The 288358-nt window shown below is 42.7% G+C and overlaps 1 protein-coding gene and 1 long non-coding RNA gene across 2 annotated transcripts; one reads left to right on the top strand and one right to left on the bottom strand.

Annotated features, from left to right (window-relative positions):
- Positions 1-96626: 96626 nt before the first annotated feature.
- Positions 96627-101727, top strand: LOC122556569 (uncharacterized). Its single transcript, XR_006313566.2, has 3 exons — positions 96627-97230; positions 98609-98700; positions 100943-101727. It is a non-coding gene; the product is annotated as an uncharacterized LOC122556569 (long non-coding RNA).
- Positions 101728-169592: 67865 nt separating this feature from the next.
- On the bottom strand, positions 169593-280720 carry LOC122556566 (organic cation/carnitine transporter 2-like). The gene is made up of 10 exons (XM_043703379.2): positions 279674-280720; positions 260677-260780; positions 243264-243418; positions 220654-220825; positions 214008-214134; positions 210488-210588; positions 186433-186647; positions 183012-183194; positions 175680-175815; positions 169593-171373 (listed from the first exon to the last, which is right to left on the bottom strand). Exons 1-10 carry the CDS (start codon positions 280061-280063, stop codon positions 171274-171276), a joined length of 1683 nt encoding a protein of 560 aa, XP_043559314.2. The 5' UTR covers positions 280064-280720; the 3' UTR covers positions 169593-171273.
- Between the last annotated feature and the right edge of the window lie 7638 nt (positions 280721-288358).

The raw sequence follows: 288358 nt of genomic DNA, 5'->3' as shown, positions 1-288358 counted from the left end.
AGATGATTAAAGGTTGATTCAGGAGAAGTGCCAGATCTGCTTAAAAGATATTCAAGCAAGGGTAAAGTTTATTCACATAAGCCAGGAGTAGCGGCTTAAGAGGTTACAATATTAAGGGACATAGGATCCTTTCAGTCTGTAATGCTGACGGATGAGGGAATATGTACTCCTGAGGGACTATTGCCAGAAAAGATACTGGGAACAGGAATTCATGATGAGACAAAAAGTGCTCAGTTATATAAAGTGAGACTAGGGAGTCCAGAGAAGAGTGGAGAATTTGTGGTAGGAGTATTGGACAAACTCTTCGCTCCAGGAATACAATTTGTCCTTGCAAATGATAATGCTGATTCACCGGTGGGTGTGCTGCCTAATGAAAAGCCAGTGGAGACTCAGGCAATTTAAGAAATGAAAGATCTTTACTTAGGAATTTTCCCTGATTGTGTGGTCAAAGATCCCAGTGGCACAAGTTGAAGCAAGAGAGATTAAAAAGGCACAGTTAAGGAAGCTGTCATAGTTTTATCTGAGTCTTTTTTTTGATCAGATAAGTGGCACAGAGCAGGAGCAAGTAGGAAAACATGTAAGTATCTTTAGTTCTGCTAAGTTGATTGAGTTACAGCAGAAAAATGAGAACTTAAAACAGTTATGTCAAAAGGCATATACAGAGAGGGAGAGTGAATGCCTTCCTGTATGTTATTATTTAATAAGGAAACGGAGACCATCACACATTCAAACTGATGAGAAATGGGCAGAGATCCATCAAATTGTTTTGCCAGTATGGTATAGAAAGGAGATGCTGCAAGTGGTGCATGAGTTACCACTTGGAGGTCAGTTAGGGGTGAGGAAAACACAGGCTAAAACACAAAGACATTTTTACTGGCCTGGACTACGCAAAGATATATGTGAATTTTGTTAGACATGTCATACATATCAGCTAAACGGAAAACCAGAGGCAATAAAAAAAACATGCACCTTTAATACCTATTTCAGCATTTGAGGTACCTTTCGCAAGAATCTTGATTGATTGTGTAGGCCCCTTACCTCAAACAAAAAGTGGGAATAAGTATTTATTAATAATAATGGATGTGTCAACTAGATTTCCAGATGCAACCCCATTATGCAACATCACAGCTAAAAGGGTTGTAGAAGAATTACTTAATTTTTTTTCCTAGATACATACTACCAATAGAGATCCAGTCAGATCAAGGATCAAACTTCACATCCAAACTATTCAAGGAGGTTATGGATAACTTGGGAATAAAGCAATTCGAATCTACTGCGTACCATCCGAATCATAGGAAGTGCTAGAGAGATGGCATCAAACACTAAATATCATATTGAGGGCTTATGGTTAGGATTATCCAGATGATTGGGATAAGAGAGTTCTGTTTGTACTTTTTGTGATCAGAGATGTACTGAACGAATTGATCAAATTCAATCTATTTGACTTAATATTTGGGTATGAAGTAAGAGGGCCATTAAAATTGGTTAAGGAGAAATTAATAAGTCAGAATTCAAAGACCACCCATTTTGACTATGTGTCAAATTTTAGAGAACAATTAAATAGAGCTAGAGAGTTGGGTAGATAACATTTAAAAATACCACAACATACAATGAAACAGGAAGCAGATAAGAAATCACAAATTTGCCATTGTGCAATTGGTGATAAAGTATTGGTGTTACTTCCAGTAACAGGCAAGTCTTTAAAAGCAAGGTTTAGTGGACCTTATCAAATCGAGAGGAAATTGAGTGAGGTGAACTACTTGGTAAGGACTCCAGACAGAAAGAAATCTCACAGAGTGTGTCATGTGAATATGCTCAAAAGGTATTTTGATAGGGAAGGAAAGCAAGAGGAGAAGGTGTTAATGATTACAGCACAGAGGAAAGAACCAAATGCAGATGATTCTGAATTGAACATTCCTCAAATCAAATTGGACAATTAGGAAGTTGTTAAAACTTGGAATAAATTATTGAGTTAACTTCCACAAGAAAATCGAAATGACCTGAAAGAGTTATTGCTATCACATGGGGAGATATGTGGAAACAAACTGAGAAGTACTAACCTAACTGTACATGATGTAGATATAGGCGATGCTGTTCCGATTAAGCAACATCCTTATAGACATAATCCCTAAGGTTGGCAAAGGTTCAAAAGGAGATAGAACGCATGCTCCAAGATGGCATAATCGAAGTGAGTTACAGTGATTATGAGATTTGGCAGAGAAGTTCAAACTTCATATGTGCAATTGCTCTGATATCCATAACCTTCCATGGTTGTCTCCACTTCTGAGTTGGAGTCAAAGTAGACTTTGATCATTTCCATTGGGTTTACCTTATGAAGATGCTGCTCCTTTAAGAAGGCTATGCTGTCCTTGGCTTTTTTTTTGAGAGTGAGATCGTAAAAGCAGCAATTCTGAAGGTCTAGGTTTGAAGTGTTTTAGGGCATATTTAATTATAGCTAACAGATACTGCCTCAGGAAAAAGGCTTTTGAGTTTAAAAAAAACTTGTACAATGAAAGGCAAGTGGTAGGTTCTCCCAGCTCAGCTTTCCTCTGGTTTGGTTTGTTTTAGCAAGTGGAGTTGTGAAACTGCTGGACCCAATGAAGCAAGTCCACGGTGATCCACCATCTCTCTGGCATCTTTCCTGTAAGGACCTGTGTTTGATTTTTCCTTTTTTGCCAAGGGGTGTTTATGGGGACTGCTGCACATTTTGGAACAGCATCATTAAGTTGGGATGATTTGTTGGGTTTTTGAATAGGTTAGGTTATTTTATATTCTATTCCCTTTGGTTTGTGTTTCATTCGGTAATCTTGTAAATGAATTCTGTTTTGTTTAAAACTAAGTGGTTTGACCAGCTGTATCACTCCTGGAGTACTCGTGTTACAACTGCTCTAAACAACGAGCAAAGTTAGGGTGCTTTCCTGAAAAGGTTTGAGGGAGTCTGGCCTGGTCCATAACAGGCTGGGGGCTTGTCCGAGATTTGTTCTGGAGTTCCAAATTGGGGTTAGGGTTGCTGGACTTGAAGGCAGTGAGTGGTAGGTAATAGTGTCTTTTGTTCTGGGTGTTGATTTTGATTGGTTTAAACAGTGCTTGGGAGAGCAATGGCTCTTTCAGTCACTGAGAGTTTTCTGGGGGTGGAAGAAGTGACTTTGGGGGCCTTGGAAAAGGTGATTAAGGCCAAGCTGCTGGAACTAGCAGACAGTCTGCAGCTGGAATTGCCTCTTTCTGGGAGGATAGGTGAGATAACTGCAGCAATAGCTCAGCATTTAAATTTGCTGGAAACGTCATCAGAATCTTTGGAAATGGCTAAAATTCAATTGAAAATGAAGCAGCTTGAGTTAGAGGCAAAAGACAAGGAAAGGGCAACAGGAGTGAAATGGTTTGAATTACAATTCAAACCCGAGAGAGAGGAGAGAGAAAGAGAGAGAAAAGGAGAGAGAAGAAAGGAAGAAAAGTAGGGAGTTTGAACTTCAGAAACTGGCATTTTGACAGGAGTGTCAGCTGAAAAGGATGGAGATGAAGGCTGAAGATAAGCTTAGTGAGGAAGAGAGTGAGGATGAGCAAACCCGTGGTAACTAAAATGCCTGGTGAGAAACTGTTTAAATATATTCAAGCTTTGCCTAAATTGGATGAGAAAGATGTGGAAGTCTTTTTCAACTTAATTGAAAAGGTGGCTAAACAAATGCAGTGGCAGGTGACCATGTGGGTTTTGTTGATTCAAACAAAACTTGTTGATAGAGCTAGTGAGGTATTCACATCACTATCAGAGGAGTATTCTGGGCCACATGAGGAGGTGAAGAAAGCCTTCTTAAGTGTGTATGAACTTGTGCCAGATGTCTACAGGCAACGTTTCAGGAATCTAAGGAGGGACCCTGATCAAACCTACATTGAGTTTGAAAAGATCAAACAAAGTAATTTTGATACATGAATAAGGGCATTAAAAATAGAGCAAACCTATGATGCTTTTAGAGAAATGATTATTTTGGAGGAGTTAATAATTCACTTATTGAAGTAGTGAGAACTCATGTGGAAGAGCAGAGAATTAAAATGGCAAGATTAGCAGCTGAAATGGCTGATGATTGAGTTGGTCCATAAATCAATGTTTGGCTTCCAAAATCAATTTTAACCCATGAGGGATAGAAATTGGGTAAAAGGGAAATCCTCATATGGAAAGGGGAAGGTAGATCCCAGTGAAGATTGTAAGGATAACTTACCGCAGGGTAAAAAGGAAACCTTTGAAGGGGAAAGAGAAGTTGAAAAGCTTCAGTATTTTCACTGCAATAAAGTAGGTCACATGAAATCACAGTGTTGGTAGATTTGGAAAACACTGGGAAGCAAGATGTAGGAGCATTGGATAAGCCAGTGAATTTTGTTGTAGTGGTAATGGAAAGCACAGTGGAGGCTAGAAATCTGTCCCAGAAAGTACAACATGGTCAGAGATTTGTTAAGGATGAAGTGCCAGATCATCGTAAACCATATACTCGCGAAGGTAACAGTTTACTCACATAGGCCAGGAGCAGCAGATAAAGAGGTTACAATATTAAGAGATACAAGATCCTCTCAATCTTTGATGTTGAAAGATGAGGACATATGTACCTCTGAAGGTCTATTGCCAGAAAAGATACTAGTAACAGGAATTCATGGTGAGACAAGAAGTGCTCAATTATGTAAACTGAAGTTAGAGTGTCCGGTGAAGAGTGGAGAAGTCATGGTAGGACAAACTGTCAGCTCCAGGATCACAATCTATCGTTGCTAACAATATAACTGGTTCACAGGTAGGAGTGCTGTCCACTATGGTTGGAAAGCTAGAGGAAACTCAGGCAACTGAGGTTTTACAGGAAGAATAACTTGGGATTTTTCCCGACTGTGGTAACAAGATCACAAAGTCACCAGGTGAAAGAGGAGAGATCTAAAAGTATAGATAAAAAGGTTGAAGTGGAAATAGCAGAAACCCTGTGTGATCAAATGGTTGAGACAAGCCAGGAACAGATAGATGACACAGCAGACATCTTTAGCTCAGATAAATTAACTGAGTTAAAGCAGAAAAATGAAAAATTAAAGCGATTGTATCAAAGGTTATACGTGGGAAAATAATCTGAATGTATCCCTGAATGCTACTATTTTAAACATGATGTCTTAATGAGGAAATGGACACCATCACATGTTCAGGCAACTATACAAAACGCTGGTCATAAAGTCATAGAGATGTACAGCATGGAAACAGACCCTTCGGTCCAACCCGTACATGCCGATCAGATATCCCAACCCTATCTCGTCCCACCTGCCAGCACCTGGCCCTTATCTCTCCAAATCCTTCCTGTTCATATACATATCCAAATGCCTCTTAAATGTTGCCATTGTACCAGCCTCCACCACATCCTCTGGCAGCACATTCCATACACATACCACTCCATGCATGAAAAAGTTGCCCCTTAGGTCTCTTTTATATCTTTCCCCTCTCACCCTAAACCTATGCCCTCTAGTTCTGGACTGCCCGATCCCAGGGAAAAGACTTTGTCTATTTATCCTATCTGCAAGCGGACATCAGAGCTGGCCTGCTTTTGCCACAGGACTATGCCTACATCAGGAAACTATGGGAATTCATTTTGTGTTTTAAGCAGCAGTCGCAGCTTTAAACCCACAGAACTCAGCAGCTGCCGGTCCGCCCACGTGACCGGGAGATAGGAGACAGAGGACAGATAAAATCCACACTATACCAATACTACCCATGACTCATAGACCAAAACTCCGGAATTAATTAATATGGAAACCCATCTCCTAATCACATCAACAGACTGACTGAAACACACCCATACCCATCGATACGGAGCCACCCTGACACAAAGGACAGGCATCCACCAGACAGGAACGGACAGACCAATACACACCAACACCCCAAGGGAATAAAGGGGGGTGCTAGCCCCTGCCCTCACAGAGAGAGACAAGCAGATAATACCCGGACCCGTTTTACATAAACCAATTAGCACCTTATTGTGCGTGCCCTGCAACTCTCCTGGGACGACAGGAAACATTCTATTTGCACCTACTCCAGTGATGATGGGGAACTATCATCCCATTCATCCTCAAATTCCACACATCCTGACAACTAAAAGTATATAATATGTAGCAGCGCATGGGAACAGCAGAGCAGCTGAGATTCGGACCTCGGTTGGTCTCCGCCGGCGTTACTGCAGCAATAAACGTTACCGATTGTTGAACCGCACTCTGGGCTCGGACTGATATCATTTAATCCGCGCTAACAATTGGGGGCATTGTCCTGGTTAACGACGGCTGCTGGATCCCTGCGACGGCACTGGGTGAGTATCTTTATTCTTTTACTTCTCGCATAAAAGTCTCCCAGTGCCCCGCAAGGGACTTCAATGCCAAACGTTATCTGAACCTGTGAACAGAGTGAGTCCGGCAGTCGTGTAACGGTAGAGTACTCTTTAAAAGTGTGTGTGTGTGTGAGTGATCCTTCGTGGGTGGGCGATTGGGGTCGCAGAACACTAGTAAAAGTGTGCGTGATTATTATTATTGTCGTTTATTGTCAATGTGCTACTGTGACTGACGGACTATCCTTGGATCGACGACTTTAGGTACGAGACCCCGACAGATTGACCCCCCCTGTTTAAAAACCGACCAAACAAGCCTTCCTGGTTGACCTCTGCAGTGGGAGTTAGGGGACCCCCATTGTACGTTGAGCCTGGTTTTAGCGCCTTCCTTGCGTACGCGGTAGAGGCTGGGAGGTCTACGCGCGCTACAAGAAGGGAAGTCCTCCAAACCAGCCCGAGACGCAGGGCCTTTGGGCCAACCAGCGGTTATACGCTCTGCCCGCGGTCCCGAGGTATTGGCCTCTGTAGGATCAGACGCGGTTAGGTCTGACTTCACGCCCCCCCCCCCCCTCCCCCCCACCTTGCACTCGGCCCCTGGTTCACGCCCAGTGTTTGTGGGGTACACACGGCCGCTGAACATCAGGCGGTGAGAGAGAGACTCACGGAAACCCGGGGTTGCGTGCTCGGGAATCTATACGCACCCCGTCTGTAACTATCCCCCCCCTGCCCAGGTTCACCCGTGGGGCTAGGGTTCGACTTACAGGGAGTGTGCTCCCCGACTGGGAGATTAATAAGCCAGTGCCAGCAACATCCCTTAGCATGCCTGCTAGTTTTACTTTAAATTAGCTTCTGTTAAGTTACACCCGCTGCGCCCCTACCATGGGTGGGAGCGCGGCCGAAGACCTAGATTGGGGGCCAGAGGGTTCCTTTACCGTTTTATAGCCGACAAGAATAAGAAACTTATTAAGGCTATGCTTCATTTCAATCCTGATGAGTGCAAGCCAAAAAGCTTCAACCTCATGTCTCTTTTTAGACATGTTTTAAGTTCAGTACTACCAAACAATTATTTTTACAAGATGGTTACATTTTGGGGCTGTCAGTAAATTAGGGTAACATAGAGGCAGATTTGAATTTCACTGACAGCAAACTGGATTGTTAAGATTAAAGGTGTCCCTTAGTTGTTTTCGTGGGAAGGTATTCACACTTGTAGACAATGGTAGATTGTGTTCAAAGTGAATAGACTGTTAGTCTCCAAGTCTCAGGTATTGAGAATGCCAGACTTTTTTTTGCTTTAAATTAGTTACTTGAGTCCAATAGTTGGAAACTAAAGGTTAGCTAATGAACATTTCTATCTGGCTGGATACAAGAAGACATCCCAGAAGTTCACAAGTTAATCTGCCAGAATCGAAGAGGAAGCCAAATAGCAAAGTTAACAAGAACAAATTTCTATGTTTACCTTGCGGGAAATTGGAAAGGCCAAAGTTTTAAGGATTTAAAATGAGGCTGCAAGATTTGCTTAACTTGAGCTGGGGAGATAATGTCCAGGAAGCTGCTGGAAAGGAAGACTATTGGCAAAAATATGACAGAACATTTAGAATTTGAGCATGAATTCCACATTGATTAGACCCAAATACTCCCATACAATGAAGGTGATGAAGGGTGATTTAATTGGATTGTTTAAGATAACTAAAAGAGTTGAAAGGGCAGACAGAGAGAAACGATTTCCTCTGGCAGGAGAATCAAGAGCAAGACTGTGTAAAATTAAAGCCAGACAGCAAAAGGATAATGTCAGGAAGCATTTCTTCACACAAAGAGTAGAAGAAACCCTAACCTTTCACTTTGTAAAAAGCCTTGGACCCTGCAGGTCAATTCAAAATGTTTAGACTCAGACCAGGGCACGCACTTCACCGGACGCGCAATGAAACTGGCCTGCCGCCTCCTAGGCATCAGACAGCGCTTCCACGTCCCATTCCATCCCCAGAGCTCCGGGATGGTCGAGTGCATGAACCGGACCCTCAAAGCTGCGATCGCACAGGCGATCGCTGAAACAGGGCAGGGCTGCGTAGACGTTCTGCCCTGCATACTGATGCGCTTAAGCGCCACCCCAGGCCGCTCCACTGGCCTCACTCCCTTCGAGCTCATGACGAGGAGGGCCATGCAACTACCAGAGAACGTCATGGTCAGGGGGGAAGACATGGCCCCCCTGAGGGACAGGATGACGCACTATATCAGGCAGCTGGACACGCAGCTGTGGGCCCATAGACAAACCGCGCGCGACCAGCAGGACATTAGGGACCAGGCAAAACTGCAGCCGCATCTGCCCGCCCAACCCCTTCCCGTCGTTGGGGACAAAGTCCTGGTCAGGGCCGCCCCCGACCAGCCCGGCTTCGCTCCCCGGTGGCTGGGACCGCACGAAATCATCCTCACCAGCGACACGTGCGCCTGTGTCGACATGAAGGGAAAGGGCAGGTGGAAACACTGGTCCCAGCTTAAACCCTACCCTTAAGCCCCGAACGGACAGACTCTTCCCCCCCCCCACTTTTGACTTGACTCTAACCGCCCCTCTTTCTCCTTACAGTGCAACAGGTGGACCGGTTCCAGGGAGACCTGCTCCTACACACACTAACCCTACACCCTTGGTAAGGGTGCCTCTCTCCCTCTCTTCCCACAGATCATGCTTCACCGGTGCACCGCTCTCCTCCCTGCTCTCCTCTTCGCCCTACGACTAGTGCCTTCCTTCCCCGAAATATATGACAACTTCTACCGCCACGGTGTTGCCTTCAACGCGTCCGACGCCATCTGTATTCCTGCAAGGGACAAGCCCGATGTGATCGACGGGTTCTACAATGCCTGGCTGGAAGTTCTCCCGGGCGTACAGACACTCTGTTTATTCTGCACGTTGGACCGCGACCCGCGGCCAACCTGCCTCCGGCGTGCTGAGGCGATGGACTTGGGGGGGTTGCATGTTCAGGACAATGTGTGCCATGCCAGAGGACCTCTCCTCTGCCCCGGCATTTGATGCCTTTACTTCACGGGATCTGTCTGCTTGCGGATATTTAGAGCCTACTAATGCCACGGTAGTCTCTTTGTATTTGTGCTTTCCACCCGCCCCGACCACACCGCCCCCGACCACAGCTCCCGAGATATTGCCATGCGCCTCTCTGGGACCGGGGCCCGCGGGGGGACTGGTATTGTGGGATGAGGGAGAGACCCTTTATGACAAAGTCCGACACGAGGTCGTGCCTGTGCTGGTCAATATGTCGGGCATCCGGGTACCGGACTATTGCACAGCACAGGTACGCAACCTATACGCCATGATGGGGAAGGAGATTATAGAGAGGGCCATAGATGCCATGGGGGCAACCCACTACCGAACCGACATACATAACACGCACACACAACGACACAGACGGGACATAGTCAACGATGCTCTCACAGGACTTAACACGGGGACATCCGTAGTAAACTCCCTAGACATCCAGGGCCTTAACGAAAAGGTCGAGCAACTAAAAGGGGTAATGAGGAACCTGCTACAGAGGTCTCTCACAAATCAGGCAGACCAGGCACGCCTGGGGGAAGAGGGAGCATACACCCAGCTCGACGGCATTGCAGTCCTGGAGACACACGCCCACACCATTAACCGCCTTATAGACCGGGCCATGCGTATGGCCTGTGGATGGTAGCCCAGATCCGGCATAATCTTGACCAGGTCCAAACGGGGGAGGTGCCCGATTGGATCGACAGTGCCAAACTGGCCTCACTCGCGGGCCGCTCCGGGCCGCTCGACAGCCGGACTCTGAAGGGTATGACCAGAGTATACCCAGTGATGCCCGACTTTAAGGTCAGTGAGGCGACAGGAGTAGGGATTGTCCTCCTGATCCCCGTGGTCACCCCAGAGTCGGGGCCATTTCCCCTGTTTCACATTGAGAACATTGGAGTCATACGGGTAAACGCTTCCCTCAATTATCGATTAGCTCACCACACAGCCATATCTCGAAACGGCGCTATGTACGGGGTGCCGCTTACAGGCTGCAAGCAGCGGGGGGCAATTACCATCTGCCCTCACCCCTTACGAAGGAGTGAAACAGCGGACTGCGGGTTCAACTGGACACAGGGCTACACCCTTGAAATCAAACCCACGGGCCCCCACTTCACTAGGGCAAGGTATGGTGGGGGGGGGAACGATATTGTGTCTCCACTCTTGAAACCTCATTTTGGTATAATGGACTGCAGTGCCTGATTCCCCAGCACGAGTTCTGCTTCACCCCCAGGCGCCCAGTCACGGTTGGGCAAGCTCACATCTCAGAGGTCCGACGACGGAACCCCGAGTCCATACAAACTACTGATAAATTCAGGGACACCCTCAGGGAATATCAGGAGCCTGAACAAGCCCCCATCCCACATTTGGCTGAGGTCTTACGGGAGCTTAGGACCCGGGTAGGACACTCAGTGAAATTGTATCACCAGTTGCAGTCGCATGTAAAGGACCTAGAGGAGGACACAGACACAGCTCTGCAGTCCCAGGGGTGGGCACAGAAGGTGTGGGATTGGGGCCTGAACGTAAATATCCATCCCTGGATCCGAATCATCTCACACACCATTGTAGGTATACAGTTACTGCTGGCTCTGGCCTGGCTCCTGCTGGCGTGTCATTCATGCCGCCAGCACAAAAAACGAAAGGCCAGGAAGACCATGCTCCATGCCATCGACTCCTGGCGGGCGATCAGGCACCGTGAGCTCACAGGGCTCGAGTTAATGTGACCCTCTCCCGGGACTATCCAAAGGCCCCATGACTGCAGCATGACGGCCGGTGGAATGTACTGGACGAGGAGCCGACTTTTAAAATATCGCCATTGGGGGTGTGGACGCGTCCAACCCCTTGCCGAAAGGGGGGACTGCAAGCGGGCATCAGAGCCACCCTGCTTTTGCCACGGGACTATGCCTACATCAGGAAACTATAGGAATTCATTTTGTGTTTTAAACAGCAGTCGTAGCTTTAAACCCACAGAACTCAGCAGCTGCCGGTCCGCCCACGTGACCGGGAGATAGGAGACAGAGGACAGATAAAATCCACACTATACCAACACTACCCATGACTCATAGACCAAAACTCCAGAATTAATTAATATGGAAACCCATCTCCTAATCACATCAACAGACTGACTGAAACACACCCATACCCATCGATAGGGAGCCACCCTGACACAAAGGACAGGCATCCACCAGACAGGAACGGACAGACCAATACACACCAACACCCCAAGGGAATAAAGGGGGGTGCTAGCCCCTGCCCTCACAGAGAGAGACAAGCAGATAATACCCGGACCCGTTTTACATAAACCAATTAGTATCTTATTGTGCGTGCCCTGCAACTCTCCTGGGACGGCAGGAAACATTCTATTTGCACCTACTCCAGTGATGATGGAGAACTATCATCCCATTCATCCTCAAATTCCACACATCCTGACAACTAAAAGTATATAATATGTAGCTGCGTGCGGGAACAGCAGAGCAGCCGAGATTCGGACCTCGGTTGGTCTCCGCCGGCGTTACTGCAGCAATAAACGTTACCGATTGTTGAACCGCACTCTGGGGTCGAACTGATATCATTTCATCCGCGCTAACATATCCATGCCCCTCATAAGTTTGTAAACCTCTATAGGGTCACCTCTCAACCTCCGACGCTCAAGGGAAAACAGCCCCAGCCGGTTCAGCCTCTCCCTGTAGCTCAGACCCTCTAACCCTGGCAACATCCTTGTAAATCTTTACTGAACCCTTTCAAGTTTCACAACATGTATCCGATAGGAAGGAGACCAGAATTGCACGCAATATTCCAACAGTGGCCTGACCAGTGTTGTCCTGTACAGCCGTAACATGAACTTCCAACCCCTATACGCAATACTCTGACCAATAAAGGAAAGCATACCAAACGCCTTCTTCACTATACTATCTACCTGCGACTCCACTTTCAAGGAGCTATGAACCTGCACTCCAAGGTCTCTTTGTTCAGCAACACTCCCTAGGACCTTACCATTAAGTGTACAAGTCCTGCTAAGATTTGCTTTCCCAAAATGCAGCACCTCGCATTTATCTGAATTAAACTCCATCTGCCACTTCTCAGCCCATTGGCCCCTCTGGTCCAGATCCTGTTGTAATCTGAGGTGACCCTCTTCGCTGTTCACTACACGTCCAATTTTGATGTCATCTGCAAACATATGTCCCTCTTATGCTCGCATCCAAATCATTTATGTAAATGACAAAAAGTAGAGGGCCCAGCACCGATCCTTGTGGCATTCCACTGGTCACAGGCGTCCAGTCTGAAAAACAACCCTCCACCACTACCCTCTGTCTTCTACCTTTGAGCCAGTTCTGTATCCAAATGACTAGTTCCCCCTGTATTCCATGAGATCTAACCTTGCTAATCAGTCTCCCATGGGGAGCCTTGTCGAACGCCTTACTGAAGTCCATATAGATCACAAGATCACATCTACTGCTCTGCCCTCATCAATCTTCTTTGTTACTTCTTCAAAAAACTCAATCAAGTTTGTGAGACATGATTTCCCATGCACAAAGCCATGCTGACCATCCCGAATCAATCCTTGCCTTTCCAAATACATGTACATCCTATCCCTCAGGATTCCCTCCAACAACTTGCCCACTACCGAAATCAGGCTCACCCATCTAGAGTTCCCTGGCTTGTCTTTACCGCCTTTCTTAAAGAGTAGCACCACGTTTGCCAACCTCCAGTCTTCCAGCACCTCACTTGTGACTATCGATGATACAAATATCTCAGCAAGAGGCCCAGCCATCACTTCTCTAGCTTCCCACAGAGTTCTCGGGTACACCTGATCAGGTCATGGGGATTTATCCACCTTTAACTGTTTCAAGACATCCAGCACTTCCTCCTCTGTAATCTGGACATTTTGCAAGATGTCACCATCTATTTCCCTACTTCCATATCCTTTTCCACAGTAAATACTAATGCAAAATATTCATTTAGTATCTCCCCCATTTTCTGTGGCTCCACACAAAGGCCGCCTTGCTGATTTTTGAGGGGCCCTATTCTCTCCCTAGTTACCCTTTTGTCCTTAACATATTTGTAAACATCCTTTGGATTCTCCTTAATTCTATTTGCCAAAGCTATCTCATGTCCTCGTTTTGCCCTCCTGATTTCCCTCTTAAGTATACTCCTACTTCCTTTATACTCTTCTAAGGATTCACTCGATCTATCCTGTCTATACCTGACATATGCTTCCTTCTTTTTCTTAACCAAACCCTCAATTTCTTTAGCCATTCAGCATTCCCTATACCTACCAGCCTTCTCTTTCACCATAACAGGAATATACTTTCTCTGGATTCTTGTTATCTCATATCTGAAGGCTTCCCATTTTCCAGCCGTCCCTTTACCTGCGAAACATCTGCCTCCAATCAGCTTTTGAAAGTTCTTGCCTAATACCGCCAAAATTGGCCTTTCTCCAATTTAGAACTTCAACTTTTAGATCTGGTCTATCCTTTTCCATCACTATTTTAAAATGAATAGAATTATGGTCGCTGGCCCCAAAGTGCTCCCCCATGACACCTCAGTCACCTGCCCTGCCTTATTTCCCAAGAGAAGGTCAAGGTTTGCACCTTCTCTAGTACATCCACATACTGAATCAGAAAATGGTCTTGTACTTAAGAAATTCCTCTCTACCTAAACCTTTAACACTATGGCAGTCCCAGTCAATGTTTGGAAAGTTAAAATCCCTTACCATAACTACCCTATTATTCTTACTGATAGCTGAGATCGCCTTATAAGTTTGTTTCTCAAATTTCCTCTTACTATTGGGGAGGTCTATAATACAATCCCAATAAGGTGATCATCTCTTTCTTATTTCTCAGTTTCACCCGAATAACTTCCCTGGCTGTATCTCTGGGAATATCTTCCCTCAGCGCAGCTGTAATGCTATCCCTTATCAAAAATCCATCACCCCCTACATCTTCCAAAACAGCATACCTGTTGCAGCCACACTTGGAATATTGTGTACAGTTCTGGTCCCCTTATTTCAGGAAGGATGTGGAAGCATTGGAAAAGCTGCAGATGAGATTTACCAGGACGTTGCCTGGTCTGGAGGGAAGGTCTTATGAGGAAAGGCTGAGAGACTTGAACCTGTTCTCATTGGCAAGAAGAAGGCCAAGAGGGTATTTGATAGAGACATACAAGATGATCAGAGGATTAGATAGGGTAGACAGTGAAAGTCTTTTTCCTAGGATGATTACTTCAGCGTATACGAGGGGGCATAACTACAAATTGAGGGGTGATAGATTTAAGACCGATGTCAGAGGCAGGTTCTTTACGCAGAGAGTGGTAAGGGCGTGGAATGCCCTACCTGCTAATGTAGTCAACTCAGCCACATTAAGGAGATTTAAACAATCCTTAGATAAGCACATGGATGATTTTGGGATAGTGTAGGGGGATGAGCTGAGAATAGTTCACAGGTCAGTGCAACATCGAGGGCTGAAGGGCCTGTTTTGCGCTGTTTTGTTCTATGTTCTATATTCTGTCTAATTCACCAAGTCGTATTACAAGTGGATTCTAGAAAGGAGGTGTTGTGAGTGGTGCATGAACTACCAGTAGGGGGTCATATAGGGGTGAGAAAAACTCAAGATAAAATTTAAAAAAACACATTTTCACTGACCTGGACTGCACAAGAATGTAATTGAATTTTGCCAGACATGTCAGGTAATTTGAAAACCACAGCCAGTAATAAAGTCCAGCCCTCCAATGCCTATCCTTGTATTTCACAAGAGTCTTAATTGATTACGGACCCCAACTTAAAACAAAAAGTAGGAATCAGTATTTGTTAACAATAATGGATGTATCCACTAGATTTCCTAATGCTGTTCCATTATGCAATATCACAGCTAAAAGGATAGTAGAGGATTTACTCAAATTTTTCACTAGATATGGACTACCAACAGAGATACAATTAGATCAAGGGTCAAACTTCACATCAAAATTATTGAAGGGAGTTATTGACAACTTACGAATTAAACAATTCAAATCTACTGCATACCAACCTGAATTGCAGGAAGTGCTAGAAATGTGGCTTCAGACCATGCTGAGGGCTTATAGTCAAGAGTATCCAGTTGATTGGGATAAGGGAATTCCATTTGTACTTTTTTGTTGATGCACCAAATGAATCAACCAAATTCAATCCATTTGAATTAGTTTTTTGGGCATGAAATGACATGACCACTAAAATGATTAAGGAGAAATTGATAAGTCATAATTCAGAGAACATACATTTGGTCTATGTGTCAAATTTTTGGGAATAATTAAATAGAGTGGGGGAGTTGGCTACAAAGGTATTGCAGTATTCAATAAATCAGGAGGCAGCCAAGAAATCAAAAACTCACAATTTTGATAGGTGATAGGTGAACCCTTAAAAGCAAGTTATAGTGGATCTTATCAAGTCCAAAGGAAATTGAGTGAGGTGAACTATTTGATAAGGACTCCAAACAGAAAAAAATCTCACAGAGTGTGTTATGTGAATATGCTCAAGTTCAGAGGATTCTGAATTGGACATTCCTCCAATTAAGTTGGACAATGAGGAAGTTGTTAAAAACTGTGATAAATTATTGAGATACCTTCCAGAGGAAAGAATTATTACTCTCATATGGGGAGGTATGTGGAAATGAACTGGGAAGTACTAATGTAATTGTGCATGATACAGATGTAGGAGATGCTGTTCCGATTATCCTTATAGGCATGACCCTCTAAAATTAACACAGTTTCAAAAGGAGATTGAATGCATGCTCCAAGACAACATAATCAAAGTGAGTTACAGTGACTGGAGCTCACCAATAGTAATGATGCCAAAACCAGATGGTACCCCAACAGTTATGTGTGGACTATCACAAAGTCATGCCATTTGGTATAAAAAATGTGCCAGCCACATTTTAGAGACTAGCCAATAAGGTCATTGCTAGATTACTCAATTGTGTCGTAGATACAGATGACCTGGTGATTTTTAGTCACACATGGAAGGAACATTTGCAATGTTTATCAGACATCTTTGATCGGGAGGCAGGCTTGGTGATAAACCTGGCTGAAAGTGAATTTGCCAAAGCCCAAGTCACCTTTCTAGGTCATGTTATTGGACATGGACAAATGGCCCCACAGAATGCAAAAACAAAGGTAATTGGGGAGGTTCTCACACCATTGACAAAAAGAGCAGTACTACAATTCCTGGGATTTAGTGGATTTTATCGAAAATTCATACCAAATTGTAGCAATGTGGCTGCTCTGCTCACAGAACTGCTGAAGAAAGCCATGAAGTTTCAGTGGACAACAGACTGTCAGAAGGCATTTGACAGCCTGAAAGCTGTGTTAAGCACTGTCCCAGTATTAGCAACAGGAGCAATGGAAGCTGCCTGACCTAATTGCAAAAAGCCATTCAAGGTGGCTATTGATATGAGTGCTGTGGCTGTTGGTGCTGTGCTCTCACAAGAAGACAACGAGAAAATAGAAAGACCTATCGGGTATTTCTCCAGGAAATTGAACGTTCATCAGCAGAAGTATTCAACAATTGAGAAGGAGACTTTGAGCTTGGTGTTGGCGTTACAACATTTCAATGTTTCTGTTACCAGTGATGTATCTGAGACAATCATATACACTGATCATAACCCATTGAAGCTGATGGAGAAATTTAAGAATGAAACTTCCAGACTGTTTAGATAGAGCTTGTTGTTACAGTCATTCAATTTGAAATTTTTACATGTGGCAGGATGGGAAAACGTGATTGCCGACTCCTTGTCAAGACTTGAATGAGAAACTGAGGCATTGGGTGGCAGGAGTAAGGCAGACTTGAAACAGAATGTGGTTGTGCATGTTTGCATGATTATTGCCAATGTAGTGTACATGTGTGTTGTAGAGTATTAACATATTAAGGGGTTTTAAAATAAAGAGTTTTTTTAACGGGGGGAGGTGTGACAATGCTGCTCCTTTGACAATGTTTTGGTGCGCTTGGTTTTTTTTTGAGCGAAGTCATAAAAACAATGATTCTGAAAGGTCTAGGTTTGAAGGGTTTTAGGGTCAATTTGATTATAGCTAACAGATACTGCCTCAGGAAAAAAGGCTTTCAAGTTTTAAAAAAAATTGTCCGATGAAAGGGGAGTGGCCAGTTCTTCCAGCTCAGCTTTTCTCTGGTTTGATAGTGAGGCCTGCAGATGCTGGAGGTCAGAGTTGAGAGTGTGTTGCTGGAAAAGCCCAGCAGGTCAGGCAGCTTCCATTGCTCCTGTTGCGGTCTCCTCAACATTGGGGAGACTGGACACCTTCTCGCAGAGCACTTTAGAGAACATCTCCAGGACATCCGCACTAACCAACCCCACCACCCCATGACCGAACATTTCAACTCCCCTTCCTGCTCTGCCAAGGGCATGCAGGTCCTGGGCCTCCTCCATCGCCACTCCCTTACCACCTGACGCCTGGTGGAAGAATGCCTTATTTTCCACCTCAGGACCCTCAACCCCAGGGCATTTCCCCTCCCCCACCTTATCCCAGTTCCAACCTTCCAGCTCAGCACTGCCCTTATGACCTGTCCCACCTGTCAATCTTCCTTCCCAACTATTCGCTCCACCCTCCTCTCCCACCTGTCACCTTTACCCCCACCTCCACACACCTATTGCACTCTTAGCTACCTTCTCTCCAGCCCCATGTCCCCTCCCATTTATCTCTCCACCCCGAGGCTCCCAGCATCATTGCTATGGAGGAATCCTGCTCCTCGGATGTTACCTGACCTGATGTGCTTTTCCAGCAACACACTCTCAAACTTTTCTCTGGTTTGGTTTGGTTGTAGCAAGCGGAGTTGTTAAGATGCTGGTCCCAGAGAAGCAGGTCCATGCTGATCTTCCCTCTCTCTGACATTGCTCCTGTAAGAACCTGTGTTTGATTTTTCCTTTTTTGCTGAGGGGCGTTTATGCGGATTGTTGCAAGTTTTGGAACAGCATCATTAAGTTAGAATGATCTGAGGGTTTTTTGGATAAGGCAAGTTACTTTATATTCTGTTCTCTATTGTTTGTGTTTCATTCTGTAATCTGGTATATAAATTTTGCTTTGTTTAAAACTAAGTGGTTTGGCCAGTTGCATCCCTCCTGGAATATCCACATTACACCTGCTTAAAACAACTAGCAAAGTTCAGGTCTGGGCTACATCCTTGAAATGTTTTGATGTAGACTGGCCTGGTCCATAACAACCTGGATATACCCAGCAAATGTTAGGCAGAGAGAAACCTGGGAAACCACTTGGTTAACTTGAAAGACAAGCCCCAATTTACCCCCTGCATTCCCACAGACTACACCACAGCCACCTGACTCCACCTCTGACCAGAACTGACTCAATCAATCCACTGATCCCACCCAACTAACCTTTAAACTGACCTGATTTGATTATTCTTAAACTCAAATGACCCACAACCACTTGACTAATCCTGTTCTGACTTAGAATCCTGACTTCCCACTTTCCCTTATCACCCACCTACACCAACCCCCCCACCTACTTACTCAGCTACCTCCCCATTCACTTATCCGTCTGTCCCATCTATCCATTCACCCACATAATCATTTACTCATTCACCAAAGTTTATTAAAAGACTAGTGCTTTAAGTACTTATCAGATAGTCCCATAAAATGAGGGCACCCCCTCTTTTCCTCTCAAATGTACTCCACTGCAATAGAGTTCCCAGGGTATGCAATGCTGCATGTTTCTTTGTCCGTAAGGAACACAAGATTCCAGAATAGATGCATCACGTCTGGAACATTTTCAATTACTCAGAATATTTAGGACAATCAGCCAAAAACAAAATGGTTAGGCCTGTTAGCAAGAATGGGGATCATGAGGCATAGTTATCCCACAATGGCCTTGGGGTGATGTCGGCAGCAAGCAAATTTCCTGATTCCTGCTCAGCAATATTGATTGTACTGTACAGCCAAGTGGGAAATGTGCTACCAATTGATTAAATACTTCACAGGTGACCCAGGTGTTTGTATAGCTGTTGCTGACCTGCACATCTTTAGATAGTCCGCCCTCTCAAAGCATGGCTGCAGCAACAGGTGGAATGATTCTGGAAATCTTTGAGGAGTGAAGAAGACGACAACAGCCTGAAGAGAGAGCAAGCTTCCAGGTTCTTCAATGTGTCACTGGAAGTTAGAGGTTCAGGAGATTGACAGGAGGGACATGGTCATGTTTGTCCAGGGTGGCAGGAGGCCCAAAGACATGCTGAATGTAAGGAAAGGAAGTAGGTGATGAAAGAGAAGAACTTCTGGAGTCTGGTCCTGAGAAGATGGTTTCAGCAATGAAAATATCCAGTACTCTCAGATGAGAAGGCAAAGCCAATAAATGCATTTTTTTCATGACTTTCCCAATGCATTATTGATCGAGAGTGCAATGCATCACATCTCCATCACACATCCAGCAGGAATCAGGACTCATGCCTAACATTCAGATATTTTGCGTTATCCTCACATATATTCCATTGCTGTCAGCCTCCTACTGACTTGACATCTTTCCTGCTATTCAGCTATGACAAGAATATCACCCAAACACATTGCAACACACTCACCGATATTCTTCTCTTGGACTCCTGTGGGACAAAATCACACATAATACAGAGGGCAGGAAAAGGGAAAGACATGCCAACTCACAGAAATTATTTATAGGGAATCGTTTTCCATATCAGACAACTGGTCAACTTACAGAAATTATTTATAAAGGATCAATTTCCATACCAGACAACTGGCCAACTTACAGAAATTATTTATAGGGGATCGTTTTCCCTATCAGACAACTGGCCAACTTACAGAAATTATTCATAAAGAATTGTTTTCAATATCAGACGACTGAGCAACTTCCAGAAATTATTTGTAAAGGATTGTTTTCAATATCAGACAACAGGCCAACTTACAGAAATTATGTACAGGGGATCGTTTTCCGTATCAGACAACAGGTCAACTTATAGAAATTATTTATAGGGGATTGTTTTCCAAATCAGACAACTGGCCAACTCAAAGGTAGAAGACAGAGGGCGGTGGTGCAGGGTTGCCTTTGAGGAGGTCTGTGACCAGTAGTGTGCCACAAGGATCGGTGCGGGGTCCACTGCTTTTCATCATTTATATAAATGATTTGGATGTGAACATAGGAGGTGTAGTTAGTAAGTTTGCAGATGACACCAAAATTGGAAGTGGATTACGATGGGATTTGATCAGATGGGCCAATGGGCTGAAGAGTGGCAGATGAAGTTTAATTTAGATAAATGTGAAGTGTTGCGTTTTGGAAAGGCAAATGAGAACAGGACTTACACACTTAATGGTAAAGACCTGCGGAATGTTGCTGAACAAAGAGACCTTGGAGTGCAGGTTTATAGATTCTTGCAATTAGATAGGATAGTGAAGAAGGTGTTTGGTATGCTTTCCTTTATTTGTTAGAGCACTGAGAACAGAAGTTGGGAGGTCATATTGCGGCTGTACAGGACATTGGTTAGGTCACTTTTGGAATATTGTGTGCAATTCTGGTCTCCTTCATGTGGAAGAATGTTGTGAAACTTGAAAGGGTTCAGAAAAGAATTACAAGGATGTTGCCAGGGTTGGAGGGTTTGAGCTATAGGGAGAGGCTGGGTAGGTTGGGGCTATTTTCCCTGGAGCATCGGAGGTTGAGGGGTGACCTTATAGAGGTTAACATTTTAAAAAAAGCAGAGACCTCCAATAGGTTTCATTTCCATTTAGATTATTCTGTTAAGGGCACCCTTAAGGGATATTCTTGCTTCCTGCATTATCATTGGGTTGCATTGTTTTGTTTTCCTCATACTGTGCAGAGGGCAACAAAGATGGCTTCAAGCAAGGTTCACAGAATAAACCTGACATGGACAGCAGGTTAACTAACAGTATCAATTCTTTTTGATCGTAGCATGAACAATCAGATCTAATGCTTAGGATTCAACCTTGTTACTGTACATGATGATAAGGGTCAATAAATTGTCTTCCCAGTCTTTCCTTCTACTCATACATCTGTTTGGTGTGTGTGTGTGTGTGTATAGGACAGGGAGTTTTGACCAGGAGAGTTATACGTCAATTGCTCATAATTATTTATCTGCTGTCAGTATCCATTTATTTGTAATAAATAGTCATTCTTGTTAAGTACTGAAAACCAGTGTGTGCATTCTGTCCACCTGGGTCAAAACATAGGTAATTTGGAAAAATCTGCATAGATTTTAAAATCAGTAATGTTTCTGACATTTCCGGGAATAGTCATAGAGTCATAGAGATGTACAGAGCAGAAACAGACCCTTCAGTCCAACTTGTCCAAGCCGACCAGATATTCCAATCTAATCTAGTCCCAGTTGCTAGCACCCGGCCCATGTCCCTCCAAACTCTCCTTATTCATATACCAAATAGTGCGGCTTTGATTCCCGATTTTGTGTTTTTCTTTTCTGTGAGAAGCCTTTTTACATTCTTTTATTAAAAGTGCATTAGCAGTCTCTTGTGAATCTGTTTATTCACGGATCTTCATGGTGAAGTCAAAGAAAAATAATAAGGAAGTCTGTCAAACCTGATCTCACTCTGAGATCTGACCCTTCTCATCAGCTGGGATCATAGAACTATTTAATAATGTGATATTTTAAGTGTAGGTTACCAAAAACTACTCATATTTTCTCATGCAAAGGATGACAATGCATGAGTTTGTGGTCAAAGAGGGATCTCAAAGCGTCAGTGTTAAATATGTGAATATTTTCTTACTGAGGTGGAATAGAATCCAGGAAAATGCAAAGTTATAATGTTGACAAAAGGTGCTGAGTACTATTTGGAAGAAGGTGCTTGGCACAATGAGTTCAAATAATAATTCCTTGGATCAATGCCAGAAGACGCTGCATGATGCGAGCTACTTGGGTTTGTTTTTATTCAGTAATGAGATAAGGGCATTGCTAGCCAGGCTACATCTACTGACCATCTCTTATTGCCTTTGAGAAGGTGGTGATGAGTTGTGTTCTTGAACTGTTGGTGTCCTCTGATATGTATATTTACTATATACATTGTGAAACATTCAATCCTATCTTGAAGTTATAAAATCAGAAAGATCTCAGGGTTATTGTTTCTGCTTTCCAATTTTATGAGCTATCATAGAACTTAATTGCCTTAGAATTCAATATCTTTCAAACTGACCTGTTGTCTTTGATTTTAATATGCAAAACTTTAATATAGTAATGGATTGTATTGAGTGTCATAAAATGCAGTTGCCTTGAAAATGGCTTTGACTATGTTATCAGTGTTGGCTCCAACCAGAAAGTGCCCCGGGAGTATTAGTGACTAGCAGTTCACAAAGTTACAAATTGAGAAAGATTTACATTTAACTTTTCATGTCTTGCTTTAGGCAAAGCTGTACCACAATAATGGGAATGCCAGTTGACTAGAGGAGATGGGGCGTATATCAAAGACTGACAGAACAAAAAGAGTTCACAAGACAATTGACTTGGCCTTTACCATTCCATAATAACCATGGGAGTATCATATGTGGGATTGAGCGATGGTGATGGGAAAAGCTGAATGATGTTTACACAGTCAGGAGGAAAGCTAATTTGTCACAAAGAATAGTTGTACTTTTTTTTTCCCCTGACATATGCCATAGGCACATCAGATACCAATGTAGTTCAGTTTGTTCCATTGTCTGAGAAATGGAAAAATCAGGAGGATGGGGTGGAGACAATTACATTGTGAAGTAGTAGGTTCAGTGGAAGAGGGAAGACAATGTCTTGAGGGTGATAAATCTATTTCTCAAGCTGGTGATTTGGTGGCTATTTCTTGATAAATTTAATTTTAACAGTGCTTGAGCAGAGGGGAGGTCTATAATGCTTCTGCTGTGATGGAAATAGGGTGCTTTGAGACTTCAGGAATTAAGGGACCTATGGTTTGGCAGCAGCAGCTCCCATTCCCCTGACCACACTGGCAAAATGAGACACATACTAATGGTATTGAAGTAGGTGTTTTTTGTGTGCATGTATCAAACACAGACACAAATTCTTGAGCGATTTCTTGCCAATTCTAAAAAGTATACTTGTTGTTAGGACAGATGTTAGTGAGCAATATAAGATTCAAAGTGAACAACTGTAGAATGTTCAACAGCTGAATGAAGCAATGAGCAGATGAGAACTGAAGAGCCTGCACCTTCTGACTAGCAGCAACCCACTGCAGGGCTATTTGCTGAGCATCGATCTGGCACACAAGAGGTCACAAACAGGGTTGGTATGATGGCTCAGTGGTTAGCACTGCTGCGCCAAAGCACCAGGGATCCAGATTCAATTGCAGTCTTAGATGATTATCTGCGTAGAGTTTGCATGTTCTCTCTGTGTCTGTGTGGATTTGCTCTGGTTGCTTTGGTTTTCTCCCATAGTCCAAAGATGTGCAGGTTAGGTGGATTGGCCATGCTAAATTGCCTGTAGTGTCCAGGCATATGTAGGTTAGGTACATTAGCCATGGGAAATGCAGGGTTACAGGGAAAGGGTAGGGGAGTGAATCTGGGTGAGATGTTCTTCAGAGAGTCGGTGTGGACTTGTTGGACCAAATGGCCTGTTTACATACTGTAAGGATTCTAGGAATGGGGAAATCACAAAAGGAATCAGGGATCCTCTCTCTCTACATTATTCTTATTTTCTATCACAGGATATTTACTGTCTCTTCATTGAATTGTATATATTTGTTATGGATATTAGATACATACTGTGTTGTTACCTGCTACGTTTTATTCATTTTGTTATTTGTGTTATTCATTGATGTATATATGCCTTGTTCACAGAGTTGCAACTCATGTTTACTGCTTATATAAGTTATGTGTTATTAATCCAAATTTCTCTTAAATACATTTTTGTAAGTAATCATTGTTGTACTGCTGTAGCAGTTCGTTTGAAAGAAGAGTTCAATTACTAAGGGGATTAACTGAGTTAAAAGGAAAAGCACGAGAGATAAATAAGTCAAAAAAATGGAGACTAAAGGTAAGAGGTGCATCTTTTGTATTAAATAAATAGAAAAGACAACCATTTAGACTAAGGAAGTTTTTATTTAAATTATGGCAGGCCAGGGCAACTGAGCGGTATGTGTGACCTGTCATATGTGGGAAATCATGGATCCTACCAGCATTTTAAATGGCCACACATGCAGGAAGTGCTCCCAAACACAGAAACTTGAGCTCCTTGTTTCAGAACTTGAACAGTGGTTGGAGAACATGTGGTATGTCCATCAGGCTGAGAATAATGTAGATAGCATACTGAGAGAGGTGGTAACTCCAAATATTAGGGACTAAAGGAAATATAGGAACAGATTGCCACCACAAAGTCAAAGAAAAACAGGCAAATTGTGCAGAAGTCCACTCGGATCCTGCTTACCAATTGGTTTTCCGTTTTGGAAGCTGATGATGATGCTGGTTCCTCCAGGATGTGCAGTCACAGCCAAGCTTCTGGTAAGGATGCTGGTTCATCAGAGCGAAGCTCCTGACACCACAAGCTGCCTCATACTGCAAGAGAGGAGGAAGAAGCAAGGAGGAGCAACTGTAATAGGGGAGTCATTAGTTAGAGGAGCACCAGGCTTTTACATGATTGCAGAGTAGACTCCAGAAGAGTGTGCTGCCCCACCGGTACCAGGGTCAAGGATGTCACTGAGTATCTGCAGGAGAGAGTGATAAGACAGTTTGTAATACATACAGGTGCCAACAATATATGTGGATTGAGGGATGAGATCTTAGTTCAAGAATTCAGATGGTGCAGTAGATTAAAAGAAGAAAAACTAGATCTCAAAGATTGTAATCGCTGGATAATTCCCAATGCCATGAACTAACAAATACAGAAATCAGAGAATAATGCAGATAAATGCATGGTTCAGAGTTGGTGCAGGATGGAGGGTTTGAGATTCTTGAATCATTGGGTCTGTTTCTGGGCAAGGTGGAAATTCTACAAGTGGAATGGTCTGCATATGAACTAGAATGGCACCAAAATCATTGCAGGAGGGTTTGGTCGTTCTGTTGGGAGGTGTTTAAACAAGTTCGGCAGAGGACGCTGTGTGTTACTTAAATAGTAACACAGCATGTCTTCGTAAAAGAACCCAGGCAAAGGCAGTTCAGTAAAATTCTGCTGCCCACGCCTTAATTCACACAAAGTCCCATTGTCCTATCATCCTTGTTCTCCTATTAGCTTTGAGTTAAGCAGTGTTTTGATTTTAAACTTCTCATGTTAGTTTCCCTGGCCTAACTCCTCTCTATATCTGTAATTGTGGGGAGCATTGAATTGTCAAGGGGGTGAACATCTCACTTTTTGGAACCTTGCTTCATCAATGTCACACCTGCAGCATTTACCTGCAGTTTATACAACAAAACACAGCATGGACTTTAAACAAACTGCCATGTCTGAAAGTCAAAGGTGAATAGTCCTTAGTAGACTTAAGAGGAACATATGGTCAGCCAGAGCATACTTCCACAGTTAGTCAAAGGACTTGTCCAACTACACTACAAGCAGTTAGTCAGGATCAGTCAGGTACTTGGTCATACCAGAGTTCTGGAATCCATACCTCTCCAGTCCAGGGATTGAGCTGCATTCAGTACTCCAAGGCAAGTCCAACCAATGTAACTGACAAATTGGTCAGTTGAAGGGCTGTGGAGTCATCTGTTCAGGGGTTGGGTTGTGGCCACTGAGGTTGACCTGCCATTCAATCCAGAGGTGGGTCACAGTCAGTACTAGGGGTTTAGTCAATAATGTTGAGGAAACGTATCATGGGACTGTCCATGGAATCCAGAGAAAAGAGGGCAGCTCAACTGTAAGGATGGGATTCACTGTACTGGATCAGTGAGAGAATGGTAGCAATTGGAGAGTAAGCTGGGACTTCATAGCAAATAGGAAGTGACTGGGATGTCATATTAACTCTGACTTTTACATGGTAGGGATGTAGGGCCAACAAGGTCATGGGAATTTCAAATGTCATGGACTCTGCAGGGAAATTATGGACATTAAAAAGAAAAGGGATTCAGGGGAAAAGGGGAGAGGTTGAAAGTTGGGATCACAAGATGAGCAACACAAAAGAGAACATGAAAAATGGGGAAATTATTGTATTACAGGCTGACCCTGCAAGTCACTCCGACAGAACCAAAATTGGAATCTTGCCATGACCAATCAGAAATCAACTGCTCAATAATTGCACAAAATGACTGACACTGTATGGAAAGTAGATGGAATAAGTTACTATTCCTTTCCATAAGTCAGAGTAAAACTTTTTGAATTTGAGGCCTTGCTAGGGGCAGGTACAGTAATCATGCCTCCATTGTCTCAGTCATGCCATTAAACTCTGGCTTTAATTTGTTCTTTGGCCTCGACAACCTGGAAGGGAAAAACAGAAACATCAAAAACCTGCAAGAACATGGAGGTTGAGTACAAACAGTGCATTAATTTTCAAGTATTTATGGTTTAAAAACAACTTGGGCAAGAATGCAAACTAAGAATTATGATCTCAAGCCAACAGGACTAAAGACATTTAAAAAGGGCACTTTTGCTTTCCATCTCACAAACTAATTCCAAGGCTAACACCAGATGTGGTACAATAGTAGCGTCCCTGTGCCTGAGCCAGAAATCCTTGTTTCAAATCCCACCTTGTCCAGAGGTGTGTAATAACATCTCTGAACAGGTTGATTAGAAACCCTCCACAATGTTTTGCAGCTTTCAGGTTCCCACACAGAAGTTTATGACATAAGGACAAGATCAGTAACATTCAAGGGTGCCTTATTGATGGGATGGGGGTTTAATGGCAGAATTCTTCTCCCCCAGTGTAGTTGAAAACTTTGGATAGAAGTACATACCCCAGAGCTTATTATGGAGACATGACATCACCCTGCGAGGAAAGCTTCCGTACCACATTGTGAAAACATAACATCAGGCTTCATTGTGGCGTTTGTGAAAATTAAGGGCCAGTAAAATTTATAAGCAATCTTTTAACCTTCATCTTCACCATGCAAGTTTGTTCTAATTATTTAGCTTTTTAAAACAGAATCAGAAGTATGTTTTTATTTCCTGGTTCCCTATCTGTTTATTTCCATTTTTTAGCTGCTTGACAAAATATTGTGACTGGATTTCTGACTTGGTACCTGAGCTAAAGTAATGTTGACAAAGGGTAAATCTGCACCCTACAGATCATAAATAGCTGGATTTAAACTCAAACAGATGATTTTGGGTTCTTAACTGAATCCTACAGCAATTTCATGGTTAATGAGAGAAAGGCACAGTCTATACTTTTATCGTATGGCTACTTGACTGACATACCCGTCCAAACCGCTAAGGCAAATAGATGCTTTATCGACTCCAAACCAATCCTCATTTCAAAGGTGTGAGGTGGAGTCAATGCAGGGATCTGTCCTTTGAATAGCTTTCTCAATTGCTTATAACGGTATTTTCCCATTATGTTATAATGTCCTGTGTACCATTACATTAATTACATTGTGTGCTTTATGGTTCCAAATGATTTAATCTATCCTTTGTTCTAACGTTGTTTTACTTTGTTAGTTCAATAAGAGGAAACGATATTTTGAACTGTTTGTTAATTGTTAATTGTTAACAACATGATCATATTCTTTATTTAATTTGTTAGCTTCTATGGATTCTAATACTGATTCTCTGTACTTTTTTTCCAGGGTATTACATTTGCAAATCAGGATAGCTGCTATCCTGTGCTTGCATAAAATCTGGTTTGATACCCTTTGGTAGTAAACCTGATATTGATGCATCTCCAAAACATGGAACTGGGCAAAGAACAGTGGTTTTGTAATACCACTTTAAGAGGGAATATGCTAATGAGCAAGTACCAAGCTGCGGAACATGTGATCACCAGCTATTGAATCTAATCATGCAATGTGAAAGGGTTTCAGCTGGGCTTTCTTATAATAGTAAGTGCTGAAGCCTGATAGTTAACAGCTGAGCAATCTTGCAATATCTATTCAAATAAACTGACTTTATATTTTGTTTACTAGTCCTGGTGTGAGATTGATGAAGTTGTGTTATGTACAAAATAGAACAATAATAGGACAGCAAGTTTGAGGACCACAGGAAGAGTTACAGGTCTGAGTGTGTGCAGTATAATGGCTGGACACTGAATGGGTGTTTGGGAGAATAGCCAGCTTGGTGGTTCATGGAAACAGAGGTTGGTTTTGAATTAGGCTCTTGACGTTGAAGGGTCATTGAGGCATTCTCCAGAGCTATGCCTGTGCAAAAGGAAGAAGCACACAAACCAGTTTGTTGATAAGAACTAGAATTTCTTGGAAGTTGGAATATCTGAGATGGATAAGGAGCCAGTTATACCCACAACACTGACTGATACTCACTAAAAATACTGGAGAAAAATAAAAGGTTATAACATTTGTTAAAAAGATGGCAGAAAATAAGAAGCAGTTGGAAAACACCTGCAAGCACTTGGCACAGTTGCCAATATTGACTGGATAATGAGGTGCAGAATGCAACCTGGCTCAGTGGGAAGTGTTGTGTGCTGTAACCACCATGAAGGTATCTTGAATTTCCAGAATCTTTAGTTGTCATGTGGTGGAATATTGGGTTCAATTGCACAGAAAGTTTTGGTCTGGAGATGTGCTGAGAGGCTATAACAAAACACAAGCAATTCAAAATGTCTTCAGTAATTCAAAGGTAAATCTGATTTATGATAATTTAAGTGTCAAATGAGCTGCTTTTTACCATCATTTACAAAAGAGGCTGTTTCCTGTGAGTTTTACATGGCTTTTGTGATATTTCAGAGGGTGCATTTCAGTGCTGAGTGTCTGTCTGTAATGCAACATTCATCCTTTGTTTTATTTTTTTAAATCAAATTTGATTGTATAAGATGTGTACTGCAGCATTTTAAAATACACTGAGGTACTAAAGATGACATGCAATCAAAACATAAGTCATTATCATTTTTTTATCAAAATTCCAGAATTGATTGAGTAGTTAAATCTTAAGCAGCAGATATGCTCCCTCCTCATACCTCAGCATTCAGGCTTCATTTGGTTTGGGATTGGGGTAACCATGGAACATCTGCTTTTGGTCTCTTATATCCTTGATATTTGGCTTTGTTTAGGCCCATTCCTTAAGTTTTGGTACCATTAGTAAACCTTGGTTTGCTCTACTGTACCAGTAATCCACACACAAACATAGTAAAATAACTTCAAATCTTTATTCACACTACATATATTATGGCTTGGTTAGAACCATGTCTCTGCAGGTTTTGAGTGTTACTTCTCTCTGTCTCCAGTTCATACTGGTCTGCTTATGCCATGCCTAAACCATCACTAATTGATTGATGTTAATGCCCTAATTTACATTTTCCCTCAAAGTTAGCATCTTGAAAGATGATTAAACTTGTATATTATCACCATCCCCCTAAAGGTTTATTTTCACAGATTGAGTTTCTGTAGTGCTTTCACACCTCATCCTGATCTAATCCTTACCACTATTGGTTTAATTTGATGCTTTATTCTTTGCTCTTGGACTCTGTTAGCACTCTTGGTGAAAATTGGTGTTGAGTGAGTCTTATCCTTTTCTCAAAAGTGTTTGTATGAATCATTTCTTGTGTTTTCAAAGAGCTCTTCTATATCTTCTGAAGAACTCCAAGCATTTTTCAGATTATGTTAACTGTGGCTGTATTTTTTTTTGATAATGCACCTTCAGCTTATCCACATTTTCTCCTCTTACAGTAAATTGAATAGGATTTTGACTCAATGCATATAGTTATACCACTTGAACACTTGTTTCTTTAGTTCATTTGAAGCAACTTCCATGGTCATTGTTTTCTGACAATGCTAGTTTTGAGCATCTGCTGTAAGAATGGAATTTGTTTTTCAGTTTTTAGTTCATTGGTAATCCTGTTCGTGAAAGACCACTGTTCCAAGTGTGGTTTTCTAGTTCAGTGAAGATAATGCTCCATCTTAATCTTTTTCTTCTGCATTTTTAACCATTTTTACACATCTGTTTGCTTTGCTGTTAGCCAATGAATGGTGTGATGAATTATCTTGATTGTGTTTATTGAATAATCTGAATGTTTTGCTTACAAATTTTGACACATTCCTGAAATATTAGTTAATGAATCAGAAATTCTATGTTTGAATTAATCACTCTCACAGCTTTTAGCATTTATCTACTGATGTGTTTTAAGAAGTCCACTAATCTACACCCAACGAAAATAATCTACAATGATGAAATATTCTTTCTTTTTTGTCTAAAACTGAATAAATTCTGGCTTAGACTTTTCCATGATCCACCTGGAAAAGTTGATGGCATCAGATGAAAGCAAAATGACACTAAACTGGAAATCTGAAATGAATGCAGAAAATGCTCGAGAAATTGAGCAGCTCTGGCAACATTTATGGGGAGAGAAACAATTAGCGTTTTGACTCCGGTATGACTCTTTATTAGACAACTTTTCAAAGAAAATTTATACTGAACTCAATTGTTAACTGTTTCTCTCGTCACAGATGCTGATAGTTCGGCTGAGTTTCTCCATCCTTCTGTGTTTGATGATATCAGACATTCTTTTGGTACTTGACTGTTAGTAGCACACTTCACTTTGTACTATGATAAAATCTTGCATAGCTGATGAGATTCAAGGCCAACATGTTGATTGAAGTGCTTCTTTGATACTGAGACCACCATCCTAGAATCTTTAGAGAATAGCATCTCTCATAGATTTCAGGATGACTAGTTGAACAGACGTCTAATAGGTTATCCACAATTGTAATGTGTGTTTTGCTAAGTCTTAGTACTAATGCATGGAATTTGATCAGCCTATTTTATCAGTGCATTAGGACTTCCAGGAAATTTTTAAACTGAACTGCAAGATTTCGGCAAGTTTTTTTTGTTTCTGAAACTGGTAAGAACACTTGCTACCATGGAAAAATATGCTTCTACCTCAGTAATGAACGTGACAGCATACTTTGTAGCTTGATCGATAGTACGATAAGAGGGTCAGTTAGCTCAGTTGGCTGGATGGGTGGTTTGCATTTGCAATACAGAGTGACACCAATGGCATGGATTCAATTTCTGCACCTACTGAGGTTACTGTGAAAGGACTCTCCTTATCAACCCCTCTCCTCATCTTAAACCAACATCAGTCATCTCTCTCTAATGAGAGAGCAGCTGTATAGTCTGGTAAACTATGCTGGCTTTACCTTTTTACCTTTTGCATCTTGACTGATTGTCTGCAATCGTTTGAGTCTCTCCTGGTAATTGGAAATGTTGTATCTTGTGGAATGTTGACAATTTCTTGAGAACTTAGGCTGGTGACAGAAGGATTGTGGTCTGTCTGAATCCTAAATTGTAAGCCAATGAGATAAACAGAATTTTTTTCACAGGTTTACTTTATCGCTAAAACTTCCTTCTCAGTTATTGTGGAAAATGATGCTGTGTCTGTCAATCTAGAGGGAAAATTCTTCCTTGCTATTATCGTGGATTTGCAAGATTACAATTCCTAGCCCTGTCAATGATGCATTTTCTGCCACAATAATTAGACATTTCGGATCATAGTGTGTAAGTACATCAATGATTTTATGGAATACCTTTTCATGATCTATACCTTAGTACAATTGTTGGCTGGTTTTAAACCAAACACACATTGAACTCCCTGCTAAATTTAACAATTATCAATAACTTCCCTACCTCATTACTACCCCATTTCAGTGGAATCTCTTTACATTCCCAGCATTTTTGGATTGAGAGAGTCTTGAATTTCTGTAAAGGGATAAGCTGTTAAACCTGTTCCTGAATAATGTGCTGTCAATATATTGCAGTGGTCTTGGTAAAATCTAACTTCTCATTCAAAATACCCTGTTATGCACTGTCACCTTTTTAAATGTAGTGTACACATAGATTATGTTTGTTTTAATAGCACCATAGATGAGCACATCATCCATGTGATATATCATTCCTCCGTCTTTGTCGATATGCATTGGAAACTATCTGAAGCTGAGGAAATACCAAGTGGTTATTAATTAAAATAATATTGAGCAAAGAGTGTGTTGAAAGTTCTCAATGATTTTGACGCTTAGTCAAGTCTGTCAGAAACTCCTAATGTTGAGATTTTTGAAACAAAAATCCATTAACAATTTCAGTAGTTGGTTATTAATGGAAAGCATTGGATACTTTTTGTTTTGCGCTGTGTTGTCAAGCCATGTTCAACACAATCTGATCTCATCATTTGGTTTAGGAACTGTCACTAGTCCTGAGCATCATTTTGTCAGTTCTGTAACAGTAGAATAACTCCTGGATTTAACATATTATCAAGTTCCACTTTGTCTGTTAAAGGATGCGGTACATTTTTTTGAGAATTAAAAAGCTAACGGGTTTGGTATTTAGGAGCAACAAGTTGTGAATATTCATTGATCAGCTTTCCGAGACCTTTTAAACAATTTCAGGAATTTGTTCCTAAATGTTACATCACTGTACTCTTGTATAATTTCGTGAAGTGAATTTTGAACATGCTTTTCCACTGAGCAAAGATACTTGTAGGTTCTGTAACATGCACAGTTCTAGCAATGGTATTGTCTATGTAGCAAATCATTATGGTAATCTGTGCTTTCAGTTGCAAGTCTGCTATTGTTGGCCCTTGTAATTTAATTTTGTTTGGCTAGATTTCAACTCTGTTAAGCCATTTCAAATTGTCTGATAAAACTGATAAGTGTTGCTCCTGTGTTTAGTTAAATTCTTTGTTTGTAACCCTTTGTCTCTATTTCTGGCCAGAATCTCTTGTCAGGATTTTTAATTTTTGCTAGAAAGTCATTTGATTTATTTATTTTATTTCCTGTTTCATTTACTTTTACACTTGCTTCTGCATTGCAAGTACTTTTTAAAATCATTCATGAGATGTGGGCGTTGCTAGCTTTGCCAGCATTTTATTACCCATCCCTCATTGCCCTTGAGCTGCTTTCTCGAACTGTTGAACCATTTACTGTCAGTGCCTCCACGATGCCATTAGGGAGGGACTTGGAGGTTTTTAACTCAGCAACACTGAGAAGTTTTCCAAGTCAGAATGATTAGTAACTTGGGGAACTTTTGATAATGGTGTTCCCATGTATCTGCTGCCCTTGACCTTCTAGAGGGTAGTGGCCCTGGGTTTGGAAGCTACCTACTGACGAACCTTCATGAATTTCTACAATGCATCTTGTAGATGGAATACACTTCTGCTACTGAGTGTCAGTGTGGATTATAAGATATATAAGAACAGTCATTTGGTCTATTGAGTCTACTCCACCATTTGATCATGGCTGATACGTTTCCCAACCCCATTCTCCTGCCTTCTCCCTATAACCCTTGGTATCCTTAACCTATCTATCTCTGTCTTAAAGGCACTCAATGACTTTGCCTCCACAGCCTTCTGTGGCAAACAGTTCCATTACCCTCTGACTGAAGAAATTCCTCTTCACCTCAGTTCTAAAGGATCATCCCTTAACTCTGATGCTGTGCACTTGGGTCCTAGTCTCTCCTATTAATGGAAACATCTTCTCCATGTCCACTCTATCCAGGCGCCTCAATAAGTCTGTAAGTTTCAATAATTTGCCAATCAAATGGGCTGACTTGCCCTGGATGATCTCAAAATTCTTGAGAGTTGCTAGAGATCCATTCATCCAGGCAAGTGGGAGTACTCTACTACACTTTGGACTGTGACTTGTAGATGGCTTTGAGGAGTCAAGAGTTGAGTTACTTACCACAGAATTTGTAGCTTCTGACTTATTCTTGCGGTCACATTATTTATGTGTGAGTCCAGTTCATTTTCAATGGTAACCCCTAGGATGCTGATGGGTGGAGGATTCTATTCCATTTCAGTGGAAAATAATGCCGTTAAATGTCAAAGGATGACAGTTAGATTCTCCTCTTCTTGGAGATAGTCATTGCCTTTCACTTGTGTGGTGTAAATGTTACTTGTGACTTCTCGGTCCACATCTACATATTGCGCAGCTCTCACTGTATTTGAATATGGTCTGCTTCAGTATCTGAGGAGTTATGAATGGTACTGAACATTTTGTGATCATTGGAAAATATCCCTTTTTCTAACTCCATTCTGGAAGCAAGATGGTTGGGCCTAGGACACCACCCTGAGAACTCTGCAGACATGTCCTGGAGAAGGGATGACTGACTTTCAGCAGCCACAACCATTTTCCTATGAGCCAGGCATGACTCCAACCAGCAGAGGAGCTTTCCATCTGATTTCAATTAACTTATGAATCATAGAATCCCTACAGTGCAGAAAGAGGCGGTTAAAGCCATACAGCATGGAAATCGACTCTTCGGTCCAAATTGTCCATGCTGACCAGATGGCCAACCCAATCTAGTCCCACCTGCCAGCACCCGGCCCATATCCCTCCAGACTCTTCCTACTCATATACCCACTCCTACTCATTGCCTTTTAAATGTTGCAATTGTACCAGCCTCCACCACTTCCTCTGGCAAATTATTCCATACACATACCATCCTCTGCATGAAAAAGTTGCCCCTTAGGTCTCTTTTATATCTTTCCCCTCTCACCCTAAACCTATGCCCTCTAGTTCTGGACTCCCCGACCCCAGGGAAAAGACTTTGTCTATTTATCCTATCCATGCTCCTCATGATTTTATAAACCTCTATAAGGTCACCCTTCAGCCTCTGCTCCAGGGAAATCAGCCCAGCCTATTCAACCTCTCCCTATAGCTCAAATCCTCCAAGCCTGGCAACATTCTTGTAAATCTTTTCTGAACCCTTTCAAATTTCACAACATAGATCAGAACTGCACACAGTATTCCAACAGTGGCCTGACCAATGTCCTGTACAGCTGCAACATGACTTCCCAACTCTTGTACTCAATACTCTGATCAATAAAGGAAAGCATACCAAATGCTGCCTTCACTATCCTATCTACCTGTGACTCCACTTTCAAGGAGCTATGAACCTGCACTCCAAGGTCTCTTTGTTCAGCAACACTCCCTAGGACCTTACCATTAAGTGTATAAGTCCTGCTAAGATTTGCTTTCCGAAAATGCAGCACCTCATTTATCTGAATTAAACTCCATCTGCCATTTCTCAGCCCATTGGCCCATCTGATCAAGATCGCATTGTAATCTGAGATAACCTTCTTTGCTGTCTACTGCACCTCCAATTTTGTTGTCATCTGCAAACTTACTAACTCTTTGAAGTGCATCCCACCCCACCCCTGTAACCACAAGGCATTTTTAACATTCACATTGGCCATTTAAAACATAACCAAATGTAGCTACTGCTGAAAAAAGGAGGCATTTCCAGTCTTCCACCCAGTGCTGCATCACCACAATGAAATTCTTTCTTTGTTTAAAAGTACACTCCACTTTGTTTTAGAAAGCTAAGCTCAGAAAATGTGGCCAGAAAGGCAGGGCAGCCTCAGGTCAGGCAAAAATGCACCATGGAAGATCAGGACTAAGATCATCTTCTGTAGTTTTGTCATTTTTACAACATTCCTGTCAAACATCTTTAAACATTGTCCTACATTAAATACACTGCACTACGTAAATATAAGTTGTTAATGTAGTTGTTCAGAAGACATTCTGCTTCAACAGACATTGATGCTGTTTTATCTTTTGGTTGACACATGCTAATTCATTGAATGCTATATTCAATAGACTTGATAATTAATCTCATGAATTTTCTGTTTTTCTCACCACCCTGTATGAGAGAACTTTGGATATACGGCTGAAAATGGGGCACATTCAACTTCTAGGTGAGATAGCAACTAGCAATTGGTGTCATTGATAAGATGAGATGTTTGAGCTGTCTCATTAGAGAGAGAGAGGGCATTGCTTATTTATACATCAATTATAAGGTAATTGTAGGGAGATAAGCCTCAGCCAACATTGGAATTGAACTTTTGCTGTTGATTATTTTCTGCATGGGTAGTATGGTGGCATACTGGTTAGCACAGCAGCCTCACAGTACCAGAGACGTGGGTTCGATTCCAGCCTCAGGCGACTGTCTATGTGGAATTTGCATCGGCTTCCTCCCGCAGTCTAAATATGTGCTGGTTAGGTGAACTGGCCATACTGAATTGCCCATAATATTTAGGGATGTGTAAGCTAGGTATATTAGGCTGGGGAAATGTAGATTACTAGGGGTAGAGGAATTGATCTGGCTGGGACCCTCTTTGGAGGGTCAGTGTGGACTTGTTGGGTCAGATGGCCTGTTTCCACACTGTAGGGATTCTATAATTGTTGCTGTTTTGAGGTTTCTTACCATGAGAAAATTAAACAAAAGTAGCCAAATCATTCTCTGTATTTGTAACATGAAACAATAGATTTCTTATATGCAGTTCATAATGATGTCACATTTAAATAGCGAATCATATACGGGAAGTATTTTGCAGATGAAAGCAGCTAGAAGTGTAAGGAAGGAAACATCGGTAATTATTAGATGGAAAGGCAACAGGTGTCTTTTAACTCTTGCGCATTGACCATCAACATCCAAGCAATTAAAGCAATACAAGTCAATGATTATTTTAAACAGCAGCTATATCTTGTACAGTGCATTCTTGGAAACATGCTTGACTTCTCCTAATCTCTAGTCAGGATGATAGAATATGTTACAATGAGCAACTTTCATCTCTTCAATGGGGTTTTGTTTCACTTGTTGGCTTCTCTACCTGGTAACTTAGTCATAAAATAAGCTATGTTTTATTTATGATAGATTTCAAAATCAGAAAAGCTGTAAAATGTCATAACCAAGAGGAACTTTTGTGATGTTCCCTTCTGGAACCTTGCTGAAACAGAACACAACAATCACTCTTGTATCATCAAACGAGGACATTATAACATCAAAAACAGAAGAAAGGGTAGTAAGATAACATTTACACTCGTGACTGAACATAACTATATACAAGGGATGGTAAGGAGGATGTCTCTGGAAACCCCACAGACTTATATCCTAGTTCCATGGGATCTCCGATGTTCTTTGGGTAAAGGTGGAGTTAATCCTTTACTGCATGTTCCCCAAAGTTTACTCTTTCCACAAAGTTTTAACTTAGAGCCATAGTCATACAGCATGGAAACCGACCATACCACCTCTGCATGGCAAGGAAAATCTGCAGGGCAGTTTCACCAGTCGCACTGGACACATGCTGAGCTCCTTTTGATGTTATGTTGTGTCAGTGCATGCCAAATCCTTCCCCCAAAGATCTTCAGCCCTTGGCTCTGTCAATAGTGACTGTTGTCACATTTTCTTCCCAGTGGTCAGGTTATTCAGGCTGTTTGGCCAGCTATTGATGCTTTTTAATGAAATCAAGATAATCCTAATCCTTCGAACAAGTCCAATTTATACTTGTATAAGGTAAGATGTTAGTTTTTGAAATTTAGGGGCATGGCAACTTCATGCTGCTGGTTCCTGACCTACACCTGGCTCCTTGTTCTAATACAAACAAACCACAAAACTTGTGCCTCTGATTGAAGGCAGAAGCGTGGTCTTGGAAAAAATAGAGGGAAGGTGGGTTGGAAGCCTTTGGCCCATTGAAAGTGAGCATGGGATGAAGCCATGCTGCAGTTGCATGGAGCAGTATGTGAGTATACCTAACTGAACATCTTCATTCTTTCCCAGAAGTTGTTTTTTTTTTAAAGTTATGCCCCACATCTCATCTTCACTATTAACTTGCGGTACCTTGGTAAACTTAATGTGGAAAAACCCATGTGAAGAAGCAAAGCATGGGAAACACTCGTTGGAAGTTGGTGGTCAATCTCAGAGATTGATGCCTTGGATTTTGCCTATGATCTTTAAAGAGGTTATCACTGCATCTGAGGTAGGTTGATTGTGTTTCTGTACACTAATCAGTGCCCTAGCTAGAAAGAGAGAGGACAGAAAAGCCTCTTCCTGTCTGCCGATCAGGTGTTTGAGGAAATAAGATGTCATGTCTCCGGACAAATTTCTGTGTTCCATGCTGACACTTAAAAATACCCAGATTTCTCTGATGGATCTCCTGGAGAATGTCCAAGCAGAGAGTTCATGAGAGCCCAAATCTTTCATAAAACAAAACATCTGAAACTACTGGTGTGACTGCATTGTTCAAAATACTGCCGCAAAGTGTGGTTGTGGGGAATACAAATTCTTGCCAGAAATGCCAGTGGAATAGGTGCATTTGAACCCCCCAATATTCCTGGAACCTCTTTGCTATGGCAGGAAAATATCACAGACTTATCAACCTCTTGTACAAATCCTTTTGTCGTCCTTGCCTGGGCTGTTGATGGGTTTTTTTTAAAGTGTCAGCAGTTATCTAATATGTCCCCATCTGCATTCCATAATTGGATCTGAAGTAAAACTGTTTGCAGACCTGTTAGTATTACATTGTCTGCAGCTATAGTCGGCATATCAGGATCATAAGTTTCAAGACTCTTAGACAAAATGAGCATATCTTTGGTTTGGTCCAGTGAGCACTATTGAAGCTGGGTCCAATTACATACTTTAAAATTACCAGAGAAGCTCCTAATCTGGGCTAATTGGGCTAAGAGTTTCTCTAGGAGAAAGTGAGGACTGTAGATGCTGGAGATCAGAGTCGAGAAGTGTGGCCCTGGAAAACTACAGCAGGTCAGGCAGCATTCGAGGAGCAGGAATGTTGACATTTTGGGCATATTCCCTTCATTGGGAATGTTTCTCTACCTAATTCACTATTCCCATAAACTGTTGGAGTTTATGGACAGTGGAAATGTTTGGATATCTTCCATCTTGAGTATGTCTGCCATGATCTATAGTGTCCAAGCAAGCTGGCTCAATAATGTAAGTACTGACTTTCAAAATTCTCATCTGTCATTAAGTGCCAACCCAGCATAGAATACCTTACTTAAAGGCACTCCCTGCCTCATGTTGGGCTTTAGTGGATCCACAAATGCCACCAATATACCTTACATCCATTGGGAATTGACTGGAAAATCTTGAGTACAGATATGATTACAAAGGTACAGGAGTTGAAACAATGTCAATGGGTGTTATGGATTATTGGCAATTTGAAATCCTTGTTGAAGGGAAGTTGCAAGAAACAGTTGCTCACATCCAATTAGGTGTCGATTGTGCTGTTTGTAATGTTAGCAAAATTCCAGTTTTCTGATGCAAAAGGATGTATCTCAGTATTCAAATGAAGTAAAGTCAACCCATCTAATGGATTGGTTCTATTTAAGAAATGGCAGACCACCACGTATTTGCATGTTACTTTTGAAATAGCCCTCTTTTGGCACATGTTCTCAGTCTTAGTTTGCATGTACTTTCTACCTGGGTGCTGGATTTCCTTTGGTTCAATATGGAGGTCAGTAAATTCAGCCCGCAAGATAGGATCCTGTCACCTTACTGACTCTAACACCATCCTCCCCTCTCTTGCTACATTTGGGACCGAAAATGCTGTTGGCCTTTTCACCCTGAGTCAATTGAGGCCTTCAATGCTAGTATGATAGGGGATACTCAACAGCTTTTTAAAAATTATTCGTTCGTGGGAAGTGGATGTTGCTGTCGATATTGGCATTTATAATCCTTTCCACAGTAATTAAAATTCAGCTACATCACTGTGGGTCTGAGATCACATCTAGACTAGAACAGGTAAGGCTAAATTTCCTTCCCTAAAAGACATGGGCTTCAATTGGTAATGAGTTAGATGGTCATCATCACTAGTCAAAACTTTATTCCATGTTTCTTTTCTTAATTAAATTTCACCACCTGCATGGTAGGATTCAGGCTCATGTACCCAGGACAATAGCCTGGAGTACTGGATTGCTAGTAGAAAGTGAGGACTGCAGATGCTGGAGAAGCACAGTCGGTCAGACAGCATCTGAGGAGCAGGAAAGTCGATGTTTCAAGCATAAGCTCTTCATCAGGACAGTGCACGTTTAAAATGCTCTGAAAACATGGAATTTAATACCTATTCATTCATTGGGAACAGGCTGAAAGATGAGATTGGGCCAGTTAATGCGCAGAAAAACATAGGACATTGGCTCTAAAACACTGTCTCCACAGGTCAACTTTAAGCCCACTAACAAAATGCTGTCCCCACAGAAAGCCTGCTCATACTCTATATAAATTTCCTCCCCTACACAACTGCTGACTCTAATGACCTTGTCTCTTTGACCTGTATTCTGGAACTCCAAAGGCTGTTCAACGTCTTGGCATTGCCTGTAATGCTGTCAGTAGGGGGGAGACACCACTCCGTCTGATTGTCTGACAGTCTTCATAGGCAGTGCATTGGTATTCAGGTTCATGACTAATCAGCTAGGTGCCTGAGTGACTATAACTTGTGCCCATTTATTTGGGCTTGGCCATTTTAGAGGTGTTATGAACTAACCGCTCAGACCTCAATCCTAGTATCAGAATCAACCAGAAAATCTTCAAGTCATTGTTCATAAAGTGTCAGATGATGTACAAAAGTTGGAATCATAGAATCCCTACAGTGCCAAAACAGGCCATTCCACGCATTGAGTCCACAATGAAAATCCCATCCAGACCTGTCCCACTATCCTATCCCTGTCACCCTGTATTTCCCATGGGTAATCTATTGAGCCAGCACATCCCTGAACAATATGGGCAAATCTTGGGCGGCATGGTGGCACAGTGGTTAGCACTGCTGCCTCACAGCGCTAGAGACCTGGGTTCAATTCCCGCCTCAGGCGACTGACTGTGTGGAGTTTGCACGTTCTCCCTGTGTCTGCGTGGGTTTCCTCCGGGTGCTCCGGTTTCCTCCCACAGTCCAAAGATGTTCAGGTCAGGTGAATTGGCCATGTTAAATTGCCCGTAGTGTTAGGTAAGGGGTAAATGTAGGGGTATGGGTGGGTTGCGCTTCGGTGTGGACTTGTTGGGCCGAAGGGCCTGTTTCCACACTGTAAGTAATCTAAGTAAGTAATCTAAGTAATCTAGCATGGCCAACCCACTTAACCGGCACACCTTTTGTGGAAGGAAACCAGAGCACCCAGAGGAAATCCACACAGATACAGACAGCGAAATCGAACCCTGGTCCCTGGCGCATTAGGCAACAGTACTCCTCCTGACCCACTCCAAATACAGCAAGCATTTTAATGTAACCATCGCAGGGGTTATGCCCAAAACGTCGATTCTCCTGCTCCTCAGATACTGCCTGATCTGCTGCGTTTTTCCCGCACACCACTCTCTTCGACTCTGATCTGCAGTCCTCACTTTTGCCTAATTTAGTTCTTAATACTCAGCTTATAAATTGGTAATACTCCACACAATTTCCCAAAATGTATTTGCAGTACTTGAAGCTCAGTCACCTGATTTTATTATGATCATTGCTGTGAAGATTCTCTAGTTGATCATGATTGTCATTGTGTTTAATGATTGCATCAGACTGGAGGTTATCAGTGTGATAATACAATGATTTGATTCTGCAGTTTAAAAACAAAAGCAATATGATACTTTCACTGTTAACTTGTGAAATGCAAGCTGCTGCATCAGCTGAATCTGCTATATTGATAAGTACAGAGCCGACAGTAAAACCATTGAATATCAAGGGGTGATGGTTCGATTGTCTGTGTCTGCCTCTTATTGGGGATAAATTGCCTGGCACTTGTGCGGTGGGAATGTTACTTGCAACTACTCATTCCAGGGGAAGTAAGGTGTGAGGAAAGCAGAGTAATATATCAAGGCTAGCTCAAATGGAATAATCAACTGCCAGTGTGATACGTAGGGTTTCTGGTTTACGGTCAGTGATTTGCTAACTTTTAGCTTGTTCAAATCACCTCCAGATTCCTGGTTCTGACACAGAACTTATTTAGGGAATGTGAAATGAAGAAGGCAACCGACAGGTGTATCAGGGCAAAAAAAACTCTGCGTTTATTTAAACACAAACGAAAGCATAATACAAGAAACGTTTTTAAAAAGTAAATGCAATAAAAGTGAAATTGGCACAATTATACAGAGGAAGTGAGGACTGCAGTTGCTGGAGATCAGAGTCAAAAGGCACAATCAGTCAGGCAGTGTTCCAGGAGCAGGAGAGTCAACTTTTCAAGCATGAGCCCTCCATCAGGAATGAGGGGGTGGCACAAGGGGGCTGAGAGATAAATGGGGTAAAGGTAGATGAAGGTAGCGGGCGTGGTGATAGGTGGGAAGAAAGATGGAAAGGTAGAACAGTTTAAGAGGGTGGTGCCGAGTTGGAAGGTTGGATAAGGTGGAGGGAAGGGAAATGAGAAAATAGTTGTCCACTTGAAAGATACTGTCTAAGGATCTTCAGCAAATTTTTTCCAGAGTATCTTGTAGATGGTGCACACCGCTGCTACTGAGCATTAGTAGTGGAATGGTTGAATGTTTGTTTGTGGTTGTGGTACTAATCAAGCGGACTGCTTTGGTGTCAAGTTTCTTGAGTGTTGTTTGGAGCTGCACCCATCTAGGGAAGTGGAGAGTATTCCATAACACTCCTGACTTGTGACTTGTAGATGGTGGATAGGCCTTAGGGAATCAGGAGGTCTGTTACTTGCTGCAGTACTCCTAGCCTCTGCCCTGCTCTTGTAGACACTGTATTTAAGCTAGTCCAATTCAGTTTCTAACCCCTGAGATGCTGATAGTGAGGGGTTCAGTTATAATGAAACCATTGAATATCAAAGGGAGGTAGTTAGTTTGACTCTTATTGGGGATAAGTTGTCTGTGACTTATATGGAGTGAGTTTGTTACATGGAACTTCTCCTCATCTCAAGCCTGTATATTGCCCAGGTCTTGTTGCATTTGAACATGGACTGCTTCAGTATCTGAAAAGTTGTGAATTGTTTTGAACATTGGGTAACCATCACCACTTCTGATGGAGGGGACATCATTTGAAGTAGCTGAAGATGGTCTTTGGCACTATCCTGAAGAAGCTGAAAATGTGTTGCTGGAAAAGCGTAGCAGGTCAGGCAGCATCCAAGGAACAGGAGAATCGACATTTCTGGCATAAGCCCTTCTTCAGGAATGAGGAAAGTATGTCCAGCAGGCTAAGATAAAAGGTAGGGAGGAGGGACTTGGGGGAGTGGCTTTGGAAATGCGATAGGTGGAAGGAGGTCAAGGTGAGGGTGATAGGCTGGAGTGAGGTGGGGGCGGAGAGGTCAGTAAGAAGATTGCAGGTTAGGAAGGCGGTGCTGAGTTCGAGGGATTTGACTGAGACAAGGTGGGGGGAGGGGAAATTAGGAAACTGGAGAAATCTGAGTTCATCCCTTGTGGTTGGAGGGTTCCTAGGCGGAGGATGAGGCGCTCTTCCTCCAACCGTCATGTTGCTATGGTCTGGCAATGGAGGAGTCCAAGGACCTGCATGTCCTTGGTGGAGTGGGAGGTGGAGTTGAAGTGTTGAGCCACGGGGTGGTTGGGTTGGTTGGTCTGGGTGTCCCAGAGGTGTTCTCTGAACCATTCCGCAAGTAGGCGGCCTGTCTCCCCAATATAGAGGAGGCCACACCGGGTGCAGCGCATGCAATAGATGATATGTGTAGAGGTGCAGGTGAATTTGTGGCGGATATGGAAGTATCCCTTGGGGTCTTGGAGGGAAGTAAGGGGGGAGGTGTGGGCGCAAGTTTTGCATTTCTTGCGGTTGCAGGGGAAGGTGCCGGGAGTGGAGGTTGGGTTGGTGGGGGGTGTGGACCTAACGAGGGAGTCACGGAGGGAGTGGTCTTTTCGGAATACTGATAGGGGAGGGGAGGGAAATATATCCCTGGTGGTGGGGTCCGTTTGGAGATGGCGGAAATGACGGTGGATGATACGCTATAATACATGGAGGTTGGTGGGGTGGTAGGTGAGGACCAGTGGGGTTCTGTCCTGGTGGCGGTTGGAGGGACGGGGCTCAAGGGCGGAGGAGCGGGAAGTGGAGGAGATGCAGTGGAGGGCATCGTCGACCACGTCTGGGGGGAAATTGCGATCTTTGAAGAAGGAGGCCATCTGGGTTGTACAGTTTTGGAACTGGTCCTCCTGGGAGCAGATGCGGCGGAGACGAAGGAATTGGGAATATGGGATGGCGTTTTTACAGGGGGCAGGGTTGGAGGAGGTGTAGTCTAGGTAGCTGTGGGAGTCGGTCGGTCGGTTTATAGTAAATGTCCGTGTTGATTCGGTCACCCGAGATAGAAATGGAAACGTCTAGGAAGGGGAGGGAGTAGTCTGAGACGGTCCAGGTGGAAGGTGTTGGTAAAGTGGATGAACTGTTCAACCTCCTCGTGGGAGCACGAGGCAGCGCCGATACAGTCATCGATGTAACGGAGGAAAAGGTGGGGGTGGTGCCAGTGTAGCTGCGGAAGATGGACTGTTCCACATATCCTACAAAGAGGCAGGCATAGCTGGGGCCCATGCGGGTGCCCATGGCTACTCCTTTCGTTTGGAGGAAGTGGGAGGATTGGAAAGAGAAGTTGTTCAGAGTGAGAACCAGTTCAGTCAGTCGAAGGAGGGTGTCAGTGGAAGGGTACTGGTTGGTACGGCGGGAAAGGAAGAAGCGGAAGGCTTTGAGTCCTTCGTGATGGGGGATGGAGGTGTACAGGGACTGGATGTCCATGGTGAAGATAAGGTGTTGGGGACCGGGGAAGCGAAATTCATGGAGGAGGTGGAGGGCGTGGGTGGTGTCCCGAACGTAGGTAGGGACTTCTTGGACTAAGGGGGACAGGACCGTGTCGAGGTATGCAGAGATGAGTTCAGTGGGGCAGGAGCAGGCTCAGACAATGGGTTGCCCGAACGTAGGTGGGGAGTTCTTGGACTAAGGGGGACATTTTTCACTATCCTGAGGAACTCCAGTAGAGAGTTCTTGGAGAGTGGATGATTGATCTCCAACAACCACAATCATTATCTCATGTGTCAGGTATGACTCTAACTGTGGGAAGAAGATCTACCACCCTGCCCACCCACAGCATGGTTTTCAAGTGTTTGTTTTGCGGTTTGTAAGTGTTTGCCTGTGGCCTGTCATTGCATGCCTGAGTGGTACTACGAGCCTTGTGCTTGTAGACTGTGTTAACGTGGCAGCCAAGAGGTTGGTTACATTGCAGTCAGAAATTAACTTGTCCTGCGCTCGATTGTTTGTTTAACTCGAGGTGACTGATAACTAGGCTGTCTGCAGGCAAGTGTACTCATTGCTTTCCTTGAAAGCTGCGTTCAAAGTCTGCAAGTTCAACTCAAGTCATTTTACAGCATGGGAGCACAAAAATCCACCCGCTGCCTGGTAGTGCCACCCACGGGCATAATTGATGCTCCAGGTGTGTGAGGACAATGGGTCACTGCTGCCAATCACAGACTAAAAAACTATTTAAGAGGCATGGTAAATATGTTATCTTCAAGACAAAGGTAGGCGATCCTCTTGTAGCACATAGGTTCCCAGCAGACAGTGCTCAAGAAAAAAGGAGACAGCCACTGTCCTCCCCTTCACTAGGCACCTGTATACCTGGCCCCATGGTAATTGGCCCTATTGGGGATTCTTCAAATTTGAAAAGATTGACTATTGGACCACGGCCATTGCAGGAGGGAGTGGGGCCTCCTCCTGGGACACTGCATACATGTTGCAGTGTCTGGGACAATTCAGGGAAGTTGTGAAGTGGCACCAGCCCCCTAAAGTGAAAGATGGCTGCCAACGCCCCCCTTAAAATGCCCCCCCCCACAACAACCTGTCAAAGCCCAGCTGCCCTATGCCCCACAGTACCCCCAAACCACCCCACCACCTCCAGAATCAGCCCTGCTGCTAGAGGAGGTGGCTGCATTCATCACCATCCAGCCCAGGGAGGGCTTGTAGCAGGACACAGGGCCTACAGGGTGGCCTGACTCAACACCGCCATCAGAGCCGACCAGAAACACCATGGTTACCCACAGCGGAGCTGCCACTGCTGCCCAAAACCAACAGGGCACAGACCATCAACTCTCTCATCATCATCGGCTCCACGAGGGACAAGCTCTGGACACCTGTGGAGGTCTGGACCATGCTGCAGGATGCCCCAGACCCCTTTTAAAAAGGCCAATGCCATTCCACAATTGGCTAGGGCAACTTTTGGCCATCTATAATTGCCTAACCCAAGATCTACAGCCCCTGCTGCAACGAGCATACAAATTCCATTGGGGAACTGTTTGTTGCACCATAGAATTCCCTCCCCCACCCTGGGACTCCACTCCAGACTGGGGGCGATGGCTGAACAACATTGTAAAAGCCAGTGCCAGGCAGCACACAGATTTCGGTGCTGTAACCCGGTGTCCGCAAAAAACAGACAAATCCTTACCAGGCTTCATAGCCCGTCTGGGATGGTTCAGCAGGCACCCTGATGTTAGAAAATCAACAACTTGCAGTACCAACCCTTGAAAACTGTATGTTGCCGGCCTATGCTCGAATATATAAATCGCACAACTTGACCTGGCAAACAACAAGTTAACCTGGACAGAAATCAGCTGTTTCCCATTGCCAGCCAGAAAGGGATGTTCCCTCTGATTGCCCAACCGGAATATCGGGGACACACAGCATCAGGCCACCACAATAGCCCAGGGGACGTCCGAGAGGACAATGCTGGAACTGTGGGAGAGCGGGACATTGGGCTAGGGACTGTAGGTCAGGAGCTAGGCAGGGTCGCCCAGATGCCCCCACACTTCCCAGCCCTCCCGAGCACCGCAACTGACCACTGCCCTACCCCCTCCCCCGACATGCTGCATACACAATGACTGACCGCAGCTCGGGCTGCTGCGGGAGGAAAGCTCTGCATGGGGTTTCAATAGGCTTCTCCCACTCCCCGTCCGAAAATCCCACATTGGAGGTCGAGGTTGGGGGACGACTCTTTTTTTTTTCCCCCTCTCTTTCCTGGTGGACTCTGGGGCCACTCGTTTGACTGCAGCTCCTTCAGCCGAACTCACCCCAAGCTCAAATTGTCTGAACCATGGGGACTTCAGGAATACTCCAGTTGGAACCAGTCTCCCCTCCCATGCCGTTCAGCGTAGGAGCCGCCACGGTCCCAGACGCTACCATCGTCTCTGCCTCCTTCCCAGTCGCCCTTCTGTGTCGCCAGACATTGTGCAAGTTAAATGCCAGCAGCCGCCCCAAGAACTCGCGCTTGAGCTCCTTGAAGTACACTATATGCTGCGGGCAGCCATCTCCTGCACCCCTGAACCCTCCGACCGAGCAAACTCCTGCTACACCTGGTTGTGCCCCCGAGAACCTACCCGTGCCCTTCTTGACCCTTTTTCCTCTCTCGACTATCAACTGCCCCTTCATCCCCCACGTTGTCCTTCCTCCAGTGGGTGATATTGACAGGGCGTCTGTCTGTCAGTTTCACTGTGCAGCTTCCAGCTCTCAGGAACCGGCATCAGCATATGCTGCACTCATGGACTTACACCTCGAGCTCCCCTCCCCACTAACAATCACTGGCAGGGACTTTGTGGGACCGCAGGGTAATGCAGCAGAAATGTAACTCAGTGCAGAGCGGGCTGCGCTGGCCTGCAATGACCCAGCGGCGGTTCTGCACATTATAGACAATAGGTGCAGGAGTAGGCCATTCAGCCCTTCGAGCCTGCACCGCCATTCAATATGATCATAGCTGATCATTCCTAATCAGTATCCTCTTCCTGCCTTATCTCCATAACCCTTGATTCCACTGTCTTTGAGAGCTCTATCCTACTATTTCTTAAATGAATCCAGAGACTGGGCCTCCACTGCCCTCTGGGGCAGAGCATTCCACACAGCCACCACTCTCTGGGTGAAGAAGTTTCTCCTCATCTCTGTCCTAAATGGTCTACCCCGTATTTTTAAGCTGTGTCCTCTGGTTCGGCACTCACCCATCAGCGGAAACATGTTTCCTGCTGCCAGAGTGTCCAATCCTTTCATAATCTTATACATCTCAATCAGATCCCCTCTCGGTCTTCTAAACTCAAGGGTATACAAGCCCAGTCGCTTCAGTCTTTCAGTGTAAGGTAATCCCGCCATTCCAGGAATTGACCTCGTGAACCTACGCTGCACTCCCTCAATAGCCAGAATGTCTTTCCTCAAATTTGGAGACCAGAACTGCACACAGTACTCCAGGTGTGGTCTCACCAGGTCCCTGTGCAGCTGCAGAAGCACCTCTTTTGCTTCTATACTCAATTTCTCTTGTTATGAAGGCCAGCATGCTATTAGTCGTCTTCACTACCTGCTGTACCTGCATGCTTGCCTTCATTGACTGGTGTACAAGAACACCCAGATCTCTCTGTACTGCCCCTTTACCTAAATTGATTCCATTTAGGTAGTAATCTGCCTTCCTGTTCTTGCCACCAAAGTGGATAACCATACATTTATCCACATTAAACTGCATCTGCCCACTCACCTAACTTGTCCAGGTCACCCTGTAATCTCCTAACATCCTCATCACATTTCACCCTGCCACCCAGCTTTGTATCATCAGCAAATTTGCTAATGTTATTGCTGATACCATCTTCTATATCATTAACATATATTGTAAAAAACTGTGGTCCCAGCACGGATCCCTGCGGTACCCCACTGGTCACTGCCTGCCGTTCCGAAATGGAGTCGTTTATCACTACCCTTTGTTTCCTATCAGCCAACCAATTTTCAATCCAATCTAGTACTTTGCCCCCAATACCATGCGCCCTAATTTTACTCACTAACCTCCTGTGTGGGACTTTATCAAAAGCTTTCTGAAAGTCCAGGTTCACGACATCTACTGGATCTCCCTCATCCATCTTCAGAGTTACATCCTCAAAAAATTCAAGAAGATTAGTCAAGCATGATTTCCCCTTCATAAATCCATGCTGACTCTGTCCTATTCTGTTACTACTATCCAGATGTGTCATAATTTCATCCTTTATAATAGACTCCAGCATCTTTCCCACCACTGAGGTCAGACTAACTGGTCTATAATTTCCTGCTTTCTCTCTCCCACCTTTCTTAAAAAGTGGTATAGCATTAGCCACCCTCCAATCCTCAGGAACCGACCCCGAATCTATTGAACTCTGGAAAATAATCACCAACTCATCCACGATTTCCCGAGCCACCTCCTTCAGTACACTGGGATATAGACCATCAGGCTCCGGAGACTTATCAACCTTCAGACCTAACAGTCTCTCCAACACCAAATCCTGGCAAATATAAATTCCCTTCAGTTCAGGTCCTTCAGCCACTGTTACCTCAGGGAGATTGCTTGTGTCTTCCCCAGTGAACACAGATCTGAAGTACCCATTTAATTCCTCTGCCATTTCTTTGTTCCTGGTAATATATTCCCCTGTTTCTGTCTTCAAGGGCCCAATTTTAGTCCTAACCATTTTTTTGCCTTGCACATACCTAAAAAAGCTTTTACTATCCTCCTTTTATATTACTGGTCAGTTTACCTTCGTACCTCATTTTTCCTCTGCATATTTCCTTCTTAGTAATCCTCTGTTGTTCCTTAAAAGCTTCCCAGTCCTCTGTTTTCCCACTTATCTTTGCTATGTTATACATTTTCTCCTTTAACTTTATATGTTTCTTAACTTCCCTCATCAGCCACAGCCACCCATGCCTCCTCCTGGGATCTTTCTTCCTTTTTAGGAATGAACTGATCCTGCAACTTCTGCATTATACACAGAAATATCTGCCATTGTTCCTCCACGGTCATCCCTGCTAAGCTATTGCACCATTGAACTTTGGCCAGCCCCTCCCTCATTGCTCCATAGTTCCCTTTATTCAACAGAAGTACTGTCACTTCCGACTGTACCCTCTCCCTCAAATTGCAGATTGAAGCTTAATGTATTATGGTCACTACTTCCCAATGGCTCCTTCACTTCGAGGTCTCTGACCAATTCTGATTCGTTACACAATACCTGATCCAGAATTGCCTTCTCCCTGGTCGGCTCCAGCACCAGCTGCTCTAAGAATCCATCTTTGAGGCACTCCACAAAGTCTCTTTCTTGAGGTCCAATACCATCCTAATTCTCCCAGTCTACCTGCATGTTAAAATCCCCCATAACAACTGTAGTAACATCTTTACGACAGGCCAATTTCAGCTCCTGATTCAACTTACATCCGACATCCAGACTACTGTTTGTGGGCCTGTAGATGACTCCCAAGAAGGTCTTTTTACCCTTAGTATTTTGCAGCTCTATCCACACTGACTCTACATCCCCTGACTCTAGGTCCCCCTGCGCAAGGGACTGAATATCCTCCCTTACCAACAAGGCCACCCCACCCCCTCTGCCCGTCAATCTGTCCTTACGATAGCACGTGTAGCCTTGAATATTCATTTCCCAGGCCCTGTCCACTTGAAGCCACGTCTCAGTTATCCCCACAATATCGTAACTGCCAATTTCCAAAAGAGCCTCAAGCTCATCCATCTTATGTCTAATGCTTCGTGCTTATTATTAAGGACCCGTGACTCCCCAAAGATGGAGCAACCATGATAGCGCGGCTCGTGCAACCACCATTACATTTCACACCTTTTGGGCAAGACACAGTCCCCTTAGTCGAGTTTGCACAGATTGGACAGGACGAGTTCTGAATGCGGTGCGCTTCCGCATTACTCCAAGCAAATTTAATAAAACAGAGCCCAGGTGCTGCCCCCTTCTCCGAGAGCCACCTCTTATAAGCTGATCTCACAAACTCATTGTGGGCATTGCACTCGAACTATGCAGGCCAGGTATTGTCTGCCCCACCACATACAGTTATACTCAGACAGAGAACCATCCTACCATCGATACGACAATACCCATTATCACCCACAGCAGTGGAGGGGATCAAACCAGTTACTGACTCACTTCTACAACAGGGAATCCTAGTGCCCATAACCAGCCTGTGTAACATGCCCAGGAGACCAGGAAAATGGTGCTTTTTGTGCAAGATGTTAGGGCTGTCAATGCCATTGTTGTTCCTTGCTCTCCCAGTAGTCCCTAGGGCTTTTGCCCGAAACGTCGATTTCGCTGCTCCTTGGATGCTGCCTGAACTGCTGTGCTCTTCCAGCACCACTAATCCAGAACCTGGGGAGATCCTGACCAGTATCCCCGCCTCCGCCACCTACTTCTCTGTAATGACTTATGCTCAGCCGCCTTCTTGATTTAAATTGTCCCCTTTTTTGCTTTTACAATAGGGCAGGGTTAGCCTGTAATGGGGTAAAAACAATGACTGCAGATGCTGGAAACCAGATTCTGGATCAGTGGTGCTGGAAGAGCACAGTAATTCAGGCAGCATAATGGGGCAGCTTGGATAGGGGTGTGGCTTGTTCTGGAGCGCAAGTCTTCAATACTAATGTGGAATGTTGTCAGTGCCCATAACCTTTTGAAGTATACAGTGCCTCCAATCATTTTTTGATATGTTGTGGAGTGAATTTAATTGATTGAAGTCTAGCTTCCAGTGATACTAGGGGCCTGTGGATGACGCCAAGATGGATCATCCATTTGGCACTTCTGGCTGAAGAATTTTGCAAATGCCTCAGCATTACTTTTTTCACCAAAGTGGAACCAGGAAAAAATATCTGGTAATGCACTTTGCTCGGGCTAACAAGGCAAGAAAGAATTCTTACACTAAGAATTCTAGAAAGTAATGACTTTTCATAGAGGCCTTAGTGTTGAGAGATAGGTTGATAAGATGATTAAGAAAGACTCCTGAATACTTGCCACTTTTAACTGAGGCATGGAATACATGAGAAAGGAGGTAGTACTGGAATTGTATAAAATGCTGTAGTTCTGCATGCAGTTCTGGTCACCATGTTAATAGAAGGCTCTCTTTCTACTAGAAAGGGTGCAGAGGAAATTTACCAGGAGGCTGCTTGGCCTGGAGGAGTCTGAGCCATGAGGAAAAAGATTGAACAGACCATGATCATTTTCCTTAAGGCAGTGAAGCTTGAGAGGAGTCAAAGTCACGTAGACATAAAAACAGAGGTCTACAGCACAGAAAAAGTCCCTAAAGCAGATAAATTTGGCTCTGACTTTTCTTTGTATACTCCCTTTTAGAAAGGACAGTACAGGGGGGATCCAAGATGGCGGCGACCCAGTAAGACTGAGTCTATAGTGCTCCTCCCAAGACTTGGGCACAGTGGGTCACCTACCCCCTACCAAGCTCACCAAATCATTTATAAATCATTTATAATAGTTTAGTAACTCAATTAGTTGTGTAATATTACATTTAAGCAACTTTATCCTAAGTTAAAATGACTAAAGGGAAGGGAGCTCTCAGCAAGCAGGAACCCCTCCCCCACACTCTCCAGCTGCAGCAGAGGTGTCCACAGCCGCCCCGGGGGACTTACCTACAGTAGCAAGTCTTGCAGAAATGCTTTCCAAGCTTTACTCGAAGATCGATGCCTTTATCGTCGAATCCAGGAATCGTTGGGAGTCGCTCTCGGCCGCGCTGCAGAAGCACGATCGTGAAATTGAAGAAATTCAACGCCGAGTCGGAGGGGCGGAGCTAAAGGCCGCGACCTCGGAGACAACCGCTCAATCGGCCGTGGATCAGGTCCGGACTCTCGAGCAGCGAGTCCGGACCTTGGAAAATCATATTGACGACCTCGATAATCGAGGTCGTCGAAAAAATATTCGTTTGCTGGGCCTTCCCGAACAGGAATAGGAAGGCCAGCTTACAGCATTCCTGGAGCAGTGGCTGCCACAACTTTTAAATCTGCAAGCTGGATCAGGCCAGGTAAGGGTGGAATGGGCCTACCGGGTAGCAATACGCGGGCCCGGCTCGAACCAGCGCCCACGCCCGGTCCTGTTCCGGCTGCAGAGCTACAGGGAGAGGCAGATACTCCTAGAAGCCTCTAGAAATCTCGGAAAAGACCCCCAAGCTATGATCTACAAAGGATCCAAGATCATGCTATTTCAGGACTTTTCCCCGGCTCTGGTTCGAAAGAGGAAGGCATTTGACGAGGCGAAGAAGCGTTTAAGGGACTTAAATGTACAGTACTCCTTACGCTACCCAGCGATGTTACGCTTTAACCATGAAGGATCTGTATATAACTTTGGATCACCAGAAAAGGCTAAGGAATTCTTGGACTCTCTTAGATAAACTGTAGGACATAATGGATGTTGGTCTGCCTTCCCCGCCCCCCCCCCCCCCGTTTTGGTTTATATTCCCTCCCTTTTTTTTTTCTTACCTTTATTGCTTAATATTATTATGGGGGGTGGGGAGAGGGATTTGATTTTCTCCCCCCCCCCCCCCCCCCTTGGAGTTGTTTTCTGTTATTATTTTATGTATATATGAGGGGTGTATGTATATGTGTGTATATACAATATGTATGTGTATGTATATATATGTATATATAAGCTGGGGGATTTGGTTAATGTTGGTGGGGGGAGGTGGTTACCTTATTCGATTTTACCTCTGTCTTTAGGAGCGGGGTTGTTTTTCCCTTCGTTATTTTGTATTATCATATTTAATTATTATTTGTTGAACTGGTAATTTTATAGTTATATGTTTATATATGGTATTAACATTACCAAATACACCCAGGTGTTGGTAGGGGTGGGGGTGCGGTGCTCACTGTTAACTCTAGCTTTGTATTATATTTGAATTTTCCTCATTTTATTGAGGAGTGCCTGGGTCAAGGGTGGGGCATTGGTTGGGAGAGGATATGAGGGATTTTTGGAGAGGAAGTGATGCCCCCTGGGAACAAGGCGGAAAGTCTCCACTTAGATACGTTTTATATTTTTTTTATTTAGAAATAGTTTTTTACTGTATTGTTGTGGGTGTATTAAAGAGGGTTTATTTTTGTAAATTTTACATGTTCCATGCTCGGGATGTTCTGGATAGGGTTCCCCCTCCCGAGGGGTCTCGGATTGGCCCAGAGGATTATGGTTGATCAATCGGTTAAGTGGTGCACCTGGAATGTCAAGGGGAGTAATTCGCCACTTAAAAGGAAGAAAATATTATCAAATCTTTAAGAAGGAAAGAGTTGATATAGCTCTCCTACAGGAGACACACCTGTCAGATAAAGAACACTTGAAATTACGACAGGGCGGATTTGATCAGGCCTTTTTTTCTTCTTTTAGCTCAAAAAGCAGGGGAGTTGTTATTCTTGTTCGGAAGAATTTCCCTTTCAAAATCCTAAAGCAGATAAAAGACGAATCTGGACGATATATCTTGATTAAAGCTCTCATAAATGGAGAGGAATATGGGATTTTAAATTTGTACTGCCCCCCTGCACACCCCTTTAAATTTATAACGGAAGCCTTTTCAAAATTGATGGCTTTTGATGCCCGTCATATAATTATAGGGGGAGACTTTAATTGTATTATGGATCCGGAAATAGACAGGATTCCCAAGAGTACTGCAGGAGTATCTCCCAGATCTAGACAATTGATGGATCTGAACAAAGAATTAGGATTAGTAGATGTATGGAGATGTCTTCATCCACAGGGTAGAGATTTTTCTTTCTACTCTAATCCACATAAATGTCATACCAGAATTGATATGTTTTTTGCCCCCTCAATTTTTTTAAATTCCATATCATCCTGTAAAATAGGTAATATAGCAATTTCTGACCACGCTGCTGTATATATGGAAACTAAGGCGAGGAACAGTGGGACATCCCCTCGGCATTGGCGTATGGACCCCTTCTTAATGAAAGATAGTAAATTTGTAAAGTACTTCTCTCAAGAATTTAAAACTTTTTTAGAAATTAATTCAGGTACAGCTAGCAACCCGTCAATGATGTGGGAGACCATCAAAGCTTACACGCGAGGTTTGATCATCTCCTACTCAGCGACCCAGAAGAAATTAAAGGGAGAACAACAGCGTCTGCTTGAAGCCCGCTTAAAAGCGGCTGAAACAGCATACACTGATAGACCCTCTATTATTAAATTGCAAAGGATTACAGCTCTTAGGACAGCTCTAAATACTACACTTACTCAAACGGCTAAGAGGGAAATATTATTTGCAAAGCAAAGGTTATATGAATATGGCGACAAACCGGGTAGATACTTAGCATTTCTTGCAAAGAAAAAAAAGGCCCCTCAGATTATTATGTCTATCAAGGAAAGTACGGGTATTTTGACTCATGATCATAAAAAGATTAATGCGACCTTTAGAAAATTCTATTCTGAGTTATATAAATCACAGGATTGTGAAGATAGGACGAAGAGGATGCAGTCATTTTTTAAAAATTTGACTTTTCCAGACCTAACTCCGGAACAAGTATCGGTCCTAAATGCTCCTCTTACACCCCAAGAAATAGTTGATGCAATTAGGCACCTTCAAAATGGTAAGACGCCGGGCCCAGATGGCTTTCAAGCTGAATTCTATAAAGAATTTACAGAAATACTGGTTGGTCCACTTATGGACATGTATAACTATGCATATAGTCAGGGCTGTCTCCCGCCTTCGCTGAAAGAGGCAAATATCTCTCTTATCCTTAAAAAAGGAAAGGACCCAGAAGATTGTACATCATACAGACCAATATCCTTGCTAAATGTAGATTTTAAAATCCTCTCTAAAACGTTAGCACTGAGATTAGAAAGGATACTGCCACATATTATAAAGGAGGATCAGACGGGGTTTATTAAGGGCCGTAGATCATCCAATAATGTTAGAAGGGCTCTGAATATGATTCAAGCTTGTCATCAGGGAAAGATACCAGGAGTAGTGGTTTCATTAGATGCGGAAAAGGCATTTGATAGGGTCGAATGGTCATATTTGTTTTACACATTGGAGAGGTTTGGTGTTGGACAGGTGTTTACCAAATGGATCTCAACATTGTATAGTGATCCCAAAGCAGTTGTGGTTACCAATGGATTAGGCTCGGATAGCTTCAGTGTGGGTAGGGGCTGCCGTCAGGGATGTCCCCTCTCACCATTGTTATTCACGCTAATAATTGAACCACTAGCAGAAGCTATACGAGCTGATCCTAATATAGTGGCCCCAAGGATTGGTACAGGTAAACATAAAATTACCCTTTATGCAGATGATGTTCTTCTATTCCTCAGTAACCCTTTGATGTCCATACCTCGCTTAATCCAAGTTATTAATACATTTAGTGCATTCTCAGGCTATAAAATTAATTTTTCAAAATCGGAGGCTATGCCAATGGGTGGCCTTGCTGTGATACCCCGCTTAGCGGACGGTTCCCTTTTTCCCTTTCGCTGGTCCCTGGAGGGTTTCTTATATTTAGGCATTTTTATTACTCCAGTATTTGGTCAGTTGTATAAGGCTAATTTTGTGTATTTATTGGAAAGGATAAGGCAGGACCTCCAGCGATGGGGAGACCTGCCAATTTCCTGGTTGGGTAGAATAGCATTAATCAAAATGAATATCCTGCCCCGTCTCCTATATCCTATGAGAATGCTTCCGGTGATGCTGCCGAGGACAGCTTTATGTAAATTATACGGCTGGCTGAGTTCCTTTATCTGGAACCATAGGCGGCCCCTCATTAAGCTGAAGAAGCTACAGCTTCCACAGGCAAGGGGTGGATTGGACTTCCCAGATTTTAGGAAATATCAATTAAGTTCCCTATTAAGTTATATAGCTGATTGGGTCTTGTCTGATCCACAATCAATCTGGTTGGACATCGAGGCTTCTCAAGTAAAATACCCACTTATTAACCTTTTATTCTCAGACAAGAGGAAAATCATTACAGATCACTGTAAAAACTCTATAATACTGAATACAATCAAGGCTTGGAATATAATGCGGCAAAATGAGGGTAATTCACATAAAACATCCCCCTATGCACCGAGAGTGGGAGCATGGGGATTCCAACCGGGGTTAACAGATGCCACTTTTAAACTCTGGAGATCCAGGGGTATCTCGTGTCTCGGGGATTTATTTAAAGATGGGGTCCTGATGTCTTTCGGACAGCTGCGTCAGAAATTCGAATTACCCAATGGAGACCTCTTTCGATACTTCCAAATTCGAGATTTTATACAGAAGAAGGCTACGTTATTAGATAGTCTTTATAAATCCGATAGAGAATGTAGTGTCCTACGACCAGTGGGGGTATCTTCCGTCAGTAATATTTATCATTTGCTACATGATGAAGTATCGGGAGATATGGATAATCTGCTTAAAACATAGGATCAGGATCTGGGACTAGAAATCTCCACAGAAACGTGGAATGATATCTGGGAAAATGCTAGAAGAATTACTATTTGTAACAGAACCCAGGCTATCCAGCTGAAGATACTTCATAGGGCCCATATAGCACCGGTTCGATTGGCAAAATTTAAGGCAGGAGCATCTCCAATGTGTCCTAAATGCAAAATAGAGGTGGGCACTCTTGTACATTGCTTATGGACCTGTCATAAGATCCGTAGATATTGGACTAAAGTAGCAAGTACCCTGACAGAAATTTTAGGAACGGAAATAAAAGTGGACCCCGTATCTCTCCTCTTGGGCTTTTCGAACCTTCCCTCCCTGGACACGTACGGGAAGAGACTATTTTCTATTCTTTCTTTCTGTGCAAGGAAAAATATTTTGATGAACTGGGTGGCGGAGGGCCCCCCTGGACTTTCAAGTTGGCACAGACTAATTATGGAATGTATTCCCCTTGACTTCCTTACAAATATGGTGCACCGAAAGACCGAATTATTTTATAAAATATGGCAGCCCTTTTTGAATTACATAAATACAGATATTTCGGCTATCCTAACAAGGGCTTTTATTTAATAGAGATTACAAACCTGGCTGGTCCGCGGCCCCTCGGGGGAGGAATCCCGCACGAATACGGGTTTTATCATATCTGATGTTAACACATCCTGAGCATGTAAGAGACTTAAATATACACCCTGGTTAGTTGTAGGTTAGATTAGTAGATAGTTGAGTTTTGTTTGTTTGTTTTTTTTTCTTTTCGGTTTTTTTTTTGTTGTTTTGTTTTTGTTTTTGTCAAATTTTGGCTATTGTATATTTGAGTTAATTGTATATCAATGTTTATATCTGAGAGTTTTGTTTATTTTTGTAAACTTGTAAAAATGTTAAATTTCTAATAAAAATATCTATAAAAAAAAAAGAAAGGGCAGTACGAACCAACAATCTTAAAACAATCCAACCGGCAGTGATGTTAGCTTGGAGGTACCTCAAAAAGGTACGTATGGGACTCCAGTTCCTCGTGGAAATGAAGTCCCACTCTTGAGCTGCTGTCGAATTTGATTGGCTGACACTCCAAAATGAGACTCAACAAGTACCCTGTAGTCATGGTAACTACATTTCCTGCTATTTGAAAACTGAAAGAACTGCAGATGCTGTAAATTAGAAACATAAACAATCACCCAGAGAGTGGTACGTGTATGGAATGAGCTACCAGAGGAAGTGGTGGAGGCTGGTACAATTGCAACATTTAATAGGCATTTGGATGGGTATATGAATAGGAAGGGTTTGGAGGGATGTGGGCTGGGTGCTGGCAGGTGGGACTAGACTGGGTTGGGATATCTGGTCGGCATGGACCAAAGGGTCTGTATCCATGCTGTACATCTCTATGACTCTATCTGGCAGCATCTGTAAAGAGAAATCAGAGTTAATGTTTCAGGTCCAGTGATCTTTCCTCAGAACTGAGGAAGCATCATCGGACCTGAAAAGTTAACTCTGATTTCTCTTCACAGATGCTGCCAGAAGTGCTGAGCTTTTTCAGCAACTTCTGTTCATGCTATTTGAACTGAACTGGGCTGATCTCAATAGCTGTAGTAAAGCCTCTTGATATAATAAAGTTGTAACTATTTTCTGTTTGCCAGAAAAAAGATTGACTAAACAGTGAAATGAAAATAAAGTGTGACTTGATGCTTCAAAGCATACTGTGCTTTGTATGACCAATTTATTTATTAAAATGTTTGACAAGTTTTGATAAAACATATCATGATTGTTGGGCTAATAGGTAAATGAATTTTCTTCATAAGAAAAGGAATGGGTAATCTTGAGTGATGGAATAGGGGTTGCAGTACGGCTAGAACCTGGGGCCAAGAAACAAAGGGAGTATCGTGATCTTAAGAGGCATTCACTAACACGTTTTAGGGTACTACCAAAACAGGCAACTTCATTCCTTTACATCAGAGTTGCCTATCCACTCTCCTCCACTTTCCACCCCAACCTCAATTGTATGACCTCGGATGTGGAATTAGGCAACTTAACAGGCCCTCAGTTGGCTGGTTAAGGTCTTCTAATGGGCCAAGTGTAAGGCAGGTATGTAGATTCTTCCCCCATCCATCTTTATTACCAAGACAGCCTGAGATAGATAGCAGATGATCTTCTGGCTATCTCCGATTTTATTTACGGCTTGTACAAAAGCACTCTGCGAAGTCACTACCATGGTGCCATAGACTCTCTCTATGATTTATTACTCCTGACTCCAATCTGTCTGTTCCCCTTTTTCTCTCTCATTCCAATTCTAGCTTTCTCGTGACATCCTTGAACTGCATGACCCTAATACAGGTATATCAAGTCAATTCACAGGTTTGTTTATCTCATACTATCCTTATCACCTCATTTGTGTGAGTAATATATTGCGGTTTGTTAACGAATAAGAACTGAGAATTTGTAAGATTACACAATTGCTAGTAACTGTTGCTGAAATTCATGAAGCAATTTGAATTCAGTCACCAAACTCCCTGATTGCTAACTTAACTTGATTTTTTTTCAAAAAAAATTATTCCCCAAGTAAAGATGTTACTCTTAGATTCTCTACGGTAATGAAGTTTGTATTAAATATCAACTCTTCTTTCTTCCCTTGTTCAACAATCATCATTAAACCTGAAAACTAGTCATGTAGAGTGCACTAAAAATGTGGAACATAGTGCTGATGTCTTCCTTGGGGGCAGACTGAAAGATGAGGTAAGACCATGTATTGGGCTGAAGAAATGTGCGTGCACTTACATTCCTGATTCTAGTATCCTCCCCCTTTTCCTCAGTTTGGGGCATCAAGGGCGAAGTCATCCTTTTCCCTCTAATCAACCGATGTCTTGAATTGGACCTAATTCCATATTACCACTGTCAAAGCTTCTGATAATCACTGCTCAGATGATAAGAGAAAGTGAGGACTACAGATGCTGGAGACCAGGGTCAAAAAGTGCACTGGCCCTCACCTTCTACCCCACCCAAACTCCAGTTACAACGGATCATCCTCCGCTATTTCCGCCACCTACACTCAAACCCCACCACCAGAGAGATCTTTCCCTCCTCACCACTTTCAGCATTCAGCAGAGACCAATTCCTCCGCGACTCCATGCCACCCACCAATCCACCCTCCATTCCCAGTACCTTACCTTGTCACTGCAAGAGGTATATAACCTGCACCAACACCTTTCCCACCCCTCATCTCCATCTAAGGCCCCAAAGGATCCTTCCACATTTGGCAGAGATTTTCCTGCATCTCCAAACAACTCATCTACTGTATCCGTTGTTCTCTATGTGGTCTCCCCGTCACTGGGGAGAGAGGATGCCAACTCGTGGAACCACCACCTTTTTGGCTGATCACTTCAATTCCCCCTTCCACTCTGCCAAGGACAAGCAAGTCCTGGGCCACCTCCATTTCCACTTCCGAGCCACCCACCAATTGGAGGAAGAACACCTCATCTTACACCTGAGACCCTCCAAACCCACGGCATCAATGTTGATTCCATCAGTTTCTTCATCTCCCCACCTACCCTCCTCTTTCTCCCCCCCCCCCCCCTCCCAGATCACTCACTCGGCACTGCCCTCTGCCCTCTTAAACTGCCCGACCTGTCCATCCTTCCTTCCCACCTATCCACTCCACCCTCCTCTCCAACCTATCTCCATCACTCCCCACCTTCATGCACCTATCAAGTTCCAAGCTACCTTCCTCCCAGCCCCACCCTTGTCCCTTTATCTCTCAGACCCCTTGGCCCCGCTACATTCCTGATGAAGAGCTTATGCTTGAAATGTCGACTCTCCTGCTCCTTGGATGCTGCTTGACCAGCTATGCTTTTCCAGCACCACACTCTATGTTCCATTGTGTCCAATTTAGGTGTTCACTATAGAAACAGCTGTTGCTTCCCCCACCATGTAAAAGGCCATCCTATCCCAATTGAGGCCTGCCTTGGTGATCTAATTGGAATTCAAGAGGAGACATGGAATGCAGGCAAGTGGGGCAGGGCAGAGTGAGGTGAGAGTAATGAATTTGATATCAAAGCTACATTAGACTGATTGTGGCATCAAGAGCCTTCACAAAACTGGAATCAATGAGTATTAGGGGTCAAACCCCTTATTGTTTGCACATCGGAAAATGTTTGTGGTCATTGGAGGTCAGTCATGTCAGCTCCAGGACATGTCTGCAGGAGTTCTTCAGAGTAGTGTTCTAGACCTAACCGTCTTCATCTGCTTTATCATAAGGTTAGAAGTGCAGCAATTTGCCAATGGCTGCACAACATTCAGCAATATTTACAATTCCTCAGATATTGAAGCAATCTATGTTCAAATGCAACAAGAACTGGACAATATCCAGGCCTGGGCTGAGAATTGGCAAGTAACATTCACACCACAGAAATGCCAGAAAATGACAATCTCCAATAAGGGACAATCTAACCACTGCTCCTTGATATTCAATAGTGTTACCATCACTGAATAACCAGTTATCAAATCGTGGGGTTACCAGTGATCAGAAACTGAACTAGATTTATTGTATAAATACAGTTACAAGAGTAAGTCAGAGGCTAGGAATACTGTGGTGAATAACTCACCTCCTGACTTGCCAAAGTCTGACCACCATCTACAAAACACAAGTCAGGAGTGTGATGGAATACTCCGGTGTTGCCTGGATGAGTGCAGCTCCAACAACTCTCCAGATGATTGACACCATTCAGGACAAAGCAGCCACTTGATTAGCACCACATTCACAAGCATCCATTCCCTCCACCACCGGCACTCAGTAGCAGCAGTGCATACTATATCTACAAAGATGCACTGCAGAAATTCACCAAAGATCCTTCGACAGTGCCTTCCAAATGCGTGGTCACTTCCATCTAGAAGGACAAGGGCAGTAAATTCATAGGAACACCAGAGATAGCACGTTCCCCTCCAAGCCACTCACCATCCTGACTTGAAAATGTATTGCTGTTCCTTCAGTATCACTGGGTCGCAATCTTTGAATTTCCTTTCTAGGGGCATTGTGGGTCTACCTGCAGCACATTGACTGCAGCAGTTCAAGAAACCACCATCTTCTCAAGGGCAACTAGAGATAGGAAATAAATGCTGGCCAGACAGCAATGCCCACGAGGAGTAAAAAAAAAGCTGCAGTGGCCACCACTTCCTGGTTTTACTTCAAAGTCCAGCATCCATAATATTTTGATTTATTTAGTTGTCACTTTTTGCATCCAGGCACCTGGACTGGCCCTGGTAGATAAACAAGGCTATTCATAAACTGAAGGAAGAGTGCCTCATCTTCTGCCTCAGGACCCAACAACCACATAGCCTCAACATTGAATTCACTAGTTTCCAAATCTCTTTTCACCCCCCCCTCCCCCACCCCATCCCAGATCCAACCCTCCACCTTGTCTCCTCCCTCTTGACCTGACCTACCTGTCCATCTTCCTTTTCACCCATCTGTTCCACACCTCCCATCGACTTATCACAGTCACCTCTTACCTTTGCCCACCCAGAGCCATCCCATCCACATTCCCCTAGCCCCACCCCTCCCCATTTATTTCTCAGCCACCTTCCCCTCCCCAGTCCAAATGAAGGGTTACGCCTGAAATGTCAATTCTCTTGGTCCTCAGCTGCTGTCTGATCTGCTGTGCATTTTTCAAGTGGCACACTTTATCGACTCTGACTTCTCCAGTGTGAGAAACGAAGCTTACTGCCAAATAATTTTAGTCCGAGTCAAGTTCCGAAGTAGTCTTTATTCATATGTTCTTGCAAGAGTGGGTTTCCAAAAAGTAGGCACACCCCTGAATAATATCAGTGCATTTTTATACAGTTTCTGTGAGTCTCTCTGTACTTCCCCTTTTACCTCATACGTGACAGGTGCGCTGCTAATCTAATCGGTTTACCACATCCGTCTGTGGCCTGTTGTTAGCATGCAACCCCCACCACCTTGATAGCTGAGTCTTATGACTTCTGCTGAAGCAACACTTCCACACATTTTCCGCAATTCCCCCTTTGCGTTTTGGCTAATATTTGTTGTCTTCTGCATGTCCCTCATATGTCCGCTCCAAGTTTGTCAGCAGCATCCCTGAGACCTCATCTTTCTTGGAAACTTCTTCAAGATCACTCTTTCCCTCATTGTTCAACAGGTAGAGTTCCTCTCGCTGACTACCTGTTAGGGGCATTCGTTTAGTCAGGGCTGTTTCAGTCAGCCGCTGGGTTAGTCCCTGTGCACAAGATACGATGCAACATCCTATAGTTTTCAGTACTCCAGCAACCACTATCAAGGAGATAAGTATAGAGACCACTATACCTTTCCATTTCCCAAACCATGAATCCAGCCACCCAGTGAGTGATGTCTACCCCTGAATTATCAGTCAGCTCCACTGCCAAGGTAGCCAACCCCCGCAGGGCTCGAGTGATTGACCCATCGGGTGCTGTGTTATTTGGAATAAAGGTACAACAGCTTCCCCCCCGAACATCACGCACACACCCCCTTTCTCAGCGAGGATCATGTCTAAGGCCATTCTGTCCTCCCAAGACATTCTGCTGGTTGCATCGAGCTGAATCCCTAGTGTAGTTAATGAACCTCTGCTGATTATAGAAATTATAGTTTATCCAATCCATATTCTTGTTCCACCAGAAGAGAGCCGACTCGAAGCCTGCTGCAATCTGGTTGTGAGCCTTGAACTCATCCGGCACCCCTCCAGGATCTCCTATAGAGGCTAGATATATCCGATCATCAAAAAAAAGTATCTAATAATTATCTTTTACTCCGAATCCCTTTTGTCACAATCGTTTCCTTTTCAAATGCCAAGGGTGAATGGGATTGCCAATTGCACATATGCTTCCCCAGTCTGGAGGTAAGGTGGGTCTCAGTATTCTCCCTCCACAGTACCACCACAGATCTGCTCGGGGAACCTGCAGCGCTGAGTAGTTCCCTCCCTTGTCCATTCCGGTCACATTTTCAATTTTGATACATGATTTCAGCTCCCCCCAAATATCTGAACTGATTTAGACCTTGTCTGTGAACACACGACGTGTGATTTCTGACCGTGGTCAAAAACGTGGGGAGGGGATTTTTAAATCTTTCTTCTCCAACGGAGGGAACATTAGCGATAGGGAAGTACAATTCCCATTATTCCACGCAGTCTTATCCTGATAGAGGGTGATCATACATTTCATGCCCTTCCTGTCTCGCTGCCACCCAAGCAGAAAGGGAACTACCTGGGCCATTGGCCTACCGGAGGCACAGGCATAGCAATTGTTCTGGTTCAGACTTTTCACAGTGTACTTTACCCATTCAAGCCAGGCATTTGTATCCCCGTAGCCAGTTTCTATTTTGATGGTCTGTTTTAAGTCCTTCACCTCTATAATTTGTACTACCTTAGGGTCGTTGGAAGGGGCGAAAGGATATACCTGTGGCATCTGAGTGCTCTTTTCATTTACTTCGACTGGCCACTTTCCTCTGCCCACCTGTATGCGAAAACAACAGCCTGAGAAATCCTTCCCGTTTGCTTTAATCTCTACCCTAAATGTTTCATTTAATTGGACCTGATAGGTGTCTCCTCCCAGAACCACTTTGTGCCATGTGGTTGCCTTTATCGTTAAACATATTGGGTTACACTTTTTATCGGGACACTCGAGCTGGCCGGACGGGGCCCCGGTGTACTGTGACGAGTGGATTAATCCAAGTAACACCCCAAGGCCATCCCAGTAGGACTTCAGATGTATCTCTGAGTAGCTGTACTGCCTCTGATTTTCTACATTTCCACAATCATCTAGGCTGCAGGCATCAGTATCTATTACTTGCGGATTAGCACTCTCGGGGACTGTTACTACCAAGTAAGAGGACCACACCAAGGTTCGATGAAATCCTAAGATTAGGAGAGCTAAGACCTAAATATCCACCTCATTCCAAAAATAGTGCTGAAGCACCGAGAGACTTAATATACAATCTTACAGAAATTATCCCGCGCTCGCGTCGCCACTGTATAATCAGTCACTCAAAGTCTTTTTAGCCTAAGTTTCAACGGTTCTTTCATTGATTCGGCTGTACAGACTTCTTTCTCAACCAGAGACTCCATGGTCCCTTAACTCTGGTGTAGCGAGTCCAACCTCTCTCCACCATCCTTACCACCGTTTCGGTAGTCAAAAGAGCCTGGTACAGCCCTTCCCAATCTGGTTGTAATTTAGTCTCTGCCCATAACTTCACAAGGACCCAATCTCCTGGCCGGATGGCTTGAACAGCAAAATCGAGAGGTGGAGTTTGTGCGAGTAAAACCTGTCTCCTGAGAAAAGACAGAGGAGAATAGGCCCAGTATATACTTGCTTAAGAACAAGTCTTTAGTCTCAGGGATTGGCAGTCCCCCTGTCGTTCCCAAGTATGGCAGCCCAAACGATATTTCATAAGGGGGCAGTCCCTTATAAATCTTTCCTTGGAGCAATTCGCACTCGTAGGAGTGCTATCGGCAAACATCGGGTCCGGGGAGTCTGGTCTCTAATACCAATTTGGACAACTGTCTTTTAAGAGTTTGGTTCATCCGCTCGACCCTTCCTGAAGACGGAGGGTGCCAGGGATGTGGAAATTCCAGGAGATTTCCAAGCTTTGCATTATTCCCTGGAGCACCTTCGAGGTGAAGTGGTTTCCTTGGTCTGAGTCTATATGCTCCGCTATCCCATACCGGGGAAGTATCTGCTCAAGAATTATCTTAGACACCCCACTTGCTGTTGCTGCGGCCAGGGGTATGCTTCCACCCAACCGGATAAATGGGCTACTGTAACCAACACGTATTTTAGCCTTCTTATCCGGAGCAATTCAGTGTAATCCACCTGTATGCTCTGGAATGGTCTTAGCACAGGGTGTTTCCCTCCTGGGACCTGTTTCCTTTTTACCTTCTTGTTTATCTTCTTACATGTTATACAGCCTTCACATATCTGTTTGGCATTCTTGTATATCCCTTTATATCTATATTTCCTAAGAACCAAATCACACATGGCCTGCACTCCCCAATGACTCCCCTGATGTAGGACAGCCATGATTTCACATCAGCATTCCCGACCATCGGGTAGCACCCATTTCCCTTCTACTGTTTTCGTAGCCCCTAGTTTCTCCAACTCCTCCTCTTCCCGAGCACTAAATAGTGGTCTCCCTGCAGGTTCCTGTATTGTCGGGACCAAGGTAAATATCGGGGTGACCTGTGGGTTCAGAGCTGCCTCCTTCGTGGCTTCATCTGCCAACCTATTTCCCCTTGTTTCGGGATCATCTCTCCTCTGATGACCATTAATGTGGACTATGAGTATCTCCTTTGGCAGCAAAAGGGATTCCAATACTTGCTGAACTAATGCCTCATGAGCCAGTTCTTTACTTCTACTGTTTACCAGTCCTCTCTCCTGCCATATTTTCCAAACGTGTGTGCCACGTCAAAGGCATACTTAGAATCTGTTTAGACTGTTCCTTCCTTCCCCTCCAGGGCCTTAAGAGCGCACTGCAGGGCATAGAGTTCGCAAGTCTGTGCCGACCAGTCATTGGGTAGCCTACTAGCCTCAACTACACTCCCCTCTGTTCCGTCCACTACTGCATATCCGTTGTGTCTTTTGCCTTCAATTACTCTGGAGGGCCCATCACCGAACAGTCTGGCCCTTACATGGAGAGGGATGTCCCTAAGGTCCATTCTTACTTTAGTCTGATATTCTATGATGTCAAGGCATCGTGTTCTGGGTCCGAGGGAGTTACATCTTTCACCCCCCTCCAGAGAAAAGTAGCTGGATTCAGACAAGTGTCTGTGATCAACGTAAGGTCATCCTTCTCTATTAAAATTGCTCCGTATTTTAAAATTCTGGAGTCCGTAAGCCACCGCCCTACCTTCTGGTTCAGTATGGCCTGTACTTGATGCGGGGTGCTTACTAAAAATGCCCCGCCGAATGTGAGTTTTCGACTTTCTTCCATCAGTAGCGCAGTCGCTGCTACTGCCTGCACACATTCTAGCCACCCTCTAGAAACTGGATCTAATAATTTAGACAAGAACGCTACCAGCTGTTTCATCCCTCCACATCGCTGGGTCAGGACCCCTAGGGCTGCTCCCTTATCAACGATGGCAAACGAGTGAAAGAGCTTGTCTGGGGAAGGGAAGGCAACGCAAGGACAGGGACATGGATCAAACATTTCTTTAATCCTTCCACTAATTATTTTTCTTCCTCTGTCCACTTTAACAGCTGTGGTTCTTCTTCTAGCAATTTCAGGTATAATTTCTTTTGTCTTTTGGGCGTGCGTCTCTATCCATAATCTAGGTATCCCATTAGCCCCAGAAATTTCCTCAATTCCTGTTTAGTCCAAGGGAGTGGCGTTCCCACTATCCCTTCAATCCTTTCAGGACTTATTTTCCGAATTATTTTACTTCCCTTTCTACATATTGTAATTTATTCCTTGAGACCCTCAATCCCTGTTGTCCCAGAAAATTTAGCAATTGGTTAGTTGCGTCTGTTGTTCCCTTCTCATCTTCTCCTCCCGTGACCAGTTGGTCATCTACATATTACAGCAAATTTGTCCCTTGGAGACATAGAACAAATTTTGGAAAAGTTTATAAAACAAATTTGGGGACTCAGTGAATCCCTGAGGAAGCACTGTCCATCTATATTGCTGTTTCCGCCCCGTTCTTGGGCCTTCCCAATTGAAGGCAAGCATGTTTCTGCTTTCTCCTGCCAGGGGGCATGCCCAAAAGGCGTCCTTTAGGTCCACCACATGGAACCACTTGGTGTCGTGTGGAATTTTACTCGAGAGTATAAGGATTAGGGACAACTGGGTGTCGAATCTGTACTATCCTGTTAAGCACCCTTAAGTCTTGTACCAGACAATAGGTACCATCTGTTTTCTTTACTGGCAAAATGGGGGTATTATAGGGGGACATGCAGGGTTCCAGCAGGCCATCTCTAATTAACCCCTCAATCATAGGTTGTAACCCTCTTCTTCCTTCAGTTGAAATTGGATATTGTCTTTCACATACCGTCTCCCCCACCTTTTTCAAGCTGATCTTGGGAGAATCTGCAAACCCCTCTCAAATGCCTCCCCATGCCCATTCCGTGGGGTCTATTTGTTTTTCCTGTTCCTTGGTTAAAACGGCCATTTTTACTACTAGTTGTCGGTCACTCACCACGATCCCTAGTCCTAATAGTATAATTAAGTCTCTTCCTAACAAACTACTCCCTATGTCCGGAATGTATAACAATTGTCCCTCAATTTTTCCTTCATTACTTTCGACCATCATAGGTTCAAATACAGGGACTGTAAATCCTTTCCCCTTCACTCTGGACACCGTTATCTGTTGTTTTGTAAATTGTACTCCTTTGGGTATAAAATTTAAAGATGATCGTCCTGCCCCCGTATCTTCTAAGAAAACTGTATCCTCTTCATGAGGTGCCACCTTTAAATTTATCAAGGGTTTCCGGTGGGTCCCCAAGGGCAGGAACCCCTGACGCCCCTATTCTTCAAAGTTCATAAGCGGTATTGCCCTCTCTTCCCTTTTCAGATCCAGACATTCCCACCTAAAGTGACCTGTCTTTCCACAGTCGTAACATCCCACCTGTGGGGATTTCCACCTCGATCCTTGTCCCTGCTGACTGGACCCCCTAATGGGTCCTCCTCGTTCTCTTCCCCTACCTCTATTTTCAATGTGTTGCCAGCCACCACTCCAGTTGCTTACTATTGGTTCCACACTTTTCTTGACTACCTCATCAACCGTGGCTACCATCATTTTCGTCTTCTGTTTTTGCTTCTCATCCTCTCTTTACAAACATATTATCTGTGCCTATCTTAATAATTCATCCAATGATTTCTCACACCATCCCTCTATTTTCTGAATTTTCTTTTGGATATCCAGCCATGCCTTAGTCACAAAATTTACGTTGAGGAGGCCCTGTGCTACTGGATCCTTCTGATTCATACCTGAATACTTCCTCTTTGAGTCCCGTAGTCTTTGTAAAAATACTGAGGGGGTCTCGTCTTTCTCTTGCTGGACCTCAAACGCTTTTGTTAAATTCTGGGATTTAGGGACTGCCTCTCTAATTCCTTTTTATTAAGTCTTTGAGATCCATCATCTGGGCTCGGTCATCTGCCTTGTTGTTCCCCCAGCCTGGGTCTGTATTGGGAAACTTCTGTTCAGCCGGGATAACTCCCACCCCAGAGGGGTGTTCTCGTTCCCACAATCTCATAGCTGCTCCTCTGATCACCCCTCTCTCTTCCCCAGTGAAGGGAATATTTAAAATAGATATCAACTCCGTCTAAGTGTAAAAGTTGGGACCTATGAATTGATCTACTTGCTCAGGTAAGCCCACAGGATCTTCAATAAGAGGTTTCATCTCCTTCTTGAAGGTCCTGACCTCGCCGCTTGTTAGAGGGGCATTAACGAAGCCAATTACTCCCTGACCTATGGGAACTTCCCTGAGAGGGTATTGATTTGTCTCATAGTGTCGTTCCTTGGATTTCAGGAACGGATATTTCTCAATATCCTTTTCTAATTGTTCTAATTCCATTGTCAGTCCTGCTTTCAGGACTTTTGGCCTCACAACCTTCACCTGTTCCTCCTCTTCCTCCTGCCTTGTTCGCCACCAGCTGCCACCTCTACCCCAGTGCTCTCGGCTTGTAGATCGTCATGTTCATTTTGGGAGGGTCATATGGCGGGGTAAATGTTCAAGAACGTTCCATAGTTTTCATGCTATATAAATGTGTGTCTCGACTGCCCTGCCAGCAGGAGGCTTGGTCGGACTCCTCTTTGTAGAAAGGTTGTTTCTCATTAATGTATAACTTCAACAATTGACAGACCCAATCCTCGTCCGACACATATTTCGGCCAAAAGACCAACAGTAGATGAATACTCTCTTTGGTCCAAACAAAACAACAATATTTTATCATAGTTTTCTGATCCTTCTCCCTTGTACAAGAATTATGTTTCCAATTCCTCAACATCCCTCCCAATTGACTTTCTGGAGTGATGTTATCCGGGACTTTTTTATCCTTTTTCCCAGGTGCCTTATTCTTACTTCCTTTACATCCCAGTGTTCAACTTGTCAGTCCCTTAATTAGACAGGTATCACACTCCCTGTCACCAAGGCAATACTTAAAAGTCTCTTTTCTTACCTTGGTCCATGCACGGAGTTTCCCTGACTGCAGCTGTGCCTACTGTTCCGTGCCTGCCTTATTTTCCTGCCCTGGTTTGGAATGACTCCCCTAGGCTCCTCGTCCATCGACCAGACGGGGTACCCACCGATGAAAGACACAGGACCATTCTAAAGGAACGGGACGCGTCTTCACAGTCGTCAAAAATGACCACTCCGCTGGTGATGACAGTATCCCGGATGAGGCCCTAGTTGTGAGAAACGAAGGTCACTGCCAAATAATTTTAATCCGAGTCAAATCCTGAAGCAGTCTTTATTCATACATTCTGCAAGAGCAGGTGTCCAAAAAGTAGGCACACCCCTGAATAATATCAGTTCATTTTTATACGGGTTTCTGAGAGTCTTTCTGTACTTATACATTACAGTTGCAGTTGCTCTGTGCAGCTACTAATCTAATCAGTTTACCACATCCATCTGTGGCCTGTTATTAGCGTGCAAACCCACCCCCCACCCCCCCTTGATAGCTGAGTCTTATGATTTCTGCTGAAGCAATACTTCCACACGTTCTCCACATCCAGCATCTGCAATCCTCACTGTCCCCCGGTAGAGGTCCCCCAAGCTTTCCACTCAGTGACAAAAAGTACCACTGTGACCATAACCCAAGTGTCAAGACCAACCAGCAGATCTTGAAAGCATTGCTCACATAATGCCAGATGGTACTTATAGCTTTAAATACTGCAAAACATTCTAAAATAACCATTGTAGGGGTGCCAGAAGGCCTCATGTCACTGTGACAATTATCAGTGTCATCTCATTTGAACTAATCTGTACCATTACTTCAGTTTGACAAGTCATACATGTAATTCTTCTTATCTAGATGCTTTAACTGAATCTCATGATTTGGAGATGCCAGTGTTGGACTGGGGTGTATGAAGTTAAAAATCACAACACCAAGTTATAATCCAACAGGTTTATTTGGAAGCACTAGCTTTCAGAGTGCTGCTCCTTCATCAGACAACCACCTGATGACGGAGCAGGGCTCCGAAAGCTAGTGCTTCCAAATAAACATGTTGGACTATAACCTGGTGTTGTGATTTTTAACTTAGTTGAATCTGATTTTTTTTGTTTTTAAATAATGCTATTTCTATTCAATCAGATTTTACTTTGCTTATCCTGTCATTGAGATACATTCAGCATATTGACGATGATCTTTTTTTGAATATTTCTCTTTTCTTGGAACTTGGTGAGTCGTTTAGCAGAGTTGGCATTCCAACTCAGGCCTCTAATACTTACTGTACATTTGTGAATGCAATACATTTTCCAAACAAAAAATGTTCACAAAACTTGAAACTCTGAATATCACCTGAATATTATGATCAAAGCTGTGAAGACTCTGGTTGTTCCTGAATCTTAGGTTATCGTTCTGCTGAATGACAACGCTATCAGACTGAAGGTGATAATAAAATAGTCCTGCAGTTAAATTATAAAACAGAATGACACTTTAACCATTCACTTAGGAGATTGCAAACTGTTCATTCAGCTGAATATACTAAACTGATAAATGTAGAGCTTTGTGTAAGGGTAATAAGCTGTAAGGAAAGCAGAGTAGTGAATCAAGACTAATGAATGGAAACTCCCTAACAACCAACTGTGAGAAAACCAATGCACTGCCACACTGACTCTTTCACATTACTGAGTCAATTCATAGTCATTTTGCTACTTTTAATTTCTATTATCTTGTTAAATCAACTTTATGACACAAAATGGCTTTTTGTCGTTTGAGTCAATGTTTGCTTCTTACTTGAATCCACAGTACCTTGTCAATTCCTGCTGTCAGCAGACTTTAAGATTCCTCACTGTCTACTTGGTTGTACTTTCTCAGAACCCTGTGTCACCAAAGGTCAGGAGTGCAGGAGCTAACTGTCCAAAACATCCTGATTGTTTGAGGGTGAGGACTGCAGAGTGGGATGAGCTAACTAACCGTATCATTAAAGTGTGATTATAGAGAGCCATCCATCTTCAATCACATCTCAACTGCTCAATAAATATGATCAATGGCTGCCAGAGTAGGCAGAGCCAGTTTGTTAATGTTTTATTTGCAAGAATAGCCTCCACTTGTGGGCAATCTGAGTCTAAGGGAAATTGCATTAATCAAGTGTTCATAAATTCAAGATTAAAGACTTCTGCCATAACAAAATTCTGCATATGCAGCTCTGCATTGACTAACTATGTAGATCAGAAACTCTGGCCACAAGCAATCCTGATTATGCCATTTTCATTGCAAATTAATTGAAGTAATCTTAGACTACAGGTCCCTGTGAGTGATGTGGTGCAGAGGAGAGGAGGTATTTTCTCAGATGACTGGTAGACATTGTCACACTACCAGACCATACCAGCCTGATTGGGATCAGTGCATTTTCCAGGGTGATGTGGATTAGGCAGCATTGCAGGTAAAAAAAGGTCATTATATCCTCTACTCTTCAAGAGTGAGTGAAGTATTCTGTTCTCAGCTGAATCACACTTATCTGTGCCACTGCATTCACCTCTCACTGACACTAATGTTCTGACATCCTATCTGTTGCTGCAATATCTTCTCTCACTTGTTCTCTTTATAGTTCCCACCATCCTCCCACACTCTAGCTCTGCGTGACCTCCATACTGCGTGCTCACTTCCTCACAACACCACAGCATCTTTTCTCCACAAACACCACTCACTTTTTTGACTTACTCATTTGCCTCTTTGATATCATTATAGGAACAATAGATCAGAGTAACGCCACACAGATCAATGCCCTCATCACCTTCATGGAAAGGATTCTTGACCTGGCCTTAACTTTGACTTCTACCTTTTTTTTAAAGGTTAAGAAGATCAAGGAATTTGATACAGACCCAGGAATACCACCAGGAGCAGAACATCATGTGACTGGAAAGTTTCAGTAGCTACAAGCAAGTTGGAAGGCAAGTTTTAAAAGTTGCCAAACAGCAAGAATGACAAAGCTGGAGAGAATTAGTGGTGTACACAGTGCCAGATAGGTGATAACCAGCCCTAGTACTGTATATGGATGGAGAACTACAAAGAGAGGTGCTTACCACCAGAATGCCCAAAACAAAAGCCAGACTCCTAGCTTAAGAAGCATCCATGACAGGACACTTGAGTAAGAACACTTGCCATCCCACTGCAATGGTCACATTAACCAGGCATCAAACACTACTAACCAGTGGCTGCAAAATCTTCTATCTCTCGTGTCTTGTAGACTCATCTTCCCAAGGTCAAGCCCATCTCCACCAAAGGAGTGTTCCTTGATCTCCATGGCTTATTATGAGGAAACATTAGAGGGAATGTTGACTTCATTACCTACCTGTCCCCTCCTTCACCTTGCCCCCTCCTTATGGTAAATTCATTGGCATCCTATTAACATTCATTAGATAAAAATGTTGATTCAGAATGATTCCCAACATCTGTCCAATACTCAATCCGATATATTCAAAAGCTCCTGAAGCCCAACTTCCAACATTGAATTATGCTTTAAATCTATTTACAACAATATTTTCAAATTCCTTCCTGCCACCCCATACACAATCGATTATGCGCACAGTCATAGACTCATAAAGATGTACAGCACTGAAACAGAGCCTTCGGCCCAACTTGTTGACCAGATATCCTAACCTAATCTAGTCCCGATTTGGAGATGCCGGTGTTGGATGGGGTGAACAAAGTTAGAAGTCACACAACACCAGGTTATAGTCCAACAGATTTATTTGGAAGCACTAGCTTTCGAAGCACTACTCCTTCATCAGGTGGTAATCTAGTCTGATTTTCCAGCACTTGGCCCGTATCCCTCCAAACCCTTCCTATTTATACCATCCAGATGCCTTTTAAATGTTGTAATTGTATCAGCCTCCACCACTTCCTCTGGCAGCTCATTCCATACACGTGCCACCCTCTGCGTGAACAAGTTGCCCCTTGGGTCCTTTTTAAATATTTCCCCTGTCACTCTGAACCTATGCCCTTTAGTTCTGGGCTTCCCCACCCTGGAGAAAAGACATTGTCTATTTATCCTATCCATGCCCCTTGTGATTTAAAAACCTCGATAAGGTCACCCCTCAGCCTCTGACGCTCCAGGGAAAAGAACATCTTATAGATTCCTGGAGGCTTCTCCTCCATTATGCCAATAAAACATGGCAGGCTCTCCTTTCGATTGGAGACAACTCGATTTTAATAGGATGGTCTTTACTGAGAAATTCCAAATTGTACAGGCATCGTTTAGGTCACATACACATTTAGTTATCTTCCAAAGAGAATCTCCTGAGTTTTGCCCCTCTTTTGGTGGGTGAAGAAATGCTTCCCTTTTGAGCTGACCTGTCTACAAAACTTCACACTGTTACATATGGCTAAGAAAGCCAAGCTTCAAAATTGCTTTTCCTGTGGTAGGTGAATCAGTTTGCGTATGTTAGAGATCCCTCCCCCAGCCCCCATTCTTTTCGAAAACATGTGCCATCAGCCTGGCTTTTGCTATAGATATTTCTGTGGTAAGCACCTCTTTTCATATTATCCATTCATGTGATAAAGCGTGTTGTCCCTATCTAACGTTGTTGTGTATGCCCCAAATTCTCTCCAGCTTTGTCATTCTTACTGTTAGGCAACTTGTATTAATTTACCTTCCAATTTGCTTGTGGCTATTAAAACTTCCCAGTCACTATCCACGCTCGCTGCCAGATCTGCTGGGTTTCTGCTTTTGTATCTTCTCATTAAGAGGGGTGTTTTTTGTGGTCATATTGTGATGCACATATTGTCCAAAGCATTCCTCAAATTAATATAATGACTGTGCTTGACCTTATTGGTTAAGGACATATGGAGTCTGAGAGATGTGCGGTATGGAAGCAGACCCTTCGGTCCGGCTCGTCCGTGCTGACCGGATGTCCTAGGTTAGTCTGGTCCCATTTGGCAGCGCTTGGCCAGTATCCCCCTAGGCCCCTCCTGTTCATGTGCCCATCCAGAAGCCTTTTGGGTACTGTGGTTGTGCCAGCCTCTGCCACTTCCTCTGGCAGCTCATTCCATAGACCCTTTCAGCATGTTCTGCCATACAGTGAGACAGTGACTGATTGATTTAACTGGGACCTCAACTCCACATTCACAGCACCCCACCAATTTATTGGCTGTTTTGTGATGGTCTCTGATCATGAAAGGTGCTACCTGAATGCAAAGTGGAGGAGGTTGAGAGGTAACCTTCTAGAGGTTTATAAAATCATGATCAGTGAATAGCAAAGGTCTTTTCCATAGGACAGGGGAGTTCAAAACTAGAGGGCATATTTATAAGGTGAGAGGAGAAAGATTTAAGAAGGACATGAGGGGTATCGTTCTTACAGATGTGGTTCATATGTGGAATGAACTTCCAATTGAAGTGGTGGATGGGGGGATACTGTTACAATGTTTCAAAGGTATTTGGATCAGTACATGAATTGAAAAGGATTTGGAGGGATATGGGCCAAACGCAGGCAAGCAGGACTAGTTTTGTTTGGGAACATGGTGACCATTCCTGATTAAGACCTCCGGCCTGAAACGTCGATTCTCCTGCTCCTCAGATGCTGTGCTTTTCCAGCAACATACTCTCGATTCTGATCTCCAGCATCTGCAGTCCTCACTTTCTCCAACATGGTGAGCATGGACTAGTTGGACCGAAGGGTCTGCTTCCATTCTGTATGACTCCAGGACAGGAGTTGGGAGGTCATGTGGCTGTACAGGACATTGGTTCGGCCACTTTTAGAATATTGCATGCAATTCTGGTCTCCCTCCTATCAAGATGTTGTGAAACTTGAAAGGGTTCAGAAAACGTTTACCAGGATGTTGTCAGAGTTGGAGGATTTGAGCTATAGGGTGAAGTTGAATAGGTTGGGGCTGTTTTCCCTGGAGCGTCTTAGCTGATGGATGACCTTTTATAGAGTTTATAAAATCATGAGGGGCATGGATAGACAAGGTATTTTCCCTGAGGTGGGGGAATCCAAAACTAGAGGACATAGATTTAGGGTGAGAGGGGAACGATATAAAAGAGACCTAAGGGGCAACTTTTTCACACAGAGGGTGGTACGTGTATGGAATGATCTGCCAGAGGAAGTGATGGAGGCTGATACAATTGCAACATTTAAAAGGCATCTGGTTGGGTATATGAATAGGAAGGGTTTGGAGGAATATGGGCCGGGTGCTGGCAAGTGGGACTAGATTGGGTTGGGATATCTGGTTGGCATGGACGGGTTGGACTGAAGGGTCTGTTTCCATGCCGTACATCTCTATGACTCTACATGGCATTCTGCTCCTGATGGTATTCCTGCATCAGTGTCAAGTTCCTTGATCTTGTTAACCTATGCCCATTGTCTTGCCTTCTAACTTTTTCTCCACTGCCACCCTTTGACCTACACCTCATCTGAATAAGATTCCTTTCCAATAGTTTATAATTTCTTCCTCTGCATGTGTTCATGTGCAAAGTCTGTCCAAACTTACCCTGCATTTTCCTGCCCTGCCATTTTTTATATTTCATCTTCACAATCCATACTTTAACCTGCTGCCTATCATCCTCCATATTCTGAAGCAAAAACAGAAATTGCTGGAGAAACTCAGCTGGTCTGGCAGCACCTGTGGAGAGAAAGCAGAGTTAACATCTTGGTGACCCAGTGACCCTGCTTCAGAACTGGTTTAACATTTTATAGCTTTTACATTTTCCAGGAGCCTTCAGCACTCTTATAATGATCACATTTCTCCACTGATTAGCTCCCTCTGATCATCATTTGGTTTTCATACCCACTGTTAACCATTGTTCTTCGGGATCAACGGCCTCCTTTTGATCATCAGAACTGATCTGTCCATCATCAGAAAAATTATTTATAGTGACAGTTTCATTCTCACATCTGTGCAATGTGTGGGAGTAAGAAGTATTTGGTTCTTTAACTCCTTTGGAATCAACAGGTTTGTAATTCCTAACAAAACAATCTTGAAGAATGTATTTGGGCAGTTTGTGCCATGCTCTGCACTTATTATTTTTCTGTTTTTGCCAATAATCTTTCCCTGGCCTCTCCATCTTTTTTAAGTCCCTCTTCCTTATAATGAACCACATCTTCCTGATCAAAATTCGTTCAAACTGATTTGGAAAGAGATGGTGGTGTTCTGGTAATGTCGCTGGGCTCATACTCCAGAAACCCTAAGGCCACGTACTGACAGTGGGCTCAGATGCTGCAAGTTCATTTTTAAAAATGTCTGGAATGAAGAATTGATCTGGAGCTTATCCATGCCACACACCGCCACCTCCTTTTTCGAGGATGAATGAAAAATATTCCCTGTGCAGCTTTGATACCATTGACTTTTCATCATCCGAATATCTGCCCCTTGATGTCATTACACTACTTTACTATCTTTTGTGGAGAGGGTCAGAAGTCACACGACACCAGGTTATATTGCAACAGGTTTATTTGAAATCACAAGCTTTCGGAGCACTGCTCTTTCAGCAGGTGAAATCATGGAGAAGGCATGAACCATGCAAGGAGCTCAATTGCATCCCAATTTTATAAATTGCAAATTCATAGATTTCCAAAGATAATGGCTTTGTCTTTTTCTATATTCTGTTGAGGCCATCCCCATGGTTACTGAACTTGGCTATCAGCCTCTGCTCAGCCACTTTTCATTGTTGCCGTCTTGAAGTCCACCTTGGAGGACGGTCACCCTAAGGTCTGAAGTCGAGTGTCCCGGACAGCTGAAGTGTTCTCCAACTGGGAGGGAAAACTCCTGTCTGTTGATTTGTTGTGCAGTGCCCATTCATCTGTTGCCGTAGCCTCAGCTTGGTCTCGCGAATGTACCATGCCTCAGGGCATCCTTACCTGCAGTGTATGAGATAGATAATGTTGGCTGAGTCACATGAGTGCCTTCCATGTATATGGTGGGAGGTGTCCCACATGCAATGGTGGTATCCGTGTTGACAATCTGACACGTCTTGCAGCGACTACCGTGACAAGGTTATATGGTATTGTCCTGAAAGCCGGGCAGTTTGCTACAAACAATGATCTGTTTGAGGTTTGGTTGTTTAAAGGCAAGCAGTAGAGGTGTGGGGAAGGTCTTGGTGAGGTGCTTATCCTCATTGATAATGTGTTGCAGGCTGCGAAGAGCATGGCGTAGGTTTTCAGTTCCTGGGAAGTACTGGACAACGAGGGGTACCTTGTTGGTTGCAGCTTGTGTTTGTCTCCTGAGGAGGTTATTATGGTTTCTCGTTGTGGCACGTCAGAACTAGCGGTTGATGAGTTGAGCATCCTTGAATACTTCCAGGTGCCCGTCACGTTCCTCCTCATCTGAACAGATCCTGTGTATGCATAGGGCTCGTCCATAGGGTGTGGCTGTTTTAATATGTTTTGGGTGGAGGCTGGAGAAGTGTAGCATGCAGGCAAGGATGCTCTGGGGCATAGTATATTGGCGAGACCAAGCAGAGGCTATGACAACGGATGAATAGACACCACACAACAATCAATTGACAGGAGTGTTCCCTCTCAGTCGGAGAACACTTCAGGAGTCCAGGATATTCAGCCTCGGACCTTCGTGTGACCATCCTCCAAGGCAGACATCGAGAAAAGCAACAACGAAGGGTGGCCAAGCAGAGGCTGATAGCTAAGTTTGGGACCCATAGGGATGGCCTCAACCGGGACCTTGGGTTCATGTCACATTACAGGTGACCCCACTGCACAATACACACAGACAGGCGCACACACACACACACACACACACACCCTCTCACAGACATATGCCCCTTTTACATTCACACATGCACACACTCTGTCACAGACCGTCATAACCCACCCCCAACACACACACACAACACACACACCCAGCCACATGCACACATAGACATGGAAGTTTGTGAGGTGAATTTGTACTTGCAGAATTACATTTTACTTTGCTCAAAAACTGCATGAATCCATGTAAGATTCTATACATCTGTTTAGTAGATTTGAATCAGTCTGACCATTGTGGCACAGACAGTCTCACACAGGGCAGCTTACACCTTCAATGTATTATCTGAGCCGACGTGACACCAATTGTTAAAGTTCACTTGAGAATGTAACTTTTAAAAAAGTTTTGAGGTTTACATATGAAAGAACTGAAACCAACATGTTCATTCTAAAAAATGAGAGACTTAACAAACAATCTAGGTCTTTTTCAATATATAATTTCAGTTACATCACACTGTAAACTTTGGCTATAAATTCTGTGTCTTACAATCTTATTCTCCACAATCACTTGATGAAGGAACAGTGCTCTGAAGCTAGTGTTTCCAAATAAACCTGTTGGATTATAACCTGGTGTTATGTGATTTTTAATTTTGTACTCCTCAGTCCAATACCGGCATCTCCAAATCATTGTTTCTACAAATAGGCATGAATACAGGATGCAAATAGAATATTTGTTTTCCATTATCATTTAAATTAGAACTCTTTTAAATCTATTATCACGCAGGTTTTTTTCCCCCAGTATTCTGCTGCTTGAAGGATAACTTTTGCTCTCCGTTTCAGTCACAGCTTTTGTGGTTTTGAACTGCCTCTTGCTGTTTTAAAATCAATGATTTATTTACCATTTTCCGCCAGCAGAGGGTACTTGACCTCAATTTGTAGGAATGGAGCAGAAGTAAGTTTACAATAACAAATAGTCATTGAGCCGCAGATGCGCAGCATGGAAATGGACCCTTCCGTCCAACTCCTCCATGCTGATCAGATATCCCAATCCAATCTAGTCCCATCTGCCAACACCCAGCCCATATCCCTCCAAATCCTTCTTATTCATATACCCATCCAAATGCCTTTTAAATGTTGCAATTGTACCAGCCTCCAACACTTCCTCTGGCAGCTCATTCCATACATGCATCACCCTCTGCATGAAAACGTTGTCCCTTAGGTCTCTTTTATATCTTTCCCTGCTCACCCTAAACCTAAGCCCTCAAGTTCTGGACTCCCCCACCCCAGGGAAAAGGTGGGGGAGTAAATACTGATGTAAAATACTCATTTAGTATCTCCCCCATTTTCTGCAGCTCAACACAAAGGCTGCCTTGCTGATCTTTGAGGGACCCTATTCTCTCCCTAGTTACCCTTTTGTCCTCAATGTATTTGCAAAAATCCTTTGGATTCTCCTTAACTCTATTTGCCAAAGCTATCTCATGTTCGCTTTTTGCCCTCTGATTTCCCTCTAAAGTATACTCCTACTGTCTTTATACTCTTCTAAGGATTCAGTCTATCTATCCAGTCTATAATTGACATATGCTGCTTTGTTACTGCTGTTTGCTTCATTGTCTTTGGCAAAATGCCCTCCCTGAATAGAAGCCAAGAACAAATATGGTCCATATGTGGGTATTATTCAATTTTATTGCAGCACTAACAGCTAAGGTAGTGATGGCCTCAAAATTAAATTGTTAGCCTTACTATCTCAGTAGCACTGTAGAAATTATTAAAATATGAAAGGAGTTTCTTACTAGGTGTCTGAATGAATATAAATGAATAGAAGTTGGTATTCTAGGACCACAATCGCTATTTTAGGTTGGAGCTTGTGCTATATGCAAATTGACTAACGCTACGGAAGATGGAGACTGTTGAAAACTAGCCTAAATCTGTTTTTCATTCCTTTTATTCAATTCAGAGGATCAGAAAAACTCTTCCAGATTCCAGTAAAGTAATCTAAGATGCTCCGGTCCTTTGTGCTGCTCCCAGGATCTCTCAGAATTGCAAAGGACCCCTCCTTTACTATATACTCAGGAGAATTTATACTTTCAACAAACAGTATTTCAACTCCATCTCAAACATCAAAAACTGTAAGTACAACAAACTTTTTTATCTATCCATCTCCATAACCAGCGCTCCTCAAACATTCCAGAAGATTCCCCCGGCCTCTGGAACTGCTCGGACGCCATTAACCATCCCCACGCTGATTGAGGATGTCACTTCCGCCCCCATCATGGCCGCTTCCATAGCCACTTCCGCCCTTCACAATTTCTCATGCACCACACGCGACATCACTTCCACCTCTCACATCATCGCTGATGTCACACGCTCAGTGACTTCCGCCCCCCCCTTCTGCCGTGTTTGCCGCCACTTCTGCCCCTACCAACGCCACTAACCTGCATTCTACTGACATGCCCCCCACGGGTCCCACTGTCACCATCCCTGTCCCCCCAGAACCCTGAGGGGAACACCACCCCTGTTCTTGACTCTACCCCCCATTCCCCCCACCACCACACCCACTTCAGTTACAGTCTTCGCCCCCACTCCAAGCTCCACACCCACACCAGATCCCAGCTCCCAGCCCTACCGGGTTTTCACCATCCCTCCAGACCTCCCCCTCACTGAGAATGAACGATCAGTCCTCAGCAAAGGACTCACCTTCATCCCCCTCCGCCCACGCATCAATGAATTTAATTCACGCCGTGACGTCGAACACTTCTTCCTCTGCCTCCGAGCTTACTTTTGCAATCAGGACTCCCACCCACCTTCTGAGGACCCCTTCGCCCGCCTCCAACACACTCCATCCACCTGGACACCCTGTGCTGGCCTATTACCCGCCCTCAACCTCTTCATTTCCAACTGCTGCTGGCACATTAACCACCTCAACCTGTCTACCCCACTCCCCCACTCCAACCTCTCACCCTCACAATGCGCTCCCCTCTGCTCCAATCCTGACCTCACCATCAAGCCAGCAGGTAAAGGGGGTGCAGTGTAGTCTGGTGCACTGACCTCTACGCTGCTGAAGCCAGACGCCAACTTGAGGACACCTCCTCCTACCGCCCCCTTGACCACCCCCATCACCTAACCATCATCTCCCAGACCATACAGAACCTCATCACCTCAGGAGATCTCCCACTCGCAGCTTCCAGCCTCGTAGTCTGGGAACCCCGCACTGCCCGGTTCCACCTCCTTCCCAAGATCCACAAACCTGATCACCCTGGCCGACCCATTATCTCAGTATGCTCTTGCCCCACTGAACTCATTTCTACCCACCTCAACACTGTCCTATCCCCCCTAGTCCAGAAACTCCCCACATACGTTCGAGACACCACCCATGCCCTCCACCTCCTCCAAGACTTCCGTTTCCCCGGCCCCCAAAGCCTCATCTTCACCATGGATATCCAGTCCCTCTACGCCTCCATCCGCCATGACAAGGGCCTCCAAGCCCTCCGCTTCTTCCTCTCTCGACGTACCCTTCCACCAACACTCTCACTTGTTTGGCTGAACTGGTCCTCACCCTTAACAATTTCTCCTTTGAATCCTCCCACTTCCTCCAGACCAAAGGGGTAGCCATGGGCACCTGTATGGGCCCCAACTATCCCTGTCTCTTTGTTGGCTATGTAAAACAGTCCATCTTCTGTAATTACCACGGCACCACTCCCCACCTCTTCCTCCGCTACATTGATGACTGCATTGGCGCCACCTCGTGCTCCTGCGAGGAGGTTGAGCAATTCATCAACTTCACCAACACATTCCACCATGACTTTAAATTCACCTGGACCATCTCTGACACCTCCCTCCCCTTCCTGGACCTCTCTATCTCCATTAATGATGACCAACTTGACACCGACATTTTTTACAAACCCACCGACTCCCACAGCTACCTGGATTACACCTTTTCCCACCCTACCTCCTGCAAAAATGCCATCCCATATTCCCAATTCCTCCGCCTCCGCCATATCTGCTCCCAGAAGGACCAGTTCCACCACAGAACACGCCAGATGGCCTCCTCCTTTAGAGACCGCAATTTCCCTTTCCACATGGTTAAAGATGCCCTCCAACACATCTCGTCCACATCCCGCACCTCCGCCCTCAGACCCCACTCCTCCAATGGTAACCAGGACAGAACTCCCCTGGTGCTCACCTTCCTTCCACCCTACCAACCTTCGCATAAACCAATCATTCGCCGACATTTCTGCCACTTCCAAATGGACCCCACCATCAGGGATATATTTCCCTCCCCACTGCTTTCCGCCTTCCAAAAAGACCGTTCCCTCCGTGACTACCTGGTCAGGTCCATGTCCCCCTACAACTCACCCTCCCATCCTGGCACCCTCCCCTGCCACAGCAGGAATTGCCCACACCTCCTCCCTCTTCTCCATCCAAGGCCCTAAAGGAGATTTCCACATCCATCAAAGTTTTACCTGCACATCCACCAATATCCTTTATTGTATCCATTGCTCCTGATGCGGTCTCCTCTACATTGGGGAGTCTGGACGCCTCCGAGCAGAGCGCTTTCAGGAACATCTCTGGGACACCTGCACCATTCAACTACACCGCCCTGTGGCCTAACATTTCAACTCCCCCTCCCACTCTGCCGAGGACATGGAGGTCCTGGGCTTCTTTCACCGCCGCTCCCTCACCACCAGACGCCTGGAGGAAGAACGCCTCATCTTCCACCTCGGAACACTTAAACCCCGGGGCAACAATGTGGACTTCAACAGTTTCCTCATTTTTCCCCTTCCCCACCTCACCCCAGTTCCAAACTTCCAGCTCAGCACTGTCCCCACGACTTGTTCTACCTGCCTATCTTCTTTTCCACCTATCCTCTCCACGCTCCTCTCTGGACTATCACCTTCATCACATCCCCATCCACCCATTGTACTCTTTGCTACCTTCCCCCACCCTCCTCCCTGACCTATCACCTCCATCCCCACTCCCATTCACTTATTGTACTCTATGCTACTTTTTCCTCACCCCCACCCTCCTCTCATTTATCTCTCCACCCTTCAGGCACTCTGCTTGTATTCCTGATGAAGGATTTTCACCTGAAGCATCTATTTTACTGCTCCTCGGATGCTGCCTGAACTGCTGTGCTTTTCCAGCACCACTAATCCAGAATCTAGTTTCCAGCATCTGCAGTCATTGTTTTTACCTCTCGACAGGCTGAACAGCCAGATACAGGAGGCTTGAACTCACTGAACCCTGGATGGCCAGATGGCCTTTTGTGTCCGACAGTGTGGTCTCTGGATGTTTGAGGCTTGGTACTTCAATGCTGTGACTGCTTCTTTGTTGTAGGTATTGGTAACCAGCCGACCATCATGTTCCATTTTGTCTGTTGTCCAAATGTACAAGACAACCCCATCTTAGCCCAGATCATGACATAATATTTTGTTTAACAAGAATACATTGGCTCCAAGTGAAGGTATAGGAAGCTTAAAATAGTATCCTGTGACCTCAGTGGTTGATAATGACTTCTGAGTATTGCATTGCTAAGGTGATATCAATAGGTGATTTTTCAAAGATGACGTAACTTGGGGAAAAAATGAATAATTTCTATTGCTGCTGATCTATATCAGGTTGGTTTAAATGTCCTCCTTTTCTCTGACCACATTTCCTCAGTTGTTCCACTATCAGGAAAACGGCTCTGATATCCATGAGTATTTCTACATATGTTCCTATAAGCAAATTAAAAACTGCACCATCATTAAAGAAAAAGAATGTTAACTGAGAGTTTACACATTTCACTAGACGGATTTAAAACAAAATCCTTCACCCCAGATTAGGCTTATTTAATTAATACAAAAAGGTTTAGCATCAGATTGTACGATAATGGAATGTACTCACGTTTCAAAGCATGGCTGTGCCTCAGCTTCCTCATGACAAAATATATCGTGCCTCATCTTGCAATAATGTATCATGTTTTCCGTTTTTCAAACAAATTATTAAATTGGAGTATTGTGAGCTACAGATCAGCAAATGCCAAATTTACTGCCTGATCTCTGCTGTTTCAGATGATCTAAAATGTTATTGGAAATGCGGAAAGTTAGCCAAGATTTTCTAACAGTTGCCAATCTTTCAGAAATATGCTGGAGTCTTCAAACGTTAAGCATTAAACTTCTGGCAACAATAGTAAGCAACGCAGGATAAAAATAAAAGGGGCATTAATAAATTGCCATTTTGTTTTCATTTTCTGTGAACACTGTACAATGCTTTCATTTATATAGGACCTGTCATGATTTCAGGTTGCGCCAAATCCATTCATAGAATCAATACAGAATAGAAACAGGCCTTTTGGTTCAACTTATCCATGGCGATCAGATTTCCTAAACTGAACTTTTGTCCCTTTTGTCTGCATTTGGTCCATATCCCTCTAAACCTTTCCCAGCTTATGTACCTGTCCAAATGTCTTTTAAATGTTGTAAATGTACCCGCCTCTACCACTTCCACTGGGTGTTTGTTCCATTTATGCACGACCTTCTGTGTGAAGTATTGCCCCTCAGGTCCTATGCCCTATAGTTTGGGACTTTTCTACCCTGAGTCAAAAGGCCTTGTCATCAGAGTAGGGCTCCTGAGTTTGAAGTCATTCACTCCGACCACTTTACCCTTCTTTTTTGTGTTTTTCCCTCTTTCCTCTTGTTATTATTTTCTCTCTATACTTTTACCTACTTCTTGTCCTGAGCTCGGACAGCATTGGCAATGGTGTGAGCCTAGCATGAACCTCAGGCAAGACCACCACCAAATTCGAGTGGGCACATTATGGAACAGAGTGGACACTGGGCAGACCTCAAGTGAGCCCTTACTTACTATTCTGGGCCGAGCACAGGACCTGGCATCAGAATCAGTGAAGACAATGCCAGTGAGATAGGCCCAACGGCCAAAGATGGCGCCTGGGCAGGGCATCATAGCCATATTGAGGAGGGCCCAGTGGGTGAAAGACACTACTCCGATTTGGTTGGTCTGGTGCAGGCGGTGATGAGGCAGCAGCAGCAGAGTATTGGCCCAGTCGAGAAAGATGGCAGCTGAGGATCGGCAACTTCGACGTTGGTTGGGTCCAGTGTACATGGCGGTGAAAGGGTGGAGGAGGAATGGTGGCCTAGGTGTCGTTGGTGGTGATAAGCTGCCTCAGGACTGATGGACTCATTTTTTTGAAGCTTTACCTTTCTTTTATTTCCTTGTTCTTAAATTATTTAAAATGATGCTGAATCATGGTGACAAATGAAAGGTTTGTATTGTACTGTTTTTATTTATGTTCATTCACGGGATGAGGGCATACGAGCTGGGTCAATATTTCATACCTATCCCAAATTGCCCAGAGGCAGTTAAGAGTCAACCACATTGCTGTGACATGTAGGTCAGACCAGGTAAGGATGGCAGATTTCATTCCCTAATGAACATTGGTGAGCCAGATAGGTTTTTCCAACAATCGACAGTGATTTCATGGTCATCGTTAGATTCTTAATTCCAGCTTTTTATTGGTTTCAAGTTTCTCCATCTGCCATGGTGGGATTTGAACCCATGTCCCCAGGATATTACCTGGGTCTCTGGACTAGCCGTCCAGCAATCATACTACTAGGCCATCACCTCCCCATTCTCACTGTCAAATGTATGTGGCAATCAAATCATTTATAAGGTCACCCCTCAGCCTCCTAGGCTTAGATAACCTTCTTCACTGTTCACTATACCCACCAATTTTGGTGTCATCCATATGCTGACTAACAATGCCTCCTATATTCTCCTCCAAATCAATTATATGAATGATGAATCCTGAGCGCCAAGGCTGAGGGGTGACCGTATAGGCGTTTATAATGTTATGAGGGGATGGATAGGATAAACAGACAGTCTCTTCCTTGGGGTGGGGGTGTCCACAACTAGAGGGCACAGGTTTAGGGTGAGAGGGGAAAGATATAAAAGAGACCTAAAGGGCAACCTTTTTACACAGAGGCTGGTGCGTGTATGCAATGATCTGCTTGAGGAAATGGTGGCGGTTGCTACAATTGCAACATTTAAGATGCATTTGGTGGGTATATGAATAGGAAGGGTTTGGAGGGATATGGGCTGGGTGCTGGCAAGTGGGACGAGATTGAGTTGGGATATCTGGTCAGCATGAACCAGTTGGACCGAAGGGTCTGTTTCTATGCTGTACATCTCTAGGACTCTGTAACTATGACTCTAATAGTGGACCTAACACCAATCATTGTGGCATACTATTGGTCACTGGCCTCCTGTCTAAAGAAAAGCCCTGTACCCAACCCTCTGTCTCCTACTGTCAAGGCACTTTTGTATCGAATTGGGAATCTAAATATATTACATCTACTAGTTTCATTTTATTTATCCTGCTTGTTAACTCCTCTAATAAGTTTGACCGGAGTTATTTTTGCTTCATGAAGCCATATTCTAAATTCTCTGCTCTGACATCCTTTACATTAGACTGTAACATTTTCCCAATGACCGATGTACTGTGAATGGTGGATCTTCAACTATCCTGAGTAATTGGAATAAATTCTATTATTGCTTAAGATCACAACACAAAGAAATCATTTAAAATACTTTACCTAGTCTTCTGCAAACATTTATTGGTGTATGCTTTCACTCGAATCAGTAATCTTCATTTTTTAAATTTTTCAAATTCATTTTGTGGTATGTGGACGTTGCTGGTGACCAGCATTTATTGTCCATCCTTGCTTGCCTTTGAGAAGATGGTGGTGAGCTGCAACTCAGATAATGGGTTAAGATGGTAGGTGAGAGACATATCGACTATGAGTAGAATGGGATGTGCTGGCCAGATAGCTTTTGCATTTTATGACTCCATTCATTTCGTTTTCAACATGTACACGTAGATTTGTGAATTTTCTGTGTGTATTGGGATAATGCAAGAAATGTTCTTATTTTCCAAGCAACATGCAGAATTGAAGCTATTATCCTACCAACATTTAAAAAAAAGTAAGGTGAGACGGTGCTGCCCAACCTGCAGGCCAATCAGCCCACTCCAAAACCCAGTTCCTTACTGCTGTTGGGCACATTGTGAACATATATTAGAGAACAGGCACATGAGGTCCCTCCAGGCATGTGCCAAATACTAAAAGGTCTAGTAAAATATACAGAATCATAAGTTTAATGGAAGGTACACTAGTTTACGTCATGCATGTCACAGGCTAATGGGCTGGTTTTCCAAATGTATGCTTCTCGCATGGACCTTCAACATTTAGGAGTATTCAGTTGGGACCTCATGGCGGTGCTCCTTATCCATTAAAATTATTGGATGAATAAGTATGCATCCACAATTTCCCAATATCTGTTCATAATGGACAGGAGTCTGCTCTGAAAGTACACAGTTATTGAACAAGTTCCTTCACATTGATGTTATAATTACTGGGAACATTGAACAAAGGCACCTTTCCCTGGCACATTCTAATATTAAATATAAATGCAACAAGTTAAACTTGTAAAGCTTTCAAACTTAAACTGAGATTCATATAGAAAGAGAAAAAGAAATCTCAAGCAAGTTCATAGAAACACACCAGCTATAAAAATACTGAGCTGAAAAATGATCACAAAGGGTAAGCAAATCATTGATCAAAGACACAGACTGGATTTACGTTGGGTTCAGGAAACACAAGTAGGGTCGTTTCCCAACTTTGGAAATCCAAACCTATACCACTGCTCATAGTCACAACATTTTCATTTCCTGGAGATATAAGCAGGCAGACCTTGAGTTACTTAACTCACAAGACAGAAGGTGACTAGATATCAAAGTAGCCTGGCTTGAAGGCCTACTTTGATTCACTAGCATGTCAGTCTACCTCATCAACTTAATTCTTATGCCCTCTCATCCTCACCGTTCTCCCCACTTATCTTCCCACCCAACCCCATTACTTTCCATTTTTATTCCCTTTCTCCTCATTTCTCCATTTCCCATTTCTTCTCATGCTCCCATGCTCTCCTCATAACCCCTTCTACCTCCATGCCCATTTCATATTTTAATTAACCTCCATAGGCCCATGATCCCTCTATGTCTCATTCATATACCCCAGACCTCCCTCCCATTCCCCTCTCAGCCCCATATTATCCTCCAGAGATACTCACACAGTATTCACTATGTACAGTTCTCAGGAGCCCATAATACAAATTGCAAATGTTTAAAGTGGACATGAAAATAGTATGTTTCTAATGGCTCATGACATTCACTGACATCCCTATCACTGAATACCCTAAAATCAGCATCCTGATAGTTACCATTGACCAGAAAATGAACTGGGCTAGCTGTATAAGTACAGTTGACTACATGTGCAGGTCACAGATTAGGGAACCTACAATAGCCAACTCATCTCATGACTCCCCAAAGCCTGTCCACCATCTACAAAGCACAATTCAGGAATGTGGTGAATACTTCCCAGTTTCCTCAATGGTTGCAGCTCCGTCAACACTCAAGAAGCTTGACAACAAAGCAGCCCACTTTATTGGCACAATACCCACAAAATTAGCCAACTCCACCACTGATGCTCAGTAGCATTATTGTGACCCAACTACAAAATGCAGTGCAGAAATTCATCAAGGCTACTTAAATAGACCTTCCAAACCTATTGATCTGAAGAAGAGTCATACACGATTTGAAAAATTGACTGTTTCTCTCTCCACAGATGCTGCTACGATTCTCCAACTCCGTGACCACTAGAATTTGGAAGAATCAGGACAGCACCACCTGCAAATTCCCTTCAAGCCACTCATCATCCTGACTTGGTGTTATATTGCTGTCCATGCATGGTCACTGGTTCAATATCAGGGAACTCTCTCCCTAATGGCATTGTGTTCTACTAACATTACAGAACTCCAGTGGTTCAAGATAGCAATTCACAACCTCTTTCTCCAGGGCAACTAGGGGTGGTCAATAGATGCTGGCCTAACCCGCGACACCCACATCCCACGAGTGAACGAAAACAAAATCTAATAAAGCTGTCACCCGCCATTCATACTGAAGAAAATCCAATTTGATTGAAAAATGTTAAATCCCCCTCAAGTGCTTATTCACTTGTAACAACAAGCATCAACTCAGTACAACATCAAAGACAAATAATCCTTTAATAATCTTTATTGCTAGTTTGGCTGAGAACACAACCACTCCACACAGCATTCAAAATGGGTTAATCTGTCAGAGCAAACTTGCAGTTGCAAGCAACAGAGGCTATAGAAACCAGAAAACAGATTGCTATGTCTTTCTGAACTAAACCAGATGGACTGTCCATGAGGCAAATGGCTTTTATTTTCTCTAAGTGACAACTGCAGACCAATATCTTTTTAATTTTAAAAGAATGTGAACATTTAAATCTATACAGGTCATTACATTAGAATTTTCAAGCTCTGTTTTCTTGAAGTTTAAATGTATAAAAGTACTCTTGCCAGTTGCAAAGTACTCTAAGGCATGTCAACCCTTACACAAGATCAATATAAAAATCAATTTACCTTGCAGAGCCCTATCATCAATCATTGCAGTAAAGAAGTGTAAAATATTATAAACAACATTAATGATTTTGAAAGCTAATAATCAAAGTATTTAAACCTTGCCTGTCAGAATCTTAGAATCTTCCTAGCACTTCAGCAGGTTCCCCGCTCCCTTCCATTCCCCCACACCGCCGAACCAATGTTCTCAGACTCTCAAATAAGATTTAGGTTTTCAGGAGCTTTCCAGAATCAACTTGACCTTGGTGAAAATATTGGGGACAGGAAAACAAAATTTCTCCCAATCACTGATGCCTTTAATGGCCATAGATGTGCATCCGGGGTAATCGTCTAATCCAACCTGAATCTCTTCCCATCGAAGAGTATGTGAACTCTTTTTCTCTTCAAGTTTAAATTTGTCATGAAGAAAATGACACTGTTTTGATGTGGATTCACAATTACAGGAGGATCCAAAAATCTGCTCTATGGGTTTTAAGGAAGGTCATGGCTGAGGTATTTAGAACATAGAACATAGAACAGTACAGCACAGAACAGGCCCTTCAGCCCACGATGTTGTGCCGACCATTGATCCTCATGTATGCACCCTCAAATTTCTGTGACCATATGCATATCCAGCGGTCTCTTAAATGTCCCCAATGACCTTGCTTCCACAACTGCTGCTGGCAACGCATTCCATGCTCTCACAACTCTCTGCCTCTGACATCCCCTCTATACTTTCAACCAAACAGCTTAAAACTATGACTCCTTGTGTTAGCCATTTCTGCCCTGGGAAATAGTCTCTGGCTATCGACTCTATCTATGCCTCTCATTATCTTGTACACCTCAATTAGGTCCCCTCTCCTCCTCCTTTTCTCCAATGAAAAGAGTCCAAGCTCAGTCAACCTCTCTTCATAAGATAAGCCCTCCAGTCAAGTCAGCATCCTGGTAAACCTCCTCTGAACCCTCTCCAAAGCATCCACATCTTTCCTATAATAGGGCGACCAGAACTGGATGCAGTATTCCAAGTGCGGTCTAACCAAAGTTTTATAGAGCTGCAACAAGATCTCGCGACTCTTAAACTCAATCCCCCTGTTAATGAAAGCCAAAACACCATATGCTTTCTTAACAACCCTGTCCGCTTGGGTGGCCATTTTAAGGGATCTATGTACCTACACACCAAGATCTCTCTGTTCCTCCACACTGCCAAGAATCCTATCCTTAATCCTGTACTCAGCTTTCAAATTCGACCTTCCAAAATGCATCACCTCGCATTTATCCAGGTTGAACTCCGTCTGCCACCTCTTAGCCCATTAAATGTGGAGTTCTAGAATGTGAAACCTCAGTGACTATTTACATAGTTAACATTGGTAGAGTCAAGAGGTTGTGGCAATGGTAATGGAGAGTTTGCAAATTTCTACAGTTTGAGGTGACTATAGAATTGGATGAGTTGTAGAAGAAATTAATGTAAAAAAATGGAAGTTTTATATCTTAGGTACAGTGTAGTGGAGACTACTTTTGTTAAATATGGTTAGGAATGATGAACACATGAGAATTGTTGTTGAATGGGAAATCAGTAGCAATGTTTTGGATGAAGTTAAGTTTACAAGAGTGTAGAAAACTGGGGACTGGCAGAGATACCAGTGGAAAAGTCAGGTCAGATTGAGGAATTCAGTGACAAAAGACTTCAATAAGGAAGAAATAGATGAAGTCAAAGAGCTGAAAGTGATCATATATAAGTGATAGAGAGGATAAGTGATTAGAAATTTAGCAGAAAGGCCGATGGAAAATCAAAGGTTTGGTTCAGCCTGCGACAAGAAGATTGTTGATAAGAAAGTGAATTTGCAGCAGGACTGGAGGTGATGGTTTTGATTCTCTCATTATTTAACATTGAGAGCTTGGAGTTCAGTCAAAACTGTTGGTTGTTGGATAAATGGTCTGACAGTTCAAAGTCAGTGGTGAATCTGAGAATGGGAGGGCTGGCTGTCATCAACATTTAGGTTGAAGTTGATCCCATGTCCACAGGTGATACCAACAAGAAGTCATAGGCAGATAATGGTAAGAAAGGGACCTACAATAATATGGATGTGACTGTATTTGTGTTTGTATTATTGTGCACCTAATGCCACAAATACCCAAGGTGTTTGGCAGGATTGTTATAAGAAACAAACACCATTTAGCAACCAGGAAATATTAGTGCACCCAGCTAAAAGTTCAGTCAAAGAGGTTGGTCTTAAGGACCATCATTCAAAGAAGGAAACAGAAGTGGAGAGCTTTATTGAGGAAATTCCAGAAGTTAAGACCTAGGCAACTGAATTCAACAATAGTAAAGCAATTAAAATCAAAAGAAGTTATAGGCTATTGGACTGCAGTGGTAGTATCACTATCTCTCAACCAGGAAGCCTGGATTCAGGTTCTACCTGCTCCAGAGGTGTGCAATAACATTTCTGAACAGGTTAATGAAAACCTAGCCTAAAGTCAAGTTGTTACAATTAGATGAGCATAGTTATGGGACATTGTAGAGCTGGAGGAGATTGCAGAGATAGGAAAGGGCTAGAACATGAAAGCATTCAAAACATGGATGACTATTGTCAAATCAAGACACAGCTTAACTGGGGAATTCTCGATCAGCAAGTTCAAAAGTCATGGGTGAATGGGACACGCTGAGAGTTAAGACACAGGCATCAGAGATTTAGATGATCTCAAGTTTATGATGTTGAATGTGGTGAACCGGCCAAGGCTGCATTGGGTGAGTCAAGTCTGGAGGTAACAAAGGAGACTTTCAGCACCAGATATATAAAGGCATCAGCAAAGTTTGAGATATTATGAAGGTGGGAAATTGACAGTCTTAGTACTGCAAAGAGAATGGAGGCAGAAGCACACATCAAGGTCAAATGCGACTCCAAGGTTCTCAGCCCTCAAACTCACTGTCAGCCTATTTCCAGGGGGAGGGATAGAGTTGATAGGGAAGAGAGCTTCTGGCAAGGACAAAAGACAATGACTTCAATCTTCCTGATTTTTAATTGGTAAAAAATCCTGTTCATCTAGTTGTCAGAAAAGCAGTTTGATAATTTACTTAGAGTTGTTGAGTGAGTTTGGTGGTGAATGAGATCCAGGGTAATCAGTGTACATTTGAAAACTAATGTAATGGGCAGAAACTTAAAGGGGCTGTGTGATGTGAGCAATGATGAAATGTATGGCAGCATCAGGCCATAAGTGTGCTGAGGCTCTTATCAATGTTGCTGTCACCTTACTCTACCTTTAATGTTTTTCACAAGTGGTGTTGTGAGATTCTCACTGGCAGTAGCAAGATATCAATTGATGGTCATTATTGCCGGTTAAACAATATGTTAATACCATAATTCACCTCATTAATACTTACAATTCCATTTTACCAATCAACCTCCATGTTGGGAAAGCTTAACAAGGAAATCAGAGCATGTACCTAGTAGATTCAACCACTGATTGCTCTGATAGATGTCCATGTTGCTGATGAGAAGCCCTGGGCATGATGAAAGAGCATGATGGAAACGCATTAGCCAAAGACGTCTTTCCTCCACAGCTATTTCTGGCATCTGTCAATGTATCACAGCCATCCTGTTCCACCAAATGGCACTAGTATGCTCTGGAAGCACAGACTTGCTTTGCAGGGTGGACCAGAAACTTGTACTGGAAAGTAGCTGGCATTTTGGATGAGGCTGCACCTCAAGGATGCTCATTTGCTGTCATACAGCTTGGTTACCTAGCACCCAAGGCATAGGAACAGGAATAAGCAATTCAGTTCATCGAGCCTGCCTCACCATACAATCGTGGCTGATCAAAAACTTCAATGCCTTTCACTCAAATTACCTGCATAACTATGTATGTGATTGGTAGTCAGAAATCTATCAACCTCTATTTTAAACACACTTGAAGGCTGAGCTTCCACTGCCTTCTGTAGTAAACATTTTCAAAGGTTGACAACTGTCTGAATAAAAAAAAAATTCTCGTCTTGGTCCTAAATGACATCCCCCTTATTTTAAATTGTGCCTCCTGCCTGTTTATCCCTCTAAGTATTTCTTAAGTTTCAATTGAACTAACTTTCGTTCTTTGAAACTCTAAAGAATAGCAGGCCCAATTTGCAAATCTCTCTTCATTGGAAGTTCCAGCAAAAACTAGTGTGGTGAGCCACCATTCTACTCCTACTATGGCAGTAGTATCTTTCTTGTGATATGGAGACCAAAACTGCACATGGGAGTCAAGGTGCAGTCTAATCAAACTTCTATACAATTGAAACAAGACACCATTACTTTTGTTCTCAAATTCTGTTGCAATTACAGCTAACATTCCATTACCTTCTGAATAGCTTGTGCACTGCACATTAGCCTTTAATGACTTTTCACCCCCAGATCCCTTCAGATAACTACACTTCCTTCTAACCTCTTTTCAGAAATCTGCTGCACATCTGTTTTCCCTCCCAAAGTCGATAATCTTATATTTTTCTACAATTTTGCTGCATTTTCCATGCTCTTGACAATTTATTAAACCTGGCAAAAGTAAGGACTGCAGATTAGAGCCAAGATCAGAGTCGTGCTGGGAAAGCACAGCAGGTCAGGCAGCATCCAAGGAGCAGGGAAAAAAAAAATCAATGTTTCAGGCAGGAGCCCTTCATCAGGAATTTACTAAACCTGTCCAAATGTTTTTGTAGATTAGATTACTTACAGTATGGAAACAGGCCCTTCGGCCTAACAAATCCACACCGACCCATTCCCCTAACACACAGGCAATTTAACATGGCCAATTCACCTTACCTGCACATTTTTGGACTGTGGGAGGAAACCAGAGCAAACCCACAGACACAGGGAGAATGTGCAAACTCCACACAATCGCCTGAGGTGAGAATTGAACCCAGGTCTCTGGCACTGTGAGGCAGCAGTGCTAACCACTGTGCCACCATGCCGCCCACTAAATCTTTGTGACATTCCATTATTTCTTTTGAACAGCACACATCCCCACCTAACTTTATATCATCCATAAATTTGGAAATATCACATTTCTCCCCACCTACAAATCATTGATATATATATATACTGTAAACAACTTGGAGGCCCATGTACTTGTGGGACCCCACTAATGACAACTTGCTGATGTGAGGATGACCTATTAATTCTTACTCTCTGTTTTCTGTCTGCTGGCCCCAATCAGTAATCCATGCCAGTAATTATATCCTATTCCATATGTTTTAGTTTTCTAACCAGCCTCCAGTGGGTGACTTCATCAAAAGTTTTCTGAAAATCAAAGTATACTATATCCAAAATAGGGCTGTTGAGGCACACAGGTAATATCCCAGCCTCTGAGCAAGAAGGCTCAAGTCCCACCTGCTTTAGAGGTGTGTCACATTCTGCTTTTTAATTGCCATCCCTGAAGTCTACCTTCAGGACCTCATCCCTCTTCCTGCCTGTGGAATTGTTACCAATTTGGACCATGATTTCCGGCTGATTGCTCTTCTTCAAAAGATGTCCAATATCCGGTCCTTGACCCTGGCATCAGGAAGGCAATCCACCACCATGGAATCATGCTTCATGCTACCTAAGCATCTGATAGGATCCCTGGTTGTGGAATCCTTTATAAAAGTTGCTCTTCCATTCTTCTTCCTTCTCCCCTGTATAGCTGAGTCACCCATGAAGCCATGTGCTTGTCTCTGGCTGCAATCCCCTGGGGAAACATTGCCCTCACCAGTATCCCAATGGAATACATTTTAGCCAGCAAGATAGATTCTGGGAACCTCTGCACTACTTATCTCCCTGGTTTTCTGACATTATCCATTCTCTGTCTACCAGTTCAGTGACATCGCCAGATCCACTACTTCTCACAGGTTATGTGTCTTTAAGCTGTCAATCAAACTATGGTCTTACAATCTTTCTTGCCCCATACAGTTTGATATTGATTGATTGTGGAAAACAGTTGAGCAGTCAAACATTGATACTTCCAAAATGATATCTTAGGATTATGATAACACCAGCTACGGAAACTGCTAGAATGGATTATCGTCCAATTCTTGCATTCGCTGTGTTTTTTTCAGTTTTCTAAAAACTGGTTATTTAAATAACTTGACAGTTCAATGGTTCTACAGTCCTTATCTGCCCTTCATAAATATTTATGACTTCCCCAAAGATTTATAACTCCAAAACTGCAGGACACTGTCTTTACTAAAGTAAAAATTATGTCTATTTGAAGTCACCAATGCATTCAAATGTGGAACATGTGGGAGTCTTGTTTACCCATTCACCCTACTTTCCACTCCCGGTCAGAAAGATTTCTATCCGATATGGGGACAAACTTCCAGATCTGGGGGTCTGTCTACCATTTTGGGTGTGCTGGAGAATCTCTCGAATTTCATGCAATCCATTGTGTTTCAATTTGCTTTCACTATTTTCTCTTTGTTTACCACTCTTATCCTAATATTTCCTTCCCTCTCAATTTCTCTTATTACACCAAGTTTATTACTGAATTTATTGTTTGAATGTAAATTCTTTGTTCAGACCTCGCTTTACTCATTTCACAATCCTTCAATATGATTTGTTCAGGAGATACACAATTGTTCCTTCAGAACCCAGATCTTCTGCAGAGGTATTTGCACCGTGCCAATCTCCCAATTGCAACTACTTGCAAATGCCATACCATGGGGGTTAAATGGGAAATGGTAAGTCCAACTAATGGCAAGTGTTATTTGTTGACAAGTTATAACAATTTATGTAGTTTTATTCTATAATATTTTCAAACAGCTAATGCATAGTTTGTAATTTCTGATTGCCGTTCTGTATAAGAAAGTTATCTGTAGCGTTAAGACAGTGTTCAACTATCCTTCCAATGGTCTGCCAAAAAATCCTTGCAATGATTGAGGTTGTGAACATCAAGGTTTTTTCTAAGAGCTTAATAACTTTCAGAAAGGGAAAGAATTATCAAAGCTACATGATGTTTAGCAATGCTGATTGCATGGACATCAACAATAATCTATTCATATTGGGATGTGCCACCAATTTTGGTGTCATCCACAAACTTACTAACCATGCCTTCTATATTCTCATCCAATTAATTTATATATTTGCAAACAAAAGAGGGCCAGAACTGATCCCTATGGATCACCGCTGGTAACAGACTTCCAGTCCAAATACCAACCCTCCACCACCACTCTCTATCTCCTGCCATTAAATTAATAATGTATCCAATTGGCAAGCTCATCCCAAATCCCATGGGACCTAACTTTCCTAATTAGTCTATCATGTGGAACCTTGTCAAAGGCTTTACTAAAATCTAAAGAAACAACGTCAGCAGTTTTGCCATCGTAATATCATTTTGAAAACTTCCTCAAAAAACTCAATCAAGTTTGTGAGACAGCATTTCCCTCACACAAAACCATGCTGACTATCCCTAATCAATCCTTGCCTCTCTAAATGTCCATAAATCCTTCTTGCTGTCCAGTTTGTTTGGCGCAATTGGCAAAAGGAAGCTGAAAATTACTGAGGCAGGTTGTACCTTTAATAAAGTGTTCAAGTTGTAATCTTCCTTAACTGGCAACTCCTCACTTCCGAGTGAGTAGTTCACCTTACCACTCAGCAAATACACAAAAAATGCAACAAATTGTTCCTGATGTTGAGATAGGCCTTGTTGGATTTCTCACCTAATTCTGCCACAAGTATATCCAACTTCATTTTCGGCACCTGTAAGATTCGGCCCAAAAATAGTTATTTTAATCATCCTGTTCAAATGTGTTATGACCACTCCTCCAGAGCAGGTAGAACATGAATGTGATCTTCTGGAAGTAAGGGTGCTATCACTGAGTCACAAAACTTCAAACAGATTTTGAATCAACCTGATTAGACATATAGTGATACACTTCCCAATTCAATGGGTCAAATAATATCAGGTAAATTCCCATAGAGCTGGTGAACATTGGAGAGGTGTTAGATAAAAATGGTGCAAGTTATAAAACCATTTTTTAAAAAATAACATGTATACATGTTTATTTGTGTCTTATCACCATGATATGAATCATTTTGATCAATAATCTATCAATTCAGAGGAGAGATAATGGTGGAAGATGGTGCATTGACAATACATGGAGGTTGAGCAGTCTGAAGAACAATGATGAACTGCAATCACATTCAGTGAGGTGGGTTATTACTTTAGTGTAGGAAATTTTAATACTGTAGGCAGAGTGAAAATCATTTGCATGGATTTCAACAAAGAAGTGCAGGATACATGAGACAAACCACAAAATTTCAAGGTTTTGGATGAGGAAAGAAATGTTGAGAACTAAGTAGTTTGTGATTCCAGGAGCCTTGAGAAGTTGTTAAATGGTGGTTCTGAAAGAAAGTGAAATAGTACTTGGTGAGAAGAACATACTAACAGCATCAGTTATGACAGGAACCCAGAAACAAAAGCTAGATGAACAGGATCTTAGTGACTATGTGAGAATTTATGATGCAAAGACTCCCACAAGTAAAGTACTATCTGATGTATGATATGTCTTATGACAATAATGTACTTTGCATTGCCACACTTAAACTCAATGGAAACCAACCCATGTTTTGTTTTGAAGATTAATTTTCTCAAGAGAATAGAATTCATAGCTACCCATGTGAGTTATCGGCACAGAGGTTGGAATTGGGGGGTGGGAAGGGGAGTATTTGAGTTGGGGGAGGAGTTTGTTGTGCTGAGACCAAGTGGGAAGTAACACTATAGGCACATGAATACTGGGCAGATTTAGTGAATTCAACGCATACTATAGCACATCAATGGAAGGTGACTCCAGTTATGGTGTTTGATTGCAACAAACTAACATAGGTTTTAATCCATGCATAAGATTCTTGGTAAAATAGAATATTTTGCACAGTCTGGCAAATCGCATTTAAAGCTATCATAAAATGGCTGTTTAGATTTTCCACCCCAATCCCTCTTTTTCTATGTCATTTGTGTTCCCTGTTTCATGTATTGTTGTTCACCAAGGGAGCAAGCAACAGATTTGCTCTCCATAATAATGTCACACATTAGAAAGTGGACAGTGTCATTCCTGGTGGGCAATGAGCTTTCTGGATTTATCTGTCTTTATTGAGACAAAGTAGCATTTCTTTTGAAATTGGTTTGGAAATTAAAATGGTGTGCACAACACCTTATGCATGATTCAATGCTGATTTTTATCCGCCCACTTACTTAAGCAGCAAAGCATATTGGCTGCCAATGATTCAATCAATTACTGAGAGACTGAACAACCAGTTCCTCCTCTCCTCCCCTCAGTGCGAGAGATATGCCATTTTTAACTTTTAAGCTTATCAAAGTATTTCAAATGTTTACAATCCCATATCATTGGATTTAATATTGTACCTTTATGTTTATGTGGCTGTTTTACATGCCAGCATATCTGGTAATATAACTTTGTACACTCTTGTATTTGATTGAAATTCTCAAATAGTTAAAAAAAGAGCAAAAAAAGGAATTTATTTTCAAATGGGACATGCACTGACAAAATACTTTGAAACTCCAGCACTGATCCCTAAATCTTTTGTGAGGTCATAAAAGATTGATTCATTTATTCGATAAGTCACCTAGAGGTTTGTTTAGAGTGTCCATCTGTGTGGGAAATGGTACTGTTTGCTGGTTTTCTTTTGAATGAGGGGGCGGGGTTGATAGCGGTGAGGCATTGGCTGAGTCTTTGTGTGAGTTGCACTAATGTCCCTAAAACTATTGCTTTCTCTTTGAGGTAGCTAGAGCATGAATCAGATCTCAATCCAGAAGCATGATTGTTCATTTTAGTAGACTCGGTTTTGTAGCATAATGATTGCCAATGACCCATCTGGCTGCTGAGAGACAGGAGCTGCTGGCATTCAAAATCCCTGCCCTTGGAGACTGAGAACTATCGACTGAAAGCTGCATTCAAATGACAAAAAGTTTGGAAAAGCTGACAAACAGCTTCCAAAACATTATTTGGCCACTTAAAGTGGTATTTCAAGTAAATAACAACCCTGAAAAGAGGCTTAGAATCCAGGTTACAGCTTAAGTCCATTTTTATTAGATTAGATTTCAGGACTGTTTATGCATTGAGATCACATTCTGTATTTTGCTGAGAAAACAAAATCTACAAGACCTCATGTATGATATGTAAAAATACGTAATTAAAAAGGGCACAGTGGGATAATAACATTTTCTGGCTAAAGCTATAGCTAAATATAATTTTCCATTGTTAAATTAAAAGGGAAAATAAATCCTAAAAGCTCAATAGTTGAACTTTTGGATTTAGAAACTTTTGAAAGTAGAAATGAACACTAATCGTGAAAAATTTATTTTCTAGATCATCTCACGCCCAGTTTTGATATTTCTGAAGTGTGTTTTTGATAATGTCTTTTTTTTGCATTTAGTTTTGGACTGAAATGAAAAGGACTGTCTGAAAAATAAGGCTTACGGATGAAATTTCTGTACTTTTAAAAAGTAGGCTCTCGATGTTCATTGTAAGTTCTGTTTGCATTGCTGCTTGCTCACACAGTCAGGAGGCATATTACAAGTGGGCTGGAGCCAGGCCGTTTGTACAAATGGAGATTCAATCAACAACAAGTAGTTGATTGGATGGCAGGGTAGTGACCTGTTGTCAATGATGAAGGCCTTTGAGCTTGCCAACAACTACACGATTGGCTCCCAGGTAAATAAACAGCTTGTGGTTGTGAACAATATGGCCAGAAGCCTTTGGACCTCAGAAAAGGAGGTGGTCTCTGTGTTTTTGCAGAAAAAAACACCTGATGCCTGAACAAATCCAAGTTATTTTTCTCTTGTGTTGCTGTAAGCTGTTGTCTTAATCCAATATGTTGCCGATTTTATAATTTGTGAACCAGTCACTCTGAACTTCCTGAACCAGTCACACTGAACCAGTCACTCTGAACCAATCACTTTGAACTTCCCGGGCCAGTCACTCTGAACCTCTTGCAAAACCTTGGAAAACACCTGGGGAAAGAAGAAACCAGCAAATACTATGTCCTGTCAAGCAAAAGGATAATCTCATTAATCCCTGTCGATCGGAGAATCATTGAATTGCCTTCTGGATCTTTCCCGGCACCCATAAAAGTATTTTGTTTTTGCCTATCTATATTTGTCTGGATGTGTTTAGGGTAAATTTTATAATAGGGTTTCAATTTTAACCAGTAGAGTTATATGTTGACAGTTAGTATTTGCAGTCATGGAGTTATACAGCACAGACACAGGCCCTTTGGTTAAACTTGTCAATTCTGACTGGATATCCTAAACTGATCTAGTCCTATTTTCCAACATTTGGCCCATATCCCTCTAAATTCTTCCTATTCATGTATCCCCCATCCTTATGCCTTTTAAATGTTGTAATGATATCCCAACCCAATCTAGTCCCACCTGCCAGCACCCATAATCCCTCCAAACCCTTGCTATTCATATACCCATTCAGATGCCTTTTAAGTGTTACAATTGTACTAGCCTCCACCGCATCCTCTAGCAGACCATTCTGCACATGCACCATCCTCTGCGGGAAAACGTTTCCTCTTAGGTCTCTTTTATATCTTTCCACTCTCACCCTAACTCTATGCCCCCTAATTCCAGACTACCCCAAGGGAAAAGATTTTGTCTATTTACCCTATCCATGCCCCTCATGATTTTATAAACCTCTATAAGGTCACCCCTCAGCCTCCAACGCTCCAGGAAAAAAACAGCACTAGCTTATTCAACCTCTCTCTATAGCTCAAATCCTCCAACCTTGCAACATCCTTGTAAATCTTTTCTGAGCCCTTTCAAGTTTCACAACATCTTTCCAATAGGAAGGAGACTAGAATTACATGCAAAAATCCAATAGTGGCTTAACCTATGTCCTGTACAGCCGCAACATGACCTCCCAACTCCTATACTCAATACTCTGACCAATAAAAGAAAGCATACCAAACGCCTTCTTCACTATCCTATCTATCTATGACTCTACTTTCAAGAAGCTATGAACCTGCACTCCAAGGTCTCTTTATTCAGCAACACCCCAAGGACCTTACCATTAAGTGTATATGTCCTGTTAAGATTTGCTTTCACAAAATGCAGCACCTCGCATTCATCTGGATTAAACTCCATCTGCCATTCCTCAGCCCATTAACTCATCTGATCAAGATCCCATTGTAATCCGAGGTAACCTTCTTCGCTGTCCACTACATCTCCAATTTTGGTGTTGTCAGGAAAAATACAAATAATACTAATTTGATACTCATTTGCTAATAATTTTATTTATTCTTACCAAGCTACATGGCAGTTGGAAAAAGCATTCAAGCTTGTATTAAAATTCATTGAAATAAAAAGGGACAGGAGTGAGATGCTACAACCAGCCAGAAAGGCAATTCATTTTTGTCGAATGAAGGTAAGACATCAACAAAATAATCAACCAATCTGAATTTGGACTAATCCATGTACAGGATGTTGCTTTGTAAGCAGTGAGGTTGGAAGATATCCAGATAGATCACTACATGTTTCAGATGAGCCAATGGGCTGAGAAGTGGCAGAAAGAATTTAATTTAGATAAATGCAAGGTGCTGCATTTTGGGAAAACAAATCTTAGCAGTACTATACACTAAATGATAAGGTCCTAGGGAGTGTTTCTGAACAAAGAGACCTCAGAGTGCAGGTTCATAGCTCCCTGAAAATGGAGTCACAGTTAGATAGGATAGTGAAGAAGGCGTTTGGTATCCTTTCCTTTATTGGTCAGAGTATTGAGCACAGGAGTTGGCAGGTCATGTTGCGGCTGTACAGGACATTGGTTAAGCCACTATTGGATTATTGCAGGTACTTCTAGTCTCCTTCCTATCGAAAAGATGTTGTGAAACTTGAAAGGGTTCAGAAAAGATTTACAAGGGTGTTGCAAGGTTGGAGGATTTGAGCTACAAAGAGAGGCTGAATAAGCTATTGCTGTTTTTCCTGGAGCGTTGGAGGCTGAGGGGTGACCTTATAGAGGTTTATAAAATCATGAGTGGCATGGATAGGATAAATAGACAAAGTCTCTTCCCTAGGGTGGGGTTAGTCCAGAACTAGAGGGCATATGTTTAGAGTGAGAGGGAAAAGATAGAAAACAGACCTAAGGGGCAACTTTTATACGCAAAGGCTGGTATGTATGTGGAATGATCTGCCAGAGGAAGTGGTTGAGGCTGGTACAATTACAATATTTAAAAGACATCTGGATGTGTATATGAATAGGAAGGGTTTAGGGGGATTATGGGCTGGGTGCTAGCAGGTGGGACTAGATTGGGTTGGGATATCTGGTCAGCATGGTCGAGTTGGACTGAAGGGTCTGTTTCCGTGCTGTACATCTCTATGACTCTGGATAGTGGGGTGCAAACATCTGAAAAGGCATGAGTTTCCTGTTCTGCATTTGACTGAAAAGATGCCAGATGAAGAGTATGAAGGGTAAGGTTATGTCTAGCAACTCTAATTGATCTACCTGAAGAGGCCTCTGGCATGTTGAATCGAGGAGTGGCATCTTTATGAACTGCCAGAAGACATTTATTAAGATTCTGCACAAGTTATAAACAACAAAAAGGAAGAGGGCATGTTTAAACTGTGATAGATTAAATTTAAGGTGAGAAAGTGACGTGAGCCATTTGGAAGCTGAGAAACATAAATCAGAGAATTTCTAAAGGGCAAGAGAGTAAGACCCTCAAAGGAGCAAAGTGATTTAGTTGCCTATTGTACAGATGGCTAAAATCTGATGGTGGACTCTACGCTGTGGTTGCACTGCTGCTGCTACAGTGTCCAATTTTATATCCCCACACCCTCTCTGCCATCTACCTGCGGGGAGAATGTAAAATTCTGACCCATATTTATGTATCATTCATCTCCAAATTTACTAGTCCGGCCAAATAATATTTATATGGCCATTCCCCTACATTTCTAGAATGTCACTGACTTTAGTTCATTGGAGTTCAGGCAGAAAGAACATCTAATAGAAGGTTAAATGATCAATGCAAGTTATTTTCTTATAATAGAGAGACAATCAGATTTGAACTGAAGAATGCATACAGCAAACAAGTTTTGCAATAAACCTTCCAGTGGATGATTTAGGGTAAAAGGGTTAAAAGTTCAGTTTTGAAAAGCAAGTCTGAGGATTTTGTGAGCTAAAATTTCAGTTGAATTTCACACAGAGCAGTCTGAGGTGAGACATATTAACAGGAAGATTGAGGAGAAATTAAATAAGTTAAATGCTACAATTTTGTCAAAATGCAAGAATGGAGTGACCAACGGTAGTTTGGGCATAAGTCTTTGAAGGTGGCAGGACAGATGAACGAAGTAGTCAATTAAGCTTTATGATCAGGGACACTGGAGAAATTCTAACCTGTTGTCACTTGGCTCTATCAGGCACTACAAAAGAGTTAAACCAAATGAATGGCCGCATTTCAAAGAGGTGACTCATGACCATCTTTTCAAGAACAACCAATACTGATCTTGACTTCAACATTCATATATCATGTAAGCATTTCAAACAAACATCTCCTCCTCAACTACTTGCCATACCACAAGACGGAGAGGATTGATAAAGAGCTGCAGTTCTTCAGAAACGATAGGCCAGGGGTGAGCTTTCTCGGCATAGAGAACAAATGTCTGAGGAGGGTCATAGTCTCAGTCTCAGTTTAGATTGATTCATTCAGACGCACATCAACTCTTATCAGGAGATGCAATCACCTGGACAACAATGTTGAACCCATTGTCCCCACCCTAGCCCTCAGCACAAAACAATACAATAGGCAACAATCCATCCTTCTTATGCTCACCCATCATTTTCTTCTTGTCTTACCATACCATTTTCCTCAAAATTGAAATCTACTTGATAGGTAACAGACAACAATAAAGTTGACTGGAACACTGAATAATGTTTGTGATGCAGAAACTTTGACGATATAAGTGATGAGTTAATAAGCTTTTTTAAAAAAAGCCAAATATTGCTCCTGTGAAACTCCAGAGTACTTTGCTTCCTCTTCACTTTTTTTCGATATAATGCTATCTCTTCTGTTTCCGAATAACTTGATGAATGCTGTTTATAGAATGGTAATTATATCATTCAAATATGGAATTGAAGAACAGTGTTTAATTTAGTGCTTAGAGCATTGAAATAGGAAATCCTGCCCTTTGCTCAATTTAGAAAGTTTCATTTGAACTCCTGATATAATGGGATAACTATATATACAATAGGAACATCATTTTTGGAAATTGGATGTTTAAAATAGTGGTAGATGGACTTGGGTCAGTTCAGTGAAGTTTTGTTTATTAAAGGTCAGAAAGTCATTTGAAGCAGAAACTAACTGATAACATTTCCAAGTAGACTTATGATCTAGTCAAGGTTCAGCAGGATACCTGTGGCATGAATTAATGAAATGTTTGTACTGCTGAGTTTATGACAGACAGGGGGAAAGAGATCAGAGATATCAGTTTAGGTTTGACTTGAAATCAGAAGAACTAGGTTTTCAGTTCAGGAGAACCAGTCACCTGAGCAAAAGTGGTTTTAATTGTGACATTTTCAAGCTAGGACGTTTTGTGGAGAAGTCCTTAAGTTAGAACTGAATGAGGTTTAGGTCATCAGAATTGGAAAAAAGGCTAATATCAACAGATTTGTTAAGAAGTTTTAAAACTCTCTCACCAGTCCAACAAGGAGATCTGAAAAGAACAAGTTAAGCATGAAATTAAAAGTTGAAATAGGAGTTATCATTCTTTGAGTAGCTATAAAAGTAGTGTTGGGAAACAGGATAAAACATGATTTGCTCTTTATGTTATGACTCTTAAATTGTTTAGCTTTGTTTGTTAGCTTTTTTTGGTAATAAACTTGTGTGATTTTGTTAAAGAATATTTGCAGCCTTTTGTGCCTCTGTTCAGTGATGAAATACTAAACTTACCCTTCACAAAAGAAAAATAAACATATGATCTATATATCATTTTGGGGTCTAACTTCTACAGGGTTAAAGTCAACTGAGAACATAACATTAGTTGCAGTGCCACATTCTTCATTTGGTTAAATTGATGTAAGGGGCTTATTTTTAGAGTAAAAGAGTCATAGAGCTGTACAGCATGGAAACAGACCCTTCAGTCTAACACGTCCATGCCGATGAGAGATCCTAAATTAATCTAGTCCACTTTGCCAGCATTTGGCCCGTATCCCTCTAAACCCTTCCTATTCATATAGGATGCCATCCAGATGCTTTTTAAATGTTATAATTGTACCGGCCTTCACCACTTCCTCTGGCAGCTCATTCGATATTTGCAACACTGTCTATTTGAAAACATTATCCCTTGGGTCCCTTTTAAATCTTTCTTCTCTCACCTTAAGCTTATGCCCTTTAGCTTTGGACTCCCCACCCAGAGAAAAGACCTTGGCTATTCACTCTATCTATGGCCTTCATGATTGAATAAACTTCTATAAGGTCACCCCTTCAGCCTCTGACGCTCCAGGGAAAACAGCCTCAGCCTATTCAGCCTCTCCCTCCAACCCTGGCAATATCCTTGTAAATCTTTTTTGAACCATTTTAAGTTTCACAACATCCTCCCTATAACAGGAATACCAAAATTGAATGCAATGTTCCAAAAGTAGTCTAACCAATGTTCTGTGCAGCTGCAATATGACCTCCCAACTCCTATATTTAATGCACCAACCATTAAAGGCAAGCATACCAAATGTCTTCTTCACTATCCTGTCTACCAGGGACTCCACTTTCAAGGAACTACAAACTTGCACTCCAAGGTCTCTGTTCAGCAACACTGCCCAAGACCTTACCATTAAGTATCTGGGTTTCAAAAGAGTATAGAGAGAGGCTGGGTTTACATACAACAAATCTATACAATTATAGGTTAATGAAGTTCACGGAATCTCAGGTCATTGATGTGTACTGTGGCCTTGAGGAATTCATGGGTCATGTCTACATAAAGTGCATTGAACTACAACTGCTGTTGAGCTATTTAAAGAGACTTTCTTCAGCCTCACTCTCCTGAACCTTGATCACCTGGGGTGACACGGCCAAGATCCAAGAATAGGCAATGAACAATACTGTTAAATATCTGTTTCACTTTTGCAGTTTAGTAAGTTAGTTGAATCCCAGGTTCCCTGGGATTTGCATAGTCTTGAGGAGTCCATACTCCATGTTTACACAATGTGTGGAACCATACAGACCTTTGTTTATTTATTTGAAGAGACTTCTTCTAATTATTCTTTGCACTTAACCCCATGCTACTGAATATTGGTCACCCATATCTGTTTCTTGGTCTTGAAAGATGCCCATGTTGAAGGGCTATTTGGCCTTTTCCACAGGTACGTTCATGCCCTATTTTGCCTAGTCTGGGAACATGGCAAACTCAGAGGTACATTCAGACTTTTCACAACTGGTGGGCACATAAACCCCCAAAATAACATTTTGTTTTAATTTAAAGTTTTCTTTGAGACTTTGGCCTTATCCACAGTCCTCCTTTAAAGGGCTGTCACCTTTTAATTTTAGCTTGCTTATTAAACCAGGATAAAAGAGGGCTGTTGTGGTGCAGAGGTAGTATCCTGACCCCTTCTTCAGGAGGCCTGGGACAAGTCCCACCTTCTTCAGAGATGTTTCATATCATCTCGGAACAAGTTGATTTGAAGATAACTGAACTGTATAAAGAGAGACTGTTGGGATACTGGGTGAGTATGCATTAAGTAGATATTGGTATTGCTGCATTCTGTAATTAATCCCAGATTAAAAGAGACTGCTATTTTCAGTTTGCACAAACTAGCATGGGATTGAATCAAAAGTTGTGGAATCCCTTGTGCTCATTGCTCAGATGTCAACTGCTCATGCATTCCAGATTTTGGAGTTGTGTGGTTCCTGCCAAACACTGTCCTATCTTCACTTGTGCAGGAGCTGAAATGACCATTACGGCAAGAAGGAATATATTGGGCTCTGACTGAGGTAGGGAGAAAAGAAAGAAGAGTGGGAGCACTTCAAGTACAGTACCCACTTACATGTTCCATTTTCTATTTCCATTTTATTCCCTGTTAGACAAGTGCTGAAATCTCTCTGTTGCACTCCAAAAGCAATTTGATTTACCAAACTGAGTGAGCACATTACTGTTGAGAGGTGAGATGGCTCCTGTTGTTTACATTATTTGATGTTCCATGCATGTAGTCATCCTTCCAATGGAGGTAGATATCTGAGGAAATGCCTGAGAAATCTCTTGGCACTCATAGTTGAAAGACTCCTCCGAGCTTCCGTCAAGAGTGTGCAGTGTTTCTAGCAATGCCAACAAAGTCTTTAGGAGTGCTGAGAAAACTGCCCATAATCTGCTGCTGATTCAGAATGGATTTCATAATCTCTGAGACCAGGGATTTAGCAACTGCACCCAGCTGAGTATTGTTTGGAGTGTCTTGTGCTCTGTAAAGTGGTTACTCCACTGTTGTCTTTGCTGCTTTGTCACTTGCTCCTGCTGGCTTGTGCTATATGCCTCACCGTATGACAAATCAACTACTTGTCTTGGAATACTCCCAGACATGTGTAAATGAGCTTGTGGAGAGCACACATGAAGCATTTCAGAGTATGTCATCTGAGCTGTCTGTCTCCTCCTCTGGCAGTAGCTGCTGAGTGACACCTAAAGGGCCTACTGGAGATGACAGACATGCAATAGAAGTTAAAACAACTTGCTTCAAACTTCACATTGGATAGAGCAATACGTATCAGTGAATTTTCTTCATTCATGGGATTGTGGGAGTTGCTGGCTAGGCATGTATTTATTGCTCATTGAAACTGCTGCCGTGAAGTCCCCACGAGTATTTATTATCTGTCTTGTGGCTGTCTAATATCTAATTCTGTCTCTGAAGTTGATGATGGATTTGAGATGGCAATATGATGAGAATGAATATACCTGGTGGCTATTCAGGTGTTAATGTGAGAAAGGCACCTTGTGAGAGAGGAATGGGTTGATCTGCCAATTCTTTACGAGGGAAACTGAGAATCATTCTGGCATAGTTGCTGCTTCAATGAGTCTTGCTAGTCATCATCCTTGCACTGATAAACCTCATTGAATCTCTAGGGCTCTATAGTCTGTGAGAGACCACACTCCTGCTGTTCACTTCCTCAATGACTGCTTAGTTTCCATGGTGTTTACGTCCTCCCATCTGCTGGGAAAAATAGTTCTCTGTGGGCTCTTGGCCTACAGCATGATCCACAATGATACCGAAATATCCAGGCATTGCCTTCCATTAATTGAGATTCCATCACTTTAGTTGTCTGCTTGTTGTACAATTGATTCATTCTATCCCTCATCAGGTCCCTTTAAATACTAAAGTGTTCACAGTCAGATGTAGGTCATGACAACATCCATCTCCTCTGATTGCTTTGCAAATGTAGATGCTGAATGCTATCACTTTGTTTCAGTAAAACAGCCACAGAGGAACCTACTCCGTGAAACTGAAGTTTCTCAACCTTACTACTGATCTCCCCCCATTGCGAGAGAATTCAAACATTAAAATGCAGTCCACTGAGAACAAGAGCCCGGAAGTTCCGTTCAACCAAAATAAAACACTAATTCAGCCCTGGGCGTATTGTTTCCAATTCTGGGAACAACACTTTAAGAATGACATGAAGGCTTTGGAGTGGATACAGAAGAGATTTATTGGAATGGTTTCAGGAATGAGGGATTTAACGTTACGTGGATAAAATACAAAAGCTCGGCTTGTTCTCCTTAGAGCAAATAAAAGTAAGAGGAGATCTGATTGAAGTTTGTGAAATCGTAGTTTGGATGGGATAATAATAGAGAACCTGTTTACAATGCCTGCAGGTTGACAGCTGGAGAGCTGTACTGACAAAAGAATTTGAGGCAACATTGAGAAAATCTTAAATACGTAATGAATGGTTACAATTTGGAGTGTAGTTCCTGATAAGCTGGCAGACTCAGATTAACTAGCATTTCCAAAAGGAAATTTGATCAATAGTTGAAGGTAGGATTTTTGCAAGGATATGAGAGAAAAAAAAAACAGAGCAGTGGGACTAACTGGAAAGATTTTCAAAAGCGTACGTGCAGACTCAATGACTGAGTGGTCTCCTTTGCTGCTGTTTTATTCATGATTCTCAAAAATACTCACCACGCACAAAAATTTATGATAGTGGTGGCTCAGGTATTATTTGTTTTAACTAAATGAGTAATTGTTTAAGGTTATTTACTTTTAGCCTTCACATCTTCAAACTGGAAGAAAAACAGAAAATTCAATGTTATTTTCATTATTAGAAAATAACTATTAGTTCATAATGGACACAAGTGAACCAACAACTCATTTCAATACAGTGTAGAATAAACATATTATATCACATTCATGGTTTCTTTCTTCCCACATCTCCTCCCCCTTTCCCATACCTATTGCACTGAGCTGGCAATACCTGAAGCTGAGAAGAGTTGGGCTCATTATAAAAAGAAGAAACTCCCCATTTGATTGATGCAGAGCCACAGATACTGGAACAATCATCAAAGAGGAATATTGTTCACTTCATATCCCTGTTAGTGTGTGCTTGGATAGATTAAATATATTTGTGAGTTAACATACATTTTTAAGTAGAAATTGTGATTAATTTACATGTCTTAGCTTTTTCTTCAACCTTCTTGAGAATTAACTATTAGGAATGTAATGGGTAGAATTTAATGTTTTGAGTACAATATGTTTTTCCTTACTGGCATAAAAAATGGTTTAGACACTGTTTACCTTTGTTTAAACTTTTATGTTGTCATAATAATAACTTCTCTAAAATGCTTTTCTCCATTGGTTAATGAGACAAGAGTGTATACGTGGATCAGCAACATAATGATAGTAGCATGAAACCCAACATGTTTAAAACCCTCATTCATGGGCATATGTATCGATGGCAATTTTAGTGCCCATTCTTAATTGCCCTTGAAAAGATGATAGGTGAAAGTGCTAGACATCAGAGTCGAAGAGTGTGGTGCTGGAAAAGCACAGCTGGTCCGGCAACATCGAGGAGTAGGAGAATTGACAATTCTGATGAAGGGCTTCTGCCGAAACGTGGATTCTCCTGCTCTCAGATGCTGCCTGACCAGCTGCGTTTTTCTAGCACCACACTCTCACCCTTGAAAAGATGTTGTTGAGGTATCTTCTTGAAACATTGCAGCTCCTATGTGGGAATGTTGGCAGACGTAGCTCCAGGATTTTAACTCAGAATAATAAAGAAATGATAATACAGTTCCAAATGAACATGGCATGCAGCATGGAAGGGAACTTGCATATGGTGGTGTTGCCGTATACACCTTCTGCCCGTTTCCTTTTAGGCACTGGAAATCATTGATAGATAGGTACAGTTGAAGAGGGAGAAAGTGAGGGCTGCAGATGCTGGAGATCAGAGCTGAAAATGTGTTGCTGGAAAAGCACAGCAGGTCAGGCAGCATCCAAGGAACAGGAGAATCGACGTTTCGGGCATAAGCCCTTCTTCAGGTGAAGAAGGTTTGGTGAGATAATGCAATGGAATGTGTAGATGTTACACTACATTGTCAAACTATGTTAAAAGTGAAATAAGTTAATATTTCAAGAAGTGAATGGGATTCCACTCAAGCTATGTCTTGGATTGTGTTGAATTTCTTTATTGCTTGCAGAACTGCACTCATCTAGGCAAGTCAGGAACTTTCAGTCTCAAAGCTGACTTGTTCCTTGTAGATGGCGGACTGGCTTTGGGGAAATGGGTTACTCCAAGTAGAATTCACAGTCCCCGACCTCTTATAATGCTTAGATGGCTATTCCAATTAAGTTTCATGTTGAGTAATAACTCTCAGCATGTTGTTGGTGGAAGATGATATGAGGGCATTGCCATTGATTGTCAAGAGGATATGATAACCTCCTCACTTCAGAGATGATGATTTCTTATGTGGTGACAATTTCTTCATAATTTATCAGCCTGAGCCTCTATGTAACCCAAGTCTTGTTACACACGAACATGAACTGCATTTTTATCTGATGAACTGAGAATGGAATATTGAAACTTATTAATCATCAGCAAACACCTCCAGCTCTAACCAGGGTCCCCACTTTTTTTCTCTGCACAGACCTCTGAGGTCTGTGCATAGTAGCAACTTCCAGAATCAGAAATAAATGCTGTGAGTAGTGGCTGGACACTGATCAAAGTTGATGAGTGTGGTGCTCAAAAAGCACAGCTGGTCAGGCAGCTTCTGAGGAGCAGGAGAATCGACGTTTTGGACATAAGCCCTTCATCAGGAAAGTCGATTCTCCTGCTCCTCAATGCTGCCTGACTGGCTATGCTTTTCCAGCACCACACTCTTTGACTCTGATCTCCAGCATCTGCAGTGCTCACTTTCTCCATGGACACCGATCAGTGTGCATGGACTCTGAAAGTGACCACATGTAGCCATGCAGTTTAGAGGGAATGTTGTTTCTGAATTTATGATGTGGAAAGTAACATTGATGAAGCAGCTGGAGATTTCTCAGTCTACAGCATGGCACTCTGAAATGTGACAACATCCCAACACAATATTCCCACAGTCCAAAATCCCTCCTCTTTCACTTTTCACACTCTTTTGCCCATTTTCACTCTAAATGTCCAATCGAAGGCAATAAATATATAAATGACTAAATATTAAAGATTTGAAATGAAATGCATAATTCATTTACAATTTTTAAAACGTAATATCACATTGTAATATTATTATTGGTAATATTAACCAAGTAAATAAATTTGTTAATTTAAAGTGTATTTCAGTTCCTCTTCCTGTTACCTCTGAATGGTATTACACATCTGGCTTCAGCAGACCTAGAAACAGGATGCTCATTTCCTTTTCTGGGTTTTCGAGTTCATAAGAGTCCCACCAAAGACTTCTCCACCTACATCTGTGCTGGGTCAAATGCTGTCTGTGGATCAGGATGCAGCAGAGCTGCGAATGAGGTAGGTATGGGGTCTGGTGTGTGTTGAATGAAGGAAGAGAAGTGGAGGCACCCTGACACCAGGCTTTTGAATGAACCTCTTGAATGTTAATTCTGATTTCTCTCTCTGTGCACCTCCTCTGCATCTGCTTTCTGCACTCTGTTCTGCAAATCTGATGTACTTTATATGGTTAGATCTGCCTGTATAGGATGCAAAACAACACTTTTCACTGTATCTCAGTACATGTGCTTTTTCTTCATCTTCCCTCTCATAACCCACCCAAAAGTCCCTGCTCACTACAACCTGGATAACACTCAGAAAGGCTCCGAGCATTTAAGGTGAGTTTCCTTCCAGTCTTTTTTAATGGTATGCTAGGTGTACAGACTACTGGTCATTGGCAGCATGACCTCAGTTGGCTGCCATGTCTGATGCTGCATTCAGAGTGTGGAGGCTTTACGTGGAGGCAGACCTCTGCAAATTAGTCTGAGATATGGATCAGAGAGATGACTCCAATTTTTCTCCTCAGTGCACAATCTCTCAAAATGCAGACAAAATCCACACATTCTTTATGGATGATCCATGAGACTTAGCCACTTGTCCATCTTGAAAGCTGAGCTTTTGATCCACTTTATAAATAGAGGCATGGTATACAAATGTGAAGAGGTTTTTATTGAACTTGCATAATATAGGCTGACCCCACAGTGATTATGGTGTCCTGTTCTGGACACCAGGAGAGTATAAAGGATATGTAAAAGGTTCAGAAGCGTTTTACAAAGATGGATCCAGGGATGAGGGATCACAGAGAAGTTGAGGTTACTCTTTGAGGGAGCAAGAAGCCTGAACAAGTTTTCATGGAGGTATATAAAATTAGGAAGGGTGTAGATAGAATAAGTAGAAACTGTTTCTAATTGCTAAAGGATCAATTTTCAGATGGCTCAGATTTCACTTCATTTCAGTGGATTAGCAAAAAAATCAGAGGTGACACAAGGAAAGTCTTCTACTCAAGTTAGGATTTGAAAAGGACTCCCTGATATTGAGTTAAGTATAAATTCAAATTAGCATTTGAAAGGAAATTAAGCAAATAGTTGGAGTTAAGAATAAAAGAAAAGGATGGATTGGGATGGAGGGAAACTGGATCTCTCTATGAGTGAGCTGGTTCAGACTCAATGAGCTGAAGGGCCTCCTTTTGTGCTGAATATTATATTTGGACCTGTGAAGCTGCTTGACAGAGATTGTTATGGGTTAAAAGAAGGTGCAGAGTGGGCAGGTAAGTATGGAACCTGAAAAGAGAAGCTACACTTGTACTGCGGTCCTGTGCCCTTCACCTTCATTAATGTCAGTGACAGAAGTTAATGGTAATCAAAATACTTGCCTGCTGAGGCCAGATGAAAATTCTAATTCCACTTACTAACATATAGAAATGTACAGAAGGCCAGGGAGAGACAGGATGAAAAGCAACATAAACACCACAAGTTTCATATGAAACATGCAACCAAAGGCAGTGTTGTGTGTTCAATTGCATTAGAAATGTAAACTCTCAGTGTGCAGTACATGATACAAATGGATTTTCTCAGAATTTCAGATCTTGCAAGAAGACAATATTTTAGTCAATAATAGCAATGAGACTTACTTCCTAATCTTAGTTCACTGCATTTTATCATTACTCTATTAGAAACGTTTATTTTGTGATCATGTAAAAAAGCATTCAGCCATTTATTTGTATGTTCTTGAAATGTAAGATATATATTAAACTATACGGCTTCTGTTTGCAGATGTAACACCTCAAACGATCTTGCACAGCTCTCAAATGCTAGTGACTAAGCATCATAGTTAACAAGAAGATAACTGAGGAATATGGCAAATGAAAGAAACAAGAGGAAAAATAGGTAAAACACATTGGAAGGCCAATTTTACAAAGGTGACATTTGAAAAGAGAAAAATCCTAAGTCATTAACAAATATTGGACCTGGAGATTATTGCTGGCAAGATAAGAACAATCAGAAATAACAATGAACCAGTCATTATTTAAGAAGCGTGGTAAGGACAAGCCAGGGGACTATAGACCGGTGAGCCTGACGTCAGTGCTGGGCAAGTTGTTGAAAGGAATCTTGAGGAACAGGATTTACATGCATTTGGAAAGGCAAGGACTGATTAGAGATCGTCAACATGGCTTTGTTCATGGGAAATCATGTCTCAGGAACTGGATTGGGTTTTTTGAAAAAGTGACAAAGAGGATTGATGAGGCAGAGCAATGGACATGATCTATATGGACTTCAGTTAGGCATTTGACAAGATTCCCCATGGGAGATTGGTTAGCAAGGTTAGACATCATGGAATACAGGGAAAACTAGCCATTTGGATTCAGAACTGGCTCGAAGGTAGAAGACCAAGGGAAGTGGTGGAGGGTTGTTTTTCAGACTGGAGGCCTGTGACCAGTGGAGTGCCACAAGGATCAGTACTGGGTCCACTACTTTTCATCATTTATATAAATGATTTGGATGCGAGCATAAGAGGTACAGTTAGTAAGTTTGCAGATGACACCAAAATTGGAGGTGTAGTGGACAGCGAAGAAGGTTACCTTAGATTACAACAGGATGTTGATCGGATGGGCCAATGGGCTAAGGAGTGGCAGATGGAGTTTAATTCAGATAAATGCGAGGTGCTGCATTTTGGGAAAGCAAATCTTAGTAGAACTTATACACTTAATGGTAAGGTCCTAGAGGGTGTTGCTGAACAAAGAGACCTTGGAGTGCAGATTCATAGCTCCTTGAAAGTGGAGTCGCAGGTAGATAGGATAGTGAAGAAGGCATTTGGTATGCTTTCCTTTATTGGTCAGAGCATTGAGTACAGGAGTTGGGAGGTCATGTTATGGCTATACAGAATGTTGGTTAGGATACGTTTGGAATATTGCATGCAATTGTGGTCTCCTTCCTATCGGAAGGATGTTATGAAACTTGAAAGGGTTCAGAAAAGAAGTACAAGGATGTTGCCAGGATTTAAGGATTTGAGCTATCAGGAGAGGCTGAATAGGTTGGGGCTGTTTTTCCTGGAGCTTCAAAGGCTGAATGGTGATCTCATAGAGGTTTATAAAATCATGAGGGGCATGGATAGGGTAAATAGACAAGGTCTTTTCCCTGGGGTCAGGGAGTCCAGAACTAGAGGGCATAGGTTTAGGGTGAGAGGGGAAAGATATATAAGGGACCTGAGGGGCAACATTTTCTTGCAGAGGGTGGTGTGTGTATGGAATGAGCTGCCAGAGGAAGTGGTGGAGGCTAGTACCATTGCAATATTTAAGAGGCATTTGGATGGGTATATGATAGGAAGGGTTTGAAGGGATATGGGCAAAGAGTTGGCAAATGGGACTAGATTGGATTGGGATATCAGGTTGGCATGGATGAGTTGGACCGAAGGGTCTGTTTCCGTGCTGTACATCTCCTTGACTCTATGACTCAGTCAAGCCAGGGAAGTTCAAGGATAAATGCAAAATACTGCCAATACTGGAAAACTTGTAAGAATTACAGAATCCATACAGTGTGAAAGCAGGCCATTTAGCCGTTTAAGTCACATTGAACTTCAGAAGTGCATCCCACCCAGACCCACCCTCCTGCCCCATCCCTGTAACCCTGCATTTTGCATGGCTAATCCACCAAGCCTGCATACCCTTGCGCACAATAGGCAATTTTAGCATGGCCAATCCACTAAATCTGCACATCTTTGGACTGTGGGAGGAAACTCAAGCACCTCGAGGAAACCCACGAAGACACTGGGGGAAATAGCAAACTCTACATAAACAGTTGCCCGAGGCTAGAATCAAATCTGGGGGTCCCTGTGAGGCAGCTGTGCTAACCACTGAGCCACTGTACCACAAAAAATCAGAAACTGCGGGAAATGCTCAGTGGATTAAAGATTTTTCAGGGATAAGAGAAGTTTAATTAAAAAAGAAATGAATATTTTGTGTGGCAAAGGGCCATGTGTTTGAGCATGTTTTATAATCTGTCATAAAATGTAAGTATTCCCAGGTCATTTCAGGAGTCTAGAAAATGACCACAAACATAAAGTTGAGGTTAAAATTCATGATCTTATTGATTGGGCCCGTTGACTCAAAGGGCCAAGTGGTTTACTTTTGTTTCTTGTCTGTATATTCATATGTTCATATTAGATTCTAAGTGGGTTGAAACATTAGTTTTCCCTTTGTTTATTTTCTATTACCAGCATAAGTGTGAACCAGTGCTTCTGGGTAAAATCATCAAATTGATCTTAGCATTGAATATAAAAGTTGGCAAGTTATGTTACATCTGTGTGAAACCTTTGTTCAGCCACATTTGGAGTATTGCGTGCAGTTCTGGTTGCCACATGACCAGAAGGATGTGAATGCTTTGGAGAAGGTGCAGAGAAATGTAGTGATTGTAACAAGGTCAACCAGGTAGATCTCATAGAATATGAGTTGCCCAATTAGGACTGTTAATCTGGTCCAATCAGGGAGCCCTGGCTGACAGATATAAACAGTCTCAGACATCTTGTTCACTCTGACAGCTGGCTCTGAGGGATCTGGATCAGTGTCAAGAACTTTCCACGTGCAAACAAAGGGTGACTTGGTGTTGGGATACCAACCTCTGCTGAGCTTTTCAAAGGATTTATCAGGATGTCGCCTAGTCTGGAAGGTTTTTGTTATGAGGAAAAGTTTGATAAATTTGAATTGTTTTCACCAGAAAGACAGAGTCTGAAGGGCGACCAGATTAGAGGTCTACAAAACTTTGAGAGGCATAGATAGGGTGGAAAGTCAGAGGCTTTTTCCCAGGATGGAAAGGCCAACTACAAGAGGGCTCATGTTCAAGGTGAGAGGGAGAAGGTTTAGGGGTGAAGTACAGGGAAACTTTTTCACCCAGAGGGTGGTTAGGGTTAGGAACACGCTGCCAGTGGAGATAGTGGAAGTAGGCATGTTAGCAACATTTAAGGGCAATCATGATAGACACATGAATGTGAGGTGAACAGAAGGATAGAAACCGTACATGGGCAATAAGTACGTGTCTAAATAAGGACTAGAAATCAGAGCAGGCTTGATGGGCCGAAGGGTCTGATCTTGTGCTGTATTCTATTATATTATCTTTCAGGATGCTTCTTACAGATTTCTTTTGTGAATTATCGCTTACTGTTGTTTTTCTGCAAAACAGTGATACTCTGGTTCACACTAGTCTCAGTAATGATAATCATGAAATTACTGGATTGTTGCAAATATTCAATTAGTTTACTGATATCCATCCTTATTTAAGGTTAAGAGAGTGTAAACAAGATTTACTAGAATTGATACCAGGAATTAGGGATTTTGGAGACGGGGAAGTTATTCAGCTTGGAGCAGAGAAGATTAAGAGGTTAGCTCCTTGAATAATTTTGACAGGGTAAAGAAGGATGTTCTATTTCCACTAATTGGTCTGTCAATAAGTGAAAGTTCCAATTTCAAGATTGTCAGCAAGAGAGCAAGGAGTGAGGTGAGAAGAAACCTCTTCACTCAGAGTTGTTAGGATTTGGAATGTGTTGCCTGGGAGAATGGTGGAGATGGATTCCATGGGAGGTTTCAAAAGAGAGTTGGATATATATTTGAAAGTGAATAATTGAGAGGGCTATGGAGGTAAGGCTGGAGAAAGGAACTAGCTGGGTAGCTTTTTTGAGAGCTGTTACAGAAACGATGGGTTGAATAGCCTCCTCCTGTCCTGTAAAACTGGAAGATTCTGTGATAAATAGCGGAAGGTGCTGATTCAGCAGTCTTGGTTCCAACACGTTCTGCCTGCCATATTACAAATATATCCTCCAGACGTATCTGCAGGCCTGTCCAGGTTGTCCTAGTGCAGCTACAACACTGGCTTGTACCTGACAGTTCAGAAATTGCCTAGGTACATCAGGCAAGACAAATGCAATCCAACTTCTTACTGGTCTATTACTGTATTTCCAATCACTACCAAAGTGATAGAATGTGTCATCAACAGTTCTATCAACAGGCAGTTACTCAGCAATAGCTTCCTAATTAATGCACAGTAAGAGTGAATTCTATCAGGGACATTAGATTCCAAACCTCTTGACTGTCCTGGTCCAAACATGGACAAAAGAACAGAATTCCAGCTTTGCCATCAACATAGGATTTCACTCATAATGGTTTCAAGATGCCCAATTTCCAGAAATCAGAGAGGAAACTCTGCTTCAGAGTCACGGTCGCAAAAATGCAAATGGCTATAATTGATTAGAGGTCAATCAAAATTCTTAGCCTCTGACCTGCTGTTGTAGCCACTGTGTTTATTTGACAAGTCGAGTTGAGTTTCTGGTCGATGATAACCCATTAGTGATGGTAATATCATTGAATGTCAAGAGGTCGTGATTTAACTGTCTCTTACTGGAGATGATCACTGCCTGACATTTGTGTGGTGCATGTGTTACTTGCACTTTTCAACCCAACCCTGGATATAGTCCAGATCTTGCATTTGAACGTGGATTACTTCAGTAACTGAGGAGTCACGAATGGTGCTGATTATTATGCAATTAACGGCGAACATTCCCACTTCTGATCTTATGATGGAGGCAATTCATTAATGAACCAGATGCAGATGGCTGGGCACAGGATCTAAGAAGTAGTGAATGGTATTTGTTACGGCACAGGATAAACTCTCCTGTTTAATTTAAACCAGCAACACAGAAAAGATTTATCCCATGCAATAATCTGTGAAAATGCAAGAGGCCAAGAACTATTTAAAGTAAAAATTAACCCCTTTATTTATTAAAGTTTAACAGAGAATGATTAACTAACAACAATTACAGCTCCTTCCTCTAACCTATCTTTTACTTTCCCTTTTATAATACTAGTCTGGTAAAACCCCCTATGAGGATTTACCAAAAATTCAAATTTCAAAATCAGCCAGCGGTCGAATCTTCTTTTTATATCTTCCTCTGTAGGCTTGCTCTCCAGTCTGTGTTGATGTTTTCTCTGTGCAAACTCCTTCTTGAGACAGGTACCTCTCAGAGAGTTCTGAGTAGCAGCCTACATCTGTTGGTCTTATGGCAGTTCTACCCCAGTTGTTCAATTTTCCCCAGTCTTATACCCCTGGTCTTAAAGCATCAGATTGCAACATTGGCTTTTAATCTTGTCAATATACTAAATTCAAACTGGATTGGAGTTTGGTATTTTTTGAGAGTATAATTTATGTGTGGGTGGCACGGTGGCACAGTGGTTAGCACTGCTGCCTCACAGCGCCTGAGACCCGGGTTCAATTCCCGCCTCAGGCGACTAACTGTGTGGAGTCTGCACGTTCTCCCCGTGTCTGCGTGGGTTTCCTCCAGGTGCTCCAGTTTCCTCCCACAGTCCAAAGATGTGCAGGTCAGGTGAATTGGCCATGCTAAATTGCCCATAGTGTTAGGTAAGGGGTAAATGTAAGGTTATGGGTGGGTTGCGCTTCGGCGGGTCGGTGTGGACTTGTTGGGCCGAAGGGCCTGTTTCCACACTGTAATGTAATCTAATCTAAACTGACTCGCCCAATTCAAGTTTGTTATTGTCTCCAGGCAACCAGCTACCCTAACTACTGAGTCACATGTTACTTTGTATCTATTCAGAATACTTGGTGCTTTCAGGTAGTTCTGTTGGTTTTTAACTCTCTTAAATGTACAGTACACCCACATCTTCATAATGTATTAAATATTGTAAAACAATCAGTTATGAATCATCTAAAAGGTAAATTGCAATGACTCAGCAACACTTCTTCGACAGCTTCTTATAAATCTGTAGGCTCTTCCACATAAGGACGTGGTCTGTTGACATGTGGGTATTCCGCTACCTACAGGTTAAAAACTTACCTTGAGTGTGGCAGTCCTCCATTTCTGTTTTTCAGCAGGAACAGCAGCAGCACAAAGGGTGGGAGCTTGGACCAGGGGCCTGTTAGGAAAGGTGAGACACTGATTTGAGTCTTTACATCTGACATCAGAGAGCGGAGGTTTCTGGAAAAGGAGGGACTTTTTTATTTCCCTCCAGCTATAAGTGAGTGTTTTCTAAACCCAAGACCCTACCTTTGTAGGGCCTCCCACCCAACCACCTCCTCTAACCTTAAACACTAGGGACACATCAGGTAAGCTTCTCTTCTTTTTTACTTTCTAATAAAGGGACTAGCAGGGATGGCAGTGCAGGGAGAGGAATGTTCCTTCTGTATGATGTTTGAGGTGAGGGACGCCATTAGTGTCCCATCCAAGTATATCTGCAGGAAGTGCACCGAACTCTGGCTCCTCCAAGACCGCGTTTGGGAACTGGAGCAGGGGCTGGATGAACTTTAGAACATTTGGGAGGCAGAGGCTGTGATAGATAAGAGTTACAGGGAAGCAGTTACTCCTAGACACAAAGAAAGCTGGGTAACTATTCAAAGGGGGAATAAACAGTCAGTGCAGGGATCCCCTGCGGTCATTCCCCTGAAAAATAAGTATGCCATTTTGGATACTGTCGTGGGTGGGGACTTACTATGGGTATGCAGTGGGGCCCAACCCTCTGGCACAGAGTCTGTCCCTGTTACACAGGAGAGAAGGAGGGAAAGGAGGAGAGTGTTAGTCATTGGGGTCTAGAGGGTCAGATTGAAGGTTTGTCGGGAATGAACATGACTCACGGTTGGTATGTTTCCTCGCAGGTGCCAGGTTCCATGATGTCTCCGATTATGTCATTGGGGTCCTGAAGGGAGAGGGTGACCAGCCCCAAGTTGTGGTCCACATAGGTACCAACAACATTGTTAGAAAGTGGGATAGGGATGTAAGGCAGGAATTCAGGGAGCTAGGATGGAAGCTGACAGCTAGAAGAAACAGAGTTGTTATCTCTGGTTTGTTACCCATGTCACGTGATAGCGAGGCAAGGAATAAGGAGAGATATCAGCTGAATGCGTGGCTGCAGGGATGGTGCAGGAGGGAGGGTTTCAGGTGTATGGATAATTCGGGCTCATTCTGGGGAAGGTGGGGCCTCTACAAACAGGACAGTCTTCACTTGAACCAGAGGGATACTAATATCCTTGGTGGGAAATTTGCTGGTGCTATTCGGGTGAGTTTAAATTAGCTCACCAGGGGGATGGGAACCTGAGGTGCAATTCCAGTGCAGAGGATATGAGAGTAGAGAGGGCATGGACAGGATTTCACGGTCACAGGTGTGCGCTGGCAGACAGCAAGCTGGTTTGAAGTGTGACTACTTCAACGCCAGAAGTATCTGAAATAAGGTTGATGAGCTTGCAGCATGGATAGGTACCTGGGACTTGGATGTTGTGGCCATTTCGGAGACATGGCTAGAGCATGGTCAGGAATGGATGTTGCAGGTTCCAGGATTTAGATCTTTCATTAAGAACATGGAAGGCAGTAAAAGAGAGTGAGGTCTGGTCTTGTTAGTCAAGGACAGCATAACAGTGGCTGAGAGAACTTTTGACGAGGACTCGTCTACTGAGGTATTGTGGGCTGAGGTTAGAAAGAGGAGAGGAGAAATCACACTGCTGGGAATCTTTTATAGGCTTCTGCAAGAATTCCAAGGATGCGGAGAAGAGGATCAGCAAAACGATTCTGGGTAGGAGTGAAAGGAGCAGGGTGGTCATTATCGAGGAACTTTAACTTCCCTAACCTTGATTGGAAATGCTATAATTCTAGCATGTCAGATGGATCAACTTTTGTCCAATGTGGGCAGGAGGATTTCCTGACACGTATGTCAAAGGACCAACAAGAGGGGAGGCCACACTGGATCTGGTGCTTGGTAATGAACCAGGCCAGGTGTTTGATTTAGTGGTAGGTGAGCACTTTGGAGAGAGTGACCATAATTTGGTTACGTTTAGTTTAGTGATGGAAATGAATGGGTACATGTCACAGGGCAAGAGTTATCGATGGGGCAAGGGCAATTATAATGCGATTAGGCAAGACTTAGGATGCATAGAATGGGATAGCAAAATGCAGGGGATGGGGACAATCAAAATGTGGAGCTGGTTTAAGGAACAGATATTGCGTGTCCTTGATAGGTATGTCACTGTCAGGCAGGGAGGAAGTGACAAGATAAGGGAACTGTGGTTTACTAAAGGAATTGCATCTCTTGTTAAGCGGAAGAAGGAAGCTTATGTAATGTTGAGAGAAGATGTTTCAGATACGGCGATGGAGAGTTACAGATTAGCTAGAAATGATTTAAAGAGAGAGTTAAGAAGAGCAGTCTTTAGCAGATAGAATAAAGGAGAATCCTAAAGCTTTCTATAGGTATGTGAGAACAAAAGAATGACTAGGGTAAGAATAGGGCCAGTCAAAGACAGAAGTGGGAAGTTGTATGTGGACCCTGTGGAGATTGGAGAGGTGCTAAACAAATATTTCTTATCTGTTTTCACTCAGGAAAAAGAGAATATTGTAGAGTAGAAGAATGTTAGAGATATTAGACTAGAAAGGATTGAGGTTAGTAAGGAAGAGGTGTTATCAATTCTAGAAGGAGTGGAAGTAGACAAGTCCCCTGGGCTGGATGGGATTTACCTGAGGATTCTCTGGGAAGCTAGGGAGGAAGTTTTGGAGCCTTTGGCCTTTATCTTTGAGTCGTCATTATCTGCAGGTTTAGTAGTAGAGGACTTGAGGATTGCAAATGTGTCATTGTTCAAGAAATGCAGTTGTGAGGACCCAGGTAATTATGAACCAGCGAGCCTTATGTCTATTGTAGGAAACGTTTTGGAAAGGATTATAAGAGATAGGATTTATAATCATCTAGGAAGCAACAATTTTTTGCAGATAGTCAACATGGTTTCGTCAAGGGCAAGTCATGTCTCACAAATCTCATTGAGTGTTTTCAGAAGATGACTGAGTATGTGGATGAGGTTAGGGCCGTTGACATGGTGTACATGGAGTTCAGTAAAACCTTTGATAAGGTTCCACATGGTAGGCTGTTGGAGAAAATGCAGAGGCATGGGATTGAGGGTGATTTAGCAGTTTGGATTAGAAATTGGCTTTCTGTAAGAAGGCAGCGAGTGGTGGTTGATGGAAAATATTCAGTCTGGGGTCCGGTTACTGGTGGTGTGCCACAAGGATCTGTTTTGGGACCACTGCTGTTTGTCATTTTTATAAATGACTTAGAGGCAGGCACAGGTGGATGGGTACTAAGTTTGCAGATGACTTTAAAGTTAGTGGAGTAGTGGACAGTGTGGAAGAATGTTACAGGTTGCAGGGATCTTGGATAAATTGCAGAATTGGGCTGAGAAGTGGCAAATGGAGTTCAATGCAGATAATTGAGAGGTGATTCACTTTGGGAAGAATAACAGGAAGGCAGAATACTGGATCAATGGAAAGATTCTTGGTAGTGTGGATGTGCAGAGGGATCATGGAATTCATGTGCACAGATCGTTGAAAGTTGCCACCCAGGTTGATAGTGATGTTAAGAAGGCATACGTTGTGTTAGAGAAGAAAGTGAGGACTGCAGATGCTGGAGATCAGAGCTGAAAATGTGTTGCTGGAAAAGCGCAGCAGGTCAGGCAGCATCCAGGGAACAGGAGAATCGACGTTTCAGGCATAAGCAATTCCTGAAGAAGGGCTTATGCCCGAAACGTCAATTCTCCTGTTCCCTGGATGCTGTCTGACCTGCTGCGCTTTTCCAGCAACACATTTTCAGCAGCATACGTTGTGTTAGGTTTTATTTGGTAGAGGGATTGAGTTCCTGAGCTGTAATATCTTGCTGCAACTATACAAAACGCTAGTGCGGTCGCACTTGGAATGTTGCATACAGTTCTGGTAACCCCATTACAGAAAGGATGTGGAAGCATTGGAAAAGGTGCAGAGGAGATTTACCAGGATGTTGCCTGGTCTAGAGGGAAGGTCTTATGGGGAAAGGCTGAGAGACCTGGGTCTGGTCTCATTGGAAAGAAGACAGCTAAGAGGGGATTTGATAGAGACATACAAGATGATCAGAGGATTAGATTGGGTAGACAATGGAAGTCTCTTTCCTAGGATGATGATGTCGGCTTGTACAAGGGGGCACAGCTACAAATTGAGGGGTGATAGATTTAAGACAGATGTCAGAGACAGGTTCTTTATGCAGAGAGTGGTAAGAGAGTGGAATGCCTTACCTGCCAATGTAGTTAACTCAGTCACATTAGGGAGATTTAAGCACTACTTGGATAGCCACATGGATGATGATGGGATATTGTAGGAGGATGGGCTTAGATTAGTTCACAGGTCAGCACAACATCGAGGGCCTAAGGGCTTGCTCAGTGCTATATTGTTCTATGTTCTATGTTCCCAGCTAACCTAGACATCATCCTGACTTGTGGCGTAACAGTAGTGTGTCTGAATCCAGATCAGCAGGTTGTGTGTTCAAATCATGTCTGGCTCATTGTGCTTAAGTGCAGCTCACTTTCTGGGCCAATGTAGTGGCTGAGTGGTTTACAGTGCTGCCTCACAGTGCCAGGGACTTGAGTTCAATTCTGGCCTTGGGCAACTGTCTGTGAGGAATTTGCACATTCTCTGTATCTGTGCGGATTTCCTCCCACAGTCCAAAATGTGCAGCTTAGGTGAATTGTCCATAGTGCTAGGTGTATTAGTCAAAGGGAAATGGGTTAGGGTAGGTTACTCTCTGAAGGTCAGTGTGGACTCGTTGGGCCAAATGGCTTGATTCCACACTGTAGGGAATGTAATCTAATATTGTTGATTTATTGGCATTCCTGCAGGGACTAATAAAATTGAACTTCCAATTGATACTTGAAAAGATACCAGGGCATTTGCATTTAAGACTTTTCATGTAACAGACCCAGACTATAGGGCAAACTCTGCTTTTATAGTCAACTACAGTTTACTTTAAACTAGAGGCAACAGCTTTCACCTTTTACTTTTAAAACAACTAAAAAGTAACTTTACACTGTACCTTAAGTTGATATTCAATTCTCCCAGAATTAGTAAAATATTTACTGGGTTGATATCTAGAATGAATGGCTTGTCTCACAATAGAAGTTGGATAGACTAATTTGCTTCCACTAGAGTTTAGAAGAGTGGAGGGTGTCTTGTTTAAAATCAGTAAAAGGTCCTGGATTGTCTTGATAAGGACAACATGAAAAAAATGTTTCCTGTTTGTGGGTGAACCCCGAAGGGGAGCTTTTAGGATTGAGCTTAGGTATTTTTTTCCTCCAGAGGATTTTGCGATTTTGGAAATCTCTAACTAAGAATAGGTTGGAGGTGGGTTACTGAATATTTTTAAGGAAAAGCTAAATAGATTTTGTTCGGCAAGGGAAAGAAAGGTTATTGGGAAAAGGTGGGAATTGGAAATCAAAACACAAACAGAAATTGCTGTGAAACTCAGCAAGTCTGACAGCATCTGTGGAGAGAAAGCATCAGATGTGGAATTACTGGACTTGAAACATTAACTCTACCTTCTCCACATGGAGACTGCCAGACCTGTTGAGTTTCTCGAGCAAATTCTGTTTTTGACCCAGTTCCTCATGTATAACTGAACCACATTTGGCTTGACTCTGGCTGTAATCTCCAGAAAGAAAAGCACCCTTGCTAACATTTTGAATTGAGCGCTAATTCAAGAGCAAGATGCACTCGGGGAATTCTTATGCTGTCTGTCTGGTCCTTCTTGCCTGTCTGGTGGTTATCCATTTCTTCTTTGCCTGCTTGATTATCGAACATATAGAACATGGAACATTACAGCACAGTACAGGCCCTTAGGCCCTCGATGTTGCGCCAACCTGTGAAATTAATCTGATGCCCATCTAACCTACATCTTTCCATTGTTATCCATATGTATGTCCAATGCCCATTTAAATGCCTTTAATGTCGGCCGGTCTCCTACTGTTGCAGGCAGGCCATTCCATGCACCTACTACTCTGAGTAAAGAAACTACCTCTGATATGTGTCCTAAATTTATAGGCTGTGGGTTGACCATTTCTTGAAAATATGTTGCCCATGAAACTATTATTCCCTTGAATCCAAAACAGAGCTTGAGCTCATCTAGCTAATGACAGTTGGTGGGCGGCACGGTGGCACAGTGGTTAGCACTGTTGCCTCACAGCGCCAGAGACCCGGGTTTCCCGCCTCAGGCGACTGACTGTGTGGAGTTTGCACGTTCTCCCCGTGTCTGCGTGGGTTTCCTCCGGGTGCTCCGGTTTCCTCCCACAGTCCAAAGATGTGCAGGTTAGGTGAATTGGCCATGCTAAATTGCCCGTAGTGTTAGATGAGGGGGTAAATGTAGGGGAATGGGTCTGGGTGGGTTACGCTTCGGCGGGTCGGTGTGGACTTGTTGGGCCGAAGGGCCTGTTTTCACACTGTAAGTAATCTAATCTAATCTAATCTAAGTTCCACACATCATCCATCTGTTTTAATAGCCTTTGACTTCACTATTCAATAAACATCTGGTTGTTTCCTCTATTTATTTCTCTATAACCCTGACTTAATTCAAATTCTAGGAGCAAATTGCTGCGATGCTGGAATCTGCACTGAAAATGTAAAATGCTGAAAATCACAGCAGGTCAGGCAGCACCCATGGAGAGAAAGCAAGCTAACATTTTGAGTAGATGATTCTACTGGCAAAGTCTGCACTTGTACTCATCAATATCATTCACTTAGGGAGCATGTGCTTGGTCAAGCAACAATTTGATTTTTAAACATTTAGTCTTCAGCTCTTCAGCTTCAATTCTTCTTGCCTCTTTAATCTCATCCAGCCCACAACTTCCCACAGAATGCAACATTTAATTCTGATCCCTTCTGCATCAAAGATTTTAATTTTTCAACCATTGATAGCCATAATATTAATTGGCTGGCCCTCAAGCTCTGGAATTTCCTCTCTATGTCTTTCTAACCTCCAATATTTCATTGCTCCTAAAATAAAATCCTTAAAGCCTATCTCTTTGGTTCAGCTTTTGAATATCTGTACTAACGTCATATTTTGGGGTTTAGTGCCATACTTTATATGAAAATGAGCCTCTGAAAACCTTGGGATATTTGAATGCATTAACCATCTGTAAACGATGCTTAAGGTAGAATCATAAAGTGTGGAAGCAGGTAATTTGATCCATTCAGCCTCTGAAGAGCATCCCATCCAGACTGACACTCCAACCCTATTCCTGCATATCCCCTGGCCAACTCACCTAACCTGCACATCCTTAGACTGGAGCACACACAGGAAACCCACGTAGACGCAGGGAAAATATGCAAACTCCACAGAGACCGTCACCTAAGAGTGGAATTAAACCCCAGTCCCTGGTGCTGTGAGGCAGCAGTACGAACTACCGAGCACCATGCCACCCCATGCTGTTAATATTGTAGCAGTTTGTTTTTAGATTCCCTACAGTGCGGAAACAGGCCCTTCAGTCCAACAAGTCCACACTGACCCTCCGAAGAGTAACCCACCTAGACCCACTCACCTACTCCCTCCTAAAGCATAGCCGATTCACCTGACCCGCGTATCTTTGGACTGTGGGAGGAAACCAGAGCACCCGGAGGAAACCTACGCAAACACAGGGAAAATGTGCAAACTCCATGCAGACAGTCGCCCGAGGCTGGAATTGAACCTGGGTCCCTGGTGCTGTGAGGCAGCAGTGCTAACCACTGTGCCGCCCCTCAATGGTATTGTATGTGAAATCAAGATCAAAATCTTTTAACTATGCTAGAAACCCTTGCTCTTTGTTAATGTAAGTGAGTATAGTTTGTTTAGTGACAATTATATTTCACAACAGATTAGGATTTATCCCATTACATGAATAAAAGGATCCATTGTTTCACCAATACTCAATAGCAACTCAAAAAGAGTCTTACTTCTGTTCATGAATTTGACACTATAACACTATGTCTGGAACATTTTGGAAATGGTGCTGTTCCTGGTACATTTTCAATTAAATAAATTAGTCACTTTGACCTCACTTCTGAACTTCGACTCTCATATTTGGATCAAGTCTGTCATGAGGCCTGGAGGCAAATGGTTCTTGCAGAATCCAAGCTGAGCACTTTGGAAACAGACCTGCCAATCTTAATTTTGAGTGGCAGAAGTTCTCAGTCAATTTAAAGTGTGATATCACAATAAGGCTTTCAAGTGTTGACATTGTACCACGCTATTGTGTCTTCAAGGAACATGTTGAAGGCTGCTGTAAATTATTAAGTGCTTATCTATCTGGCAGACTCCAGAACGGAGTCTGTATTCTTACACTGTGTTCGAAGTGAAATGTAAACAAGCAGATTGTTACTTCTCCACATTTTCCTCATGATTGCTGCTTGTAAGTTGGTTTGGTGCTGACTCTCAGGACTTGGAAATACAGAAACCAAAAAAGAGAAAATGCTGGAAAATCTCAGCAAGTCTAGCAGCATCTGTAAGGAGAGAAAAGAGCTGATGTTTTGAGTTTAACTGACCCTTTGTCAAAGCTAAAACAAAAGGAGAAATAGGGAGGTATTTATGCTAGGTATACTAGGTATTAGGTATATCCTAGTATAAATACCTCCCTATTTCTCCTTTTTTTAGCTTTGACAAAGGGTCAGTTAGACTCGAAACGTCAGCTCTTTTCTCTCCTTACAGATGCTGCCAGACTTGCTGAGATTTTCCAGCATTTTCTCTTTTTTGGTTTCAGATTCCAGCATCCGCAGTAATTTGCTTTTATCCCTTGGAAATACAGAGCTGTCTGAAAGGTTCTGAACTTGTCACTGGTCTTTTTACAAATTGTGGTCAATTCACAGACCAGTTCCCACAAAAAAATCTCCTCACTTTTAAAGAAGTAGCTAATTGCATTGTGCTAATGTCACAGCACACATTAATCGTACAAATAGTTGCAGTATCACAATCAATACAATGCAGAGCTGGAAGAGCACAGAGGTCAGACAGCATCGGCTGAGCAGGAAAGTCACCAGCTTCAAAGCCTCTCCACCCCCAACTTCATCCCATGTCCAACTCTCCTTCTCCCCTCATTTCCTTGACATGACCTAACCGGTCCATCTTCCTTCTCATCCATCTACTCCACTCTTCCCACTGACCAATCACAATAACCCTCTACCTGCATCCATCTTTCACCACCCAAACCATCTTTCCTGCATCCACTTATCACCATCCCCCACCCACCTTTACCCCAGTGACGCCTCTCCCTATTTATTTCTGAGCTCCCTTCCCCCTCCCCAGTCCTGATGAAGGGTCCTGACCCAAAATGCTGACTTTCCTGCTCAGCCGATGCTGTCTGACCTGCTGTGCTCTTCCAGCTCTGCATTGTATTGATTGTGATACTGCAACTATTTGTACGATTAGGGCGCTTAATGGCAGAGGGGTGGGAAATAGAGGAAATGTGGTTGTGGGCATTATTAATCATGAGATAGAGGAAATTATAGTCCTTGAAGTAGGAAGACATCTGTGATGTCCTGGAGTGGAATCCCACATCCTGGAATTGTTTATGAACTTTCCAACATCCAACATTTTCATAAAATAAGCATTAAAAGCCGATGTTCCTTTCACATTATGACTATAGAATTAAACTCTTTAAATGTCTACATCATGTTAGAAACAGTTTCTTTTCAATAAGAAAGTTTATTTAATTTGATCCATCCACAGTTGAAATTGTCCAAACAATGAATATGAATTTCTTATCAAAGTATTAGTTTCGAATTTCTCCATCAACATTCTTTCTATCAACATCAGCAAAATGGAAGGAGCTGGTCGTTGACTTGAGGAAGGAGAATGGAGAGCATGCCCCTGTCTGCATCAATGGTGCTGAGGTGGAGGTGGTTGAGAGCATCATGTTCCCAGGGGTGATGGTCACGAGCAATCTATCCTGGTCTATCCACATCAACACGTCAGTCAAGAAAGCACAACAATGGACGCTAAGGAAATTTGGCATGTTCACAAGGACTCTTACCACTTTTTATAGATACATCATAGAAGGATCCTATCGGATGCATCAAAGTGTGATATGGCTCTTTCTAATGCCACAAGAAACTACAGAGTGTTGTGAACTCAGCTCAGTCTATCACACAAGCCAGCTTTCATCCATTGACTCCATTTATACTTTCCACTGCTTCGGAAAACCAAAGAAGATAATCAAAGACCCCTTCTACCTCAGTTATACTGTCTTCCACCCTCTTCCATCGGGCAGAAGATATAAAGGTTTGAATACACATATGAACAGATTCAAGAACAGCTTCTTCCCCACTGTTATCAAACTTTTGAACGGACCTCACCTCAGGACCTCTTCTGTTGTAATTCCTATCTGCCCTGGCCCATTCACTCTGATGCGACATCCCATCACTAAGCACTGCTAGCCTGCCCACCTTTAAGTTCAGGCTCCATCACACAGCGTGCCTTTTAACGTTTTGCAGCTACTTAAGGAGAACAACTTCTCCTTTAACTCCTCTCACTTTCTTCAGGTTAAAAGTGTGGCCATGGGTACCCACACGCGTTCTGAAAAAGGGTCACTGGACCTGAAACATTAACTCTGCTTTCTCTCCATAGAGGAGAAAGTGAGATCTGCAGATGCTGGAGATCAAAGTTGAAACTTTATTGCTGGAACAGCACAGCAGGTCAGGCAGCATCCAGGGAACAGGAGATTCGACGTTTCGGGCACAGGCCCTTCTTCAGGAATGAGCATAGTGTTCAGCAGGAGAAGATAAAAGGTAGGGAGGAGGGACTTGGAGGAGGGGCGTTGGAAATGTGGTAGGTGGAAAGAGGTCAAGGTGAGGGTGATAGGTCGGAGTAGGATGGAGGCGGAGAGGTCAAGAAGAAGACTGCAGGTCAGGAAGGCGGTGCCGGGCTGGAGGGATTCGGCTGAGACAAGGTGGGGGGAGGGGGGATGAAGAAACTGGTGAAGTCCAAGTTCATCCCCTGTGGTTGGAGAGTTCCCAGTCGGAAGATAAGACGCTCCTCCTCCGACCGTCGCGTTGTTGTGGTTTGGCGGTGGATGAGTCCAATGACCTGCATATCCTCGGTGGAGTGGGAGGGGGAGTTGAAATGCTGTGCTACAGGGTGGTTGGGTTGGTTCGTCCGGGTGGCCCAGAGGTGGCTCTCTGAATCGCTCCGCAAGTAGGCGGCCTGTCTCCCCAATATAGAGGAGGCCACACCGGCTGCAGCGGATGCAGTAGATGATGTGGATGGAGGTGCAGGTGAATCTGTGGCGGATATGGAAGTTTCCTTTGGGGCCTTGGAGAGAAGTGAGGGGGGAGGTGTGGGCGCAAGTGTTGCACCTCCTGCGGTTGCAAGGGAAGGTGCCGGGAGTGGAGGTTGGGTCGGTGGGGGGTGTGGATCTGACAAGGGAGTCGCGGAGGGAGTGGTCTCTACGGAAAGCTGATAGGGGAGGGGAGGGAAATATATCCTTGGTGCTGGGGTCTGTTTGGAGGTGGCGGAAGTGACGGCGGATGATGCGTTGTAGATGGAGATTGGTGGGGTGGTAGGTGAGGACCAGTGGGGTTCTGTCCTGGTGGCGGTTGGAGGGGCGGGGCTCAAGGGCGGAGGAGCGGGAAGTGGAGGAGATGCGGTGGAGGGCACCGTCGACCACGTCGGGGGGGAAATTGCGGTCCTTGAAGAAGGAGGCCATCTGTGTTGTACGTATTCTGAACTGGTCCTCCTGGGAGCAGATGCGCGGAGACGAAGGAATTGGGAGAATGGGATGGCGTTTTTACAGGGGGCAGGATGGGAGGAGGTGTAGTCCAGGTAGCTGTGGGAGTCGGTTGGTTTGTAGTAGATGTCCGTGTTGATTCGGTCGCCTGAGATAGAAACAGAAAGGTCTAGGAAGGGGAGGGAGGAGTCTGAGACTGTCCAGGTGAATTTGAGGTCGGGGTGGAAGGTGTTAGTGTAGTGGATGAACTGTTCAACCTCCTCGTGGGAGCACGAGGTAGCGCCGATACAGTCATCAATGTAGCGAAGGAAAAGATGGGGGGTGGGGCCAGTGTAGTTGCGGAAGATGGATTGTTCCACATACCCTACGAAGAGGCATGCATAGCTGGGGCCCATGCGGGTGCCCATGGCTACTCCTTTTGTTTGGAGAAAGTGGGAGGATTGGAAAGAAAAGTTGTTCAGGGTGAGGACCAGTTCGGTCAGTCGAAGGAGGGTGTCGGTGGAAGGGTACTGGGTGGTACGGCGGGAAAGGAAGAAGCGGAGTGCTTTGAGTCCTTCGCGATGGGGGATGGAGGTGTACAGGGACTGGATGTCCATGGTGAAGATGAGGCGTTGGGGACCGGGGAAGCGGAAATCCTGGAGGAGGTGGAGGGCGTGGGTGGTGTCACGAACGTAGGTGGGGAGTTCTTGGACTAATGGGGACAGGACCGTGTCGAGGTATGCCGAGATGAGTTCGGTTGGGCAGGAGCAGGCTGAGACGATGGGTCGTCCGGGGCAGTCAGGTTTGTGGATTTTGGGCAGGAGGTAGAAATGGGCGGTGCGGGGTTGTGGGACTATGAGGTTGGAGGCGGTGGATGGGAGGTCCCCTGAGGTGATGAGGTTATGGATGGTCTGGGAGATGATGGTTTGGTGGTGGGGGGTGGGGTCATGGTCAAGGGGACGGTAGGAGGAGGTATCTGTGAGCTGGCGTTTGGCCTCAGCGGTGTAAAGGTCAGTGCGCCAAACTACTACTGCGCCTCCCTTGTCAGCTGGTTTGATGGTGAGGTTGGGGTTGGAACGGAGGGAGTGGAGGGCTGCGCGTTCCGAGGGTGAGAGGTTGGAGTGGGTGGGAGGGGTGTGGGAGTTCAGGTAGCGGTTAATATCGCTGCGGCAGTTTGCTATGAAGAGGTCGAGGGCAGGTAGGAGGTCAGCACGGGGTGTCCAGGTGGACGGGGTGTGTTGGAGGTGGGAGAAGGGGTCGTCAGAGGGTGGGCGAGAGTCTTGATTGAAGAAGAAGGCACGGAGGCGAAGGCGGCGGAAGAATTGTTCGGTGTCACTCCGTGTATTAAATTCATTGACCCGAGAACGTGTGGGAACGAAGGTGAGACCTCTGTTGAGGACTGATCTTTCATCCTCAGAGAGGGGCAAGTCTGGAGGGATGGTGAACACACGGCAGGGCGGGGAGCTAGGACCTGGTGTGGGACTGGAGCTGGATGTGGGGGCGGGGTTAGGCCTGGGGGCGGGGACAGAGGTCGGCGTGGGGGCGGAGTTGGACATGGTGATGGAGACCGGCGGGGGGGCGGGGTTAGGCGCGGTGACGGAACTCGGCCGGGGGGCGGAGTTAGGCGTGGTGGCGGAACGCGGTGTGGGGGCGGAGTTAGGCGCGGTGACGGAACGCAGCGGGGGGGCGGGGTTAGGCGTGGTGACAGAACGCGGCGGGGGGGCGGGGTTAGGCGTGGTGACGGAACGCGGCGGGGGGGCGGGGACACATGCGGCGATGTGGTCCAAATGTGGGTTGCTGACATCACTGGGGGCGGAAGTAGCTGCGGCGACCACGGAGACAGAGTTCTTCCCCATAGCCGCGGAGGTCGCCAATCTGTTGGCGATTGTCTTCATGACGATCGCAGAGCAGGTTGTCTGTGCAGCGATCCCGGAGGCGGTTGTTTGGGCCGCGATCATGATGCTGCCAGCCCTGCTGAGTTTCTCGAGCAATTTCAGTTTTAGGCCTAATTCTTTGAGGGGTGCATATGGCATTCCTGGCTACAGTCCTACTTGGGCACCCACAACTCTTTCTCCGTTACTTTGATGACATCATCAATTTTTGCTTCTTTCTCTTATTGTAAAAATGTATCAATTTTACTTTTGATTTCCACCCTGCTCTCACCTGCACCTGGTGCATCTCCTCCCTTTCCTTTATTGACATACCTGGAGACAGACTGGCCACCAATATCCACTAAACCTCCATTGACTCCCACAGCTACCTTGACTATACATCTTCACACCCTGCATCCTACAAAGACACAATTCCATTTTCCCAGTTTCTCCATCTCCACAGATCTGTTCTGACGATGCCAACTTCCACAGGGACATGTCCATCTTTTTCCTCAACTGAAGATTCTCCATCACCATGGTTGATAGAGCTCTCAGCTGTGTCTGACTCATTTCCCACACTTATGCACTTGCTCCTCCACTTCCCTCCCACAGCAACGATAAGGTTCCCCTCATCGGTACCTATCATATCCCAGCTTCCTAATCCAAAGGATCATTAGCTGCCATTTCTGCCATCACCAGCGGGATGCCTCCACTAGACCCATAAACCTCAGCAGGGATTGATCCCTCTGGAATTCCTTGGTTCACTCCTTCTCCACTCCCAACATCTTCTTGCACCCTCTGCCCATTTACTTCCTCCATCTTCAGTGTTGAAGGCCCCAGACACACTTTCCAGATGAAGCAGTGATTTACCTGCACTTCTCTCAATCTTGTCTACTGTATTCACTACTTACAGTGTGGTTTTCTTGACACTGGAGAGACAAAATGCAGACTGGGTGACTGCTTTGCAGAACAATTGCATTCAGTCTGCAAAAATAACCCTGAGTCTCTGTTTCCTGCCACTTCAGCAATCACCCTGTTTTCTGCCCAACGTCTCTGTCTCAGGCAGTGTTCCAGTGAAGCTCAACGCAAGCTGTAAGAATAGAATCTCATTTTCTGTTTGGAAACCCTGCAACCTTCAGGATCAATGTTGATTTCAATAATTATAGGGCCTGAACGCCTTTTCCCATATTTCCTAACCCCCCAACACCATGTCATCACATGAGCTGCTACCACAAACAAGCCATTGTTAGCCACTAATGGTCCCCATTAGCAGCTGTTCATTCCTTTGTCTACCCAACTGATTTTCTCTCTCTGAGCTCCATCTCTACCTATTGTTTACTCCTTCCCCTTCCACCCATCCCTCTTCAGCATAAAAATCAAAGTTTTCTGAGCTACAAACAGTTCTGAAGAAAAGTCACTGGACTGAAACATTAACTCTGCTTCCCCTCCATAGATGCTGCCAGACTTGCTGAGTCTCTCCAGTGATTTTTGTTTCGGATTTCTAGCCCAATCACAGTTCTTTGTGTTGAATATAAGGTTGTTAGAATTTTAAACAGTAGTTATATAGTCATATTTATTTATCTCTTGATGCTAGAATCTATCTATCTGTAATCAACAGTAATTTTTATTAAGTACAGAAACCTGGTCTCTGTTTTCTGTCAACCTGTGTCTGAAAAGGCAGGCAAATTGTGAAATTCTGTGTGCTTTGATAAAAGCTTTAACTTTTGTATTGATGTCAGTAATAGTGGACTTTGATTTCCAGTGTGCTGTAATAATGAACAAAACTAATCTTTGTGTTAATCACATACAACTATTACATATGCCCATTACCATTGGCTCCTGGAAGAAATCAGATTATGGGCCTTACCTGAAGCAATGAGAAGGCAAAATAGTGAGCACTCTTCCAGGAAAGTGCCCCCCCAATTCTCCCAATTCTTGCCTAATGTTAAATAACATCCTATCCCTTCACTATCAGCATAGAAACATACAAATAGGAGCAAGATTCAGCCCATCATACCTGTCTGCCATTCAACATGATAATAGAGTCATAAAGTTGCAGAGATGTACAGCACAGAAACAGACCCTTTGGTCCAACTAGATATCCCAGCCCATTCTAGTCCCACCTGCCGGCACCCGGCCCATATCCCTCCAAACCCTTCCTATTCATATACCCATCTAGATGCCTTTTAAATGTTGCAATTTTACTAGAGTCTATCACTTCCTCTGGCAGCCCATTCCACACAAACACTACCCTCTGTGTGAAAAAGCTACCCCTTAGATCTTTTATATATCTTTCCCCTCTCACCGTAAACCTATGCCCTCCAGTTCTGAAAGAGCCCGCTGCCCTTCATGATTTTACAAACCTCCAGAAGGTCACCCCTCAGTCTCTGACACTTCAGGGAAAACAGCCCCAGCATATTCAACCTCTCCCTGTGGCTCAAATCCTCCAACCCTGGCAACATCCTTGTAAATCTTTTCTGAACCCTATCAAGTTTCAGAACATTCTTCCGATAGGAAGGAGACCAGAATTGCATGCAATATTCCAAAAGTTACCAAACCAATGTCCTTATAGCCGCAACATGACCTCCCAACTCCTACACTCAATACTCTGACCAATAAAGGAAAGCATACCAAACGCCTTCTTCACTATCCTATCTACCTGCGAATCCACTTTCAAGAAGCTATGCCCTCCAAGGTCTCTTTGTTCAGCAACATACGCTAGGACCTTACTATTCAGTGTATAAGTCCTGCTAAGATTTGCTTTCCCAAAAGGCAGCACCTTGCATTTATCTAAATTAAACTCCATCTGCCACCCCTCAGCCCATTGGTTCAGCTGATCAAGACCCTGTTGTAATCCGAGGTAACCTTCTTCACTGTGCACTGCACCTCCAATTTTGGTGTCATCTGCAAACTTACTAACTATACCTCTTATGCTCACATCCAAATAATTTATATAAATGATGAAAAGTAGTGGACCCATAGAGTCTTAGAGATGTACAGCATGGAAACCCACTGGTCACAGGCCTCCAATCTGAAAAACAACCCTCCACCATCACCTTCTGTCTTTTACCTATGAGCCAGTTCTGTATCCAAATGGCTAGTTCTCCCTGTATTCCATGAGATCTAACCTTGCTAATCAGTCTCCCATGGGGAATCTTGTTGAATGCCCTACTGAAGCCCATATAGATCACGTCTACCACTTTGCCCTCAGCAATCCTGATTAGATTCTCTACAGTGTGGAAACAGGCCCTTCGGCCCAACAAGTCCACACCGACCCTCCGAAGAGTAACCCACCCAGACCAATTCCACTACCCTATGTTTACCCGTGACTAATGCACCTAACTCTATGCATGATTTAGCATGGCCAATTCACCTGGCTTGCACATCTTTGGATCATGGGAGGAAACCCACGCAGACACAGGGAGAATGTGCAAACTCCACACAGACAGTTGCCCGAGGTGGGAATCGATCCCGGGTCCCTGGCGCTGTGAGGCAGCTGTGCTAACCACTGAGCAACTGTGCTGCTTCTTTGTTACTTCTCAAAAAACTCAATCAAGTGTATGAGACATGATTTCCCAAGCACAAAGCCATGTTGACTATGCCTAATCAGTCCTTGCCCTTCCAAATACATGTCCAACCTGTCGCTCAGGATTCTTTCCAACAACTTGCCCACCACTGACATCAGACTCACTGGTCTATAGTTCCCTTGCTTATCTTTACCACCTTTCTTAAATAGTGGCACTAGATTAGCCAACCTCTAGTCTTCTGGCTCCTCACCTGTGACTATTGATGATACAAATATCTCAGCAAAAGGCCCAGCAATCACTTCCATCGCTAATGGCAGACACTGAATATCTACAGCAGACCCCTGCTCCCTCCTGATACCCCTTGACAGAGTTAGCCTCTAGAAAACTGATTCCCCTCTTAAAAGTATTCTGTGACTTGGCCTCTACCGCTTTACAAGGTAGAGAATTTCAGTTACACTATTCTCTGAGCAAAGATATTCTATTATAGGGCTATAACATCATTACTCATCTCAGTCCAGAAATAGACGATCTTGTTTCCTGTTACCATGACCGCTTATTCTGCAGCTCCCAACCATCACCATCACTTCACACAATTTGAGACACCAGGAAATTCACTGAAGCTACTGAAAACAACAAATGCTGGAAATCACAGTGCATTAGACAGCGTCGACAGAGAGAGAACAAGCTAACATTTTGAGTCTAGGCAGCTCTTCATCAGAAATGAAGTCATCTAGACTGAAAACGTTAGCTTGTGCTCTTTCCATGGATGCTGCCTGGCCCACTGTGATGTCCAGCATCTGTTGTTTTCACTACAGATTCCAGCATCTGTGGTTATTTATTCCTACAATTTGCTGAAGATCCTTAGCACCTTCCAATCACACAACTGCTTCCATCTAGAAAGACAAGGGTAGCAGATAAATGGAAACACCACTGGCTGCAAGCCCCTCTCTGTGTAACTCACCATCCTGACTTGGAAATATATCACGGTTCCTTCAGTGTCACTGGGTTAAAGTCCTGGAATTTCCTTCCTAATGGCAGTTGGTCAACCCACAGCGCATGGACTGCGGTGGTTTAAGAAAGCAGCCCCTCACTACCTTCTCAGGGGAAGCGAAGTGTCAACAATAAATGCTGATCAACCAGCAATGCCCATTTCCCATTACTGAATAAATAAACTAATGTTACTCTGTCATTCTTGCATCTGCTGTGTCCAGCCCTGTCAAAATTTTCTGCATTTTATGTTTCAAAGAATCCCCTCTCCTTCTCAACGCCAGTGAATATAACAAATCTGCCATCCCAGGAATCCACTGGTGAATCTTCACTGCACTCCTTCTGTGTTAAGTATATCATATCTTAGGTAATGGGAAGAAAAGTGCAGACAAACTCTATGTATGGTCTCAGCCTCTTTTCAGCTATAGTATGACTTCCTTGCTTCTGAACGGAAACCCTCTTGCAATGAGAGCCAAACAAAGGACTTATTTTCATAGCTGCTTACAGCCCTGTCTGCTTACTTTCAGTGACTGTGTACAAAGATACCCAGGTCCCTTTTTACATCAATGTTTTCCAGTCTATCACTTTGAAATTATGCCCTGCCATTCTATATTCTTACTGAAGTGGACAGCTTCACACTTATCCATGTTATACTATAACGGTCATGCCTTTGCCCACTTACTGTCTAAAACGCCTCAAGGTTCTTTACATCTATGTCACCACTCACAATCCTATCTTGTTTAGTATCAAGGAATATTAGGTTCCTTGACTTGACCATTGTAATGGCTGAGCATCCTCAGTAACTGTGCTTGAACTAAGATGGGTTGCACAAATCTGAACCGTTCTCATATCTTCCCCGTAAAGAAAGAAGCCTTTTACATTCCATCTCATATTCTCAGAATGTTTGACTTGGCTATGCAGGTCATGGGAAAATCTTTCTTTTATACGCTCTGCAGACTTAGTCTGCATTTTTTCATTCTCTACATGTGCTCCTGAAAGAAATATTGGAAGCCTTCACTGTGACATGCAAATGTATACTTCACTGGGTGTTGCAAAAAAAAATCTTCAATCACACATAGTTCTGACAATGTGAGACATTGAGAGAGGCACTGATGGAAGGTCAGCATCTCCTTATGATCAGGAAAGTTACTACTTTCACTTCAGGTAATTATATTACCTAACAATGTAATTAGTCTTTGGGAAAAGTGACAGTGATGGCAACGATTATATATTTACAGAAGTGTAGACGAAGTACACATAATAGACGCTATGCTGCCTGGTTTTTCTTAAAGTTTTTTCTTCTTTCTTTCATTACCTAGCTGAAGTGGAGGGAGCCTGCTAATTGTAATGCCCTGGTGAAAGTGGTAACTTCAGCATTTGTCCTTTGCGGGATTGGAGTCTACTGAAATGCAGATGCATCCAGCTAAGGCTGACCTGCTGTAGACAGAGAGGTTATTGGCAGTGGGGAAGTGGAAAGGCTGGGCACCTCTGGAGTATTCTGTGATGAAGTTCTTGGGATCCAAACCTGGTGTTTCTCCCTGTGGGTGCTTTTTTGTCCCTGCTTGTGATAACAGTGAGATGCCTTATTCCCCTCTCACCTTGCCATGGATGCTCTGTGATGGATGTAGGAACATGACGATATCTGTTGGCGACTGAGTGAGTGTTCTAGATGTGGTATTCTGAGGCTATTGGAGACCTTTGCATGGAAGGAACCAAGACCTTGCATGCTGGAGCCACAACAGAAGACCGAACTTGGATGGAGTCCTCCATCTTTTGCTCTGGGTCAGGGAAGACCTCTAGAATCACTACCTGATGTTCCTATTCCCAATTCTGCATGTTCAATTTGTCACTTATAGCTGAGTACAGAGACACAGCATCTGCATAGGGCTCAGCAGCTGTTTGGTCTTTAACAGTGCTCCAAATGTCAAAAACCTCAGGTGTTGCTTTCTGCACTGGCTGTAGACTCATTGGGTGGCAAAATATCTCAGTGGTTAGCATTGCTGCCTCAGCATCATGGGCCTGGATTCGATTTCAGCCTTGGGTGACTGTCAGTGTGTGGAGTTTACACATTCTCCCTGTATTTGCATGGTTTCCTCTGAGTGCCCCAGAATCCTCTCTCAGTCCAAAGATGTGCAGGTTAGATGGATTGACCATGATAAATTACCCATAGTGTCCATGGATGTGCAGGCTAGATGGATTAACCAGGGGAAATGCAATGTTACAGGGATACGATGGGGGTTGGAAGGTGGTGGGTCTGAGTGGGATGCTCTTGGAAGGGTTGGTGTGCACTTGATGGCCCGAATGTCTGCTTCCACACTGTAGGGATTCCATGATTTTCATCTGTGAGGTGTTCACCCAATGCTGAAGCTGAGCATACTGCAAATGGTGTGGACCCAATGACGTGAATGTCTCTGCAGTAGTGGAGGGTGCTGTATCTGTTGAGGAATTTGACACTTTATGCTCAGAGGCAGTGGTGAGGCAGCTGCTGGGGTAAGGTTTGATGTTCTTGTGCTTTATTCTCTTCTCGTGTCTGTAGGTACTTGAAAAATCGAAGAGAGCATGAAGAAAAGGGATTGATGGACAGAAAATCCTGGCAAACAGAAGGATCATCTCAATGGACCCTCTGACCTAGGGTCATTGAACTGATTCCCCAGATTTCTTTCTCCCCTCCACCCATAACACCAAAGGTTTTTTTTGCCTGTATGTGTCTGTCTGTCGATGTGCATGAAGGAGAGTGTTAGAAGGAGATAAAAGATCAACAATTACAGTTATATTTTGTCATCTGTAATTAGATAGTAACTTCTGTCACATATAGAAACCCGGTCTCTGCTGTCTGTTAACCTGGGGCTATCCATCAGGACATTATTACATATTTGTGTTGACTCCAGAAATAGCAGGGAATGATTTCCAGCAGGCTACACTAGTGAGGCATTACAATGTTTCTGGGACTATCTGGGATACTTTGAAACAGACAATGAGGATTTGGGTGTAATATTAGTAAATAACAAAAGTGAATAAAAACATTAGATTTTGTACTGCATTTGAAAAAAAAAAAATGACACTGGTAATGGCAAAGGATTGATGTCTTTGATAAGTGAATTGATCTCTTAAGTGAACTTTTAAAATTGAAGCTGATTGAACTGTCCTATAAACCAAAGGTAACATTGTCTGGCAGAGCTAACAAGACAGAAATAAAATCAGATATACAAGAGAGACCATTTATCCTGTGAAATAAAAGAGTGAAACCAGGTAATATTTGGTTATTACTGAACCCAGTTTTAACATGAATAAGTGATGAAATTTAGAGTTGGCAGAAAAAGACAAGAAAATGGTAGAGCAAGGTATAGAAAGAGAGATGAATTGAAAAGCCAATAAATGAAATCAAAATGGAGCTAGAGATTTGAGGGAAAAAGATAAATAAAAATGTTAGCTTAAAATGATGCAATTGAGGAAGGAGATACCAAAAACTAGAGAAGGCTCTGATTAAGAAATTTCCAGTCCTAATTTAAAGTCCAACAAGGAACTGTCAAGTTTGTACAGGTCCTGACTAAGTTTGAGGACAAGAACATGTGGGCATTCTTTAGTCTTTCAAGAAAATTGTTTGACAGATGAATTGGGTAAAATAAAACTGGAGAAGGCTCGTGCAGTGTGAGTTGACAAGTAAACCACCTGAATTTTATACTTCACTTTCAGAGAAGATTTCTCAGGATAACAATACTGTAAAATAAAAACTGTACTGGCTGCATATAGTTAAAAAATCACACAACACCCAGGTTATAGTCCAACTGGCTTTCAATGCACTGCTTATTCATTAGGTGGTGAAGAAGCAGCACTTCAAAAGCTAGTGCTTCCAACTAAACCTATTGGACTACAACCTGGTGTTGTGCGATTTTTAATTTTGTCCACCCCAATCCAGCACAGGCTCCTCCAAATCTTGGCTGCATATGTTTTAGAGCCTGAGGCTATGGGCAAAGGTTTTGAAAATTAGGAATGCGGATTAAGCAAAATTTTGATAAGTGAATATTTAGTAGCTGAAACCAGAAGGTTAGTAAAATGACCCATTTGATAAATACTTGTGATTAGATGAAGAAAGATCAATGGTATCACATTGTTGATGAGATATTATTGTATGGATAAGGATAAGGAAGATCAAGTGAGTCAGGTTGGAAGTGTAAAGGTAATGTCACCGTAGTCCTGGAGGACAACAGGGTTGCTCTCTCATGAGACATGACTAGTGATGCCAACAATGTGGGTTCAATTCTTGCAAAGGGTGGGGGTATAACAGTAATGAGGGGACTAACAGAGGCCAAGAGAGGAAGATGGAAGAAAAAATGAATGGTTCTCAAAGGGAACCTCTCACAATTCAGTTAGCTTATACAGAAATAATGTGAGAGGTAGACCTGTGTTCTCATATTCAAAGGACATCCAATATGCAACAACTACCCAACCAACCCACACAAATAATTGCCTTCATACATGGCTCCATTGATTACCAGACTTAGAGATTAGGTGTAGTCCCAGCAATGGTCACTGTTCACAGTTGTTGCGACCAGAGGGTTGTTAGTATTTTGATTGGCCAGCAACTCTCAGAGGCAGAATTGCTCCCCTATCAAAATGGTCTCAACATGAGCTAATTAACAAAATGTATTAAATTGGGGTGAATTGATCAAGAAGGAGCAAGCTCCCACTTACATTTTCACTGGGCTCTGGGATTATCTCCCATTCCCTTATAAATCCCATCCGATGATTCTAAATATTAATTTCTTCTCATAGTGAGTGAGGATAATGTAATTCCATCTTCTGACAAAAGATGGCAGATCATGCTGTGTAAGAAAAAGACAAGGAACTTTGTTAGCTTTAGCCTTGAAAGGAAGGCTAATGGTGTTCAGGAAGCATTGTTAGAAGATAAATCTGATTCCTGTAATAAAGATGCCACCCTCCAAAATTAGCAATCAATGGAGCATTTTGCAGAATTTATCAAGTTCTTATTTCTTCAGAGTCATTCCTTGGTCGATATAAGATTCTAATGGCATACATTGTGTGTGCATTCTTTGAAGTTGACATAGGATCTATCACGCTTCTGATTTTTAACAGCCACTAGAACAGACAAGCAGGTGGAAAATAGTTATGTGGATAACTACTTGGATGACAAACTGAGTATCAAACAAAGAGGAAAATAAATGAGAACACAAAGATTGACCTGCGGAAAGATAATAGAACAGAAATAATAAGAATATTAAGGTAAGTAATTATTATTAGTTATACCTTATTGACTTTGAAATGCACACTAATACCTCCTCCACCCATCACCACTAACACCTCACAAAGGTGATTTCCAAACGTGTGACATTATAGACTGATCATCAAATATTGACAGAAAGATAGGAGCATAAGAACTTTTAAAAAATATTTTATGAACACCTCTTAGCATTTGCTTTACACCTTTAATTGTCCTTGAATTTAGTGGCTTGTTAGGCTCATATCAGACAGAAGAGCCAAGCACACTTCTGTGGGTCTGGAGTCATGTCGAGGCTGCACCAAGTAAGGATTGTAGGTTTCATTTCTGAATGGACATTAGTGAACCATTTGGGTCTTTACAACACTTGATGATAGCTTCATGGTCACCTTGTGCTGTAAAAAAAGTCTTCAATTGTAGATTTTATGAATTGATTTTAAATTTCACCAGTTGTCCTAATGCAATTTGAACTCACATCTGCAAAGTGTTAGCTTCAGCATTACTAATCCAGTAGCAATGTCCTTTATATAACTGTGTCATCCAACTATGAAAAGAACACTTTAATAACATGATTACTCACTGTAAATTCTTCCTGTCTTTTATTTGTCCATTGGATGTAGGCAATACTGGTAAACAAGCATTAATTGTCAATGAAGACTGCAGGTGCTGGCGATCAGAGTCAAAAAGTGTTGTGCTGGAAAAGCACAGCATCCGAGGAGCAGGAGAGTCGATGTTTTGAGCTTTCCTCAGATGCTGCCTGATCAGCTGTGCTTTCCAGCACCACACCTTTTGACTCTGATATCAATTGTCCATCCCCAACTACCTTTTAGAAGATGGTGAGGAGCTACCTTCTTGAAATGCTGCAGTCGGGACATCTAAAATTTTGTTTGGAATGAAGTTTCAAAATTATGTCCCATGAAACACTGAAGAAAGGTGAACATGGATGATGTCAAGTCAGGATGATGGATGGTCTGGAGGAGAACTTGCAGTGTGTTGTCCTCCCATCCATCTACTGCCCTTGCCTTCTTGACAGTAGAGGCGGCAGGTTGGAAGGTGCTGTTAATGAAGTCTTGGTAAGCTGCCACAGTGTACCTTGTAGACAGTATGCAGTACTGCCCCTGTATTCTGGTAGTGAAGTGAGTGAATACTGAATGTGATGGTTGGAGTGCCGATCAAACAGGATGCATTGACCTGGATTGTATCAAGCTCCCTGAATGTTATTGAAACTGCACCAATGCAGGCAAGTCACTCCTGACTTGTGTCTTCTGGATGGTAGGCAGTTACTGGGGACACAGGATATATATAACTCACTGTAGAATTTTTAGCCTCTGAACCAGTTCTTGTAGCTACAGTATTGACATGGCCAGTCAATTCTGTTTTTGGTCAAACTTCTTGGATGTTGATAGTGGGGATTTCAGCAATGATACTGCCATTGAATGTTAAGAGGAGATGGTTAAATTGCTCACATGCTGCAATGTTCCAGTGAATCGTGATGCAAGCTAGAGGAACAACATCTCATCTTCAGACTAGGCACTTTACAGCCTTCTGGATTAATATTAATACCTTCAAGTTGTAAAGCTCTTATTTTTTCTTTCCCTCCTCACCATCCCAGTAGCACTGGCTGTCCTTTCAAGTCTGGCAGGAGACACATCTTTGTTCTGCCATTCTCACATTCCAATCATTTTATATGAACTATCAACATCTTTTCTCCATCAGCACCCTACACCCACTATCCCCACTACCAACCTCCTGAACCAAAGCATAAATGCTGTCCTTTCACACTTCACTTCAGCTCTGATGAAGAATCATCTGGATGCCATGGATGCTGTCTGACCTGCTGTGATCTCCAGCATTCATTATGTTCAGTTAAATTCTCTCCTGTTTAAGGTAGCCATTGACTGACATATGCTTGACACAAACATTACTGCACTTACAGACCAAAGTCAAGATGTTGTCTGGTTCTTGCTGCATATGGACAGAAACTGTATCAGTATCTGGTGGTCTACGAATGGTGCTTTGTGCAGTCATCAGTGAAAACCACAGGTTTGACATTTTTGAAGGGAAGTTACTAGGTGCAGTGCTTACCGAAGTCTAAAAATGTTACTACTTAAATTGTAATCTGGTAGAAAGACATGTTAAGCCCTAACACATAGTTGTAATTAACATTCTGACTTCTGATAATTGGTGATTCTAAATGTGGTTAAGACACAAGATTTAAAGGCAGTCTCACAGACACACAAACTATCTCAGGCAGGATTCTGGATCAGTGGTGCTGGAAGAGCACAGCAATTCAGGCAGCATCCGACGAGCGGCAAAATCGATGTTTCGGGCCCGAAACGTCGATTTTGCTGCTCATCGGATGCTGCCTGAATTGCTGTGCTCTTCCAGCACCACTGATCCAGAATCTGGTTTCCAGCATCTGCAGTCATTGTTTTTATCTCAGGCAGGAAACAACCCATGTAAATGCATAAACAAGTGACTTGGTGAATTATTCATCCCAATATGCATGAAGACCAAACTCAGCACCATAACTTATTTAGAAAATGATAAATAAGACAGGATTTTAGATTAAACAGAGATTTAAAAAACAAATGAGCAAGAACTAAGGAATACTTCAGGATGGTGATACAAGGAATGATAATGTTAGCCAATGTGCTTAAGGACATTTTACTCCATATATATCTAAAGAGCAATGAAGCAGTGTTTATAGGTTCATTCAAACCTTGATAAGGTGCCACTGTCTGCGATTTAAAGCTCATGAAATGGCAAGCTAAGCTACCTGAGGAAATGAGATTAAATGAACAATATACATTTTGTGATGTGTGGCTTTTGTGTTTTAAATTTCATCCTGGCATCAGAAGATTAGATGCATCTGGTAAAAAAGAAAATCAGCTGACTACAAAGCTACAGAAAATAACTGGGAATCTTTTTTAAGACGTCATTTCTCATCATAATCTAACTATAAGACCATAAAACATAGGAGCAGAAATTAGGCCATTCAGACCATCGAGTCTGCTCCGCCATTCAATGATGGCTGATAAGTTTCTGAACCCCGTTCTCTTGCTTTCTCCCTATTGCTCTTGATCCCCTTGATACTCAAGAACATTTCTATCTCAGCCTTAAATATACTCAATGACCTGGCCTCCACAGCCTTTTGTGGCAATGAATTCCATAGATTCACTACTCTCTGGCTGAAGAAGTTTCTCCTTATCTCCGTTCGAAAAGACCTTCCCTTTACTCTCGAGCTATACCCTCGGATCCTAGTCTCTCCTACCAATGGAAGTATATTCCTAACATCTAGACCATTCAGTATACTGAATGTGTCAATTAGATCCCCCCCCCGCCATGAAATGGACCATAGGATGCTGGTCCATTTCAGAATATTCCAACAGTAGCGAGTTGTTCTGAAAATAGAGAGTGGTAGAATCGGACACACGAAACACCATTGGGGCAGGATAGATAGTTAATGAGACAAATGTGCGAAGACATGATGAGAAAACTGTTTGGCTTATTTGAAGGAAACCCTTTGTGAACCTCAACAAAATTGACACTCAGCCAAAACAAATAAGATTCATCTCAGGTTACTCAAAGAACATTTGAGAAAAATAGGCAACTATTGATGATGGATCAAGCTATTTTATTACTAGATGATTGTCAAGCTCATTCTCATGAATTTGAGTTAAATAGTAATACTCAAAATACACTGTGGTGGGAGGTGAGTCTGCTTCCAAAGGTTTCCGAAACAGCTGGAAAATGCACTTTGGGGAAAATCAGTCACTCCACAAATGGATTAGCAGGAAATGGTGAGGGAATGACCATCTTCAACAAGAGAAAATCTAACTATTGCCCCTTGGCATTTAGAGGCATTAGCATCAGTGATTTCTTTACTATCCACATTCTACGGATTACTTTGCCATTGACCAGAACATAAACTGGACTGACCACATAAATACTGTGGTACAAGACCAATGCAACAAAAAAACTGACCTCTTGACTGCTTAAGTAGTCTTGCATCTCCAACAGCTCTCAATAAATTCGAAGCCATGAAGGACAAAGTAACCCATATGATTGCCTTGCAAATATTTGATCACACATTTGATCAAACCTGCAAATATTCATTCCGTCCACCTCTCACACTCAGTAACAACAATGTGTACCATTTATATGACACACTGCAGAAATCATCCAGGTTTCTTTGATCACAGATCTTCCAAACCCACATGCATTACCATCTGGAATGACAGCAACAGCAGATACATGGGCACACCACCATCTGCAAGTTCGCATCCAAACCACCCAGTCATCCCGATTTTGAAATATATCGCTGTTCTTTCAATGTTGTTGGATCAAAATTCTGTAAGTTGCTCTTTAACAGCTGTGTGAGTCTACCTATGCCAAAAGGATCCATAAGATAGCTCATCACCACCCTCGCAAGGGCAACCAGGAATGGGTACCAACATGAAAACTCACATCCCAAATGAATAAAATCAAAGTTCAAAGTTTACTCAGTTTTTTTTGCATTTGTCATTACTGTGAAAGACACAAAAAAATTTCCCAATAATCATCATTGAATATCAATTTGGTAAAAAGGGGGACTGGAACTTCTCTCCTACACTAATTCAAGATGGAGGACGGGAAAAATTTGTAGATGTAACAGCTGTTCCTTTTTTGAGGTATTTTAGGCATTGGAGGTGATTTCCTCAAATTCCAGGAGCGGCAATTACTGTTTTATATGCTTTGGAGAAAACACAAGTCAATAGAACAGCACTTTTAAAAGACAGACAAAGGCATTGAGCACATGGTCTGTAAGGGAGAGATAGAGAAAGAAACCTACACTGCTAACTGACACAGCAGTGAATCTGCACAGTTACTGCCTTTGCTGTTTGAATTCATGTATTGCTGGACATCAGAGTTCCTCTAGGAAAACTTAACAAGCAACAAAATTCACAACTGCTCTTGAAGGAACCTGTTTGGCAATAGTCACAGCACAGAAACAGATAAGTGAATAGTTCTAAGTATAGCCTGACTGTAAATCTACAATAGTGAGCAGAGTCAGTGCCTTCTTGCTTTATTAGGATCTATCTCTTGATTAAAAAAATGTAACGCATAACTATTAAGTTAGCCTGGAGCAGTGTTTTAGAGAGCAGTAAGACGGTGTTATTTTCTGGGATCTGTAGATTAGAAGAAGCAAAATGGCCTTTAGTAGAGTGATATGCTCTCCTTGTTGGATGTGAGAGTTTTCAGAGAGTTTACGGGTTATTGAGGATTATATCAACAATAAATGTCATTGGTTGTGAATCCTGTCAGATTGAATGGATTGTTGGAGCGACAAATGCAGGCAATGCAGGATTTACAAGACCTAGGGGCCGAGATGGATGGCAGTTACAGGAAGGGAGAAAAGCTGCAGATACAGTCAGGTAGATGGGTTAACTCCAAGAAAGGTAGGAGAAGGAGGTAGGTAGTACAGGAGTCATCTGTGACTATCCCCATTTCAAACAAGTATGTTGTTTTGGAAAATGTAGCAGGTGATGGACTTACAGGGAAATGTAGCATGAACAGCTAAGTTTCTGGTATCGAGACAGGCTATAATGTAATGAGAGGTACGTTAGGTTCCAAGCGATCGATGGTAATACGGGACTCTCTAGTCAAAGGTACAGACATATGTGTCCGCAGCCAGCAGCAAAAAAAAACAGAATGGTGTGTTGCCTCTCTGGTGCTAGGATCAAGGATGTCCCAGAGAAGGCGCAGAATGTTCTCCAAAGGAGGTCATTGAACACATTAACACCAACGACATGGGAAGGGAAAAGGATGAGATTCTGAAGGGAGAATATAGAAAGTTAAGCAGGAATTTAAAAAGGAGATTCTTGAGGGTAGTAATATCTGGATTACTCCCAGTGCTATGAGCTAGTGAGGATAGAAAGGGAGGCAAGAGAGGAGGGGGAGTGGCATTACCACTGTACTTAGGGAGGATATGCCTGGAAATACATCCAGAGAAGTTATTTGGGTGGAACTGAGAAATAAGAAAGGGATGATCACCTTCTTGGGATTGTATTACAAATCCCTTTAATAGCCAGTGGGAAATTGAGAAACAAATTTGTAAGGAGATTTCAGTTATCTGTAAGAATAACAGAGTGGTTATTGTAGGGGATTTTAAATTTCCAACCATAGACCGGGACTGCCATAGTGTTAAGGGTTTAGATGGAGAGGAATTTGTTAAGTGTGTACAAGAAAATTTTCTGAGTCAGTATGTGGATGTACCCACAAGGGAAGGTGCAAAACTTGACCTACTTTTGGAAAATAAGGCAGTGCAGCTGACTGGGGTGTTGGGTAGAGCACTTTAGCTATTAGTAAAACTAATAATTCTATTACTTTTAAATGGTGATAGAAAAGGATAGACCAGATTGAAAAGTTGAAGTTCTAAATTGGAGAAAGGCTAATGTTGACGGTATCAGGCAAGAACTTTCGAAAGCTGATTGGGGACAGATGTTTGCAGGTAACGGGATGGCTAGAAAATGGGAAGCCTTCAGAAATGAGATAACGAGAGTCCAGAGACAGTATATTCCTGTTAGGGTGAAAGGAAAGGATGGTAGGTGTAGGGAATGCTGGATGACTAATGATATTGAGGGTTTGGTTAAGAAAAAGGATGCATATGTAAGGTATAGACGGGATAGATCACGTAAATTCTTAGAAGAGCATGAAGGAAGTTGGAGTAGTTGCCACCCAGGTAAATAGTGCGGTGAGGAAGGCATATGGCGTACTGGCTTTTATTGGTAGAGGAATTGAGTTCCGGAGTCCTGAGGTCATGATGCAGTTGTATAAGACTCTGGTGCGGCCGCATCTGGAATATTGTGTGCAGTTTTGGTCGCCATACTATAGGAAGGATGTGGAGGCACTGGAACGGGTGCAGAGGAGGTTTACCAGGATGTTGCCTGGTATGGAAGGAAGATCGTATGAGGAAAGACTGAGACACTTGGGGCTGTTTTCATTAGAGAAAAGAAGGTTTAGGGGTGACTTGATTGAGGTGTACAAGATGATTAGGGGATTAGATAGGGTTGACAGTGTGAACCTTTTCCCGCGTATGGAGTCGGGTATTACAAGGGGGCATAGCTTTAAATTAAGGGGGGGTAGATATAGGACTGAAGTTAGGGGTAGGTTCTTCACTCAGCGAGTCGTAAGTTCATGGAATGCCCTGCCAGTAGCAGTGGTGGACTCTCCCTCTTTATGGGCATTTAAGCGGGCATTGGATAGGTATATGGAGGATAGTGGGTTAGTATAGGTTAGGTGGGCTTGGATCGGCGAAACATCGAGGGCCAAAGAGCCTGTACTGCGCTGTATTCTTCTATGTAGACTTAAGAGGGAAATCAGGAGGGAAAAAAGGGGATCTGGGATAGCTTTGGCAAATAGAGTTAGAGAGAGTCCAAAGGGGTTTTACAAATACTTTAAGAACAAAAGGATAACTAGGGAGAGAATAGGGCCCCTCAACGATCAGCAAGGCGGCCTTTGTGTGGAGCCTCAGCAGATAGGGGAGATACTAAACAAGTACTTTGCATCAGTGTTTACTGTGGAGAAGGACGTGAAAGATACAGAATGTATGAAAATAGATGGTGGCATCTTGAAAAATGTCTATATTACAGAGGAGAAGAGTTCTGGATGTCTTCAACCGCATAAAGGTGGATAAATCCCCATGATCGGATCAGGTATACCCTAGAACTTTGTGGGAAGCTAGGGAAGTGATTGCTGGGACCTTTGCTGAGATATTTGTATCATCGATAGTCACAGGTGAAGTGCTGGAAGACTGGAGGTTGGCTAACGTGATGCCACTATTTAATAAGGTGGGAAGGACAAGCCAGGAAACTATAGACCGGTGAGCCTGACGTCTGTGGTGGGCAAGTTGTTCAGCAGCACTCCCCAGGACCTTATAATTAAGTGTATAAGCCCTGCTCTGATTTGACTTTCCAAAATACAGCACCTTGCATTTGTCCAAATTAAACTCCATCTGCCACTCCTCAACTCATTGGCCCATTGGATTAAGATCCCATTGTACTTTGAGGCAACCTTTGCTGTCCACAACACCTCCAATTTTGGTACCATCTGCAAACTTATTAACTATACCTCCTATGTTCACATCCAAATTATTTATATAATTGATGAAAACCAGTGGACGTAGCACCAATCCTTGTGGCACTCCACTGGTCACAGGCCTCCAGTCTGAAAAACAACCCTCCACCACCACCCTCTGTCTTCTACTTTGAGCCAGTTCTATATTCAAATGGCTCGTTCTCCCTGTATTCCCACAAGATTTAACCTTGCTACCAGTCTATCATGAGGAATCTTGTTGAATGCCTTACTGAAGTCCATATAGATCACGGCCATCGCTCTGCCCTAATCAATCATTTGTGATTTTTATTTGAGCTATTCGACACTGGAGCATAAAATACATAGGACAAATTCAAAGTGGATCTCTGTGGAGATGGAATTTGGAGTTGGGGGGCAAGAATGAGTTCAAAGACTTGACTGTGGAGAGGAAGAATTAGGAATATTTTAGAATTAGATTTTATTGTCACATGTATACAAGTAGAGGAACACAGGAGTACAGAGAAAAGAGTACAAAGTCACCAATATCCAGTGCCACCTTGGTTACAAAATGAGAATTTATAACAAAACAACAGCAGAAATAAAAGTAACAGAGCCAAAAGGAAAGAAAAACATTCAGATCTAAAAGAAGGAAAAAGGTCCAGATCTAAAAGTCCCATCACAGCAGGAATACTCAGCCTCTGACACAGGCCGCCGGGCCTAGCCACAGCCTGTAGTCTTTTGCCGCGGATGCTGCTGCCACCCTTAATTGCCGGGATAAGCCGCAAACGCATCGACAATCCCAATACCACCACTGCCACTGATCTTTGGGAGGTGATTTGTCACCATTGCCGCCAGGAGGAGTCGCAAACATGCTGCCCAAGCCTCCAACTGCAGGGAGGCTGCCACCATTCGGGAAAGGCCTGCCGTCACTGCCACACCGATGCTGGAGACAGCCACAAAAGGCTTTAAAGAAAAGAAAATGAGAAAAAGAACAGAAGTTAAAAAAAAGTCAGAAGGGAGCGGATGAGCTCCGGGCTCGAAGCCCAGATGCAGACTTCTACTCCACCGCCATCTTGGAAGGAAGGTTGAAAATTGGTTGATAGTTTGCAAGGATGTTAGGTTCTATGGTTGTTTCAGGAAGGGGCTCTTCCATAATTAAAGGAAAGAGAGCCAAAACCTGAAGAGACCTGCAATTTAGTTTTCAGTTTTGGAAGCATTAAAGGATTTTAATCCATGGAGTGAAACTTCCTGCATTTTGGTTAAGAGTTGATTTTTGGAAGTGATCATGTAGAGTTTCCCTCTGTAAGCCCTGGTGACATTTCACTCACAATCATCACAAATTTGCATTCAGGCTCTATGGTGCCCTTCTCACTGAATCGTGCAGTCACAGAAGAGGAAGTTCTCACCACTGCCAGAATGTTCCAGCACTGCTGCTGTGCGTGCTACTTTTTAATTCCAGCTGTACACTGGCTCATATGCTGCTATTCAAAGGCTGCTGCTCGGCCATTGCTCTGGTGGAGGTGGTTAAGAAAAAGAAGTTGGTGCCCTAGCTTCAGATCCTGGTGAATGGGGTGGTGGAGAGGAGGCTGTTCTCTTTCCTCTGGATTGCGATAAAAAGCCACAACAGGTTACCAGCCTGGATGTGTTCGTCCTGGTTAGACCAGGTTGGTGCACTATCCCTGGTGAAAAGAAAGACCCAACAATGCAGAAAGGTCCATGGCTTGCTGCATTCTGTAACAGTAAGTGCTACCACCTGTTCTCCATCACCTCATACTCACTCTAACTTTACTATTACACAAATCTTCCACCTAGGGTAAAGGCCTACCACTCTGACAATTGCATGCATCATCTTCACTCAGTGGCTACCACCATTCCATCTTCCAAAACTATCAAGCTTTTCTGTCCTTCAGTGCTTCCTATTCACTCACTTGTGACATTTCACCACCTTTCCTGCACATGTACTTTTTCTAAAGATCTCCAAGCCACTTTCACCTCACTTAATTCCTCCTTTTGCCAGTGTGATGAGTGACTTGTGAATCCCTTCTCTTCCTTTAATCCTATGCCCTGTCATTCTTTCTCTCCATCAGTCGTGATCCCCTTTGCTTCCCAGTGAAATGGTTCCATTCCTCATACTAAACTTTCTCACTTCCTTCAACACAGTCTTATCATGTCTCTGATAAGTCCCCTTAACATTTACTGCCCTAACACTAGTACTGTCCAAGACCCATTCCCTGGACTGAAGTGAGGTCAGCCTGACTGATGATGGCCAGATTCCTGCCTGATATCTCTACAACTCCCCTACTGACCTAGTTGTACTTCCTGGACTGTTTGGGTTTGACTTGCAGGGCTAACCCTGGCTCAATCCTTCAACTGGAAGAACAAACATCCCCAGACTCTGATTGCACCAAGTGGTTGACTGACCATGTCCATCCTACTGGACTGAACCTGGCAGCACCAATCACCTTGATTGAGCTTGGCAGTACCCCTCGACTGAGTGTAGACCCCTTTCATTTAACTAAATCCTATTCCGTTTGACTTTTGACATGGTAAGTCGAAGCACATGCAGTGTGTTTGCCATTGGAGCTGCTTTAACGTAATTGTGACATTGATGTTGCTGCAGAACATGATGTTCAGCCCCACAATTTGCCATGTCTGAAAGTCGAAGAGGAATAGGACTTAACTGAGTGAAGGGTGTCTACAGACCAGCATAACAAGCTGCCTGGCTTTTGAAAAGACAAGGCACGACAGAGAGCCTATAAATTTTGAATGAAGCAGTAATGCACAAAAAGGCAGAGATGCTGTGAGTATCCGAACAAGAAGAAATTAAGTGAGCACTGTAAATCAATTTATGAGCATCAACAAGCATCCTGTGCAAATAGGTGAGAAGGGTTCAAAGTAACCTGGCATGAACAATGGAATGTAAGGTGTCAGTGAGCTCCAAAGTACAGTGGTGGAATGTTGATGTTCCGAGATCGCCCATAAGCATGTGTTAAGGATGATGCTTTGATGGTGCTAATGTTCGTAGATGGTGGGTGGAGATGATTACTGCGCATGAACCAATCCATCAAATGTTAGGGAATGATGCGCAGGATGGAGAATCAGTGAACACACCAGTGAGTTGTACCAGCCAGGTAATTGCCCAGAACTTTTAAGTTGGGAATTAGTGCTGATATTTTTCTCACAGGTACGTGGGATAATTGTGAATTAGAAATAGGTGAGAAAGGTGGTAATGAGATACATTTTTTTAGAATTAGAATCCCTGTAGTGTGAAAACAGGACCTTCGGCCCGACAAGTCCACACCGACCCTCGGAAGATTAACCCACCCAGACTCATTCCCCTACCTTATATTTGCCTAATGTACCTAACCTACACATCCCTGACCACTATGGACAATTTAGCATGGCCAATTCACTTAACCTGCACATCATTGGATTGTTGGAGGAAACTGGAGCACCCAGAGGAAACCCGCATGGACACAGGGAGAATGTGCAAACTCCACATAGACAGTCGACTGAGGCAGGAGTCAAACCCGGATCCCTGGCGCTGTGAGGCAGCAGTGCTAACCACTGAGTCATCGTGCTGCCTCTCTGCAAGAAAATAGGGGTTTCCCCACTTACTGACAAGATTCTTATCTGGCTATTGTAACGTTAAGGGAAAAATCAGATTTTTTATTCTTGACATTAAGAACCTTTGTTTTAATCTTGTCGCTTTCTCCCAAATTTCTGGCCATTGTATATGTTGCTCTAGGATTGGGAAGATACTGCTGATAGCTTTTTGTTAAACTATATACTGTATTGAATTTGTTAATTCTTTTATTCAAATGAATACATAGGTGTTAATTTGAGGAAGACTGATATTTAGATTCATTTAACCAATGAACTTTCCATTGAACTCATGGTCTATGAATATTACATAAAAATTAAGTTTTTAACCAAGGACAGGAATCAATATTTTTACAGTATAGAAATGTGTGAATATGGTTGTTGAATATGCCCATTCTAATGTAAGATTGTGCCCTCAAAACTTGCATGTCTTTGTGGTTTACAAGTTCAGGAAGCTAGTATTTGCTTATTTTGACAAAAATTTATTTGTGCAAAAAGAAGTTTCTGTTGTATTAAAAAAAAAGCAACATTTGACTTTGGAAAGTTACAAATTACCATTAGATTAGATTAGATTGCAGTGTGGAAACAGGCCCTTCGGCCCAACAAGTCCACACCGACCCGCCGAAGCGAAACCCACCCATAGCCCTACATTTACCCCTTACCTAACACTATGAGCAATTTAGTATGGCCAATTCACCTGACCCTGCACATCTTTGGACTGTGGGAGGAAACCGGAGCACCCGGAGGAAACCCACGCAGACACGGGGAGAACGTGCAAACTCCACACAGTCAGTCGCCTGAGGCGGGAATTGAACCCGGGTCTCTGGCGCTGTGAGGCAGCAGTGCTAACCACTGTGCCACCGTGCCGGCTGCATGATAGGAGCTTCATTTGAGCTTATTGAAGCACTTAGTTTTACTTCAATTTCAGCTAGAAAAATGGCAAAAGAAAAAATAGGTCTTGTTCTAAATCAATTTTAACACTTACAAAATGCTGCAGGTCTATTCCTAGGATGAGATGAGTAAGGTAAACCAGCTAACCAAGAAGTTTGAAATTGCCCCAGCAATGTGAAAACTACACCCAGCATGGCATAGCATGATGAATAAAGCTCAAGGTGATATTTCCCCTTTCAGTCCTGCTGTAGAGAGGCTAAACATTTCAGAAGACAAGAAACTTAGATGCAAGAGCTGGATACGAAGGTGAGGAGGGAACTGCTTGAACAGCTTGATACATCAGTGAGACCAAACGTAAACTCAGGGTACCTTTCACTTAGCCAGGCCTGCAGGTGGCCGACCTGACCTCCCAGTCACCGTTGTTTCAATTCCCCTTCCTACTCTCTTTCCAACATGACCATCTTCGGACTCCTCCATTGCCACAACCAATCAAACCACAAATTGGAGGAAGACCTCATCTTCCACCTGGGCAGCCTACAGCCTGGAGGACACAACATTGAGTTCTCTAATTTCAAATAACGTCCCTTCCCATATCCTGATTCCCTTACCAACCCTTCCCCTTCCATTTCAAGCTCTGATCAATCCTTCCTTCCAGCTACCAAATGGATTCATTCCTCCTATCAACCTACGAGGACATACCCTTTACTTGTGTACACCTATCTCTAACTCACCACACCGCAGCCCCCTCCTCACCCCTTATCTGCAGCACCCCTTATACTCACCCCCCTCTCCAGTTCTGAAGAAGGGTTACACCCAATTGTTGACTTCTCCACCTCCTGATGCTGTCTGGCTTGTGGTGTTCTTCCAGCCTCCTGCTTGTCTACCTGTCCTCATGACCTGTCCGACCTGTCCATCTTCCTTCCCGCCTATCCGCTCCACCCTCCTCTCCGACCTATCACCATTACCCTGACCCCGTCTGCCTATCGCACTGTCAGCTACCTTCCCCCAGCTCAACCCCCTCCCATTTATATCATCACCCCCTTGGATCCCTGCCTCATTCCTGCAAGACGTGTCAGATTGTGGACATAGATACCACTATTACGCGTGGGAACACCTCCCACCTTGTACGTGGCAGGTACTCATGTGACTCAGCCAACGTTGTCTATCTTATACATTGCAGGAAAGGATGCCTGGAGGCATGGTACATTGGGGAAACCGAGCAAAGGCTACGACAACGGATGAATGGGCACCGCACAACAATCAACAGACAGGAGGGTTCCCTCACAGTTGGGGAACACTTCAGTGGTCCAGGACATTCAGCCTCAGACCTTCGGGTGACCATCCTCCAAGGTGGACTTCGGGACAGGCAGCAGAGGAAATTGGCCGAGCAGAGGTTGATAGCTAAGTTCGGTACCCATAGGGAGGGCCTCAACCGGGACCTTGGGTTCAGGTCACATTACAGGTGATCACCATTGCACTATACACACACAGATATTCCTACACACATACTCTCACATACACACAGACGTGCACACAGACACCCACACACACCCTTATAGACACACACACTCCCACACTCACACATGCACCCCCTCACAGACTTAAGACACTCTGCACTCACTACACACACACACACACACACTTTCTCACACTCACAACCCCCACCCCAGACAGACACACACACAGACAGACAAAGACCCACACGCACACATATATTTTGTGGGGTGAATTTGTATTTGCAGAGTTACATTGTACTTTGCTCAAAAACTGCATGCATTCATGTGGAACTCCGAGCTCAAAAACTGCATGAATATATGTAAAACTCTGTTATCTCACTTTTTAGATTAGAATCAATCTGAACATCATGGCATAGACAGAGAACACAGGGGCTAACACCTTCAACATATTGTCTAGCTATCACCATTGTTAACAGCTAACCCGAGAATGCAACTTTTAAAAAAAGGTTTTGTGATTTACACATGAAAGAAGTGAAACTATCACTGTATTCTAACAGATGAAAAGCTTAACAGACAATCAATTTTTCAATGTATAATTTCAGTTACATCACACTGTAAATTTTTGCTATAAATTCTGTGTTACGATCGAGCTCTCCACAATCACCTGATGAAGGAGCGTGGCTCCGAAAGCTAGTGTGCTTCCAATTAAACCTGTTTGACTATAACCTGGTGTTGTGTGATTTTTAACTTTGTACACCCCAGTCCAACACCGGCATCTCCAAATCAAGATAAATGTTGAACATGTCCCAATATTTGGAGCTTTCAAGACAGATGGAAGTTCACTTTGTTTTAATGTGTAATTCTGAAATCTGTGGAGGAAAGAGGTTGAAATGTTGGTTTCTTGTTGGTTTCTTGTAATTTGTCATGTAATACTCTAGTGGCGGCATGGTGGCTCAGTGGTTAGCACTGCTGCCTCACAGCGCCGGGGACCCGGGTTCAATTCTTGCCTCGGGCAACTGTCTGTATGGCGTTAGCATATTCTCCCCGTGTCTGTGTGGGTTTGCTCCGGTTTCCTCCCACAGTCCAAAGATGTGCAGGTTAGGTGAATTGGCTGTGCTAAATTGCCTGTAGTATTAGATGCATTAGTTAGGGTTGAATATAGGGAGGTGGGTTACTCCTCAGAGGGTCAGTGAGGAATTGTTGGGCCAAAGGGCCTGTTTCCACACTGTAGTGAATCTAATCTAAAAAAAGCTGAAAATGGGTTGCTGGAAAAGCGCAGCAGGTCAGGCAGCATCCAAGGAGCAGGAGAATCGATGTTTCGGGCATGAGCCCTTCTTCAAGAATGAGGAAAGTGTGTCCAGCAGGCTAAGATAAAAGGTAGGGAGGAGGGACTTAGGGGAGGGGCGTTGGAAATGCGATAGGTGGAAGGAGGTCAAGGTGAGGGTGATAGGCCGGAGTGGGGGTGGGAGTGGGGGTGGGGGTGGGGGCGAAGAGGTCAGGAAGAAGATTGCAGGTTAGGAAGGCGGTGCTGAGTTCGAGGGATTTGACTGAGACAAGGTGGGAGGAGGGGAAATGAGGAAACTGGAGAAATCTGAGTTCATCCCTTGTGGTTGGAGGGTTCCTAGGCGGAAGATGAGGCGTTCTTCCTCCAACCGTCGTGTTGCTATGGTCTGGCGATGGAGAAGTCCAAGGACCTGCATGTCCTTGGTGGAGTGGGAGGGGGAGTTGAAGTGTTGAGCCACGGGGTGATTGGGTTGGTTGGTCCGGGTGTCCCAGAGGAGTTCTCTGAAACATTCTGCAAGTAGGCGGCCTGTCTCCCCAATATAGAGGAGGCCACATCGGGTGCAGCGGATGCAATAAATGATGTGTGTGGAGGTGCAGGTGAATTTGTGGCGGATATGGAAGGATCCCTTGGGGCCTTGGAGGGAAGTAATGGGGGAGATGTGGGCGCAAGTTTTACATTTCTTGCGGTTGCAGGGGAAGGTACCGGGAGTGGAGGTTGGGTTGATGGGGGGTGTGGACCTGACGAGGGAGTCAGGTGGAAGGGTACTGGTTGGTACGGCGGGAAAGGAAGAAGTGGAGGGCTTTGAGTCCTTCGTGATGGGGGATGGAGGTGTACAGGGACTGGATGTCCATGGTGAAGATGAGGCGTTGGGCACCGGGGAAGCGAAAATCATGGAGGAGGTGGAGGGCGTGGGTGGTGTCCCGAACATAGGTGGGGAGTTCTTGGACTAAAGGGGACAGGACTGTGACGAGGTATGCAGAGATGAGTTCGGTGGGGCAGGAGCAGGCTGAGACAATGTTCGGTGGGGCAGGAGCAAGCTGAGACAATGTTCAAGGACTCAAAAGCCCTCCGCTTCTTCCTTTCCCGCCGTACCAACCAGTACCCTTCCACTGACACCCACCTTCGACTGACTGAACTGGTCCTCACCCTGAACAACTTCTCTTTCCAATCCTCCCACTTCCTCCAAACTAAAGGAGTAGCCATGGGCACCCGCATGAGCCCCAGCTATGCCTGCCTCTTCGTAGATTATGTGGAACAGTCCATTTTCCGCAGCTACACTGGCATCCCCCCCCACCTTTTCCTCCGCTACATCGATGACTGTATCGGCGCTGCCTCATGCTCCCACGAGGAGGTTGAACAGTTCATCCACTTTACCAACACCTTCCACCCCGACCTCAAATTCACCTGGACCGTCTTAGACTCCTCCCTCCCCTTCCTAGACCTTTCCATTTCTATCTCGGGCGACCGAATCAACACGGATATTTACTATAAACCGACCGACTCCCACAGCTACCTAGACTATACCTCCTCCCACCCTGCCCCCTGTAAAAACGCCATCCCATATTCCCAATTCCTTCGTCTCCGCCGCATCTGCTCCCAGGAGGACCAGTTCCAATACCGTACAACCCAGATGGCCTCCTTCTTCAAAAACCGCAATTTCCCCCCCGACGTGGTCTACGATGCCCTCCACCGCATCTCCTCCACTTCCTGCTCCTCCGCTCTTGAGCCCTGCCCCTCTAACCGCCACCAGGACAGAACCCCACTGGTCCTCACCTACCACCCCACCAACCTCCATATACAGCGTATCATCCGCCGTCACTTCCGCCACCTCCAAACGGACCCCACCACCAGGGATATATTTCCCTCCCCTCCCCTATCAGCGTTCCGAAAAGACCACTCCCTCCGTGACTCCCTCGTCAGGTCCACACCCCCCATCAACCCAACCCCCACTCCCGGCACCTTCCCCTGCAACCACAAGAAATGTAAAACTTGCGCCCACACCTCGTCCCTAACTTCCCTCCAAGGCCCCAAGAGATCCTTCCATATCCGCCACAAATTCACCTGCACCTCCACACACATCATTTATTGCATCCGCTGCACCCGATGTGGCCTCCTCTATATTGGGGAGACAGGCCGCCTACTTGCAGAACATTTCAGAGAACACCTCTGGGACACCCGGAACAACCAACCCAACCACCCCGTGGCTCAACACTTCAACTCCTCCTCCCACTCCACCAAGGACATGCAGGTCCTTGGACTCCTCCATCGCCAGACCATAGCAACACGACGGTTGGAGGAAGAACGCCTCATCTTCCGCCTAGGAACCTTCCAACCACAAGGGATGAACTCAGCTTTCTTCAGTTTCCTCATTTCCCCTCCTCCCACCTTGTCTCAGTCAAATCCCTCGAACTCAGCACCGCCTTCCTAACCTGCAATCTTCTTCCTGACCTCTCCGCCCCCACCCCCACTCTGGCCTATCACCCTCACCTTGACCTCCTTCCACCTATCGCATTTCCAACGTCCCTCCCCCAAGTCCCTCATCCCTACCTTTTATCTTAGCCTGCTCTTTGGGTGCTGCCTGACCTGCTGCGCTTTTCCAGCAATACATTTTCAGCTCTGATCTCCAGCATCTGCAGTCCTCACTTTTTCCTAATCTAAAAAAAACCTACTTCTTTAGTTGATTTATATTACAGGAGGATGCTTAAAATTATTCAGGCCTCAGATATGTGGAAGTGTTTGTTGCAGAATAACAGCTCTTTGCTGTGACTGTAAACAAGGAAACTGCAAATCGGGCCTTGGAGGCACTGGGGGATGGGATGTGGTGAAAAGACAGGAATCTTAAAGACATTGTCTCACAGTATCTAATGACCCATCAGGAAATGCACATTCAGAGATCTGAAGAGAGTGCAGGATCAGTGAGGCTCCACAGAGTTGATTTATTTTCTAGGTTCATGCAGAAAGTGCCAGACTGTAACTTGGATTCTGTAGCTCAGTTTGACTGGATAGGAGAAGTGAAGAATAGAATATTATAGGAAAAGGTCTTGAATCCTGTTGTTTACAGTTGACTTTAATGGCAAAGCTATAAAAATGCACCCCTGGCCTTGAGATTTTGTGCTATGTGGGTGGTACATGTGTTTCACTGTAAATTCTAGCTGCACAATTTTCCAGAATTAGTTAACATTATGTTAATTGTCCAATGTTATTAAACAATGAATGTATGCAGCTTGTAAATTTTCTGCAAATTATTCCAAAATTCATACTTGTCCCTGAATTGATTTCGTTGATTGAGGTTTTTTCATATCTGAACAGCCGTAGCTAGCTTTAAGCGAGAAGAACCAGGATCAAGTCTCACTTCCCTGAAAATGTGACATTACATGTTTAAACAAGTTTAGTAAAAAAAATCTTAAAATTTCTCTCAAATCATATTAACATGCATGAGAATGTAAAAATGAACAAAAATCTAAATAACTTGCTCAACTTATTTCTTAAAAAAAGACCCAGGCCCCACCTATAAGCACATGATGTATGAAATTTAAACATGAAGTTATTAAAATATTTATGTGCATTAGTTACACCAGTTAGAAACATGGAAGTTTTGCAATTTCATTTCATTCTAAAGGAAAAAGAATGCACTCGAAGATATATCCTTTCTTGTCATTTAATGTTATACTTTTGTAGCAAGACATTAAAAAGGTACTATTTTTGTCAATTTATATTCAAGGCTATTGTTTAAAATCAATCCAGCCTAAGATACATGGAATCTTTTGTTGCCAAGTAACAGCTCTTTGTTGTGACTGTAAACAAGGAAAACTGCAAATAGGGCCTTGGAGGGACTTGGGGGGATGGGGCGTGGTGAAAGGACAGGAATCTTAAAGACATTGTCTCACAGTTATCTAGTGACCCTCAGGAAATGCCTTTTCAGAGATCTGAAGAGAATGCAGGATCAGTGAGGCTTCAAACAGTTGACTGTGTGGTGTCACAGTTTAAGGATACTGGGTTGGCTATTTAGGACTGAGATGAGAAGAAATTTCTTCACCCAGAGAGTGGCGAGCCTGTGGAATTCTCTGCCACAGAAAGCAGTTGAGGCTAAATGTTTTCACTGATTTAGATATAGTTCTTAAGCCTAAAAGGGTCAAAGGGTATGGAGAGAAAGTGGGAAGCAGGGTACTGAGTTGGATGATCAGCTATAATCATATTGAATGGTGGAGCAGACTCAAAGAGCTGATTGGTCTATTTCTGTTCCTATTTTCCATGTCTCTATATACTACAATCTCGTAATCTTTTTCAAAATATGATTAAAGGAATCACAATTGAACTTAGTGAGCATTCATTAATTGTATGATCTTATGTGCAGACTTAAGAAACATTAGCAATGATTGTTAAATGCTGCTATAAAGTTGATATAATACTTGATCATTGAATTAATTAGAAATGAAATTCAATGATTATGATGATTGAACTTTGCGCCTGTACGCAAAGGAAAAGGCAGCTGACCTTGTCGTTTACAGACTTTTCTTGTAAATGTGATTAAATCCAGTGAATCATTTGGAGGAAACAAAAATAAACAATGCTGGAGACACTCAGCGAGTCTTGCAACATCTGTGAAGAGAAAGTTGAAACTTTATTGCTGGAACAGCACAGCAGGTCAGGCAGCATCCAGGGAACAGGAGATTCGACGTTTCGGGCACAGGCCCTTCTTCAGGAAGAAGGGCCTGTGCCCGAAACGTCGAATCTCCTGTTCCCTGGATGCTGCCTGACCTGCTGTGCTGTTCCAGCAATAAAGTTTCAACTTTGATCTCCAGCATCTGCAGACTCACTTTCTCCTCTGTGAAGAGAAAACAAAGTTAATGTTTCCAGCCCTGTAACCCTTCTTTGGAACTTCAGAATTAGACTGTTTTGGAGGATTTGATGCCATAAGGTCCAGTGAGGTTTCTTGTGTATTTTACTAGAATTATCTCATTACTTAACCTCTGCACCCCTTTGGCATCACTCAAGTCCGTTTCCCGTTCTATTTTACCACATGCCCTGCCCAGAACAACTCACCAGTCAGTGGCTATCTGCTAAAACACCAGCATTCCTTGAGCCCAAATGGACCATTGAAAACAAACATACTTACTGCTTATGCTCTTTCCCATGCAAATGGTCCTGTTTGGTGGCTTCACCAGGTCGACACCTCATTTTCAGGTATGCCTGGTGTTGCTCCTGAGATGCCCTCCTGCACCCTCCATTGAACCATCTCTTGATGGTAATGGCCAAGTGGGGAATAAACTCAAAAAGACTCATCCCTACAGCTCCTGTAACAAGGAGCCCTAAAGACTCACAACCCTCTCACAGAAGAAATACCTCTTCATCTCAGTTTTAATTGGTGCCCCTTTATTCTGAGACTTCGCATTCTGGTGCTAAGCTCTCCCCTGAGGGAAACATTCTCTCAGCATTTACTCTGTCATGCCCCTTAAGAATCCTACATGCTTCAATTAGACCACTTCTCATTCTTCTAACTCATGGAGTGGGGTTTGTGCATGGAACTAACAACATCAGTTCCAATCAAGGGAGGCAATGTGTTCACGTGCCTTTGTGTATTGTTGATATCTTTAGCCATCCTCATGACAAACTGGGATGTTTGGAAACCTACATGCACAAAAGTAGAGTGGTGCCGGAAAAGCACAGCAGGTCAGGCAGCATCTGAGTTGCTGCCTGACCTGCTGTGCTTTTCCAGCACCACTCTAATCTAAACTCTGATTTCCAGCATTTGCAGACCTCACTTCTGCCTGCACAAAAGTAGAGCTGTGCACAAAGTGTTTTCAAGCAGGGCTATACCAGGAAGGTGCCAGCTTTAGAGAGGGTCAATGCTGCAGAGTACAGGCCTTTGCGCTAGACCTTTCAGGGGCATACGAACCATGTTTTTTCGATAGCAAAGCCTTCTGATCTGAGTGTCCTAAAATCCTCTCCCTCACAGATTGATTCGCTTACCCTGTCCCCTCAGGGTGATTATAGTTATTCTCTTCCCATTGCAGACTTTGATTTCCATTACAATGGAAGATGATGCTAAGCAGTCCTCCTCCAACCTCAGCCTGACCATGTCGGTGAACCCCTGAATATCCATATCCCCTTCCTAGTAGCCCACTCTGTCAACTTCATAAAATTCACACTTCCCAATGTCTCCAGCCAACCCCTTTACATTTGCCAGTTCCAGCCTAACATGCCCAGCCAGACTCTGGCAAATGAGGTGACCATGTTTGGTGTCCTCATTCATTCCCCTCCCCAACCCTCAGTGAAGCCACAGGGCTGCTGATCATTGGCAAACTCCCTCCCTCAGTACAGCTGTCCTGAGCATGCTTTACATTATCACCTCCTTTACAACTGCACTGCACCCAGAGTTTGCAGCACTTCGAACTGAAGACTAACACACTGAGGCCCTTTGCGTTGGCGATGGCTACTATTTCACCCTCACTCTGCTTTCCCATGGCCCCTCAGTTTCTGATGATGGGCCCAATGAACTGAATGCGAGCAGATCCCTCCACTAATGTGACCAAACAGTCTCAGGCAAGATGTGCCCAGACCACTGACTGATATCTATATATCCCGTCAGCCACACTCAGCCTATCCCTTGGACTGGCTGTTTAACAAGGCCAACAGAATGACCGTGAGTCACTCCGTCTAATGCAGAGTCACGGATATCTGACTATGGCCAGTCACCTGCACCAGGTTGGGAGGATGCCCTTACCATGCTGTCACCCTCTGTCTGCTGGGTGCCTCCATGCATGTCATTGAGGACCACTCCACTCAGGGTTGGATGGATGGCTGCCGGCGTGCTGTAGTGTGTTTACCATGTAAACTACTTGAACCTGTGATGGTAGATCAAACTAGCACAGTACCAAACTGGAAGAGGTGCACCCCCTACACTGAGGACAGCAGCTACAGGACAAGCTCCATGGTTGTGTGACCACGTGAATTGGCATGCCATGGCATATCAAGTCAAAACAGGAATGCTGTGAACAAACAGCTAGGTGCTAAGTATGTAATTGCTAAGAGAGCAAATATCCCTGAGATGTAGTCTTGTCCAGACAGTGAGCTGGGTACCCATCCCTGTGTGCAAGGTTTCCCCTCTGTCATCTTTCAATACAGGTTGCTATTGCATCCTATAATGTAAATGAGTGTTCCCAGATTGCTCTGCCAGTTCAGAGTATGAGTGCCAGGATCATTTGGAATCGGCTGACTGATGTCGGATGCCAATGTCCATGGAGGAGGAAGTTCAGAAGTCACAGGGCACCAGGTTATAGTCCAACAGGTTTATTTGAAATCACAAGCTTTCAGAGTGCTGCTCCTTTGCCAAGTGAAGTGAAGATATACTTCACCTGAAGAAGAATCAGTACACCAAAAGTGTAATTTCAAATGGACCTGTTGGATTATAACCTTGTGTCCTATGGCATATGACCTTTTTCACCCCCGTCCAACACCGGCACCTCCACAACATGGAGGAGCAGTGAGTGCAGCTAGCGCCGGAGTCTTTTGCCCTGAGCTACAGTTTGGTTACAGGCAACATGGAGGTGGTTCAGAGCAAGTGGTGAGCTGAACCCACCAGATACACCTTCCAGTTTTCTAGTTGGGTTTTCCTGACATCAAGCTCATTTGGAGAGTTTGGATAACCCTGCCAGGACCCTCTGACTGATGGGTAACTCCATGGACTTCATTGAGATCGACAGCCTTTTGGGTTAGATACATGGCTACCAGCTTGCTGCATGCACACTGTGTGTTTAACAGGTCTTCATTCCTATCTATTGGCATGCTGTCTCTGTCTATATTGAAAAGCTTGCCACAATGCTTGTAAAAAGCATAAAATGTCAAGTGAGATGATTGTGAGATACTGACATGGGTCTCACTGAACTTCTGTCACCCACTTCTGTGACACATCTCACTACAATCCATGTTGCTCAGATCCCTATAACATTGCACTGACAGATTCTCAGAGGCAATTAGATTGAGAGCCAGTGTACCAGATGTAATAAACAGAGTACTTTTTGGTTAATAATCACCAAGCAGATTAATTCTGAAGTCACAACTGGTGAAAGGATTGAAGCTTGTTGTGGAAAGTTAGGAGACTTTTCAAATTTTAAATATAAGGCCATCTATTTGCTGAGGATATATAAAAGTGGCGTTGTGTTAAGCGATTACTGGGGCAGCACAGTGGCTAGCACTGCTGCCTCACAGCACCAGAGTACCAGGTTCGATTTCAGCCTCAGGTGACTGTGTGGAGTTTGCACATTCTCCCCGTGTCTGCGTGGGTTTCCTCCGGGTGCTCTGGTTTCCTCCCACAGTCCAAAAATGTGCAGGTCAGGTGAATTGGCCATGTTAAATTGCCCCATAGTGTTAAGTGCATTAGTCAGAGGGAAATGGATCTGGGTGGGTTACTCTTCGGAGGGCTGGTTGGGCCGAAGGGCCTGTTTCCACACTGTAGGGATTCTAATCTAATCTTTTAGTCTTAGAGATGTACAGCTTGGAAACAGACCCTTCGGTCCAACCTGTCCATGCCGACCAGATATCCCAACCCAATCTAGTCCCACCTGCCAGCACCCAGCCCATATCCCTCCAAATCCTTCCTATTCATATACCCATGCAAATGCCTCTTAAATGTTGCAATTGTACCAGCCTCCACCACATCCTCTGGCAGCTCATTCCATACACGTACCACCCTCTGTGTGAAAAAGTTGCCCCTTAGGTCTCTTTTATATCTTTCCCCTTGTCTGTTCAGTATTGTCAGTCAATGTTTTTATCTTAGTTTGTGACAGTACATGTCTTAAAACCTAAGAAACCAATGCAATTACATTGCAATTTCCTGGGAAATTTATGTTTTTTTTTAAGAAAAGTATTGGTCTGAATGGGGATCCTGACACTGCAACAATCGAGACTCTTCTGAATCTGCACCGTGACAGACCGGCATAGCAAGTGAACAGCAAACAAAAACCTCTGGTCTATTAAGCTGACGCTGGCATCAGGCTTATCCATTCTCACTAGCAGCTGGGATTTCTCTGTGTCTATGTAGATTTCCTCCGGGTGCTCCGGTTTCCTCCCACAATCCAAAAATGTGCAGGTTAGGTGAATTGGCCATGATAAATTGTCCATAGTGTTAGGTGAAGGGGTAAATGTAGGGATATGGGTCTGGGTCCGTTGCTTCGGCGGGTCAGTGTGGATTGTTGGGCCGAAGGGCCTGTTTCCACACTGTCAGTGTTTAGTGCTGAGATGAATGGGTTATTTATTGGCTTTTGAGTGAAATTGATTTAACTTGATTGGTAAAGTTGGGTTGAAATGTTTGTTTTATTTTAGAACCTTTCATTTGATCTCAATGTGGTTGTCAAGAGGGTGTAGTGATGGGCAGTAATGGGAGAAAGGTATGTGGCTATTAGTGAATTCTGGATTAGTGGTGCTGGAAAAGCACAGCAGTTCAGGCAGCATCCGAGGAGCCGAAGGGCTTTTGCCCGAAACGTCGATTTTATTGCTCCTCGGACTGCCTGAACTGCTGTGCTTTTCCAGCACCACTAATCCAGAATCTGGTTTCCAGCATCTGCAGTCATTGTTTTTACTTTTTTTTAGCTATTAGTGAATTGGATTGTGGTCACTCAGTTATCATCTCAATTTACTTTTGTATAATAGTGAGACCAGTTTCATAAATGAAGTGAGATAGCTCACAAGATATAGGAGTTTCAATAAATTCTATTTTAAAAACTTGCATCTAAATCATGTAAAGAATGATGCTCCATTTCAGGCTTTACTCACACTTATTAACCCAATGGTAGATTTAATAATTGTGTTTCCTAACAAGATGAATAACCGTAATTTTGTGATTAAACAGCAAAATAATAGTTTCAGGAAAACAATTAAATAGTTGTATAAAACTGATTTGACCACCATCAATGATTGTATTTAGAATTCACAAAGAAATTGTGATTGTAGACATAGGTCTAAATCTCATCCTGTAGCATAATTTCTGTTCAATAAAACATACAGTTAGTAGTCTGCATCATTTGTAAAGTAATCTCTAAATTTCCATCCAAAATAGATGAAATTAGAATATGTCTTCTAAAACACAATTCTCAACTACATATCATTAACCACAAATGCATCATTTCCTTTACTCTATAGTTTGTTATGATATTATTTCTATCTTCTCTTCCTCCATTTGTCTATATTGTACCATTTAACAGACAATTCTGACACCAAATTTCGGATCTCATGCCAGTGTTAATGTTAAATCTAACCTGATGATTTATTTTCCACATAATACCAACAGTGGTTTCTTGTGGTGTAGTGGTGATGTCCCTGTCCCTAAGCTGGGAGCCCTGCGTTCAAGCCCCATCTGCTTCAGAGGTGTAGAAATAACATCCCTCAACAGGTTGACTAGAAACTATCTATAATGCTAGTAGTGGGAGTTGGGTTCAAGTTGACAAGCAGGAATAGATCATAGAATCAACTGAAAGTAGTAATATTGCTGCTCCTGTTTGGTTCATGGCATTTGGCAAAAATGCTCCTGGATAAGAAACCAAGAGAGAATATGCCCATATCGGGTCAATTTTTAGTTCTGTGGCCTGGTAGTAGTGATGGATTGAAAATGGGGCTGGTAGCCTACCATCCTATTGACAGAAATGAATAGATTGGGAGATATTTTGAAAAGAGCTGGGTGTTCCCAGTGAAACGCTCCTATCTAAATACAAAATAGAAATCCAAACAATACATCAGCCATTTTAATTTGGAATTGATGGGGTCATGTGCTGTGGAGTTCCATACAAATTGGAAGTTGATGCATTCCAGTTCCACTAAGTCTGCTAATATTTTAGCTTGGTGCAGAGGAGCAGAAATACTCTTTCAGGTTTATTACAAATAAGTTAAAACTGCTCACATCCTGGGATTGTGGCCCAACTCCCGTCACTTTTTTCACAACCCAGAGAGTTCAATGTTAATGTGCCTCAATCTGGTAAAATGTATTGGGTTGGTCTCTGGTGCCCCATATTAGCATTGGCAGGATTCTAATGAGGTCATAACTTCAGAGTTGCAGCCATTTCTTCACTGCAGATACGGGCAACTGGCCAGCCAGTGCATTCCATTGATGTGTTGTCCAAACGTCAAAACTGACTCCACAAAACACTGTTTGTCCATCTGTAGCACAATATTTTGTGTTACACAAAAATACACTGTTGGTTCCAAATGAAAGTGAGAAAAATGTAAGAAACATAAAATGATACAGCATCCTGTTGATCTGAGTATTTGATAGCGGTCCCTGAGTATCTTGATTGCATTGCTAAATGTATTTCAATAGGAAATCATGTTAGTCCGTGATATAAACTGGAAAGAGATAATTGTTGGTCCACTTCTCCATGTCTGATGATCTGTGGCAAGGGCTGGGTTAAATTTCCTCCTTTTTACTGACCACCATATTAGTTTCTCCAGTTGTTCCATTTTTATAAAAACGGTAGTGGTATTTGTGAGTGCTTCCACATTTCAGCCTGCAATTGAATTGTAAAACAAGTCATAAATAATGCACATTAACTAAATATTTCCTGTCATGCTCTGCTTGCTAGATACACACCAGACTGATTTGTTTCACTACTCTGAAAAGGTTTAGTGTCAGTTGATCGGATAAGGGAGTTTGTTGATTTACCAATGCACTTTACAACTGATTACAAATAACAAAAGATAGTGAAATGTCGGGGAAGATAGAAGTATAAATTTTGTACTTGTGAGATTGGCACCTTTCAATCAAGCTCAGAATGATTGCAGGAATCAATCTCATCTCACTGGGCCGACCACAAGCAAAAAATATATACAGTACATGCAACACTAAATGCACAAATGAACTGGAAAATGAATTAGAATTAAGATACATCAGGCTGATACATGTATTAGTCATATTTTCATGGTTAGAGCCATGAATATTTTTGAATTAAGTAATGAAGGAATTATGCACAGTACCCATTTCCTGTTAGAATGTATAACATCCTTTGTTTTACAATCAAATCGGCTGGTAACTTCTGATAACAAAACCTACAGCTCAGGGATGATGATTTCACTGCCATATTTGTGTGGTGCTAAATGTTTCTCAGAAACTCTGGTGGAAATGCTGCCAGTAATCACAATGATCTCTCAAGTGCCAATCCCTTTAAGAATCTGTTCAAGAACTAAACATTTTAACTCCTGGTTATTGCTTCAAGCAACATGGAAGTATAGTAATAAGATGCAAAATGTACTGTTGTCCCTTTTCTGTGAACACTATCAATTATTAAAAAAACTCATTATAATTATAATAAAGAAACAGTACTTTTCACATCCTCAAGTGCTTTACAGACAATGAAGTCCATTCATTGCTTTATTTTTTGAATGGAGGAAATGTTAGTTTACACAAAGCATACTCCAACTAGAAGGAAGTGAGGACGGCAGATTATAGAGCCCCACCCCCTCCCATTTATCTCTCAGCCCCCTTTGGCTTCCCCAATATTCCTGATGAAGGGCTTATGCCTGAACCATCGACTCTTCAGCTCCTCAGACCTGCTGTGCTTTTCCAGTGCCACACTCTTATAGTCCAACTAGAGACAAGGTGGTAATGACTAGCTAATCAATTGCCCACAGCATAGAATTGCATACCCACATCCCATGAATGAATAAAACTTATGTGGAATTCAAGTGATCCTCAACCACTATCTTGGGCACAGAACTCTGTCACTAGAGAAGGCATGTCAAACACTAATATGTTGATAAGAGTTAAAAGAAGGTAGGTCCCAGAGGCTCAGTTTTTCTATGAACCTATCCTATTCCCTTTTCATTCTCTCTTCACTTTAAAACTGAATAACCCCACCTTTCCTAATGCCATGGCCAAACATGTCGATCCACTCAAGGATAGATTTCCTGTTTGTGTCTCCAGTGTTCTCAGTCAGATCCACCAATGTCAAGCTGCTCTTCTTCTCTGACCACTGCCTCCTGCTGACTGACTGTCACCTACAGGATGACTCGCTGGCCAACAAAGGAACATGGAAGTTCAACATGAAACTGTTGACCCCCAGAAGACATTGAGGAGTTCAAATGGGATTATACAAGTTGGAGAATCATGGGGCCCCTCTTTAAGTCTTCAGTGGTCTGGTGGAAAACAATCAAGGGGAACATCAAGAGGTTCTTCATCCTCAAAGATATTCAAAAGATGAGAGAGAAAGAGACAGGGGAAAACTGTCCAAACTTCTCTCTCTTGTCCACAAGTGGATGAGGGGGTATATTAGAAATTGGTGAGCAATTTCACTCTTGAATGTGGACTACAAAGTCCTGTCTAAGGTTACCACCAACTGCATCAGGTCTGCTCTGGGTGATTCACCCCAACCAAACCTGTGCTGTACCAGGCAGGATGATCTCTGACAGTCTCGCACTTCTCAGGTATACAATCACCTACGTGTAGTACAGGGTCATGGACACCTGATTCATCAGCCTGGATCAGAAGGCCTTTGACAGGATATTATCGCCTACACGTGGAATGAACTCTGGAAAATGGGTTTTGGGGATGGTATCCGCAATTGGATCTGACTGCTCTACACCTACATCGTTAGTGCAGTCTCAATCAGTGGGAGGGAATCAGAATTTAGATCCTGATCAGATCTGGAGTCAGGCAGGGCTGCCTTCTCTCTACTGCCTTGTTTGTGTTTTGTATAGAGTCTTTGCCAAGTCCATCAGGAAGGATGTGAGACTGAGAGGTCTGACTATGTCAGGCTGTGGAAGCCTACAGGTCAAAGCCTCCCTGTGCATTGATGATTTTTTTTTTGCTCGGATCTGCTGTCATTGTGCAGAATCATGAGCAACTGCAACCAGTTCAAACTGGCCTCAGAACCAAAGTAAATCAAGGCAAAAGCGAGACAGTGTTCTTTGGAAGCAGGACTGGCTGATCCTTTCTCCCCTTCACCATCAGTTTAGATTACCTAAAGTTTCTAGGAAAATGGTTTGGAGGGGTCGAGGCATGTGTAAAAACGTGGGAGGATGTTCTGCAAAGGTGGGGCAGAAACTGGGCAAATAGGAGCACTGCTCCCTCTCCATTGCGGGTAAACCCTGGTCATCAGGTTGGGAACTACACTCGGTGTAGCTGGATGTGGTAAAAACAATGACTGCAGATGCTGGAAACCAGATTCTGGATTAGTGGTGCTGGAAGAGCACAGCAGTTCAGGCAGCATCCAAGGAGCAGTGAAATCGACGTTTCGGGCAAAAGCCCTTCATCAGGAATAAAGGCAGAGAGCCTGAAGCGTGGAGAGATGGTGCAAGCCTCGATGTGGTGCAAGTCTGGCCCATTCCCCAAGCCTGTGCCTCTGCAGTGACCCGAGCCATCTTCCACTTCATCTGGAGGTCAAAGATGGACTGTGTCCACAGGGACACCAGGTACAAAGCCCTGGATAAGAGGGGAAGGATTGATCTAATGCTGCCCTCATCCTGATGGCCACCTTTGTGTGCAGCCACATCAAGCTGTGTGTAGATTCTTGGTATGCAAACACCAAGTGTCACGAAATACTGAAGTTCTATCCATCCCCAGATTATAAAGAATGGGCCTGACCTTGGTGCCATGGAAGGTTCCAAGTAATTGGACTGTTATGTATCACCCGGCCTTTATGGAAAAATATACAAAGGAAAATACCTTTCACCACAAGGCCATCAGCAGTGGTCAGCACAAAGTGTCCTTAAGATACTGTAGGAAAGGAAGAGGATAGATCCTTTCAGATGGTTCCCTGAGCAGACTGTCAAAGTCATTTGGCAGAATGCCTCATAACTAGAACTTTCCAACAAGCACCTAGATGTCGCTTGGCTGGTGGTGAGGACACCACCTGTCAAATCCTTCACATATGCCCGGACTCTCCATGCTACTGCACACAGCCCTCAGAGCAGCTGTGGGGATGTTGAGACCATCACACGTCCCCTTCAGTAATGTGCCTTTGTAAAATAAGTCCGGAGAGAGATGCAGTGGTTTTTGTTGAGGTTTGTCCTGATCAGCTCCGTGACGCAGAACTCTGAGCTCTACAAGTTGTTCCCCAGGATGTGCACCGTGACAAATATCAACAGTGCCTGGAGGACCATCTGGTGAAAGATGCTTTTTGGTCTGACCAAAACCTGCGGAGTTGCAGTGTAAAGCGTTGTATCGACTGAGTGCTATAGACTGGCACATTCCAAGGTCCAGGACTACATACTGTGGGATGCACCAAAGCTTGGGGCATCTGTCACCAGGGCGCAGTGGGGAAAGACCACTGTCCAAGCTCCTTTCTGCCGAAGTACAACGGGAGTCCGTTCAGTTATGAGACATTCTTCTTGCCTCAAAATGTAAGTAAATAGTGTCCTGCATGAGTAGAAAATGCCTTTGATTGCAACTGCAGGGAATGTCAAATTCCAATTTATTTTTATCTGCAAAGACTGCACAGAAGAACTGTTTTAATATCTCATGTAATAAAGTTTTGTTTTGTGAATAAAGTATATTTTCATTTGGGGAAAAACACATTTCCTGGTGTCAATGTTCATCAATGTTGGAATAACTACCAGTGATCTTTGCAACTCTCTTTCCAAGTACCCTTAGCTCTCTGATCTTCTCCTATTTAAAATAAACCGCAATTTGCCAACCCTCCCAACTCTCCTAGAAAGGAGGGCCATTTGCTCCTTTACCCCCCCCCCCCCCCCGTCCTCAGGAAGCACATTTGGACATGATATTCCCGAAAAGCATCTTATAAAGGTAATTTGTTCAGGACAGAAAGCTGAGGAAAAGAATGAATTAAGGGTTTAGATTTTCCTGATATATAAACATACCTTTTTATTTTCTGCATCTGGTCAATGGTTTCTGGGAGAGGAATGTTGATGGTTTCAGGCAGAAGCAAGACAAGAATTGCTGAAAACACTGTCAAGGTCCCCATCAGAATATATGGCAGAAATTCATGATAAATTCCTGTGAAAATATGGAGCATAAAGTCTCACAGCACATCAATAAGTCATAGACAGCACATATTTCACAGGCATTGAGGTCAAAGAATCACTTTTAATTTGTAGTTTCAATGTAGTACATGAATATAATGTGCTGGGATTTAGTTTTCGCACTACTGAGGTCATCTCCAGCTTAAAGTATGGAAACGTGGTCAAAAAAGGGACAAAATCAAAAATAACTTGCCTGCGCGGATCCAGTGTTTGTAACACGAGAGATGAATCGATGCATTAAAAGAAATAAATTGGCATAATAGTTATTATGGAGATGTGGTTGCAATGTGGCCAAGGCTAAAAACAAAATATTCAAAAGATTTATTTTTAAGGAAAAGAATTGGATAACTCTGTTTTTAACGAATGAGATCAGGGCAGTAGAGAGAAATGGTCTTGGCTCAGAAGATTATCCATTGGGTGGGGACAATAAATAGTGATGGGATAAATATTAAAAAACATTGTAAATGACTATAGCCCCAGCACTGATTCCTGTAGCACAGTAATTACAGATTGCTATCTAAAGTACACCTCTTACTCCCACTCTCTGTCTTCCATATTTGTTCATCAATCCTCTATCCATGCTAATGTATTACCCTCAACACCATTGGCTCTTATTTAGTATCTTAGCAAGCTCCTCCAGAAAATTCAAATATATTACAACCAATGCTTCTGCTTTATCTTTCCTGCTCATTACCTCCTCAAAAAAACTCTAGTAAATTTGTCAGGCATGATTTCCCTTTCACAAACTGATTCTACTTGCTCAAGTATGTATTTCTAAAGGCTCTGCCATTATATCATTCGGAAGTTTGTTAGCTCAGTTGACTGGATGACTGGTTTGCAATGTAGAGTGACATCAAGATGTGGGTTCAATTCCTATAATAGCTAAAGTTAGCATGAAGAACTCTCTCTTCACCTGAAGTCTGGTGATGCTTCCTTTAAACTTGTCTTTCTTTGATCAGAGAGCAGTGCTATTGTGTGGTAAGACAATGGTGATTTTATCTATTACATCCTTTATAATACTCTAACATTCTCTCAATAACAGATGTTAAGCAAACCGGTCTATAATTACCTTCTTTCTCATTGCCTAATACTCTCCCTGGAATCCTGGTCTCTCATTGGCATATATCTTTGTTGTGAACCATAAACTATTTCCTTAAGAGTCTGCCATTGTTCTTCAACCATCTTTGCTGCTAAACTCCTTTCCCAGGAGTAGTTTATTATTTCCCATTTTAAAGCTGAACACAGCTGCTTCCAACCCAGGTTTCATCCTCTCAAACTAAATGCTAAATTCTACCAAGTGATGCTCACTGTTTCATAGTGGATCTTTTACAGGGACTTCATTAATAAAATTGTCTCATTATACATCACCAAATCCAAAATCGCCTGATACTGGTCAGACCCATATTGTTTTAGGAAAAACTGACTATTCCAATCTACATGAAGACTAAAGTAAACCATGATTAATGTATAGCTTTTGTTCCTGATGAAGGGCTTTTGCCCGAAACGTTGATTTTCATGCTCCTTGGGTGATGCCTGACCTGCTGTGCTTTTCCAGCACCACGCTCGCGACTCTATTCTCCAGCATCTGCAGTCCTCACTTTTGCCGGTTTTTTTTTCATGTCCTAACGATCTCCTGAGTTATTGTGTAGTGACTGGTAGGACACCTATAGACTGTTCCAACCAATATCGTCTTTCCCCTTTTATTTCTTGTCTCCACACTTTTAGATTTTGCATCTTATGATTCAAAATAATTTCTTGCTATTGTACTTATTCCACACCATACTACCATGGCACGGTGGCTCAGTGGTTAGCACTGCTGCCTCACAGCACCAGGGATCCAGATTCAATTCCAGCCTTGGGCAATGGTCTGTGTGGAGTTTGCACATTCTCCCTGTGTCTGAGTGAGTTTGCTCCAGTTTCCTCCCACAGTCCAAAGACGTACAGGTCAGGTGAATTGGCTGTGCTAAATTGTCCATAGTGTTAGATGCATTATTCAGGAGTAAGTGTAAGGATGTGGGTGGGTTATTCTTTGGAAGGTCAGTGTAGACTTGTTGGGCTGAAGGGCCTGTTTCCACACTGTAATCTAATCAAAGCTATCCCTCCTTCCTGTCTGTCTTTTTGAAAAGAAACACACCCCTGAATATTTCGTTCCCAGATTTGATCTTCTTGTAACCATGTAATGGCCATAAGATCACACAATTATTAGACCACAGGAGGAGGCCATTCAGCACCTCCTGTCCTTGCACTGGTTCTATTTTTTATTTGCCAGTCTCCTGCCTTTTCCCCACATTTGTGAATGGCATTTCTATCCAATGTCCTCTTGACTGCCTCAAGTAAATCTGTCACAATCACTTTTCCAGCAGTGCATTCCATATCCTAACAACTCGCTGTGTGAAAATGTTTTTCCTCACATCACCCTTGCTACTTTTACATGCAATTTTATGTCTACGCCCCCACATTCTTCGCTTTTTTACTAGAGGGAGCAGCATTTTCCTATCTACTCTATCAAATCTCTTCTGAGCTTCCTCTCTCCAAGGAAAACAATCCCAAATTCTTCAGTCTACCCTCATAAGCGAAGTTTCTCAGTCCCAGAAAAATTCTTGTAAATTGCTTCTGCACTCTCTCCAATGCATTCCCATGTTTCTCATGATATAATGACCACAACTACATACAATACTCCAGCTGAGGTCAAACAAGTGCCTTGTTTCAGTTCAACATCACAGCCCTGCACTTGTATTCTGTGCCCTTATTGATAAAGCCAAGAACATGGGTGCTTTATTGACTGCTCACCAACTGTACCGCATCTTCAAGATTGGTGCAAATCATACTCATAAATTTGTATTTGTTCTGAATACTATGCACATATGTAAAACCCATTAATTTTGCCTTTTTAAAAAACATACCTTTTCCCCATTTGGCCCTATTTATTGCTGTTTTGCTACTTTTCTGCACTCTGTCCCTCCCTATCCCACCTCAGGTAATGTCATCAAATAGCTGCCCTATAATGCTGTTATATCTTCTTGCTTTGTAAGCCTCCATCTCCCCTCTCTCAACCCCTCCCCCACCTCTAATTAGATAAAAACTCTCTCTAAAGGCCTTAGTTATTTTATTGGTCTCAGCACAGTTAAAGTGAATCCCATCCCACCAGAATAGCTCCCTTCTACCCCAGTAATAGTGCCAGTCCCCCATGAACTTCAACCCATTCCACTCATTGCTGAGGTGCATATTTGACTCGTAGACTGTATTTACCTCATGTCAGTTTGCTCATGGCTCAGGTAGCATTCCAGCGATTATTACTTTTAGTCTTCTGCTTTGTAATTTAGCTCCTAACTGTTCAGTCTTCCAGCAAAACTTAATTTCTAGTCATACCAATGTCGTTGGTAGCATAATGAGCATTGGATCCCTCCCCTCCCTTTCCAGGATTTTTTTCTCTGGAAATGTCTTTACTGTGGCAGTTTGGGATTCCCACTTATGGCTGCAGAGAATAATATCTACCCGCCCTATTTATATAGTTCCCTACCACGCATACATTCCTATTTTATCCTCTACTGTGAATGGCTCACTGTACCAAGGTGTCACCGTGTATTTGCTCATTTTCCCTGCAGTCTCCACTCTTGTCCACGCAGCTTGTAAGAACTTCATTACTATTGGACAATTGCAGGAAATTTTCTCCTTCCCTGAAGTGGCACCATGACTGCAGCTCAGAGATCGACACCTCAATTCAGATCAGAAGTTCCTCAAGCTGCAACACTGAAAGCAAATGTCTTCACTCTGTGTCACATTGGTGTCCAGCATCTTCCACGTGCTGCAGCATCAATACCTCATCCGTTCTGTCCTCACTACTGTATTTGGTTCAACTCACTGTTCCTCACACCTCATTGGACTGATACTTTGTCTTTTATGAAAAGAAAAACAAATCACAAAAATCAAGCTAATACTTCAGCAGCTATGCTCTGGAAACAAAAAAAGAAAAACACTGGTGGCCTAAACACAGACTGATGACCTTACATTTAATTTAAAAACTGAAACTATTCAGCAATCCTATGAACTAGCGAGTTTTGAGGCCTGTAACAAACACTACATTGGACAAACAGGCAGAAAACTAGCCACCAGGATACATGAACATCAACTAGCCACAAAAAGACATGACCCACTCTCACTAGTATCTTTACATACAGATGATGAAGGACACCATTTCGATGGGACAACATATCCAAGGACAAGCCAAAAAAAGACAGGCACGAGAATTCCTCAAAGCATGGCATTCCAACTGAAACACTATCAACAAACACATTGACTTGGATCGCATTGACCACCCCCTGAAGAAAATAGAGGAAATGACATCACCACAATGACACAACCAACCCAAGGAAACCCAAATACATAAATATAAAGCAGACCATACCACCAGCGCTTCATCCGGAGACTCACTGATGATGTCACCTAGTATGGGGATGAAATGTCTGAAAATGAACTTTCCAGTTCACCGAGCAAACCTACATCCAGATCCTAAGAACTAATCAGCATCTTTCCCTACATTCATGTCATGATTTGGTTCATTACAGGTTGGCCTCTCAATCTGTGCTTTTTATCCTCTCCCACTTGCCTCTCATAGAACATAGAACAATACAGTGCAGAACAGGACCTTCAGCTCTCGATGTTGCACCGACCTGTGAACTATTCTCAGCTCGTCCCCTATACACTATCCCAAAATCATCCATGTGCTTATCTAAGGATTGTTTAAATCTCCCTAATGTGGCTGAGTTGACTACATTAGCAGGTAGGGCATTCCATGCCCTTACCACTCTCTGCGTAAAGAACCTGCCTCTGACATCTGTCTTAAATCTATCACCCCTCAATTTGTAGTTATGCCCCCTTGAACAAGCTGACGTCAGCATCCTAGAAGAAGCCTTTCACTGTCTACCCTATCTAATCCTCTGATCATCTTGTATGTCTCTATCAAATCCCCTCTTAGCCTTCTTCTTTTCAATGAGAACATACCCAAGCCTCTCAGCCTTTCCTCATAAGACCTTCCCTCCAGGCCAGGCATCATCCTGGTAAATCTCCTCTGCACCTTTTCCAATGCTTCCACATCCTTCCCGGAATATGGGGACCAGAACTGTACACAATATTCCAAGTGTGGCCACACCAGCGTTTTGTATAGTTGCAGCATGAAACATGCAGGACAGTTTATTTCTTACAGTAAACCCTACTGAAGTATCTGTTTCCCTTTGCTCCAAATTTCCAACAGTATAGTTAGAAACTCATTCGGCCTTTATCGGACTTTGCTGAAGTCTCACACTGACCCAAGGGCAGAGATGCATAGGAACATCATCAACTACAGGTTTCGCTCCAAGCCACGCACCAACCTACCTTTTCATCATTCCTTCAATGTCGCTGGATCGAAATCCTGGAAATTTCCTTTCTACTATTCTTGTGAGTTTATTCACACTTCACAGACTCCAATAGTCCAAGAAATGGACACAGTCAGAGTGCGGTGGTGAAAGGCCTGTGAATAGTGGTGTGCTGCAAGGATCGATGCTGAGTTCACTGCTTTTTGTCATCTATCTAAATGGTTTGGATTTGAATATTGGAGGAACCGTTCATACATTTGCAGATGACACTAAAATTGCTGTTGAGGTGCAAAGTGAAGAAGGTTATCTTAGTGTACAATGGGACCTTGATCAGATCAGCCTAGGAGTGGAAGTTTAATTTAGAATAAGTGCAAGGTGTTACATCTCCCTGCTATAGGAAAGATGTTGTTAAACTTGAAAAGGTACAGAAAAGATTGACAAGGATGTTGCCAGGGCTAGAGGGTTTGAGCTATAGGGAGAGGCTGAATAGGCTGGGCTGTTTTCCTGGAGTGTTGGAGGCTGCAGGGTGACCTTACAGAGGTTTATAAAATCATTAGGGGCATGAATACAGTATAAATAGCCAAGGTCTTTTTCCCAGAGTAGGAGAGTTCAAAATTAGAGGACATAGGTTTAAGGTGAGAAGGGAAAGATTTAAAAGGATCTCAGGGGAAACTTTTTCATGCAGAGGGTAATGTGCACATGGAATGAGCTGCCAGAGGAAGTGATGGAGGCTGGTACAATAACAACATTTAAAAGGCATTTGGATTGGTACAAGGATAAGAAGGGTTTAGAGGGATATGGGCCAAGTGGGACTAGGTTAATTTGGTCATCATGGATGAGTAGGACTGAAAGGTCTGTTTCATACATATCTATGATTCAATGACTTTAGGTAGCTCACCATCACTTTCTCAGAGGCAATGAATGTTGGCTGAGCCAGCAATGTTCATGCCCATAAATATTTAAAAAAATGCATTAGCTCGAGCCTCCTGATTACTAGTCCAGTGAAATTACTACTGGGACACTGTCTCCCATCAGGAATACTAAATGAGGAACTAGTGTACTGTGATTGTCTCCAATCTTTAAATATCCTGATCATTTGAAGTGAATTTGGTTTGTTTTGCTCAGTCACTTGTTTATAATAATATGAAAATATTACTTTAAGAATTTCAGCGGGTTCAAAAACTTTTATATGTGGTATAGTGGCCTAACATTATTGTCGGTGGATGGTTGTAGAGAAGCGGATAGTGTTGTGGGAACCGACGTTTGAATCTCACCATGGCATGTGGTGGAATTTGAATTCAATAAATATCTGGAATTAAGAGTCTAATGATGACTATGAATCCATTGTTGTTGATTGTCAGAAAAACTTCTCTGGTTCAATAATATCCTTTCAGGAAGGAAATCTACTGTCCTTACCTTGTCTGGCCTGGCCTATATGTGACTCTGGACCTGCAACAATGTGGTTGACCCTTGACTGCTCTCTGGGCAATTAAGCATGGGTAACAAATGCTGGTCTAACTAGTGATGCCCTTACCTCGTGAATGAATAATAAAACTTATTAGAATATTATTTTCACGTGAGCACTCCCTCGTTTGTTCTCAGACAATGGGATAAGATGGTGGGTGGAAGTTATGTGACTTTGCGCTGAGAGAGATTGAACAGTTTTCTTGTGTGTATTTATCACCTCATTCATCTCTACATTTACAACATGTGCATATGAACGGTGTGGATTTCGAAGTGACCTATTGGTATCAGGGATAATACAAGAAATTTCCTAATATTGTACCTTCATATAGAAGTCAAACTATCATCTTACCAAGAAAGAAAATGTAAGGTGAGATGATGCTGCCTACCCTCGAGGCCATCGAGCTCATTCCGACACCCATGTTTCTCACTGCGGTAGGATACAGCTCACTAGTGTAAACAAAAACTATAGCGAAGGCAGTTGTGGTTCCAAATTTTCCAATCATTACTAGCACTGTGGAAATTGCTGCAAGATCTAGAAAATAGACAGGTTAACAATCAAGTTAGTGGAAGCTGCAGGGAATTACAAGCCACTTCTGCCAGACATTTGACATATGGGCTGACCTTTCAAACAGAAAGCTTCTGGCATAGACATTCGACAGCCAGGATTACAAATTACAGATTTATGATGGTGTTCCCAATCGTTAGCAACAATACTGGAGCTTCATGAAAGTTACTTTGGCCTATGCACTGCTGTCATAATAATGACCAGGCTGCTTTTCAGGTTAAAAGCCACCGCAACTTCCATCAAAGATAGATACAAAATTAAAGAACAGCAATGAGAAGTCACTATTGAGATGAGCTGCTCCTCTGTTAACTTTGTGAAAATCGATATAACTCTGCCCAGCTCCCAATTAAATATTTCGAACGCTGTCAAGTGTTCCTTTTTCTTTTATTCTTTCATATTTATTATTACTTCCCTTTTGTTAACTTTTAACACTTAATATGACATTGGATTGATCTTCTAATGTACACTTCCATTCCAACCGTGAGGATATTTCAATCATACCGCTGTATTCTTGAAAATTTTCCAAATCGGGACGGTGTTGCAAGAAAATTATGTCTTAATGTAACAACACAAATCATTTGGGCCAATACACCACTGAATGACAGAAGACACAGTGGGAAGTAAGGTGGCATGTTGACACTGTCAATAGTTGTATAGAGTTGGATGAGGAACAATCATGTACCATGGTCACTTTTACAGTGATTGGTCATAACTTTTAGTGAAGAAAGTTGTAGCGTGGTTGCACGTTAAAAACCTAACTGGAAGCATTTAAACACAGAATTGCAAGAGATCAGCATTGGTCAGAGAGGCTTAACAAAATTAGGAACTTTGTGACAGCAGAGAGAAATTGAAAATGGGTGTAGGGTCGATTGTGGGCATTGTCGTGGTCACATGGCAAGGAGATGATAAATTGTTTTTAAAAGCTGTACTTTCTTGTTTAAATTCTAACCTGAAATTGGCTGGACTAAAACATGACCACCATCAAGCACATAATTAACCACAAATTCTGAACAATTTGAATCAGGACAGAACTCAAGAGTGCAATCTTTTAGAAACGTATACTAATGTGAGCATTGCAGTCAAAATTCACACAAAGGTGCAGAGGATCCAGTGTTTGGACAGCTAGTTCTGGACAACAAATGTGGGTATTCAAACTCATTAGCCTGAAATGATGCTAATGGCATGATTTAGTTCACATCACCAAACAATGACCAGGACGAAAAGCATAGAACGTATTTTGTTAACTAATGTGATTCAGCCAGGTACCCTATCACAGAACCAAACCCTCTTGGACTCTGAACAATTTAATTTTTACTTCTAGACAGCCTTCCTTTAATGAAGGGAGAGTTAGTCCATTGTGAGCAATATACCCAACCATTAGCACGTTAGTCTGGAGACAGCCAGTCTACTGTTAATATCATTACTTGCAAGGTTCTTTCCACAGAAGTTCAGATTTCAAGCTCAGCTAAGCCTGCCCTTAGTCTTAACCTCTTTGAAACTCAGTTTCCAGGCAAACTCTTGATTTGTATGAACAATGGATCAACCATACTGCCATGCCTCCTACTATCTACTACAAATTGGTCACTACCTGCAAGAACAATCAAGTGCGAGAAACTTCACTGAGCAATGATTTTTCAAACTCAGAAAAAGGGAATTGAATGAATTAATGCTCATCACATTAACCTTTATGCTCTTCATCTTTGTAACTTTTCTTTTCCTTCATACCTCTGCTTTCTTCCTTTGTTAGCTGTGTGTGCAACTGTTGTCACAATCATTCCATGTACTTGCACGCATAAATAAATCATAATGTAAGAGTGTTTGTTGCAATCATTTAAAAATTGGATTTCACAGAACAGAGAAGATTTAGAGGAATCACATCACAGCTTATTTTCAAAAGGAATAGAAGGATTTTTTTTCTTGAACGCCTCTGCTTACAGACAGAGGAAGGGAACAGTAAAGTAATTCAATTTGCTTCTCTATCTTGTCCATAGCAGTACTCTTTGAGAGGGGAAAATGGTATTATTTTGGTATGCATTTGCAATCTTTGAATCTGCAGCAATATTCAAAGACTTACAAGGCAGAATGGACTCCAATCTGTACTCAAATTCAAATGAAATACTGAACTGAAATTAGCTTCTTTCCCTTATTGAGAAATTGACAATGTCTACCTTTTCTGGTCAATATACATGTTGGTATTCTGTCAGTTACATGCACCATTAAGACTGACCTTGTCAGCCATCTTACAAACAAGGCCCAGGCAATTTGTTCACAGTGCAAGTTTGAAGGGGAAACAGGGCAAGACCACTCTGTGGGATAATACCTACCCTGGTCAGATCATTTCTCATAATATATCACACAAACTCATGAAGGAACCTACATACATCACATTTGGTCTTTAAAAATGTCCAATCTACCTCAGATAAGTTTGAACAACAGGTGAACCTAACTATTTCATGCCATTACTTTGCCGTAGCAACACAACTTGTGTTCAACACCAAGAAGATCTTGCTGTGAAGCCAAAAAGATGCTCTGCTTATTACACAAATGAGTAAGTGGTGTTTGAATTTCAGTGTTGAAGTGATGCTAGATATACAGACTATATGTTCCAAAGACTGGTCGATCATACTGAACAGCATACTCCTTCTGTTGTTCACAATAAGCAAGACACTGACTGGAACCAACCAGCCCATACTTACAAACCTCACAATGTGTCCAAAATTAAATTACATCGGTAATCGGTCAGCATTTGCTAAATAATCCTTAATGGGTAAAGAATTATGCTCGTAAACTAATTAAAGATCATCAGTTGAACTACACTAATACACAGGACCCATTCTTTGCAGATCTCCAACATCCACAGTGGAGATGTAAGGGTTATATAACTGGTAGAACTATGAATGAAAGGGCAGTTTGGCAATTCAGGTATTCAGCCAATGCTGATACAGAGTAAAATATGGCAATTGGTCTGGGGTCCTAACTGGACACAATTCCCCCTCCCCCCACACATCATTGTTCTCATCTCAGCCCCATCCTCAACGCAATGTAAATCAGTGATGTTGTGTTCATAATTTCTGGCATTATCTGTCAGAATGCTAAAATTCCTTAAAGCTTTTACCATAGTATATTTCAAATATTCACGAAATCTCCCTGAAAACAAATATTGAACAGGTTATGATGTCTTTAGGTGCACTAAGAAAACATTTACTTGAAGGAATGGGTTGAATGAAGAAAAGGACAATTCCGCCCAGAAACAGAGTGCTTGAAAGGCTGAACCTTCGAGAAAACCTCTGGAGCAAAAGCCAAGATGCTACGTAGGCTGGAACTTCGATGGCACCAGCGAAGAAACAGTTCAAGTAGTCATCACCATGGAGATTGGGTGTGTTCAAAGACAGGCTAAAGTATTCAGCTGTTAAAATCATCCTGCAAGAAGAAGACAAAATCATCTTGAAAAATGAGTTTTAAAATAATCCATGCCCAATCCCTTTTTTTAAATTTTAGCATTTATTTATGTTTTTCTTCCTCACTGATTTGTATTCCCTGTTACTATTTGTTGGTTCCCACTAAGGATGCAAATAGTGCATCTGGTCTCCATACCCCGTATTAATGTCAAATATTAGAATATATTCAGACATCCTCTGCAAGTAACCAGTCATCTAAATTCATCCCACTCTCCACTGAGGAGCAACTGCAACTATATTGGAATTTGCTTGAGAAACACCAAATGCTGCACACGTACTAGTATGTGATTCCATTCAACAATTTATCCTACTATTAACTCAACGAGCAGCACAGCATATTGGCTACCATTGGCTAGATGATCAAAGACTGAGCTAGTGAGTTCCCTTCTTGCCCTTCAGTGTTGCAGAATTGTATTTCCTTTTAGATTTAATTAAGTTTTTGGAGTATTGCATTGGTTCACCTTCCTATACTAATGGAATTTCGTGCACTTGGATGTCATTCAATATACTACATTATTTTCTTCCCTATTAAATTTTAATATATTATTTTGCATGTTTCTTGCATTTAATACAAACACCACAATATTTACAAATTGAGAAAAAAAATTCTGCAAATTTTGTAAAATGGATCAAAATTCCACTGGGAATCTCTGAGACTCACTCACTCAGATTTTGTGGGGTCCTGTAGAGGAAATTCATTCTTTTGAATGGAAATACCTGCAGGGATACACTGTGGATGAAGCATATTGGGCTGATGGCTTAAATTTAGGATGGCCCTGAATGAAGTAGACCCCAGTGAGATCGTCAACTTTCAGAAGCATGAGTTAGATAACTTTCTGAATGAAAAAAGAATCAGAGCTGTAGAGGAGTAGAGATTATGATTTCTATTTGCACAAAGTACTAAAATCTGGAGCAGTCTAACACAAAAATAAACTCCAAAAATGAATGTTCACTGTTACCTCTAATGGTTACAAGAGTACAAAGTGATCTTTCAATTAGACAAACTGTTCAGACCTCTGTTGCAATGCTGCTTTCAATTTGGGGCATTATCAGGGGTGGGATTGTAAGCTTCATTTTCATATGATCTGATCTCCTTGCTTACTTAGAAGGTCACATTCCAGAGAACATCAGGAACAAGAAGCTGGAACCTTGGGAGTCAGAAAACAGCCTCAACACCTGTTCAACCAGCTGTAATTGGGTTAGTATATACTTTCAAACATGTTGAATTCGCAAAGCAGATTTTAAACTTGTGTGTGGCATAGACATTTAAGAACTATAAGGTTACTTGGAATATTAGAGGGGAAGACTGGTTTTATAGTGTTGTATATATATCTTGTGTTTCGATGATAATAAACCCATGTCTCATGGTAAATCACGTCTCATTATTCGTGTAAAACAAGTAAGTACATCAGGCCATATGGAAACCAAACCTAAAGCAATCAGACTTTCAATACAGTAACAGTAATTAAGGACTGAAATTATGAACAAGGTTGCATGACCATTATTTGTAATCTCCGGACTTTAAAAAAGTTAAATATGGTCAAATTGAGGTTTTTAAATAATAGAATACAATAGGGTAAACACAGAGAAATCATTCCCATTACTGGGAAAATCCAGAATATGATAAAATCTTAAAGTTATAGCAAGACCATTTATGAGTGAAATTAGGAAGTATGTTTCACACAAAACATTTCTAAAATCTACCATTTTCTCCCCAAAGAGGTGCGATCACAAGTTTAATATTTTACGACAGACTGAGATTTGGTGAAAATTTGAGATGTGTTAGCAGGACACTAATTGAAAGACAGAACATATTTGAGGTGTGAATGGTCGATACTTTTTCTTTCATGGACATGGGTGTCCCCAACAAGGCGAGCATTTGTTGCCAAACTCTAATTCTTTTAAGTGATGGTGAGACATCCTTTTGTAATCCATCTGGTGCAGAGCAGGTACACTTGCAGCGTTACCTTGAAAAAATTCCTATACTTTGGTCTGGAAACAAAGAGGGAATAATAACAAGACAAGATGGTGTGTGATTTTGAAGGGAACTTTCAAGTAATGGTACCCCTATGTATCTTCTGCCCTTGCCCTTCTCAGTGGTAGAAGGCATGGAATTGAGAAGTCATACTGAAGGAGTCTTGGCAAGTTCCGGCAGTGCAAGTTGTATTTTGTATAGAATGCTGACATCCTGTGTTACTGGTGCAGGAAATGAGTGATTCAGTTGGTGGATGGGGTGCTGACAAGTGAAATGTTTGTTCTTGGACAGTGGTGAGCTTGATGAATGTTGTTGGAATCACACTTATCCAGACAAGTGTATCCCATCCCATCTTTGACTTGTGCCTTGAAGACGGTTGTCGAAGAGTGTGGTGCTGGAAAAGCACAGCCTGTCAGGCAGCATCCGAGGAGCAGGAGAGTCGACAGTTTGAGCATAAGCTCTTCATTAGGAAGATGAAGAGCTCCTCCTGCTCCTCAGATGTTGCCTGACCAGCTGTGCTTTTCCAGCACTACACTCTCGACTCTGACCTGCAGCATCTGCAGTCCTCACTTTCTCCTTGTAGACAGTGGACCAATTGTGGCAGTCAGGTGTAAAAAACCCATAGAAGAACGACCGGTCTCTGGCCTGCTCCTGTAATCACTGTATTTGTACGCAAGGTCCAGCCTTTGGTCCACAATAATTCTTGGGGTATTGATAGTGCAATTATGCCATCAAGGCAAGGAGGCTAGATATTCTCTTGTTGGAGATGGTCATTGCCTGGCACTTGACATGGAAGCAATGTAGATCACTCAATGGGTGAAGATAACTATTTTTAAAAATACATCAATGAAGTGTGGACATTATTGGTAAGACCCGGATTTTTAACCCATCCTTAATTGCTCTTGAGAAGGTTGTGGTGAGCCAAGTGCTTGTACATAACAACTCGGCCATTTCTGAGGCACATTGCTGTTAATGCTAAATCTGGAATCACGTGAGCCAAATATGATGATGATGATGATGGACAATTTGCTTCTCTAAGAGACAACAGTGAACCAAAATGTTTTTGTTAAAACTGACAATACAGTTATGAAAGGGTCACCATTTCTAATACTTGCTTTTTGATTCCAGCTTTTCACTGCATGTAAATGGGATCTGGACTCACGGCTTGGATTTTACTCCTTGAGAAGGGTAGTGACAGTTGGGAAAACTTGTGGCGTGGTATGCCTATCTCAGGAAATAAATGCCAAGAAAGACAGTTTTTCTTATTTCAAGGTGGTGGCTGCAGTCAAGTCAACTAACCCGGATAAAAGTTACAAGGCAGTCACAGGGATTGGGGGGTCCTGAGTGATGGGATGTTTAGAAAGCACACCTTATCGCTTTAGGACTTCACCCCAGTTATACGAGAAACAGAAAAGCCATGCAGCCCTCACTTCCCATACCCCATGGTCCATTAATGTTACTTCTTGCCCCAACAACTTGCACAGACCCTCATGCCCTCCATGCCAATACAAGCTTCCGAAAATGCCCCTATGGCTTCGGCACTTCCATGCCATTGCATACAGTGCATAGGAGCAATGAACTACCTGACAAACATTAGGGCATGCAAAGGAAACAGCTGAATGTACCTACCTTTCAAAAGGTTCCCTCCTGCAGACTGTGGTTCACAACAACTCTGAGGTGCTATCAACCACAGGATATTAAACAAGCTGGCCAGACTCCATAAACATTGCACAGGATTAGGACACACCTACTCCCACATTGCAGCCACCCAAGCTGAGACTGCAGGGTGCAGGCTTATGGAGTCAACCGCCATACCCTTAAAACGTATTCCTGAAAATCTGAAAACCCTGTAACCCAAGATGTGTAAACCATCCCCCAACACTAACCACCATCACGTTTTTTACATTGCTCCAGAGTTACTCCAACTGAGGCCCATGAGTCTGGATCATAATTGCAGGTCTCTGGATTTGTGAAGAAACCACAGTGCAGCAAGATCCTGCTCAACTATAATTTAGTGTCACTGTTGTTGCTGTTCAGAAGGGATACTGTCTATAAGTGGTTTAAATAGCCACAACACACTATTTTCCTGAAAAAAAAGAGAAAATTATGTCTCTGGATTAATCAATATTGTCAAGTAAGGACCTCTCAAACAATTTTGTCATGCAGCACTTTAGATTGCCTGGCTCAGCAGAAGGGTCAGTAACACTAGTCAATGAGAAATTAGTGGAGTATGAGGCATCTTCAAGTGAGGATGACAAAGAAATCAATGACCAGTCATTTCACCCTAATTTATATGAGAAACTGCATGAAGGATTTCAGGATATGGCACACAGTTCAGGAAATTTTTCCCACTCCAATTTCTGTATACAATTATCCACTAACATTACAGCATTAAAAACAATAACATGTCATGGTATCATCCAACCAAATAAAGGTCCACATTCCACATGTATTGTTGCCATTCACCTCTGGTCTAAACCCACACATGGTACCTCTGCAAGATACAAAAGTTAATTACATTTGCCAAGGTCGTCCTTCTAAACAGCTCTTGAAGGGACCCATGTCAAAGCTGCATTGTCAGAGGGTCAGGATCAATGGTTCGGTACTTGCTGAAATCAAATATGATCTTTATTTCAAATATAAACCAGATAAGCACAGAAGCATGAATGATCGAATTGCTGGCGAGCCTCAAACACATCTAGTGTGTTTTCTTGTGTCTTTTCTGAGTGCACCCACACTTCACCCCCAGCAGTCAGAATGCAGGCTGCTGACCTTTCTGCCCACCATGACACTGGGGGCACTCTTCTGATCAGTTGAAGTTTAGAGGACCCCAGTATTCTGAGCGGTTCCTGTACATGTGCAAAAGGTTCAGTGGTCTTCGTGGCAGCTACTGGTGTCATGGCAGAGGACCTGAGGAGCTGCTGTCTAAGGCAGGGCTATGCAGATGTGGAAGACAGTACCTCCTCCTCTCTCAGCAAGGTACACATGTACCTCTCTGCTGGCCTGAGATGGGCGAGAACCTGGGAGACTCCAGGACCCTTATGCTATCTCACCTTGCTGTTGTTCACATGATTTCAGAGACTGGATGATGGAATACAGATCTGCACTCATTGTTGGCATTCGCTACCTGATCTGCTTCACGTAGGAACAACCTGTCAATGGACAAGAGCACATATGCAGTCAAGAGGGATTCAGCAGTACACCTGGCTTGGATGGACTTCTCCAATACCCAAGTCAAGGTGTGAATACCCTCTGGAACCCTGCCAGACAGTGGTGCGGCTACTACACCAGTTTCTGCCATCTTACAGATGGTTTCAGAGACAAATTATCATCAGCATGGGCCTGGCTCCCCTCAGTCTTCTGAGAGCTGATGACCTCAGGTGTCAGAGACTCCAATAGCTGGTTAGGAGCTCATGGGGTGCTTGCACCACATTGTGAGCCCAAATCTAATTGTGAAATTACTGTGCTGGTGTAAGGTGCAGGGGAATGATGTAACATGACATTCTGACATTGTCTCCTCCTCTGCAAGGGTTGATGAGAGTCCTTTGGAGATAGTGGGCTCTCTGTACCTGCAACAGAGAACAGAATAATCAGCATTTTTTGCCTCCTCGGACACAGCCAAAGTTGGTGCAACTCACATTATTACTGATTGGTTGGAGGACACAAGAACATCAAGCCTTGTACTTGCCTGAGACTCCCACAGGCCCAGACATGAAGTGACTTACACTCTTGCGAGTGAACTCCAACTTCAAGGTTCATGAGGGAGGGACAGCAGTGATGGCTTGGCAGCTCTAGGGCCTCCATTTGCAACGCTGTCAGGATTGTGATCATCGGGCCCCTGACACTGGTTTGGGCTCTTTTCTTTGGTTGCTCAGGCCCTCTCCTTCTTCTGCAAGAACATGGAACAGCAAAATTAGTCCTGTGTCAAGAGCAGATTGAGTACTTATTTACTTTGCACCCTAACTGCTGTTTTTCTAGCCACTGGCATGCATGTAGCATTAGATCAGCCTGGTGCCACTTGTGAGGGTCAGCAGTGCCAAGCTTGTATCCTTTGACAGAGCTGAAGCCATTCCTTTCCAATGGAATGCTGAAGCCACACTTATTGCCAATTGTACAATAGTCTCTCTCTGTGTCTAGCATCTGCACCCTCACACTTATCCAGCTGCTGATCCCAAAAGGTGTGGTACTCACCTTGTGGGGCAAAGATGGACAATGATGGTTTGCAGCATTGCTGACAGGTTCTCTGCATGACCTGTGTCTACTGACCTCCTGTGAAATGTCCATCCAGGCCTGCTTGGTTAGCTGGAGAGGTCTCCTCCTCTGTCCTTGTGGAGGAGCATCTCCTGCTCATCCAAATAAACTGGAGTAGAACATGCAAGGACTTACTGAACTGTGGGGCCATTCAGGATTCTCCTGCCATGCAGTTCTTGTCTCAGGTGTTATGACTGGTTGACTAGTCACAGAAGGACACAGGAATGAATGGCCTGCAGCTGTGTGCAGGCTGCAAAAGGTGTAAAAAGGATGGTCTGAGGCACCTATCCAAGTTTGGTACCCTTTAAACGTGGTGCCAATACCTTCACCCATGTCAGCTGGTGATGCAGCTGCTGCCTCAGTCACCCACTGTAGCCAAGGAGTGGTTAGCTTCTCCCACACTCTCCCCTGCCCATTGGACATTAGTTGGTCACTTGGCACAAGACCACACCAGAAACGGAACAACTCTCATCAATTTATGGTTCTGTCTTCTCCTTCCTGCCTGCCTCATGTAAAATCCCACCAGCTGCTCTGGCAAAACATACAGAATTGTGGGATCAGTTCTAGTGCTTTGCTGGATTTGGAATGAAGTGGTACTGAATCCTCCCGAGGAGAACAGGGAAGTTGGGTGAGGGGGTGTGTGCTGGGGTAGTCAGAGAAGCTTTGTGATCGATTCATAGAACAGCTACCACAGCTACTGCAGCCATATGTGCAAGAAAAGTTGAGGCTGCAGAGACAGAACATTGTGGTGAGGGAGGGGAAAAGGAGTTATTCATAGAAGGTTCTATCCATCACAGATCTTAAGGCAGCACTTCTCCCGTCTGGATCTCAGCCATTAAAATTGCTCTTGTTCTCAACTTCTATGTGACTGCAGTCCTCCAGGAGGGAGAAAAACCGAATTCCAACTTTGCCCAGCTGGCTCTCCATCGTTGTGTCTAAGAGGTGACCAAGACTTTGTACATTGGAACATAAGAATGGCAGTTGTCAATTTATTGCCTTGAAACTGTTCTGTCATTCAATGAGATCGTTGCTGATATATGGCAATGAAGGAGAGATCCAAACTTTTCCCATTTCTGCACATAGAAGTTTGTCCTAATTTCACTCTTGAAAGGTCTGGCTTTAATTTTTAGATTATGTCCTTGTTCTTAAACTTCCCAACAGTACGTACAACTTCTCTCTGTTTGTTCTCCTTAATATCTTGAAATAAAAACAAATCATTGCTCAACCTTCCAAGTTTTCAATAGCACAATCATAATTTCTACAATCTCTCTTTGGAATTTAATCCTTGCTCTCCAGATAATTTTCTGTAAACATTACTCATTCCCTCCATTACATCCTTGTGTTGTGGTACTGAGAGCAGCCCATGGATACAATTTGAACAGGGTCATTGAAACAAAATTTTACTTTCCTCGGCAGTTTATTTCCCTAGGTGTACAGACCAGTTTCTCACAGCCTCCCTAATAATTTTCTTTTTCTATTCATCACATTTTAATGATTCATTTACATGAACACCTAAACCTCTTGTGGACATCCACTATTTCTAGTTTTCTATGATTTAGAAAACACTCTGTTCTATCCTTCTGGGTTTTTTTTAGATTAGATTATTTACAGTGTGGAAACAGGCCCTTCGGCCCAACAAGTCCACACTGACCTGCCATCCACCCAGACCCGTTCCCCTACATTTACCCCTTCACCTAACACTATGGGCAATTTAGCATGGCCAATTCACCTTACCTGCACATTTTTGGACTGTGGGAGGAAACTGGAGCACCCGGAGGAAACCCACACAGACACGGGGAGAATGTGCAAACTCCACACAGTCAGTCACCTGAGGCAGGAATTGAACCCGGGTCTCTGGCACTGGGAGGCAGCAGTGCTAACCACTGTGCCATCGTGCTGCCCAGTTATTTCATTGCATTCAAATATACGTGCAATAGCTGTGCCCATTCATTTCATCTATCAATATCTTTTTATCAAATATGCCACCTATCCCTGTACCATCAGCAAATTTGTATGTGTGACTTTCTGTTCTATAATTAAGACATTCGTTAACAAGATAAATAATTCAGATCCCAACAAAGAACCTTGCTATCACATTACTAACAACTTGCCAATAAGAATAGCTGTCTACTATTTCTGTACTTAGTCTCCTGCCTCTTAACTAATTTCCTAAATATTTCAATAACTTACCCAAGGTGCCGCAGGTTTCATCTTTAGCTAACACTTACTTGTAAGGAAGTTTACCATATGACTTCTGGAATAACATCCAATGACATTGCCACAGGTAATGTCAGTCAGGTTTATGGGATGACCCACTCTTTGCAGACCCATTCTTGCTCTCCCTAACTAGTTGTAAATTTTCAAGGTAAAAATTCGAGGAGAGCTCATTACTCTGTTTTCTCTCTAACCAGGTATATGGACGACGAGCAGGAAGATTTCTTTGCCAGGAGAGTGGGAAGCGATTGAAAATAAGGTTTTCAGAGAGAGACAACACTTCAGGTCTGTCTCAAGGGATATCATAGTGATAGACAAAACACTGAAGAACCTAATGAAAATCAATAGTGACAGTAGTACCTTGTTGGGAAAAACTCATCTTTAAAAGTAAGAAAATCAAAGATGTACAACATAACGCCTACTCCCTCGGATGAAGAAAATCTGTGCACATCACTCAATTTCTTAACTTCCTAGCAGCAGACATACCAAACATTTCTGATAACACATCAATTTTAAGAAAGCTTGTAAGGAAAGATGTCCCATATGCATGGCTGGAGGACCACTAACACAAGTCTGAATTACTGAGACAGTCACTACCAGCAGAGACTATTATTCAACTTAAACAGTGACCCAATGAATAAGCCGGTCCTGGAGGTCAATGCAGCTCAAAAAGTGTCTAGAACTGTGCATCCTGGAAGACTATAAACAGATTCCATTTAGATCCAAAAGTCTAAAACAAGTATTATGCAACTATTCCAAAATAAAGAGCATTTCATTTGCTCTGTTACGCAGTCCCACAAAATTTCATACACAGCTATGTGATAAACAATTGACTGTGGAACCCAATCACACACCATCACAAATAATTTGCAACAACCCACTGATGGGTGCACCATCTTGATTACAAGGACTTCTGATAAAAGTAGGGTGTACAACTTCCATATCTGCTGTAAATCTGGCACCAAAATGGTTACATCAGACACACTGAGCACAGATTATCATAACTTATCAAGAATGTAGAAATTCCACCAGACTGAGATGACAGCGAAAACATCGAGGTGGAACAAGCTTAAAGTCGATCTGATGAATAATCTTCAGCAATCAACTTCAGGAGGAAACAGGAAGTGATCCACAACAGACGACGCTGTGGAAAACTATGTTAGAAGGGCGGCCTCTTTTTCTTTTCATGGGATCCAGATGGGCCTGTTGTCACAAGCAGACATTATGACCTATTCATTCCACTGGACAGTAAGTTGTGGAACAGTGTCAACTGGAGCTGCATGTCAAGACAGCTCAATCTGTGGGAATTGCTTGGAAAACCCTATTTTTTGATGAGCAATTGCTTTCGTGTCAGGAACCTTCAGGAAGAGTCAGAATGTTAAGAGTTCTCATTCACTGAAACTTAATATTTACCCAGGAATGTTAATTGATTTTAAAACGTACGCCATCTCATGGCTAGCTATTAAACTGAGATCCCGACTCATCGCTGAACAACTGCACCAATGATAACAACACAGCCCGAGCTGGTTTCCTGAAACAACACCCATCCTGAATGTCTGGTCCTACTGAGTCCCATTTGAACTGTCTTGTGGAATCTGATCTAATCCTGCAAGTCACAATACCCTCAGCCTCCAGCCACCCCTGCCTGGCCCGGGGCTACCCAAAGCATTCACGTAGCACCCTATAACCATTCATCCACCTGGCTCCCTGCCTTCCTCACCCATTTGGCATGATGCCCTCCCATCACTTACCTTGCCCTAGTTGCTGTCAAAGTTTCTTTCAGAACTTTAACTTCAGAAATATAGCAACACGTATTGTGGAAAAGCAAGCATGCTTCGGCATGGAATACTGTTCCTTGCTGAAAGGATTTCTCCCTGGTTTCCAGTGACAGATGCATGTAGGACTGACCAAATGTGGAATCTGGGCTGGAAACATGGCCAATAGGTTAACGGATAATTTTGATGAGGCTTACCATTGGTCAAATGCATTCCAACAGTAATTGGATTGTCTGGGTCAAAGGAACACAATTTAGAACAACCATGCCAAGCCAAGTTCCATAAATGCAGGAGGAACTCCTCAGAAAGCAAGGAAAAATGTCCATGTGACTGATAAGCAGATGTGTAACTTCCTCACCTTCACATAGGCTAGGAGGTTCGAGTCATATCCAGGGAATGTAGTTACCTGCAGAAATATCAAGGGCATGCAGTGAGTTCCCAAAGGATCATAACATTCAATGGAGTAACACGGAGGAAGGACAGATGCCAAATAAAGGAACTGTGCAATACTCCAATTGTCCATAAGACACACATAAAGCTAAGTGTGAAGAGTGAAAGTGTGGAAGACCAACACGACAACAATTAACACTCATAACACTAAGGACCCCAATACATCTACAATTCAAGAACACCCAATGATCTCAAGAGATCACAAGAAAATTGTACCATCACAAGACCTGCGGGGATTGTCAAAACACCTATACATTATAGAGCTGTTTCAATTGTATATGCTTCAAATTTTATTTTGGTAAGAAATTTTGGTAAGTAAGCAATGCCACTCCAAATGTATGGGAATTTATCTTTGAGCAAAACGTGATACAGCATTAGGAAGGAGCACATACTAATGAGCATGTCACCAGGTTCTGGAACACATGTCTAGCAGCCATTGTCAGTCCAGGTTATAACATGCAAGTGTAGGAATGTGTCTTTACATTTCTCTGCAACAAGTACTGAATATCTGTGACAAACCTGCCTCATGAGCAAACCTATATTAGATCATCAAATGAACAGAGCCTATGTCCATTTCCCAGTGTTGATGTGAGATGTGAGATTCTTTGTGTTTTTTTTGACACAAAAATGCAACAGACTTGCCCAATTAGACTAAAGCAAATGGATGCAGCCTTTTCCCTTCAAGCTCTGGTCAAAGTGGAATGTGATATGAAGCAAAACTGGCAGTTTTTTTTTCCCACATAAGATGACAAAATTATGAAACAGCCACAGATCTGTTTAACTTGCCTGAGTATTACTGATCAAAGTGTAGTCCATTCTGAAATTCTCTGAATGATAGAAAAAAAAGCAAATTGCAGAAATTTTAAAAGTATTGAACTCCAAGCAAACAGAACTTACGAATGGTACATCTTCAATATTAGGGCCTCAAGATGAAAAAACTGTCCATTGAACAATATGGGACTCAATAACACAATTCTCAGCATCCTGAAAATTTGCATAACTGAAAGTTGATCTAATTATGCATAAGAGGTGCTACAGAGATAGTGCATATTTCGAGAAAGGTAAAACTTATTTCCAGGAAAGCAATTGATGTGCAGAAGAGGTGAGATATTAATTATAAGTGAGAGATTCTCATGACTATCATGTCTTGCATTAAGCTGATAGGTACTGCCAAACCCAAAGTATTGAATAATCGTGGATAAAGGGCAGGGTATAAATATTGTGAAGAACATCACACAAAGGCATGTTCAATGTGGGGAAAGCAATGTTCCGATTGCAATTAGCTCATTTTGTGCACAGATTGTGCATGATTGAGATGTATAAAATCATGAGGGACATAGGCAGGGTAGACAAGATTTTTTTACCCCCTTGGTGGAAGGCTCAATGACCAGGGAGCACAGATTTAAGGTAAGGGGCAGGAGGTTCAGAGAGAATGTGAGGAGAAACATTCCACCCAGAAGGTGGTGGAAATCTGGAACTCACTGATTACAAGGGTGCTAAAACAGTGCTGAAATATTATGACACAAATAAGAAATCACCCTGTGAGATATAATGACAGTAAGACAGGACTTGAAGCGACTCTAATGCAGCAGGGACAACTGGTTGCATTTACATCCAGAGTGTTAATTTCAATGAAGTGTGCTATGCTCAGACGAAGAGTGTGAGCTTGGCCATTATTTTTTGCCATTATTATTTTCTGAACAATTTCATCAGTATCTATCTGAAACAAACAAAGTAATTATTGAGTCCAAACATCAGCCACTTGAAAGAACTTTCCTCAAGCTGCTACTAACTGCTTCAAAAAATATTACTGCAGTTACAGGATATCATTTGGATGTGACATGCAAGTAAGGAAAGTCATAGAATTATACAGTGTGGAAAAGGTCTTTTGGCCTATTGAGTCTCTATCAATATAACTACTGCTAAAGATGCACTAAACCCAATTTCCTGCATTTGTCTCACATCTTAGTCATAAAGTAAGGCTGGAGCTGCAGTGAGGTGACCAGAACTTCACACAGTACCCAGCTGTGGCCTGACCAACATTCTGTACGACCCCAACCTTATATCCTTGCTCTTCTACTCAATGCCATGACTGATGAAAGTAAGTGTCCCATATGCCTTTTTAACCTATCCTGTTCATGTGGTCTGGGATCAGTGATTAAATACCTCACGATTTCTCTAAGCTTACCAGTGTCCTGCCATTAATTAAATACTCCCTCATCTTGTATCTTCTTCCAAAGTGCATCACTTCACACTTATCAAGGTTAAATATCACCTGCCACTGCCCTGTCCATCTGACCAATCCACCTATATCGTCCTGCAACCCACAACCATCTTCTTCACTATTAACTACCCTACCAATCTTGATGTCATCTGCAAACTTGCTTACCATTTCCCCCACATTTTCAACTATATCATTTAGGTATATAACAAATAATAAGTACTGAATCTTGAGGTACACTGCTGAACACTGGCCTCCAGTCACTTGAATAAATTTCTACCACTACCTTTTATGCTCTATTACTCAGCCAGTTTACTGATCTATCTCGCTAAGTTTTCCTGAATTCCATGTGTTTTAATCTTCTCATTCAGTCTCATATGTGGTACCTTATCAAAAGCTTTCATAAATCCATATAAACTAAATCAACTGAACGTCTCTTGTCCACACACGCGATCACATTTCTGAAAGATTCTAACAGATATGTTCAGCATGACCACTGTCTGACAAAGCCATGCTGACTATCCCTAATTAACCCATGCTTTTCCAAATGGATATTAATTATTTCCTTCAGAATTTTCTCCAATAGCTTCCCTACCACTGATGTCAGACTCACTGGTATGTATTTTCCTCATTTATCTCTATCACCATTCTTTAAAAGTGTACCACATTAGCTGTCCTCCAGTCTTATGGCCAGAGAGGAATTAAAAATGTGTCAGAGCCCCTGCGATTTCCTGCCTTGCATCCCACAGCAGTCTGTTTTTAAGTCCATCAGAGCCTCTAATACTTACCCATTTCCTATGTCAAGCTGTGCAAGTTCTACACAATCCCTTTTCCTGAATTCAATATGTATATTCTCCTTTTCCAGAATGAAGACTGAAAAGAAGTATTCAGTCAACACTCTTCCAATATAATGCAGCTTCACACACAGGTTCCTCCTTTGGTCACTAACGGACCCTGCTCGTTCCTCGGTTAACCCCTTCCATTTAATACATTTATAAAATATCTTCGGATTCTTCCTAATTCTGCTCGCAAGTTCTTTTCATGCCCACCCATCCCCGTTTTGCTCTTCCAATTGCTTTCTTAAGTTCCCTCTTGCACTTCCTATGTTCCCCTAGGGCCACAGCTGAATTGCTCGCTTTGGACTTATTAAAAGCCTTTCTCTTCTTCCTCATCTAGTCCTGAATTGACCTAGATATCTAGGGTTCTCTCAACTTATTGCTGCTACATTTCTCCCTGAAGCAGATATGCTCCCTCTCCCCCACTCCACAAAGGGGAAGTCGATATACATTATTGAACAGGACTTCTGATGATGAAATAGAGAATTCAAATATATGTGACATCCAGTGTGATTCCATCAACCTAACAAAGACATTAAATACAACAGACAAGCACCTTGCTCAAATCTAACAATGGACAAGAAGATTTCACTCTCCAAGTATGACAAGAGGTAGTGATGAAAGGATGCGCTCAAAGATTTCTAAAAGCATATTGGACATGCAGATATAAATTGCCAAGTTAAGATGGATATTGTACAAAGAAAATAGAGGGATGATCCTGCAGGAGTTGAGAGGAGAGATACATTCATGCAAGTCACTAAGAAATTGAATCAAGTCTAAGGAAGGCAAGATTTGTTCCTTTTGTCAAATATGAAGAACATAATCATGGAACATAAAAGCTAGTGCAATGCTTGTAATAAGTAGAAGTTAAGCAATCATCATCTCCATACCATCTCCAGCCAAATGAAAGGGCAAAGGTAGCATGGATGCAGCCAAAGGAATCAAAGAATTTGAACAAACCCAGCACATATGCTCAGCAAGGCAATCTGAGTGGAGAAATATATTTTCTGAAGACAAGTAAAGTCTGCTACACTATACTGTATGCTTTCTTTTGTATAAACAGAGGTGTTTGGATTGAAATGTAAACATAAGCAAATATCCGTCCTGGACTGCTGTAGTCAGGTGACCTCCATGGGATATGCACACTACAGGTAGCCATCCTAATGGTGTTTTAACAAGGGGAGGTGATGGCCAAATGGTATTATCACTAGACCATGAATCCCAAGTGCCAGGTAATGTTCTGGGGACCTGGGTTTGAATCTTGCCACTGTGGAATTTGAATTCAATAAGAATCTAGAATTAAAGATCTGTAATTGAAATCCACTGCAGATGTTTGGGGTTAAAAAATAACCTGGTTTACTAATCTCCTTTAGGGAAGGAAACTGCCATTCTTACCCAATCTGAGCCACATGAGCCTCCAGACCCACAACAATGTGGTTAACTCTTATCTCAAACAGGGAGGGGTAATAAATACTGGCCTGCCCACTGATGCCAACATCCTACGAATAATTTTTTTAAAAAAATTCTTTCTGACCATCCTGGGCTTTGTGAAGACAGATCATTAATTTCTTAAAGGTCACTGGACCTGAAACATTAACTCTGCTCTGATCTCTCTCTCCTTCCATAGCTGCTGCCAGGCCTGCTGAGATTCTCTAACTTCTGCTTTTGTTTGATTAGTTTCTAAATTGCTCAGCTATCATATCGCTATAATAGATTTTATCATTTTCCTACTATTGATGTGAGGCTAACTAGTGTGTAGTTCCTGGTTAGCTCTCTTCCTCCTTTCTTAAATAGTGGGATAACATTTGTGACCTTTTAAATGCAGACTCTACAGAATGTTGAAAGTTTATCAACAATGCATCGACTATCTCTACAGCCAGTTCTGTGAGCACCCTGGTAGATCAATCTGAGAATTTGTCAACTTTTAAGTTCCATTAATATGTCCAGTTTTTTTTTAACTAATACTAATTTATTTCAGTTCCTTGCCATTACAAGACTCTTAGATCTCTTACTTCTGGGAGATTATTTTACACTGTGAAGGCATCACTCTTCTGTCTGTCTTGCTTAGCACTCAGATTGGACGGCAGTAAATACAGATGCTATAAACATAATCTGAACTGTCGCAGCATCACTAAAATAAGGGGCTGTAATTAATTCATTACAAAATGGGAGCTGAGCCCACTTAATCATAGGACAAGTCCCTTGTCAGTGTCTGGAACCAGTAAAACCTGCTCGCTTGTCAAAGGGCAAAGATGCTGGTATAGAATTAGCAGCTGCTGCTAGCAGAATGTCTATTCAGCTTATTAATGATCCACTTGACACACATTATCCCTCAGTCCATCACAATTTAGCAGTGGTGCGGAGATATATGGTGCGACCAATGTAGACCTCCTGTTGTCATGGGTGGACATGCGATAAACTCTAACAAATTTGTCTGTAGCCTTGTTGGGTGGTTGGACTCCCTCATTCACTGGCACTCGGTGCCAGATCAAAATATCAATTTTTGGAAAGGGAGAGTGAGCCACTGAATGGGTCTGATGGGCAGGTGAAGCCTCAGCTGCCAGGGAACAACACTTGCTCCCATCAACTGGCTACTAGCTCTCTGCACAACTGACAAAATCCTCTTCCACCCATCAGAATGCTGTCCATTGTTGACATATGCCTGTGCATTACAGGGACTGCAAACATTAGCCAACAGACACTGCACCATGGATCTGCAAGTGCTGCCAGACAGCTAGTTACCAGTTATACGCTGCATGATATTCTCCCTGTTTCAATAAGATCACTTCTCGTTCCTCTAAACCTCAATGAATAAATGACCAACCTGCTCAACCTTTTCTCTTACGATAACCTGCTCAACCTTTCTCTTACGACAACCCATTTATCCATGTAATCAACGTAATGGACCTTTTTACAAACTGCTTCCAATGCAAATACATTCTTCATTAAGTAAGATGACCAAGACTGCGTACAATACCCCACCTAGTCAGTGCTGTTTCCATCCTGAACAAAAATTACAAATTTAAGAAAAACACAAAACAATGCCTACACAGTTAAAACAAGACTTGGCTAGTTGTATATTCTGCTTGCTTTGCAAGAAGGCCAGCATTCCATTTGCCTGCTTATTACATACACTACCTGCATGAGAACATGCATGAAGACACTGTTGCAAGAATCCTTTATATTTAGTATTGCTAAGTTTTGAAGGATTGTTGAAAAAAGGAATTTATTTCAAGTGTTGTGAACATACCTGGAGTGCTTTCATTAAAAAAAGACAAATGTAGGTTCTATGTGGACATTGGAGGCTTTTTTTCCACACGAGCGTTCCTACAAAACACATGATTGTGACAACTGTTTGTTTCACTGTAGACACTGCCGGGACTGTGTTTTGAACATTGACTGGCTTGATAAGATTGTCATTTTCTCTGGTTCAGTTTGAGGGAAACCTGATAAGAGCAAACTGAATTGGAGAGAGTGAAAGCAAACTAGTGCGAATGCTGTAAATCCGAAATAAACGTAATGCTGGAGAAACCCAGAAGGTCTGGCAAAATGTGTGGAGAGAAAAAGAGTTAGAGTTTCAAGGACAATAGGAATTCTTCAGAACTCTTCTTCTTCTGAAGAGAAGTCAGACAAGATTCGAAATGTTAACTTTCTATCTCTCTCCACCGATGCTGCCAGACCTGCTTAGTTTCTCCAGCATTCTCTGTGTTTATTTGCATTAGAGGGAAGCCTGATAAGAACAAGCTGCCCAGCAGATCTCTCCCATTTCTGAAAAGAACCCTCTCTGCATCAGTTCATAATGAAACATATCTGTCTTTTTGAAAGAATGATTGAAAGAACATCTCAAGATTGCATTGCCTAAGCAAGCTGTGTCTGCAAGACTTCAGTGACAACAATGCAATAGTGAATTGACGTTTGCTGAAACTTCAGAGCAACAAATTCAGTAACATCTCACGCTTTATACTTCTGCTTTCAAGAATAACTCATTGACCGAAGCAATTTTTTTTCAAAAAGCCAAACTCTACAGATATGTTTTACTTCCTTTTTCCTGAAGAGTACATGTATACAGTATACGTGTTTTCTATTTACTTTGTAAGATAACCATTTACAATTCCAAACTGCTGATGAATTATATGTTAAATATTATTGCATCTTTATTGAATAAGTCTTGTTTGGATAATAAACCAGAGAATTGATTTATAGATGCAATACTGATTGATAGATCCTTTTGTTTAACAAGTGAATTCTTAGAAAAGTATAAAGGAAGTAGGAGTATACTTAAGAGGGAAATCAGGAGGGCAAAAAGGGGACATGAGATAGCTTTGGCAAATAGAATTAAGGAGAATCCAGAGTTTTTACAAATACATTAAGGATTGTGAAGAAGCAAAAAATGGCCTTTGCAGTGAAAGGTACTTCTTGTCAGATATAGGAGTTTAAAGAGAGTTTAAGGGTTACTGCGGATTATATCTGCCATAAATGCTGTTGGATGCAAAATCTTATCAGATCGAGTAGATTGGTTGGAGAGACAGACAGAAGCGATGAGGAATTTGCAACATCAACAGTATGTGATGGATGGCAGTTATAGAAAGGGGGGAAGTCTCAGATACAGTCACATAGATGGGTTAACTCCAGGGAGGGTGAGAGAGGTTGGCACCGAGGGCAGGAGTCTTTTGTGGGTATACCCATTTCAAATAGGTATGCTGTTTTGGAAAAAGTAGGGGGTGATGGATTCTCAGGGGAACATAGCACAAACAGCCAAGTTTCTGGTATTGAGACTGGCTCTAAAGCAACAAGGGGTACGTCGGCTTCCAAGAGGTCAATTGTGTTTGGGGATTCTGTAGTCCGAGGTACAGACAGACGTTTCTGTGGCCAGCAGAAAAAAAGCAGAATGGTGTGTTGTTTCCCTGGTACCAGGATCAAGGATGTCTCAGAGAGGGTGCAGAATGTTCTCCCAGGGGAGGGGCCAGCAGGAGGTCATTGTCCACATTGGAACCAATGACATAGGAAGGGAAAAGGTTGAGACTCTGAAGGGAGATTACAGAGAGTTAGGCAGAAATATAAAAAGGAGGTCCTCAAGGGTAGTAATATCTGGATTACTCTCAGTGCTATGAGCTAGTGAGGGCAGGAATAGGAGGATAGAGCAGATGAATGCATGGCTGAGGAGTTGGTGTATGGGAGAAGGATTCACATTTTTGGATGATTGGAATCTCTTTTGGGGTAGAAGTGACCTGTACAAGAGGGACGGATTGCACCTAAATTGGAAGGGGACTAATGTACTATCAGGGAAATTTGCTAGAACTGCTTGGGAGGATTTAAACGAGTAAGGTGGGGAGTGGGAGCCAGGGAGATAGTGATGAAAGAGGTCGATCTGAGATGGGTACAGCTGCGAACAGAAGTGAGTCAAACAGTCAGGGCAGGCAGGGACAAGGTAGGACTAATAAATTAAACTCATTTATTTCAATGCAAGGGGCCTAACAGGGAAGGCAGATGAACTCAGGTATGGTTAGGAACATGGGACTGGGATATCATAGCAATTACAGAAACATGGCTCAGGGATGGGCAGGACTGGCAGCTTAATGTTCCAGAATACAAATGCTACAGGGAGGATAGAAAGGGAGGCAAGAGAGGAGGGGGAGTGGCATTTTTGATAAGGGATAGCATTACAGCTGTGCTGAGAGAGGATATTCCCAGAAATACATCCAGGGAAGTTATTTGGGTGGAACTGAGAAATAAGAAAGGGATGATCACCTTATTGGGATAGTATTATAGACCCCCCCCCCCCCAATAGTCAGAGGGAAATTGAGAAACAAACTTGTAAGGAGATCTCAGCTATCTGTAAGAATAATAGGGTAGTTATAGTCGGGGATTTTAACTTTCCAAACATCGACCGGGGCTGCCATAGTGTTAAAGGTTTAGATGGAGAGGAATTTCTTAAGTGTGTACAAGACAATTTTCTGATTCAGTATGTGGATGTACCTACTACAAAAGGTGCAAACCTTGACCTACTCTTGGGAAATAAGGCAGGGCAGCTGTCTGAGGTATCAGTGGGGGAGCACTTTGGGGCCAGCGACCATAATTCTATTTGTTTTAATATAATGATGGAAAAGGATAGACCAGATCTAAAAGTTGAAGTTCTAAATTGGAGAAAGGCCAATTTTGACGATATTAGGCAAGAATGTCGAAAGCTGATTGGAGGCAGATGTTCGCACGTAAAGGGACAGCTGGAAAATGGGAAGCCTTCAGAAATGAGATAACAAGAATCCAGAGAAAGTATATTCCTGTCAGGGTGAAAGGGAAGGCTGGTAGGTATCGGGAATGCTGGATGACTAAAGAAATTGAGGGTTAGGTTAAGAAAAAGAAGGAAGCATATGTCAGGTATAGATAGGATAGATCGAGTGAATCCTTAGAAGAGTATAAAGAAAGAAGGAGTATACTTCAGAGGGAAATCAGGAGGGCAAAATGGGAACATGAGATAGCTTTGGCAAATAGAGTTAAGGAGAATCCAAAGGGTTTTTACAAATATATTAAGGACAAAACGGTAACCAGGGAGAGAATAGGGCCCCTCAAAGATCAGTAAGGCAGCCTTTGTGTGGAGCACAGAAAATGGGGGAGATACTAAATGAATATTTTGCATGAGTATTTACTGTGGAAAAGGATATGGAAGATATAGACTGCGGGGAAATAGATGGTGACATCTTGCAAAATGTCCAGATTATAGAGGAGCAAGTGCTGGATGTCTTGAAATGGTTATAGGTGGATAAATTCCGACGACCTAGTCAGGTGTACCCTAGAACTTTGTAGGAAGCCAGGGAAGTGATTGCTGGGCCTCTTGCTGAGATATTTGTATCATTGATAGTCACAGGTGAGGTGCTGGAAGACTGGAGGCTGGCAAATGTGGTGGCACTGTTTAAGAAGGGTAGCAAAGACAAGCCAGGGAACTATAGACCAGTGAGCCCGACCTCGGTGGTGGGCAAGTTGTTGGAGGACTTCAGTAAGGCATTCGACAAGGTTCCCCATGGGACACTGATTAGCAAGGTTAGATCTCATGGAATACAGGGAGAACCAGCCATTTGGATACAGAACTGGCTCAAAGGTAGAAGACAGAGGGTGGTGGTGGAGGGTTGTTTTTCAGACTGGAGGCCTGTGACCAGTGGAGTGCCACAAGGATCGGTGCTGGGCCCTCTACTTTTTGTCATTTACATAAATGATTTGGATGCGAGCATAAGAGGAACAGTTAGTAAGTTTGCAGATGATACCAAAATTGGAGGTGTAGTGGACAGCAAAGAGGGTTACCTCAGTTTACAACAGGATCTTGACCAGATGGGCCAATGGGCTGAGAAGTGGCAGATGGAGTTTAATTCAGATAAATGCGAGGTGCTGCATTTTGGGAAAGCAAATCTTAGCAGGACTTATACTCTTAATGGTAAGGTCCTCAGGAGTGTTACTAAACAAAGAGACCTTGAAGTGCTGGTTCATAGCTCCTTGAAAGTGGGGTCACAGATAGATAGGATAGTGAAGAAGGTGTTTGGTATGCTTTCCTTTATTGGTTAGAGCATTGAGTACAGGAATTGGGAGGTCATGTTGCGACTGCACAGGACATTGGTTAGGCCACTGTTGGAATATTGCGTGCAATTCTGGTCTCCTTCCTATCAGAAAGAAGTTGTGATACTTGAAAAGGTTCAGAAAAGATTTATAAGGATGTTGTCAGGGTTGGAGGATTTGAGCTCTAGGGAGAGGCTGAACAGGCTGGGGCTGTTTTCCCTGGAGCATCGGAGGCTGAGGGGTGACCTAATAGAGATTTACAAAATTATGAGGGGCATGAATAGGGTAAATAGGCAAAGTCTTTTCCCTGAGGTCGGGGAGTCCAGAACGAGAGGGTATACTTTTCGGGTGGGAGAGGAAAGATTTAAAAGAGACCTACAGGGCAACCTTTTCACACAGAGGGTGGTATGAGCTGCCAGAGGATGTGGTGGAGGTTGGTACAATTGCAACATTTAAGAGGCATTTGAATGGTATATGAATAGAAAGGGTTTGGAGGGATATGGGCCGGGTGCTGACAGATGGGACTAGATTGGGTTGGGATATCTGGTTGGCATGGACAGGTTGGACCGAAGGGTCTGTTTCCCGGCTGTACATCTCTATGAATCTGTGAATCTAATTGATATGGATAACATAAATTAATTGGTTATCACGATAACTGGAAAAATTATTTATACTGTACATTGTGACCCATAGAGCAGTTGGATTATAGAAACAGTGCACTCCCCTGATTCAGTTGTGATAACATTTAGATCCTTCAGTACCACATTATACAGTAGTCTTCCCTCATATTAATAATATTTTGCTTTCATATTCGTTCCATGAAAAAGTGAACCTCACACTACCCCAAATTATACACAATTGTATCCATTTTCAGACCATTTGTCCTCGTTACAGCCTCCTTTCCTACCTATCTGAGGCCCAATGGCACACATTAGGCTAACTGACCTATCTCTAGTTTCCTGCTCTTGATTTCCTTTCCTGAACACCAAATCCCAAGCCGGCATTACCCTCCAAGCTATGTGCTGTACCGACATCAGAGCTGCTGGCTGCAAGTGTCAGAACATGTGACATGGTTTCTTTCTCAAATGGCTTCATAGCTCTTGCTCTTCTTCATTGTGGTGGTGGCTGTCCAGGGAATGATGCTTGGATATCTGAAACCAGAAAATCAGAAGGAAAGGATTGGGTTGAGTGCAGGGAGTCCAGGGTCATTGGATCCAAAGATTGACTTCATTTTGTTAGAAGTATGTAGGTAAATTGGGGTTTTAGAAGGAACATAAGGCAGAAACATACCGTCAGCAGCATTGGATGAAATGACTTCCATGACATGAGTGTCCTCCAATAAGCTCTGATGATGCAAACATGCCTATTGTGCCTTGGCCTTTTGCCTGTATTATGAGAACACTTTCAATGTTCCTGCCTTCACAGAACAGCTAGAGAAATGCACAAGCAGAGGGAATTGGATATGGGGTTGATCCTAATAGAAAATGTATGCAAATGAGGAGCAGTATCTGAATATACAGCTTGAGCTCAACTTTCAGGGGTTGCTGATGGGTGAGTGATGCTGGTGAGGTGCATTAACAAGTTTCAGAGACTTAGTGGAGTGATGTCCTTGGAGAAGGACTTCTCTGATCTTGACCATCCGCCTAAAGTCATCAAACGTTTTTGCAGCACAGTTCCCAGGGTGTCACGGTAACACGTGACCTCTACGGTCCCCAGCTCCCAATTTTCTTCAGAGGGTGGTTCTTCAGGACCTCTTTACGACCCTAATGGAAAAACCAACTCTCTTCTTGTTGACCTCCTGAACTAAGGCTTCCATCTCCACATATGAGAACTTGGGAGCCCTCATCTTGCCTGCTGCTCCATTCAGTGTCCTTCTCCTTACAGCCCTTTACATTGCACATTACAGTCCACAGCAGCTTCTGTACATTCAGTGCAACTCCTTTTTAAATTAGGCAGGTTACCTATAAAAATTGCAGGTTAACTGGAATGACTCGATCCTCTGTTGAACGTTTGCAGCACTGGTCATGCTCAGCAAAACGCTACAATCATTCAAATAAGAAAACATCACAAAGTCACTAAATTTGCACACTAATCCCCTCCATGGCTGCATGGCTTGTTTGTGAATCACGACCTCCAACTCATAAAACAAGGGCAAATCAATGTTTTGAGCACAGAATACAAAAGCCAGGGCTAGTATGCTGAACATGCATTAAGACCCATTCCTTCCATCCACCAACCCAAAGTACAGGACAAAATCAAACTCTAGACATTGATTACCAGAAGGCAGAAATAAGATTGGCAAACAAACCCAAAGCCAGAGGAGGGAAAAAACTTTACAAAGAGTGGTTAGAATTTGGAAGACAATGAACGATGGATTGGTGCACACAGATCTGAGTCTAGCCTTCAAAATGGAATTGAACAATAATCCAAAGGAGAAACAATTGCAGATGATATGTGAAAAGAGCAGCAGAGTGCGACTCACAGGATCATTCCTCAATACAGCAAACATCATAGACACCCTCCTGATCAAATACTCACCAAATTAGCAAGTTTATGAGAGTGATGGCTCGGATATTACGAGTTTTAAACAAGTGAATAATTGAATGAGTTTGTTTACTTTTAGCCTTCAGGTCTTCGAGCTGGAAAGAAAACAAAGGATTTAGTATCATTGCTCATTATTAGAAAGTATCCATTGTGATATTTATTTCAATTCATTCACACTAGGGATAACTGATCCAGAAAGGTCATTTGAAAACAGTTCAGTGTATACTCTGACATTTGCAGCTTCGTTCTCTCCTCCGCCCCTGATCATGCACCATCTGAAGATAAGAGAAGTGGGACTAGGTATGAACAGAATAAAACCCCCATGCGGAACCATGTTGTATGTGTTTGATCTTCATTTAGGTACAAAAACAGGTACACTTTGGAAACTGTATGCATATTCAGAAAATACTGTGATATGATCATCTATGGTGTTGGTCCAAAATCATTGAAGAGACAAAAGAGTAATGAATGGATCTGTAGCTCAACAGCATGTGACATTATAATATTTCATGTTGATTTGATTTGTTCTTGGGAAAAGGGTATTATGGCAAGTCTAGCATTCCTACTTCCCCTTGAGAAGGTGGCAGTGAAACACCTTCTTGACCTGTTGCCAACTATTTGGTATAGGTACACCACACCAAGGGCAGTATGGGTTGGGCAAGAAATGTTGACCTAATCTGTGACAGCCATATCCTATGGCAGACTTTGTATAAAATTGTCCTATTGGTAGAGAGAAAAAGGAGCTGAGTATTCTAGGATTTTGACCTCGTGACATTCAAGGACCAGTAATTTGCAAAATATAACATAAAAATGGAAAATGCTGGAGAAACTCAAACAGGTCTGGCAGCATCAGTGGAGAATGAAACAAAGTTAATGTTTTGATTCCAATATAGCTCCTCTCCAGAACTGGCAATTTAAAAAACATTCATGGGATCTTCCATCCTTTATTGTCCCGGAAGAGATGGTGGTGAGCTGCCTTCATGATTTACGAGAGTCCTTAGCATTTAGGGACACTCACAGTACTGTTAGAAAGGGAGTGACAATATTTTTACTGAAAGGCAAGATGGCAAGATATTGTGGCGTCAGGACGTGTATTGACTGCCACAGAATTCTTAGTCACTGACCTGCTCTTGTAGCAACTGTATTTATATGGTTGGTTCAGTTCAGTTTCAGGTCAAAGTAACTCTCACAATTGAGCAATGGTAAAGCCATTGAACATCAAGGAACAGTGGTTAGATTCTGTCCATTTGGAAACAGTTATTGTCTTGTACTTGTGAGGCACAAATAATATGTGGCATAAATAATACTTGCCATTTATCAGTCCAAGCTTGACGTTGTCTAGGTCTTGCTACATATGGACATGGTTTGCTTCAATATCTGAGGAGTAGCAAATGGAGCTAATCATTGTACAAACATCAGTGATCACCCCTACTTCCAATGATGGAGGGTAGTTCACTGATGAAGGAATTGAATGAAGATGGTTGGGGCAAGGACATAATTGTGAAGAAATCATATTGGCTCTTCTGGTGTCACGGCTGCGTCCCTGCCTCTGAGCCAGGGGGCCTGGGTTCAATTCCCACCTGCTCCAGAAGTGTGTAATAACATGGCTGAACACGTTAATCAGAAAATATCTATTCGGAGGAACTCCTGTTATGATGCAGGAGCAAATTGCTGCAGATACTGGAATGTGCACTGAAAACAAAAAATGCTGGAAATCTCCGCGGTTAGAGACAAAAAAACTGCAGATACTGGAATCCAAAGTAGACAGGCAAGAGGCTGGAAGAACACAGCAAGCCAGGCAGTATCAGGAGGTGGAGAAGTCGACGTTTCAGGAGTAACCCTTCTTCAGGATAGTGAGTCAGGCAGCATTCTTGGAAAGACAGCAAGCTAACATTTTGAGTTCAGATGACTCTTCATCAGAACTCCTGTTATGATGCCTTGGACTGAGATGATTGACCTCCAACAAATACAACCTCTCCCTCTGTGCTAGATTTGATTCAAATTCGAGAAATTTTCCCCTCTCATTCCCACTGATATCAAACTCAGAATTCAAAAGGCAGTCATTTTTATCCCACCTCTGGATTTCAGCTTTTATGTCTATGTTTGGACCAAGGCTGCAATAAATTCAAGAGTCTGGTGGCCTTGACAGCAAGTTATTCCTGAGCAAGTACTACTTGGTAGTACTGTTGAAAACCCTTTCTAGCAATTAGCTGATGATCAAGAGTTGATTGATAGAGTGATAACTAGCAGGGTTGGATCATGCTCCAAATGAGTGGCCTCATACATTTTCATGTGTTTGGCCTGAGGTCATCAGTTTTTAACCTCTGGTTCAAGAAGTCTTGGCAAGTTGATGCTGGGCATCTTTAGGTGGTTCATAATGCTGCTACTGTGTCCTAATGGCTGAAGGAATGAATTTTTAATTAGTGGGTGAGAGGTTAGTCAAGTATATTTCTTTGTCCTCAACAGTATCAAGTTTCATAGTATTGTTGGAACTGTACTCATTAAGGTAACTCCATCACAACCTATTACTTATGCCTTGGTAGACAGGTTTTGGAATGTCAGGTGATGAGTTGCCCACCACAGAATTCTCAGCCTCTGACCTGCTCTTTCAGCCACAATATTTATACAACTAATACAACTAATCCAAGTTTCTATTCATGGAGCCCCAGGATATGGAGGATTCACTATAAAAAGTAATTTCATTGTTAGAAGTTGTTCTGCCTAATATTTGACTGGAAATGATTTAATATTAGATTAATTTAGATTATATATAACATCATGCAGAATCCAAACAGTGCCACTTGTGGTTTCTTGAAGTTCACCAGACTGACAGACATTTCTATTTTTTCACTACTGCATACAATAAAACTTGTTTCTATTAGTTGGATGGTGTATACTTCATCAATATAATGTAGATAGATAAACAGACTCAAGAAAGTAGTGAGAATTTATCTGGGAGCATATATAAACAATCAAATACTTATTTGGCGTACTGTAATGTAATGCATGTCTTTATGAACAGATGGAAAGATGCAGAAGTGACCTCTCCCTAAATCCTTTTAACTGAAGACAAATGTTCTCCACTGGGCCAACAATTTTATCCACTGTATATGTACACAGTTCAATCCCATGGCTGTGATCAAATTGCAGTTCAGACAGGACAATTGGCCTTCATGAAAACAATAAAGAAAATGGTAACAAGCCATATAAACCATATTTGGTCTCTAATTTGAACATTTTATTGTACTACTGTTGTCTTCAGAACCTAAGGATGCTCATGTCTCATTACCACATGATGAATCCTGTTGGAAAGTGAACCTTTACTTTTGGTAAAGATTGAATTAGGCTTGTTGTGATATTCTTGATGGTCAAATAAGCTGATAGCACTCACTACGCGGACTCTGACTTTAAGAACAGAAGGAGTAATGTGAAAAAAATTGACAATAAAAAGCAGACAGATATTAAATAGTTGAATTAACAAACAGTAAATAAATATTATACTATATATCAATACCTCAAGATCGCTGAAGAGAACATCTGGAGGAGTGATACCATTTTTCTTGGCAGCACGTCGGAGTAGTCCTTCAGCTTCCTTTATCCTGCTGTTTATCAGCAACCAGCGTGGAGATTCAGGAATAAACCTGGAATTAAAAGCATTTTGTTTTAAATAAAGAATATGAATGTCATACAAAAGATTTGACCAGCTACTACTAATATTAAAGTACTCCTTAAGAATCATTATCAACATATAAGAGGCAATGGCACAGGACTCACAATGCCAGGAGCCTGGGTTTAATCCCAGCCTCAAGCAAATGTGTGGAATTTACACATTCTGCATGGGTTTCCTCCAGATGCTCCAGTTTCCCTCCATAGTCCAAAGATGTGTAGGTTAGATTGATTGGCCATGGGAAATGCCGGATTACAGGGATAGAGTGGGATGTTGGGCTGAATGGCCTATATCCACACTGTAGGAATTCTATGATTCTAAGTTTTGGATGGAAAGAAAACCTGGAGGAAAGCAAAGAACTTTGAGAGTAAAGTCCAACATCTTGGATGTAATGACAGGAAGTGGTTTTGGACAAGAGCAATCATTCTGTGTCCGAGAAGTATCAAACAGTAAGTAATTTCTTGTTTTCTCACAAGATGGTGACTAGTTTTCTGGTATGATTCCATAAGAATCTGTTTCATTGATATACCAAAGTATATATTTAATATCGAGTATAGAATTCCTGATGAAGGGCTTATGCCCGAAACATCGATTCTCCTGCTCTTCGGATGCTGCCTGACCTGCTGTGCTTTTCCAGCACAACACTTGCGACTCTGATCTCCAGCATCTGCAGTCCCTACTTTCTCCTATATATTTACTATAAATGTATATAACGACTTGATGTCACAACTTACAGAGTTGGTCTCCATGTTGTAAGGAAGATTCTTGTCTGAGGGGATGTGCAGAGAAGACCCATTAGACCCCTTTTTGGGATGAGGAGATTGCCTCATAAGGAGATAAATTCCACAGAGTTTGGAAGAATAATGAGTGATCCCACTGAGACATATAAAAATTAAAGCAATTAAAAAGGTAGACGCTTTCTTTGGCTGGGAAGTCAAGAACTAGGGGTCACAGTATAAGAATAAGGAATGACCTTTCCAGGACAGTGGATCAGGTGAAATTTCTTCAGTCTAAGCATTTTGAACAATTCAAAAGCTCTACCTCAGGTGGCTTTGGAGACACAGTCATTGAAAATAAGATTGACAGATTTTTTTGATATTAAGGATATCAGTTGATATGGTGCTACTGCAGAAAAGTGGAGTGGATTGTAGAAGATCAGCTATAATTGTTGAATGGCAGAATGGAGTGCAAGTGCCCAGGTGTCAATTCTGGCTGAGTAAAACAAGCTTGCTGCATCTCTCTTGTTTTAAATTCTAACTTTCCAATAAATGTATTTACACTGTCTGCCACTTAGGATTCAAAAAAGATTCTTTGTTGAAGTGTTGAATGTGATTACCAAACCTTGAGCCTGTTTTGATGGACTTTATCTCAGAATCATGTTGTTGGAATCGATTTCTACCTGGGCAATATTCTCAACGAAAAACCACCTCCTCATTGTAGTCCAACAGGTTTAATTGGAAGCACTAGCTTTCGGAGCGCTGCTCCTTCATCAGGTGGTTGTGGAGTACATGATTGTAAAACAGAATTTATCGCAAAAATTTACAGTGTGATGTAACTGAAATTATACATTGAAAAATACCTTGATTGTTATTACGTCTCTCATCTGTTAGAATGACCATGATAGTTTCCCTTCTTTCATATGTAAATTGCAAAACTTTTTTTAAAAGTTACATTCTCAAGTGAACTTTAACAACTGGTGTCAGCCCAGATAATGTATTGGGTATAGCACCTCTGTGTGCTACTGCCTGTGCCATAATGTTTTAGACTGATTCTAATCTAAAAAATGAATTAACAGAATCTTACATGGATTCATGCAGTTTTTGAGCAAAGTACATTGTAACTCTGCAAGTACAAATTCACCCCACAAACTTAGATGTGTATGTATGTGTGCATGTGGTTGTGTGTATGGGGAGGGGTGTGGGTGTGGGTGTAGTGAGAGTGCATGTGTGTGTGTGCATGTGTGTGTGTAAAGGGATCTACATCTGTGAAAGGGCACATGTGTGATTGTGTGTGTCTGTACGATTGCCTCTGTGTGTGTCTGTGTGTGTGTGCGCGTGTACGAGTGCCTGTGTGTATGTGTACAAGTGCGCGCGCGTGTGTGTATATGAGTGGGTGTGTGTGCGTGTGTGCGTGTGTGTATACAAGTGCATGTGTTTAGGAGTGTCTGTGCGTGTTTGTGTGTGTATAGTGCAATGGGGTCACCCATAATGTGACATGAACCCAAGGTCCCGGTTGAGGCCCTCCCTATGGGTACCAAACTTAGCTATCAGCCTCTGCTCGGCCACTTTTCGCTGCTGCCTATCCCGAAGTCCACCTTGGAGGATGGTCACCCGAAGGTCCGAGGTCGAATGTCCTGAACCGCTCAAGTGTTCTCCGCTGAAGTGGGAGGGAACACTCCTGTTTGTTGATTGTTGTGTGGTGCCATTCATCCATTGCCGTAGCCTCTGCTCAGTTTCCCCAATGTATCATGCCTCCGGGCATCCATGCCTGCAGCGTATGAGACAGACAACGTTGGCTGAGTCGCATGAGTACCTGTCACACACACACGGTGGGAGGTGTCCCCACATGTAATGGTGGTGTCCACGTCCACACTCTGACACGTCTTGCAGCGCCTACCGTGACAGGGTTGTATGAAGTTGTCCTGAAAACCGGGCAGTTTGCTATGAACAATGATCTGTTTGAGGTTTGGTGGTTGTTTAAAGGCGAGCAGTGGAGGTGTGGGGAAGGTCTTGGCGAGGTGCTCTTCCTCATCGATAATGTGTTGCAGGCTGCGAAGAACATGGCATAGTTTTTCAGCTCCTGGGAAGTACTGGACAACGAAGGGTACCCTGTTGGTTGCAGCTTGTGTCTGTCTCCTGAGGAGGTCATTGCAGTTCCTTGCTGTGGTTGATGAGTTGAGCATCGTATCCCGTTCTTGTGAGGGCAACCCTGAGTACTTCCAGGTGCCTGTCATGTTCCTCCTCATCTGAACACATCCTGGGTATGTGTAGGGCTTGTCCATAGCGGATGGCTGTTTTACTATGTTTTGGGTGGAACCTGGAGAAGTGTAGCATTGTGAGGTTATCCGTGGGTGTGTGGCAGAGTGAGGTGCTGAGGTGACCATCCTTGATGGAGATGTACATGTCCAAGAATGAGACAGACAGAGAGTAGTCCATGGTGAGTTTGACGGTGGGATGAAACTTGTTGATATCACTGTGTAGTTTTATCAGTGACTCCTCGCCATGGGTCCAGAGGAAGAAAATGTCGTCAATGTACCTGGTGTATAGTGTTGGTTGGAGGTCCTGCATAGAGAAGAAGTCTTTTTCAAACTTGTGCATGAAACTGTTGGCACATTGGGGTGCAAATTTGGTCCCCATGGCTGTTCCATTTGCCTGGATGAAGAACTGGTTGTCAAAGGTGAAGACGTTGCGATCGAGGATAAAGCAAATGAGTTGTAGGACGGTATTTGGAGATTGGCAGTTGTTGGTGTTGAGTACTGAGGCTGTTGCCACGATGCCAACATTGTGGGGGATGCTGGTGTAGAGTGTGGAAACGTCCATTGTGACGAGGAATGTTCCCGGTTCCACTGGTCCGTGGGTGCTGAGTTTCTGTAAGAAATCCGTAGTGTCGCGATAGAAACTGGGGATCCTCTGCACAATGGGTGTCAAGATGTTTTTGACATAGCCAGAGATGTTGTCACACAGGGTCCCATTGCCTGACACGATGGGACATCCTGGTGTATTGGCTTTGTGCATCTTCAGAAGGCAGTAGAAGTCGCCTATGCGAGAACTACATGGGATGAGGATGCGTGGGGAACTCTGAAGGACTGGATCTAAAGTCCTGATCAACGTGTTTAGTTCACGGGTGTGTTCTTTGGTCAGATTGGCCAGTAGTTGCCTGTAATGCTCCTGGTTGTTCAGTTGTCGGTACACTTCCTTGCAGTCATCTGTTCTACTTTGAATGACAATGGCTCCTCCTTTATCTGCTGGTTTAATAACAATGTTGTGATTGGTTTTGAGAGCATGGATGGCATTGCGCTGTGATCGGGTGACGTTTAGCTCTATCTTGTGAATGTGGCTGATGAATCTGGCATTGACATATTTCCGGGGATTTGAGCGTACATGTCAAGCCAGGGCAGCGGCCCTCCAGTGGGGTCCAAGTTGACTCTTTCTTTGGTCGTTCCTCTATGGATCCCTGTGTTGACTGTTTTGGTTTGTCAGTGGGCTCATTGGGATCACTGGAATCATCCTGAAAGAATGAGTGGGCGGCACGGTGGCACAGTGGTTAGCACTGCTGCCTCGCAGCGCCAGAGACCCAGGTTCAATTCCCGCCTCAAAGAGACTCTGTGTGGAGTTTGCACATTCTCCCCGTGTCTGTGTGAGTTTCCTCTGGGTGCTCTGGTTTCCTCCCACAATCCAAAAATGTACAGGTTAGGTGAATTGGCCATGCTAAATTGCCCGTAGTGTTAGGTGAAGGGGTAAATGTAGGGGGTGGGTTGCGCTTCAGCGGGTTGGTGTGGACTTGTTGGGCCGAAGGGCCTGTTTCTGCACTGAAAGTAATCTAATCTAATTCCCGGAGTCTCACTCTTTTGATGAATTCCTCCGTGTCTGCTGCAAGAACCATGGGGTCCATTTTGGTGGTGGGCCAGAAATTGAGACCTGCTCAGGACTTCAATCTCTTCCAGTCGAAGGGTGTGGTCCGATAAGTTGACAATTGACTTCGCCTCAGTGATAACGTGATCCACTGTGGTGCCATGTTGCGTTTTGCTACTACTGATGAAAATGCCAAGTTTCTCCAGTTTTTTTGTTCTTAGTGTGCATGTACGTGGTGCAGTTGGTCTGTAACCTGAGGTTGTGTGATTTTTAATTTTGTATACCCCAGTGCAACACCGTCATCTCCCAATCCTCATTGTAGTCTAGATGCAAGTATCTCTGTACCTTCCTCGCCAACATTTTCATTTTCTATAGTGAACACTGCCGAAAAATATTTATTTAGTGCTTCCCCTATCTCCTCTGACTCCACACACAACTTCCCACTATTATCCTTGATTGGCCCTAATTTAACTCTCGTCATTCTTTTATTCCTGACATACCTATGGAAAGCCTTAGGGTTAACCCTGATCCTATCCGCCAACAACTTCTCATGTCTCCTCCTGGCTCTTCTGAGCTCTCTTTTTAGGTCTTTTCTGACTTCCTTGTAACCCTCAAGCGCCCTTGCTGAGTTTTCACATTTTGTCCTAACATAAGCCTTCTTCTTCTTCTTGACCAGGGATTCCACTTCCTTAGTAAACCACGGCTCACGTGTTCTATATCTTCCTCCCTGCCTGACAGGTACATACTTATCTAGGACACACAGGAGCTTTTCCTTGAATAAGCTCCAAATTTTTAATGTGCTCATCCCCTGCAGTTTCCTTCCCCATTCTACGCTTCCTAAATCTTTCCTAATTTCATCGTAATTTCCCTTCCCCCAGCTGTAACTCTTGCTCGGTGGAGTACACCTATCCCTTTCCATCACTAAAGTAAACCTGACAGAATTGTGATCGCTGACTCCAAAGTGCTCACCTACTTCCAAATCTAACACCTGGCCAGGCTCGTTACCCAGTACTAAATCTAAAGTGGCTTCGCCCCTTGTAGGCCTGTCTACATACTGTTTCAGGAAGCCCTCCTGCACACGCTGGACAAAAACTGACCCACCTATAGTACTCGTACTGTAGTGGTCCCAGTCAATATTTAGATAGTTGAAGTCCCCCAGGACAACTACCCTGTCTCTCTCACTCCTATCGAGAATCATCTTTGCTATCTTTTCCTCTATATCTCTGGGACTATTCAGAGGCCTTTAGAAAACTCCCAGCATGATGACTTCTCCTTTCCTGTTTCTAACCTCAGCCCATACTACCTCAGTTAACGAGTCCCCAAACATCCTTTCTACAACTGTAATATTGTTCCTGATCAACAATGCCACACCTCCCCCTCTTTTACCATCTTTTCTGTTCTTACTGAAACATCAGAATCCTGCAACAGCCATTCCTGTCCATGCTCTATCCATGTCTCCGTAATGGCCACAACATCGAAGTCCCAGGTACCAACCCACGCTGCCAGTTCACCCACTTTATTTCAGATGCTCCTCGCGTTGAAGTACACACACTTCAATCCAATTACTTTGTGTGCAGTGAAGGTAAAGAGGGTTCCGCTGAACACTTAGTCTCACATAAACATGGAAAGAACTGTGGATGATGTAAATCAGAAATGAAAACAGAGGTTGCTGGAAAAGCTCAGCAGGTTTGGCAGAATTTGTGAAGAAAAATCAAAATTAATGTTTCGGATCCGGTGACCCTTCCTCACATTCCAGTCAAGGAGCCATCACTGCATCTCTTTAATTCACTGTCCCTATCCTAATTTTCATCCAAGAAGTACTCTCTAAATTTTCTTCTTAATAGGAATCAATGACAAAAGGCAATGGCAATAAAAGTTCTTACTTACTGATGATATAGGTTAAGTTTCAAATTCCTACTTACCACCACAAAGGAATGTACAGCACGCCAGAGAGAGACAGGAGGAAAAGCAACGTCGACCAGCTTCTTATGAAGTATGCAACCAAAGGAAGGGCCATATAGCCGATTGCATAAGGAATAAAAGCACCCACTGTCGCAAATGCAACCCGAATGGATTTCCCAAGAAGTTCAGATCCTGTAAGAGAACAACCAGGTCAAGGATAACTGCAAATCTAAATTATTGTGTAATTTTATTTCATTGTCTAGTGTCAGCACTCTGAAGGAAAAGTATCCGTGTTGATTCAGAAAATCTTTCAATACTTAAGGTGAATACAACACAACATACAAAGTACAAACCAAGCTGAGTGAAGAACATCAGCTGCAGATGTATGAACGCAGTCCATCTTATGTATGGCACATGATAGGGAGAAGGGGAAAATGTGATATTCAATTGAAAAGCAATTAACAACTGAGATGTCTAACAGACCTGAAACTGGAAATTATTACCTCTATCTACAAGTAAGTAATGACAGTTTCAATGCTCCGCAACTATTTTATATTTTAAGTACTGTAACAGATGCCTTCATTACCATGTGTCAGGCCCCAATTCACCTTGAACTGCATTTCAAGATTTAAATTTGTTTACCTCTGCTTGTCTTAACATATCCACAGATTCTGGTTTACTCAACAACACCATCATCTGCACTTTGATGCCCTAATCCCAAGAAAGCCAGGAGTCTCTATTACCTTTGTGGCTTATCATTTTACAGCTCACTTCTCAGAGTCAAAGAATCATATAGTTGTACAGCATGGAAACAGATCTTTCACTTTAACTCTTCCATGTGGATCAAACATCCTAAATTAATCGAGTCCCACTTGCTGACATTTGGCCCATATCCCTCTAAACCCTTCCTATTCATGTACCCATCCAGATACCTTTTAAATGTTATAATCATACCAGCCTCTCCCACCTCCTCTGCGAGTTCATTCCATATACACACCACCACTGCATGAAAATGTTGCTCCTTTAGTCCCTTTTAAATGTTTCCCCTTTCACCTTAAATCTATGTCCTCTAGTTTTGGACTCCCCACCCTGGGGAAAAGACATTGTCTATTTACTCTATCCATGCTCCTCATGGTTTTATAAACTTCTATTAGGTCACCCCACAGGGTTCCAAAGTTCCAGAAAAAATTGCCCCAAACTATTCAACCTTTTCCTACAGTACTTCAAACACTTCAACCTTGGCAGCGTCCTTGTAAATCTTTTCTGAACCTTTACAAGTTTCACATCATTCCTGTATTAAGGAGATTAATCGTACGCAGTATTCCAAAAGTGACCTAACCAATATCCTGTATAGCCCCAACATGACCTCCCAATTCCTATACTCAATGTACTGGCCAATAAAGGCAAGTGTAGCAAACAACCTCTTCACTATCCTGTCTACCTGTGACTCCACTTTCAGGGAACTATAAACCTACACTCCAAGTTCTCTTTGTTCAGCAACACTCCCTCGGACCTTATCATTACAGACCTTCCCTGATATGCCCTAACAAAATATAGCACCTCACATTCATGCAAATTTAACTCCACCTGCCACTCTTCAGCCCATCAGCCCATATGATCAAGATCCCTTTATACTCTGAGGGAACCTTCTTCGCTGCCCATACCCACCACCAATTTTGGTGTCATCTACAAATTTACTAACTATACCTCCTATATTCACATCCAAATCATTTATATAAATGACAAAAAGCAGTGGATCCAGCATGATCTCTGTGGCACACTGCTGGTCTCCAGTCCAAAAAGCAATCCTCCATCACCACCTACCTTCCAGCCGACTTTGTATCCAAATGGCTAGTTCTCCCCGTAATCCAAGTCATCTAACCTTGTTAACCAGTCTAAACGTAGAACCTTATTGACCGTCTTACTGGGCTAGAAAATGCCCAGTGCTCTGCCTTCATCAATCCTCTTCATCACTTCTTCAAAAATCTAAATCAAGTTGGTGAGATACGATTTCCAATGCAGAAAAACTATGTTGACTAAGCCTAATCAGTCCTCTTTCCAAACATATGAAAATCCTGTTCCTCAGAATCCCCTCCACTGATGTCAAGCTCACTGGTCCACAGTTCCATGACTTTTCCTTGCCACCTTTCTTAAACAGTGGAACCACGTCAGCCAACCTCCAGTCTTCTGACACCTCACCCATGGCTATCGATGATACAAATATCTCAGCAATGGGCCCAGCAATCACCTCGAGGTTCCCACCATTTCCTTAATTCTGAGGCACATCGAATGTATCAGATCTGGTGTATAAATGGTTTAAAAATTCCCTGCCAAATCTGGCTGGGTCACACAAACACAGCCTCCAGTCCTGCCCTCATCTGTTAACTCTTCACTATTCCATGATCACCCTGAAATGCAAAAAAATAACCTATAACTACTTTTTCTCGCCACAAACTATTTACTTAAACCCTGTCGCTAGTCTCTTCTAACTTCACCTGCAATTATAGAACAAGACGAATCAGAAGACTTTTTGGACTTTTTTGTCAATAAGACCAAGACCATCTAATTAATTCACAGATGGAAAGACCAGTAATATTTTGAAATGAGCATGCTGGTTATACTGGAGCACGATTTTGAAGAACAACTTGGAAACATATGTGCTATTTGCCAGTTTTATTGTTTTTCTTCTGGGTTATTTCTGTGCTTTCCCTCCCTTCCAGCAATCCACCTGAACAAACATCCATTGAACTCACCTTCTACCCTCGCCATGAGCTCACATCCTTGCTGCTCCAATCTTACCTTGTCCAATCTGACACACCTCCAGCACTTTTAAGTCTATTCTCAATAAACTGTTCATTCAACACTTCACCCATGTTAGCTGAGAACATTAATGGCTTTTTTCTTCACATACAGTCCTCTTCTCCTTTAAACTGGTGGTCATCAGTCCTTGCAAATAACAAAGACTTAACCTCACAATCCTTGCAAATCACATCTCATCTCCAACTTCCACCTCTGCTCAAAGTTAATGAATATATGTTGACTCCCAAACTCCATGCTTCTCCTTCCTTCAAGCCAACTTTTAAATCCCCCTAGTTGGGTTTTTATTATTGCGGAGGAGAAAGTGAGGACTGCAGATGCTGGGGATCAGAGCTTAAAAATGTGTTGCTGGAAAAGCGCAGCAGGTCAGGCAGCATCAAAGGAGAAGGAGAATCGATGTTTCGGGCATAAGCCCTTCTTCAGGAATTCAGATTCCTGAAGAATCTGTCATTCTCAATCTATCTGCAACTTTTTATATGGTTGACCCTTCCATCCTCCTCCAACACCTCTCCATCCAGCTGAAGGGGGCCCCACTGTATAGTTCCATTCTTCTCTATAAAGCAGTAGGCAGAGAATCAACTGCAATGACTTCCCTTTCTGCTCTTGCTGAGTTACGTCTGGTGCCCCTCAACTACTTGTCCCTGGCTGCTTCCTAGTCTTATCTACATACTATCCCTCAGTGACATACAGTCACAGAGTCATAGAGATGTACAGCATGGAAACAGATCCTTCAGTCCAACCCATCCATGCCGACCAGCTATCCCAACCCAAACTCGTCCCACCTGCCAGCACCCGGCCAATATCCCTCCAAACCCTTCCTATTCATATACCCATCCAAATGCCTCTTAAATGTTGCAATTGTACCAGTCTCAACCTTTTCCCTTCCAATGTCGTTGGTTCCAATGTGGACAATGACCTCCTGCTGACCCCTCTCCCCCGTGAGAACATTCTGCACCCTCTCTGAGACATCCTTGATCCTGGTACCAGGGAAACAACACACCATTCTGCTTTTTCTCTGCTGGCCACAGAAACATCTGTCTGTACCTCGGACTACAGAATCCCCTAACACAATTGATCTCTTGGAAGCCGACGTACCTCTTGTTGCATTAGTGCCAGTTTCAATACCAGAAACGTGGCTGTTCGTGTTACGTTCCCCTGAGAATCCATCACACCCTACATTTTCCAAATTAGCATACCTGTTTGAAATAGGTATATCCACAAAAGACTCCTGTACTAGCTGCCTACCTCTCTTACCCTTTCTGGAGTTAACTCATCTATGTGATTGTATCTTAGATTTTCCCCCCCTTCCTATAACTGCCATCCATCACATACTGTTGCTGTTGCAAATTCCTCATCACTTCTATCTGTCTCTTCAACCGATCCACTCGATCTGATAAGATTCGCATCCAACAGCATTTATGGCATATATAATCCGCAGTAACCCTCAAACTCTCTTTACATTCCCACATCTGACAAGAAACATCTCCCAAAATTACAGCATTATGTTTTCACAGATACCTGAGTGATTCCCAGCTCTACCTCTCCATTTCCTCTCTTAACTTATACACTATTGTTAAAACAATGGGAATGCTTAACCAACATGTAGTACGGGTTGGGCTGAAAGTTTCTCCAACTAAATACTTCCTCTTCACCACAACCTTCATTCCCTTGCTATTGACTCCAAACCTTTCCCCATAACGTCTTTGACTCAAACTGGCTACTTTATATTATACTTGGCCCCAAGATGAGTTTTCAAATACATATCTGTACTATCATTGAGACATCCACATGCTACTTCACAATACAAAATAATATGAGAAAAAAATATCACATAACTTCACTGAAATCTCAGCTTATGAACTGCTGAACTCTCAACATTTCTTTTGTTATCTCTAGAGTAGACCTTTGGAACATATTGCTGATCAACTATGAGGTCGTCCACTATTTTGCTTTCCATGTCATAAATTGTGCTAAATACCATATCCACCCTTATGCTTGCTATTCTGCAGACTCTTCATCAAACAGCATCTCATTTCAATATTCTCACTCCTGCCCTTACACCCAAGTCCCTCCCTAGTCTTACTGTTCTCTATGTCCTTCGTTTCCTCCAAACTCACAACCTCTGAGATACTTGTGTTCCCCTAGTTCTAGCCTCTTGAGCATCCCCAATTTTAACTTCTCCACTCATGGTGACTATGCTTTCAGTTTTCAATGACCCACGCTCTGGAATTTCCTTGCTAAACTACTCAACATTTCTAAATTTCCTACCTTCTACAAGTCACTCCTTGAAACTTACCTCTTCATACAACTTTTCAGTTATCTTGCCTAATTTCCTCTTATGTAGTTCAGTTCCCAGTGTTACTTCATACCCATCTTGGGATGTTCAAGGCATAACATAGATATTAGCTTTTGCTGTTGGTTCTGAAGCAAATGTTGCCTAACCTCCTTGTTTTCCTTCCTGGATCCTTTCCTGTAAAGATGTATCCATATTTTCAAAACTCTGTTATAATTAATGGCCACTTTTAGCCACATAACACACTAGATATCTAAGATCTTCCAGAGTCAGTTTTGTCTTCCAGCCAAACTAATATAGGTGTAAATTGCACCAGAACTTGATGTCAATATATAACTATCCCATTTCTATAATGTTGCCCACACTAGAAATGAGCCATTTGGGTGGACAAACTTGCACCATGTCAAGTATTAACATTGTGATGGCACAAAAAGTCCCAATTACATAAAACGTAAATCCCTTTAAATCTTTCTATTCTATCCCCATTTCCACTTTAGTGCATTTATGACAGATTTATTTTCTGTATCAAATGGAGATAGCTTAAAGGGACTGGAACCTCAGAGCGCAAACCTTTCCTAATCTGTATACTGAAAATGTGCAGCGCTTCTTCTGGGGCTCTATAGTTAGCATAAAATGATGGAACTCCCAAAAAAGAAATAATGTTTGTGAATATTATAATGGATAGAACAGTGGAATGACAATTAATACTCCTTTGACTTTCTCTACTTCCTCAGGCGGCTAAGGAAACTTGGCATGTCCATATGGACTATGACCAATTTTTATACATGTACTATATAAAGCATTCTAACTGGAGGCATCGCAGCGTCATTTGGCAACTGATCTTACAAGTGTGAAACTCCAGAGGGTCGAGAACACAGCCCAGTCCATCACACAACACAGCTTTCCATCCATTGACTCCATCTATATTTCCCACTGCCTTGGGAAAGCAACTAATATAATCAAAGATCCCTCCCACCCCAGTTATACTCTCTTCCACCCTTTTCCATCGGGTAGAAGATCTAAACGTTTGTATACACGTATGAATATATTTAAGAACAGCTTCTTATCCACTGTTATTAGACTTCTGAATGGACCTCTCAAATTTTAAACTGAATGTTGATCTCAGTCTCTGTGCACCTTTTCTGCAGCCTTGACGTTGTTTTCGTCACTCTGTCCTATGGCCCTATGTACTTTGTAAGAAATGATCTGCTAGTATTGCACAGTGTTACAACACAGGATAAACCTCTCTGCTAATTTAACCCTGACACACAGAGAAGCTCATCTCGCGCCATAATCTGTTAAGTCTCAAGAGGCAAAGAACTATTCCAGATTTCACTATTTAAAGTAAAAATTAACAATTTTATTCTTTAAGTAAAACAGAGAACAGTAACATCACTATTTACAACTCCTTTCTCTTAAACCTATCTTTTACCTCCCACTCTACAATACTGATCTGATAAAGAAAACCCTGATTAAGATTTACAAAAAAAAAATCACGTTTCAAAGGCAGTCAGCTTTGGTGATTTTCCTCTGTAGATTTTCCTCTGGGTCTTCTCTTCTTCGGTCTTCTGCTGCACAACCTTTCTTATGGACAGGTAACTTTGGTGGTTTGGCAGTTCTGTACTTATTGGTAGCTTGGCAGTTCTCTCTCTAACTGTTCAAAATGTCCGATTTTATATCGGATCATTTCATTGGTTTGATGTCATCAAAACACTAAATTCAAATTCGATTGGAGTTTGGTATCTGGGGCATAATTTAAACTGATTGGCCAAATGTAAATTTGTTTTTGTTCCAGGCAGCACAACTCCAGCTATTTGTTTCAATCAAGTGTTACATGTTTACCTTGTTTAGCACTCTCTGTGCTGTCAGTCAGTTCTCATTAGCTTCCTCTCTCTCTTAAAGGTACAGTACACACCTACGACTTCATAACAACACAAGACAAACTTTTTCACTGCACCTAATTACATTTGGCAATAATCAATCAAATCAAATCAGAACATTGGAAGATACCAATGCTGCTTTAAAAATTCAATGATTTTACTGCTGTCACTGCTTTAGTTTGGAGGCATGACCCCAATCAGCAGCTGCATGTTTATGTGCTGTTTCAGGAATGACAAGAACATTCAAAGGAGTTTGGGGACAGAAAGTGGTTTTTGTCAAAGTAGTTTGTGGATGAGCATCTTGGTCAAGTATTTTGTGTTCTGTCATAACTAGAAATGTGCACATGCTCATCATTCTTGGGCCATAGACAGCTGATGGCACATATATAAAGAAGCTGTACTGCTAAATTCATAGGACTCGGAGTTCTCTGTGAAATGTTTTGAATTTTTAGTCCAGCAACGCAGTGATCAATTGCAATATTTAATTGATCACTATATATCAGATCATATAATTTAGCATAATGTCAAGGAAGTATATCCAGGGAAATATTTGATCTCCGATAGAGAATGCTGCCTATTTCAGTCTAAATAAAACCTGATGAGAACTCACAAAGCTGAATACTCAGATTCTGCTATGTGAATCTGACACAGGCCCAGAATGGAACAGAATTAAAAGTACTTATATGCTTATATGACTTCCCTGAAAAGCTTGTTGCTGTGGTGAAAAATAAATCCCTTATATAACAAAAGCATTTGAAAGAATGTTCTATACCTAGCTATGCTAATGAGAGCTTATACATGGAGCCCACTAATTGGGGTCAGCGAACAGTCATTGGAAAATGTACTCGATATTTGTGGAAAATGGGAAACATCTAGTTGCTTGCATTTTGTGAACTTAACACATAAAGAATAAATTTAAAGAAAGACTATCTCACAAGGGTGTAAAAGATAAAATAACCAACTACTTGGATCAAATTTCAGTCATTAATGATTTTCTTGTGAGAAAACCAATATGAGGAATGTGCAGGTCAGCAGAACGCAAGTCCAGATTTTCCAATCCCAGTGCATGGGCTACACAGTAATTTCCTGTAAAAGTTAACTTTCCAATAGGCAACTACACCAGTTTCTGGAACATTTGCAAAAGTACCACCCTTAAGTTACATCAGAGTCATCAGAGGGCTCATAATCCAGGACCCTAAACTCATGTTCCAGCGACATCCTATCTCTGTACCAACCTGGCACACTACCCTCTAATCTACTCAAAGAAGATTTTTGCAGAACCAGGTCCTTACTGTGGATGTCCCTCAGAGCACCATCTTACTTCTTTAGTTACTCACCTGCCATCCTCATTCACCAGGCACTATACCTCTTCTCCCACTTACTTTACACACTTACATCCTCTCAGTAGCTGCCAAAATGGAATTGAATTGAATTTATTGTCATGTGTGCTGAGGCACAGTGAAAAGCTTTGTCTTGCGAGCGATACAGGTAGATCACATAGTTAAATAGCATAGGTAAGTAAATAATAGGTAAACAGCGGCAAAAACAAAATAAACCACAGGTACAGGTGAATGCTAAGGATTTGTGAGTCCATTCAGTATTCTAATAAGAGTAGGTAGAAACTATTTTGAAACTGGCTGATGCGTGTGTTCAGGCTTGAATGGTACAGTTACCATACTAGGTAGTGATACATCCAGACAGGATGCTCTCGATGGCACACCTATAAAAGTTGGCAAGGGTATTCACCGGTAGGCCAAATTTCCTCAGCTGCCTGAGGAAAAAGAGATGTTGTTGGGCCTTTGTAATCTGTGCGTACACATGAAGAGTCCAAGAAAGCTTGTTGTTGATGACCACTCCCAGGAGTTTGAAACTCTCCACTCATTCCACCTCTGTGCTGCTAATGTGTAGGGGGGCATGAGTAACATGATTTTGTGGTCTTTAAAAATTTTACTTTCGAGAATATGGCAGATTTACCAAAACTGATAGAAGTGTTTCTGTCGTAATCTATTAGATGCTGCCTGTATGGTTTGCTGAATTGCTTCTGTTGAGAAAAATAATTCTCCCCAAACCTCCCCATCTGCTATCTTGCTTCTCTTGTGATTAAAAATATATAGTTTATTGCACGCTGACAACTATTTGCATTGCATTACATTGAGAACGTCTTCCACATTGGAGACGTTGAGGAAGGCCAGATGTTCAGGCTAGGTCCTAAAATGCTCTGCTCACAAGTCCATATCATGAATGGACTTAGAAGAGATGATTATTGCACTCGTCTGACTTAGTGCTTTCAGAACCATATACAACAATCACTTCAATTCCGATATCCAGATCATTGATATAAGTTGTGGATAGCTGGGACACACACCTTTTTGATATCTCACTCGTCATGGCCAACCAATCTCAGAATGATTTGCTCATTCTTAAGTGTTTGTATTTAAATGAATTTTCAGTCCAGTATATTGCCACCAAGTCTAAATGTCCTAATGTTACCAATGTCTGTTCAGAAAGACTTCTCAAAATCCAACACAATACATCACTGCTTCCCCCTTATCCTGCAGTGACAACAAAAAAAAAGTCACCTTTTGATATCAGCTACAAGTTACAGATTCTGTAATAATTCTGAAATTCTGTGAACTTAGGGAGTTACCTCCACTAGCCTGAAGGACTGCACTTCCAACAACACTTAGGAAGCTTGACGCCCTCCAAGGATATGGCAATCAGCTTAATTGGCACCCCATCCACCACCTTTAGCACTAATTCCCTTCAGCACTGACTACATTGATAGCAGTGTCCCCCATCTAGAAGATGCATTGCAAACACTCAACAAGAATTCTTTCACAGAACCTGTAAACTCATGACTTGCATCACCTAGAAGGGCAAGAGTAGCAGATACATGGGGACACCAGCATCTGCAAGTTCCCCTCCAATACATACATTATCCTGACTTGCAAATACATTGCTACTCCTTCATTTTTGCTGAATCAAAATCCTGGAACTCTCTCCTTCACAGCATTGCAGATGTACCTACACCACATGGACAGAAGCATTTCAAGAAGACAGCTCACAACCACATCCTACAGGCAATTAACCCAGCGACACCTACTTCCCATGAATATATGAATTTAACGACTGACAGGCTTGTCAGACAAGATACATGTTTCATAAGTACTTGTTGATTCTGTCCAATCCTGCTATTATTTTCGAAGTGTTCAGCTATCATATCCTTTCTAAGGATTCTCACTTTTATTCCATTACTGCTGTATGGCCAGCAGATCTATAGTTCCCTAGTTTCTTCATCTCCGTCCTTTCTCACATGTTAGTGTTACATTTACTGTCTTTCAATTTGCAGGAATCACTCCAGAATTGATAACATTTTGGAAAATAGCCACCAGTGTATCCATTATCTTTCCAGCCACCTCTTTTTACATCCCTGAATATATTAGCCTCATGTCCATGTGATTTATCAATGTTTAATTCCATTAGTTCAATCAGTAGAACTTTTAAAAATAATAATCATATCTTCTTCCATGAAATCTTACTTCTTTTGGGCAAGTAAAAGTTGCACTGTGTTTTTCCGAGGAATTCTTTCCATCAGGTCCAGCAAAATGTCTCACCGTTTGTTACAAAATATGTCTTAATAACTATCTTCTCTTTAATAATTTAAAACATTATCAGACTCAACTAGACTGTTTTAATGCTACTGCTAAAACAAGATAACTGGGTTGGGTTCAAACAACTGTCTTCACAGTCCCTGGAACAGCTTGAAATTACTGAATCTGTAACATTAAGTATTTTCTAAAATGGTAGCAGAAGTAGGAGAATACTTAAGAAAGGGAGATTTAATAGGGTGTGCTAAGGTACTCAGGTGAAACAATGTGACAAAGCAAGCCATCCAAATGGTCCCAAAAGAAACATCAATATGCAATGGAAGCCTAAAGTAAAACAGTTGAATGAGATAGGTGGTTAGCACTGGGAGAAAGTGAGGTCTGCAGATGCTGGAGATCAGAGTCGAGTGTAGTGCTGGAAAAGCACAGCAGGTCAGGCAGCATCCAAGGAGCAGGAGAATCGACGTTTCGGGTATAAACCATTCATCAGGAAGGTGGTTAGCACTGCTGCCTCACAATATCAGTGACCCAGGTTTAATTCCAGCCTTGGGTGACTGTCTGCGTAGAGTTTGCACGTTCTCCCTGTGACTGTGTGGGTTGCTTGCAGATGCTCCAGTTTCCTCCCACAGTCCAAAGATGTGTAGATTAGTTATGATAAATGTGAGGTTATAGGGATAGGGTGGGTCTGGATAGGATGATGTTTGGATGGTCAGTGCAGAATGGCCTCTATCTGCACTGGAGGGGTTCTATGATGCCATAGAAAGTAAGGAAAGGTGTAATGGAAATTCTTGGGCAATTTGGGTCCATTCCCTGGTTGAAGGCTGGAGAGCAGTTGAGCTGGTTAAACAGATGGATCTCACATATGGTCAAATTTGCAGCAGACTTCAAGAATGAACTTTCAGGAACTGGATCCTGAAACTTCAATGACTGGGAGCAGTACTAACATTTTTTTTAGATTAGATTACTTACAGTGTGGAAACAGGCCCTTCGGCCCAACAAGTCCACACCGACCCGCCGAAGCGCAACCCACCCATACCCCTACCTTTACCCCTTTAACCTAACACTACGGGCAATTCAGCATGGCCAATTCACCTGACCCGCACATCTTTGGACTGTGGGAGGAAACCGGAGCACCCGGAGGAAACCCACGCAGACACGGGGAGAATGTGCAAACTCCACACAGTCAGTCGCCTGAGTCGGGAATTGAACCCGGGTCTACAGGCGCTGTGAGGCAGCAGTGCTAACCACTGGGCCACCGTGCCGCCCACAAACATGGTAACCAATATGAAAGGAAATTAATACGGTAATGTTATAAGCTTTGGTAAGGTTGGTGAAAAGAGGAGGAAGGATATAAAGCCTGAAAAAATATACAAGGTACTATAATTAGTGAACAGATAGTTCTCTGTCTGTCTTTTTCCCTGTCCACATCTCTGACCCTTAGGAAATGGACTTCATTTGAATTGATGGGTAAAATACTGCAGTGGCTTACCAAGACCTTCTGCAGGATAACTGATGTAGACTCTTTCGCCTGCCATCAGACATACTGAAAGGATATGCAGGCTATTAAATGTCCTGGTGTGAGACTTACTAAAACGCATAAAGGTGGGTAAATCCCCAGCACCTGATCAGGTGTACCCTCGAACTCTGTGGGAAGCTGGGGGAGTGATTGTTGGGCCACTTGCTGAGATATTTATAGAGTCATAGAGTCATAAAGTTGTACAGCACAGAAACAGACCCTTCAGTCCAACTCGCCCATGCCACCCAAGCCCAACCTAATCTAGTCCCGATTTGGAGATGCCAGTGTTGGACTGAGGTGTACAAAGTTAAAAATTATACAACACCTGGTTACAGACCAACAGGTTTAATTGGAAGCACTAGCTGTGTAGTCTATTCAAAAAGCAAGGATTATTAGTTTATTGAATTAAGGTACCTTGACGCAATTCTACCCAGCAACACAGAGATTGAAGCTTCTGTGTTCCGTGGTGAAGTTGCGCAATTACATTTGAAAATTACACATTATTTATATTTATTTTTAGTAATAGTACAACCTTAATCACAAGAAAGACCAATCTCATATAATAAGGTGAGATGTAGTAGGCTGCGGCTATTTTCCCTGGAGCATCGGAAGCTGAGAAATGACCTTATAAAGGTTTAGAAAATCATGAGGGGCATGGATAGGGTAAATAGACAAGGCCTTTCCCCTGGGGTTGGGGATTCCACAACTAGAGGGCATAGGTTTAGGTTTAGGGTGAGAGAGGGGAAAGACTTAAAAAGGACATAAGGGACAACGTTTTCATGCAAAGGGTGATGCACGTATGGAATGAGCTGCCAGAGGAAATGATGGAGGCTGGCACAATTACAACATTTATAAACATCTGGATGGGTATATGATTAGAATGGTTTAGAGGGATATGAACCAAATTCTGGCAAATGGGACTGGATTTATTTAGGATATCTGGTTGGAATGGATGAGTTGGATCAAAGGATCTGTTTCCGTGCTGTACATCCTTGTGACTCTATGACTGTTGTGGCAGTGAAGAACAATATTATAATAAGTGTCAGAAATATGGTTGATTGTAGAAAGATGGAAATAAATCCAACACAATGCCTCCAAACATATTTGCTGTTAACCTGACTTCATTTGTGTGCTTCACATTTGGTGTGACACCAGAGTGAACTTGGTGGGCTCGAGACGACAGTGGGGATTCAAACAGTGAGGATATGGCACAAAAACAGTTAAGATGCCAAATTTACTGGAATTCTTTGAGGAGGCAGTAAGTAGGTTATATCGAGGCAAAGCAATGGATGAAATATATTTGGATTTTCAGAAGATATATGATAAGGTATCACACATGAGTTACACATGGCCCCCGGTCTGGTCTCTCAGTGGCTTATGGTGGGTCCCAGCCTGGTTTCTTAGCGGCTCTCAGCCTGGTCTCTCGGCAGCTTATGGTGTTGTCTCAGCTCAGCATACAAGTGGATCCTGTGTGGGCATGTTCCGGAGGCATGGGGGAATCAGAGAGGTGTCAGTTCCAGTAGCAGCAATGTTTCTGCGGCTACAGCATCGAGAACAGACGACTGAGGTCTCCCAAGAGAGTGAGGAAGACTGTTGAACTTTTAATGTATTCGTCTATTTTCTGATTTTAAGCAACAAAAGACTTAGAATATTACTATTTATTTATTTTTCCAGTAATCTATAATGTTTAACTTTTTAACTCTTGTTTCTCTTACTATTTTGTACCTAAGCTTTCTTTGTACCGGGTACTATGGTATCTAAGATGATACCATGTGTTTCACTGTACACCTGTACATCTGTACTTGAGTACACATGACTATAAAATTTAAAATCTAAAACCTAAACTAGCATGGCTAACTAATAAAAAATTGAGTTGGGATAAGGGACATTTTCAGGATAGCAACCTGTAAATAGTGGTGTGCCAGAGGGATAGGTAGTGGGGCCACAATTATTTACAATAAACGTCATGACTTGGATATGGAAAGTGAATATATTATAGCCACGTTTGCAGATGACACAAAAATAGTTGGGAAGGCAAGTTGTGAGGATGACATAATGAGTCTGCAGAAGGAGAGCGACAGGTTAAGTGAATGAGCTAAAAATTGGCAGATGGAATATAATGTTAGGTTAATGTTAAATGTTAGGTTATGCACTTTGGCTAGAATAATAGATGAGTTGAATATTATTTAAGTGAAGAAAGACTGCAGAAAGCTATAAAACAAAGGTATTTTGACGTCTTCATCAATGATTCACAAAAGGTTAGCATCCACGTTTACAGGGTAATAGGGAAGACCAATGGATTATTGGTCTTGGGAATGAAGTATAAAAGTAGGAGTTCTACTAAAACTATACAAGCTATAGGGAGAAAGTGAGCCTCATTCCTGATTAGATTAGATTACATTACATTACATTACATTACAGTGTGGAAACAGGCCCTTTGGCCCAACAAGTTCACACCGACTCGCCAAACCGTAACCCACCCATACCCCTACATTTACTCCTTACCTAACACTACGGGCAATTTAGCATGGCCAATTCACCTGACCTGCACATCTTTGGACTGTGGGAGGAAACCAGAGCACCCGGAGGAAACCCACGCAGACACGGGGAGAACGTGCAAACTCCACACAGTCAGTCACCTGAGGCGGGAACTGAACCCGGGTCTCTGGCGCTGTGAGGCAGCAGTGCTAACCACTGTGCCACTGTGCCACCCACTGATGAAGGGCTTATGCTCAAAATGTCGATTCTCCTGTTCCTCAGATGCTGCCTGACCACTTGTGCTTTTCCAGCACCACATTCTTCAACTCTATACAAGATATGAGTCAGGCCACAGCTGCAATATTGGGATCATGTTCTGGGACCCCTTATCTAAGGAAAACTATAATGGCATTGGAGGTAGTCCAGAAAAGGTTCACTGATTCCAGGTATGGAAGAACTATTTTAGATTACATTTCCTACAGTGTAGAAACAGGCCCTTCTGCCCAACAAGTCCACACCGATCCTCCGAACAGTAACCATCCAGACCCATTTCTCTCTGACTAATGCAGCTAACATTATGGACAATTTACCTTGGGCAATTCACCTGACCTGCACATCTTTCGACTATGGGAGGAAACCGGAGCACCTGGAGGAAACCCACACAGACAGTTGCCCAAGGTTGGAATCGAATCCAGGTCCCTGACTCTGAGAGGCAGCAGTGCTAACCACTGACCCACCGTGCCGCACCCCCCCCCCCCCCCCCCCCCCCCCCAAAGCAAATAGGGGTTTCTCCACTTACTGGCAAGATTCTTATCTATCCATTGAAACCTTAAGGGAAAAATCAGATTTTTTTATTATTGACATTAAGAACCTTTTGGATAAGGCTGAGTATAATGGGCCTGTACTTATTGGAGTATAAAAGAATGAGAAGTGACCTTATTGAAACTCAAGATTCTTAAATAACTTGACACAAGGTAGATGTGAAAAGGTTGTTTCCAGTTGTTGGAATCAAGAACCAGAGGGCATTGTCTCAGAGTAAGAAGTTGCAAGTTTAGACTAAAATTGGGAGAAAGTTCTTCTCTCAGAAGTTCATGAATCTGTGGAATTCTTTACCACAGTGGGTTCTTGACGCTGGTTCATTAGGTACGTCCAAGACTGAGATAGATTTTTAATCAGTAAGGGAATCAAGATTATTGTGAAAAAGCAGGCAAGTGTAGTTGCAGATCATCAGATCTCACTGAATGGTGGAGCAGATTCATTGGGCTGATTGGCTTAGTTCTGCTTTTATAGCTAGATATCTGCCATTTTCCAGGCTCTGTTGATGTCAGCAATTGGACATCAGAATTCTTCAGTGACAGCTTACTCCCAGGCACCACTGCTATCTCAAAGCTTGTTACCCCACTTGTTCAATTGGGGTTGTGACTCACAGTTTGGAGATCTCTGATCTAACACAATACAAATTTAAGATTGAAAAATAAATGAGATGGTACCCTCCTTTATGCAATGGACACCCGTGAGATAGAAGTTTACCTTGTGAGAGGCAAAAGCAAGAAGATAAGCTAGTCAGATAGAAATAGACTAGATAGAAATAAAACACAGACAATATTAGAAGCTGGGTTTTCCTGCAGCTTGAGTGGGGATCAGAATTTCTCACTGTGAGGGACAATGAATTTCCCTGAATTGGCCACTTAGCGGCCATAGGGAAGGCTCATGTCCAATTATGGATATTCAATTGGTTCTGAACGCTGGAGGAACATTCAAAATTGACCCAATTGTGAATGGTTCAGACAATCAAATAACCAACAGGAGGTGAAGGCTCCAGAAATATGTCATACTCAGAGTCCAGAATATTAGTGTAAAATTCAATGAAGAAATATTTTCATCTAGTTACAGTTAGGAGCGCTGAGTGGATGATCCATCTTGCCCTCTCCAGAGTTCTCCAATAACACAGGCGCCAGTCTTCAAACAATCAGATTCACTCCAGATGATATCAAGTAACAGCTAAGGCATTGGATACTAAGGCAACATCTATTGACCCTGACAATATTCCAGCAATTGTAAGGGAGACTTGTGCTCTGGAACTAAATACAACACGAGCCAAACTGTTCCATGACAGCTGCATCACTGGCACCTACCCAACAAAATGGAAAGTTGTTCAGGTATGTCCTGTCCACCAACAACAGGACAAATCCAATCCGGCCAATTACTGCCCAATCGGTCTACTCGCAATCATCAGCAAAATAATGGAATGGGTCACTGACAGTGCTATCAAGTAGCAAGTTCAGGAGTTCCTCACAATAGTATCCTCTGGCCCAACTGTTTACAGATGGACCTTTCCTCCATCATATGGTCAGGAACTCGGATGCTCCCTGATGATTGCACAAAGTTCAGCACTGTTTACAAAACCTCAAATACTGAAGCAATCCTGTCCATATACAGAGAACCTCTACACCATTCATGTTTGGGCTGATAAAGTGGCAAGTAATGTTCACAACACACAAGTCCCAAGCAATTACTATTTCCAACAAAAGAGAATGTAAACATCATCCCTTGATGCTCAATGACATCATCATCAATAAATCCTCCACAACCAAAAAATATGCAGGTTAACTGGATTCACCATGCTAAATTGCCTCAAAGTGTCCAAGAATGTGCAGGCTAGATGGATTATCCATGGTAAATGCAGGATTACAGGGATAGGATTGTGGGGGGTGCTGGGTCTGGGTTGAATGCTCTTCAGAGAGTCAGTGCAGACTTGATGGGCCAAATGGCCTCTAGCTGCATTGTAAGAAATCTATGATTCTATGACCTACACTGGTCTAGCCATATAAAAACTTACTTACTAACAGTGGATGTATGTGCATTACAAAGGCTGCAGCTCACAACACCCTTTTCCAAGGTAGTTAGAGATTGGCAATAAATGCTGCCCAAGCCAGCAACACACATCCCATGAATGAAAAAAATGAATAAAAACTTAGAGCATCTCATGATTTTATGGAATCAGTCAGCACACCATTAGGCTGTGGTGACCTTTTAAAACAATGGCTAATTTGATCCCAATTCCAGCTTTTACCTATATGTCTTTAATTCATCCTCTTCAAATACCATTAAATACAATAATAACATTGACGTTTGAAAATTCTGATGAACTCCATTCCCATCACCATTTCAAAATGTGAGAATAGGCTGTTTTTGTTGGAGATTTTAATCAATAAGATATTAACTGGGAAAATTCAAGTGACTTAAAATCAGTGTTGGCAAACATTGAGAATGACTGCTCATTGACCCATTGCATCGGTGAAACCACAAATAGTAATGCTTACTTTAATCTGGTATTATTTCATGATTCAGAACATGTGCAAGATATGATTGCAGTGTGTCTAGAATTATAAATGTTAATTATAAGATTAATTAATTAGAAGCTACTGAAAGGTTGAGTTGTACAACTGAAGACCAAGTGACATTCAAGAAGAATAGAAAGTTTGGTAAACGTAGATGGACAGCATTCACAATGAAAGATAGCATTGGTCTGCTAATTGGAAATGAGATTCAGTTAAGCGATCAAGATATAAAGTCAGTTTGGTGAGGATGAGGAACAGGAGAGGAAGCCAATACCAGGAATGGTCTACATGCTCCGTAACAGTAACCACAATGTGGGATGAAGAAACATTGGCTGTTTGAGATAAAGGAATAGCGATAATCATGGGTGATTGTATGTAAAATGGAAAGATCAGATTGGCAGTAGTAGTTTGGAAGAGGAGTTCATAGAAGGTTTGACGTAGTTTCTTAACGCAGCACATTTTGGAACTAATGAGGGAGCAAGTTATATCAGAATTGGTACAGTGTCATGGGATAGATTAATAACCTAAAGAGGGAAGGCATTTCGAAATGACAACAGCAATTGAAAGTGGAGAAGATTGAGTCTAATCCTTGCATTTTAAAAGTTAAATAAGGACAATTATATGGCATGCAAGCCTAGGGGATATATTAAAAATGCAACAGCAGCCAGTTAAGAGGGTATTTCAGAATAGTCAGCAACAGGTAAACACCTGACAAAAAGAAAAATGTTCAAAGGAAAGGCCAAAGATCCATGGTTAACTGAAGAAGTTAACATCAAATCTGGGGGAAAAACATAACAGTGCAAAGATGAGCAGCAGGTCAGATGATTACTCATAACAAAGAACAGCATTCTGAAACATTAATCAGGAGAAAGAAATTGGAATATGAATAAAATTCAAACAGAAATAGCATTTTTTCGACAGATGACTAAACAGAGAGTAAAGCTCTAGAGTGAGAACAGGAATTGATAGCAAATAAAGAAATAGTGGATGAAATGAATAAATATTTTGCTTTTGTTTTTGCTATAAAAGAATACAAAAACATTTCAGTAATAGCTATAAATCAGGAGGTGGAAGGGAGAGAGGAACTAAGGGAAATTACAATTATGATAGAAATGACACCAAGTAAACTGGTGGACTGTGAACTGCCAAGTATTCAGGCCCTATGGTCTTAGAAGATCTGGTTAGTGAGCAAGCTAGTAGTTATGTTGGTGTTATAAGTTTAGAAATTATAACCCTTGACTCAGGAAAAGTTCAGGAAAGTAGTAAATATATGCCCCCTATTCAAGAGAGGGAGGCTGAATTCAGGAAACTTTAGTTCAGTTAGCTTGACATCTTCATGAGGTAGATATTAGAAGTAATTTTTGAAGAGTTTATAACTAAGATTTTATAAAAACTCAATTCAAATCGGGAAGCATTCGTGTGAAAGAGAAATTGTGTTTTTGGTGGGAAAGATGCTGGAGTCAATTATAAAGGATGAAATTACGACACATCTGGATAGCACTAACAGGATAGGTCAGAGTCAGCATGGATTTATGAAGGGGAAATCATGCTTGACTAATCTTCTGGAATTTTTTGAGGATGTAACTCTGAAGATGGACAAGGGAGATCCAGTGGATGTAGTCTACCTGGACTTTCAGAAAGCCTTTAATAAAGTCCCACAAAGGAAGTTAGTGAGCAAAATTAGGGCGTATGGTATTGGGGGCAAAGTACTGACTTGGATAGAAAATTCATTGACTGACAGGAAACAAAGAGTAGTGATAAACGGCTCCCTTTCGGAATGGCGGGTGTTGACCAGTGGGGTACTGCAGGGATCAGTGCTGGGACCGCAGCTTTTTACAATAAATGTTAATGCTATAGAAGATGGTATTAATAGTAACATTAGCAAATTTGCTGATGATACAAAGCTGGGTGGCAGGGTGAAATGTGAGGAGAATGTTAGGAGATTACAGGGTGACCTGGACAGGTTAGGTGAGGGGACAGATGCATGGCAGATGCAGTTTAATGTGGATAAATGTATGGTTATCCACTTTGGTGGCAAGAACAGGAAGGCAGATTACTACCTAAATGGAGTCAAGTTAGGTAAAGGGGCAGTACAAAGAGATCTGGGTGTTCTTGTACACCAGTCAATGAAGGCATGCATGCAGGTACAGCAGGTAGTGAAGAAAGCTAATAGCATGCTGGCCTTCATAACAAGAGAGATTGAGTGTAGAAGCAAAGAGGTTCTTCTGCAGCTGTACAGGATCCTGGTGAGACCACACCTGGAGTACTGTGTGCAGTTCTGGTCTCCAAATTTGTGGAAAGACATTTTGGCTATTGAGGGAGTGCAGCGTAGGTTCACGAGGTCAATTCCTGGAATGATGGGACTATCTTATGTTGAAAGATTGGAGCAACTGGGCTTGTATACCCTTGAGTTTAGAAGGCTGAGAGGGGATCTGATTGAGACATAAGATTATTAAAGGATTGGACACTCTGGAGGCAGGAAACATGTTTCCGCTGATGGGTGAGTCCCGAACCAGAGGACACAGCTTAAAAATAAGGGGTAGGCCATTTAGGACAGAGGTGAGGAGAAACTTTTCACCCAGAGAATGGTGAATGTGTGGAATGCTCTTCCCCAGAGGGCAGTGGAGGCCCAGTCTCTAGATTTGTTTAAGGAAAGAGTTGGATAGAGCTCTCAAGGATAGTGGAATCAATGGTTATGGAGATAAGGCAGGAACAGGATACTGATTGAGGACGATCAGCCATGATCATAATGAATGGTGGCGCAGGCTCGAAGGGCAGAATGGCCTACTCTTGCACCTATTGTCTATTGTCTAATTTATTGGAGTTTTTTGGAGGAGTAAACATGTACTGAGGATAAAGAGAGAATATTGATGTTGTATTTTGCTTTCCAGAAGCAATTTGATGGGACATCCACAAAGATTTCTGCAAAAAATAAAAGTTCAGGTGTAGTGTGTATTGTATTCATAATGATAGAATCTGGTTGGCGGGCAGAAAACAGGGTAAGTATACATGGATGTTTTTCTGAATATAATAAATAGAGTCCTGCAGAGGTCTGTACTCTGATCTTAACTTTCAACAATCTGCACTGATGGCTTGGACTAATGGAGTGAAAGCATGATAGATAATTTGCACATGACACAATGATAAGTAGAAAAGTGTTTTGTGAAGAAGACATTACGAATTTGCCAAAGGATATAATAAAGTAATTAGAAAAGATAAAATGTAAAAATGAAAAACCAAGCATTACTTAAGTGGAGAACAGCTGCAGAATTCTGAGGTAGAGAGGATCCATTTGCTTTAGTGCATGAGTCACAAAAAGCTAGTACGCAAACAAAGCAAGTGATTAAAAAGGCGAATGAGTTGCCGTCCTTTATTACAAGAGGAAATAAACTTCAAAGTGAGAATTTATGTTGGAAGGGTTGAGCTGGCTAGCTTTGTTTCCCATGGAGTGTAAAATAGTGGGAAGGACCTTCATTGAGGAGTATAAAATCCTTCACAGTCTCAACAAGGTGGACAAAGAAAGCAAGTTACCTCCTTGTGAGCAAGTCCAGAACCAAAGCGCATGATTTTAAAATTAGAAATTTCTACTTAGGAGAGAGGTGAGAAGACATTTTCTCTTTCAGAGTACTGTTTGACTTCAGGTCTGAGCCTGGGTTGATGAATATTTTTAAGATAGAGAGAGATTGATTCCCTTACCTAATAGGAATCCAAGGATATCAGGAATAAATGAGAATTTGAAATTCAAAACAGAAACAGATCAGCCATTATCTTACTAAATGGGAGAGCAGAGTCTCTAGGGCTTGGAAAGTCAGAGTACTCTTTTGTAGGAGTAAGGTACCCTTTTGTTAGGGTCAGGGACACTTCGGGGAGACTTAAAACATATTATTTGGACAATGTCAAATGAACTTGAGGAAATGTCAGGTGCCCTTTGAGATTGTTAAAAGTAGACATGAGTGTACATAACAGTGTATGAACTGGTTGGAACTGTCAAGCCAACCAAAGAATTGCTATGCTGATTAGAATTGAAAAGCAGACAAGAGGACTTTCAAGCTGTTTGGAACTGCCAATGGACTTAAATCTCCTGGCATTTAAAACTTTTTTGAAATAAAATCTCCAGTTTATAAAAATCAGTGCTTTCCATTTTACTCTGCCATCTGACATAAACCTGGGGGCTATCCTTGTGGAAGATATGCTGCCTGCTGTAGTCACAATCTATCATTATCACAGTGGATGCCTATTCGTTCATAGTTTGATTGACAGCTCCAAGTATTTAGTTGGCCTAACTCCAGTTATGACCTGATTCACACACTCCCTCCTACCCCAAGTGTGTTGGAAGGGCCAAGGATTTTCAGGTGCTTAATTTGTCATATTAGATTATTCTTACAGCTTTTTTGTGTTAAACTGATTTTCCAAATTTTGTGAATTGTAGATTATATTGTCTTTTATACTGCTTTTTCTATAATTCAGCAAAAACCTGATTCCCACTCCCATCAGAAACATGTCACATTTCAGAATATTTTTGATCATTATTCCAGAAAAAGAACTTGAAGAAAATTCAGCCTCACAATTCAATGGGTGTTCACCCGGTCTTACGGGCCAATATGCAAAGACTGGAACTTGGTGTCCCATTAATAATGACAGAATCCTTTGGGGTATTGATGGAAGGACTAATTAAAATAGTGAACAGTGTAGATACTTACCAAGAACAAAGGCAGCCACCAAGTTTGAAATCTGTCCAAGACCCACAAGGAAATTGAGAATGCAGAATATCTCCCAATTTGGAGAGAATGCTTGAAGCATGCTGAATACAGTCTGGACTGCCATAGTTCCAAACATAACTAACTTCCTTCCAAACCTGCAAAGCAGAAGCAAACCAAGTTTGAACCATATACATTACTGCATACTTGCTATTGTATACCTAATATGATGCGTGTAATTGCTCACATACTAATGTATATAACTGGTAAACATACAACATTTTTACTCTCTTAATTGAACACAGATCTCAGGCTTCTAACACTTTGGACTGGAACCTTTGGTGGGAGGGGGAAAGCGAATACTCAGTGGAGAATAGGGGAGGGTGAATTGGATGGTTTGCGTAAGTGTGTCTATGCGTGCGCATGTGTGTATGCAAATGCATATGTACATAGGTATATGTGTTTATGTACGTGTGTGGTTCAGTCCAACCCTTGATAGCTTCCCAGTAACCTGATTAGTTAACAGTCTGAGCAACTTAGCAAGGAGATGGTGGGAGCTGGGAGGACGCACAGTGAATAGTGGGCACGGCCACTGGAAAGAAGCACAAATGGAATTGGGGTGACGAGGACTGTCTCTGTTTACACCTCCTCTCAATTAATGTGCCCTCACTATTCTGGCCTGTCTGCAGTGTGACTGTTTTCCTTCTGAAATCACACCAAATTACGTAATTAAAACAGTAACAATTAGTAAGCACTGCCCACCTGGGGCAGGTCCACGAGGTGGTCCCCCAACTTGCCCACTCCTCTCTGTACCGGATAACAAAGATCAGGCTTAAGATACTGCTTGTTTGCAACTAAAAAGGACAACAAGTAATTTTGTAAATAACTAACATGCAGTTACAACTGCCTGCATTATTACAAATGTGGTCAAGGGATTTCAAATAAAGCTGCTCTTCAAGTAAATTACTTACTTTATCACACCACATTTAGATAAAAAGAAAATAATTACACTCCTGATTCTCTCTCCCCACCCACCTCATAGGTGCAACTGTCCAGTCAATTCAGTTCACTCTACATAACATTAAGAACTGTCTGACTGCTTAGAACACTGATAAGATTAGTTGGAATACCAAAGAGTCGAGAATGTGATGCTGGAAAAGAACAGCAGGTCAGGCAGTGTCCGACGAGCAGGAGAGTCGATGTTTCAGGCATAAGACTTTTATCAGGAATGAGGCTTGTGGGTCAGGGGCTGAGAGATAAATGGGAGGGGGTGGGGCTGGGGAATAAGATATCTTAGAATGCAATAGGTAGATGCATACAGGAGTTGAGAGGATATGTTGTGGTTATACAGGACATTGGTTAGGCCACTTTTGGAATACGGCATGCAATTCTGGTCTCCTTCCTATTAGAAAAATGTTGTGAAACTTAAAAGGGTTCAGAAAAGATTTACAAGAATGTTGTCAGGGTTGGAGGATTTGAGCTAGAGGGAGAGATTAAATAGATTGGGGCTGTTTTCCCTGGAGCGTCAGAGGCTGAGGTGACCTTATAGAGGTTTATAAAATCAAGAGGGGGATGGATAAGATAAATATACAAAGTCGCTTCCTTGGATTGGGGGTGTCCAGAACTAGAGGACATAGGTTTAGGGTGAGAGGGGAAGGATATAAAAGAGACCTAAGGGGCAACATTTTCACACAAAGGGTGGTACGTGTACGGAATGAGCTGCCAGAGGAAGTGGTGGACGCTGGTAGAATTGCAACATTTCAAAGGCATCTGGATAGGCATCTGAATAGGAAGGGTTTGGAGGAATATGGGCCGGGTGCTGGCAGATGGGACTAGATTGGGTTGGGATATCTGGTCAGCATGGACAAGTTGAACCCAAGGGTCTGTTTCCGTGCTGTACATCTCTATGATTCTATGAAGGTGGGGGAGAAGGTGATAGGTTAGAGACGAGGGTTGGCAATGAGGAAGGACATGTGGCTGTGATAGCAAGTCTGCTTCAGGAAGTGGCTGAAGAGCTGCAGGCGGCGGGGGAGGGGCGGTGCAGTAAGAGAGATACTCGCTGAGATCCTTGTAGAGAGAGAGGAGGAGCAGCTCTTCAGCCACATCCTGAAGCAGACTTGCTACCACAGCCACATGTCTGAAGCTGACTTGCTACCACAGTCACATTTCCTTCCTCAGTGCTATCCTCCTCCTCTCTGTAATACAAACACCTGTGCACCTGAGCAATGCTCTTGTAGCACAGTTGTGACACTTGAATATAATAAGAAAGAGTACCCTTTTTGTTTGACGCTAAAGATTCAGGATAAGTATCCCACAAAACTAAGCATCAATAAAGCATCTCCTTAATCAATAAATCAATGAATTAAGCCATCGATAGTACCACCAAGTAAAATGTACAAACTAATATTCTTCTCAACAGTGTTCTTGGTCCATCATCAGAACCAATTGCCCTTATATTTGTGGGTTATGACCAAAATCAGTGAGTGGTGAGATTAGCCTCTTTTATTCAGCAATCACAGCACAAGTTTGAGATGGCAATAGACTCCCGAAGTGCAGTTCCTACAACAGCCACTTTATACACAGCTCTTACATATTGTAAAATTTCATTACTATGGTGTTACATTTTTTTCTCTAGTACACAAAGGTTTGAAGGGCTTCTGTCCTGGGAGACAGGAGATGGGTTAAAATGTGCTAAGTGCTGGCTGCTACTTCTGATGGGAGGTCTGTCCAGCCTGCTTGCATAATTAGGGAGTGTTAGTCCTTTTGTCTTTTAAGTTAGTAAATATAAAAATGCTGGGTGCATATGCTCTAAATAAGTTAAAAAGTGTACCTGTACTTAGTAAAATAATAAAGGATATTAAACTGATTACTGCAGCTGGGTTGGAGATTTGTTTAATATTTGGTGGTGTGAGTTTCACTCATCCATGCAATTTCAGCGAAGTGCTGTTTTATTAGTTTGTTTCTTAAAGGGGTAATGGCCCGGTAAAGAAGTATTTAACAGGTACATACTAATTGAGGAATCTATTCAGGCCTAGCAAATGGTTGGTAGGGGCTGATTAATATTATAATATTTTATGGGGTTTAGGTAAAGGGTCAGTACAGAGAGATCTGGGTGTTCTTGTACACCAGTCAATGAAGGCAAGCATGCAGGTAATGAAGAAGGCTAATAGCATGCTGGCCTTCATAACAAGAGGCTAATAGCATGCTGGCCTTCATAACAGTGGGGTACCGCAGGGATCCGTGCTGGGACCGCAACTTTTTACAATAAATGTTAGTGATATAGAAGATGGTATCAGCAATAACATTAGCAAATTTGCTGATGATACAAAGCTGGGTGGCAGGGTGAAATGTGATGAGGATGTTCGGAGACTGCAGGGTGACCTGGACAAGTTAGGTGAGTGGGCAGATGCATGGCAGATGCAGTTTAATGTGGATAAATGTATGGTTATCCACTTTGGTGGCAAAAACAGGAAGGCAGATTACTACCTCAATGGAATCAATTTAGGTAAAGAGGCAGTACAGAGAGATCTGGGTGTTCTTGTACACCAGTCAATGAAGGCAAGCATGCAGGTAGTGAAGAAGGCTAATAGCATGCTGGCCTTCATAACAAGAGGAATTGAGTATAGAAGCAAAGAGGTGCTTCTGCAGCTGTACAGGGCCCTGGTGAAACCACACCTGGAGTACTGTGTGCAGTTCTGGTCTCCAAATTTGAGGAAAGACATTCTGGCTATTGAGGGAGTGCATTGTAGGTTCACGAGGTCAATTCCTAGAATGGTGGGATTACCTTATACTGAAAGACTGAAGCAACTGGGCTTGTATACCCTTGAGTTTAGAAGGCTGAGAGGGGATCTGATTGAGACATATAAGATTATGAAAGGATTGGACACTCTGGCAGCAGGAAACATGTTTCTGCTGATGGGTGAGTGCCGAACCAGAGGACACAGCTTAAAAATACGGGGTAGACCATTTAGGACAGAGATGAGGAGAGACTTCTTCACCCAGAGAGTGGTGGCTATGTGGAATGCTCTGCCCCAGAGGGCAGTGGAGGTATAGTTTTTGGATTCATTTAAGAAAGAGTTGGATAGAGCTCTCAAAGATAGTGGAATCAAGGGTTATGGAGATAAGGCAGGAAGAGGATACTGATTAGGAATGATCAGCCATGATCATATTGAATGGTGGTGCAGGCTCGAAGGGCTGAATGGCCTACTCCTGCACCTATTGTCTATTGTCTATTGTAAACAGTGCTTGTCAGCTGATAAGGTGTGAAAATGCAGTAAAATATAGCAAGCTGGTGAGTGAGTTAATAAAGATAGGTTATAACACAATATCTCACATATTTCATTAGTCTTTGTCGTAAGAGGATCTGTCGTCAGCAAGATAGCACATGGTACAAAGGAGTCTTTATATTGCAGAGGTTAATAAGGATCCAAAGCTTGGACAATAGCATCATGAAAAAGTTGCTGAACCAGTAATCCAGAGGTCTGGCCAAGTGCTCCAGTGACACGTGTTCAAAACCACCACAGATGATGGGGAATTTAAATTAAATTAATTTAATCTAGAGTGGATAAAAACGTCAAGAAATTCTTTGGAGAGAAAATCTGTGACTCCTACCCAGTCTAGACCCACAATGATGTTTTTGATTTTTCAGTCATCTGAAATAGCCGAGCAAACCAGTCAGTTCAGTTAAAGTGAGGAATAGGACAAATCATCTAATATCAGTTCAAACAGTAGAAACGTCACTGGACTAGAAACCCAGGTTCATGCTCTGGGAATGTGGTTTCAAAACTTACCATGGCAGATGGTGAAATATGAATTCAACAACACTTGGAATTAAACTTAGCCAGACTGGAAAAGTTTCTATAAAATTCCAGAAAGAAAAGGGTTAATGAAGACAAAAGGGGACAGTCAGAAATGGGAGAATTAATAATAGAAAACAAGTATATGGCAGAGCAGTTTAAACAACAACTTTACTTTTTCTTCACAGAAGACACACGTACCATCACAGAAATGCTAGGAACTTAGGGTCTATTGGAAGAATGAGTTCTAGGAGATTAGTATTAGTAAAATAAGAATGCTGAACAAATGAATGGGACTGCTAGCCAGTAAATCCCGAGAGCCTGATAATCCACACCACATAGCACTAAAAGAGTGGTTTAAAAATTGTGAATGTGTTAGTTGTCATCTTCCAAATTTTGTAGATTTTGGATCAGTCGCAAGAGCTTATCTGAGTGCAGCAGGTAATAGGGAAGGGAAATGGAATGTTCCCCTTTATTTCCGGGGAATGGAGTATAAAAATGTAGAAGTTTTGCTGAAACTGCACAAGGCACTAGTCAGACCACAGCTGAATTATTGTGAATGTTTTTGCTGCTTATACCTAAGAAAATATATTCCAGCACTTGGAGGCAGTCCAATCCAGTCTAGGTTGATTCTGGGTATGGAGAGATTTTCATATAAGACTGAGTAGGCTGGACCTGTACTCATTGTAGTTTACAAGAATGAGAGGCAACTTTATTAAAACAAACAGATTCTTATCTTGACCGGATCGATGCGAAGAGGTTGCTTCCCCTTATGAGACAGTCTCGGAGCAGTGGGCATAATCTCAGAAGAGGATGTTGTCCATTTAAAACAGGGATGAGTCATAAAGGTCTACGGCACTGAACAGGCCCTTTGGCCAACTGAGTCTGCGCCAGTCAAATCAACCAATTAAGTATTCTAATCTCATATTCCAGCGATCTGCCTGTAGCCTTGGAGGTTAGTCAATTGGCTTAATTCTTTACCACAAAGAGCTGTCAAGATTGGGTAATTAAGTTCATTTGAAGCTGAGATAGTCTTTTATTTAGAATGGGGCTAAAGCGTTTATGGGGATAAGGCAGGAAAGTGAAGCTGAGGATCATCAGGTCAGTCCTGATCTCACTGAATGGTGCAGAAGACTCAATGGGCTGAATGGCCTACTTTTGCTCCTGCATCTTATCGGAGGAGAAAGTGAGGTCTGCAGATGCTGGAGATCAAAGTTGAAACTTTATTGCTGGAACAGCACAGCAGGTCAGGCAGCATCCAAGGAACAGGAGATTCGACGTTTCGGGCACAGGCCCTTCTTCAGGAATGAGCAGAGAGTGTTCAGCAGGAGAAGATAAAAGGTAGGGAGGAGGGACTTGGAGGAGGGGCGTTGGAAATGTGATAGGTGGAAAGTGGTCAAGGTGAGGGTGATAGGTCGGAGTAGGATGGAGGCGGAGAGGTCAAGAAGAAGACTGCAGGTCAGGAAGGCGGTGCCGGGCTGGAGGGATTCGGCTGAGACAAGGTGGGGGGAGGGGGGATGAAGAAACTGGTGAAGTCCAAGTTCATCCCCTGTGGTTGGAGGGTTCCCAGTCGAACCTCCATATCCGCCACAGATTCACCTGCACCTCCACCCACATCATCTACTGCATCCGCTGCAGCCGGTGTGGCCTCCTCTATATTGGGGAGACAGGCCACCTACTTGCGGAGCGATTCAGAGAGCACCTCTGGGCCACCCGGACGAACCAACCCAACCACCCTGTAGCACAGCATTTCAACTCCCCCTCCCAGGATATGCAGGTCATTGGACTCATCCACCGCCAAACCACAACAACGCGACGGTCTGAGGAGGAGCGTCTTATCTTCCGACTGGGAACCCTCCAACCACAGGGGATGAACTTGGACTTCACCAGTTTCTTCATCCCCCCTCCCCCCACCTTGTCTCAGCCGAATCACTCCAGCCCGGCACCGCCTTCCTGACCTGCAGTCTTCTTCTTGACCTCTCCGCCTCCATCCTACTCCGACCTATCACCCTCACCTTGACCTCTTTCCACCTATCACATTTCCAACGCCCCTCCTCCAAGTCCCTCCTCCCTACCTTTTATCTTCTCCTGCTGAACACTCTCTGCTCATTCCTGAAGAAGGGCCTGTGCCCGAAACGTCGAATCTCCTGTTCCCTGGATGCTGCCTGACCTGCTGTGCTGTTCCAGCAATAAAGTTTCAACCTCAATCCTGCATCTTATCGTCTTGCAATAAAAAGGGTGGAGGAATAAAACAGGAAATTACAGACTGGTTAGCCTAACATCAATAGTAAGGAAAATGCTGAAGTCTATAATAAAGGATGTGGTAACAAGGCACTTGTAAAACACCAACAGGGTTACACAAAGTCAACATGGATTTAAGAAAGGTAAAACATGTTTGGCAACTCTACATGTGAGAGTAGAATAGTTGAGAGCGAACCAATGAATGTGTTGTACTTGGATTTTTTGAAAACTTTTGATAAAGTCGCACATAACAGGTTATTGTGCAAAAAACAAAACATAAGAGATAGGTGATAAATTACTGGCATAGACTGAGAATTTGTTCACAGACAGGAAACACAGACTTGGAAAATAAAATGATCATTTTGAAGTGTTAGACAATGACTAACTGAAAAAATTAGTACTTGTGGCCCAGTTATTCACACTAGATTTCAATGATATGGATAAAGGGAATTAAGTATATTATTTCCAAGTTTGCTGATGACATAAAAACAGGTGGGATTGAGAATAGTGAGGAAGCCTTCAAGCCTTCAAGCCGGTTTAAACAAGATGAGTGAGTTTGCAAAATCATGACAAATTGGGAATAACATGGATAAATATGTAATTGTCCAATTCAGTAAAATAAACAGAATAGCAGACTAACATCTAAATGGTTTCAGTTTGGGAAATGTTGACGTACAATGGGACCTGGGTGTTCCTATACAGCAATAATTAAAAGCAAGCCTGCAGGTGCAGCAAGGAAGACAAATACTGTTTAGATTAGATTCCCTCAAGTGTGGAAACAGGCCCTTCGGCCCAACAAGTCCACACTGACCCTCCGAAGAGTAACCCACCCATACCCATTTCCCTTTGATTAACACTATGTGCAATTTAGCATGGCCAATTCACCTGACCTGCACATCTTTGGACTGTGGAAGGAAACCAGAGCACCCGGAGGAAACCCATACAGATACAGGGAGAATGTGCAAACTCCACATAGACAATCACCCAAGGCTGGAATTGAACCTAGGACCCTGGTGCTGTGAGGCAGCAGTGCTAACCACTGAGCCACCATGCCAACCCACTACTCTGTTGGCTTTCATTGCTTGAGGGCTTGAGTAAAGCAGCAAAGAAGTCTTATCGCAGTTATATAGGGCCTTGTTGAGACCACACCTGCAATATTACAGTAGTTTTGGTCTCCTTACGCAAGAGATTGTTTATTTGCAAAAATAATGGAGTGCAGCTAATGTTCACTGGACTGATTCCAGGGATGGCAGGTTTTTTGTGTGAGGAAAGGTTGGGGGGACTAGGCCTGTCTTCACTGGAGTTTAGAGAATGAGAAGAAATCTCATATAAATCTCATATGAGACATATAAAATTCTGACAGAGTTAGCCAGACTGGATGCAGCAATGTTATTTCCCCTTGCCTGAGGGTCCAGAACAGGGGGGGGGGGTCACAGTCTCTTGATATGGTAGGCCATTTCAGATTGAGATGAGGAAAATTTCTTCTGTCAGAGAATGGTGAACCTGTGGAATTCTCTGCCACAGACGGCTGTGGATACCAAGTCACCAGCTATGTTTAAGAATAATAGATAGTTTTCTAGAGGTTAAAGGTGTTAAGGAGTCTGTGCAGAGTGTGGGAACATGGTATTGAGATGGCAAATCAGAAAAGATTTACAAGGATGTTGCCAGGGTTGGAGGATTTGAACTATAGGGAGAGGTTGAATAGGCTGGGGCTATTTTCCCTGGAGCTTCAGAGGCTGAGGGGTGACCTTATAGAGATTTATAAAATCATGAGGGGCATGGATAGGATAAATAAACAAAGTCTCTTCCCTGGGGTGGGGGAGTCCAGAACTAGAGGCATAGGTTTAGGGTGAGAGTGGAAAGATATAAAAGAAACCAAAGGGGCAACCTTTTCACACAGAGAGTGGTGCATGTGTGGAATGGGCTGCCGGGGAAGTGGTAAAGGCTTGTACAATTACAACTTTTAAAAGGCATCTAGATGGGTATACGAATAGGAAGGGTTTGTAGGGATATGAGCCGGGTGCTGGCAGGTGGGGCTAGATTGGGTTCGGATATCTGGTCAGCATGGACAAGTTGGACCGAAGGGGCTGTACACCTCTATGACTCTAGTATTATTTGAAGTGACCATCGTGCAGTCCTAGTGGAGAACAGACACCAGCTGCACATTGAGGACAATCTCCAACATGTTGTGTGGTACTGCTACTTCTTAAAAGGGACTGACTGAGAACCATGAGAGCTCAAAAATAGGTAGCTCATGAGACACGCTTGGTCATCAGTGAAAGACCTGGATAGAGCGGATGTGGAGAAAATGTTTCCATTAAAAAGAGAGAAACTAGGACCACAGAAAGCTGTGGAGACCAAGTTATTGAGTGTACTTAAGGCATAGATGGTTAGATTCTTGATTAGTAAGGGGATCAAGGGTTATGGGGTGAAGGCAGCAGAATGGGGTTGAGAAACATATCAGTCATGATTGAATGGTGGAACAGACTCAAATGGGATGAATGCCCTTGCTCTGCTCCTATATCTTATTGTCTAAACTAACTCAACAATAGTGTTGGAACCAAGCAACAGTATCAGAGAGAAATACTGAAGAAGGGCTCATGCCCGAAACATCGATTCTCCTGCTCCTTGGATGCTGCCTGACCTGCTACGCTTTTCCAGCAACACATTTTCAGTATCACAGAGAAATACCCAGCTGCACAGAATACTGGGAGAGAAGGGATGCACTATAATAAGGAATACTGTAAAATAGGGAACATTAATTGAGACATACTCAGGCAACTCCCTTCCTCACAGCATTATGCGTGTTCCTACATCCTGAGGACTATAGTAATTCAAGAATGCAGCTCACCATCAGCTTCAGGATGTGCGGTAAATGTCTACTGACTCAACAACATCTGCAACCCCTGAACAAACTAAAACAAAAGGTGGAGTCTGAAAAAAGTATAAAATAATGAATTTTAAATTCGACTATTGTGTGTGCATGTGAATGGACAGAATGCAAGATTGATAAATTGCAGAATCAGTTGCTGTGTGGAAGTGCGATGTTGCGTCTATAACAGAGACATGGTTGAAAGAAGGTGTTACATGTTCTTGTACACGAGTTGTTCAGTAGTGACAGGAAAGGAAAAATAAAAGGGGTATGGCAAATATACTTAATTAGGAACAGTATTACATGTGGATGCCCACCATGGGTCAAGTACAGAACCAATTTGGCTAGGGATAACAAACAGGAGATACTAGTGAAAATGACATGGAGGAACAAATTTGCAAAAACATTACAGAGATGCAAAATTATACAGTAATTATAACTGGTAACTGTAATTACATAAATATAGAGTGGCATACTAATTCTAAGAATATGTTGAGAAGAACTTCCTGCAACAGCATATTTCCATCTTGTTCAGAAAGGAGGCATTGCAAGCCCATGTTAGGGAACAATGATTATTGCATTACAAAACGGTATAGATGACTATTGACAAGGTCATTGAGCAGTCTAGATTGATTAAGTTTTATTTTTCATACAGTCATAGGATGTGAACTTCACTGGCTGGGCCAGCATTTGTTGTTCATCCTAGATGCTTTTCTGAAAATAGCATTGAGTTTCTCCTTGAACACCGACATCTATTTGGAATACCCACAATGCTGTTAGGGAGGGAATTCCGCGATTTTGACCCAGTCACACTAAAGGAATGGTATATATTTTCATGTCAGGATAGTGAGTAGGTTGGAGGGGAAATTGCAAGTGGTAGTGTTCAATATAGCAGCTGCCCTTGTCCTCCGAGATGGCAATGTCATGGGTTTGGAAGGTACTGTCGAAGGAGCCTTGGTGAGTTTCTGCAGTGCATCTTGTAGACAGTACACACTGGACCGTGTTGACAGTGGGCATGATGCCAATCAAGTGGGCTGCTTTGTCCTGGATTGTATTATCCTTCTTGAGTGAGATTTGAGCTGCATCATCCAATTAAGTGTGGAGTATTCTATCACTGTCATGACTTGTGCCTTGTAGATGGTGAACAGGCATTGGTGATTCAGGAGAGAAATTATTCCCACAGCATTCATAGCCTCTGTCCTGCTGGTGTAGCTGCAGTATTTATAGATTTAGCCAGTTCAGTTTTTGATCACTGGTAACCTCCAGGATGTAATAGTGACTCAGACAATTACAGCACAGAAAGAAGTCATTCAGCCCATTGCTGGTCAACGATCTGACCACACTAATCCTATCTTCACACAAAATAACATTTCCTGTGATCAGATTCAAAATGCTAGCTCTGCTTTCTCTTCTCGGAATTTGCCAACCTGCTAAGTTTTTCCAGCAAATTGTGCTTTTGTTTCTGACTTCCAGTATCCACAGTAGTTTGGGTTTTTTTTTGTTTAGTGATATAATGATGAAACTATATAAGACACTGGTAAAACCACACATGGAATTTTGTGTGCAGTCTGGCCACCACGTTACAGGAAGGCATAATTGCTCTGGTGATGGAGCACAGAAGGCTTACTAGAATGCTGGAGAATTGTAGCTACGTGGAGAGATTGGAGAGGTTGGAGTTGTTTTCCTTGGAATGGAGAAAGCTGAGGGGTGACCTGATTGAGGTATACCAAATTGTGAGGGGTAGAGATAGAGTAGACTGGAGGAATGTATTTCCCTTGGCAGAGTTCAAGAACCAGGAGTTATAGATTCAAGCCAAGTGGCAGAAGGATTAGAAGGGACATGAGGAACAATATTTTTGCGCAGAGGGTGATGGGTGTCTGGAATTCGCTGCCTGAGTTGGTGTTGGGGGCAGAGAGCTTTAACTCTTTTTAAAAGTACCTGGATCTGCACCTTCAGTGCAGTCAGCTGCAGGGCTATGGGCCGTGTGCAGAAAGATGGGATGAGAAAGAGCCTCTGGATGTCTTTGGGTCAGCATGGACATGATGGGCCAAATGGCCCCTTCTGTGAAGTATCATTCTGTGGTTCTATCTGCCACTTGTTGAACTTTGCGCAATAATCAGCGAAACTCCCCACTACCGTGATAGAGGGAAAGATGTTGATGAAGCTCTTGAAGATGGTTGAAGCTAGGACACTTTCATTTTTTTTCATTAGTTATGACTCCAACCAGAAGAGAATGTCCCTCACTCCACACCACACCACCCCTTGATTTACACCGACTTCAGACTTGTCAAAGCTCCTTGATCATACATTCAGTCAAATGCTGCCTTGATGTCATTGACAGACACTGTTATCTCACGTCTCATGTTCAGCTCATTTGCCTATGGTTGGACCAAGGGTGTAATGAGTTCAAGAGCTGAGTGGCCCTCACAGAACTGAATCTTTGAGTTGGTTATTTTCTTGCAAATCCTCTCTGACTGCACTGTCAATGAGACCTTCCATCACTTTGTTAATGATCAAAAGCAGATTGCAAGGGTGGGAATTGGCTGGGTTGTGTGCACAAGATATACTTGAGCAATTTTCCACGTTGTTGGGTGGTGCCCAATATTCTAACTATACTGGAACAACTTGAGTATTTGAATAGGGATATGTCTAATTCAGGAGCACAAGTCTTCAGTAATGTTCTTGGGATGTTATCAAGGCCTGTAGCCTTTTCAGTGTCCACAATACTCCAGTTCTAGCTTGGCCAATGTCTTATACAGTTTCAGTCATCTCTTGATACCACCTCAAATGAACTTAACTAGTGAAAGCCTAGCATTTATGATACCAAGGATTTCTGAATGGTATCCTTTGACACTCTAATACTTCTATGACACTGTGGGCCCAAATAATCTCATTTTAGGTTCAAAAATACAGGTCCTCTATTGGGCACATTTATTGCCTCTCTCCATTTAGCAGGTAAATCAATATTTTGTCACTTGGCACATTAGTAATAAAATAGAGGATACTAGTGTACATTGTCACAAAAATTAATTTTTATTCCTTTAAGATTAATATAATAGTTAACACCTGCTTATCCTGTACTCTACCAGTGTCATCAAGCAGGATGACCCCTCACTTAATGAGTATTGCAGGAGAGCATGCCAGGATCACTGGGAGCATCCTGGCAAAGTTACAACACAGGAGACTTGGTCACTAGACAGCTAAAGCAGCGTGCAATACACAGATCCATCAAATACACAAGGACAGATGTGATGACACTGCTTCCTCTAATGAGAGAGTCTGGAACTTTGGGTCATTATCTAAAAACAAAGGGAATGCTCATTTAGAAGAGATGAGGTGATTTTATTTGTCCTCACAGAGGGCTACGGATTTTTCGAAGTCTCTTCCTGAAAGGGTGGTAAAAGCAGCGTCTTTGAATATTTTTAAGGCAGAGTTGGATACATTTTTGGCAAAGTAATTGGGTAGGCAGGAATGTGGATTGGAGATCACAAGCAGACCAGCATGATCTTATTAAATGGGGAGTTGGTACAAATGGCTGAATGGCCAGGGTGACAAGGTGGCTCAGTGGTTAGCACTGTTGCCTCATAGAGCAGTGGCCCAGGTTTGATTCCAGTCTCGGGTGACTGTCTGTGTGGAGCTTGCACGTTCTCCCCGTGTCTGCATCGGTTTCCTCCCACAGTCCAACGTTGTGCAGGCCAGGTGAATTGGCCATGCTAAATTGCCCATCATGTTAGGTGCATTAGTAGGAGGGAAATGGGTCTGGGTGGGTTACTCTTTGGAGCGTCGGTGTGGTCTTGTTGGGCCAAAAGGCCTGTTTCCACACTGTAGGGAATGTAACCTACTTTTGCTCCTTCTTTGTATGTTTGTATCTCACAACTAATGGATCAGATCAAGGTTCTTCATTGCTGCCTTTTGCAGTTGTAAATGGTGGTGGACAATTAAATGATTAACCAGATGAGAAAGCTTTAGGAACACTCCCTCTAATGATGCTGGAGCCCAGGAATCATTCACAAGACAAAGATAAAATATTTGTATCTATGTTCAGGCAGAAGTTTCAAGTAGATGATCCACATAGGAATCCTCTGTGGTCCCTACAGACACCTTCAAATAGTCTTCAAATAATTTGATTCACTCCAAGAATAATCTGAAGGTACTAAACACAAAGTGCGAAGGGTCTTGACAACATTCCGGCAAGTAGCACTGAAAACTAATGCTCCAGAACTAGCTGCATTCCAAGTCAAACTGCTCCAATTCATCTATAATCTGGCATCTACTTGGTCAATGTGGAAAATTGGCTGGTTGTGTGGAGAATTGGCTGGTCAGTTCACAAAAAAAAACAGGACAAATCTAACATTGTCAATTATCACACTTTCTATCTCAAAGGCACTTGTGATTGAATACTCTCCAATTGCCAATAAATGTAGTTCCAACAACACTCAAGAAGCTTAATTTCATTCAGTTCAGAGCAGCCTGTTTGATCAGCATGCCATTCCCCATCTTAAATATTCATTCCCTCCATAACTGACACATAGTGGAAGCAGAGCATACGCACACCTTTCAAATCAGCAGCCTGTAACATTGAAAAGGGCAAGGACAGCATGTTTCAAGGAACACAACTTTAGTAGTTCAATTATTTTGCCATAGCATCACATTCCATATCCAAGATGCACTGCAGCAACTTTCTAAGATTCTTTCAATAGCACATTACAAATCCAGGAACTCCACAAAGAACAAAAAGGAGAGCACATGGATAGGAAGATCACTACTAGGTTTTCCTCAAAGAAACACACCATCCTGACTTCAATATGTATCACTGTTTCTCTACTAGCACTGAGTCAAACGCATGCAAACCCTTCCCCAAAGGAACTGAAAAGTACCTGCACCGGATGAACTGTAGCTGTTAAACAAATGACTCACAAACACCTCTGAGAAAGGGAATAAATGTTGGACTACCCTTCAATGCACATATTCCATTGTCACAATTTACTGGAGTAGCTCTGTAGAAATCAAGTCCCACTATTTCCAGAATCATCACAAAAGTTAATCCTATTCAAAGATTGCTGAGATGGTCCTTATGATTCTTATGCCAGCCAGTTGTCTTTCTCTGGATGATTCCACTAGTTTGTAAGAGGCACAAGCTGACCAGGTCACTTAAAAGTCTCTGACTTCTCAGTTAAAAATCACAACTTACAACTACTGCTCAAAAATATGAACTGGTTTGCTTCAGGTTCAAATGCATTTTGACTGCAGAAAACAGTGACAGACAGCTCCTGTTGGTGAAGATGAAATCATTTTTCTCCGTATCTTGTTTCCACCCCCAAGTTGTTCAGCTACCTGAGAACCACACCCATGTATTTTTTAGCAAGCAAAAGGCTTTTGTCATCAAAAATTGGTTACTAGCCCAAGACCAATCAATGTTTTGTCCCCACCAAGCTGCATTTGTACATAACCCATTGGTTTCAGTAGTGTCTACAATGCAAACATCAAATGTAGTTTGTTGAAACAGCTGTTTTAATGATATTTGCCATGACAGTCAGATTATTAGCTTTTCAAAACATGCAGCAATCTTTGAAAACACTGTCTGTAAAACAGTTCTCACTCATTTCAGTCTCAAGATTTAAAAAAAAAGACAAGAAAACAGTCCTTATACCATGTATGAATAAAATGCTATCAAAAATAACAAAAGTAAGAATATTTCCATAACTCCAAGGTCTCCAAACATATATACCTGATCCGGATTTTTATCACAAATCCTTCCTCATCACTGACCAATGTTCTAATGTTTCCTACACAACAGCATTGTGGGAAAGTCATCACACAAAAACTGCAGCAGTTCAAATCAAAACCAGGTGATCATCTTCATGGCGTAAAAGTGACTGGACTACAATTTTGCTCTCTGAAGACGATTGCAGTTCAGCCACTTTTGCCCAAATCAAGATGTTTGGATGCAAAAACGTCTACTAAGGAAATTTATTCACTAATACATTTATTCATCTAGGTTTGAACACACATAAATTCATACACTCAGTCATTCAACTTCACAACAAGAACATAGGATTGACAGAGATACAGATATAAAATTTCATTTACAAATATTCTTTGCCTTTTCATTCTTATACACAGATTATTTTTGTTATGTGGAATAGCAAGTCACAAAGGAATTAAGAAAGTAAAAATACACTTTACTATAGTAACAAGAACTCAGAAGTTAATGTAGGATTAATTATAGGAATACAAAGTGTAATTAATATGCCACATAATTATCTGTCTGTAGTTCATGAACTTGGTTTTAGATACTGGTATCTGTTACTCATTTCAGCAGATTCGTTTATCTCTCAAATCATTCTGTTTGCCCTTTTTATGGAAGGTACATATTTAACGAACAAATAAACAATCTCTATAATAAAGAACAGTGTCCATTTACATTTTGGACACGTACATGTGAAGATGGAGGTGATGTGAGGGGGAGGATGCAATTAACAAGCTTGCATTAATACAGCACGAATCATGTCCTGCTTGCACCTGGGGTAGGACAAAAAGCTGGTTGGAGGAAATAGGATTTTAAGTCATGGGATATCACCATCAGGAATCTAGGAGAAACGTCTCGGATTGCAGAACTCCCTCAGTACTGCACTGTATCAACCTGTGCTCAAGTCTGGGGAGGAATTTAAACAAACAACTTTCTGAATTGGGCAAAAGGGCTACCATCCAAATCACTCCTGCTCAGGAGATTCCATTAAAACTGTAAATACAGTGATCATGCTGTCTACTTTCCTACCCTGATCCGTTGAAATTGACTTTTTCTCCTGCAATCAATACTGTGCAGAATTTGCATGTACTAAGGTGAAAACCTCAGAGTTTTAAACGACTTTATCAAATATCTGGACTTTGGAATATTTATGAGGATACCCAACAGCCTGCAGAAAATGCCTAATGCACTTACGCGTTGTGGGCTTGTGGCTCCAGATCAGAAGGTTGCATGTTCAAGTCCCGCCACGCCCATTGTGCTTAATTGAAGCTCAATTTCTGGGGTAGCACGGTGGCTCAATGGTTAGCATTGCTGCCTCACAGCACCAGGGACCTGGGTTCAATCCCTACCTCGGATGACTGTGTGGAGTTTGCACATTCTCCCTGTGTCTGCGTGGGTTTCCTCCAGGTACTCTGGTTTCCTCCCACAATCCAAAGATGTGCAGGTTAGGTGAATTGCCCATAGGTTAGGTGTATTTAGCCAGGGGTATATAGGGTAGGGGAATGGGTCTGGGTGGGTTACTCTTGGTAGGGTTGGTGTGGACTTGTTGGGCCAAAGGGCCTGTTGCTTTATTGTAGGAAATCTAATCTAATCTCAAACCCAGACACTAAAATAAAAGCTGGTGAGAACACAACATAACTATTGCCAATCAATTCTCAACCCCAATCTTTACAATGCTCCCTACCCCATTTGACTTAGGAGGCTAATACACTGGCTAAAGATTCTTTGTGACAGAGTTTATTAAGAGAAATAAAATACCTGTCAGATAACTGTCCAGAAATAAAGGAACCAGTCAGCACTCCCACGAAGAATACTGACATAGCAAATGGTGCTTTCCAGTCATCGTTGCATACCAAGTTCCACTGAAATGAAAAACAAAATGAAAAATGTCATTTGTGTGGTTTAGGGAAAATTACAGACAAGCCATCTTACAGCATTGGCTACACAGAAACAGGGTAAGAGGAAAAGCTCCATCAGCTCACCAAAACAATATCAGTACAGGCCTACAGCACTGTATGCACCATATAATGACAGAAAGATGTTGCTCTGAGAACTATGATGACTCATAGTGATTATAACATCGTAAAACATTTCAAGATGTTTCGTGGAATAATATGAAACCAATATGACACTCAGATACTTTTACTCTTTCAATGGATGTGGATGTCACTGGCAAAGTTAACAAATTGCTACCCATCTCAATGGTCCTGGAGAAGCTCGTGAGGAGTAATCTTGATCCACAATGTGCACCAGATGCAGCTACCCCATAGTGCTGTTAGAATGGCAGTTTCAGGACTGTTGATCCAGCAACTGTGAAAGTGGCAAAGTTCCAAGTGAAATGGACATACAAACATTTGACCCATTAAACCTGTGTTAGCTGAACAAGATCAAGACTGATTTGCTTGTGTTTTGAATTCCACATCTATCCCAACAATCTTTGATTCCCTTGTTTGACAAGAAACTTTCTATGTCTAACTTAAAAATACTCATGAATTCCACCTCCACTAGCGTCTAGTGTAGTGGAGTCCAAAGTTAGATGGCTTTTCAGGAGAGATGAAATTTTCCTTATTTTTGGCTACATTTAATTTTTAAATAATGACCACTAGTTCTCGATTCAAACACAAGAAAATACATCCTTTCCATTTTGGTGTGTCATGAGTCAGATGGGAATAATGCACTGGAAATCAACCCTCTACTATTTCATGATCATCACAGATGTAAAAATGATCAATTTAATCACTAGGATGGTTCATGTCTGACTGGACCATTATCAAAGTTAAATATACCACACACGTTTTAATTAATAAATGATAAAGCAAGAACACCTATTTATTAGCACAAATTTAACCTTTAAAATGTGGCAAAATAGAACTTTTGTTATTAATATGGAAACAATATCGTTGGTGGCAAATATAGCCAGAAAAGGAACCTAGTGTGTGGAACAAGACTCCAAATTACAATGGGAAATGAGGTGACTTACTGACAGTTCTTTGGCTTTTGGCAATTATATCACATGGTTGTTGACCACAGCAATCCTCAATTTGGTAAATGGTCAGTTAATGGTCATAGTTTGAGTGTGAAGTGTTACTTTCTGCAGAGTTTTTGGCTTTTATTTACTTTCTGTCCACAGAGTCAGAGAGAAAGATTGCTTGCAGGTTTTTGAAAGCTCATATCTAACAGTACCTCCAATCCAACGCAAACTCTACTGAAAACTAACACAAAAACTGTTGCTAGGAGTAAAGACCATATATTTTGATTGTGGGCTGAAATGGGAAATCAGCTGTTTTTAAAACCAAGGTTTCCTGCATTGCTTAAAAGCAAGCAACCCTCATAAGTACAGTTTACACTGCTACTTATTCAAATCACTGGTGGAAGTCTGGTTATAGTCAAGCCAGAACCAAGGGGCTGTGTATGAATAGCACTTCAGCTGGCAACAATAGGTGACTGGTCTATGAACTAGTGACCAGTTATTGTTGACAAAGGTCTCTTGCTTGCCAATAACTGTGATTATCTCACTGGTAGCAGAACAGCTTGATCGTGTGAATGCTTGAAAAAGAAGCTAATGGACTTCAGGAAGGAAAGGAGCTGTAAGTTTTTGCCTTGTAGTACAAAAAAGCTCCAGGTGATTATTGGCTAGCACTTGTGTGAATGATTGTCACTTGCCTTTTATCAGCCGATGCCTGATGCTACCCACACCCTGTTTTCAGAGGCACATCTCTTTCTATATTGCATGAATGGCGAATGGTGCTGAACATTGCACAAACAACCACCATCTCATATCGGAACATATGATGGAGGGAAGGCATTTGATGAAGTAACTGAAGATAGTCTTCACAGGGTACTACACTGATGAACTCATTTAATGGTAGTGATTAATAGATAAAAATTACCACAGGTGATTTGGTGGTGAAAAAAGTCATCACGGCCATAGAAAGCAAGGTTGTCGTGGAGTGTTTGTCAGTATTGGTAGAGTCAGAAACAGAAAATTGAGTTTTCTACAGACCCACATTAGCAACAGGGACATGGAAGAGCAGATTGGGAGACAGATTCTGGAAAGGTTCAGAAGTAACAGGGTTGTTGTCAAGGGTGACTTTAACTTCCCTAACATTGTTTGAAATCTCCTCAGTTCAAATAGCTTGGATAGAGTAGTTTTTATCAGGTGTGTCCAGGAAGGGTTCCTGACTCAATATGTAGATAGATCAACTAGATGGGAGGCCATATTGGATTTGGTTGATGTTAAGAAGAATGATATGCTGAAAGTTTTAGAAATCATAAGGATAGATAAGTCCTCGGGGCCAAAGGGGATATACCCTAGGTTATGACAGGAAGCAAGGGAAGAGATTGCTGCGCCTCTAGCAATGATGTTTGCGCCCTTATTGTCCACTGGAGTACTGCCAAATGATTGGAGGGTGGCAAATGTTATTCCCTTGTTCAAGAAAAGGAATAGGGATAATCCTGGGAATTACAGACCAGTCAGTCTCACGTCTGTGGTGGGTAAAGTATTGAGGAGGATTCTGAGAGACAGAGTTTATGATTACTGGAAAATCATAGTTTGATTAGAGATAGTCAGCATGGCTTAGTGAGGGGCAGGTCATGCCTCACACACCTTATTGAATTCTTTAAGGATGTGTCAAAGTACATGGATGAAGGTCAAGCAGTAGATATGGTGTACTTGAATTTTAGCAAGTCATTTGATAAGGTTCTCATGGTAGGGTCATTCAGAAAGTAAGGAGTGTGGGATACTGGGAAATTTGGCTGTCTAGATACAGAATTGGCTGGCCCACAGAAGACAGAGGGTGGTGACAGATGTAAAGTATTCAGCCTGGAGCTCGGTGATCAGTGGTGCTCCTCAGGGATCAGTTCTGGGACCTCTGCTCTTTTTGATTTCTTTAAATGACTTGGATGAAGAAGCAGAAGGGTGGGTTAGTAAGTTTGTCGATGACACGAAAGTTGGTGGTGTGGTAGATAATGTGGAGGGCTGTTGTAGGTTGCATCGAAATGTTGACAGGATGCAGAACTGGGCTGATAAGTGGCAGGATGCATTCAACCTGGAAAAGTGTGCAGTGATTCACTTTGAAAGGTCGAATTTGAATGCAGAATACTGGATTGAACACAGGATTCTTGGCAATGTGGAGGAACAGAGGGATCTTGGAATCCATGTCCATTGATCCCTCAAAGTTGCCACCCAAGTTGACAGGGTTGTCAAGAAGACGTTTGGTGTGTTGGCTTTCATTAGCAGAGGAATTGAGTTTAAGAGCCACAAGGTTACGTTGCAGCTCTATAGAGCTCTGGTTAGAATATTGTGTTCAGTTCTGGTTCCCCCATTATAGGAAGGATGTGGAAGCATTTGAGAGTGTGCAGAGGAGATTTACCAGGATGCTGCCTGGACTGGAGGGCATGCCTTATGAAGAAAGGTTGAGGGAGCTAGGGCTTTTCTCACTGGAGTGAAGGAGGATGAGAGGTGACTTGATAGAGATATACAAGATGGTGAGTGGCATAGATTCAGTAGATAGCCAGAGACTTTGTCCCAGTGCCATCACAAGGGGGCATAATTTTAAGGAAGAAGTTTTAGGGGATATGTCAAAGGTAGGTTCTTTACACAGAGAGTGGTGGGTATGTGGAATGCACTGCCAGCAGTGGCAATAGTGTCAGATACATTAGAGACATTTAAACAACTCTTGGATAGGCACATGGAAGATAGTACATTGAAGGGTATGTAGGTTAGTCTGATCTTAGAGTAGGATAAAAAGTCAGCACAACATTGAGGGCCGAAGGGCCTGTACTGTTCTCAGGTCTATGTTCTATGTTTTGTGTGTGATAGCATTTCCGGATATTAAAAAAAAGTCCTGATGGACTTGAGGGCTCTTGTGGTGCAGTACTGGTGTGCGTACTTCTGAGTCAGGCAACCTAGGTTCAAATCCCATTTGCGCCAGCGGTGTATAACAGGTCTGCACAGGTCAGTGAAGAAAAATATCTTTAAATGCCATTAAAAACTGAACTGAGCAAATTGTATATTATTAAACACATTCTCTAATAATTTATAATAAAACAGAGGAACTCATTCATTCATGGTTATTATCATTGAGTATGTTACTATTGTGTAAGTAACATTTGATAGCAGTTGATGACCCTTTCCATTCTTTGCTTACAATCAAGAGGGTACTGACGTAGTGGTTATTTTGTGGATTTGGCCTGCCTTTTGTGAATTGGACATACTGTTAAATGAATGCCAGTATTACAGCTATGCTGCATAAGTGGTATTGGGACAAAAGACCAAAAGCTTGGTCAAAATATTAGGCTGTAACGAGTGTCCTACAGGGAAAAATTCCAGAGAGATACAGAGGTTTAGCAAGGAGATTCCAGACCACAGGGCCAAGGATTTTTAAAGTATAGCAATCATTCATGGATAGATTAGCATCATCAAGAGGACAGTCAGGGAAGTTTGAGGGGTCAAAGTGAAAGAGATTTACAGTCTGTTCTGATATAATGAGGTAGTCTTGTTCCCATGCGATTCCGCGTTATAAGAAAACCATGTAATAGCAGCACCATTTAAACCAATGGGACCAGAATTCCATTATAGCCAATACTGTACATGTGAGGAAAGTTTGCATTCTACAAATGATGGTTAAAATTCTTCAATCATGTTACAGCCAATTCACGTTGAAGAAACGCACATTATAGCAGAACCGACTGTGTCATTGAGAAGGTGTATAAGATATGAGCAAGTAGGGAAACAGTTTGGGTTGCATGACAAAGGCTCAGCTAGCATGATGTTGACCAGATAAGAACTTGCAGTAAACAATGAGGTGCTGGAGGAAGGGGAGTGGGTTAACGAGGTAAAAAGCATCCATTGTGTAATGCCAGTTGAAGGTGAAAAGCATCCATTGTGCAATGCCAGTTAACAAGGTTAAGAACATCCATTGAATAATGCCAGATGGGTAAATCTTTACTGTTGATGCTTGCTGATTGTAATGATCACCCAATCAATATAGTTGCCTTATTTGGTTGCTGCTCCCTATGGATGACTATATAATTCCTTAGGAATCTGCTGTTCAAGAGAACACCGTGAACTCATGTCTCTGTGCACTAGGATAATTGTTCTCTCCCTACAGGGCCCGGAATAAAGATGAAGAAGTTAAAGCCACACTGTGTCTCTGAGTGTTTGCTTCGACTGCTACAAGGATAGGGAAACACAACATCATAACCAAATGCACTTTTTGTATACTTTTGTGTATTGCTGAAAGCAATAGCATGAAAATAAGATACAGGTGATCACATGAAGGGATTTGAAAACATGAAGCTTTAGCCTAAACAAGTGCCAATGTTAGTGAGCACAAGGATAATGGATCATTGAGTTTTAGGGAGCAGGTATTAGATTTGAATTGAGTTTATGGACTAGGTGAGGGTGGTCAGGGGAGCATTAAGATACTTAAGTCGATAGGTTACAAAGTCATGGATGGGAGTTTCATCGGCAGATGATTTGAGGCTGGGCTGGAGTTTGTTGACATTACTGAGGTAGAAGTAGACATCTTTGGTTATGACACATCTCACTCTAAAAATCTGAGTACACAATCTAGTTGACATTTCAATGTAGTACTGAGAGGGATAATTCATTTTGTAGAAAATGTCAAAATACAATTTCTTCTACCCTTTCAGTTCAAATTAATATATTCTGATGCACTATTTGAAGAAAAGCAGAATAGTGTTCATGCCAACATTGCTGAAATATTTTAAGGTTATTCATCTCATTGGTATTTATGGGATATTACTGCCACATTTTCCATTTTACATGTTTAATGTTCCATTAAACATAACAGTTTTTATGTTTAAAAAATACTGTGCGAAGTACTTTTGGTATTACTAAGGGTGTGTAAAATAAATTCCGGCTAATTATATGCACAGACAATGTACAATTTTGCACTTTCATGAAATTTCCCAAATATATTTCCCTGAATAAAACACTTGACAACATATCAAGTACGAAAAGTGATTTTTTTGTTCACACATTCCAAAATAGAAAGAAATACTGGCATAATAATGCATTAACAGATCCAGTGATATTCAGACAATCTTAATCCATAGATCATCTATATTTTCATCTGCTGAAAAAGGGCAAAGGGGCAATTATACAAAAAGGGCAGTTCAGGCAGTGAAGAAGGTTAGAGCTCAAAGGAGTCATCAAATAAAAGGCAAGGGGAGTGAAAATAGTTTTAGAAAATAATCAATGATGGCCCAATGTACTAGTGCTAACAGTACAATAAAGATCAACTCTGACTGAAAGTTATAGCATGAAAACTAGATACAGGCACAAGAAGAAAAAAGTGAATGACAGGAGTGAATGATCTGAAGTGTTGAACTCAGTCCGGTAGGCGTAAAAAGGTTACTCATTAAGCAAGGTGCTGTTTCTCCAAGTTACACTGGGCTTCACTGGAACACTGCAGCAGGCTGAGGCCAGAAATATGAACACGAGACAGAGATGGTGTATTAGAATGGCAAGGGAATGAAAGATTGGAGACATGCTTGTGGATGGAGGGTAGGTATCCCTCAAAGACATTGCCCAATCGGCCTTTGACCTTTCCATTGTAGAGGAGACCGCAAGTGCAGTAGCCTTTATGAACATGAGGTATAGACCGTACAGTCCATCAAGTCTGCTCCATCATTCAATGGCTGCTCTGATTTTCTTCCACTGCATTTTCCTGCCTTTTCCCCCATACCTCATGACTCCCTTACTGGTTAAATGTCAATCTATCTTAGCCCTGAATATACTCAATAACCCACCCTCATCAGCCCTCTCTGGTAAAGAGTTTGCACGTTCTCCCCGTGTCTGCGTGGGTTTCCTCCGGGTGCTCCGGTTTCCTCCCACCATCCAAAGATGTGCAGGGTCAGGTGAATTGGCCATACTAAATTGCCCGTAGTGTTAGGTAAGGGGTAAACGTAGGGGTATGGGTGGGTTTCGCTTCGGCGGGTCGGTGTGGACTTGTTGGGCCGAAAGGCCTGTTTCCACACTGTAATCTAATCTAATCTAAAAAAAAATTCATTACCCTCTGAGAAAAGATGTTCCTCATCTTTGTCTTGAATGTGTGACCCCTTGTTTTGAAATTATGCCCTTTCTTCCTCGACTCTCCCTCAAGGAGAAACAAACTTTACGCAACTGCTCTGTCATGTCCTCCTAGAATCTTGTATGCTTTAGTAAGGTGGCCTCTCATTTTTTTTTTATTCCACTGAGTATTCAATCTCTCCTCATAAGATAGTGCCTTCATTTGTGGGATCAGCTGAGTGAGCCTTCTTTGGACTACATCCAATGCCAGTATAATGTTTCCTTTGATAAGGGGCCCAAAACTCTTCACAGTATTCCAGCTGCCATCTGCAACCTGACTGTAGAATATTGTCTTTCCTCATCCAGGTAATTTAAATATATTGCAAATAACCATGGCTCTTGCGCTGATCACTACATTACACCACAGATTGCTATCTGGAAAATGTCCCTAGATGAAGTAGCAAATTGCTACTTCATCTAGGAGCATGGTTTTGGACCTCAGGTGTAAAAGAAAGAGAAGATAAAAGGCAAGTATTACACTGCAACATTCCCTACTTTAAATTGGAGCACAACAGATCTCCAAGTAGAATGATAATTGGTTAAGCAGCATTCAGAATTGTGGCTTTTAGAACTTGTTGTGCCCAATGAAGATAAACAAACCTTAATTGCTTTATTATCAATTAGGAACAAAGAATTAATAGAATTTTCAAATCTGAATTAACAAGCAAGAGGGCTAAAGATTCCCCAAATGGTCTGGACACATTAGAAGGCCAAATCAGAATTGATTAAACCTGGCTTCATGGAATTTAGACAGAAACTTATAGAATCCGTGGATCATTTTGTGAACAGATGCAGAGGAAAGGGCTTATTTGTGTGATTTTCCAGATGGGGAGCTGGGAAAAAGATCTAACAAAAGATTGGGTTGGTGAATACATCCACCCCTGTGACTGCATCTGTCTCTAATGATGCTCTCCAGAGGATTTGCGAGACTAACTCCCAATTTAAAAGCTACTGAAGGATGGAAGTAGACACGGAATGACATAGCTTACAGGTCCCCAGAACAAAAACACCCAAAGCAAGACATGTCAAAGGTGTGGCCTTCTGCGTGCAATGCCCAGCTTCCAATCAATTTTGCAAGGCATGTGAAAAGAAAGGCCAGTGGCAGAGGAAGTGAACAAGAACAAAGGTTGACGCAGTTGCAAAGGACAACACAGTGATTCAACAGACTGCACACAATCAGTACATTTGAACTACAATAAAGACCATCTGGTATCCTGCAAGGAGAGTATATTTGAACTAATCAAAAAAACAGAATCTGTAAATGTACATGCATCAAGACAGACTGTGTGGTAAACACGTTTCATATTGATGTTTTCCACATGATTGACAATGTTAACACAGCATCTGAACTGTTCGCAAAAGCTCAAGCTATCTGTCATCAGAAAACTGGTGTCTATTTGTTATTGGCTAAGATTGATATAGGAACAAATTATCAATATACTATCCCTGTGAATTCTACAAAAAAAGGGATCTAAATACATGGGAAGGTATGACAAAGCTTATGAATGTAAAACTTCCAGTAAACAATGTTTCACCTTTTTCAAATATGCAATCAATAGTGCTGGCATACAAGTACAATCAATCAGCTTAGTAATCACAGCATTGTCAACACTGCTGGACCAGTCAAGCAGATATACCAGTATACCGTAACCTTAGAGTCAAAATCCCATTAGAAACTTTGCCAATCACTTCAATTAATGATTCAACATTGACAATCAAAAATGTTTTAACATGGACAGTTTAAAGAAGGCTACAACATTGTGTTTTACACAAAATACAAGTCTTCTTTTCATTAATCCATCATTTTAGTGCAGAGTCTATTTAAATGACAAATTGATGTTTGAGCTGGAGAAGATGGGGTATGAAAGAATCAGTAAAAAAATGTGCAGGTGTACAGAAACTGGTATACCTTGTTAAGATATGTAGAGTATGTCTTGATCCATGATGCCTGGTTTGAAAAACAAACTTAGAAAAAACTCATATCAAAAAAGGTATAGTTGAGATTTGTAGGATTGACATTCTTCTTGAGGTTTGATGCCAAAACCTGGTTACAGGTCAGTAAATGTTGTATACAAGTTGCAGTACAGGAGTTCACTATATTCAGTACTCTATTCAGATGATACAGTTTTCAATAACTCTCCACCAGATTATGCGTAGGCTGGAAGTTCTTGCGAGCTCACATGAAATGCATTACATCCATATACTAAGACTGGTTTCAACAATCAAAACTATCACATCTGTGTGTCAAAGATTAACTTTCTCAGTTCTTGTTTCTCCAGTGCGAGCCTAGTAAAACAGAGGACATAAAAGCCATGCCAATTCCTCAAGACAAAGATAATCTTCAAAGACGTCTCGGGCTCTTTAATTTCTTGTTACCACCCAATTTCCATTATTGAGTTTGTGCCACTTATTCATAATGTTTAAGTTCTGTGTTACCAAACAGATCTTAGTGTAATATCCATCATTAAAACTAGAAACATTAGCTCTGTTCATCATGCTGCTGGCCTGATGAGTTTCTATAGCTTTTTCTATTTCTATTTTAGACCTTCAGCATCCACAGTATCTTAATTTTATACGTTATACTTGCTCCAGTGTGACAAACCCAGTTTTTTAATAAAGATTCATCATGGACCCTTAGTTTTACATTTTATATTTCCATTAATGAAATCTGAGATCCCATTTGCAAATCAGTTGATTTCTCAGTCTCTCCTGCCAACTTCAAATGATTTCTGCATATATACTCTTAACTGTCTCTATTTATGCCCTCTCCACACCCCTCCTTAAATGTACACTGCTTATTCTGTTTTAGCTATGCATCGTTTCTGAGACCAGCATTTATTGCCCATTCCCAAGTGTCCTGAAGTGAGCAGCCTTTAGTCCATGTGTTGTGTTACGAAGATGTGGGTGTATTGTACCTTTATGAAAGTTATTAGCTCATAGAACTACCTGACAGCGCCAAGTGTTCGAAAAAAAAAATAATGTAACATTTGGTCGAACAACTCGATTAGCTGGTTGCCTGGAGACAAAAACAAATTCAAATTCAACCAATCAATTTAAATTATACCCTAAAATACCAACCTCCAATCAAGTTTGAAGTATATTGACAATCTTAAAAGCCAATAACACAATCCGATGATTTGGGGATATAAGACCGGGGAAAATTAAAGAGTTGGGAAGAGAACTGCCAAGCCACCAACATGTAAAGGCTGTCCAAAAAATAGCTCTCTTAAAGGTACCTTTATCAATCAGTAATCTATGAAGCAGAATCCCCAAGAAGAAGGAAAAAAAGACAGGAATACGGAGAAGAACCAAAAGCTGCCTGGTTTTGTGATAAGAGGTTTTGGATGTAAGTTTGCTCACTAAGCTTGAAGGTTCATTTCCAGACATTTCGTCACCTTACTAGGTAATATCTTTAGTGGGCCTCAGGCGAAGCACTGCTGAAAATTCCTGCTTTCTATTTATATGTTTATGTTTCTTTGGGTTGGTGATGTCATTTCCTGTGGTGAAGTCACTTCCTCTTCCTTTTCTCAGGGGGTGGTAGATGGGGTCTAATTTGATGTGTTTGTTGATAGAGTTCGGGTTGGAATGCCATGCCTCTCAGAATTCTTGTGCATGTCTTCGTTTGGCTTGTCCTAGGATGGATGCGTTGTCCTTACATATGGATGAGGAAGGACACCATTTCGACTAGTTAATTATTCTCTGTTATACTTTAAGAAATAAAGTTGTTAATTTTTACATTAAATAGTTCTTGGCCTCTCGGGTTTTGACAGATTATGGCATGGGATAACTTTTTTCTGTGTTGCTGGTTTAAATTAAGCAGGAGGGTTTACTCCATGTCGTAACATTTGTAAGAGCACAAAGTGATTGAAGGGATGCATCTTCCGGATTTTGATCCTGCAATGGTGAAATGACATGTAGGCCAGGGCATTCATGATGCTAGGAGAAAGTGAGGACTGCAGATGCTGGAGATCAGAGTTAAAAAGTGTGGCGCTGGAAAAGCACCGCAGGTCAGGCAGCACCCGAGAAGCAGGAGAGTCAACGTTTCGGGCATAAGCTCTTCATCAGGAATATGGGGGGGTTGGAGGGGGAACGGGGGCTGAGTGATAAACAGGAGAGTGTGTTTGGGAGTGGGGATGGGGGGAAGGTAGCTGGGAAGGCAATAGGTATGTGCAGGTGGGTGTGATAGTGATAGGTCAAAGGGGAGGGTGGAGCAGATAGGTGGGAAGGAAGATGGACAGGTAGGTAGTTCAAGATGGTGAGGCTAAGTTGGAGGGTTGGATTTGGGATGAGGTGGGGTTAGGGGATTTTAGGAAACTAGCAAAAATTTATGACGATGCTATGTGGTTGAAGGGTCTGAAGGCGGAAGGTGAGGCATTCTTCCTCCAGGTGTTGCGTGGCTAGGATTTGGCGGAGAGGAGGCCCAGGACATGCATGTCCTTGGCAGAGTAGGAGGAGGAGTCGAAGTGGTCGGCCACAGGGCAGTGCGGTTGTTTGATGCACGTGTCCCAGAGATGTTCTCTGAAGTGTTCGATGAGTTGGCGTCCTGTCTCCCTGACATGGAGGAGACCATATTGAGAGCAATGGACACAGTAGATAAGTTGTTTGGATGTTGGATGTGCAGGAAGATTCTGCTGGATCTGAAAAGATCCTTTGGGGCCTTGGATGGAGGTGTGGGCCCAGGTTTTACACCTCTGGCAGTGGAATGGGAAAGTGCCAGGAGTGAAGGGTGGATTGGTGGGGAGTGTGGACCTAACGAGGGAGTCACGGAGGGAATGGTTTCTGTGGAATGAAGATAGAGGTGGGGAGGGAACTACATCTCTGCTGGTGGTGTCTGATTGTAGGTGGTGGAAATTCCAGAGGATAATGTGCTGTATCTGGAGATTAGTGGGGTGGAGGTGAGGATTAGGGGGTTCTAGCCTTGTTGTGATTGGAAGGGTGGTGTGCAGGAAATGCACTAGAGGGCATTGTTGATCATGTGAGAGGGAAAGTTGAAGTCCTGGAAAGAGGAGGCCATCTGGGATGTCCTGGAACCGAAATTGCTCTCCTTGGGAGCAGATACAGTGGAGGCGGAGGAATTGGGAGTAAGGGATCACATTTTTACCAGGGGTGGGGACGGTTGAGAGGACATGTAGTCCAGGCAGCCATAAGAGGGGGTGGGTTTGAAATAGATGTCCGTGTTAAGTTAGTTGCCAGAGATGGAGACGGAGATGTCCAGCAAGGAGAGGGAGGTGTCCAAGATGGTCCAGGTGAACTTAAGGTCAGGGTGGAAGGTGTTAGTGAAGCTGATGAACTGTTCAATCTTCTAGTGGGAGCATGAGGTGGCACCAATACAGTCATCAATGTAGCAGAGGAAAGGTGGGGGATGGTGCCGGCGTAATTGCGGAAGATGGACTGTTCCATGTATCCTACAATGAGACAGGCATAGCTAGGGCCATGCATGTGCCCATGGCTATCCCCTTGGTCTGAAGGAAGTGGGAAAATTCAAAGGAGAAATTGTTGAAGGTGAGGACCAGTTTCCCCAGTCAGATGAATATGTCGATGGAGGGGTACTGGTTGGGTTAGTAGGTAAAGGAAGAAACAGAGGGCTTGGTGACCTTTATCATGGCAGATGGACGTGTACAGGGACTGGATGTCCATGGTGAAGATGAGGCATTGGGGGCTGGGAAATGAAAGTCATGGTGGTGGTGGAGGGCGTGGGTGGGGTCCTGAATGTATGTGGGGATTTCTTGGACCAAGGGGGACATGATGGTGTCAAGACATGACGAGATCATTTTGGTGCAGCAGGAGCAGGCGGAGGTAATAGGTTGACTGGGACAATCGGGTTTGTGGATTTTGAGTAAGAGGTAGAACCAGGCGGTGCAGGGTTCCGGGACTATAAGATATAATTTCCTCCCCACCCCTTTCTGCGTTTGCAGAGACCATTCCCTCTGTGACTTGCTCGTTAGGTCCACACCCCACGCCAACCCACCCTCCACTCCCAGCACCTTCCTGCAAGAGGTGTAAACCCTGCGCCCACACCTACCCCCTCACCTCCATCCAAGGCCCCAGTGGATCTTTTCACACCCAGCAGAGATTTTCCTGCACATCCAAACACCTCATCTATTGTGTCCGTAGCTCTCGATGTGGTCTCCTCTACATCGGGAAGACAGGACATCAACTTGTAGAATATTTTAGGGAACATCTCCAGGACACACGCACCCAACAACCCCACTGCCCTGTGGCCAACCATTTCAACTCCCCATCCCACTCCGTCAAGGACATGCAAGTCCTGGGCATCCTCCATTGTCATATCTAAGCCATCCGACGACTGGAGGAAGAATACCTCATCTTCCGCCTTGGGACCACACAGCATCAAAATTGACTTCACTGGTTTCCTAGTCACCCCTCCGCCCACCTCATCCCAGATCCAACCCTCCAACTTGACAATGCACTCTTGAAATGTCCTCCCTGTCCATTTTCCTTCCCACCTATCTGCTCCACCCTCCCCTCTGACCTATCATTATCACCCCCTCCTGCATCTACCTATTGCCTTCCCAGCAACCTTCCCCCCACCACCCCACTACCCTCCTGTTTCTCTCTCAGCACCCTTAGCCCACCCCCTACATTACTGATGAAGGGCTTATGCACGATATGTCGACTCTCCTGCTCCTTGAATGCTGCCTGACTTACTGTGCTTTTCCAGCAACACATTTTTCAACTATGACATTTCAGAGGCATTTAAGAATCAACTACGTTGCATTTTAGCATTGCTGAGAGCTTAGATCTGCACCAGCCAAATCAGGGAAGCATGGTAGATTTGTTTTGCTAAAACAACATCAGAGAAGCTGATGGGTTTTTTTCCAGCAATCCAGTGTTCTCCTGCAATCCAACAGCTTCGTGATTCTCATTTCTGCGCTACGTTTTTAATTACAAATATTAACAATTAATCAAATTGAAATGCTAGTCTAGTCCTATGGGTTACTATTCCAGTAACATAATCACCATGATACCATTCCTGTTTGACTTGTATTGCCTTTTATAATTCTAAAGAATGTATCACTTTGCATTTCTCTACATCAATTTCATCTGCCTCATGTCTACCCATTCAAACACCTTTTCTCGCAAACATCATCTGCCACATTGTTTACTACATACCCTAACTGTATCATTTGTAAACATTGAAATTATACTCTTCATATCCACATCCATGACATTATTATGAATCATGAAAGCGATTGTTCTTTCACTGATCCCTAGAGAAATCCACTATATATCTTCATCCAGGCCAAATAATGGCTGTTCACGAATATAATTGTTCTTTTCTTCTTGTCCTTTAGCCAATTTATATCCATGCCACATTTATTTAATGGGCTTCAATTCTGCAGTGTAGCCTATTAAATGGAAAATATTTAAGAGAAATAGAAAGAACATGTTGTCAAATTTAAATTTGAAAACCCGGTACATCATTCACTGAATATATCATTGAAACATTATTTTTTAAAAAAACCACAATCATCACGGGATGTGAGCTTTTTAGGCTGGGCCAGTATTATCCATTCATAAGTGTCCTTGAGAAGATGGTGCTGAGCTGCCTTCTTGAACCGCTGCAATCAATTTAATGTAGGCAGTCACAAAAAGCTATTAGTGAGGGAGTTTCAAGGTTTTGACGCAGCAACACGGAAGGAAAGACTTCCACGTTAGGATGGTGAGTGGTTTTGAGGGGAAACTTTCAGGTGGTGGTGTTGTTCCCATATATTTGCTGTCCTTGCCATTCTCATTGATAATGGTTGTGGTTTAGAATGTGCTGTGTAAGCAGCATTAGTGAATTTACGCAGTGCATCTTGTAGATAGTACATGCTGCTGCTACTGAACATCAGCAGTGGACTGAGTGGGTCCTTGTGAATGTGGTGCCAATCAAGTGGGCTGCTTTGCCTAGATGGTGTTAAGCTTCTTGAATATTATTGAAACTTCATTCATCCAGGGAAGTATTCCATTACACTCCTGACTTGCTCCTTGTCGATACACAGGCTTTGAGGAGTTAGGAGTGAGTTACACGCCTGCACGATTGCTAGACTTTGACCGGCTCTTTAGCTAATGTGTTCATATTGCGAGTACAGTTTCCTTTCTGGGCAATGGCAACCTCCATAACACTGATAGTGGGCAGGCAAATATTTGTCCCACTGTCTAGTCATACAGTGTTTGTGTGATTGGGCTATTAATTCAACATTCTAGACTATTATTGCAAAAGAAAAACGGAATTCAAATCCTAAAATGAAGTTTGAACATTTCAACAAAGGTTTTTGAAAAATTTGGAAAGGAGATGTAAAGCTAGTATCGTTAAAATGGATTGTGAAACTGCTAGTATTTTAAAAAGCCCATCTGCATTAGTCATATTTATTAGGGAAGGAATGCTGTTGGCCTCAATCAGTTTGCTCTGTGTAACTCCAGACCATTGTCATCTGCATTCTGACAATGCCTCAGCAGCTATTCAACTGTGTTGCTCAGATTGACAGGCGTTTGGAAGAACACAGCAAGCCAAATAGCAGCAGGAGGTGTAGAAGGTTCGGGTGTTACTCTTCTTCAGGACTAAGGAAGTTGTAAGGGGAGCTGCAGGTAAAGTGGATAACAGGGGCAGGGTGTTTACAGTATTTTGATATCAGCATCTACGGTATTTTTGTCTCCAACAAAATATTGCTTAGACCAGCTGCTGTTTAAAATATTGCTTAGACCACCATCTTCTCAGGTCAATAGAGGAAGGAATGCTGTTGCCAGTGGCCTTACCAGTGACGTGCAAGTCCTATGAGTAGTTTTTATTTAAGTGAAGACATTTCTTTATCACTGGACTAAAGAAACAAATCAGTCAATTTTTGGATACTGGTTGCTGTTTTGTGAAATCAGTCAGAACATGTTTGCTAATCACTGTGAGAACAGGCTGGTCTATGATCTTTACCCAACAGTCTACTTGTCAAGAATCACTGTCTCATTCCAAATCTGAAGAATGCCTTATTGGATGATAATTTTCAGGTCATGTCAAACTCCGAGCTTGATTTTAATTTACTGAAGCACTAGTGATTTCAGAATCTCTTGGAAACTTCGAGTGAACATCATCTCTCAGTAAGACATGGTTGTTTAGCTGCAGCTAGAATATATGAACTGTTGGTGTATAACTCTCCCTGTGAAATTCTAACTCTCTTCTAAAGCCATCTCCCCATTCATACAAATACCGACAATAAGCCATGGTGGAGAAGTGAAAAAACAGAAGGCAGTTCCATGACTGTGTCCACAGGGCTCACTGAGATGATCCTTGAGCATGTCAGAATTGGTTATTCTTCAATCTATTCTTCTCTCCTGGTAATTTCCACTTTTTTGCATGAGGCAGAGTGACTGATTCACAAGTTATCAAGTTGTCGACTTGTCAGTTAAAAGCAACATTTTAAAGCAAGTGATGGGAGAAGATAACTGACTTCCTCGCTCACTGCTTGAACAAGGCAGCAGGGTGAACATTATTTCAATGAAATTCAGTCCCTCCCTTTTAGAAAGCGCAGCAATGCCTTTCACGGTCCTTGAATTTAAAAGCATTCCTTTCCCATTTTCGTCCACAAATCAAAAGTCAGAAAAATAAAAATCTTTACAGTGTACAGATCCCACCCAAGGACTGTATTCCCCATAGTACTCCAATCGACTTCAGAGAATAGCCTCCAGGCGTGACTGATCAGATCCCTGCTGCTCTCTTTGTTGGTCAGTGATGGATAATGTGATATTCCCCAATTGGCCTGCAGTGGACCTACAGGACTGACCATTGACTATTCCCTGGACTGTAGTTGGGCATATCTCCTTTCTATACCTGAACCGAATGGACAACTAATTGTGTCAATTGCTCCAGGACTGTGTGTGGACTGTGCATGCAGCTGATGGTATCTGGATTACTGAAAGCACTCCTTACCTCCTCCCTTTTGACTGAAATATGGACTAGCTCCCACCCACACCCAACATGGTCAGTTATTTGCATAAATATGCAGAGAGTTTGGTATGCAGGCAGTTGGCACATGCTGTAGATGTTAGATGAAATCTTAGCATGCCATGCTGAATCCCAGACAGATTCTTACTGACAGTTAGCCTGTTTGGCTGCAGAGAAAAGCACCTCATTGCAGTGCCACCAATATCCTTTAGCTCTGGCTGAAGCACCAGCATGGCAACAGGCATGGATGCTGTGAGCATGCAGGTAGGCACAAAGCGAGTGAGTTCGAAGACAGCAAGTGAGCACCCCTATGGCTCAGCCTGGTCCAATCTGTGTGCCAGTCCCTGGGTAAAAAAATGACCATGCAGCAGTCTTTCAATATTCAAGGCCAATGAACACTGCAGTGCAGCATTATACTTCCCAAGTAACTTGCCAATGTGTTGAACAGATGCCATGAGGATCATGACAAGTTGGCAAATGTAGGATGCCAATACCCATTAATGAGGGCTGGTTCTGGCTGGCCATTATGGGTCACACCCCGAGCAACATGGAGACTATTCACAGCCAATGGTGAGTCAAAGTCACCGGGTACCCAATCTGACTTCTACGTCAAGGCTTCTTGATATCGAGCTTATTGGGACATATTTGCTGAGGTAGGATGCTAAATATTAATGAATCAGTTATTTAACAAGCTGTAATGCCCTTCAATCAGCAACTCACTATGGCTTACTGAGAAATTTGTCTCTGCCATCTAGCAGATTCGCAAGAGATGCAAGGAGTTTGTTCTGGCATCCCTCACCAGGCCCCCTTTTGCTTTAAATCTCACCATAGCCAACACTGTTCAGGCCCCAAGCAATGTTTCACCCGAGGAGGTTACTGCAGATTTCACAGTACCGTACCAGCTTCCCACCTTCCTAGTCATTCTGCCTGTGAAAGTGAAGTTGTACTTATTGCTATCGCGCGATAGATCTTGTTATCGAAGAACAATAGAGATTGTATCGTGAAGTATCCTCGAGGACTAATCACTAGGTGGGCCAAAGACAAAGCAAACACAGAAAGAGAATTGATGACGATAAATTACCTCCAAACAACTCTTCCCTAGTATCGGATACTGATAGAGATGGCAAATACAAAATGTTACCGAAAAGATCATCTGGGAAAATACCACGCCGATATCAATAAAACATGTTGCCTCAACATTCTTTTTCCAATCCTAAAACCCATGTGTTTCTTTTTTGGATTCAGGCATTTGAAGAAATCTTTCGAAAATCCGCTGATGCCATGAGTTCCCCAGCCGCGTCCCCCTGGGCAGCTCATTCGCCACCGTCATTGCTCCCAGCATCTGCTCGTTCAGCCAGAATCGTTACTCAGGCATGCCCTTTGCTAAATTTGAGACAAACGTGAGCTGCCTGTTGACGTGATGCCTGAAAAACGTTAATAGAATTAAACCTAAAAAAAAACCGGAGGAGCGAGCTGAATCCATAAAAAAAGAAACGATTTAAAATTCAAATCAAATACAAAACCAGGAGCTAAACGTTTAAATCTGGCCCTTAATTACATAACATAAAGAATTGCAGTTATCGGGTCACGATTTTTGATCGAGATGCGTCAGCCATTTGAGACACAAGTGTCTCAGTTTCCTTAAATTGTCCTTAACTCCCGCTGCTCTGAGCACAACAAACTCCTCCCTGTCTAACACTGTGGTTGCTCCAGCCGCTTACCTCGCTGACGATGGTGGAGATGTACTGCTCCTTACTGTACACCCATCCATCCAAACAGGGCTCCTGTCCCACCTCAGAAATATTGACGGAATCCGGGTCAGGGAATATCTCCGAGAGGTTCTTGATCACATCCAACCGGTACCGTCTACATTTGCTGTACTGGAGTTTGTCCTTGTCTTGTTCCAGAGGGATCGTGCGGTTCATCCACGCTTCACTGAGGTTGAGGTGCCCGGGAATTAAACAGCGGTGTTCAGGAATATCCCCGACAAAAACTATGGACATTCCGCAGAAACCATTGGGAAAGACACTGATGCTCAAAAGGAAGAAGATAATTTTCTGAAAGGGTCCCCATTCTCCGAGAAAAGCGGTGATTTCGTCGTAATCCCGCATGTTAGTGACTGTGGGAGAACGGGCAGTAACTCTCTTCCGTTAAGCTGCAGCAACTTGTCGTCAGAAGGCAGACCGGAACTACAGACTTGAATAATTTAAAACTCCGCTTTAAACTCAATCGCCTCCACTATAAATACTGCACCATGCTCACAACGGTTAGCTCCTCCCAATCCTACTGAATTCTTAAAGGGGTTCTTTCAGTGAATTGCTCATCTGCCAGCCATTGAAGTATTTCTTGCTCTTCCCACGATTTCTATTGTCGCCCCAAATAATTTTTTTTAACAAAGATTACAATTTCTGTTTACAAGCTGCAAGGCAATTTTAGAAGAAGTAGGCATTGAGTCTGCTCTGCTGTTCAATAAGATCATCCTGATCTGTTTCAGTTTCCAAGTCCATATTTTCGCCTGCTATTGATGATGTTCATTGCCTCCCAGAGATAAAACAATAGGAAAACAGGCCTTTCGGCCCAACCAGTCCACACCGACCCTGTTGAGAAACTCAACCAGACCCACTTCCCTCTGACTAATGCAATTTAGCATGACCAACTCACCTGACCTGCACACCTTTGGACTGTGGGAGGAAACTCCCAGTTGCCCAAGGCTAGAATCGAACCTGAGACCCTAGTGCTATGAGGCAGTAGTGCCTACCACTGAGCCACCATGCCATCCTAAATTGATTAGATTAGATTCCCTACAGTGTGGTAACAGGCCCTTCGGCCCAACAAGTCTACACCGACCCTCCAAAGAGTAACCCACTCAAACCCCTTTTCCCTCTAACTAATGCCCCATACACTATGGGGAAATTTAGCAATGCCAGTTCACCTGAACTGCACATTAGATTAGATTACAGTGTGGAAACAGGCCCTTCGGCCCAACAAGTCCACACCGCCCCGCCGAAGCGCAACCCACCCATACCCCTACATGTACCCCTTACCTAACACTATGGGCAATTTAGCATGGCCAATTCACCTGACCTGCACATCTTTGGACTGTGGGAGGAAACCGGAGCACCCGGAGGAAACCCACGCAGACACGGGGAGAACGTGCAAACTCCACACAATCAGTCGCCTGAGTAGGGAATTGAACCCGGGTCTCTGGCGCTGCGAGGCAGCAGTGCTAACCACTGTGCCGCCGTGCTGCCCACCATCTTTGGATTGTGGGAGGAAACCAGAGCACCCGGGGGAAACGCACGCAGACACGGGGAGAATGTACAAACTCCACACAGACAGTCGCCCGAGGCTGGAATCGAACTTGAAAATGAACCACTAGACGTACTGGGAGAGGGAGCAAAAACAAGCCAGACCAGTAATTATCATTTGCAAGTTTTACTTTTTTTTAATTTCAAAAATGTACTTCATTCATTAAAAGTCTTTACACATTTAGTCACAAATACAATTCAGTTCTGTTCAATAGCATATGAAGAAAACAAGCATATATTGCAGTTTGACACTATCCAAGAAATAAACCAAAGGCTCCAATCTTACTTGTACAAGGCTATATTTACATGTATATGAGCCCGCAGGAAGATCCGATACTGGCTTCCCCTTCTGCCAATAAAAAAAACTGTGTTGTGTCTATCTGTTTGGAATGATGTCCCTTTAAGAAACCCAACTTGCAAATAAGACAAGCTCCCAGATGTCATCACATGACCACAGGCCACAACCTCTTCTTTGTAACACTTGTACTGTAGTACCTGTGTGAAGATTATTACATATTTATCACTTTAGTTATTATTAAACAAATTGGAAATCTTCAAGTAAATCGAGTTCATATGTCCTCATTTGTGTTCCATTTAAATAACAATAATATCATTGTACGGTATACAGCTGGGGTACATTTTTTCTTTAACAAAAGCAGAACAAAGAAGAAATCACTTGCAATTTTCAAGGCCATGAGTCGAAACAGCAATAATGAAACCTCAGTACAGAAAAAACAGAAGAAAAGCCTTTTTTTGTTTCTCAAGCTGTGAGTAACTCCTGTGAAACTTGAAAGGGTTCAGAAAAAGTTACAAGGATGTTGTCAGGGTTGGAGGATTTGAGCTATAGGGAACGACTGAATAGACTGGGGCCTTTTCCCTGGAGCATTGGAGGCTGAGGGGTGATCTTATAGAGGTTTGTAAAATCATGAGGAAGGGTAGGGTGAATAGCCAAGGTCTTTTCCCCAGTTAGGGGAGTCCAAAATTAGAGGGCATAGGTTTATGGTGAGAGGGCAAAGATTTAAAAGGGATCTAAGGGGCAATGTTTTCTCACAGAGAGTAGTGCATGCATTGAATGAGCTGCCAGAGGAGGTGTGGAGGCTTGTACAATGATAACATTTAAAAAGCATCTGGATGGGTATGTGAATAGGAAGGGTTCAGAGGGATATGGGCCAAATGCTGGCAAATGGGATTAGATTAATTTGGGATACCTGGTCAGTGTGGACGAGTTGGACTGAAGGATCTATTTCTGTGCTACAGATCACGATGATTCTCTGACTCCAAGCTCAGTGTAGGCAGCCAGCTGATTGAAACGCATCCTATTTGATGTGGGCTTTTACCTCCAGCAGGGTATTTTACCCGACTCCTCAACACTTTCTGTTTAGCCCTTGTAACAAAAACTAGAAATGCTATCATTTTATTGAAGAATTGACTAGATGTGTTACGATAACTAGGTAAAAACAAGGACTGTGGATGCTGGAAACCAGAGTCTAGATTAGAGTGGTGCTGGAAAAACACAGCAGGTCAGGCAGCATCCGAGGAACAGGAAAATTGACATTTCGGGCAAAAGCCCTTCATCAATAACTAGCTATTATGTACAAACATTACAAACACAGCAGTATCTGAGCTAGCATTAAGCTAGAAAATTCTTCTAACACCATTCTTTTTACTCATGTTAGCTGGCAGTTTTTCTCAGAGTTCTTTGCTTTTCATATTTGCTTTCTTATCTTGCTATAAACATTTGATGTTCCTGTTGATTCCAATTGTACAATTTCTAATTTACTTAAAGCATACAGGTCTAGTATTTTTACGAACATTTACAAACTTAAAAGAAAAAAGAACTAACACCTCTTATTTCTGGAAGCAGACCGGGCAGACACTCTTAATCTCATCAGAAATAACAGCCAGCGCTCAGCATATAGAGTCATAGGGATGTACAGCACAGAAACAGACCCTTCGGTCCAACTCATCCATGCTAACCAGATATCCCAACCCAATCTGGTCCCACTTGCCAGCACCTGGCCCATATCCATCCAAACCCTTCCTATTCATACACTCATCGAGATGCCTTTTAAATGTTGTAATTGTACTAGCCTCCATCACTTCCTCTGGCAGTTCATTCCATACACACACCACCCTCTGTGTGAAAGGTTGCCCCTTAAGTCTCTTTTATATCTTTCCACTCTCACCCTAAACCTATGCCCTCTAGTTCTGGACGTCCCCACCCTAGGGAAAACACTTTGTCTATTTATCCTATCCATGCTCCTCATGATTTTGTAAACCTCTAAAAGGTCATCCCTCAGCCTCCGATGCTCCGGGGAAAACAGTCCCAGCCCATTCAACCTCTTCTGATAGCTCAAATCCTCCAACCCTGGCAACATCCATGTAAATATTTTCTGAACCCTTTCAAGTTTCACAACATTCTTCCAATAGGAAGGAGAACAGAATTGCATCCAAAAGTGGCCTAACCAATGTCCTGTATAGCCGCAACATGACATCCCAACTCCTGTACTCAGTACTCTGACCAATAAAGGAAAGCATACCAAACGCCTTCTTCACTATTATATGTAATTGTGACTCTACTTTCAAGGAGCTATGAATCTGCACTCCAAGGTCTCTTTGTTCAGCAACACTCCTTAGGACCTTACCATTAAGTATATAAGTCCTGCTAAGATATGCTTTTCCAAAATGCAACACCTCGCATTTATCTAAATTAAATTCCATCTGCCACTCCTCAGCCCATTGGCTCATCTGATCAAGATTCCATTGTAATCTGAGGTAACCTTCTTTGCTGTCCACTACACCTCCAATTTTGGTGTCATCTGCAAACTTACTAACTATATCTTCGATGTTCACATCCAAATCCTTTACATAAATGACGAAAAGTAGAGGACCCAGCACCGATCCTTGTGGCACTCCACTGGTTGTTTTAACCCATCTCCTGTCTCCAAGGATAGAAGCCCTTCAAACATTTGTGTACTATAGATAAAACAATGTAACACTATAGTAATGGAATTTTAATATATGTAGGAACTGTGTATAAAAGGGCTAGTGTAAGAAATGTATTTCAGGATCTATTGCTGCCTCGAAGTTGTGCTATGACTGCTGAATAAAACAGACTATTTTTACTATTCACCGATTTTGGTCATTATTTGAACATGATCCCACACTTGTGCTCGGCCCCTCCTCACCACCATTGCTGCTGCTGCTGCCGCTGCCATGAATCCCACACTGGGCCCACCCTCACTGCCACCATAAGATGTGCATCCCCTAGCAACAATGAATCCTATGCCAGTCCCACCAACTACTGCTGCCACCGCCTCACTGCCATCCTCGTGAGTCGCCACGAGGCCCACCATCGCCGCTAGGCTAGGCCCACCATCGCACCACCAATGGTGCCTTCCTCTGCCATCACTGCCGAAATGGCAAAACATTACGATAAAGATGAAAAGGTGAGGATGCGGCTCAGGACCCCATTCGCTAGTGGAACAGATCAGCCCAAACTATCTAGGCCCTTCATTAGTTTTATATCTCTTCAACCTCCTCTGTTCTAATGAAAATAGCCCTACTCTATCCAATGTTTCCTCACAGCTGTAATCTCTAAGTCAGAGCAGCATTGCTGTAAATCTCCTTTGTAGTCGCTTGAGTAAGATGTTCTTCCTGCAATGTTCTAGGAGAAAGTGAGGACTGCAGATGCTGGAGATCAGAGCTGAAAATGTGTTGCTGGAAAAGCACAGCAGGTCAGGCAGCATCCAAGGAGCAGGAGAATCGATGTTTCAGTCATGAGCCCTTCTTCAGGAATGAGGAAAGTGTGCCATGCGGGCTAAGATAAAAGGTAGGGAGGAGGAATTTGGGGGAGGAGCGTTGGAAATGCGATAGGTGGAAGGAGGTTAAGGTGACGGTGATAGGCTGGAGTGGGGGTGGGGGAGGAGAGGTCAGGAAAAAGATTGCAAGTTAGGAAGGTGGTGCTGAGTTTGAGGGTTGGGACTGAGACAAGGTGGGGGGAGGGGAAATGAGGAAACTGGAGAAGTCTGCCGCCGCGACATTAACCGCCTCAACCTCTCCACCCCTCTCACCCACTCCAACCTCTCACCCTCAGAACGTGCAGCCCTCCACTCCCTCCGTTCCAACCTCAACCTCACTATCAAACCGGCAGACAAGGGAGGCGCGGTAGTAGTTTGGTGCACCGACCTTTACACCGCTGAGGCCAAATGCCAGCTCGCGGACACCTCCTCCTACTGCCCCCTTGACCATGACCCCACCTACCACCACCAAACCATCATCTCCCAGACCATCCATAACCTCATCACCTCAGGGGATCTCCCATCCACCGCCTCCAACCTCATAGTCCCACAACCCCGCACCGCCCGTTTCTACCTTCTGCCCAAAATCCACAAACCTGACTGCCCCAACCGACCCATTGTCTCAGCCTGCTCCTGCCCCACCGAACTCATCTCTGCCTACCTCGACACGGTCCTGTCCCCCTTAGTCCAAGAACTCCCCACCTACGTTCGGGACACCACCCATGCCCTCCACCTCCTCCATGATTTTTGCTTCCCCGGTCCCCAATGCCTTATCTTCACCATGGACATCCAGTCCCTGTACACCTCCATCCCCCATCACAAAGGACTCAAAGCCTTCCGCTTCTTCCTTTCCCGCCATACCAACCAGTACCCTTCCACTGACACCCTCCTTCGACTGACTGAACTGGTCCTCACTCTGAACAACTTCTCTTTCCAATCCTCCCACTTCCTTCAAACCAAAGGAGTAGCCATGGGCACCCGCATGGGCCCCAGCTATGCCTGCCTCTTCGTAGGATATGTGGAACAGTCCATCTTCTGCAGCTACACTGGCACCACCCCCCACCTTTTCCTCCACTACATCGATGACTGTATCGGCGCTGCCTCGTGCTCCCACGAGGAGGTTGAACAGTTCATCTACTTTACCAACACCTTCCACCCCAACCTCAAATTTACCTGGACTGTCTCAGACTCCCCCTCCCCTTCCTAGACCACTCCATTTCTATTTCGGGCGACTGAATCAACATGATATTTACTATAAACCGACCGACTCCCACAGCTATCTAGACTATACCACCTCCCATCCTGCCCCCTGTAAAAACGCCATCCCATATTCCCAATTCCTTCATCTCCGCCGCATCTGCTCCCAGGAGGACCAGTTCCAATACCGTACAACCCAGATGGCCTCCTTCTTCAAATACCGCAATTTCCCCCCAGACGTGATCGGCGATGCCCCACTGGACAGAACCCCACTGGTCCTCACCTACTACTCCACCAACTTCCATATACATCGTATCATCCATCGTCATTTCCGCCACCTCCAAACAGACCCCACCACTAGGGATATATTTCCCTCCCCTCCCCTATCAGCGTTCCGAAAAGACCACTCCCTCCGTGACTCCCTCGTCAGGTCCACACCCCCCACCAACCCAACCTCCACTCCCAGCACCTTCCCCTGCAACCGCAAGAAATGCAAAACTTGCGGCCACACCTTCCCCCTTTACTTCCCTCCAAGGCTCCAAGGGATCCTTCCATATCCGCCACAAATTCACCTACACCTCCACACACATCATTTACTGCATCCGCTGCACCCGATGTGGCCTCCTCTATATTGGGGAGACAGGCCGCCTACTTGAGGAACATTTCAGAGAACACCCCTGGGACATCCGGTCCAACCAACCCAACCACCCTGTGGCTCAACACTTCAACTCCCCCTCCCACTCCACCAAGGACATGCAGGTTCTTGGACTCCTCCATCGCCAGACCATAGCAACACGACGGCTGGAGGAAGAGTGTCTCATCTTCCGCCTAGGAACCCTCCAACCACAAGGGTTGAACTCAGACTTCTCCATTTTCCTCATTTCTCCTCCCCCCACCTTGTCTCAGTCAAATCCCTCGAACTCAGCACCACCTTCCTAACCTGCAATCTTCTACCTGACCTCTCTGCCCCCATCCCCACTCTGGCCTATCACCCTCACCTTAACCTCCTTCCACCTATCTCATTTCCAACGCCCCTCCCCTAAGTCCCTCCTCCCTACCTTTTATCTTAGCCCGCTTGGCACACTTTCCTCATTCCTGAAGAAGGGCTTATGCCCGAAACGTCAATTCTCCTGCTCCTTGGATGCTGCCTGATCTGCTGTGCTTTTCCAGCAACACATTTTCAACCCCTTCCTGCGATGTGCTGACCAAAACTATGTACAAAAGCTCAGCTGTGGTATGAGCAATGTCTTATATATCACTAGCATTACATCCCTCTGTTGGTATTCAATCCCTTGCCCGGGAAGGAATGCATCTGTTCCAAGTCATTTGGGAAAACACACTGGTTCTCAAGTTCAGCCACTCTGGGGATTGCTACAAAAGTTAATAATTAAATCAAAACATGCAATATCCCAGAATCATGTTATCTGTAAACACTGAGCAATTCATACATTTAACAAGAATAGTGACGATTACAAAGAAATGTATTGTAATCACAAGTCAACCATTATGAACTATTAACATCAAGCATTACTAGTTAAGACACCTTTAAATAGCCCTACACACATATACAGACAGTAGCAAATAAACAAAAGAATGTTTAGAGGTGGAGGGAGAAAAAAAGGGAAACATGGTCAAAAGAACGCATCCACAAAATTAATTGAAATTCCAATTTGCTTGCTAAGTTTTTTTCTGTACTTTGACCTCTTTTCACTAGGTTCTTTCACTTCTTCATAGGAGGAACAGGGTGATTGTTGCACTAGCTACAAAGTCTCTTAATGACTGGTTAAAGGTGACAGGTTACAGTGACTGGTTGGAGAACATAACTGACTTTCTTAAGGCTTCAAATATTTTGCTGCAGACAGAAAGAGGGACGTATCATGTATCCTTCCAGCAGTTCAAAGGCTTCTTTTTTAAATATTCCATGATCATGTTTGGAACAGGTGAGACTTGAACACAGCTCTCTTGGCTCAGAGGTAGGGACAATACCACACCACTGCACTACAAGAGCTGCTGAAAATTTCTGCAATTTCAGATTCCTGGCATTCATCGGGTCTTGATTTTAAAAGAACTGAACATTGACATCTTTTACAAAATTTCTAAG

The sequence above is a fragment of the Chiloscyllium plagiosum genome, unplaced genomic scaffold (assembly GCF_037043375.1).
Source record: "Chiloscyllium plagiosum isolate Xiang-an unplaced genomic scaffold, Cpla_swu_hap1 HiC_scaffold_16, whole genome shotgun sequence".
Taxonomy (NCBI): Eukaryota; Metazoa; Chordata; class Chondrichthyes; order Orectolobiformes; family Hemiscylliidae; genus Chiloscyllium; species Chiloscyllium plagiosum.
Note: the sequence above shows the minus strand (reverse complement) of the source record. Positions and strands in the feature narration are given on the sequence as shown.

Excerpts from the sequence above, each read along its gene's own strand:
- LOC122556566 (XM_043703379.2), bottom strand. The coding sequence starts at position 280,063 with ATGCGGGATTACGACGAAATCACCGCTTTTCTCGGAGAATGGGGACCC. Across the intron at positions 220,826-243,263 it reads GGTGGCTGCCTTTGTTCTTG|GATCTGAACTTCTTGGGAAA; the intron begins GTAAGTATCTAC and ends GTTCTCTTACAG. Across the intron at positions 210,589-214,007 it reads TTCTCTTCAGCGATCTTGAG|CTCGAAGACCTGAAGGCTAA; the intron begins GTATTGATATAT and ends TTTTCTTTCCAG.